The 260,767-nt window shown below is 45.7% G+C and overlaps 3 protein-coding genes across 4 annotated transcripts in view; all 3 read right to left on the bottom strand.

Moving 5' to 3' along the window:
* MBNL3 (muscleblind like splicing regulator 3) overlaps positions 1–123 on the bottom strand; it is a 91,526-nt gene extending 91,403 nt beyond the window's left edge. Inside the window, exon 1 of one of the 2 annotated variants that reach the window (XM_041485033.1) lies at positions 16–123. The gene's annotated coding sequence lies outside the window, so the exon portion shown is untranslated. The remainder of the gene's footprint in view (positions 1–15) is intronic. The other variant, XM_041485036.1, reaches the window with a different exon arrangement.
* A 20,291-nt stretch (positions 124–20,414) lies between these two features.
* HS6ST2 (heparan sulfate 6-O-sulfotransferase 2) lies at positions 20,415–148,281 on the bottom strand. The gene is made up of 2 exons (XM_041485333.1): positions 147,642–148,281; positions 20,415–23,219 (listed from the first exon to the last, which is right to left on the bottom strand). Exons 1-2 carry the CDS (start codon positions 148,151–148,153, stop codon positions 22,517–22,519), a joined length of 1,215 nt encoding a protein of 404 aa, XP_041341267.1. The 5' UTR covers positions 148,154–148,281; the 3' UTR covers positions 20,415–22,516.
* A 97,343-nt stretch (positions 148,282–245,624) lies between these two features.
* Positions 245,625–260,767, bottom strand: part of GPC4 (glypican 4) — a 67,455-nt gene continuing 52,312 nt past the window's right edge. The window contains exons 4-9 of the mRNA XM_041485234.1: positions 257,810–257,975; positions 251,960–252,090; positions 251,606–251,752; positions 251,070–251,206; positions 248,737–248,912; positions 245,625–247,915 (exon numbers count right to left, since the gene is read on the bottom strand). Coding sequence (XP_041341168.1) covers positions 247,707–247,915; positions 248,737–248,912; positions 251,070–251,206; positions 251,606–251,752; positions 251,960–252,090; positions 257,810–257,975 — 966 coding nt within the window. The 3' untranslated portion in view covers positions 245,625–247,706. The remainder of the gene's footprint in view (positions 247,916–248,736; positions 248,913–251,069; positions 251,207–251,605; positions 251,753–251,959; positions 252,091–257,809; positions 257,976–260,767) is intronic.

Below are 260,767 nucleotides of genomic sequence, written 5' to 3'. Positions count from 1 at the left end.
CGTCCCCGCCGTTACATTGACGCAGCGGCTCCTGGTCGCCGGGCCCGCCGCGGCGGAGCTATAGCAGCAGGGCAGCAGCAGCAGCCGCCGCCGTCGTGGCCCCTCCGCCGCCGCCTCCCGCCGCCGGGCGCACATGGTACGCTCCGCACCCGCACCTCTGCCCGGCCGCTGTACGCAGAGCCACCGCGCTCCCGCACCGAGCCCACCACCTGTCCCCAAAGCCGCCGCCACCTGCTGAGCGCCTGCACCGCCACTGTCCCCGAGACACCGCCGTACCTCCCTGCCGTGTCCCCTCCACCCCCGACTGTCATCACAGCTCCCTGGCGTGTCCACGCCATCCCCAAGGCCACCATCGCGCCTGCCTGGCATGTCCCCTGCATCCCTGAAGCCACCATCGCACCTCCTTGCTGTCCCCAGGACCACCGTGACATCCTCCCAGTGAGGGGCTGCATCTCTGCTGTCCCCACATCACCATCATGTATTCCTGCTGTGTCCCCTCTGTCCCCAAACCCACCATCATACATTCCCACTGTATCCACACTGTTCCCAAAGTCACTATCACATGCCCCCACTGTGTCCCTGCTGTCTCACACACACCTTCTTGCTGTGTCCCCACTGTCCCCAAAAGCACCACCACATCCACCTTCTAAAGGGCTGTAGTCTTGCTGTCCACAAAGCCTCCATGATACCTTCCCACTCTGTACCCTCAGTCCCCAAAGCCACTGTCACAGCCTGCTGATGAGGGGTTGAATCTCTACTGTCCCCAAACCACCGTCACACATCCCTGCCGTGTCCTCTCTGCCCCCAAAGCCACCATCATTCCTTCTTGTGTGTCCCCACTGTCCCCAAAGACACCATCACATCCACCTGCTGAGGGGCTGCACCCCCACTGTTCACAAAGCCACCATCTCATCCCCCCCACTGTGTCCCTGCTGTCCCAAAGTCACCATCACATACCCCCCACTGTGTCCTCTCTATTGCCAAAGCCACCATTACACCTTCCTGCCCTGCCTTCTCTGTCCCCAAAGCCACCATCATATGCCCCCACTATGCCCAAAGTCACCATCATACCTTTCCACTCTGTACCCTCTATCCCTAAAGCCACTCTTACATGTCCCCACCGTATCCCTGCTGTCCCCAAGGCCACTATTACACCTTCCCACTCTGTTCCTGCTGTCCCCAAAGCCACCAGCACCTCCCCATCCTTATGTCCAAAGCCATCATTGCACCCCCACACGGAGGGGCCATATCCCCGCTGTCCCCAGGCGATCATCACATCCCCCCAAACACATCTCATCTGTCCTCAAAGCCACCACCACAGCCTCCCGTCGCCAAAGCTGCTGTCACTCCATCCCCCCCGAGGGGCCGCGTCCCTGCGGGGCTTGGCCACCCTTACCTGGGCAGCGGCACAGCTCTTCCACGCTGCAGTGCTCATTTTCACTCCTGTTTTGCAACAGAAGATTGCGTACGCCAGGACAGTCGCGAGGGAGAGTAGGCGCAATGTGAAGCAGATGAGCGAGTAAATCATGAAGCCGCCGTACATGTTCTGCATACTGCAAACGAGGAGCTAATTTCCTGGCAGCCGGCTTCAGGATGCTTCGAGCCAGTCTGTGCCGATGTGGCCCTTAAAAACCTCTCAAGCTGTGGCTGCAAGCAGCCCTGCTCCTTTCTGACTTTAGCATCTAATTCCCACAAATATAGATAATTGAATTATTCATTTTGTTAGGGCAAGTGGAAAACAACCGGCAACCACTGAGGAAAACAAAGTTAGTCACCTTTTTTTTTTTTTTTTCTTAATTCAGCATTTTTTGGGGTTTGGTGACATTTTGTGAAGCATGAACTCAACCAGAGGCAGCGAGAAGCAGCTGAGGGTTGTTTATTGCACACAGAGTAGCCCTCCCTGACAGCAGCACTAATGGAAACAACGCTAATAAAACTGTCGTGTTCGTGGTCTGAGCAGCAAAACCTGAGCCCTGGTTTTCTGTGCCCTGTTCTGACAGCCTCTTCCCCAGCGAGCACCAGCAGACCACTTCGCCTCCCTTCCTAGTTACCACCACTGATTCATAGTTGAGATCAATTAGTTAATGTTTGCAAAGTCAGTTGAAGATGACAAAGCGTTACACGCTGCTAATAAAACCATAATGATCCCACTGTTAAACATTAAACACACAATGAGGTGTAAAAAAAATACATTTATGGAAAATTCCTTTTCCTGTAAGGACAAAGGATTAGCTCCTAAAAAAAGAAGGATGAGCACAAATTTGCACCATAGGGTTGTGTCTCAAGGATTTGGCTTCTGCTTGGGTGTTTGCTGCTGATTTTTTGTGTGTCCATGGGCACACCACTTGGTCACACAGCAGTCACTGACCCATCTGAGCAGGGCAACTTAATCCAGAGCTAGCCAAAAACCACCAGAAGGTTTTGGAAAGGGTTGGTCCTTTCCATTTTGTGCCTCTGCTTCCCAGTCTGCTAAACAGGATTGCAGCTGTGTAGCCTGATTTTTGCAGGCAACATAATGCAGCAGTTAGCAAACCCTGGCAACATGGTCATTAGAAGCCTGGGGAGCTGTGCTGCCTGTGAGACACGTCACGCCAGAGAGCAAGGAATAAAAAAGTGGGTGTGTGGGACTTTCTAGGAGATTTTTCTTGGCAATGAGTCTTGCTTTAAATGTAGAACTGGTAGCTGTGCCACTGGTAGGGCCCCAGGTCGCCGCATGCAGAGCAGCGCATGTCTGATGCTCTGACCTACAGGCAAGAAGGAGGAGAGGAACCAGGAAAACCACGTTTGTCTGTAGCTTTGGGCCTGCACGGGGCCACTTCATGGTGATGAGGCACTGGTGTTTCTGGCAGGGCAGAAGCCATGGGTGGGGATTTGCACAGCAGGAACTCCAGGCAGTTTAGGATTTGGCACAGCGATTTCAGAGAGGAGATCTCCTCTCCAAAAAGAGCAGCCCTTTGACAAGGCATCCCTCATTTCCTCCATAAACTGCCCTTTGCAAGGAGCATGCCTGAGCTGCAACAGCCTACTGCATCTTCCTCCTGAAATCTGATGCTGCCCTGCTTTGATGGCGATCAGTTGATGACTGCAGAAAAGCTGAATCATGAAAGAGAGGTTATAAACAAGGTTATTTTTAACGAAGGAAATGAATCCCACATCATTCAGAAGTCAGGGCAAGGGACTGTCAGCTAGGGCTTGCAGGTCTCACTTCTGCCCCAACGTTCTTTGTGTCCTGGAGCAAATTAAAATCTCTCCAGCCTTTAATTTACCTCCTTGTAGCATGGACAATGCAGCAGACTCCAGTTGTGCTTTCTTTGTACAGCAAAGCTGCTGGTGTGACAATAAAGCGATGCTGGGAGCTGTGTGATGCCAAGGGCTGGCTTGCACTGCCACCCGGCACCTTGCAGAGCTATTTTCAGCCATGCAAAACGATCACACACACTATTTCAACAATATTCATAGACATTTCAAATGCAGAGAGAGACTAACCAGTCTGATTCCCCTCTCCCGTATTTCACAGTCTTACATTTCAATTCCCACATGAAGCCCAGTAACTTCTGCTTCATTTTGCTCACTGCAAACTCGAAATAGACAAGTTTTGCAACCCAGAGACTCATGCTGTGTCCTTCAGGCACTGGGGTGCTGCTGGTGTGCTGTAGGTAACCAGCCCAGGGGGAAGGAAGATGGGTCTGGTTCACCTACAGCTAACTGGGAAATTTCCTGAGTATGCCACTTTCTCGCATTTAAATTCTTCCAAGAAAAGCATATTTCGTTTTTCCTACAAAAGATTACTCCACTCAGAGAAGCCGGAGATTGAGGCTGGGGCTGGCCAGGCATCTGTGTACTTCCCAAGAAATATGAACAACTCCACATACAGATCCTTGCAAACCTGTCTTCTCTGCTTCATGCCAGAGTTAACAAGTGCTTTGGGTGTGTCTTCCCAACATTACAGAGATAACTACCAAGGTTAAAGAACTCTAGATTTTTTTGAAAGTGTTTTGTAAATATTCATATTTAAATATATACACACGTGTATTTACAAAAACTTTAGGAGATTGCAAACTTCCCTGCCATACTTACTCAAAATGCTGTTAAAGAGGACTTTTGCTCCTGGAGGATCTTACCTTGCTCACTCAAGTTTTCTTTAAGTAGGGATTTCCACAGAGAAAATATCAGATAGAACCCAAAGCAGAAATGGGTTGGATCACAAGTGTGTTCTGCCCCTCCCCAGCCCATCTTCACTTACCTGCTGTGGAAGCAGACACCAAACCTGCACTGGCTTGGGGCACAGAGCAGAGCCTTGGCACAGGTGCCCAGGAACCTCCAGCCCGGCTGTGAGAAGTGGAACAGGACCAACCTTGCAAGCCAGTTCCCTCTTGCTGGTGCCTGCAAGGACACGTGGCTGCGTGCCAGCAGAGGGAATAACCATTGCCCCGCGCTCGTTATGGGGCAGGGATGCTGCAAGGCTGTGCTAATTAGTGCTTGAGACGCTTCTGTGATCTGTAGATGAAAGGTGATTTACAGCTGCTAATTATTGCTCTCCTTCATGTGAAGTCTATTATTTCCTGGTGTCCCTCACTTTGACTCATGCCATCCCGTATTTGGCACAGGGCAGGCTCCTCTCTGTAGAGGTGGTGCTTTGCATCTCCAGCTGCTTGCACACTGTGCAAGTGTGAGATCTGCTCTCAGCATCCATTCGCGGCAGCCTGGCTGTGTCCACGCCTGGGAAACTTGAGCTGGAATTTGCACTAAGTTGCAACATTTGAGCAGGTGGCTTAGCTGGTGGATTCAGAGGGGCTGCATTCGATGCTGGATACTCAGCTGGGTTCTGCACTCAACTCTGTGAGAAGTCAGAGGACCAGCTGGGTGAACCAGAGAGGAGAAACAGGAATATCCTGAGCTTCTCTGCTTGGGACTGCCCCAGGGAAGGGGAAGAAGCCAGAGAGGACCAGACTGGGGCCTCTTAGTCTATGGCTTCTCATCTGTGTCCCAAACCTCCTGGGCAGGAATTACAAAGCAGGAGATGTTCGTGTCTCTGGCAGGTGTCTTGAGGGAAGGGATATTAACGTGGTTTTGTGAACAGCCCATGGATAGCAGAAGGAACAGGTATATTCAATGTTCTTCCCACGTTATGCCCCATGGCACATACAGGTTGCAAAAGCAAGTGACATTTTGCTCTTATTGCAAAATAAAACAGCAGAAAGTGACACGTGGTGTAAGGTAGTTGTAACAACAGAAGAAGAAATATCCCTGATACTCTACACCAAAACAATTCTAGCACAGAGTGGGATTTCCTTCCCCCTCACTCACTGTGCAGCTCTCCAGCTGGGAAGTAAATGGCCACTCACACAAGCTGGCACAAGGCAGTCAGAGATTTTTACAACTGAAAGAGATCTACCTCCTGCCTAGCCCACAGCAGTTTCCACCTTCTTCCCTGAAGTCCACAAGATTTTAAACCTGCACATTATGAGACTCCCAGGCAGCCTCACGAACCAGAGAACAAGGAGGCCTGGATGGGGCTTCCAGTCCCAAAGCAGTCCTCTCTCCATCACCCTGTTCCCTTGGCTCCACCAAGCCCTCCTGGCAGCTGTTTGCCTGCACAGCGAATTGGTCTGGGGCTGCTGTTACTCTCCCCATGGACACAACAGTCACACTCTAAGTCTAGCTTTGGCTTGCTCTCAACAAACCCATTTAGGTTCTGTGCCACCTCCCCAGGAGCCAACGATGGCAAGAGCCCTGCTGATGTACACGCAGGCTGCCCAGGGATGTGTGACAGGAAGGAATCCGAGTGCTGAGCAGAAACCAGACTGCAGAGCTGCACCCCGCTGGCAATGCACGTGTGTGCAGAAAGAGGCTGTTTCAGAGGTGATGGTGCCAAGGGGGCTGATGAAGGCTGCAGTGGTTCTCCGGGCCAGTGCCACCATCACTCCCACCTGCAGATCCCTTTGTGGGGGCCGTGAGACCCGTGGTCCCTGCAGCCCATGCTGCAGGACCTTGGTGCTTCAGGCTGATGTTGTGACACCTTCCCCTGCACCACATTCCTGCAGGATTGTGAATCCTCTGAGGTACTAAGAAAGCCACAAGCTAATTCCTTTTCTTGCTACGAGACAATCAACGGAGTGAGCCAAACTCTGCTATGGGGAGTGTGGTTACTCATTGGAGGTCCCACCTATGCTGCAAAGGGAAAACACAGAAAGATCCCCACCATAAAAATCTGCCTTCTGCTGTGTTGTATTTTTTTGCTGCAGCATTTTCTTCAGAAGATTTTGTCCTGAATTCCTCAATGTGTCAGGGCAGAGGGGCCTTGGCTCCCAAGTCGCTTTGCACATCACTCACCCTCATGGCAGTGAAACCCAGCATTTGGTGGGACAGGGTCCTGCATTGTATTCCTGCACTTCTCTATGGATTCTACTAACTACTGGAAATGCTGAAAATAAGTCTTCAAAACCTAACCCTCTAACTCTGCTCAAGCAGAAGCTGATTTTAATGGCCACTGCTGAGTCTTAACCTTAAATAGGTTACCAAGGAGTGAGCAGAGACACAGGCCATGAGCACCTCTTAGAAATTGACATTTTACATAAGAGGTTGACAAACCAGGATCCTTTTGACACCTTCAATAAGATAAATCATGGTAGAGTATTAGAATTCTTTTATTTTTAGCAGCTGAATATTCGCAAATAACAGTTTTTAATAACCACGAATGATGACATCAAACTGCCACACCCCTAGCTGAAATCACCACTCACTTCTTCTGGCAGGTAGGGAGGGATTTCTCAGCTTTCCTCCTCCTTTTAAACAACCTCTGCAGCAAAGAAACATTAAAAGGTGGAAAAAACACACAATCTTGCGTGGTGGTGACATTGACAGATGTGATGGTGCGGGCTGTACATGACGTTGTGATTTTTTATTAATAACTCTGCACTGCAGAGCTCAGTTAGGAAAAGAAGGAGTGCCTGAGTGCGTGGGGAGGACAGCTTTGTTCTTTGGACTTGCAAGAGAAAGAACGTAACGTCAAAGGTAGAAACACAGGAGGGGAACAAGGCTCACAAAGGAGGCAGTGGGCTGTGGGTGGCTGTGAGCATCAGGTGCAGCAAACGAGACCCCAGCCACCAGGTATCCAGGCTTCCAATCAATTGGCTTGGATCAGCAACAAGAGGGCAGGAAAAGATGCTCTCAATTTGTGGGGCAGATAAGAGGGTCCAGTTGTTTTAAACAAAAGGGTTTGGGAGCTTTTCTTGGCTGACTGTTATGGTGGATTACCCAGAGGAAAACGCTTGGTGCCTTCCTCCTGCAAGGCAGTGTTCTTGTCCCCCCTGGCCCACACAAATCACCCCTACAGGGGTGAGCAGAGCCAGGCAAGACGGGGAAGGAGGGATTCCTTTCTGGCTGCAGCTGCCCCATTTTCCCCTCTCCCAGGCACCACGGGGGAGCTGCTCTGCAGGGAGGGCACGGGCGGCTGCAGGAGCAGCGGGGCTCAGCCCCGCACAGGGCCCGAGTGCCAGCGTGTGATGAACAACACACTGTCCCCAGTCACGTCCTGCACCGCCGAGGGGAAGGAAACCAAGCTTCAAAGGGAGGGAGGCAGGAGGGGCCCGAGTTTCCGGGGGCGGCTGCTCCCCAGTGTTTGTCATCATCCGTAAGAGTGAAAGTTTTCGCTCTTGGGATAATTATTAAAGACATTTGGGTCTTGCTTTCACATGCCCTCGTCTTTTTTGTTTTTTTTAATTAACTGTAAACCCCATCCTGACTGCTAAACAGGGATCTGTGGAACTGAAGCTTGTATAAATGTGGTGATTTATGTTCCTTTGGAAGCGAACTGGCATTTCTGAGGAACCCCACCCAAGCCTAGCAAATACCATGGGAGTGCACTGACTCACTGGCTGCTGGCATTCGCTCCTCTCCCTCGATGGCTGGAGCCTGCAGCCAGTTTGGGCACATGTGAGACCGTCCTGCGGAGTGAACCCGGGTCCCCAGAGACACCTTACACAGAGGAAGCGCCTGCCAAAACCTCCGGCTCCCAGGAGAGGCTCGGAAGGGAGGAAGAGCAGCGCTGCAAGGCTGAGTCAAGCTGTAATCACCGGAGCGATGCGCTGGAGGAAGCAGCGTGCTGGCACAGCCTCTGCCTCCAGCGAGGCTAAGAACCTGCTGCCAATTAACAGGCGTTCGAGTCACCCGAAGGCAGAGCAGAGCCCTGCCGAGTGGCCTGCCTGGCAAGCCTTGGCAGAAGCCCCTTTGCTTTGCTGCACCGTGAGAGCAGCCGGGAGGGTAGATGAGCTTGAGGAAGCTGTAAAAAAAAAAAAAAAATAAAATCCAGCGCTGCCTGCAGAAAGATCAGCCGAGGCAGCAATACCCGCTGAGCACCTGACACGGAGGAGCCTGACTTACAGAGTTCAGTTCAGCCATTTGCAGGTGCGATCTTGGTGAAATAAATAAATAAAAAAGACATCACCACATTGTTAAAATGGCCCCCGCCTACTCAGTGCTCTGCTCCCTCATATTAATGCAATTGTGTTTGATGAATTGAGGGAGAAAAGTCCCTTTTGACTGCAGTGCTCCCAACAGGCTGCAGAGCCACGCTTACAGGCTGGCTCATGGGGCATCTCCCAGCTTTTACATACACCCCATATACAAGAAAGTCCCCTGGGACCACCTGTTCACTGCCCCACCCACCCTAAGGAGACCCTTTTCCCGTGCACCCAGAGAGAGCAACACTCATCATGAGTGTACCTGGGTGGTGTTTGCCTGGAAGAGCATGTGCTGGGCTCCTACAGTTCCCAAATGCCACAAAGTGAACCAGCTGGGCCGGTCTTCCCCTGTTGGATTTTTTTGTTTGTTTGTTTGTGGTTTTTTTGCTAGCTATCCATCCAATATCAGCTGTAATAAAAAAGGCAAATCAGAAAACAATGCCGTCTGTTTGTGTGTTGTAAACTGGGAGAACAGCTGCTACTCCTGGGCTAAATGGAAAGCCTTTCCTTGAGAGCCATAAAAAGCAGGGTTTCTCCTTTCAGTTGCTGCATCATATCACAAAGAATGGCTTCTGCCAGCCTTGCTGCCTTTTTTTCTAAATAAAACCAGGTACAATGGTGGGGATCAACACACAGGACACAATTCTGCCCCTCAGTGCTCAGCTGTGCCTTTGGAGAGCCCGAGAGGCATCTGAAAAGCAGAAAAATTGTTTCCCAACAATGTCCAGCATGCAGGGCAACCCAGACATGCTCTGTCTCTAGTGTGTCCCTCTGAATCATCTCCAAATGCAACCAGCACCATCCCCCTGGAGACTTTCCCTGCAGATCACAGCACTGAGACGCTGTGTCTGCTGTGCATTGCAGCTCACTTTGGAATCATATCTCCATCTTAGGTGGAAACAAACCTCCCTGGGTCACTGGGGGACTCGGGATATGATGATCTATAGAAGTATCACCCTTTCCCAAATGGGTTCTCATTTCTTCCTCCAGGGTCACTGCTCCAAGCAGAAGTGTGTGACAGGCTTCATCAGAAAGTAAAAGCTGCTCTAAATCTACTCTTGGGCTGCCTGGGCAGCCCAGCCTGCACACTCCCCACCATCCCCAAACACACAGAGGCTTTGTTTAAGTATTACTCAGCTAATATTTCTTACCATGACTTACAAAAGGTGCACTAATCACTGTGGGAGAGCAGGAGAGGCCAGGAAGGATTGCCACTCCTTGCAGGACCACAGCTGCAAGCCCTGACCCTGCAGTGTGACAGTGTGTGTATCCCACCCACCGAGCTGTGCATCCCCCTCTGCGCCAGGGCCCGGCTGCAATCCTGGAAAATCCTGGAATCCTGCAATCCTGCAATCCTGGCTGCAATCCTGGAAAGCCTTCCCCGTTAGTTACCTGGTGGCTGTTACTCTCTGCCAGCCTGTTGCTGGATTTGTTTACCTCAGTGACAGGTCTTTTGGGGACTTGCAGCATCAGGCCTGGAGCCCCTTTGAAACTTTATACAGATGGGAGTATGAAAAGAGCACAGGAGCAAGAGGATATAAATAAATGGGAGATGTCTGCTCTTGGCTGAGAATAACCCTGTTTGATGGGAGAAAACTTTTGTCCTATTTTCTGTTTTATCAGTGGAACTGCGCTTGACAAGACCACTGCTCGGCTTTTCTTTTCTTGTCATTCAGAGGGAAACATTTCTGCCTTAACAGAGATGATGTTTCCTTGCAGACAGAAGAGCAGCCTGCACCCGAGCTGCAGCAGAGACAGCTCATCAAAGCTCCAACAAAGCTGCTGTTGTGCTGTAAGGCAGCAGAGCAAACAGCCTGCTCCTGTTATCATCTGGGCTTCACACACGCAGCGCTGTGACCACCACTGACAACAGCATGGGCTAAATCCTCACATCCCTGCTCTGATTCCAGCCCTGTTCCACTAACAGCCCCACTCTTGCCCATAAAGCTGCCAGGGCAAATAGTCACTGTGAAAATGCAGGACTTGCAGTGGCTGCACGGCTCGTCCTGGCCTCACACAGTGCATTCACCTCCTCAAGGATCCACCAGCACACAGGGATTGCATCACCAGCTCCCAAAGGAGGCAAAAATGAATATCTGCTATCCTGAATCATGCCTAATAAACAAGCATCGTTTGGCTGAGGAAAATGGGGGCTCAGGAGGCCGCCAGGATCTGGGACTTTGCTGCTGAGCTGGGAGCTCTCTTTCCCTGTTTCCCAAGGCAAAGAGAGCAGAAGGAAAACAGAGGAGCTCCCTCTCCCCGAGCCCCAAGGACTCCCCTCTCTGGAATCAGTATTGGGAGCACAGGGGGCTTCAAGAAGAGATTAGGCAAATTTGTGGGTGATGGGCACACAAACAGCCCCCTAGATGGGCACACATCTAGGAAGTAGGAGAAACAGAAGGAATCTCAGATGAAACAGAGTTGCAAAAATAATTTCCTGTCTCCTGGAACATTTTAACTGACTCCTGGATACCTTCAACAATGGCTGTCCTCCTGAGGGTGGGATATTGTGTAAAAGCATCTCCTGGGTGTATACACAATGTTTCAGTGGGGAAGAGGAATACAGGGTAACGTCCAAAAGGACCAGCATCACCTAACCTGGGACATTCTCAAAAGGCAACATTTAGATATATTGAAATAAATGCCTTTTTCCATCTAAAATTTTGACCAACACCAGCATATTCAAGCAATTCACTTTAATCTCAAAAAACTGCTCCTACAGTGATTTGTGGTTTTGTTTTGGTGTGGTTTTTTGGGTGTTTTTTTCGGGGTTATTTTGGGTTGGTTTTTTTTTTTTTTTTGTTTTGTTTTGGTTTTTTTTTTTTTGTTTTTTTTTTTTTTTTTTTTTTTTTTTGAGGTTTTTTTTGGGGGGATTTTTTTTAAGTGTTTGATCCTCAAAGACACCCATTTTCCCAGGGGAGAGGTCAGGAACAGGCAGGGCTGGGGACTTCGGGGAGAATGGCAGGAGCCTGGCAGCAGGCTGGGGATTGGTTTTTCCATGGCTCCCTCTAGTGTGTACAATCCAAAATGGGATTGAACACAGACAATGAATTTCGTGCACTCAATGCAACCTGAAATAGATTTAATACAACAGGCACTTAAAATATATTTCCAGAGAAGATGTTTGCTCTAGTCAAAACTCTGCCACTCCTGAACAGAAAAACAGCTGCTGGGGCTGCAGGAGCAGCTGGCTGAATTTTGCATGCTCACAATCTGATTTCCTGTGTTTCTGAACCAAAAATTAAAAGGTCAGAAAGACTCTTCTGTAATAGCAGCTCTGGCCTATTTTTCACCTATTGCTTTTTCATTTATTCATATCTTCCTCAGGGACTGATCTAGCTATTAGAATAATAGGGTTATTTTCTGAGACTAATCTAAAAAAATAAATTAAAAAGTCTAAACCTTTCATTAGATCTCAAAGAGACAGAATTTCTCGGTCAAGGAGAGCTGAGACACTCAGGAATAAATGTCCAGCAAATAACATTTATTAATTATGCATATTCACACTCACAGCCATGGACAAAGGCAGCCTCCACCAGCAGACTTGCAGGAGGCTGCCTGCAAACTAATGTGTAAAGTAAACAGCTCCTTTATTGGTCTAAGTAGTCACGTAGTAAAGGAGCTCACATTTCCAAGTAGCTGTGGAGCAAAATAATAGAAAAGCTATTAAAGTCCAGAGAAAGATTGCATTCTATTGCCTAAATCAAAGCCTAAATCAGTATGGATGTAAATATTACGGTTCCCACTTTCTTCCACTTCTGAATACCAAGCAGAACTTGGTCAGCACACAGAAATCCTTTCAATAAATGCCTCTTTTCCCCCTGGACCTCAGGTGGGGCCAGGGAGGGGAGAACTTTGCCCTGAGGACAGAGATCCTGGCACTGGATGAGGGCCAAGATCAGGCTGGGTTGTGATGTGCAGGTGTCTCTGCTGCTTGGCAGGTGGGAACATCAAATACTGTTCCCCATGATCAGCAGCAAAGTTTTCCTCACACAACAGCCTAAGGCAAGGAGCATCCTTGGTGTCAGGGCCCTGAGAAATGGGCTCTTCTCTGAGGACTCACAAGAAAGTCAACCTTGAGATGTGCTCCATAAGTCCCCTCCTATCCTGACTGCATCTTCTCTGCTCCCCTGCATGCTGAGCCGTCCCTTGAGGAGCCAGGCTGACCATCAGACAAAGCAAAAAAAAATGAGCCACACCCCAACACTTAGGTCAAGCAAATCCAAGGTGCATCCTGCTTAATTATTATCTGCCCTGAGAATTAATCAGAACTATTTCCCAGCTGCAGTGCTGCAATTGCAGGGGATGCACCCAACCAGCACACAAGGTCTGTGAGGAAGATGAGCAGTGCCAGGGTCAGATGAGGACCACTGGCCTCTGTCATGACCAATATATAAATGACCAATATATAAAATGGTCAACAGGTTGCAAAGCAGGACAGCTCTGTTTTGCAGCTGACTGGTGGAAGGCAGCTTTGCCATGCTATCACCCTCAGGGCAGCCTCCCTCCCACCCCCAAAGGCAAAGTGCTGCACTCTCCATGCCCGGGTTTCCCTTGCAGGGAAGGCTCTAAGGCTGCACAGAACGGCCCCTGCACAGCATCCTGCAGGGGACAGAAACCTGCAGCTCTTGCACCATCCCCACAGGCACAGGGGACAGCATCACTGCCCCAGAGGCTGCTGCCAGCTGAGATATTTCTTTAGGGAACAGAATCAACTGACCCATGAATATTCAGAACCCACATAGCAGCAGGACCTTTTCTAAGAGCATGGCACAAGTGTTAAGGGTGGCTGAGATGATTGAATTATCTCCACTTGGCCTCTGCCCTTGGTGGGCTCCCTCCACAATTCAGCTGGTTGCACTTGCACAGAGTGCAACTTTATCTGGCAGAAGTGTCCCTCACAGAGCAGCAGCCAGCCTCCATCTGGAGACAGCAGGAACTGGAGGATCCCCTGCTCCCCTCAGTGGCTTGTTCCAGCAGTTAATCACCCTCGCTCAGAAATTTGTGCATGAAACAGAAACATAAAATTAATGATTTCTTTCATCTCCTGCCTTGGCAGCCTGCTTGGGCTGCTTGTTCTACTGACAACAATGATTCAGTAATCCAAAAAACATTGTACTTCATTTACAGTATTAACAGCTGAGCGTGCAGATACAGAGATTGTATTTACCCTTGTGGAAAGGCTGTCCTGCAGTATGCAGAAGAATGACTTACCTTTACATCTTAATTTCTAACATTGCCTCTGCAACCTTTGGTTTGGCCTTCACTTGTGCAGAAGTGACAGAAAAGCAGCCAGGTCAAAGGGGTGAGGATTTAGGGCATGGGTTGCCAGATTCAGCAAAGAAGAAGGAAGCAGGAGTATGTGGACCCCACTCTCCCTTTATCACAGCTCATGGTCCACGCCTTACAAACCTCCAGCCCAAGCACTGTTGTCTTATCCACCACCCAGGTGTCTTGGGAGGAAAAACTCTGCTGACAGAGTGTGTTCTGCGAGTTCCATCCTGCTCAGGAGCTGAGCAACCTGGGAAAAAGTGGAGAGTCCAACATTTCAGTCCTGATCATCTTCTCCCCATCTGAAATCTGACCTGCCACTCCCAGAAAATAAATGCAGCCAAACCAGATAATGCCACCCCTCTGCCCTTCCACGGGAAAGGGAGAGATCAGCTATGACAAATGCAGAAGGCACAAAAAGTGCACTGCCTTTAAGAGCCATCAGAGTAATTTTAAAATCAATGTGATGTTTGACAAAGAGCCAGCACGACTCCTTCCAGACTGGCAGTGACATCCTGAAAGGCCCTGGAAGGGACTTGGAATTCTGCAGGCAGCACTTTGCACACCCTGACGCCGATGCAGCATTTTCTCAGCAAGGCCATAAACAGAGAATTAAAAAAAAAAAAGAAAAAGAAAAAGGCAGCATTGCAATGGTGTGACCAGCTGGTGAGGGGAAGTGGCACTGTGAGTGAGTCAGCAGCAGCACAGCAACCCTGCAGAGCCACCCACACACCACGGGCATGGACAGCCAGGCAGCCACGGCGAGGAACGGGCTCTGAAGGGCAGGAAGGGAGCCAGGACATCCTTAATTGTAATCTGTGCTCTCTCCACCATGGAACTGGAGGACACGACGGAAGGGATGTTTGGGAAAGCTGCTGCTGCCCACCGTTCCCCCTCTGGCTGGCGTGGTGCTGGCAGTGCCTCCCTGGCACATCAAATCAGCCCCCCCAGCAGGCAGCATTATTTTGGCAGAGCCTGGTGCTCGGGGGCTCCCTGGGCAGGATCCAGCTGGACTGGGGGTCTGTGAGCAATCCCAGAGTGGATGTAGCTGAAACAGCAGTGGTACCCATGCTATGGCAGGGCAGAGGGGCACAGGGCTGTGACCAGGACTCACATGGACACTCTCTGTCCTTCCCTGTCCCCCAGTCACCCACCCTGAGCAGTCCCAGGTGTGAGGTCCCAAACGTGGCTTGCTGAGGAGGGGATTAGTCCACTCACAGCTCAAATCTTAAGTGATTTCCAGAATGACGGTCACATTCCAGGCTCCTTGGCTAGAGTAACAGCTCTCCACCATTCCTCCTGGAGTAGCTGTCCATGTGTCACCTCCTGGCGTAGCTGCCTGCCAGCAATGGTGGTACCTGGCACCACCTGGGCCACCTCCAGGTGTGAGTCCTCCATGTGCAAACTCAGGCACTGGAGCACAGGACCTGAGGGAATCAGTTCTGTGACTCCTCCTCATTATTCCTATATGTTTGTACTGTAAGAATATATTTTTCTGTATTTTAAAAATTTGGTGTATCACTATTTTTTATTCTCGATTCATTACTCCCAGGAAGCACCCATAACTTTTATATATATAAAAAAGTAGAAAAATACTTATATATAAAAATATAAATATATATATTTATATAATATGTATTTACTTATAAAATGCTATTATATATATATATATAGTTTTATGTATATTATATATACTTTCATATATATAAATAAGCAATACACCCAGACCTGCTCATTGCATTCATCTGTCCACCCCATCAATTAGCCCCTCTGATATGAGGGCCTAACCGTGGGATTTTCTATCAAATCAAAATAAACACACGTCCATAAGAAAACCTCGAAGGATTACAACAAATGGGGCAAAGGCAGCAGCAGTAAATGCACTTCCCAGCAGCAGCAGAGGCTATCCCACATCATCTCCAGCCCTGGGAACTGAGGAAAGGGGAATTCCTGGCCTTCAGTCCAGCAGCAGGAGTTACTCCAGGCATAGCAGTTCTTCAGGGAACACCAAAATCCTGGTAATGACTGTGAATCTGTGGCTGTAAATCATGGCAAACAGCCATGGGGCACACTGGGCACCTGGCAGTGGCACCTGGGGTCCATCTGGACGTTCTGGCTTCTGCCCACCCGACCCAGACACACAGCCAGTGTGTTCCCAGGGGGGATGTGCACCACAGCACCTTCCCTGCAGGGAGAATTTTGGCTCTTTGTGTATTTACAGCCCCATAAAACTGTGAAGCTGCTCCTGGGAGCAGAAGTTCCTGGCCCAGGCTGTGAGTTGTGAGCAAGCACCAACTGCAGCCAGCCTGGGGCTGGACAGGAGGGGTTTTGCCGAGCTGATGTTTGGGATGTGAGCTGCTGCTGAGAGCCCCTGCCCAGCTGTGGTTCCTCACCCAGCCATAAAATCCCTTTCTGCACCCCTCTCTGTCCCCAAATCCCTGCCGTGGGGCCGGCTCGGGGCCAGCTCTCAGCCGCATGCAGAGCACACCTGCACAACCAGGGATGCTCCAGGAGGGCTGTACCCTCTGTCCCGTGTGTCCCATCCCCAGCAGCCCCTCCCCAGGGCATTCCCGGTGTGTCCCATCCCAGCAGCCCCTCCCCAGGGCATTCCCGCTGTGTCCCGTCCCCTGTGTGTCCCATCCCCAGCAGCCCCTCCCCAGGGCATACCGGGTGGGCTCTCACCGGCCTCCGGACAGTCACAAGGGGACAGGGACAAGGACTGAGCCGGGCCCCTGCTCTGTCACCCATTAGCAGGGGATTGACTTCAGAGACTGATGCTGCTGAAGGTGCTGCAGCCATTCAGACAGCTTTATTCATTAGTAATTAGGCAGGACTTGTCTGGCATCTAGATTAATCCCACTTTTAATTATTTTGAAACTGTGTGAGATTTCCCAGGCATTAAAGATTATGTAGGCGCTTGCTGATTCCACAGCAATTATTCTAATGTAATGATGTCTATTAATACGCTTCCCAGCTTGCCATGCCCAGAGGGGAAATTCCCAGTCTGCCCCAGTGGAGCACACATCTCCCACGAGGCATAACCCCCCTATTCACCTGCTTACGTGGCACAAAAGAACATTTTCCATGTGCTTCACCCAATATTAATAACATTACAGAGCTGCTGCTGTATCAAGTACCAAGCAATGAAAGCAAAGGGGAGAGGGGTCCCTTACAGCCACAGCCCACCCAAAAACCAGCATCTTATATTTGTAGGATGTTTTGAAAGGAAAAAGTCACAATATTTCTCTCACAAGTCAGGCTAAACCATTTAATCTGAAATCAAAGGTTTAATTCAGCTTGTGCTTCATTTGAGCTCATTACAGATTGCCTTTACAATCTAAAGACAGCATTTAAAAGAAGAATGTAGTTTCAAAGAGAGACAATGAAGTGTGAGCTGAGAACCTCAAACCATAGAGCTATTCCAAAATCTCACCTTTCTTTTGGTCTAAACATCCCCCGAACTCACCAATTTCCCACTGTAATTTTTATAATTCCCAAATTTCATGTATCAGAAAACTTGCTATTCACTGGCAAAACAAGTATTGTGCCATTGGCCACCAACTGATGCTGCAGGGCTGAGACAGTTATCAGAATGATAAGTGATTGCTGTGCCAGGACCCATTTGCATCCCTCTGCCCATGAATGCCCATCAGAAAATACATATATTTGACATTAATCTCTCTAGCTTATATAGAGGTTTATGTCCACAACTGCTTGTGCACATGCTATCAAGTGAAAACCTTATTTGTAGTCGTATGAGGGAACGGATTAAAATAGCTGAGGATACCAAAAGGCAGTGGTTGTACTGTCCTGAAAATGAACACTCAGCTCACACTATAACTATTTTGATTGTTTTGCATATATATTGTTTCAGCATTTCATTGCTCCCCAAACAAAAAGCGATATAACCTCTCCTGCCTGGCCTAATGTATCCTCACAGAGCTAAACTGCATGACAGAGCTGCTGGGTAGAGACCACGGGTAATTTGGCTGATAGATCCTCTGGAAGCTCAGAGCTAAATTCGATTTCAGGCCCAAACTCGTCAGCCCGTCTCTAGAGATGGCAGAGCAGTGATATTAGCATGATGGCAATGCCGTTCACTCTGAACTCAAGAAATGGATTAAATGAAATTACACTCTTCCCTGATGAGGCTGGTGGAACAGGGAGATTGCTTTAGGAAGCCCAGAATTGAATTTCATAGGTAAGAGTTCAGATGCTGGGCTATTTGTTCAGGAAGGTTTGTGCAGGCTGCTCCTCCGAGGAGCCACAGCTGCCAGGAGGGCAGGAAGGACACGGTGCCAGCTGCCTGCAGAGCCTGGAGCCCACCCTCCTTCGGATCACTGCTTGGTTTGGCAGGGCTCCATCCGCTTTGGAGGCAGGAATCCCACATCCCCATCCCAGCATCCCCATTCCCACTGGTGAAGGACTCTCCACTTCTCCCTTCCCAGGCACTGCCCCCCCAGCAGGGTGCAGAAATAACCAAACCACCCCAAGCTCCACCCAAATGCTCTGGAGACAGGGATATTTCTAGTATGTGAAAGACTTAAATTTACCCCCTGCTTGGAAAACACCTCTCCTGCAGAAGACTTCTCTGCAAGGATGACCTCTCCACCCAGAGCTGCTCTCTGTTCCTCCCTGGAGTACTGGGCCAGCCTGGCAGCTCAAGGTTTGCATTAGTTGGACAGGTTTCCTCAATTACCTGATATTTCTGGCTCAAATTTAAGAGAGGAGATGTATCAGGTTTCCTTCTCATCTCCTCACTGCTTTCATGAGCAGAAACAGCTGAAACAGCAATTGGACTGGTATCTGTCAGGTGTTACCCATGGCTTGGTATTTGGATAATGTGTGCATTTTAAAAACAACACAAAAAAGCCCATTAGTTCATTTTCACTCAAAAATTACATCACTGAAAGCAAACATACTATAGCACACTAAAATGGATCATTTGCCATATCAAGAGGATGCAAAGGTCATTGACAAAAATCAGCTGAGCAGTTCATGCCCAACAGCCTTTACATACCAGGTACCCTTTAGGAAATCTTTAGTCCCAAACTCTAAGACCCAAATACAGCCTTTTGCAAGGTCACACAGGTCTCACAGTTATAAACTTCCCAGTTTTTTGGAGGGCAAAAGGAGCCAAGACTTTCTCTTTTAATTTTAGCACTACACATCACCATCTCCTCAACAGCCCCAGGCTCCACACCCACTGGCCCGGGTGGGTGCTGGCAGTGCCAGGGGTGCTGGCATCCCTTTCCTTCCCTGAAAACTTAAGAGGCATCTTGGTGCTCCAAGGAATTTTCTTAATGTGTCTCCAGGCTTTTCAAAACTTGCCAGAGGTTTGAGAGCTACTTGACTCACTGCTGAGCTCCTCAGCTTCTGAGGTCTGTCTGTCCAAACATCCCCCACTCCTCCATCCTTCCCCTCCTGCAGCAAGAGTTTTCTCAGCCGTCAAATGACTCCCCTCAAAAAGCAACCCCAATTAGTTTTACACCAGACTTCACTGCTGGGTGCTTTTTTAGCTGCAGGGAGGCATCTCACATGACCTCCATCCCATCAGCTGCTCCTGCAGCACTCTCAGGAACAGACCTGTCTATAAAGCCAGGCAAATGCAGATCTGCTGGCAGACCCCTCCATCCCCTGCTCCCCAGGGCTCAAAAAGCCTCACACAGGTAGGATGCCCCTGCAGGTACTCACAGCAGCTCTGTCCTCACAGGTGAATTCCAGCAGATCAAGGCAAAGTCTCCCGTGGACATCTTCATGTCAACTCTCCTGCTGTAAGCCTGGCAAACTTGTGGACCTTTTATAGACACCAAGAAAAAAAAGCCTCCATCCAAACTGTCAAAAAGTATCTCTGTGGCATCTCTGGCCAAGAAGATGCTCAGAGGGCTGGAGAACCTCTGCTCTGGAGACAGGCTGAGAGAGCTGGGGGTATCCAGAGCCTGGAGAAGGCTCTGGGGAGATCTCAGAACCTCTTCCAGTGCCTAAAGGAGCTCCAAGAGAGCTCCTTGACAAGGGCATGGAGGGATAGGACAAGGAGGAATGGCTTTAAACTGAAAGAGAGAAGATACACCTAAGGTATCAGGAAGAAATTCCTCTCTGTGGGGGTGGTGAGGCTCTGGCACAGGTTGCTCTGAGAAGCTGTGGATGCCTGGAAGTGTCCAAGGACAGGCTGGGCAGGGCTTGGAGCAACCTGGGACAGTGGAAGGTGTCCCTGTCAATTTTTTTGTGTGTCCCCAGAAGGGATACAGTGGGATGTACTGGAAGTCAGTGGCTAGGCAGCATCCTCCAGAGTCACCACAGAGGGTGGGTATCTCATAAAGGATAAAAATAAAATAAATCATATGCACACACACACCTATATATGTACACACAGAGAAAGAATTCCTTAATGCTTCAGACCACTAACAATCATATTTAAAATCACCAGAAACCACAGCTTGTTTTTCTGAGGGCTGCTCAGAAGTCAAAACCTCTGCAGTAACTCCTGAACCAGACAAAAGCCCAAAGTGGTTTTGCCCTTGAAAGCTGTAGTTTAAATACAATTCAGAAAAGCTATAACTTCAAATTCACATACTTGCTGTCAACTGCTATTTCACTCATGTTGGAATTACCATCCATTCTCAACTGTGCAGCTCTCAACACACTGTCAGAAAAAGAAATAATCACATGAAAATCAGAAGCCTGTAGTTAAATTTTATTTATCAGTTCTATTGTTAAATGACACAATCAAAGTCAGTGGATTGGCCTGTAAATCTACACAATAAGACAGCGTCTACGGTGGAAATCAGTAGAATTTGATATGGTTATGACAAAATGGTATCCTTATATTCGTACATCCCCTATATACAATAAACAGTATACACAAAGAAAATGCAACTAGTCTCTGTAAACCATGCACACCACAGCATAAAAACAAGATGCACCTCCTGCAACAGGCCTTCAGCTCGCCCACAGTTAAGTCCTGTTTACAGCAGTGCCTTTCAGTTTCAAGAGTGAATTATTTTCCCCCGTGAAAACCAAAACATAACTGAGACATCATATTGGCAACTGCAGTTCTCATTAAAAAAAAAAAATTGCTGTACATGAAGTTATTCTCTTCTCAAAGCTGCTAATGCAGGGTATTGGTTTGCTGCTGCTTTGCTCTCCCCTTGCCCTTGGCAGGGTTGCTGCCCCCAGGCAGCCACACAACATCAGATGTAAAACCACTTCCAGGTAACTTAGGCGTGGAGCCGTAAGATGTTTTTAAAGCCCTCTGCCTCATTTTCTGCCCCCCTGCCTTCATGGTGTATAGAGTATTACAGGTGAAAGGCAACAGTGCAAGTGAGCCTTGTGAGCATCGTGTCCCGGGGCCACAGAGGGCCCTCAGTGCCAGCTGGGGAGCACTGCAGGACAAATGTGCTGAGCTTGCTGAAAGTCTGGCCCAAGCCTTGCAGAGGTTTGTATTATTTTGCATAGAGATTTTTGGAGCCCCTTGCTCTCCCGTGGGTCTGGGGGAGGCCGGAGGGCTGCGGGGATCCCGCTGCGGCTCCGGCTCCGCACCCCGAGCCCAGCAGAGCCCGCCCGGGAGCAGGCTGTGCACCCCATGCACCACACCTCCTTCTCCTCCTGAAACTATGGCTATGGAAAAACTGGCTTCCGTCCTTTCCAGTCCTCATCCGTCGTCGCTGTGAAGGGCTCAAGAGCATAGGAAAAAAAAAAAAGCCCTGTTCTTATCTGGTGTAGCAAAGATTTACTGGAAGTAAATCCTAATTCAAGTGTAAATCTACTTCCATTGAGCAATTCTCTTTATAATATTGCTGGGATTAGAGAGTTTTATGACTTTTTAAAGACACTACACAAATATCAGCAACATAATTTCATCTAGTTTATACCACCAATTATTAAGGAATGATAAATTCAGCATTATGTATTCTAATGGGTAAGAAAGACTTAAAATGAGACACTGTCACAGGATTATAACTCGGAGAAGGCTTTATGAAACAAACATGAGAATGTGCTGTAACTTTTCCAGAATGGTTAAAATCATACTGCCCTGAAAAATTCTGGAAACAGTGTCTTATAACATTGGCATTGAGTTCAGAAAAGTATGTATGTATTTTTTTTCTTTTTTTTTTAATATGAGATAGATCAAGCTTAAAACTCTAAATAGCAGTAGGTAGAAAAAGTTTAAAATTTTAAATATTTATATAACTAGAGAAATTACTTCTATTCATTTTAAAAGCCAATATTATACATAAAACTAGTCGATAATTTTTCTAGACCTTTACTGTTCCCTTCATCGTCCACTCATTAACTTGGTAAATATCATAAGCAGTTGGTGCCCTTGAAAACACATTATTAAAATAAAATTAAGATAAAATCAAAGGAAAAGGATTTGTTCATATACTGTATTGTGAGAGTATGCTAAATGCTCGTTATTAGGAAATGAGTTTGCTTCCCAGATAGATTTCAGCCGAGCATCATAAACATTTTCCAGCATCCCATTTTGTACTCATGACTAATTTAAGGATTTTTTTCTTTCACTTCTTTTAAATAAATGTCCAAGCAAACATTTCCGATGAGCCGAGATGGCTCCTGTATTCCATAAATAATCCAACAAACCTAAAAAGGACAATTTAATTACACGCTAAGATTAAGTGTTCCACGTACAGTACAACATTTACTGCAAAGGCAACTGCAAAGGCAACATTTTGACCTCTTTTTGCTTCAGACCCTTGAGAAGCATCACTCGTTTGCAGGCTGGGTTGGGCTCTGCTTCTTTTCTGCCCGGCAGGTGCCCCCCACTATCGCCGCCACCGCTCCACGTTCCCTGTGTAGTCAGTGCTGGAGCTGTTCTCCCCCTGCTCCCTCAGGTGCGCCTGCTTGGCCCGCAGGATCTTCCGCTGCTCCTGGCGTTTCCGCCGCGCCTCCTGGTGCTCCTTCTGCCGCATGTACTGGTACCGCTGCAAAAACAGGTCTTTTGCATAATCGTACAATTCCATGTCTAAAAAATTGAGGGCCTCGATGCGCTGCTGAGTCTGCCTGTCTATCTCCACGCTGGAGGCCCTCGTGCTGTTGTACTGCGTGAAGGGCGAGATGAAGTTCATGCTGAAAGTCTTCTCAAAGAGGTACTGAGTCTTGCGCTGGAACTCGGTCAGGCCGAAGAACGCCATGCGCTTCAGGTTCTCCTTGGCACTGTCCAGCAGAACCTTATTCCTCTGCTCCTCGGGCATGACCGACAGGTTGTAGCATCCCACCAGGCTGAGGTCGGAGAGCATGCGGACCTGGCGGTTGTTGGCCAGGTTGTAGGGGCAGTCCATGAACTCCTGCAGGGAGCAGCCCGACCAGTCGTCCCCGGTGTAGCAGCTGGGCAGCTCCTCGGTGGTCGGGGACCGGCCGTCGCAGACGTGCAGGGACGCCTTCCACGTCGCTCCGCGCTGGACGTGGCGCCATTCGCTCAGGTACCGGGACACGGGGTCACGCAGGATGGTGATGTAGTAGAAATTCCTGCCAAGGGGAGAGGAAAACAGAGCGTTTAGTCCCCTGTGTCTCCAGCACAGAGCGCATTAACGCTCAGAATCGATACAAACAGGCAGATGCACTTAAGAGGCTTTCAGCAGCCCTGCTGCAGAGGCTCCTCTGTGAGTTCACCTCCACAGGGTGAAGGACGGCTGAACAAACCCCCGGGGAGTGTGAAGGGCTGCATGTACCTGCACACACACAGAGCTGTCTCTGTTTAACTGGTGGTGTCTCTACAGAGGCCAAGGGAGCCCAAGACTCCCCTCTGCGCTGGGCTGTCCATGTGGCAACACACTCCTGCTGGTGCTCCAACTGATGGTCATGCCAGACCTTGGGAGAATACTTGAAGTATCCCCCAGGATGTCAGCCATGACCCAAGCAAGACACAGGCAGCTCTGGCTCTTTTAATTTCCTTGTACAACAGAACTGCACTGACAGGTTTCCACAGAGAGCAAAGAGCTGCCCGTGCTAGGTTCCTGATGAGCAGCTGTGGGTCTCACTGCACGAGCCCCAGAGCAGCATTACATCTCCGAGGAAGGCATTTCCTACAGGACCTTTCCTTTCACAGGCCAGATCAATGGGGTGTGCCCAGAAGCCCCAAACCACTTCAACACTAACAAGGGCCTTAGCACAGCCCATGTAAATCCTGTTTTATTCTCCTGCCTTCATCTGATACAGGACTGAAATGATGAAAGAGGAGAGCTAAGTGACTAACAAGAAATTAAAGGATACATTACAGTGTTTTGTAAGAGAATACATTTTTAAGGGAGGTGCTGGCTTTGGTTTGAAGCAATAGGATAGTAGCACACATGGGGGTCACACTGCCACAGGGAACCCATCAGGCCACCTGCTGGAAAAGCTGCAAGTTCAACCACAGAACTTGCCCAGAGTTCACTCTGGGTTGCACAGTAATATCCACCATCAAACACCATGCTGCCCACCATCACAGCCTGAAGAGGGACACAGCTCCACAGCTCTTTGAACCTCCACTGACATGGCCATGGCCTCACCTGGGTGATGCTGGAGGAACACCATCAGGATACCTGATTTTTGCTTAAGCAAATGGAATTAAAGTAGCTCAATAAGCAAATTGTCCTGCCAGGGAAGGCCACTTCTCCAGGAGGAGAACACCAAGGAGTGTGTGCCCAGGAGCCCTGAGCCCCTGGGGTGTGATTGCCATGTCCTTGGTGCTGTGTAAGGAGGAGAAGGCCATTCATTTGTTTTCTGAAGTGACATTGTGACTGGTCACCCTGAAGTCAAACTTTTGTTCCCTGTTGTTTCCTTTGGCAGAAAAGCCACTAGATGTCAATGTTTTACAGAAAATTGTCTTTGAATGGACTAAAAAGTGAATCACAAGCACAAAAAGGATCCAACTGCACAGGGAAGGAAAACCTGGAGAATCACCATTCCTCTTCCTATTTAGAGCATCCACACTCATGAATAATTAAGTGAATAGAAAGTACAATAAACGTGCAAAGCCAAAGAAAGCCAATGAGCCCAGAACAGCATCAGTGGCTGGAAAAAACAGTGCTCAACACGTGGAGCTGGGACACCACAATCAGCAGCACCCCAATCCTCACGCTCACCTGGGGTGGTGCTGCTGCCACTCCCTGCTCAGAGGGATTTGGCCACAGATTCACACAGGCAAAGGGAGCAGAAGTCCCTGCTACAATCCCAGGGAAGGTCCTTTTCCACAGAAATGCCATTCAATGAATTCACTGTGAGAGCTGGCGGTAGGAGGGAGCAAGAATAAAGCTCACTTTCATGAGTGAGTGGCAGCTGCTAATCCCACACTGACCCTTGAAGAAATGGGAAGAGTTTTGCTCTTATCTCAGCAGGTCTCTGGTAGCACTGGAGAACCCAGCCTGGCAAAGAGGAAGGGCTTTCCATGAGCACCACCTCAACCAGCTGCTCCAGTGAGCAGGAGCTGTCCCTGATTATGCTTGTGCCTCAGGCTCCTTTGATGCAGCAGCAACACAGCCTTGTCAGGATCCCCAGCACTGGGAAATGGAGCCTCTCTGGGACAAACCCAAACCCCTTCTTTACCTTTTGTCAGGACTCCTGAGCCTTGGATGTAGTTTATTGGGACACTGCACTAAAATAATGACCAAACCATACAGCACTAACCTCTACATTAACTACAGCAACTAACATACAGCAACAAACCTCTGATGACCGTGGGGGCAAAAGCAAAGCCCAGCTTACCCCAAGCCCCTTGTATGAGCTGGCCCATGAGCAGTTCAGCTCAGGGGAGAAGGGTGCAGGCACAGGGGTGCTACCAGCTGAAGGAGAAGGCCAAGCAGACCGTGTGCTCTAAGGTCATCACAGAAATCGATGGGGAGTTAATGCAAGAAGGGAAACAAATCCTGAGCCAAGATCGATACAGTGAGCGTTTTATTATAGTTCAAACTCTTCAGCCACTCTCCCTTTGTGCTCCTTGGTCACAGGTGGTGACAAAGCGTCTCCCTTGGCTGCTGTTGTAAAAACAAAAGAATGAATAAAACCTCGTGTGTTGGGGAAGAGGCTGTGCTGTAACAGAGCACTGTCAGCCTGGGCTGCCTCACCTGGGCACGTGTCTCCATCTGTGCCTGCCAGGGAAATGCTGCAGTCGAGGAGACTGGGGGGGATGAGGCTGAGTAAAGATGCCCACTGGTCTCTGCAGTGAGCATGGAGGTGTCTGGGCTTCCCCAGCACCCTGAGCTCAGGCTGCCAGGCAGGGACACTCACGGGATGCCCCAGCCAGGGCCCATATCCTCCAGGATGCCCCAGCAGTTGAAACAGGGGCTGAAACAGGCTCACAGCTGTTATTCCACCTTGTTACTTCCCAGATGAATCCTGCTTTCAAAAAATGAGATGTCTTAGAGAGAGATGCTTTGTCAGTTGCTGGGCCAATCTCAGCAATTTTATGCATTTCTCTCCTGCCTATTAAAATTCTACCAGAAGAGGCACTGCTGCTTTTGGGAACATCAGCTTTTGCCCCAAGCCTCTCCTCTGAGTTAGGAATCATGGCAGCTCCAGGAAAGCAGCTGGGCTGCTCTGTGTTCATCTGAACTGAGCTTCAGAAAGTCACAAAAGCTTTAATGCATCCTCAACTCAGAGCCGTGCCAGAGATGAATTCGGCCATCAGCACTTTGAGCATCATTCTGCTGCAACTGAGGAAGACTTAAAGCTTTGCAATTATTTTTAGCTCTGCAGCTAACAGCTTGTTCTTTCTGCTCTCTTACCAAGGGGGTGTTGAGTTCCTGCCCATTCCTTGAAGCGTGGGCTTCAGAGCCCAAACAACACGTTTGCAGGTAGAGCTCCAACTACTGTGAATTATTCCTCCATCTCAGAGCTGCACTCACCAGAACGTGGCTTTTCTGATGAACTTGGGGGCCATGAAGCAGAGAAAGGGAGGACACAAAGAAGGCACCTCTGGACACTATCAAAATGTATCTGGACACAACGAGGGCACCTCACAAAGTAGGTTGACCCTGGAGGCATCAGGAATGAGGGATGATGTGACAGTGACTTGCTTCTGGTCTCTCCCTGAGCATTGCTGTTCCTTGAGGAATGCAGAAACTAAACAGTCCCACAATGCTGAGTTTGCTCCCCGTGCTGCACCTGTTTGCTTTGAAGGATAATCCTGTGGTTACACAGTCCATTCCTGCCAGCCCTTTCCCCACCTCTGCCAAACACAGGGGCAGAATGAGATCCCCTTTTTTCGACCTAATCAGTTTTTTTAAGAATCCTTGCATCAAACTTCTAATTGCAAAATAAAAAAAAAAAAATTGAAGTCCAAGTATGGAACCGTGAAACCCCAGGGGATGACAACACAGAGTAAAGCCAGAGACTTCAGAGTCTGGAGAAGCTGCCAGGGAAGGGATATGCAGGTACACACAACACAGTGCTCAGGGGGCTCATTGTGTGCAGAACTAAAGTGGTGAGGAGGGGGCGACACTAATTATGCATTAAAATGGGTCAGAATCTCCCCAAGTCAGAACACATCCCAGCCCCACTGCCCCACTGTTTAATTGCCTGTTGAGGTCAAGGGAGCTGGAGGTCAGATGCTGGCAGCTGCCATGGCTTCAGCCTGGAAACCTGAGCCTGGCTTGATGGAACTATGAGGTAAGGACTGGAGAGGGGAGCTGAAAGCTGAACATCCACTCACCATTATATCCATTAGTGGATTAGCAGGTGAGGGACTGAGTGACCTTTTCCCATTTCTGCTGAGAAATGAGGCTGCAGCAAGAAGGGCTTTGTAGGTTACTGAGGGTGAGAAACCTACAGCCTTTGCACAGGGAGCACTGCAGCCCCAGAAACATCCCCAATCTCCCCCACAGGCTGTTCCCAGGGGCAAACTAATGCAGGAAAACACAGCTTCAGCACAGGGCTGAGGAAGCAGAGCTATGATTTCCAGGGAAAGTACTGGGGCAGTCCCATTCACCAAGCAAAAGTAAGGCTATGCTTTAATATGGAGCTGGCTCAAACACACCCATCTGTATTTAGGTCAAGCTCAGCCAGACGGCAAGCCTGGCTAGGATGTTTGGAGTCACAGACAGGGCTTGTGCAATGAAGGGGAGGCAATTTTGTACAAGTGTCTCCATCTCTTTGAGTGGAGATGGGGGAGGTAAGGAAATTTGTTAAGTTTCCAAATCTCTGTGGGTTTTTTTCCCCAGTTCGTGGACTTTGTGGTATATTAATGGGCCAGTGTGATAGCAAGTTCTGCTCCATCTGGAGATGGATATTTTGAAAGAAAAGTTCACTCTGAAGGTGCAGGGGCAAAGGGATAGACCAGATTTGTGCCACATCCAGCAGAAATGCAAATAAAACAAACTAAAACCCTGCAGCAGAGATTCTGCATATGATGCAAAGGATTAAGGATGGAGCTACTGAAAAAAGAAAAATAATCATAGGGTTGGCACTTCAGCACGAGAAACAATGCACAATCACCAGAGCCAGCAAGCAGCACAAGGACAGCCATGTCCTTCCCCCCTCCACACAAACTGCTCACGCTGCTGAATAAAAATCTAGAGAGCTCACTTATAACAGAGTAGCCACATACTCATCCTTTTAAAAGCTGAGCAATTTGGGCTTTTTTTTTTGACATGACTACTTGTCTCAGCTCATCTGACCACAGGAAGATGCTCCTACGCTGTGGCTTCGCGCACAGATCTGAGATCCCATCTCCTTCCCCTCCACTGCTCCCAGCAGCTGTGGGGAGCGGTGGAACTGTGGAACTGTGGAACTGTGTCACAGGCAGTGTCCTGCACTTCTCCCTCATCCCACACCACTTGGAAAACGTCCCTGCTCAGGATTATTTGACAGCAAAGTCACAGACAACGACGGAAGGTCAGGAAGGCGAACGGTGCGAGTCTCACATTCCCTGTTGTGCTCTTAGGAACCCTCCCCGTGGGCTCCAAAGCTGCTGATGGATTTTAATCTCTGGCAGAGGGTCTCTGGCCGATCAATCATGGCCACCACATCTCTCTGAGAAGTCAAACTCAATTATGCCATGCCGGGCGCCGAGTGCTTCGCTCCCAGAAGTTGAGGTTAATTCCCATCAAGAGTGGCCCACTGAGAATTTGATTTGCTAATACCACAAATTGTTCCTCCAAGAGAAATACCGCTGCTGCCTAATTTGTTGGAGTCAGGCATCTGTTTGGAGATCACTCAGAGAGAAGCAAAGTGTTCATTTAATACCGTGACTCATCCTGATTCTTAACAAACTCTGTCACCTAGAGACACAATCAGAAGGACAGGGGTGAGCATCCTGGTGAGAGCCTCTCCTGCCTCAACCATCCCTGCTGGGAACCTCCCCCCAAAACAAGAATGCCTCTTGCCTGCCAAGAGCTGCTCCTGCAGCATAACTCACAGAGATGAGGCCAAAATACCTGGCAAGTTTACTGAGGCAGTGCTGGAATGAAATGTTTGCATCCACTCTAGACTGGTCCCAGATGCTTCCCAGTGATGTGGATGGCAGTGGCAGCACTGGAGATGCATTCATGGCCCATGGGCTTCCCACAGTGCTGCTCTGCCCCAAGCCTCACAGCCCCCCAGACAGGGCAACAAACCCCTCTGGGAGAGGGAGAGGAGCAAGGGGGGCTGTCGAGTTCCCCTGAGCTGCAGGGAGGAGATCTCACTCCCACTATTCCATGGCTGCCTCCACGCCCTGGATCTGGATCTGCAGCCTGGCTGCCCACGCCAGGGCCTCCCCTGCCTCTGCCACAGCTCGTACAAGGAGGTGACCATGGAGCAGGGGTATTGGAACAGGACTGCTCCCCTTCTCTCCTCTCCCCAAAGACCTCAGGGCACCTCAGGCCCAACTGGACCCTGGGCTGGCTACTACTTCCTACAAGACCTCTCTTTATTCAAGCATTTAAATGAAACCAAACTTCCAGGTCCACCTCATCCAAAATCAAAGTACAGTAAAAACTAAATGAACAAATCCCTTCTTCATTAAAGAAGTGATGGATAAAGATTATGGGGAGGGAGAGAAGGAGGAACAAACACCCCTTTCCTCTGCAGCAGCCTGCAAGACTACCCAGACTATATTCCTTTACTCTGGGTCTCAGGGTGGCAGAAGCAAATAATGCATTAGCTCTGAAAAAGGGCCTGGAAGGAAAGGAGATAAGTATTTCAGGGCTGTGAATTAAAGCTGTTAGCAAATGCAAATTTACATTTCCTCTAAGTAATCATTATGTTTTCACTTCTATCAGCACCCAATGAATCACAGAGATGTTTTGTCTAGAAACACTAATGGTGGGGGTAGGAAGCCAGCAGCCTACCCACAGCAACGGCAGCAGGAGAGAAGTGCCAGAGAAACCCATAAAAAGGAGCTGGATTTTTCAAGAACAGCAATTACATCAGTCCATCACTGCCCGTGAAATTACCAAATATGAAAGATCTGTGGAAAAAAAATCATTTCAGGCACAGAGGAAGGCAGCGATTTAGCAGGTCAAGGTACACATTCATATATGTGCAGGCATGGCATATGCAAACAAAGATAAAGAAAATAAGGCTTTAAATAAGTAAAAAATATGCAGCCTCACACACACACATGCTCCCAGCTACCCTCACGCACAAAATAATTGTCCACAGCGTTGCCTGCGGAGGGGAGAGCGGCCCTGCAGATCTGCCAGAGTGGTATTAATTTCATAATTGCCTGTATTATTAAGATCTCTGCAGGACACCCCTGCTCACAAGCAATTCAGCAAGAATAGTGACCTTTTAAATTACTTTTTTTTTCCAGTAGTGCATAAAAAGAGAAGCAAGTTTCTGTTTTTAGCAAACAGAAGAGTGACTCAGCTGCTGGTGCCAGTCCCCAGTCCTCTGCCTCCACCCTGGAGTCTGGCACGGGGAAGGGTGGCAATGCTGGGCAGAGGAGCCCAGACCCATCCCAGCCACCTGACCTGCTGGATGAAGGCCTGAACTGCCCTCTGGAAACACCCAGCTTCCATCACAGCCCATCTAGAGCAGTAAAGCTTCCCACCTCATCAGCTTGGTTATATGACAGAGGCACCAGGATGGGGAGCAGCAGTGGTGCGGAGCCCCCAGGCTGGACATGGGAGGCAAAATGCAAGGAAAGGAGAGAGAAGGTGACAGGAGGATCAGTGTGTGCCATGCCTCCACGTGCTGGATGACAAGCTGCAGCACGGGTGACACTGGATTTGTGAGGTCTGAGCAGCATGCAAGGCCTTGGCTTTGGAAAGTGCCTTTCTTGCCATGGGCGATTATCCCTTAATAAACAGAGGCAGAGCTGAATTCTGCTCTTAATACACACTAAGAAAACTCAAGGTCTGTGCTATGTCTTTTGAAACAATGAGCTCTGGCACCCACAGAGTGCCAGGAGCACCTTCCTACTCCCGGTGTGAGGAACTGTCCCTGTCCCCTGGAGCTCCTGGAGGAACATCACACACATCTTCCAGGCGTGGTACAGCATGGCCCCGATCACAGAGCTCTTATGGATTCATTAAAAAGCATGGCAGATATCCCAAAGCGAAAAGGAGGCCACTGCAACAGAGCTGGTGAATAACCACAGGATGCTGCTATAAATCAGATCCTTACAACAGTATTTACCCCATCTAAATGCTGCTGCAGGAATTAGTTTCAACGTGTAACTGATATTTCTGCGGTGGCAAAGATCGAGGTTTGCAAAGCCTACACTCCATAAGCAGCGGTTTACAGAGATGGAATAGTGGCAGTTTTTCATTTTCCAGAGTCCACTCACCCTTCCAAGAATCTTAATGCCTCATTGATTCATAATACAGTACATAAAGATTTCATTTTTTCTTGCACACAGTGATATATTATGGAGGCAATCTATTTTGCCACTGAAAAGTTTGCTTAGTAGAGAAATTTGGAGTTTTGACATTCAGGAAATTACAGTCATCTGTAAAGTGCGATTGATATGCCAAGGCTAACATTTTCATTGCACTTATGGAGCCAGAATAACTATGCTAAAATATTTATTACATTCTAAAAAAAAATCCAACTTCTTGTTTATAAAAAGCATATATTTAGCAATAAAAAAGCTTTATCCTTACATCCATATACATTTTAGCTATGTCTTAAATGCGCAAAGCCTCATTCTCTCTGACCATATGAAAACACTTATAATAATCAAATAAATAATCAATAATATAATAATATCAAATAAAACCAGTATTTTAGACAGGTTCTGTGTGTGCAAGCAGAGGGCATGACCTGACACGTGGCTGCATGGAGCTGCACAACAGCAGAGAAATGAGGCAGGGGCGGTCACAACAAACCTGCCCAATGTCCCCTGGGGCTGTGGACACCTGTCCTGCCAGCCACCAGCCACCCACAGGAAGCAGGAGATCACTGAACCCTGTGTGCTTCATTTGCAAGTTCTGTGGCTAATATGATCCAGGAGGAAGTGGGTGTGGAGGGCTCCAGTCTCAGCTTGGCATGCACACTTGTCTTCTTTATGAACACATCAATGTGTATTTAGAAGTTGTGATTTATCCTATATCCTGAGCACTCACTGCAAATCCATAATCGCTGCCTGAACACCCCTCCCAACTCCTCTGTACATGAGAGTAGCTGCTATTGAACACCCCTGCCTCAGCGCTGGAAAAACCTTGGAGCTCCCAAGAAAAAGATCACACAGTCAGCCCCAAGAGCTCTGCATCTCCCACAATGGGAAATTAACCCCAGAAAGGTATTTATAAAATCATTTGTTACTATATCAGAGCTCAATCAATTCTCTTCAATAATACATAAAAGGAGGAGGTTTGGCTCACACGAAAGAACGTAATTCCTTCACAAGCCATTTGCAGATAATCTTCCGTACGCCAGTTAATACATCCCGTGATAGGTTATACAAAAGGGCTTTTAAAAACTAAACGGAAGATATATAGCATATAAAAAAGGCACATTAGTGCAACTTATATTTTGCTTATCGTGACTATTGAGCGTACAGAAATCCAGGGAAAATCCTTCCCAGTCTTTCTAAAATTTTGTCAAAAGCAAGCGTCTATTGAAAACATCTTTGCAATGTAATTAATGAACTGATACTAATGTAATTCTCAGCCTGCTGCCAAAAGAGGGATAGAGGAATGGACAGTGTATTTACAGCTGCAACTTCTACAGTTTTAATTTCAGCTCTCATTGATTCCATTGAGCACCATGAGACTGCGTAATGAAGAAATCTGTATCAATTGAAAATACCAAGTGTGCTCCTGCCCCACTAGGGCACTACTGTAATATCATGTAATGGAAGGGGATTCTCATTTAATTGAATTGGAAATGAAACACATATTAGCTAAGAAAACTTAATCAGTGCAATAATATTAAAATGGGCCACTCAGACAAACTATACTGATTAAGTCACTTGCAAACATTTCCGTAATCATCACTGAGACTTGTGGCGTTAATGATTTAAACTCACTTTTCTACTCCAGGGAACAAAACTACAATTTCATAGCAGACAATTAGAATATTTTAAGCCCTCCATCACACACTACAATACAGTCTCCTGGCAGAAGCACAGGACCTCATCCTGCAAGGATGCATCTTGAGCTGTTGATGTACAAGGTCTGCATGGATGCTGGGATGAGGCCCTGTGCTTCTGGGATGTGTGACATGATGCTGGGATGTATGATTGAAGATGGGAGACAGCCCTGAAAGCACCTGGCTGGTTGGGAAGTGTTTCTGAGGCACTGGCTGTGGTTTCTCTGCAGACTTCATCTTTAATCCTGACTTGTTACTGATGGCACACTCTGATGCACCGTAACACACTGAGCTCCAAATGGCTCCCAGCAGACCAGGAGTTTAAAACTTGTATTCACACACAGTTGACATAACTGGATTTAAAATTTTCATGGAACAGCAGAGTGTATTTCTAGTAAAACTCCATGGATGCATTTGTTGTGTCAAAGCTCACATGGGAGGGTTTTTACATCAGCTAAGCAAGCAAGACTAAGTAAACATTACAAGATGTGCAGAACATCTTGTTTTCCACATCTCCTCGTTCCACCCCAAACATTTAGTAAAAGTATATCTTAAGTCTGAATCAGTGAGAACAATGCCCTTAGAAAGCCATGTTAACAGAAAATGACACTTCAGCCTCTCACACAACAACCCTGAAGAAACCCAGGGACGTGTCCATTGTGTTGTGCTCAGGACTATCCACGCAGCCCAAGCTTGTGGTGTGCCTGGAAACTGGAGACTGAGCTGGCAAAATCTCACCAGATGCTTTCCTGGCAGTCAGTGACAGCACATTCAGCACTGACATCAGCTTGTACACATTGCATTTTTTTGGATTTCAGATGCTCCCTATATTTTTAATTAATATTTGTAGCATTAAGACATTAAAAATCCTACTTGCAGACAGTCAAAAGCAAATTAAATTCTTCCATCTTTTCAGTGCCATGAAGCAAACTCCAGACAAAGTGGCATCTGAACTGAGGCCACCACAGGGAGGCAACAAGCTGGGCTGGGCAAGGAGAGCAGTCCAGCTCCCCTCTGTGCCAGCTGAAGAACTGGCACTGCTATGCAAATGGCACCCAATTCCACTGCCCACGAGCAGTGCTACTTGCTTCATCCTTTAATCTGCTTCTCTCAGTCTGTGGGTATCACATGCTTGGGCCAAGATCTGACCTTCCTTTGAGCAGCTTCTCACTGCACTTCTTGAGCCCTGAGCTCCCTGCCCTCCCTCACCACCCACAGCCAAACAAGCAGGCAGCACACTGAGCCCTCAGCTGGAGGGAAGTCCTGCTTAGACTAGCTGAGAAACCCTTAAAACCGAGCTGATTTCAGCTGAAGCCAAAGATATCCTACCCCTGCCAGAAGGGACATGATAAACCTGATATGATAAACCTAAAGCAAAGTAAACCACATGACATGTAGGGTTATTCACTAAGGTCACAGCTCCTTCCAAAAGGATTTGCCATTGCTCCCACTCCCCCAACCTTGTCCTCAAAATATGAAAGAAAAAATGAAAAAACACAAACAAACAAGCAAAAAAGGCAAGAAGCAAAACTCTTCTATGAGCAGCAAGAGATGGTTCAAAACAGTTTAGTTCCTATCTGTGAGTATCTCTTGAAAGATTTTCAGAAGACACAGTTCTACTCCTCCATGGATTATTCTGGCTAAAAATGTGTGTGACATTTTAATTATCAAGTACAAATGTTACTGCAAGTAAGCAATGAAACAGATGGTGTCCTGAATTTTACAGTACAGCCACATTTTCCAGCTCAAATTTACAGTTCACCAATCATCAGCTTTAAGTTCTGTCTCTACTGCATCTCCCTCCACCACAACCCTCCAATGCTGAGAGCACAGCTTTGGGAAAGTTGGGAAATTCTGGGAAATTCAACCCAAGCTCCAAGTAGATGTTTCCAATGAGGAAACAAAGTGGAGCACAACTCTGTACATTAGAAAAGCATGGCAGGTAGGAAGTGGGAGAGCACTGAGGAACTGCCCTGCTCAAGTGAGCAAAGACATGATCCCGATACCTCCATCTCCATGAAGGACCTGATTTGTTTATCTCATCCTCTTTCTCAGTGAACTCCACTCATATCAGTTATCAGTCCTAAGATTTCCTTCTCTACCCACCTGGAGTACTCAGCAGCCCCCTCAGAGGGTGCCCCAAGGGGAAGGGACAGGATGCAATGAGTGTCCCCCGAGGATCCACCAGTGCCAAGTCCCACATCACCAGGGCACAACAGAATAGTAAAGCCAGAAGCTTTTCCATTAACTGTTTCTACCATCCTTCCAAAAAACCCTCAATGCTAAAGATCAGAGTTGTAATTTCTCGTGTTTATTTCCCCCTCTTACAAAACATGAAATATAATTCAAGACACAGGAGCCACACATGCGGATGGGGACAAGGAGGACCTGGGAATACTCATCTCCTGGATTGACAGCACCATGGCATATGTGGTCCTTGTTCTGAGGAGCTTTGTTATCCATTTCAGACAGCACACTAGGAGAGAGTGTGAGTCCAGTGACTCCTGGGGAACAGATGTAGCAGCATCCCCCGATTCAAGCAGCAAACATAGTGAGCTTCCTGCTGTCCCTCTTAACTGTGTGTGGCCAGGCTGAGGAGCACATGATGCCCTCATTGAACAGGCTCTTGATTTAACAGGCTGTGACCAAACTGAATCCTGGAAAGCTTTCCTGATACACCACTCCATTCATCTCCACTAAAAGGGAGCTGCTGCCGGGGCTTATGGCATCAGCGCTGCAATTATGACAAGGAAACATTTTCTGGGAAGGTGTCCCAGAAAGTAATACACTGAACATTTCCTCTCACCACTGGCAATGCTGAGCAATAACTTCTCTCACTGTTAGCATCAGCTTCGAGCCAGGTCTCCAAGGAAGGGCACCCCTCCTGCCATGCCCTGTGCTGGCACAGGGCTGGGACCACCAGCTCTGCTCTCACCATTCAGCTTCTGCACAACCCCAGGGACACAGAAGTACTCCTGCAAGGATCAGACAAAGGGAGACGTTGCACAGGCCAGGGCATGTATCTTTTGGATGCCAGACTTTTCCCATTTTGCTTTGAAATGGACTGGAGCTTTGGGGGTGGAGGGGCCAAAGGCAGCTTTGCAGACAGGAGCAATGCTCAGTCACAAAAGCATTTGCAACAAGAGCTCTGCCTCTTGCATGCAGGTTTGCTCACTGTCACTTAGTCCAGCACCACGCTGGCATCCAGGGTGAAGGTGGCAAGATCTGTGGTGCTCCTCTAAGCCCACCTGGGAACCTCTTCCTAAAGGGAACCAAACAGGGCGCTCGCAGATCGGAAGGGACCCGAGCACTGAGCTTGTCTTGGAGCACAGCTTCTTTAACAGAACTTTCCAATGAACTCCTGAACCCCCAGGGAAACATGTCTGGGTATTCTGTCCCCAGGGAGAGAAGCCAAAGCAGTGTCCAGTGCCCCCAGGGCCGGGGCACGTGGCCTGGCTGGCAGCAGATTGATGCTCCTGCATTTGAACTCAGCAAACAGGAGCTCCAGAACATGGTGAAGTGCATGGCAGCAGCTCGGGCTCTGCTCTCAGTCACACTGGCAGCTGGATTGCTGCGATAAATAAACCTGAAAATGGACTGTCTGAGCAGCAACAGCTTCTTCCTATGTCTTCATCCCTGGAGGGGTTAATCTAGAATAATCTAATTTATTCCCAAATTGCAGGCAGCAGTGTCTTTCCCCATTTAGCAGATTAAGAAACTGTGCTCTACGAAATTTATCTGAACAATTCATTCCCACAAAATTACACTGGGTTTTGAACTGAGATTAATATACTCCATTGTATCTGCAGGCTAAGCAATCCACTGAGGGGCCAGATTAAAGCACAGCTAAACACCACCTGAGTGGGCTTTTCTGGCAAAGCATCCGTGCAGGGATGGGACAAGAGCAGCAGGTGCAAAGGGGATCCCAGCAGTGACAATGTGAGCCAGGACTCGGGCACAACATCAGCATCTTCAGCTGCATCTCCCCCATCCCATCATTAAAATAGCAGCACCCCCATAACTCATTTCAACATACTGCAACTAGGCTCCTCTCCACATTATTTTAAACAAAATGACACTTTCTCTAGACACTTAAATGCATCCTGGTCTCATCACATCAGCAGAGGAAGCATATTTTTTCTGTTTATGTGAAAGGTGATATTGGATGCATCATACATTGAAATCGTTTGCTGGCTTCCTCTCTTGATGTAAGTAAGGGGAAAGAAAGTCAGAGAAGACAGATTTTAAAGATGTATGCATATGCATGATCATTTTCTAACCTAGAATATTATTAAATTCTTTCATATATTCATGTGAGAACTGCAAAAGATTATGAAAGTAGAGATGCTATCACTCATACTTTCCCAGAGCAAGGATTAGGGAGCTTTTCTTCTTAATAAAAGTGATATATTTAAATACAATCTGTTTGGCCAAACCCTAGTTAGTACTGGCCAACAGAGGTACAGCTCATATCCCTGCTTTGCAGAAAAAACCTGTCTGCAGGTCCAGCCCAAACACAGGGCAAGACTGGGCAAGAGATGTCACATGGTTGTCAGAGCTTTGACCTTTTTATGGCTATTAAATGCACTTATGCACTTAAATGTTTTCAATTTCACAGGTCTAGCACCCTCTACCAAAAATACACCCCACATGGCCCATCCAGCTCCTTCCCAACCCTTGGAGAGCTGAGCTCTGACAACCCTGCCTGGGCCATTTCACCCAAAGGCGTTGCAGAAATCTTCTGGTTTGCAAGTGATGCTAAATTCATCCAAACAGTTTTATTTATGAGTGGTGTTACATCCCACTTCTTGGGGAGACAGATCTGCCACTAGAGTTGCCTTTTCCTGCCTGCAGAAACTGTAACTCTGCATCAACATTACACAATTATTTTAAAACCACTATTTAGATAGCTCTGTGGTAATGGATATGTACACCAACTCCAGTGCCACAGAATTTGCATAGCAGAATTTTTATCATGCTTCTTAAAGATTAATAATTTAAAGCAAGTTGTAACTGTGCTAAGATTTAATCTTATGTTTTCATCACTACTTTATACTCTCATAAATATCCAACATTCCCAAGTACATAGGAATCTGAGAGGGCATTCAAGAGAAAAAACTGCAACCAATATATCTTCCATTTATGGAATTGAACATAAGATCATATTCAAAGTGCTGCATTTACTGACTGATTTTGAATACATAAAATATATAACCATTGCAAATTCACCTTTCATTGCAAAGCTTTGTTCTTGTAGTGACATAACTTATTGCCAGATTAGAGCCCCAAGTACAGCTGGGTCATTTTTTGTGTTCTCCATTCCCACAAACATGACTGGGAGAGACAGGTCGTGCTCTCTATCAAAGTTGTGCTTACCACACAGCAATATTGCAACACGTCCCATTAGAGTTATGTCTGCTGAGACTGTGAGCACAGACTTGGCTGCAGGCACCTCCTAATGGAATTACATAATTGGAGGCATGTCATCTAAATCTGAACAAATTGGATTCCCTTGTCATGCACTATTGAATCAGAACGGGAAGAACACTCCATGCTGTTATCTATGGTAAACCAACGGTGGCAAATCCAGCATCACTAATATTTTGATAATGTGATGTTTATTAAAAATGGGGAAGGAAAAAAAAAGTTTCATGTAAGGCATGTCAAAATCATGTTGCATTTAAAAATGAGCTCATCCGAGCTTGGTTTCAAACTGGGAATTACGTTAACGGCTTATGACGGTTGGGATGTTGAGAAGATGTAACTGAAGAACCACACGAGCCTGGTTGCCTGTAGCAGCCAGGGAAGTGCAGACAAGGATTTGAGACAGCCCCCAGCACCAGCTCTGCATCTGGCAGGAGTGACAGCCACCAAGGTGTTTGCTCTGCTACAGCCCCTCCCTGCCCAGTCTGTGGCGGATCACAGCATTAACATTCTCATCCTGCAACTGAATTCTCCAGCCCTTGCAATTCACAGGCATGCCCTGCTTTTCGTTTACAAGTATATCAACTTTAATTTGGAATTACTGGAGGAATCATAACGAGGGAGCAATAATTTTGAGCACACTGAACTGCGCATTCAGGGCGAATTTTCACTGAGCGCTCAGCTCGACCTCCAGCTCTGCACGTATGAAAGAACAGAGGCATTAATTACATTACCAGAATCACTAATCAGCTCATTGCATCTTTACATTTCATCAGCTAAATGCTGGTGCAAAATGAGAGGCTTTTTTCCCCCTGTAATTCAGCTCTTCAAGCCTCACCAGGATACTTCCATGAGCACATGGAATGAATTCATTAACAAAAACAGCAAGAAAAAAGAAACTAAGAAATTAATTGTGAAGCCTTACAGAATTCATGGTTCTCACAGTTAATTAACTGTGGGGCAGCTCGGGCTTCTGTGTCCACACCAGGCCACCAAGGCACCTCATGGATGAGCTGGTCCCCAAGGCAGAAGTGATGAGTTGGAAGGGCAGAGCACCCACCCACTGTCTGGCCCAGGGTCTGGGAGGGCAAGAGGGGTTGTTTGCAGTATGACTCTCCTGGGGCTGGCACACTGCAGAAATTCAGGTTTCGGCATGCCAGCTGCACGTTGGCTGCACACTAACAGTGCTGCTCTGCCCCAGCAGCACTGCAGCCCTGCAGGACTGGGCCAAATGCTGATTTATATTCGGCACGAGGGAGAAACGCTGTCAAATCACCAAATTACCTCAAGTTGTGAGAGCACACAGCAGGGGGAAAGTGTTAACTACCTAGTGAGCCTCTGCCTGTAGACCAGCATGGAAAGGAGTCAGGTGAACATCTACTGAGCTCTGGGGGCAGAGCATGCCCCCAGCTGCAGCACAGGATCACACACAGCCCAGCAGGATCACACCACAGCCCAGCAGGATCACACCACAGCCCAGCAGGATCACACCACAGCCCAGCAGGATCACACCACAGCCAGCCCCACTCTGCAGATGCATGGTCCCACCTCGGCAGCCCCTTGCAAAGAGACCCCCAAAAAAGCTGTGTCCCTAAAATGTGCGTAACTCCCTGGTCTAAAGGGCCATTAATCTATATGGACAAAAGAACTGCTTGAAGAACAAGTGCTTAATCCAACAGCAATCCATTTTTTGTTAACCTGCAGCTTCAAGACTTTTCTGCCACCACATTGTGACCTGTCTCCTCACATGCCCATCTCCACAGAGCTCTCTTCCTTGATGGCAGTGCCTTGCTCTCCTTGGCCAAAATGATCCTCTTAAGCGATTGTCACATATGCAAAAGACCCGAGAGCTAAATTACATGATACACCTTTACATCTTCACAGCAAGCGCCAGCCTGTCTTAAAGCCTCAGCACATCTCGTTCCACAAATGACCTCAACCACGCTGCTGAGGCTGAGTCGTTGCAGGGCTCGGTGACACTGTGCTGTATCCTCGAGTGACACGACTGACGCCACCACACCACAAGGACTTGACTCAGTCGCGCTGCAGGGAGGCTGCTGTTTTGGCAACAAACCTGGAACTGAACTGTGGACCTTCAGGATGGGCAACAACAGGTCTGTTCTTGGCATTAGAGCAGGGAACTGGGGCTGACTCAGGCTTTCAATCTGATATGGCTTAGAAGGAGCCATGACAAACATCCCCCGGGGCAGCGGTGTGGAGTCAGGAGGACTCACCACCTTCTGCAACACCAGCTGCAGAGCTGAGCCAGCAGAGCCCTCCAGCCACATGGGCTCACCACTGCATGACAAAACCCCCAGAGCACCACAGCAAGAGAGGGGAGGTGGGAAGGGCACACCAGGATGCTGAGCAACAGAAATGTCCTCAACACATAGGCAAGAACAACATCCACTGAGCTGGGAGACAGCAGCACAGCAGATGTGAAGCTGTACATACAAACAACATCATTAAAATCAGTATTTTAACTTCCAAATTGTAGGATGCTCCTGCTAGCACTAATGTACAAAGCCACCTTTGCTACCTGGCAGGCATTTCCACAACTCTCCAGGGCAGCTCAAATATTCAGAAAGAAACCTTTATTCATCCACAGAGAGGTTATGAACCACATTCTTGCATTCAGCCTCCTTTGCTTTAGAAGTATCAGCTTGCAATTAATACGACTAATTAATATCACTAATTAATGAATTGAAGCAAGGGCAGGGAGCTAGGAGAACATTGTTTTTGATAGCTGTGAAATGGACTAACAAGAGCCACCTGGATAATTACTCCTCTCTTCAGGAGTTTTTAACTAGTTTGATTTCCATCAAAAAAGCTCCTGCGAATATTTAAAGCAAAAAATTGTAAGAATAGAATAAAAAAACTGCTGTCCAGTTTTGCCAGTGTGACTCATCTTTCCCCCACAGAGATGCAGTCAGGTTTTAATGGACATGAGGGAGTCCAGATGGGAAAGGGATGGCATGTGCTCCAATTAGCAATCACACCTCTTTAAAACCAACTGACCATGAGACATAAACCCCCGAGGAGGAGATCCTGTCAGTGCTCATGGGGATGGTTTGCCTGGAAAGGACTGTGCTGGAGTAGGGTTCATGCACAGGCATGATGCTGAGCTGGGGAAGGAAACACCGAAAAACATCCCCGTGGTCTCCACAGGACCTGATTTTCCTCCTTCATGGCCAGGGCAACCTTGGTGTCTCCCTTGGATGCTAATTTGGGGCTGCTGGTCACCCAGCCTACAGTCATGCCATGGCTGGAAGAACACCCAAAACCCACACCTGAGACAGGGCTGGGGTGTATCTGTGTGGAGGGATGGGTTACACAGTAATAACAGCTGGCTGGAATAATAAATTAGCACCTAATTAACAGGAGTGTTGGCTGCAAAACACTGAGTTAATGGAATAGGAAAAAAAAAAAAGGCAAAGAGCTGGTGCTGTGAAATAGGGAGATTGCTTTAGAAGCTGCTTTGTCAAGGACGTCTTCGAAGTGGAGAGTTTAAAAGCTGAGGGAAGAAAAGTGTTTTTGTGGGGGAAAACTTGCCCAGTCCTTACCCAAGGTCAGGATTTGTTTCCCAAGCAGGCATTAGTCGCCAGCACTCGCCAGACTCTCCCTGTCAGGTAGAAAAAGGGGCTGCAATGTCTTTAAGTTGTATGCCAGAGGACAAGGTAAGCATTTGGGATGCAGATAATACAGCCAGGACAAATATTTATTGGGTCAGTAGTCGCTGGTGAGAAAGAGGAGCTATAAAGTGGAGATAACAGGGAATAATGCTGCCACAATGGGAAACTGCACTAATGACTTAACAGCTCTTTGCACCTCTCCACAAAAACCTCCTAAGGGAAAACTCCTATTCGGTGCAGAGGAAGCAGCGGTATAAATCTGCTTCCTGCTACATCTGACCCCCTTTGCTCTCGCAGCTGCTGCCAGACCAGCTTCTGCCTTATTTTACTGTGCTTCTACCCTGGTTTGCTCCCCTTCTCCACATAAACCAAGATAAATCCTCTCCCCAGCTCCATGGCAGGTCGCAGCAGCCCTGGTGGAGCAGAGCAGGAGGGGAGAACCCTCCCATGTTCTGCTCTGAGCTCGGGGACAGTCCCAGAGGGGACATCAGAACTGGCGCAGCAGCAAACCCCAAACTGCACACTCCCCAAACTCCAGCCAGCTCTGCAGGGGACTGTGCATGCGAGGCAAACGCAGAACAAGCCTCTCTTCTAGGTAGGAGACACTAAGGACACAGTTTAAATAAAAGTGCCGTTTAACTGTCTTTAATTAATATTCCGAACTACACGTCAGCCTTTAACACACAGCAGGATCACGGTGAAAGATTTATGAGATTGGTTCACCTTTTGCAAAGTGCTGCCTTGGGTCATCAGCACAAACTTATCATCAGCCCATACCACACCAGTGGGGAGCTGGAGCGAGAGGGGAAGGGGAACATCTGCACGAATATGATGTGACCTACTTTTACAGTAATTTGAATGCATATCTGGGAAAAAACCCCACCCTCTAAAATTTTAAGGGAGAATTATAAATCAAAGCACGACAGTAAACAAGTCGTTTGTGAAGTCGTACTGTCTACTCAATACAAACAAGAGATTCATCAAATAATAAAATACTACTTTAGAAGAAAACAAGCACAATTATTTTATAATTATGGCTGCTCCAGTCTTCTGAGGGCAGGACACCTTCCTACCTCCATAGAATCATAATCAAGACTCATCAAAGTCCTGTAAAAGCAAATCAATACCTGCTCTTGGCAGGACGAGTTAATTAATACCAGACTGCTCTCCTGCCTGGCTGTCAGGCTGATGGTGCTCAGCACAGCTCTGCCAAGATGCTCTATGAAAAACCATCCAGCACCACTTGGCTGCTGGTGAGAAAGGATGCCATCCCTGAGAGTCTGGATGTAGGGGCACCGGGGCTGTGCTCTGCTTTGTAACGGACACAGACATCAGGCTGTTCCAATCTCTAAAATGCAACCGACTCCTCACTCCTCTGGATCCTTATTTCCATCAAGCAGGAGACTCAGGCAGCACCATATGGCTAATTTTATCAAGGGAACTCAAAGCCATGTCCTTTTCACCACTACTGCACTTGTGGAGTTGGTCCCTGGTGATGTGTGGTGATCTGAGGTGCTGTGCCACCCCCACGTCAGACATGCCAGGGGGAGCTGGCTCTTATCAGGTAACTTCACACCACCAGCAGTGGTGGCTTAACACCCTGCCAGGGACTTCAGAGGTGCCACTTCAAATGTTGGCTACCAGAGTGCAAGCTTTCATCCTTCCATGGCAGATTCACTGCAGCTCTGTGCCTTTTACGGCATGACTTCCTTCTCTTTTTTTGCTTATTAGGAGACCTTTAAAATGGAAGGTTTGTCTGCCCTCTGTGATTAGCAAAGATCTCACAGCCTCCTGAAAAGTGCAGAAAAAATTACAGCCAAGAACATGATAGCAGTTAGAAGCCCAGAGCAGGAAGCAGTGAGACACACTCAGCAGATTGCTTTAAAGCAAAAGCTCAGTAAAACATTATTATTTTTAGTCTAATTTTCTAAAGAAATCAGCCTCTTACAAGCACACTGTCTACCTCCCTCCTCTCTCACCACACTCCTCATAAATTTTAAATTGGTTCCTTTATCTGGAGACTCCTCCATCAAATTGGGGTGGAAGATAAATAAGCATTGATAGGGATACAGGGGAAAACACCCAGCTGGCTACGGAGAGCAGGAGCTGCTGGGAACTGCAGTTGGCCTGACAGCAGCAGTGTCTCCTGTCACCTGTGCCTGAGATGAGATGGACATGCACAGTGATATTTAGCATGGAAGGCTGGCAGATGCAGCAGGGGCAGAAGACAGAGGTACTGCTTGATGGCTTTGCTGAAGAGCAGCATTCACCACGTCCCAAGAGTGCCAGTGACGTTTTACAGACCTCCTGCCAAGAGCAGCTGATATGTCATCTCAAATCAGGCATAAAAATGGGACAAAGATGCAAAATGCCAGAAGAGTAGGAAAAGCCAGTTCTGCTGAGTGCCACTGCTGATATACTTTTATTGTTGTTTAATGGTTTTCTTGGATCAAACAAGGGAGAAGATACAGTGTGCAGAGAGAACTGGCTGTTCCCTGTCACAAGGAAAAGGCATCAAACACAGAGAAGGGCTCAGCAACAAAAATACGTGGGTCAGAAGAGTACACACACAGGAAAAATGGGTGAGGAAACTGGCTGCAAGGTAACAGGAGTGCAGGAGTACAGCTGCCAGCCAGCAGAGTGCCTGCTGGAGCCAGGACCAGATCGTAGGTGCCAGCACTGAGCTGGGAGAAACAGTTTTTCTCTGCCCAGTCAGCACAGACTCCACCCGGGTCAGTGTTTTACTAAGAGGATGAGGAGAGATTGCAGGTTATTAACTTGCCAGAGGGCTAAGTGATGTTAAAATCCATTGCTGGAGCTCAGGTAAGAGGCTGGGTAAATACCCGCCCTGCCCAAAACTGCCTGGTCCATTAGCAGGTGCTGCCATCATTGGAGAGCAGCAGGGACAGAGATCCACAGGGATGCTCTGCTGTTTATAACCCAGCTCTCATTCCAGTGCAGTCTCTGAGCAGACTGAAACAGTGCCAGAAAGTGAATGGTCAGGAAAAGGCTCCACCATCTACACCCACCATCCCTTTCTTTCCACACACTCATTCCTTCAGGGAGCAGACAAGGACAGGCACATTGCATACTCACACTGGTTTCAGCTCATTTTATCCCCTTCCCTCCCATTCCTTAGGTTTGGTTCTGCTCCGGGATTTAAGTAAAAAGTAAGTACGACCTCTCCAAACCTTCTGGGACCAGCAAGGGCAGCCAGTCCCCAGGAACACCCAGCACACTCACACACATCCACAGGCTTTCTACTCTTCAGAGCAGGTTCACAGCACTGCCAGTCTGGCTCCCTGCTGCCTCTGGCTGAGGAATTATGCAGTGGACATCACTGCACCATTCAGCATCTGTTAGGGACTTTGCTTCAAACACTTCTCTGGCAGATGTGGCTGAGAGACTCACATTATCCATGAGAGAGATGGAAGGAGCATGGCAAAGAGCCTGGGTGCAATTTGTCTGCAAACAGCCGAGCATCCCACTGCAGAGCTGGCTGACCCAAGACAGTTTGCTATTTCTGTGCACTGTTTTCTGTTCTAAATAAACCTCTCCATGCTTTTCTGCATCCAGACAGGGACTCTGGATACACACCCCACTTCCCTGTGGTGAGCAAAGGGGGTCTCCCCACAAGTACCTGCACCAGGCAGCTTGTGAGGGATAAACTATTCTGTAGGCTCAGGATTTATTTCAGAAGATGCTCTGTGCATTCGTGGCTTTGTGGTGCTCCAGGAGCCAAAGGCAGGAGGAAAGCTGCCCCTGCACAGCTCCAGCCTGGTAAACAGAAAACTCCAGCCTCTTCTAAGTCACTGCATACAGAGATGCCCATTTGTTCTCAAAACTAAATTTTGCATGGATCTATACAGTAAAGGCAGCATTTTTTGCTATCTGGGCATCTTCCTTGTCTCTGCTTTAGAGAGACAACAGCTAGAGCAAGCTGAAGAAATAGAAAGGCACAGTGCAAGCACACTGCCAGTGAAGCTACCAGAGCAGTGGGGCAGCCCCAGGCTGGCACGAGCCCTCGGGAGGAGCAGGGAAGGAGCACTGCTCCCCTCAGTACCAGTGCAAGCTCCTTGCAAGCTTGCCAGTCAAGCCTTCCAACCAGACAATCACATCTCAGGTACAGGCTTGGTGTCCTGTGCCAAGACCCCACAACGGACCAGTGCCCCACAAAACTGCACTCACACTAGAGGAAATGATCTGATTTTTTTAAGATGGAAGTTCTTGGACTTGGCAAGCCAAACTGTCTTGATATATACAAAGACCAGACTTTGTATTCTTGCTATTTCAGGCAAAAATACTTCTCAACAATCTAAATATCTCTCCAAGCACATGACCTCCCCTGGCATCCAGTACTCCTATCATACTGCTGAAGGAGGTTGTGAGAATGGGAAACACCACAGACATTCCTTTTTTGCAAGTCTCATCTTTCTTGTGGATTTGGCAATTATTGCAAACAACATAGGACGAGTTCAATAGTAGGTGAGTGAAAAATTGGATCTGACAGCCCTAATTGAGCCTGAAGTCCCATTTACTGAAAATGATCTGGCGTAATTAAAAATTCACAACTGGAGACCAGTTGTGAACACTATACATTCTAGGTTCTCTGAATTACTCTGGGAAACATATGCTCTCCAGGCCTTGGTCTTGCAGCCAAAACAGCTCAAGCCACATTGACGGATTCATTTGAGAGGAGTAGCTCTGGATTTCAGGGAGGGAGGGATGGTAAGAGGATGGCTGTGCTGAACTCACACCAAGCACAGGTTTACAAACATTCCTTCTGCTTCCAAGATTTCTTCTGCAGCAATATGTTGCCATCCTTGCACCATGGGGAATGCTCTTCACTACCATGTTAAGGCAGTAACAGGACAGCTCCTGCTTTTCTATCCTATTTCAAGTTTCTCATGTTGTCTCAGTATAAAGCAAAGGGACAAACTTTCCTGTGAGCACTAACAGGAGCAGCTCTGCAAGCTCAAGGGCTCTTGAAACCTCAGCCCCGTGCCTGCTGCTGACACTGAACATCCTCAGTGCCCCAGCACAGACCCACGTGCAATTTTCCAATTGCTTTCTCCTTATTAATGTAATTGGGATTTAATTCCAGCACATCATTTGCAAGCCTCACTTAGCCTGAGACAACTTAGGGGAATGTGACTGAAAACATCTTAATTTCTGCTTTTAACAAACCACCAAGATATGGCCAGTAAACAGAATATTTGAACAACCACAGGACAGCCTTCACTAGGGCAGGGTGTGGGACCTGGGACACGAATCCAGTTGCAGTATGTTAGGGAAATAAAAGCCTCAATAAACATCGCACGTTCTGTTCTGCACACGTACATACCAATCACAGCTAAATAACAGGCTTTAGATAATTTATAACAAGACATAACTTTGTAAGTGTTTTTAGGAACAGCTCTCAACCAAGAGATTTAACTGAGCTGAACACTGAAGGTACTAATCAAATGCTCTAGTGCTGGATCTCACTTGATAGGCAGGATAAACGTGCAAAAGAAAAAATTAATTACCTAACATTGCATTTCCGAGAGAAAACATATCCACAACTATAACTGCATTATGTTTTTATCTAGACTAGTGTAAGAATCACCCCATCCTATACCAAAGGCTGCAATGGATAGAACACACCTCTCTAGCAGGGTTTTGTTGTGGAGTGGACTTTTTTCTCCTTCTCCGTGTTAGCTGCTGAGAACCAGCACGACAACCAAAACTTTCCAATAAATCACAAGGCAGTGACTCATTTAAACCCTTCACTTCAGAGGAACAGCAAGGTGTCATCCTGCCAGCAGCGCCGCAGCCGTCGTTAGCGACGCCGCTTTTCCCAGGCACGTCACCTGTGCTGCAATCCAAAAATAGGCCATCCCAAAATAGGCTGAAAAGGCAGGACAGGGATCTGAGTGGCACATGCAGGCTTTTCCAACAGGTAATGCAAAACCTACTGCATGCCCAGGATGGAGAAAAAAACCCAAACACGTTGAAATCCTGGTTAATCCTGCAGAGCATCTGGACCTCTCCGGGCTCTGCTGTGATGCTGATTTGAGCATCGAGGTGTGAGACAAGCATTTATGCACCAACGTGCTCATCTGCTGCCAGAGAAGAGCCCACAGCAGTCACACCTTGTCACCTTCCTTTACTGGAAGGTGGAATGATGCAGGAGCCAGAGCTGGGCACCTCTCCACATGCTGCTGCAGCAGATACGGGGCCACTGAAGAGAATTCCACTGTGGTGGGGGACAGCAGAGCTTTGCCAGAGTCCAACACTCTACTTGGGGCTATGAAACATCAGGATTCAGCTTAATTTCTCATTAAACCAGGGACAACTACAAGTGGATTCTGCTTCTCTGACAGCACCGTGGGATCAAATGTGTTTTAGTGAGGGAACCTCAAACTCCCCAAAACTCTGTTCCCTGTGCACCAGATTACAAAGGATAAAAGCAGGTGTAAGCCCTCCTGTCAAACTAATGCCCTTTTATATTTCTTTTGTGGCTTTTTGTCATCACCATCTAAGGTCTCCCTAAGACAAATTGCAGAGAGGCAAACTGAAGACAAAGGAACAGGGCTCAGATCAGATACTTCAAGGGCTTGTGAAAGGATTTAGGAAAAGGCAGCAATCTGAACACTGAATTTTCATGAATTTCACCCATTTTCTGGGCTATGTACAGGCTCTGGAACAACAGATGAACCAAAAGCACCTCTGCCTGCCAAGTTTGCAAAAGCCTAACTTAGCCCATGCTCAAACTGCCTAGGTCCACCAAAGCACAACAGAGTCCAGAAGACTCAAAAAATAGTAATCTGGAAGAAAAAAATGACACCCAGCAAAAACTACTCTCCCTCTGCTGCTTTCAACCACAGAATTTCATTACTTTTGCTGCTGCCTTGCTGATTTTCTGGCACAACACTCAGAACACTGGAACAGACTATTTTGCACAGCATCTGCCATCATCGAGGGACTCTGCAGTCTGCAAACTTGCAGGCAATTTATTGCCCATATTCCTCTCCTGGACAGGCTCTCCTTAAGCTTTATGCAGAAAGCATTTGCAGCAAGCCTGCTTTGATGCTCTCTGTACAAACTATGACCTCTAACCCTGTCCCCAAACAGTGATACTTTGGATGCTCTTATTTTTGTACTGGTTTGGTTAAAAAAGAGGTATCCCAAAGCTGCAAAACAACAACAAAAAAACCTCCTCATGCCTAGGTTGCTGCTGCCCTTAGCCAAGATTTCTTTCTGTCCTTTAAGGTGTCATCTGATGTTGATGGCAAAATATTCTCCTGAGATCACACACAGCCTGTCCTCATAAATTGTTGGCAAGGATCCTTCTAAGCTTGCCTGAGAAGCATCTTGCCTCAAACAAATCCATATTTATAGGCTCCAGATATGTTTTTCAGCTTGTGTTTATTTATTACAAACAAGGCTAATAAAACAAGAAAATTCAGTTCTATGTGCATGCTGGATTCAATGAAGAGAGCAAAATTTGCATAGCTTTGAAGCATAATCTTCCAAAGCAATAGCTAATCTGCTAGTGATTATCTTTCTATTTGTTTATCACTGCCTGTATTGATGGGGAGATGAAATAGGACAGCACTGCATCAATAGAGGGGCATCCACGACAGAGTTCAATAAATATCAAGCTCAGGCAGGTATCCAGGTGTTTGTTTTTAGTAAGGCTAAAAGTTATTGTATCTTACAATTACCTGGCCTTTCCCAAGCTGCTGGATCCCAGAGTGTTCCACAGCCTTGGGAGAGTCTCCAGGGTGTGGGTTCAGCTGCCAAGTGATCAACTTTCTATCTATTAAACATCTGAAACGAGTTCAGATCTGGCCAGCCGCCACTTCACGAGCCCACAGAATAACAAGCTCATTGTGAGTCCTTTTAGCATGGATTAATTGGTGCACAGAGCCGGCAGTGTGAAGAGGGCAAGAAAACAACCACCCAGCTCCCCCTCAGAAAAGGCAGAAGGCTCATCAAATTTCATTTGCTCCGGATTCTGGGTGAGTAAAGACTTCCGTGCTACACGAGCAGGCACAAGCTGTCACCGAGGCTGGCCTCAGCCGTGCAGCACCCTGCTTGTCTGCTGCTGTTTTAGCATTTCCTGCCATTCCAGCGGTTGTTTGGGAAGGGAAATAAATTAAAAAAGCATCTGGAAGCATTGCAGCTATCATCACGGTGATTAAATGAAGGGAAAACAGCCCAAAATGCATCTGTGAAGAAAGGAAACCAGAAACATGAAGTTCTGTTAAGTTCTGGCTAAGCTCTGGGGCTCTGTTTTCTCCAACTCCCTTGCACGTTCAAAAAGAGCATTAATAGTGTCTTAACATACTGCAGGAGCATGGGAAGGAGGTTTATTTACATAAGATTAGGATGCTGTCACTGAGAGTTTTTAAAAAATATTTTTGTGGGGCTCTGGCTGTCATTAATCTGTTAAGAATATCCCTAGTGCCAAGCCAAACACATGAATTACCAGGTTTTCTGCAAATCACCATTCTCCACCTCCTTTACCCCACATCCTCCAAGATGCACTTGCTGTCTTTCAGCCTGGATTTTGGCCATGTGAGTACCTCAGCTCAGGAGACTGCATCTGTTCTGCCAGGCAGATCTGCACTGCACAGCTCTGGGCAGAGGGTTGGGTCACATTTTTTGGGTGCTCAAAAGCCCCCAGTGTGTTACTGTGAGCAGTGTGTGACCCCAGGGAGCACCAGAGAGGAGAAAGAGCTGTGACGAGAAACAGGAGGAACATTTTGACATCCCAAGATGCATTTTTCCTGACAGTTCACTGGGCAAAGGACAGCCAAAGGATTGTGTTGTCTAATGAATCAATAATTTTTGGAGAGAATTTCATTAGCTCTGACACCTCTTGCCGATAGAGGGGTAACTGGAAGTCATTCAAGTCATTGGACCCCGTGATAGTATCTGCATACTGATGGAGTGCTAATTGTATTTGGGACATCAAAAGGTCATAAATCAAACTGGCTTCTCCCTGGGAATACTATAACTCAATTCATACACGAAGGATTTTAAAATTTAAACTCATGATCAAATGGGGAACTACACTTATTAACATTTCTTCCACTGTGTTCCAACCCCTCAGTCAAGTGGCTGAATTGTCCAAACAGGCTTAAAACTACAGTTAATCAATACTGAACGTGTTATTAAGCAGCATGTGGCCAGAAAACTGCCTGCTGGTTTGTGTCAGCCCATTCTTCTTCCAGAGGCCAAATGATAGAAGCAGTCCCTTTATTCCCACTAGATGCCTGCAAAAACTCGGAACCAAACCTCAGCTGATTTTACACCTCTGCCTGCCTTAACATTTCTCTTCTGGTTGCAACTCAAAGCCTGGCTATAGTCATGAGGCTGAAAGAGTAGAGTGTGTGATGCTGGCAGCAGGGGGCTGCTGGTGGCCACCTTCCCATCCAGAAGGTGTCACGGGTACTGAAATTGCTCCAGAACCAGTGCACCAGCAATTATTAACACAATAAAAAACTTTTACTTTGTCCAGATGACAATTAAAAGTAGCAGATGCAAAGGAAAACCAAGGGGGAACACTCGAGTGCTAAACAGATTGCAACATGCAGATTTGTGTACTGCTCTGCAGTATGAAATCATGGGACAAATTAGCTATATCATGAAAGAATTGGGCAAGTTAGTGCCAAAGAACATGGATCTGGCAGGAATATATATCCACGGTGGAGCCAACCTTAGCTATAAATGTAAAAACCATACTGACACTTCTGAGGGCTCCAGTGAGCAGTGCAGGAATAATGCCATGCCCTTATTCTGCAGTCAGATTTTGACTTAGTTCTCTGCTCACTGATCAGGGCCACTAAGAGGAGTGAGCTTCAAGCAAAGCACAGCAGAGAATGATGCCCATGGGCGGGTGTACCACTAACCAGGACACTGACAGATTGCCCAGGGAAGAGGAGGAACTTCTGCTTTTTGCAGTTTTTAAGACACTTCTTACCAACACTGAGGATGGCAAAGGCACAGGAGAGCCTGCCTTGCACGGGAGCACACAGGAGGAAACGTGGATCTCTAGTGAGGCAGATACAGCTTAAAAACAAAGCAAAACCTAAGAGTAAGGCAGCTTTTGGAGTTTGCAAATTTCCTTGCTCCCGTGCTTTGGGAAGTCCCTCCTGCTGAAAACCACATCCAGATAATTGGCTTTCGCACAGCACCGGCTCTGCAGCTGCCTCCCTCCCTCCCCTAGGGGTGTTTGCACCGTCAGCAGCAGCTCCTGCCCAGCGCTGTTGGTAACAGGGATCAGAGCAGGATACACAAACCCACTCACGCTCGGCTGCCCCGGCCGGGCTGAATCAGCTGTCACACACTGTCTGGATCACAGATGAGCACCTTCCCTTGTCTCTTACAGCAATCTCTTCCTCACTGTGCTGAGCAGCAAATGTGGCTCTAAATACAGCCCCATAAAGGCTCCCGGATCCTTGTTTCAGCTCACAGATCCAAAGGAAAATTCCCACATTCTAATGACAGCTCGTGCTATCCACGCTCAGGCAGGTGGCTAAGGGGGGGTGAATTAACTCTCATGGGGTCACGCAAATCAGGGCTTCGCAAGCACAGCCAGCATCATGCCACAGCGAGCCTGGCCAAGAACAGAGCACAGAGCAGACCACCAGGTAGGGAAGGAGCTCTCAGAAGCTTCTGCCCTGGACCAGAGTGTGGGATGCTCCCCTCCTTCCCTAGCACATCCCTGGTCAGCAGGGCAGTCTCCCAGGCTTATTGCTTGAAGGAAAGGAGAAAGGAATTAGCCTTTAGACAACCCCATTCCTCCCCTCTTTCTGCAATGGTAGCCTCACTCCAACAGGCTTTAAATTCCACATAATTTTCAGACATCTGAAAGACAGAGGAGATGAACTCCCTCCTGCAGACCTGAGACCGACTCAGAAGTAATCGTGTTTAACAGAAGTGAACTTGCAGGCTGAGCCCATGACACCTGTGAGAGGAGCAAGCACGAGAGGGACAGCCTGTGTTTCATCAGCTCAGCCTCGTTCTACAAGCAGGGGGAGCACATGGAGGAGCAACACGAGAGAAGGGAAGCTGTGTCAGAAAGGTGAATGCCCAGAGCTGCTGGCCCCAGCGAGTCCCTGAGCTCTTTATCTGCACACTCAGGGTATGGTGCAGCCATGACCCAAGCAATAAAATGCATGGAAAGGCAACACTCCTTTGTCCATCCAGAGAGGCACCCAGATGTCCATTAGGGATCTCAGCCCCTGGTGCAGGGTGCATGGGAACACATCAGATATGCCACACCAACAAGGTGTTTTTGCTTCCCCAAGAAACATATTCATACCCAAAGGTAGGTAGATTCTGATCTATGTATCTTGTATAGATTATAATGAAGGCTCTGATAAATATTTTCTCTCAGCTGCTTTATTCCAAAATTTGTGTGATTTTTCTTCCCTCTCTTTGTGTTTTTAATTAAACTGAACTCACACAATCTAAATGACAACATAACTTCTTGATGTTGATCTATGCAACAACAGACCCACTCAAAAGAACATTGTTTGGGTATTCCCAGACTCTCCCTGCATGTTTCTAATAGCCAGGGTAGACAGTGGAGCATGAAATTATTATATTAATGGGTTCTAAATGTGCAGGTGTTTAACTGGAAAACTATGATCAGAGCGAGGGTGGAGAAGCTGAAGGTGCATTTATTTAAATGGCTCATTTCCAGCTTCTCCCTCTGCTTTGGGACCTGCATCCTGCTGAAGGACTCCTCCATACACCTCTCATAGACTGTGTGTAGCCAAAAATCAGAACTGGCTTGCATGACCACCTCTTCCTGACAGATTATATAGGATACACAGTACAAGGACCATTATTTTCAGTGTGGGCACTCTGATGCTGAGTCTTGCATTTACGACCTGAAACACATCCTGCTGTTATTCCACTGCCTTATTCCTTCTGCTAGCCCCCAAGTCCCATAAGATCAAAGCATCATCCAACATCGATGAGCTACAAGACTCAGGCTCACACAATGCCTTTGGCATCTGTAGACTGATAAGGTTAAAGAATAAATGGTTGGGTTTTTTGGGCAATCCGCAGAGAGCTCTGCCGAGATGAGACACTGGCTTATGAGGCTCATTACGATCATACTGCAGCAGTGACCTTCAGCATGCAGCAAAGGAAAGCAGGATTTAGTGTTCATGTCAACAGCATAATGAAACAACTCAGGGGAAGGCCAGCCTCAGCCACAACTTTTATCCCGCTAAAGAACTTGCAAATCCGCAGCAGTGAGAGGGAGTTTGCAGCAAAAATAAAAGGAAGCCTTCAGCCTTTTCATCCCAGGTGCCCGTGCTACAGAAGAAAACATAAATAAGGCAACAAAACATTTTGCTGGATAAAAAGCCATTAGAGAAACCAATTCTCTGCATTTCATCTGGAGCTCTCCTGGCAGTGGCCATCTGGGTGAGATCAGCTCCCCAGGGACTGGTGGCTCAGGCTGGTCAGGCAGCACAACACACAGAGGTGAGGCGCCTGAACAGGGCTGGAGACACAGAACCAGCAAAAAGGAGGAATCCACCAGCTTCACCAGCTCCCAGAAAATCCCTTCACCCCCTAGTTTCTTTTAGAGGTGGATTGAGCTACAGTACCCTCTGCAACCTCTCACCCTATCCTAAAAGCAACATGATCAAACTGTTGCATGCAGCAAGTCAGCAAGACTTCCCTCTGCAACATTCAAAGAGCCTGCATCCAGCACTCTGAGCCATGCACATCTAAAAATGCAGCAGGCCTTTTAGTTCTCTCTCATTAAACCAAACACACCCACAATCTCTGGGAACACGCTGACAGGCCGACTACAACCACACATGAGGGACAGACCACAGCTTCAGATGTGCTCCACAGCTTAGCAGCCCTCTGCTCTTGAGTCCTAATGATTTTTCATCCTGCTAGTGAGTGAACACTGTGTGACAAAACAAAAGGTATTGCAGAGTCCTTCCCAGCCCTGCTGCACCACATGTGTGCAGCTGGTTCTGCTGTAGTGGCTTAAGTGTCAGAGGATAATTTATGTTCCATATGATTTAGCCAGCTTGCAATTATAGATTTGATTGACTTACTGGAAATCCCGGAAGACCACCTGCCTCAGAAGGGGAGTCACCCCCTAAGACTTCAAATTAGTAGCCAAATTAATCAATCCTTACATAGTGATTTCACTAATTTGATGAATTACCATCAACACTGCATTGCTGATTTACCCTGGCTTTGATACTTACTTGATAAGCATATTGCTTGTTGCTGCTTTAACACTGTTGACAGCATTGGGGGGATATGTCATTCTCAGAAGCGTGTTAAAACACTTTGCCAAGACAGTGGTGCACATCTGTATTGATAAACTGCACATGAGCTAAGAAGGAGGCACTTGGACTCATCTCTCCTTATGCCCACTGCCCCTGCCTTGGGTTACACCTTGTCTGTTCTGCAGCCCAGTGCAGCCCAGGACCTGAGTTTTGGGTGATGGGAACAATCACCCTTCACCCTGCTGCATGGGGCAGGATCAGGACAGCCTAGGAACCATCTGCAGAGGAAGGAGGGTATTTTCTCCAGTTACTTACTCAAGTGGGTCTGCTAATGACCAGACCATTCAGGGTTGAGCAGTGGAACAAGAAGAGACAGAAGATGGCAGCTTTTGTTCTTCTGTCAGATTATGAATGAAAATAAGATGCAAAAATTGTATGATCATGTACATACCAGCTATGACCAGGTTTGAGTGTAACTGTGAACAATATTTCCTTTACCAGTCAAAGCTGAATGCAAGAAAAGAATGTTTCAAGCAGTGTATTAGTTTTCCTATATATCCTCTACTTCTAGGTCACTTTAGTCAATTAACACCAAATTCTAAGAAGTGACTTTTTGGAATGCCTCTTTCAACCCAAGGCAAGTGGTGAATCAAAAATCAAACCCAGCCAATTAGCTGCAAAGGTAAGACAAGGGGACCTGGGTCAGCAAGAGGTACCAAACAATCAGACCAAAGCTCCCTTCAGGGACAGCACCAGCACACATGAACGGAACAAGAAAATGAAACATTGATTATTTAAACCCGAGGTGCTGTTGGCAATGCAAATCACAATTACAATCAGGAATTTAACAACCCCTTTCGATTAAAGACCAGTGCTCTGGGATGGATGATTAATGCTTGTTTACTTGTGGGGTGGCTGTATTGGGGGAAATCAAGCTGCAGCCCCTTCCTTTGCTGCAACTCTGCCTGCTGGGGGAGCAGGAGGACCTGTAACACATCAAGGTCAAGTCCCTGCACCAGGTTCAGCATCAGGAGGGATCTTTAAACATCTGCCAAAGTAGTAGCAGCAAAGCTGGAATAGAACAATGACCCAAGCAGTGCTTTTCCATTATACAGATGATGCAATCCAAATCTTAAGTAGGTTTGAACACTTGCCTTGGCTGTTTCTCCTTTTGCATAATGAGAATCTGCTACTGAAAAGAAAAATAGTTTATTGCAAAAAAGCTCCCAGCAACCCAAAACTGCTGTGTTTGAGCAACTGGTGACAACTGTGCAGCCAAACAGGATTCTCAGAAGACAGAGAGATGTATAAAAAAGCAGCCTGAAAGGCAAATCATTATTATATTACCTGTGGTCCTTTATAACTGATTCCTAGAAAAAGACACATAGGTCTTTTAACACACTTATCTCTACATAAAAGTAGTCTTAAAACCTACCAGCAGCTTTCATAAACCTGCAATGATGGCACATATGTGAGGACGCTCATGTGCTCACAGGCTTGCATTTGCTATTTCTGCCTGGTGAACTTTTCTGGGAAGAGAGAAAAAGGCATCCATGCCAGGAGAGGCTTGGGAGAAACAGCTTCTAAAACTTGGAAAGCTGATGGACAGGCTCCAATCTTTCTTTACATGAAAATTTTGTTGCATCTCCCATGTTTAAGATGTTCAATGAGCCTGAACCCTCAACTGGTTTGAGCTCAGGTCTCTGGGGACTGGTGGTGCACCAGGCTGGAAGGGATCACAGTGCATGATCCTGCACCTCACAGTTAATTCTCACATCCACAGAATCACACAGGCATGGTTCAGCTCCTTACAAAGATTCCTCTGTCCTCAAGCACCACCAAACAGGTCTTCATCTTCACAGAAGGCTCTAAGTGCTGCTGTAGCAGACATGAAAATCCAGTTAACATTCCCTTTCAGTTTGATTAACGTGCCTTAATGCAATCCAATTAACAGAGTATTATGGTTTCTAACATCACAGCTTTTATATCCTTTTCTAACCAGGAAAAATCTATGACATATGATACAGCCATTAGAAAGGAGCAGATAGCTCTCACTCAAAAGGCTCCCTATCACCTGATCCAAAGCCAGATAGGGTCAGCAGAAAGACATTTGCTGACTCCAGCAGGTCACAGATCAGGCACTAGAGAGTGAAATCCATAAATGCCCTTTCACTGGGGAAGTCACATTACTGAGGTCCATGAATTATGTTGGGGGAAAAAAAAATCCCAGCTAAGAGCTGCAGTATTTACAGCACTGTCTCAGCTGTTAAAACCTTTCCTGGGATCAGAGGCTGGGCAGTGGAGACTGCAAAGGACTTAGTGAGAATTATGATCAGATGGATTAGCTAAGCACCATCAGGCCAGAACTGTACAGAAACATTAGACAAGGTGTATTTGAAAGCCAGCACAAAGTCTTTCCAGGATTAAGTCCTTCCACTGTTATTCCTTTCAAAATAAGTAAAAGCAAGGTAAGATTAATTCCTTGTCAAGCCCATGAAGAACAGACTCCAGCACAGAAATAAACACAAATTGAATTTACTTTGGTGGCTTCAGATAGGTCACATCAAGCCAGAACTAATGCAGTATTGACCTGCTCTTACTCTAGGACTACATAACAAAGCAGCCAACAGCATTGCAGGCACTGCAAATTCATTTCCTTTAAAAATGTCTGGGCAGCAAAGTTAGTCTGGGATACAGGCTGCATTCAATAGGCACCTCCAGCAGCAGGAAGCAGGATGAATACTAAAAATTGGACATTTAGGTGCCACCTGAGACAGACAAGTGCCTGCACTGCTCACCACAGTCCTGACCACTGAATGGCCACACCATCACTGTCACCAGTAACACCCCCGGGACTGACTGGGCAGCCACAGCCCAAGGGGAAGGCAGCATCTGCAGGCACTCAGTGGACATTTTGAAGCCACACAAAGCTGCCAAATTTTAAGCAGCACAGGCACCGAAAGAACCTCCCATCTTGTGCAGAGCCAGGTTTTGCAGTGCTGTGCTTGACCTCTGCTGTGCATTTCCTGCAGATGCTGCTGGGATTTCATCCATCTCTGCAGCCCCCAGTGGAAATCAGCTGATGTCACAACAGCTGTGCTGGGAATCCCTCCCCTCTTAGGCCCCAGGAATCACAGAACCACAGAATGAACTAGGTTGGAAAAGACCTTTGAGATCATCAACTCCAACCTATGACCTAACACCTCCTCATCAACTAAACCATGGCACCAAGTGCCACGTCCAGTCTTTTTTTAAGCATGTCCAGGGATGGTGACTCCACCACCTCCCTGGGCAGATGATTCCATTGCCCAATCACTCTTTCAGTGAAAAATTTCATCTAAACTTCCCTGATGCAGCTTAAGACTGCGTCCTCTTGTCCTGTCACTGGTTGTCTGTGAGAAGAGAGTGGCCCCACCTGACTACAACCACCTTTCAGGGAGCTGTGGAGAGTGATCAGGTCACCTCAGAGTCTCCTTTTCTCCAGGCTGAACACCCCAGCTCCCTCAGTTGTTCCTCACAGGGCTCATGTTCCAATCCCCTCACCAGCCTCGTTGCCTCCTCTGGACCTGCTCAAGCATCTCAACATCCTTCCTAAACTGAGGGGCCAGAACTGGACACAGCACTCAAGGTGTGACCTCACCACTGCCAAGGGGAAAGATTGGGGGGTTCAGGTCTGATGTTTTATTTATGGATTTTCATGCAAGGCAAGGAACATGGAGAAAAAGAACAAGAACAAAGCATTAAGCAGTACCGAGCTGATGGCTTAAGGAAGTTTTGAACAATCTCCCTGCCCTTGTACTGGATGACCTTACACAGATCACACAAAAACATCTCAGAATAAAATATTTATCATATTCTCCAGTAAAGCAAGCATGCAGTTTTTAATGGAAATGGCATACAAACTTCAGATGGAGCTCAGTGGACACACACTTTCTCTGCCCTTCCATCAAACCAGGGCATTGGCCACTCCTCTCTGTAATTAAACTATTATCAGCCCGGTAACAGCATGGAAAGCAGTGTGAAAAGCACAGTGCACCAACAAACACAGCTATACAAGATCCAGAACATGTCCATGTCATTGTGTACTTTAGAGTGATGCTTATAAATTAATTTCTGCCAGCTATAATTCCATCAAGCAGTCCCTGAGACTCTGGGTTGTTCCCACTCATTAATGAAATCTTGGGAAGTATCAAAGAGTTGCTCCCACAACTTACTCACAACCATGGTGGCTTTCAATGGGAATTGCACGATACATCAAAGGGCAAAATAAATCACACCAATCACACCTGCTTCTGCAAATAAAGGGCAAGAAAGACCAAAGGTGCATTTTCCTAAGAAGTTTCCATCAGAATGCTTTTGAAGGAAAACTGGGCTGTTGACAAAATTATTTATCACAAACCGTTTCTTTTCCTCAGGGAGCTTCCACAGATTGGGAAGGTAAACATTTGAGACAAAACAATCAGAAAACTTTCAGCCACAAAGAGAAGCTGTGCTGCCACATCTCAACAGGCAGTCCTAGAGCTGTCTTTTCTCTGCATTTTCTTCTTTCTGGACAAATTGGTTTGGGCTGCATCTCTTACCAGGCTGCAGTAGCAAGAGAGGGTGTGCAGCACACGCTGGGAGAGCTCTTCTGGCCCTGCACACCCCTGGGACACAACAAGCAAATGGTGAGAAGGATGTGAAATAAGGATGCAAAGCCACTCAACAATTCCTGTTTCATATCTTCTCATTGATAAATGCTAGATTTCCAGCAGGAAACACACACAGTTTTCTCACCTGCCTTAGCTATTGCTATTCCAGGATACCAGAGTTGCTAATTTCTTGCCTTTCTTGAGTCAAAATCCCCCAGCTGGAAACAGGGAACACTCCAATAAGCAACTTCTCTCTTGTTCTTATTCAATCTGCAACCCTTTCCAGAGAGAGATCCATTTGAGGACCCAACCTTGTACAAGAAAATAGCTCCATAAAAGGAGAAAAAAATTAAAAAGGAGCAAAGAAGCCCTTAAGATATCTTCCCTTTTCTCTCTAATGATTTTATGCCCAACTCTTCTCCTCCTCACTTGAGCTTTTATTACTCGTATTACTTGTGCTACCTGATGGCTGAGGAAAGGGGGGAGAGATAGAGGAGGGTAAGGGACATTGGAAAACATCACCAGAAGTATCTCCAAGATCTGTCTTCCTTTTCATAAGCAGTTTGACTTCTAAGTTCCCAATGAACAGAGAAACACAGATTACGCCCCAAAATACCTGTTTCAAATCCATGGAGTCAGAGCAAGACCCTGTTTCAGAGGAAATGGTGGTAGAAATGCTCCAGAAGAGCATCCTCACAGCCTGATGAATTGAGTTGGTGGCTCATCTGCATTGCAAATAGGCACTGCCTTGCACAGCTCAGCTCCAGGAAGGGCTGAGGGACCCACTCACACAGCTTTACCCTTCATGCCTCTAAGCAAGCATTATTTATAGCCTCACACTCAACCTGTAATAAACGGGGATCAGATTAAAAACCCGTTAATAGTTCATATTTATTAGCAGTGCATGGAAAATACTCATAAAAATAAGTAAATTACATTGGTGCAAGCCTGCACATTCACTTCTTTAAATGAGATTTTGGGTTCATTGCATATTAAATCATTCTGCTCTTGGATTACACAATATTCTCATGGCAAGCAAGTTCTCTAAAGACACTGTTTTGCCCTTTTAGCCACCATGCAGCAGGGCCACCATTCAAGAGCAGTCTCAGCCTCATACTGAGGGCCCCATGATTTCAGTGGTCTGAGCTTCATGGCTCTCATAGCAGCAGTGCTTCCTTGCCATGACACTGTAAATGTTTGCTACCACTAAGGACATATGTTCCACAAGTAAGTTACTTTTCTCCAGCATTATTTATGCAGAAAAAGCTACAGCTTAGTACAGGAAAAGACGTTTAGAGGATCTTACATTTCAGGACTGCCATCAAAAGCTTAAAAGGACCTTCTCATCCAATCACTTTTCTAAGCTGCTATTTTTTTTTCCTAACTTCTCACTGCACAGACTCAACCACAGGCTCTGCAGACCTTCTTCTGATGTGGGCACAAACTTGCTGCCACCAGGGAGAGATGTGCTCCTTCCTAAACACCAAGGAGAAAGTGGCCATGCAGCCCGACAGCACAAGGCTCGGCAAAAAAAAAGAACGAGGTGAGACATGCTGCCCCATTTCAGGATCAGAAAAAAAAGAACTTGTGTTTTTGTCAGGATCCAGCAGCTTCTTGAGGAAGAGCCATGTGCTTCTTAAAACTCCCAAATGAAGTCTACTGCAGCTCAGAATTCAGCAGACACTCAAAAATTGGGTAATTCCTAGAGTTAGGTTCTTTGCCAGCCTATCCTTTGCTCCATCTTACTAACCCAGCTCTACATCAAACTCAGGCCATGTGACACACAACAGAACTCACCCAAGACCTACACTTAAATGGCTTCAAAAGGAAATGCTGTTCACAGAGGTGGATTTCCCAGCTCCCACGATTTCCAGTGCACATGAGTGCAAATAAAACCATAATTTTGCATGGGGTCATTCTGGGCCTTCACATGGGCACAACCAACTTTGCATCCCATTTCCCAAAACCCCACCCAGATATGCAAAATTTCTTTTCCAGAGGTATATTTTATCATCTGGAGTGCAGGAGCAGATGAACAGGTAGAGCCAGAAAGCAAAGCAGGTCTCATCTTCTGGCACTCACTAGGCAGGGATGCTCTGGCAACAAGCAGGTACCCAAGGTATCAGTGGTACCTTGGCTGAGCCCTCACTTCTTATGAGAACAGCAGATACAAGGATCCATTGTTGAGAGTCTGAAACACAGCCATGACTACATACATTTACATACATTTCACTGCTTAGACAGAACCTTGGGAAAAGACAAGACTCTCACAGGCACTGCACTGCAAGCACAACAAATATAATCTGGTTACAACCGACTGCAGAGCCTAAGATACCGCTTGCTATGGGGAAAAAAAGAGAGAGGTACTCTGAGAATTAATGTTCTTCCAGTCTATAGAGAAACAAATGAGTTTCTGGTGCTGAACAATTAGTACTCCTGTTAATTATGCGTGCGGGTTAGAAATAACACCAAGCATTTGGGACTGCTTCCATTTCGATTGTTTTCTTTCTGCACTGGATAACAAAAATATATTCAGACAGCTAAATAAATCCTTCATAACACTGATGGGACTTCTTGTTCACAGCAAGCAGTTATGCAAATTGCTAATTATGAGGCAGAGATAATCATAATCTAGCACATTTATGCAACCACATGTACAACAGGGATAGCTAAAGCAATAGTTGCCTTATTGTCCTCACTGCATTTTTAGAAGTCATGCCAATGGCTTGCTCACTGCTTGGCAGCACAGCCTGGCACAGTGGGTGTTACAGCCCCGGAGCAGCCACGTGCCCCTGGGATGCCACAAAGCAGAAGGTTTAATATACTGGAAAATAACACAGTCACAGGAATAAAAACTCCAGGTACCTCCTAGAAAAATAAATGGGAGGGTGAGTACAAAGCATCCCCATTGGTTTTGAACTGTCTCTTGAGAACTTGCTGCACCCTAAGCTCAGGTAGGTACTCAGCCACTTTTCAGTGGTGCCAGGCTTCAAATCCTGGGCTCTCAGGACACCACTGGGTCAAGTTCCCCCCACTCAAAACCTGTCTGAAATCCAGACCTGATGTGTTTGGGACAGAAGCACACGAGATGGTAGGGATCCTCAGAGTGCCCATTTTGCAGCATGAGCTCTCAGGCCTGAAAGGAAAAAGGCTCAGAGCTACCCAAAAAAGTGATCCTCCTACCACTAATGAAGCAGACACAGGAAATGAAAGCTTCAGTGCTTATCCTGAACTGCATTTTGTGAAAAGTATCAGCTTCAGGGACGTCCTTTCATTTCACCTTTGGGGAGACTGATTTAAAACACTTAACATAAAACAAAAACCAAAAACATGAGAAAGAAGGAAGACTGCACACAAACACAAACCTGCCCAGCCTAGAGCAGTTCCTGCTCATTTACTCTCATCCAGCACACACTAGCCTTGCTATTTCTGTCCAGTTTCCCAGACCAGTTATTCCAGCTCAATAAAACCAGTAATGCGTTATAATTTTCATTTAAGGCTCCAAATTCCAAAGTTTACACCACTTACTGCAAAAAAAAAAAAAAAAAAAAAAAAAAAAAAAAAAAAAAAAAAAAAAAAATAGAGGTAAGAGCACAAAGTACTGCAATGCTGGGGAAAGTGCACGGTGACATCCAAAAAAAATCCTGCAAGGGAACAGCCTGGAAGGTGGCCTGTTTCTGCCCTAATTAGCTATTGTTTTGGCAAACCCAAGGGAAATGCAGTGAAAACAACCCTGTGACTCCACATACCCAAAACACAGAGAAGCTCTGGAAGGGCTCTGAACTGGAAATGATGGATGTGGCTCACTCGCCCTGTAATTAAACCTCCTTCCACAAAATAAGAACAGTGATCTGTGTCCTGCCGCAGAAACCTGCTGCATCGTGGAAATGGAAAAGACCAGACAGATCTGAGAGGAATTGCCAATGATTTTGTTATGTCTGTTGGTAAGATATTAAACTCAAAAAAAGAAACAGTTTGCTCAGACCTGATTGTCTCTGCTGGGTGAGCAACAAGAGCAGGGCATCAGGAAAGGAGTCAGAGCTGCAGAGTCCCCCTGAGCTGGCACTGAGAACGCAGCCAGCACAGCTGGGTGCTGCTGCTGCTCACTGCTCTGCCTGCAAGGAGCTGGAGGTGAGCAGGTGAAAGGGCAGATTTCTGCAGGGCTAGACCCCATTCACCCCATGCCAGCCAGCCTGCCCCTTGCCTGGTGGTGCTCATGCAGACCCAGCACACTAACAGCAGCAGCTTTCCAGGAGTGAAGGCTGTGCAGGAGAGCAACTCAAAACCAGCAACCAGAGGCAGTCCAGGATCAAGCCTTTAAAACCTGAAAAAAACCCCAAGAACCCTTCAGCTACACAAACACATCCATGCTTGGTTATTTGTATTTGGCTTCAGCTCGTAGCATTTAGGTTCTTGTCTTCATGCTGTTCCTATGAGCAGGAGGATTAGAAATTTATTTTGCTCCTGGAAGAATAATGCAAGTAAAATCTTAGCTCTTAGAGAGGACCCATCAAAAAAACAATTTCAAGAGGTTGCATTTGGTAGGTTCCTAAATGTATTGTGCTGTGTTTGACATTCACATGGCCCACTAAATTCAGTTTTACCCTGGCTGGTATTTTGCAGCACTAATACCTAATCACGGAGGAGAATGGGACATACCACAGACAGTTCCATTTCAATTGCTGACTATTTCCTCTCCAAAATGTAAAGTAAAAGCCAGGTTAGACAAAAGATGCAAATCTGCACGCATTGTGTGATAACAATGAGCTTACCTGCAAGTAGGAATTTCCAGAAGAGTTAAGATGAAAACCAGAAGATACCAAATATCCAATCATTTCGAGTGTTTCCAATCATTGCAGGTGAAAGGCATTAGGAGGGAAACAAAAAGACACTGATTAGCATAACAATACAGTGTTTGCAACACATTTTTAACACTCTTAATTGCATTCATAATACCAGTAAGAACCAGGAGCTGTCATGCCAGTTTTTCTTTATAGGATTTGCTTATATTTGAGATTGGATTTACACCATTTTTCACAATACTGGGCTCCAATTTACAGCCCTCACTCAGGTAAAGCTCACACAACAACCACAGAATTGCAGAGGAGACAAGGAAAGCTTTGCAAAGCTTGGCCTGAAGGTATAGGTCCTCTAGCCAAGAAAATAAAAAAAAAATCCCAAAAAGGTCCAGAAAGGAGACAGCTGTAATTTATACCCTGTGGCAAAGCAGAATTCAAAGCCTGCTCTGCTTTCACCAAGATTTCTATCTGCAGCTGCATGGTGCATTTCAAATTCCTTCTTTTTCCTTGTGGAAATCAAAACAAAGCCATAAGAACTTCATTCCAGCACCAGTCTGTTGCCCATATAACTTTATGTGATCAAGCCTCACATAACTGTAATAAAAGAACTCTGTAAAACATAGTTTTATAATACTTGAGCATACATTTAAACAGCTGAGGAGTTCCTCCAACCTGATGGAGCACACTGCTTTCCATCTATTCCTGGAGACTGCAAATTTCAGGTGGCTTTCACTGTTCCTTCGTGGCTCACACACCTACCCAGCAGCTCGATGGAAACTCACAGGGCAGTTACTTACAACTGACCTGGCTCTTGGAAAAGAAGCAATTCTCATTTCAGCAGTAAGAGGAATCTACCTTTCCAGTGCATCCTTAGGAAAAGACACGCTGGGGGGTTGCTACATAGAAATTCTGCCTGGAATTTGTACTTCTTTTTCTTGTAGTGTTTATTTGTTGGTTTGGTTTCTTTCCCCTCCTGCTTTAAAAGTTAAGGAAAATATGTGAACTGGTATCTCAAAGACAAAATAAGAAACACAGGATGAACAGATAGATAAATACTGTAAGGAACTATCTCTTTACATCTGATTACACACTGGACAACTGAGCTGTAATCATATGAAATCAGAATCTGAACTGGTGTTAAACACATAGTTTCTACTCCCTGATTGCTAGGAAAAGCTTGAAAACATGATCCCACAGGCCTGGAATAAGCAAATAAGAAAACCCCAAGTTTGGCTGTGATCCTGCAAAGCACTTAAGCACAAGCTTAGCTTTGCAAAATCAATGGGACTTTGTGAGCTTCTAGAGAACTTCAAGCTCATGAGAGATTTGTGGGATCAAATCAGGAAAAAAAATCTGAAGGTCTTAAGTCTCAACCTAATGGTATTTCAGATTCTCTAATGCCTAAAGTTTTAATTTAAATGCTGAGGACTAAGCTTAATATGTTTGCATAAAATTATTTACTCAGCAGTCTTTAAAAAGGTGAAAGGTCTTAGAAGACCTTCATTGGGGGATCTGAGCATCTATCAACCACCACCCCAGTATCCCTAGGTGGGATGGCAGCAGACCCAAAAATGTAGATGACAAAACCCTCACTTACATCTATCATAATTACAGCACTTTATCCAGTGACTTCAACATAAATATTGCTTCCATGCCTGTGTCACTTCAAGTCTAAACAGTTTAAAATAGAAAAAACCCTTCAAAATTGTTATTGCACTTCACTCCAAGCTGTTACAACCTTGAAAAGTAAAATAACAGAAACTGTCTAAATTTTCAAGCATTTGGGAAGAAAAAATTAAAAATGTATAAGGATTTTGCTCAAACGTCTGCCAGGCACTGCGTGGCCCAATGAGTCTTCAATCAACATGTTTGCTCATATCAGCTAAAGAGCTCAGAATGAGCTTAACAATATTTTTTGTGTTTTTTTTTTCTTTTTAATTCAAATAATTCAGCCCTCTAGACAGACATCTTTCTGATGGGAATTCACTGGTTTAGCATCTCCCCAAGGGTCATTGCATGCAGTTACTAACAACGGAAAAATCAAAAAATCAATGCCAGACTCAACAGCAACTTCTTCTTTTACTACTGCTGTTTTTAATGAGTCTGAACTAGAAAGTCAGGGGGAGGTACCTGATGACAGTGAACAGCCCTGATGATCCCTGCAACTGAAGGGGGAGGGAGGAGAGAAAGGCAAAGTTCCTCTCCCACCCAAAGCACCCATTGCAGCATCATGGCTCTTCGTCCAAAGAGCCCAACGAGAAATGTCAGCAGATCACATCAAATCTGATACTGTACAAGAAAAATTGTAAAAGAGTGACTGCACAGAATTCAAGGAGAGGAAAAACAACCATGAACAAAAAAGATATTGTACTGTAAAGCGAGCTGAAGTGCTTTCCAACCAGTATTGAAGTAGACTAAACCTCTGCTAGCCCCTTGTTTTAAACCTGACGATTTGCAATCAAAAGCAGGATAAAGACTACACTTGAAACCCATTAGCAAACTACATTTTGAATTATTCCTTTATAGTAGCTGTTAAACCACAAACACACATTTTGCTAATACTCATTTCTCATGTTTTTCCCCAAATGTTGTTTTTACTGCTGGATTGCCATGATAAACACCAGCAACTCCGATATTTCTTCCACTTTCTTTGAGAATGAAGGCACATTCCCCCAGCAATGTATTCACCAAGGTACCAATCACATTTTTTAAAGTAAGTGGATTTGATGATGAGAACTGCTGAACAAATCTTCAGCAAATGGTGTTTATTGCCTATGCGAACGTTAACCGTGCCACGCCAGCTGATATACTGGTCCTTAAAGCACTCAGCTCCCTGTATTTATAGGAACAGCTCTCCTGATCCAGAGCACGAATTAGCTGAGCAAAGCCTGGCCATTTCCATCCCTCACACACCCTCCAGTGCCACCGTGATTTGCATTGCAGACTTCACGCTCATCCGTGCGCATCTTCCCTGTAAAATACATTTCTGCCTGAAGCTCCGCAAAGATTAAAGAGTCTTACATTCTGCAGTTGGTTTTCCTAAAGTGCCTCCTGCCTACCTTAGCAAGGGACATTTCTAAGCAGGAGGGTTTAAATAATTTCTTTCTGATGACAGGTTATGTGATGAGTCACTTGTCCAAGTGCAGGGATATCCATGCCCATGTAAATACAACACGTCCACGTGCAGATTTTTGCCCTAAAAGCAGAAATCACCTTGCAATTCCTGCAGGCCACTGGACTTGACCATGAAGCTGGCTCTGCTACAAGAAAAGGATTGAAAAGATGGCCAGAGACCCCTTCCAACTTCCCACATCCTCTGACTCCAGGCAGACACCGATGCATCCACAGGCAGCCCCTCCAGCATGCAGAACCCACAGCCCAGAAACGCAGATGTGCAATTCTCTGCCCAAGCACCGTGAACAGCACCAGCCAAAGGCAGCTGCAGGGTGCTTCAATACTGCAAGCAGTGCAATATTCCCAGTTTACAGGCAGGTTCCTCTGACACAGACCAGTTATTCTGCCATCTCTGCAGCCTCTGTAGAATGTCACATCTCCCTAGAATGAACCATGGGCTGAACCAGGTCTGGATGCACATGTGTTCACTCAGTTTGGACAGGACAGAGCCCACACTCACATTCCTCTGTAAAATCAGTTTCTCCAGAAACATAAACTTTGTATGCCACAAGGCCAGGAAAAAATGTTACAAGAAAATCTGAATATTAAGAATTATTAAAAGTTAGTCACCGAATACCATAGTCTAAGCTAATTTTTAATAGCCTGAACACTTTTCAATTTGTCTATTTTTCTCAGTCAAGAGTTTGTGTTTGCAGAGATCTTGAGAAATTGGAGAAACTGTGCACACAGTGAAACAGAGCATGTCAAGGACAAAGCTACAAACCTTAACGTCCATTTGGAGTTTGCAAGATTCTTAAGAGATATTTTTTTCCAGTCAAGCTGATTAATGCTGTTTTAATGTGCAATATTTTGTGTTTAATAACCCCGGCCTTGCTTCTGAAAGGAGGAAAAGGTTTTACAGTTCAGCATTTTACAGTCAGTTTTGCAAAGGGCTACCACTAGATTGCATCCATAATTTTTTATGCTGCCACCTCCGACAGCAGATGGCAAACTGCCAAGGTGGAATCCAACTTCCTGCCTGGAATGGCAATGTTTTGGGGCAGAGGGGGACAAAATGTGGCTGCAAAAAGAAGAAACGCAAAACCACAAGCAAAGCAACATAACTTGGCCAAGGCCGCTAAAATTAATTATACAAGTATATATTTATTTTAGAAATCTCCAACCCCCGGGAACTCCTCAAATGACAAAAAATGGAAAACCATTTTACTCCTCCGTCAGTCAGTGCCCATCCCAGCCTGAGATTATATGCACTAATAAAAGCAGGATGGGAAGAACATCTGGCAAAAAGCATTCAGGGTCAGTGTTCTGCCTCACTGCACTGAAGGAGCTGAAGGTGAAGAGGGGAGAGCTGCCCCAGGAGAGCCACTGCCCACCTGCCACTGGAGCTCACGAGAGAGATGCTACTCAGGACAAAAACCCCATGCCAGGGGGCAGGGTATTCCTGCTATACATTTCCAAATCACCTCTTGCAGAAGGTTACATCCAGACCCAAAGCCAGCCCCAAAACACAACCAAGAAACCTGTGCTGAAGATGATTTGCTTTAGTTAAAACTTCTCTGCATCTCCACAGAGCGGAAAGCCAGAGTTTTATTACAGTGAACTCCTACCACAGGAAGGGCTTCACTTTTAATTACACCATTTTAAGGTTATATATTGTTTTCTGGCCCTTAGATGTAATTAAATATAGATGTTCTCAGAGCTTAATGTCAGTTTAAATTCCAGGCCGGAGCAAGTAATTTGTTTGCATGTTCAGTGAACAAACCATTTCTCCCACGTTTCAAAGACCTGTGCTCATGCATCATGTATAAAGGTTGCCTTTCCCCAAGCTAAAAGGTCAAACAGACCTGAAATTACACTTGGCCCTCTAAGGAGGAAGCGAGGTCCCTAAAAACCAGAAATCAAAATTTTGATCTTCCTGCCTTGAAAACCGAATAGTTCCAGATTTTCTGGTCTAGCTAGTGCCTGACTCACTAGTGTGATATCAAATGCTTCCACACTGGCTTGTGTCAACAAGAGCTGCACACAGCTAAGGGTGCACAGCTATTGGGGTGATTGTGCAAGGATTTGGGATTATTCTTCCTGGGATCATCTATCTTGATGTTGATGGTGAGCCACAGTCCAAGACAGACATCAGATTAGATGTAAAAATGCCCATAAAATAATCACTGGCATCTCCCGACCTTATAACAAGCCTTAACTTGGTCAAAACCCTCCTTTTTTGAAAATTTTCTTCTCTGAAGGCCTTGTCCACTATTTGTTTATTTATAAAATTTATTTAGGTTTGCTCCTCAGACTTGTTTGAGTTGCAATGAGTCCTGCACACGAGCAGCCACCACCAAAGAGCTGTGCATGTCAAGACAGTTTGCCTCAAAATTTCAGAGGAAAATTTCCTGCTCTGTAGGGAGCATCCCTTCTCCAGTATGGGTTAAATCATGTACAGAGGCAGCCCCACATGGAGCAGGCTGTGTTCTTCCTGTTCCCATGCCAAAAGGCCTCAGAAAGCTTCTCCCATGAGCAACAATGAGTTACTAATCCCAGGTTTCGCTTATCCACTGTGAATGCATCCTTTTCTAAAAAGCATTGTTCGATCCCCTAAAAAAGCACTGGAAAGGCACCAAAATCATTGTGTTGCAGTAATTGCTAGCGATTTTGCTCAGCTTACAAGTACAGAGCTTTTATTTCAATACCACTTCAAAAGTCAGCTGGCACAGGAAGATTGGCCCATTTCTTGATTTACTTTGCATCACTCTTGGTAAAAAAATGTTTTACAAGTCAAGTGCTCCACTGAGACTGAGTGGTAACTTGTTTGTTCTCAGATGCTTCCTCCACTGGGATTACACTGCTCTCACTAGAATTGGCAGTGAGGGCACTGCGGGTGAAATCACACCTTCACAATCCTGAGACTTCCACAGGACTGTTATTTAAAGTTGCAAAACTTTATTCACCTAGGGAGGTAGAGGGGCTGTGCAAGCAGACAGATTAATTTCCAACCACTGTCCCCTGGGATCAGCGTCCCCTCTGACACCAACTCTGCACAAACCATGTCTGAAAACAATTCAGTGTCAGAACCCCCCTTGCACATGACCCCGTGCAAGGCTGTGCTGCTCCTGTTGTTACCTGCAGCTTCCCACCCACAGCAGCACCTTGGCAAGGGAGTTGTTCTAGCCCTTTACAAAACACACAATTCATGACTCCTCCTGGTGCCCACAGCTCATCCTTCCTTGCCATTGTTTTGTTTCCACTTCTGAAAGCACCTGCAGCATCAGGGGCTCTGCAAACACCACCCATCCCAGGACCCACCACGTAAAATTGAGTTTTTCTATTTCAAAGCACAAGGAGGAGACCCTACAGAAAAATCAGGAGAACCCTGGCAGCTCTGAAGCTGCATCAGTATTTCTTCTCTCCTCTGCTTTGCTGCACTTTTTGTACTGAGAGTTAAAGCACAGACATGCAAGGAAATCAGGCTCAGGTTATTCAGCTTCTGGCCTCTGGCTCTTGCTATGGATCCTGCACTAGATTAAAGAGCATTTTAATAGAAGTGATTTACTCTGCAGGAAGATATTTAACCACAGTCCCTTGACCACCTTTGTGGCAATTTGAAAAGCTCAAGAGGTCCGCACTCACTTTTGGGTATCTTTTTTAAGGAGGTGGTCCCCATGGCACCCTGATGTGCACGGTGGGACAAGGCAGTGGCCAGTGGGACAAAGTGCCTCCACACTGTCCAGTGAGCCCAGGCTGCCACCAGCTCCCACAGCACCTACTTTGCATCCTCCTTGTCATGGGACACAGACCATGGGGGAAACACTCACGCTGGGGGACAAGAGGGGATTTTCACCCTGTGCAAAAAACAAACAGGGATTTGGTCAAATGATTTTCTTCTTCTCACTGATGGTTTTCTGAGCTAAAATAAATTAATTAAAAAAAAAAAAAGTCAAATCTTCTGATAGGTTTCTTCAACCTATTTACTTTAATTTTTTTTAAAGTATTTCCTGATCAGCGGCACAATAAATTATTTGCCATGACATTAAATATACATTATTTACTTAATACATGGTAATTTATGTTGACAATGGCAATAATTCTCTATGCTGAAGGTGCTGGATGCTGACTAGTCACCAAGGGAGATGCTACTACCTAGGCTGAACAAAATGCTTCACAGACATTTCAGACATCAGTAGTTTGATACTAGCTTTGAGGAGACAGAAAACAGCAGAAATGTCTAAAACATCCTTTAAAATTTCTCTCCACTAAGGTATTTCAGCACCTATTTCATTATAGGAGGATTTAGCACTACTTGATCATTGGGGTTAAAAGGGAGAGGATGGAGGAAGGTTAAGTGACAGTGGTACAGGAAACTCCATATTTTGCTATCAATAGTTAATCTACTGTGTCACATTTCTTAGAGAACTAAATGAAATGCAGCAAGTGCTGTGTAAAATTGGAGCTAGGGAGCAGAATGATTTTGTAGAGCAAATAACTGTCTCATACTGGCTGTTTTATGCCCTATTGAACAACCAGCAGTTTATGAAAACAAAGTTTCATAAATACCAGTGGAGATTTCCTTCCCAGGAAGCACTCTGTGGATTTAGAGGGGCTCAAATGAGAGAGGGAAGAGCAACCTGAGGGCTGAGGAGTGAGTCCCTGGCCAGTGCCGTGGGTCTGGTGAAGAAAGAGGAGCAAGAAGCACGGGGCAGGGAGGCTCCTTCTGGAGCAGCATCATGGAGCATGGAGCATGCTTTGCTCCATGCTGTCACAGCTGGTCAGGTTCAGCAGCTGGAGTGGCCCAGGGAGCAAAAGGTAAACCAGTGGTCAGGGTTTTGAGCATCAGAGCCCATAAAAGATTACATATTAGGAAGAAATTAGAAATTCTTCCTTCTGAGGGTGAGACACTGGCACAGGTTGCCCAGAGAAGCTGTGGCTGCCCCATTGCTGGAAGTGTTCCAGGCCAGGTTGGACAGGACTCTGAACAACCTGGGATAGTGGAAGGTGTCCCTGCCCATGGCAGGGGGGTTTAAATGATCTTTAAGGTCCTTTCCAACCCAAACCATTCCATGATTCTGTTTTAAACCTTGCTGCTGCTGGTCGGGGTCCCAGCACCTCCGACTGAGAAGGGACAGAGCACAGCAGCCAGCACATGGATGCAATTGTAATGTGGGGAAAAGGGCTGCTTTGAGGGCTCCCCATGTCAATTCCCAGGAACAGGATGGAGGAAAACCTCTGGGAATACCCCTGAAGACTGTGAAAAGTAGGATCTTAAATTATTTTTTTTTCCCAAAAGACTGCAGAGAAAACAAAAAACACCCATGCAAATCACACAGAGGCTCACTGAGGCTTCTTGCCACATACCAGGGCTCATCCTGGAGGAGAAAACACTGAACCTCATAAAGCATTAAAATCCAAATGGAAAAAGCCTGGTCATTAAATCACCTGGTGTTGTGGACACATGGCTGTTTGCATTATTGAGTTATTTTCACATACAAGTCCCAAGCCTTTACCCAGAGCTCTGAATGCTCTGTATTACCCACGGCAAGTGACCTCGGGCCTCAACATTCACTGAGAGGACTTGGCAGACACAAAAATGTATTACTTTCATCCCAACTAAAAACCTGTTACCTCCATGACTCAGCCCCACCTACAGCATAGGAGTAAGTCTGACTTTACTTATAAAACCAGGATTTTTGCCAGATGCTATTGCAATTAGAAATACTATTTTTAACACCTCAAGTGCAGCTAATTTTTTTTTAAGTTAAATCATGGTGAACCTAAATTAACTTCTACTAAATGAGTCAGGAACAAACACTTAACACTGCAATCAAATATTTTCCTCTGTTGCCCTCTTGCCGTCCTCACCTCCAAAAACAGCCAACAGCATCAGCACAACATGCAGACACACACCAGCTTAGTTTATGGGATGCTCCAAGACACACAAAACAACTTTCTGTGTGGATTTCCCAAGGACAAGCAAAATTTAAGAAAAACAAAGAAACCATTATTGTGAACCACGTTGGTAACGCTTCAAAAATCTGGACTGAAGAATTATTGACCGCCTCTGAAAGCCATTTCACTGTGAGAAAAACACAGCCTGAGCGTCACTGGGTCTGAGGAGAAGTGCTAACTCCCAAAGTATCAAGGCCCTGAAAGCAAAGCAATAAAATGTTTGTTTTATGAAGTTTCCCTGCAAGAAGGCTCCATCAGTTACAGCCCCCACGGGAAGCGGCAGGCGGCCAGCACCAAGGGCTGTGTTTTTGCCATAATGTGCTAATGCTGGCTGTATTTTACACCTCTCTGGACAACACCACGGCACCCCAGCTCTCTGCTCTGCAGGACATAAGGCTGAGATTGAGCACACCATCATTTTCAAGCCTCCCTTCATCTCTCTGTTCAAGCTACACCACAAAACCCACCCTGCACCCCTCCTGCAGCTCTGCTGGGCTCTGCTTTGCCTGCTGCATGCAGTCAGCAAGCATGGCTGGTGTGAGAGAGGGCGAGTCAAGGAGAAGGTTGCTGTCGACAGCTAACTTTCCTGGCCTGACCCTCTGATAGCTTTTTTTATGTTTAAATGATGTGATAAAAATCAGCAATGAATTATGCAGCATCACTTGATAAGTCCAACCCCAACAGTTCTTGAAGAATCCTATTTTAAAGTTAAATTGCAGTTTGATCCTTTATCTCAAAGCTTTAATAAACTAAGTGAGCCATGTGCTGTAGTCTCCACTGAATTGTTCTTCAGCAGGCTGGGGTGCTCTCCCCCTCCCCATCTGCAAGTGCACAGGAAGCTCAGGAGCTTTCCCTGACCTGCACAAGAGCAACTCCTGCAAAACAAAGGTCTTGTCCTCCTCCCCTGTGCTGCAAGCAGTTTAATTTGCCAGCCAAGTTTTTCCAGCCTTGCATCCACCAGCCCTCCCTAGGAAACACCCATTACTGTTGCTGTCATACCACACCCCTACAAGCCATCACTTTGGGAAGTACAACCATTTTTCCTTGGCCTCTGCTTGGTTTCACCCACTCTTTGAAGACATGTTTGCAGTGTCTGTTAGCCAGCAAGTCTTGCACATGATCTTTATCTCAGTTTCGCAGAGTTTAACCTAGAGAGATCCCTGCTCCTACCCCAACACTGCTCTCCCAGGCTGGCAGGGTGTCGATTCCTCACTGATTTCAGGACAACTGGCCACTCTCTCCTTTGTGGAATCATCAGCAAGAAAAATGGCTGTAGCCATTAATTGGACAAGTATTTTGATGGATGAACTATCACAGCACTGCTTGCTGTAACATTTCATACTGCAGCCAGTTCCTCTCTTGCCAAATGACGGAAGACCATATCTGCAAAACTAAGGGTTTCTACTTGTCCATCTGTTTTCCCCACTCTGGGCAGCAATTTTAAAGATTCCAGCCATGAGTATTTTAGTAGAGAGGCTGAACAGGTGTCTTGCTGGAATGTTAACCACAGTTCAGGTTTCCACACTTCTGGGGCTTCTCTTTGAGCAGTTTTTGGAGATGGGGTGCAGAGGGTGAAGTGTGAGAGCCCCAGGATCCCAGCGTTGAGCAAAGCAGTGCAGGAGATGCAAGCTCAAGTTTCATCTTGTGACAGCAGAGCAGAGCACCACTGCAGGATCATTTTCCATTCAAGAGGCTGGAAAAAAGTACACTGAGAGCACAAATCCAAATGTCCAGAATGGGAACACCTGCCTTGGCTCCACTGCAGAGCTACAGCATTAATGGAGCCACCACTGAGGGAAAGCAACAACACACACCTCTAACAAAAGCCTTTATAAAGCACTAAAAGGCTGTGCTAGCCTCTGCCACTCCAGGCCTTGACTTCCTGTGCCTCATCCGTGACGTTACCAAAATGGACAATATAATTAATTAAATTAAAATGCATTAAGCAATCCAGCAGGAAGGCAGAGCTGCCTATTTCAGTTCTCCTGAAGTACCAATTATTACAGCAGGGGGAAAGAAAACAGCCATCATTATAGCCCTGGTGCCATTAAAAAGAAAATCCAGGGGGAAAATAAGCATAAGGAATAGCAAAGCACAATGTGCAATTGTGGCCCAGTAAAAACTGGGAACAAGAACAGGCACTGCAGAGAAAACCAGGCAGAAACAGGAGTGAAACAGGCAAGCTGCTTGGTTCCTGTATGGCTCCAGGGCAGCCCTGAATGAGCAGTGGCCAGTGGCTCATTACACCCACCGCAGACTGTGCTGGACAGCGCAGTCATGAACCCCCAAAAAGGAGGCAATGCTCCCCATTATTTGAAGCCAAATTATTTTGGTGTAGCAGCCAGGAACAGAACCTGTGCTGGGGAAGGGATGAGTTTCCTCGTTAAGAAAACTCATCTCTACACCAACAGCATTTTTACAGAGCAGAATACCCCTAGAAATGCCAGAGGATGAGATTGCCTGCATCCCAGCTGGAACACCCAAGCACCACCACCACCAAGCCTGTCTGGCTTGGTGACAGACATGAAAATAAACCACATCCTTGTCAGCTGATACTGCACGTAGAAAGAAATTCACTGTCCTTGCAGGAAACAGCCTTCAAGTTGCAGCCAATGCTTTGAACAAGCGATTTGTCCCTGTATCTATGGCAGCAGCCTTTGGTGTCTCCACAGGCACTGGGACAGCCCTGCATGCCTGGCCACACAGAGCCAGCCTGGAGCCAGCTGAAACCCAGCAGAAGTCTGGAGGATTGTCTGCCAAGCAGGAAGTCTCTTCCTGAGTAATTCTTTTAGGTGCAATTCTTTTGAGCTGTCAGCAAATAAACTGAACAAAATAAACACTAAGATATGCCCCTGGATGTTTGGTTGGAAGCTGGCCCCTGGCTTTGTCCATAGCATGGGGGTCCCTTCCTTGCCCAAACCTGCCTGCCCCAAAGCACAGCACCAAGTGATGCCACCTCAATTCCACTGGCTGATGCATTGTTTGAGCCAATTGTCAGAGAGAGGCTGCAGCAGCCACATGCAAGTAAGGCCTTATTCTGCAGTGATGCTGAGATACAGCATCATCCTGAATCCTGATGCACAAGGAAGAAGCACTGGGGGCCAGCAAAAGACATTTCCCATGGAGAGCATCCTCCAGTGGGTCTCTCTGCAGCAACACCATGCTGTGCTTTCATGCCAAGCTGCCTCAGTTTCAGCATGGCCACGGTAAGGCAGCAGGCTGCATTGATTTTATTAAATCCAGACCTTCCCTGCCATGTCCAGAGATCTTGGCATGCAGCATCTCCTATTAGAACATTTATCTTCTGGCACGAGGTGTGTCATACATACACCCTCAAGAGCCACAGGCAAAGGATGCAGGCATGAAATTGGAATAGCTTGCTGATATTTTACTTTAGCAAATAAAACCAGAGAAATGATTGCAGGCATGGGATGCCCAGCAGATAACTGAAAGAACTGATTTGGATCGACAGCTATAGGCTCCTGCAGCTGCAGGAGAGAGGTTAAGACAGAAAAATATTCCCATAAAATACCAGTTTATCATAGGCACCTCCACCAGTCCTCCTCCATCCTTCCACAAGAATAACAATAAATGGTTTCTCCATTATTTTGCTATTTCATGCTGCACAGAGCAAGCACCACCACCAAGATCAGAAACTTCCTGCAAGAGATGCCAAGCCTGATTCCTCTGCTTTGTCCTGCAGACTTCTGAGAGAACCTGCAGAGCCATTATCAGGGCTGACTCCCATCAACAAGCCTTTCATCTGCTAAAGCCTCATATTGACACTTGCTTATTTATAGCAACTGCACTGCACCATTCATTTAAACACATCAGCATTTGTGAATAAAAGATAAAGTGGACTTTGAAGCAATGGCCTCAAAACACACCAGCTAGAAACAGGAGAAAAAGCTCTTTAAAGGTGAAGCTGCAATTGGTTGTTGTCCCTCAGCTCCCTGCACCTGACCTGTACCTGCAGAGGATGCACACCCATTCCCCAAACCTTCTTCTTTCCAGCCAATGTGAACAGCACCAAAAGGTTGCAAGGTCACCACTATTTCTTGGCTTCACTCAACTCACCTTTAAATAACCTGCTCTTAATTATTTCCTTTGATTTAGTACACTCTAGGTACAAAACGCCTGCTACAGAGCTTTGCCATCAATGTTGACTGTTGGCTGTCAACATTTCCATCATCATAATTCTATTTAATCATCACCTCTCATTGAGACTTACCAGCAGAAAAACAAACAGAACTGTTCACAACTTGACTGCAAAGAACAAGCCAGCTGAAGGGAGAGAAGGGCTCTAATCCCCTCCAGCTGCAGCAAACATAACTAAGTTACAAAGGTAATCATAAAATATTGAAAAAATCCAGGGATAACATGAAATATTTAGCGACCATGGCGTCAAGTGCGTGTGCTTTTCACTTCATATCATGCACTAGTGAAGCCAATTTTTAATTAACCAAAACCAACGATAAAACTCAAGCCTGGATCTCCGAGTGGCAGAAGGGCAAGATCAATGCCAAAGAAACTTGGATGCAGATAGGAGCATCCAAGAGTGTGGCATTTCCACACCCTGTGCAAACATGAGAGCCCCCTCAGGACTGAAACAGCCTAATTCAGGGCCCATCTCATGCTAGCCTGAAGCAGATGAAGAGGGTTAATTTGGATTTAAATGAGTAAAGGAGAAGAAAATCAAGCTTCTAGGATTCAGCACTGATATTCATGTGGTTTCATGACACAACTCACAATATTGTATATTCTTACAGTTTCAGCTTTTGGCATCTGGCTTTCCAGCTATAAAGCATTTGGGTCTTTGTCACTCTGGAAATGAAAAATAGAAAAAACAACTAAAAATTCAATGTGATTCAAGTGCATTCAATGAACTCAAGATACATAAGAAGTTGCTGCTCCCTCATTCCTGTGATTTTAATGTTACAGTCAAACATATTTCACAGGGAGGAGCTGCTGTGTGTGAGCTCAGGTCATGGTTGCTGCTGTGTGAAACATCATACACACATTATTAGTCATGCAAATCGTGATCCAATTTGGGCTTAAATCCTCACAGAACTCAAATCTCTTTGAGACTAGTCCAAGAGCTCAAATAAGAGGCTGAATTTCAACTTGGCTGAGCCCATTAACAGCTGATCAGCAGGCACCTCCAACATGCTCCTGCAATCCCAACTCTGGGTAGAGTTTAACTCACAGGAGTCCAGTGGGAGCACCTCCCACAGCTCTGGATGTCTCCACTCCAACATCCAGATGTGCAAGAGTGGGTATTTACTTATGACCTGGTATTATCAGGTCATTATCTATTTTAGAGATACTTATCTGGATAACTTCTGAATCACAACAAAGGGAAGTGCATTCTGCAGCAAAGGAAGTTGAGCACTAATTTTTTTAAACCTTTGTTTTGTTACTTTGCTTCTGAAAAAAAGAAAGAAGTACAAGCAGGCAAAAAAGCAGTGGCACCATGTGTGAACCATAGGAGCTATTATTCTCTAGGCACACAGACCACAGCCTTACACACTGTCTGGCTGCACCACCAAACCTGGGTGAGTGCCACTGATGGGATATAGGAGGAATAATTGATTAGGATAAATCTTCACACATGAATCTGCATAATGGCAATGTTTATAACCATGGCTTTTCATCAGTCTGGCTTACTCCACACCATGAGCTCAGTGTTGTCAGCTGCCTGCCTTAATTATGTCAAGAGCCTGTGTGGGCCAGAGAATCATTTTTTTCTCTCCTATCTCTCCTAACCCCTTTAAGACCATTATATTACTTTCTGCCACTGGCACCTAGGTGCTCTTCTTGGTAGGAGGATGCTCAATCCCTTTTCAGAAAACAGCAAAATCCTGCATTTAGTTGGCCAGCAAAAAGCAGCACCACAATATGTGCAGCACCACAATATGTGATAAAATGTTATGCTTTTAAAAGCAGAAAGATTTCACTGGAAGCAGCACGTTTACCTAAAGCATTGTTTTCAGCAAAGAGACAGCAGGAGAACACTCCTTCAACATGGGAAGAGCTCTCTACGGGAATAGGGAAGGTTTGAGATAACCTGCTTTTCTCTTCACTGAGATGAGCAGCAGCACTCTGGCAGACAGAATGAGGGGCAGCAATATGATGCAGCAGTTCTGATGGTCTTACCAGACACAGAAAAATACACATCTCCCCATTAAACATCTTCTCAACCCTCTCTCCCACAAGTGAATTGACAACCTGTGGAAAAAAACCCCTAGTTTGCTCAACACTAAGTGCACAATTTTGTGCTAATGCACAATTCTGGGTCTGCAGGAGTACCACACTCCTGTGGCCAAGCACAGCAGGGAACCACTGCTGAAATCAATATTGCTTATCAATGAAGGGGAAAATACATCCAAGTCTTTGAAGACTTCTAAGCTCATTGTAATGAAACTTCCTGCTCTAATTTAGCCTGTGCACACAACAAAATCAGCCAGAGTTCTGTTTGCAATTCCTGCATTTTAAATAATTCACAAAGAAATCAAGACAGCTTATCACAGTGCACAGGGAATCACAGTGGATGCAGTCTTGCTGCAGTGCTCTTCCCCCCAACGCCTGTTGCTCCTGGTTCTGCAGGACAGCCCTACCCTTTGGTGCCATAAATGTGTTAGGAACAGCCCAGGGCAAAGGACCACCAAGACCCTCTGCTCCAGATGCCCTCTGGAGACTTCTCCCACCACTGGGGGAAACACCAAGATTTTATACAGCAGACTCCTGTAGCAAAAGAGCAGTGCTGGGAAAAAAAAGGTGAAACCTTCAGTAGACAAAAGACAAGCAAAGGCAGACCTTGCCAAGTCAGGGTTCTGCATCCCTGTGGGAGCATAAAGCCTGTTCAGAGCACAAAGCATAAAGTTCAGAGCAGTGGGATCTGCACAGGACCTCGGTGCTGAGCAGGATGCAGCCACCCCAGACACTGCTCCCTGCCCAAGGTGCCTGGGCTGGCCCTCATCGCTGCCACAGCACAGTCCTGATCACTGCCCTGCTCCATCCTCAGCCCAGAGCAGACAGGGGTATCCATGGAAAAGCTCTGGAATAACAGAAAGCACAGGACATTGGTGGAAGGGGACACGTGTGGGTACACGTGCAAGGATGGGAGGGAAGGCCAGGGAAGCCCCCCAGGGAGACACAGCCTGACACCACAGTGAGAATGCATCTTCAGTGCAATGTTTTCCCCTGTTCTCTTACGCTTCAGCATTTCCACTCAACCATGGCCAGCCAAGCTGTTGTTACTGGCCACAGCATTGCTGCCCCAGGGCTGAATTAGTGCTTCCTCTGCAGCCAGCTCTGCTCTTGCCTGAAGGGCTGCCAGGGAGGGAGTGGAAGAAGGCTCCTTCCAGCAGCCACCCTCGCGGCATGGATGTGCAACTCTTGTATAACTCACTTTGAAGCTCCCTGCCTCCGGGCATGAAGCAGCGACCAACACACAGTTGATCTTGCTCTGTGAACTCCCAATCAACAGACAGCATTTCTCAGCACTGGTGTCGTCCCTGATGTGTTTGTCAACAGCTTTGTCCCTCTCAAAGAACATTTTTTTTGGAAGAGAGGAGGTAGCAACCCTTTACCTGGGTTGGATATCCAGCTGGTGGTCCAGCATCCCTGCCCATCGAGGGAGGGGCTGCTGGAAGTGCCAGGGTGCCTGGTACACACCTACTTGCAGCTTCATCTCTTGCATCTCTATGTTTTGCTTTCCCATGACAAGCACTTACTGCCAGCAGCTATTTTTCTTCTTGCAGGTTTGGTTTTAAAACCAGGAAAAAGTCGGCTTGCTTTCCTGATAAAAATCAGGAAGCCTTAGAAGCAACTTTGTCTAAAGAAACTGTTTTTAAATGATGAAGAACTGTGGGAAACTGTTCTCACCAGAGTTCACCTGGCTTGAAACCAATTCTCTGATACTTTTTCCTCCAGAAACCTCCCCAAGTGAATCTGTTCATCACCCAAGTGGTAGAAACCTGATCAAAAACACCTCTGCAGGGACTTGCCCACCCAGACCCTCTTCCCTGGGCCCCCCAGGGCTGCATGTCCTGAGCCCATCTGAAGAGTGGAGAGCAGTCCTGAGGGTGCTCAGCACTGGGCTACAGGTCAGAACCCCTGAGGTACCAGGAACAACTAATTTCTCCCCAAACTGCTTGTGTAGCTGCCTGCAGCTTACAAAGAGCACCATGTTGCTAATGTTCTTCTTGCATTTCTGGAACCTGGAGGATGAAGAGCAGAAGATGCCACGAGGGGACTCCTGGAGCAGACCTGAGCAGGGCAGTGGGACAGGCCAGTATTTCCTGCAGGAAGCAGAGCCTCTCCCTGCCAGGCTTTGGATGGAGGGACCAGCAAACACCCAGAGAAAGCTGCTGACACTCTACAGCCTATTTCCTTAAATCTAGTGCATTTTCCCCTCCCCTGACTGAGAGCCACGCTTTTTAAGGACTGTCAGCCCCAGCTTTTTAATCTGATGCTCATATTTAAGAGTTCTATTAATTAAGCATTCCATTGCAAAGCTGCTGTTGAATGCCGCCCTGTCCCCTCACCAGAGCAGGGCAGCACTGTGGAGCAATACACTGTGGAGCAGCCTGACAGTCCTGATAGCTTTGGGAATAAGATGGCACTGGTCCCAGAGAGCACCAAACCCCCACAGTTTGAGGATTATGTTACATTTCAACCTGTCATCCATCAAAACCCAGAAACCAATCTCACCCTGTGGAAGAAAAATCAATAGCTTTCTCTTTCAGCACCAGGGGATGTATTTTGTCTCCTATCCCAGGGTCTTAATCAAGGGACATGATCCCAGATAACTTATCAGTGATGGTTTTGTAGCAGCTAAGGACATCTGGCACATCACAGTGGGTTTTAACCATGGGCCACTTCTCTGGTTCAAAACTCATTCCCGTTATAAGAGTTTCATCCAAAGCATTACACAGAGCACTGCAGCTCAAGCCATGCAGGTCCCTGCTAGAAGGAGAACACCACATACTTCAGGAGCTGAGTGGAGACAGCATCAGTGACAATCTGGGTTCTGACTGGACGGCAGCCCAGCAGCACCCCTGTGCCAGCAGCTCACCTTGCCTTGCACTATTTCTGAGCTGAGGTGCAGGAGCACTGCAGTGCCTGGGAGCACCAGGAGGCTGGAAATGCTGAGTACTCCTTGGCAGAAAGAAAGTACTCGTAATCCTATCACTGAACACCCTGATGGGGCTAATTGCCATGTTAGACATCTGAACAAACAATCACCACATTAAACAACTACAGTTCTTTAGCTGCTGAAGAGCAGCGCCACACTGCCTTCACCTCCAGTGCCCTGCATGACCACCCCTGCATTGGATCAGCTGCAGGGTCAGAACTGGTCCCAGTAACTCTGGACATTCCTGCTCACCAAACCCATGGAGGGGTCATTTCCCCTGGCAGCCCACGAGCAGAGCCAGCACACAGCATCAGTAACCTGCTTTCCTTCTTTTGGCATGTCCTTTGCAGAACACAGCTGCAAAGTGGGCAGAGATGTGTTGCTGAGTAGCGTTTTATTTTCAAAATCTTCCACATTTTGCCTCCTTCTTCTGGAGTAGAAGGGGAATACTCTTTGGAATGGAAAGGTGTTTTAGCACTTTGGTAGCTTCTAAGCTCCTGGAGGAAGTGCAGTGACAAGGGACAGACAAGGACATGACTGCTTTTGGTCCTGACACTGCTCACAGAGCTGGATCATGTTCCCACACCAGTGGTGCCCAAGGCAGCTCACAGGCAGCCCCATAACTCTGCTGGGATCAGCCAGCACGACTGAGCCTCCCATTGACCAGGAGACACCAGGGAGAGCTGGACTGTTTTTAGAGCCTCTGGCTTGGCAATGAATTTAACTTCATTTATTTACAAAAACTGCATTTTCGCACCAAGCCTGGGTTAAAAGCATAAATAAAACATTTTATGTCACACTGGATTTTCACAGAAGGAATCAATAGAGTTTTGATTTAGTAATAATGAGAAGAGAGCCCTGTTTACTACCTGTCAGAAAGGCAACAAAAAGCTCCAAAGAGTCTCCCTCCCTCTTGGCACTTTCAAGCTGCCACTTTGCACTGGCAATGCAGGGAGCAGCCTGTGGTATCCCACATGGCTGGGAGAACATTCCAAACCAGGCAAAAGCAGACACAGCTCACTCTTACATTTTTCCCCTTTTAACTCTTCCCCATGGCCTTGCTGGTCTCTGGCCCTTTTCCATCAGGGTTTCCAAGTGCTCATATTGAGGGGTTTGCATTAAAAGTAGCACCTACACCTGAAATATCTTAGCTCCACACGCAGGACATGCAGCCAGGGATGGTAGGGAACAACTCAATTGCTCCTCTGCAGCAAGGTGCCCAAATCCTACAGATTGGGCGTGTTGCACTCTCTCCTGCAGATCACTACCACCCTCCACAGCATCTCCAAAACCCCACACCCAAGACTGAAGATGATGCTGCCAACTAAAAAGGGACCTGGAGCACAGCACAGCAAGAGCACAGAGTTGCTAACCTCTCAGGTTTTTTTCCCCTAAAATCCACCCTGAGTTGAACAATGCCAAATCCAATGAAGAAACAAGGCAGCTCTCCAGGGATGGATTATGGGGATGACATGGTGCCACTGAGCCCTCTCCCACTGAAGACCCATCCACCCTTGTGCTGCTACTGCTGGATGGAAGCAGCAATGTGGGAAAAGCCAAAGCATTCCTGTGCCTGGAGGTTGTTTTGCTGCTAATTAGGCTGGAAGCACAGCATTGCCTCTCTGCGGCCCTGGCAGACATCACTCAGTGTCACCTGGGCACAGGGGAGCAACGGGCCAGGGCAGGCACCACCTCATTAGCACAGACACACTCCCAGCCTCACTACATCCTCCTCCCAGGTGTCAGCCACCAGCTCCCACTGGATCCTTGTCACTGGGACTGGAAAACACGGAAGCATGAACTTGTTTGCTAACTCGCTCATCCCTATGTTTCCAGGTGAGGAAGACGAAAGGGTACAAGCCTAGAACAGCACCAAGCCCTTGCTTGGGATTGTCCCCCCCACACCTGAGAGAACAAAAGCCCCAGTCCTCTCCACAACATCCAGAGAGATTTTCAAATCAAGTCTGCTCACGTAGTCATCATCAGATACATGGGACTTCCAGTTAATTATTTTCTAATGTTATTAATTACCTGTCTTGCAAGCATTTTACATCAGACGCACAATGTTTAATTTCATACATAAGAACCCAGAGCACTCAGCTACCGGCATTAATCGGGAGGATTGTTTTTTATGCCAGTCTCATTTTCACAGCACAGTCCCAGTACTTACATGAGGAAAGCTCTGCTACATCCCATCATCTGGCACTCGGTTATCACCAAGAAGCACAAGAACCACATGCTGTTGTTTAATTAAGTCTCTGTAGCACAAGGGGGGTTGCTATGTTTTTTGTTAAAAGAAAGACCCCCTGGGTACTCAGCACTGCTCCTGTGGTGCCCTGAGCCCCTCCACAGAGCACAGCCCTGGGGACTCTCCAGGCAGTTTTTGTATTTTCCTCAGATGTTTGCTCTCACTGCCTGCCCCTGAATGGGCTTGCTTCGCAGTTTATTTTGGGAGGCTGAGTATTGCACTTGGAGCACGTTTCACAGAATGCTTATACCCCACTTTGTCACAGAGTTGCATGCTGCTTCCTTCATTTATCACTCACTCTGAGCCTGAGTGGAAGCAGGGAAGAAAGGGTGGGTGTGGGAAAACCATGGTTTAGCACTGTCTGTAAAATAAAACGAGGCATCTCTCCACGGGTCCATTTGCACAGAGAAAATGCCCAGCCTCATTTGCACATACTGGTAATGACCACAGCCATTAACACTCCAAGCCACAGGCTCTGAGCTCAGTGTTAGGAAGGAGACTGTGTGCCCTGCAGACAGCAGTCCCAGGGACCAAAGGAGCATCAGCAGTCCCACCTGGAGAGCTGGTACAGCTGAGGGTGGACCAGCCCTTGCCACACTGCACCCGTGTTCCCCAAAGCAAAAGCACCCAGGGGTTCCCCTGTGCTCCAGGCTGACTTCAGGCCAGCTGGGTGTTCTCTTTGCTAACTTGCTTGGAAAACCCCCATGATACTTCAAGCCAAGGGCTCTCAGCTGCTTAAAACAGCTCTACAACTGGGTGAAGTAGGAGACAGTATTGGCACAATTCTGATGATGAGGTGCAGTATAAACTCTGTTTCTATGGCAACACCACATTACAAAGCTATTTGGATATTCATTATGGTTTTCTAATTCCTACAAACCTACTTAGTCCATAATTCTCATTTATTTCAAGGTCCTCTGTGCAATCTGTGTGACTCTCTGCAAAGTGCACAGCAGACCTTTGCTTTGAAAAACTCTGCTCGCCTGCCCCACCAGGGAGGAGACCTTCACTCCACGTGTGCAGGGGCCAGCATGACTGCAGAGGGAAGTGAAAGATCCTGCTCTGTATCTGGACTAAGAGAGTCAAGAAAACAGTGGCCTTCTGTGATGCTCTGAAACTCCTGTCATGGCACGTTGAAAAATTTAAGCCTTAAAATAGACCGAGAACAAAAGGATAATATAATTAACAAAACAAAACAAAAAAACCAAAAAAACCCCAAAAAACAAAAAGACTAAACAAAAAACCAGACAGTAGAAAGGTTCACAAGCATAAACCAAGAGAACAGAAGAAAAATGATCACCAAATGAACACCATTGCATTTAGACAATTACCAAAGGACAGAGCACAGTCATCTGCTAGAACATGGGTCTCATGAAGCAACAGGGCAAGCACCACACTGCTTATGCAAGGAAAATCTTTGTTTCAGGAAAATTTATGCACCATCATCAAAGTACTGCCCCTTGCACCATGCCACCCCAAAGGCACAATCTCTTGAACACTGGGTTCCTCGTGAACTTCAGACAGCTGTGAAGAGGAAGAAGTCCTTCCCTATCACAACCAGGAAAGGAGAAGGGGCTCCACACACTAAATTCATCAGAAGTTCAACTAAATTCAACCAAATTCAGCTAAAACTGGAGCCCCCACTCTTAAATGCAGAGATTCCCTTTTCCTACCCCCTTCCCCCTTTCAAAGAGAGCAGACTGAAAGAGCAGCCTCGGGGTACATTCACAGGCATCCAGCTCAGTCCGCAGCACCTCAAGTAATAGCAGCAATGAGGTCAGCTAGGAGCAGCTACAGCCCTGAAATTACAACATACTTTTATTAAACAGTAAAAAACAAACCCAAGAAACACCAACAACTTTATTTTTCCTCCTAGTATGCCCAGCATGTAAGGTTATAGCAGAACTTAATGCTGCAGGCAGAGGGGAGGCAAGGATGTCCACAGGTCTAAGAGAGGCATTTTCCATCCCTGGGCATCACCAGGATCTCTGGGCTTGCCATAAAATCCAATATTCTTTGGAACAAAGACTGTGGTTTCAGACCTTGCAAGTAACTTATCTTCCTGGGTCTAGGTTGTGGTCTGTCTGCACATTGCTCTGAACCACCGTGGATCTGATCCTATTTAGCAATTCTCTGCTTGCTGCTGGGCGAGCATGGGGACTGTCCCATTAACACCTCAGAAAGCAACTGAAAGCTTCAAACATTAAATTATACACCAAAGAAAACCCACAATGTTATGCTGCAAACACCACAGACAGCAATCAAGACCACTTTGCTGGTTATTTAGGGTGTACAAGGCTCCATCCCCAGCACTCACTGTTTGCCATAAGACCCATGGCCGTATCAGCAGCACCATCTGTGACTCCATCTGAACTTGTAAGCTAAGCCACACTGGACACAGTGCTTTCAGCTAGAGCAGCAATTCCCTGCTTCCCTGGTGTGCAATGCCAATGACAACAAATTGTGGCTGCCTATCACATCCCAGAAATGGCCCCACTGCAGCAGCAGAGCTTACTTAAAGTTCAATCTAATGTAACATGCACTTAAATATGCACGTGCAAAGAAATCCATGCAGCACTTTAGGCACAAGTATTACTAAGTCTAGATGTCCACTGCCAATTTAAGGTATTAGTTTAAGAACAGCTATAAAAATCATCTCTGCAAACAAAATGGCCATCTCTAATAATCTTGCCAAAAGTAAAAAATTTATGGTGCGCTATAATTACATTTCCAAAGTTAGAGGAATCACCATGTGAAACAAGAGCTCATGAGATGCTACAAAAACGTGTCACCACAGGAACATATCTCTGCTAGAGCAGGGAGTGATGGAAAGCTGTTTGCTTATTCTTAGCCTCTAGAGGTCACAGCCTCACAGTTAAATCCCTGAAGTCAGACAAGCAGTCGCTATTTTTGCTCCAATACATGATTTATAAGACGTTGCAATCTCTTAAACAGCCCAATTTAAGGTCTCAATTTTGTGGAGATCAAAAGAAACTTTGCTTGGCCTTTTTAGCTCCATATAATCCACAGGGCTGAGCAGGAAAGGCGTTGCAGCAATGCCCCAGCTCCTGCAAGTTGCACGGGTCCCATTTGCAACCCATGGTGCTGAGATGACAGGAGTGAGTAGAACTGCCGAAGCATGAAATTGGTTTAAAATGATGAAGAGAAGATCTGTTTTTCTTTGAGATCAAGCCACATCTCAGAACACTAACAGCAGTCTATTCTCCCCTGAAATCTGATCTGTACCATTGTTTTTCATCCTCTTATTTTCTTGTTTGAAAATCAAAACCTACCTATACTCTTACCCATGAGTTTTTCACTTGACCAAATGTCATCAGGCAGTTTGCAGCAAGGTCTTGAAATGGAGCGGACAAAATGCCTCCTTGAAAATTCCTCCAGACTGTGAGATACAAAGCACCATGACCTATCCTGTGCCATTCTGGAGATGCTCCACAAGTCACTGTAAGTCAGGGAGACTCAGCAGTGAGCAGAACAATATTTCTGGCAGTGATGGACACCTCAATCCAATCACCCAAGTGTGGCAACTAGCTGGAGCCATTTTAACATTCCATTAAATGGTTAAAGGCAGTGTGTCTTCCTGAGGAGAGAGGAGGAAGCTGAGGATGCTCAGATGATGGATGCTGGGCTCCCCTGGTGCCAGATGCCTTACCAACATACTTGAGTGCCAGACCCGTGGTGCCACCCCTTCTAGACTTTGCATTATCAGAATATACAACATAAATGCATGCTCCTAGACCTTAATAGGACTTTCTTCCAGAGGCAAACAAGCTCTCTCTTTTCATACTGTTCCTTGCTTATAAATAGTTCAAACTCATTAATAACTTAAAAGCAGGTGATGCTTGGTGTGGTTCAATTACAGCTGCAGCATTTAATGTACTACCACTCTCCAGCATCCCTCCATCATGTACTAGCTTGTAACCGGATAACAGGTTTCCCCAGAGGGAGCAAAACTCTTGACTTCCAAGCAAGAAAACTGGTTTTTGTCTAAATCAGAAATTTTAACATGAAAGACTGCTGCAGGTTCTTTCTGGACACAGAAAAGCTGTGTCAGAAAAGCAGAAGCCAAGCCCAGGCCAAAGTTGAATGTACAAAACAAGGTTCCTATTTTGCAAATATCACCAGTTAGGCAGTGAACCTATTCTTCCTCCCTTCTGCCTCAGCGACTGCCTGCCCACACTGAAACACATTGACAGAGAAGTCAGACTTCAAATAAAACATGAAATGACCTATCTGAGCACTTTTGCAAATTTCTCTGAGGTTTTCAACAAATGTTAGAAGCTCAGGTCATAATACAGAACTTGTGTAAGCTTCGTCAAGGCACCTTCATTTAAACCTACCTTTCCTGAAATCCTTTTCCTGTCACCATTCCTACAGTAAGCAAAGTTCATTGAGGCCAGACAGTCCTAAAGAACCCACACAACTCCAACGTCTTGAAACAGCAGCCAAGAAAACATTCTGAAGGAATAAAAATCAATCCACTCCCGCTCCCTTCAAACATTACATTTTATTGTTTGGCTGTTAAAAACCTCAACACCACACCAAACACATCTGCCAGGCACTTCAGCTTCACTTCAAGATTCACTGCTGGGAATGAGTTCACTCCTTACTCCTGTATAAAATGCTGTGTGTGTCTCCTCCTGGAGAGCACAGCCCTTCCTCCACCCCAGGGTCTCTAAGGCAGCACCCACTGCCAGGCACCTTTCACAAACCCTGACTCTACCAGCAACAATTTTCTTACCTCAGAAAACTGAACTTGGAACAAGAAGAAGAGATATTACTTGCAATTATCAGATAACCATGCTCTTGTCACAATGTGACCACAGGTCCAGACCAAAATAAACCAACAGCATAACCCAGCCTATTTCACCCTACAGAGTCAATGGCTTCTGTTGGGAAAACTGTTAATAAACTACAGTGGCCAGATTCTGAATCCTTTAATCAGCTGAATTTGAAGATTGCCATTTGTGCTTTGTCAGTCTCTATGCAGACATACCTGCATTTCAAACTGCCTCAATGAAAGATATATAAATTTAGGTAAAGCAAAGCTGACAGGTTTGTCTCCAGTTGCAACAGACCAGATATCCAAAATTTAGCTCAGCATTTCTAAATTTGGACAGGGGTGCATTTCCCACTGGAATCAGCTGCAGTTCAACATAGGAGTTGATGAGGTACTCACTGTGACTGCTCCAGAAGTCAATGTTCATATTCCCATCTCGAAGATGGAACCCTGCTCCTCCTGGGTCACAGGGCCTGGGGTCAGGTCTGCTGCTCATTTTCATTACTATAACGACGTAAGAAGGGTCTGAGAGGAATATATATCACCATCACTTCCAAATTTCTCTTTTTTCCCAGCTCCTAAGCAACTTCTCAACCTCCAACAAATATAAACTAGAAAATATCCTTTCTGCACCTGTTAGCTAGGCTGAGAGGGTAATTAAAGCAACTGGATCTCCAGTACAAAAGGAAAAGACCATCCTGTGCATGACCTCTATAATCATGGAGCTGCTAAGCATTGCTGGTCCCTCTATCCACCCCAAAGAAATCCCACTTGAAATAGAGCCTTTAACAGCTCTCCTTTGCATACCATGGCCCAGCCAGTTCCCCCCCACCATCTTGCAGTCCACCCATCTCCCTAGTTTGGCTACAAGGATGCTGTAGAAGATTACAGTCCAGCTGGCATTGAGGTGGTCCAAATCCCCACCAGGAGTTTGGACTGCAGCTAGGAGTATTCCAGCTATTAGAGCAACCTTCACCCACCTCCTCCCTTCCAACCTCTGCCTACTGCTTGCATTCCCTTGCTGACTCAACTTCTGATCCTGACCCATAAGCTCTCAGCAAATATTTATAAAGGTACAAATGCCAACATAACCCATAGCAAAACCTGAAAATAACACATACCTACGTCTGCACAAGACAGTCATATTTATGTGGTTTGAGCTGGCCTAGAAATACCCATTTTCCCTCAAATAACTGTTTAATTAAAAAGTAGTACCTCACCTCAGTACCATAAAAATGGTACAGCAAACCTGCATGCTTAATCTGTTTGCTTAAATCAGTTTAAAAGACTGCATTCAGCCCAAGCCCATCTAACAGAGCTGAGCTGGAGAGTTGTTTCTCTGGAGGTTGGTGGTGGTATTTTTAGGAAAACATACACTAAAATCTCTATTAATAGCCACATACAAAAATTACTAATAGCTATGAAGTCTTTTTTTTCTTTTTTAATATGTGCCTTGATACAAATAACCTTCAAAAACCGGAATCATCTGCCTGCTATCAGTTTGAGCCCAATGGCTGTTATTTTGTTATTTTTGAACACTCAGGTGAATCAGCGTTCATACATGCACTCAAGAAGGTGAAATCTGGAAGAATCGCATCAGGACAGAGTTTTGGGAATGCTCTAAGTGCAGATTCATCAGATTGTGCCTCAAAACCAAACCATCACTCTGCTAAAAATGACTCAGTTGTACACCAATGTTCATTTGGAAAGACGATGCTATTGTTAGGAAAACACGCTAATTAGGATTCCTGTGCTAGTTTCAGCCTGAGTTTCTCTTCAAAATCTGCCTCTAGCAAACGCTGAATCCATTGCTTTTGTTTAACTAAAACAGGCTTATCATTTCTTTTTCCTTTCCTATATTTTACAGCTCAGATTTGAGTAAGAATTTCAGTATAGAAGCGAAAGAACTCTTGCCAAGAATACATTCCTGTAACATTGCAATTTGATGGTTTGTTTTATTATTTTTTTTCCACGTAAATGTTTATTTGCAAATGATTAACCACCCCCTATATACACACAATGCAAGTTAGTGTTTTTCACCTATTCTTTGTCTGCAAGGGCTTAGCTACCATAAGCCAACCTGCATATTTAATGTATTTTAAAACAGTCATATTTGTTGCGTTATTGCTGTGGAGTTTTGGATGGCATCCAAGGGTACTAAGTTTAGCTACAAAACGGGCTCTTTTAAAATAATTTCCTTGTTAAGAAGCTGACTGCAGAGCCTCTGGCCGCTGTTTGGCATGGCAAAGCAATAAGCTAGGTGCTGCCAGCACTAGGGAACGACAGCAATCCACAGGCACATGTGGCATTTCTACCCATGGGTGACATCCTGAATGGTGCATCTGAGGGAAGAAGCCCCCCTGTCCTGTCCATTCCCCACCTGTGCTGTTTGATGAAACACCCAGCGTTGATCACATCAATGCTGCCTGCATGGCTCTGACACAGTGATTTACTGCTGGGCAACCTAAGGAACCCAAATGCACCTGCAGCTGGCAAGCAATTTCAGTCACTTAATAACAGTAAAGACCAGGAAAAGCTCCTTGCCCTGTGAACAACTCCCATGCCCATTCCTGCCTTCCTCCAGGCTTGCTGGAAGGTGTGTGCACAGAGCACAGTGTGGCAGGATGTCACACTGGCACAGGGGGACAGCAGGCTGGCAGAGACCCTCCTCCTCCTCCTCTGGGCTGTCACTTCAGGTGAACAGCACACAACAAGCCCGCCAGGGCCAGGATGCTGGAGGCCATCCCTCTGAGCATCCCAGTGCACAGGTCAGTGAAGGCACACCTGACAGCTCCAGCAGAGACTCATGTCTGAAAAGCCATAAGCCAGTCCTAGCCAAAGGAAAAGTGAGAACAGACCTGACACCTCTTCTTGGTAGATCTCTTTGACAGACCTCCACACACGGCTCAGAGCTGCTGCCGAATGCCCAGAGCATACAGATATCCTAGGTTCTTCCCTAAGATTTAACTGCATTCAGAGGAACGAATGATCTGTAAAATAGTATGCAGTTGCATCAAGAGAAGTATAAAGTTTTCTATAATGAATTACTTAGTATTATTATTTCTTTCATGAAATCTGATTTAATGCAAAAACACCCTACTCCTACCTTTTCTCAGATGTGACTGGCAGAAACAGAAGAGATTTCAGGATTTTTCAAAGGCTCATGCTTAGGGTCTCCTGAAAACAAATCCTTAGTGGTTTAGCCCCAGTCCCAGCAAATATGTAACACCACTCCAGGTGAGATCATCTCCAGGCCATAGAATATTATATTCAATTCTTTCTTCTCAGGAAAAACCCACACTAGAGTTACTTCCTTGTCCTCTGTGTAGAAGCAACTTTCTTCCACTTAATCTCAGCTTTTATGAATACATTTATAACTACATTTAACTTTTACACAGATCATCCTCTACTAGGAAAACCGAACACTGTACTAATCCCAATTAGATTTGGGAGAGAGAACAGTCTATCTATCTCTTTATAATTATTATGAGAATGTATTCAATTTGCTACTTTCATCTAACAGCAATTACAACTGTTTACCAGTTCTAAAGCACATCCTTTAGGAAGCCATGAGTCATATTTCATGCTAATCACTGTTTATTTGGTATTCTCTTCCAAAAATAAAGGGATCAGCTCACAAACCCTTAAACAGAAATGATAAGAGAAAAAAAAATCTAATGAAGCGGTGCATAAGAAAGAGATAAAAAAGCTAAGATCTTCCACACGCTAAACAGTTTTACAAAGCATCCATTGTAAAATTCATCCCCAGGACAAATGCTGACTGCAAGTAAGACTGTTTAAGGCACTTTGAAGCTACTTGGAAAAAATTAGCAGGCTGCTGGTTCTACAAAAAATATCTTCCTTCAAGGAGATTTAAACTAAGTTTTAGAAGAAGAAAGATTCCAGCAAAGAGATGAGATAGCCATGAACAGACCACTAATGAATGCACTGTGTCTCCTGGGCTGTAAAACAAGTCTGTCTGCTCCTGTTTGGTACAGTCTGGGGGTGATGATTGTGCTCCCACGGCAGAGGAATGCCCTCCTGCTTCTGACATGCTGAGGCATAGCAGGCCGCTGTGAGCACTCTGTATCCAGGATTTCTCCTTCTTTCCTTGCAGCCCCTCCATCAGCAGGCTCTTGACAATGTCCTTAATGCCAGAAACACACACAGAACTCTGCTTTGTTGTTGAAATCTACTGATGTGAAAATAGCACAGAACTTGAGCAAGAGAATGATGTAGTATGATTGTTGATTAGTACGGATTGAACGAGCACCTACAGGTTGTACATCTCAAGGAACAACACGGTTGTGTGGCAGGTCCATGTGCTCTACCAGGGATGTGACCTGAGACTGACCCCAGCCATGCCACGGCTGCCTTCAGGCATGCAATGCTGACCAGTCCCCCAGGACCTCTGTGTGGTGGCTGTGCTGGGGCAGAAGGTCAGAGCCCAGCCAGGGAGGATTAATTTGACCTTATCTGGAGTTGGAAAAGACACAGCTGGGTATAGATGGAGCCTTGCTGGAGGGTCAGTGGAGCTGGTCTGCCGATGGCAACTTTCCTCTGGGGTTGGAACACAACCTAAGATAAGTCTCCCAAGGTTGAAAGCCCTCACCTGATTGGGTGAGTGACTGCACATTCTGGGCTATGCTTTTTAAAAACATGAGAATTCTTAAGTGAACCACATAATGAGTTTTGACATCACAAATCTGCACTTACATGTTGACAAGGCTTAAATTAGTTTAATTTGTTCATCTGGTTTAACTGGTTTATAAAATATATCTAATTTGAAGATATCATTTGTCTCAATTTCATAAGCTGTTGCAACAGGTTGTCATGTCTAACCACCCATCATGTACACACACAAATCAGGAAACCAATAGCTGATGGATCAGCAGTAGCTGGCAGCCCTGATCAGCTCTATGTGGCACTGTGGCCTGTTGTGCTTATGCAAAATCAAGCTCCAATGATTTGTATTGGCTAGCTAAAACTAATGGGAAGCAAATTCCATCTTAATCCAATTACTTGTACTAAATTAAAATCCCTCACTAATCCTTCATCAACGCCTGGTGATGTTACAGAGGAGGGAAGCTGGGAGTTTCTGTAACTCATGGGAAGCTGCACAAGCACAGGACCTGCTGCACACCAGGCATGAAAGGGTGTGAACCAGCAAGAGATCCGTGGGCTCCATCCCAGCCCTGGGCTGGACACAAGCAGCAGGTCCATACCATGGAGCAACCAGGTCCTCCTCTGCAGGCTGCACAACTGGTAATGCCATAGAAAAACAAGGAAAGGGGAAACTACAGAATTACTAAGGCTGAAAAAGACATCTTAGCTCATTGAGTCCAACCATGAACACAGCACTGCCAACCCCACCACTGAACGGCTCATTGAGCCCAACCATGAACGCAGCACTGCCAACCCCACTACTGAACCACTCTACCCTTTAGGCTTCCATATGCAGGTGTGAGGTCAACCCCACCACTGAACCACTCTACCCTTTAGGCTTCCATATGCAGGTGTGAGGTCAGTGTGGCACATGCAGGGCACAACTGCCTTAAATAAATAATTGTGGCTGCATCATAAAATAATGAGAAACCTCAGCACTCTGCAAAGATAAACAAAATCTCAGTTCTTCTCCTGATGCAAGCAGCTCCAACCAGAATCGTCTGTCCAAACTGGGGTCTGAAACGCCATCCTGAGGTCTGAGCACGCTGCCCATCCCTCTCCTTACTTAGGCCATCTGTCTCCAGCTCCTTCCAGCTGCTTGTGCATCCAGCTGGGCAATGTGGCAGGGCAGTGTAAGCATTTCCACAAACCCTGCCTGCAGTGCACTTGCTGTTGGGACACACAGACGTCAGCACTGCCATCTCAACAGGCTGCACAAGACAGCCATTCACACCAGCACAAACCCCAGCAGCCACCACCCACGTCTCTTCCACAGCACCAAAATAAACTCATTCATTAGAACATTCAACAGCATTTTCCCCGCAGAGGAGGAAGATGCATGAAGGCTTCTTCTGAAAGCAGCATCATTCAGTGCTCAAGTTGCTATTTATTTGTTAGATGATGAGCAAGAAAAGGAGACATCGATGTACAACAGCTCTCTTGAGCAGTGGTGTGAGTTTATTCTGAATGTGGACGACAGCAGAGCAAAGCCAAGAGGTGCTTCTCAAACCACAGTGAGGCAGAAAACCCTACTTCCAGTGACTCCAGGACACAGCAGACTTCCAAAAAGACTCCCTGGGTGGGTCACAGAGACCTCGCAGTGCACAGGCACTTCCCTCATCCACCCAAACTGATGAATGACCCAAGGCCAGCAAGACAACACAGACCACGGGAACAACTCCAGGAGCCCACAGGCAAACAGCGTTTCTGCTGGAATAAGGCAAATTAAAATCAAGCTTTTTAAAATGGCACCTTTCTGAAAGGACAGAAATTATAAAAGGAAGGAAAAAATATTTCAGCCACTACTAAAAAATAATGTGGATTATATTTACTATGCCTATCCAAAAAAGTGCTCTTCTACTTTAGGAGATGTTGGCAAGGACATAGCCTTTTATGCTGTGAGATAGAGCAAAGGGTGGATTTAGTGTCAAAGGACCATCTCCCGTGGAAAGAAGTAATTACAGCAGAAACCCATCTCATGGGGATTTTTATCCAAGAAAAGGTTTTCAAATATAAACCAAAGGTGCTCCTGTTAAGTACAAGCCCTAGAAAATGCCTGGAGATTTTGCTCTGATCACCACAGGCTGTGTTCAGAATTAAGAAATAGTCTCACAGTTAAAAAGAACCTGTTGGAGGTTAGGATTTTTCTTTTTCTCTCAAGGAATTTTCTCCTATCTGCTGCCTAAGAGATAATAACTACCAGTACTGAAGAGAGACAAAAGAAGTGGCCAGGGTGAGGTGAAGGGGTGCAGCTGGCTGCAGCCCCTTAGCTGGGGGGTTTTCTTTTGGGAAGGGCAGAGATACTTTGACATTTTGGCTGAGGGTGAGGGGCTGGGCTCGGCTCAGAGCTCTCTCTCGGGATCGGAGGGGAACGGTCAAGTTGCTGCCACCACTGTTTCCTCCTACTGTGAATGAGGCCTTTGCTTGCAAGAATTGGGACCTTATTAACATGCTACCTCACTGGAAAGTACCCTCACGGGAAAGTACCCTCACTGGAAAGTACCCTCACGGGAAAGTACCCTCACCATCTACTCAGGGGCCTCAGGGGAAGAACCAGGGACCCGACGCCCTCCCCTTTCCTGCAGGCCGCGTCTCCTGTCTGCTTGTGGCAGGTGCTTGCAGAAATCCGGCTGCCGCTACCAAGCCCTGCTGCTTTCTTGGGCTTTTTTGCTACACTTTAACCCAACACCCCATGTCCCCCACAGCTGCTGCTAGGGCTGTGGAGTTTCCTGCTATGTTGGGTTTGGCACGCCGGGTGTGCCAGGCCACGCCGCCATTGCCGCATGGCCGCCAAGCCTGCGCCACAGCGCCCCCTGCAGGCGTGGGGGAATCAGTGCACCGCCCTGCCCGGCCGGGAGCCAGCAGCGCCCCTGCTGGCCATGCACGGAACTGCAGCCAAGGGGAAATGGCTTTATGAGCAGGACAAGACTTTTGGGTTTTCTGTTCTTTGTTTGTTGTTACCATTGTTGTTGCTTGCCTTCTTATACATATACATACTAGTAAAGAAGTGTTGTTCCTTTGACCATATGTTTGCCAGAAAGTCCCTTAATTTCAAAGGTATAGTAATTCAGAGGGAAGGAGATCATATTTTCCATTTCAAGGGAGGTTCCCACCTTCCTTGGCAGACACCTATGTTTCAAACAAAGACACAAACCAAGAGCCAAAATCAAGCAGCAGTGACTCATTAAATGGTTACTAATCAAAGTGGAGGAAGAAAGATTCCTCATCTTCTACACATCAGTAAAAGGAGGTTTTGCAAGGTCATGTGGTAAAACCTTAATATTAAAATGAGACCTCAAAAACACACCAAGGAGAACCATTACAAGAAATCTGTGCATGCATTCCTCTCTGAAAAGATGCTTTTCACTGGTTCATAGACATGAGAAGTCAAGGCATTGGCTCAAATAGATGATCTCTCCCCTCCATACATCTCAGGACAGAAATCAAATATTTGGGACATTCATAATTCAAGCTTCTTAAATCCCAAAATTAAATTAAGTTTTCTTAATAAGCTACACATCATGCACTTCTTCTAAAGGGCTTCTTTTTTGAAAGATTTAATAAACCTTAAATAAATAAATAAAACATTGTACATCAAGAAGTCATAAAGTTCAAATATGATAACCTTGAATTTAGTTTCCTGCACATGGTAATGAAGCTCCAGAGTATTGGAAATTCCTGCTGCTGCAGAGAAAAATAAATTGGGCAGACACAGTGAGTGCTATCCCTTAGTACAAATGAACATAAACAAGATGCAAGAATGCAAAGCCAGCATGTGCGGCCAGCTATAATTTTCTGTGATTAGAGACTAAAATGAAATGTAAAACAACATCCCAGAGTGTCAAATTAGTGAAAAAAGTCATGGACAACATAAAAAGAGGATTTTTGAAAGTCTTACAACCTCTTATAAAAATGATGAAAATGAAAACCAGACTCATCTTGGTATATTCAAACGGGCTTTCTCCTAAGCTTCCTCTTGCACCCACTCTGGATTTTTTTAAGAGGAGGCTTGGTGGGGTTTTTGAGGTGCAGGCAGGGTCCCAAGCGTCCCCCTGCTCTCCTTGGGACAAGTTGCTGTGGTGGCACAGAACCCACAGCCCTGCAGTGCCCTTGGCTGGGGCTGCCTCCCACACTTGCCCTCAGTAGCATCGAAAATGAGGGGGCAATAAAGCAATATACTGCCAAACAGAAAAGGATGTCCAGGAAAATAATTTGGGGCTAGAGAGCGTTCCTTCACTCAAGCCCAGAAATCCTAGCAGATGTTCCTGCAGTGCTCTGGCTGAGGTCACCAGGAACACCACCACACCCACACGAGGTGACCCAGCACCTGGCCTGCACATACAACTGAGCGTTTCCCATTGAGAGCAAGCCATATCCAAGGCCAGAAGCACCTGATGAGCTCAGAAGAGAAGGCAGGCTCACCCATGGGAAATGCCCAGTCCAAAAGGAACAGTGGAAACACAGGGGTCAGTGTAACCTCTTCAAACTGGCAGACAGAGCATATGGAAAGGTGGATCCATGCAAATCCTCATTCCATTGTTCCCTTGGCAACCACAAATGTGCCCAGCAAGGTGGGATGCTGGTACCTTACCAATGCACAGCTGGGCACAAAGGGCTGCGGGGGCAAAGTGCCTCTCCAGGGAAACAGAAGATTTATCACTGTGTGTCATCAAAAATCCCCTGGCACCTGTTACCTCGCTGGATGAGAAGCTTGATGGTAAAGGAGGCTACAAGGTTTGGAACAAAAAATCTTACTCTGCCGTGGGGTGCTGTAGGAAGGCTGGGACACCAGCCTGGAAACATATCCTTGTACTGAGCTCTCTCCCAGGCAGCTGCACAGCTTACTCCTGGCCTCTAAGAAATAAGCAAGCTCTATCCTGAAAATAAGCAGGATTTGTCTTCCCCAGGAGGCTGTGAACAACTGCTTGGTCTAATGAACATTTCAACATCCTTAATTTCTAGCCAAAATGTGCTTCTGGGCAGCTCATCCCCACAGTAATACACTGCCCATAAGCATTCAGCTTCAGGTCTGAAGCCTTGCTAGCAGATGAAGATGCATCTGCTTCCCTGCAGATAAACAGCTCTGCTGAGGAGGCTCCAGACAACACATTAATCCTTCTAAAGTCAGTTGCAATTTAAGGTCATTAAACAAATTTAAAATTAACAAACTCCATGCAGAAAGCTGGTGTAGTGGGCTCCTATGGACTGTCACATCTATCAGCACATCTGCGCATCAGGCTGCTTCCCAACATGGTTCTTCATTATCCCAAGATCTAGAGAAAGCAGTCATTGAGCTCTGGAGGCAGAGCCAAGGGGAGGCAATATGGAAAGATGTGTTCACTCTCCTTCCTCCCTTCCATCCCATGCACCCCCTCTGTAGGACAAGTGGTAGAGTATCAAAGCATCAGGACCTTATACCACTGATTCCTCATATTTCAGACACTTTCCAAGTATCTGCCTGTAAGACCCTGGTGAAGAGTCTAAGTGGAAGCTGCAAGTACAGAGATGAAAACTCATTGAGCCCAATAAAACCAAACAAAGCAATGAAGGCCACTTGCTCCATTTCACAGAGGAAGAGGCAGCATTAGGCTAAAAGCTGCTCCTGGGCAGCAGATGGCTGGGCTGGTGGGTCCTAAGGCAGAGGAGGTTCAGATGGGCACCTCTTGGTGTTGCCTCAAGATCTCAGATGGAAGAAGCAGCACAAAACACAAGAGGTCATCAGCAAAGGTAGTCAAGAGGCAGGAAAGTGCAACACCAGGAGCCAGATTCAGTTTTCCACAGAAAAATTTCTCACCCTAAAGGGTTTGAATACTCTTGCCACATTCTGAAAAGAGGTTCCAAGTCCAGCAACCTGTGCCCCTGTCCTGTATTCATGGCCATCCCAAAAACAGCTTGTCCTCCCATACCCAATTTCTTAGGACCTCCAAGAGGCTTTTGCATGCGCTCACCTATAATCAGTCCCAGTAACTCCATTTCTAGCCCACAGTTCTTCATGCACCAAGGACGGACTGCATGTTTCACTGCCTGTGAAACTGCTCCTTATTTACATTGGATGAACTGGTATCAGAGTGGAGACTTCAGACTATGTAGAACTGAAAAAAAATAGATGCATCTTTATTCATCCCTTTCATCTTTGCTTCAGGAGCCCGAGGGTCTTGACAGATAACTTTTGTTAGTTTATCACCTTGAGAGGGCACGAGTATGCAGCACAGAAATGTGTTCAGATCACATAGGGAGCAGAGCCTCTCCTTAAAAGCAGAAGTAACCTCCAGCAGAAAATCAGAGAAGATAGGGCTGAATGATGCTGTGAGGCCACCTGACTTGCCCACTGTCAGTCTGTAACTCATGGGCAATGCTTCGCCTTTCTCACCCAAGAGCACCTCTCAATTGCTAACACTTGCAGCTTTAGCTGACAGTCTCTCCTCATTTCTTAACCTTTCATCTGGCAGCAGTATCAGTCATTACAGATTTTTCTTTTAAGACATTCAGCTCCAGTACACCTGAAGGTGAAACAAAGTGGGAGGTTATGAATGCCTGGCTCTGTCATCAACCCAGTTCAAGCTACAGCAAGTCTCTAAACTTATTTTACTGCTGCCACAAGACTTTGATATGAGCTTTTCCAGGACAGAACTACTGGAACTGCAGCCAAAAAGCACCGTGCAAGAGTCCTGCACAACATGCTTGAACCAAGCACTCAGTAAATTCTTTTTGGGATGGATGCCCTGGGGACAGATCAAGCTTTAAAGACACCCTACCACAACTACAAATCATCAAGGAAACACCACAAATACCTGTCTTGTTATCCCTGGGTTTGTCCAGGAGACTGCATATCACTGAAGGCACTGCTTGCCTCTCTCAAGGAAGAACAGAGGGAAGAGCATGGCTGATTTCAGCAGCAAAACTGTAAAGCTTCTTTAAAACATAATGACTGTGATACCTGTGTAGGCCAAAGATCTCTCTAGCTCAGAATCCTAAGGTGATTTTGTTCAGTCTTTGAGCTGATATAAATTTGGAGTACCCACAGTGAAGAGGAGTCATGAGGATCCACCTCCCACAGGCTGTTTGAAGTTGATGCCTGCCGGCCCTTGCACAGTGAGACAGCAGCCAGTGATCCCCTGTCTGGTCCCTCCAAGCCACACGTGGTTTTGCAGGTTTTGATCATATTCTCACTCCCCACCATCAGTTTCCCAGGCAGCGTGAGCTCTCCTTTGTGTGCAACTCTGAAGCTCAGCCCTGCTGCTGGCGGTACAGCTGTCACAGCTGCTCCCCACGGGGTGTCACCTGTGCACAGAGACTACTGTGGTTCTGGGAGGGATGGGACATTCAGAAGTCAAAAGAAGTCTTCTTAACTGAGAGAGGCTTAAGGTGACAATGGTAAGACGCAGAAAAAGAATAATTAACCTGTGATCAAGTCTATTAATCTTTTTTACTTCAGTTGCATAATTGAAGCCCAAAGACAGGCTGTATGAGATGCTCAGCAGCACCCTGTGGGAGGGGGTAACCAGCAGAGTTGTAACCTGTCCTTCAGGCTGTTTACTACATAAAAAACAAGTTTTGCTCCCCTCAGACATAAAACTCACAGACTGCTTCCCACACATGCTGCAGCATAAAATCTGAGTCCTTACAAAAGCAAGGATGGTGGGACAGACAAGAATCCTCCCGTGCTGCAGCCTGGATTGGGCAGAAGCACCAGCAGGTCTTGCTTCCCACGGGTTTGCTGGGGTGTCAGCCTGACCTGCAGCCAGCCTGCAGAGGGAACCACCACGAAATTCACCCAGGGAAAAAGGCAACAGGCCTCAAAGGTTTTACAAGAAATAATGCCAGAAACATTGCTTCAGTCCAGTGCTTTCCATGGAAAACAGAAGACTATTTATTGCTTAGATAGAAGATAATGAGTAAATACAGAGTGGTGGGGACAAAGGTTTTAAATAGGATTCTTCACTAATGACTTGGTCTTTATAATTTCCATTTCCCCACCTATGCAGGAACACTGTCCCAGAGCCTTCTTCTGGGAAGCATCACATATGATGGTGCTTGCACAGCCCCTGGCAGGGTGAAAAATCAGACCCCAGCCAAGGTCCTGGCACATTATTTTTTAGAAATAAAACTTTATTTGAAACTATAACCATCCCTAATTTAGAATGTTTTTTAAAATATAAAAATCTTGAAAGACTTTCTCCAGATAGTATTTGGCATATAGATTCCCCTCCACACACATTCCCTGCTCCCCCCCCCCCCCCCCCCAGCAATTTGGATGTCTTCTTAGTGGTTATTCTTTCCTTTTTCTTTAGAATAGAAATATTCCTCAGCCCCCAGGAAATCTGTCTACACAGAAGGGCAAAAAGAAAGGAAAATGCTTCATGGGCAAAAAAAGCAGAGCTCTACAGAAACACTTTATATTCTCTCAATAAAGAATAATTTAAGTATTAACAAGCTGCAAATGTTAGAGAACTAATTCCATATACTTTTCTTTCCTCCAAATTAGGCTGTTATTCTTTAAAACAGAAAAAATAGCATTTTGCATTGTAAATTACTTCCACTTCTGATCCATGCAGCCTCAACAAGCTATACTGAAATTCACACACAACAATCTATACTTTGCCATGAGCCTGAGCATACACCCTCCTCCTTTTGGGCCCTTCTTCTTTCCAGTAATTCTGTGAGACTTTTAAAATGACATTCTGAGCACAAAAATCCAGCAGCTTACTCCTGTCAGAAGGGCAACGTGGGAAATGATGTGTGTGCACCAACTTTCCAAATTAATTGGGGTCCGATGGCACACGGAGCAGCGCAGTGTGCAAGGACAGCGGGTGTGGGACCAATTACCTCCCCAGGCATGGAGAGATGTGACTCCGCTTCCCTGCCATCCACATGGCACCCTGAACCCAAGGCTCCCCTAATGAAACACACCACCAGGCAGGGGCAAGGATTTGGGGCGGGGGTTTGACAGGGAAAGGAGAAAGGAACCCAAAATATGGTGGTATTTCAGATTTACTTTCACTGCAACCTATACAAAATGTATCCCTAGTGGCACTAGTTGCTTGTTACCGTTATACATGAAGGAACTCTACATCGAAGAATTACACTATGGAAAATAGTTGTAAGGTCAGGTATAATCCCATCCTGAGCTACCTAGAAGAGAACAAGCAGCAGTGTCCTCTTCTGCAGTGAATATCTTGGGATCTACTCTCCTCTTACTGGCCAAGGTGCACCAGGCAGACCAGAACTGAAGGCTGACAGCATTTAAACAGAGGAAACACTTTCATGCTGGTACATCCCACCTCTTGAGTCAAACGGGTGTAGAACTTTTTTCTATGAAAGCCTTGTATATTGAGCAAAATGTCCACTTTTTTACAAAACAATACCCTAAAACCATCCTGTTAGCACAGCAGGTACTCCACACACATCATCCTGGAATAATTTTCATTCATAAAGTACCTCCTTCAACCTTTAAGATGCTCCCTTGCCATAGACACTTTCAGTGACAGCACTGTACATTGCCAGTGAAAAATCAGAGTTGACATCTACATTTTTAAGTTTAACAGAAAATGCAATTTACAACTTCCATACTTCCAGATGAAAGAAATCTAGTTATCTTTTATGAAAGCAATTATTTAAGCTATCAGAAATAAAACAAAGCAGCAACATATTTGACAAGCTACATGCCCCAAAACAGATGAAAAAAAGCAGGTAATACCTTCTTTCCACTAGCCTACACTAAACAGGAGCAAGAAGAAAGGGAGGGAGAAATGCCCCCACCTTTTCAGGCATAAATTAAATTGACACATGCAATATCATCTGCATTAGGAGCACACTTTAACTGACAAACAGCTCGAGCTACAAGAGAGCCCTTCCCACTTCCCCAGTGCTCAGAAAGGCGCGTTAATACGGGACCGCAACCAAGCGCCGCGATGTTCCACACCCAGTAGCTTAGCAACTGCTTTTATTTCTCACGGCTTTTCTGAGAAAGAGGGGCAAGAGGGGGCCGAAGGAGCATGGAGGAAGCAAATGTCATGTTTGGTTTCTTTCTGAGTGGCTGATGAGAGGGAATAAGGACACGCGGTCGTTACGGACGGGAAGGATGCGGCGCTCGCGGAGGGACTCGGCAGCCGGCGAGTGGCAATCCCAGCCCAGCAGCCTTGCTGCTTCCTCATCCTCGAAGGCATGGAGAAATCTCACCACGTCTAGAGCACAGCCAAAGTAGAGCAAATGCATTATTTATTACCAGAAGCTTGGGAGGAAAAAAAAAGAAAAGATGCTCAGAGACTCCTTCCTCCCTGTAGCTCTCCAGTTCTTTGGCCACATCAAAATTCTTCCTGCTTAATCTCTGCTGCCTGCTTGAGTGGGGAAGAAAAGCCTGACTAACAAAAGCCAGAGTGTGCCCAGGCCCAGCAAGGATCTGCCTCCAGCACAGCAGCCCACAACATCCCGTCTCACTTGCAAAGATATACATATTATTACCAGAATACTTCACCTGAACAGCCTTAATAAAATACGAGGTGATATTAACTAAGCTGTAAAAATCTATAAAAATTCTGCTTTACAAGAGATATTTACCTATGAATCAGCAGTTGGGTTAATTCATTATTCAGTAGGCTTGTTATTTACAGTGTATTACAGCTTTGTAAATTATTTATATGTGCTTGTCTCTGTCTGTGCATGGTTTTCCCTTAAGAGACAAGAAATGTTTATTATCTCCCACACAGGGAGGTTGTTTCAGTCAGAGGTAGGATATTAAAGCATCTGAGGCTTCACTCAGGCTTTCATCTAACCTGCATTGTGTTGCGCTGTTGTGTATGGGATGCAAACGCACTGAGCACGGGGATCCCAGCAAATCCACCCCAGCATGTGAGAAGTTTCAACTCAAACCCAGCATTTTTGCACCATGTAAGGATCCATTCAGACAGCTACCCCAGGGCCACAGCCAGCCACAGCTCCATGAGGAAAAAGACTTCAAATTTCATTTTGTGTCAAGGTGCAAATACCCACCATCAAACCAGGCTCCTTTTCTAAAAAGGACACTTCTTATCTGCTAATGGCAGGTTAGGTTTTAAAATCTCACCTAATTGGCAACCACGTGAATTTTATGTAGCAGATGCCAAGAAAACCATTGGAGGGACACTATCTCCATCCTTCCAGATAGAGAACTGGACTACAGCTACAGAAAAGATGAGCTATGAGGAAAAAATTCTTTAGTCAGAGGGTGGTGAGGCACTGGAACAGGTTGCCAAGAGAAGTTATGGCTGCCCCATCCCTCAAAGTGCTCATGGCCAGGCTGGATGGGGCAACGAGCAAGCCAGACAGTGGAAGGCGTCGCTGCTCAGGGCAGCCTGTTGGAATGAGAGGATCTTTAAGATCCTTTCCAACCCAAATCATTCTATGGTTCCAAAAAAAGTCATCAAACACAAGAGCTCTGCAGCACTGCTGCCCCTGGGCCAGCTGCTCTGGGCACCCAGCATGAACCTGGGAACATGAAAAGCTCTCTTAGACCCAAAAAATATCAACAGGAGCTCAGTGGATTCTTTCATGCATCCCAAAATCAGTCAGCTAGTCAGCTCCCACAGATACCAGCTGCAGAGGAGACTTGCCAGTACCCACATAGGTCAAACAAACAGGGCTTGGCACCCACGTCCCTTGAAAAGTACTCCAGTGACTGCTGTGATCCCACCATTCCTTTCCTTAGTAAATCATGAGAAAATAATGATGAAACATGGGTTTTTTAAGGCATCTAGCAAATTTAAGACTTTCCATCAATTAAAAAATATGAAGCCCACATTCCTGTATTAATGAAATTCCAACCCCCGTGCAAATGCAGCTTGGTGCTCATCCAAGATAAGCAGTTCATAGTAAACATGAGCCATTGCATTTCCATTCCCAACATAAAAATACGTGCAGATGGACATGTGCTAAGCCACATACTAGCTCTGAGTGTGCTTGCCTGTTCAGCAAGTGTAACAACAAATTTAGAGCAGGAATGCCAACAACTGTAAACAGCACGTTTTAGTACTCTATCCATTGATAAATGAGAAATTACTTTAAAAATACCAATTGAACCTGGAAGATGGAAAAATATTGACTCCAAAATTTCTCTTGCTGGCTTGAGTAGTGATGATAGAACTCAAAAGTGGAGTGAATGAAGAAAAAAAGGGGTGGATGAGCTTCAGTGCAAATAAAGGTAGTAGAAAGGTACCACTGAGGTAGAAAACATCCAGGGAGGAGCAGCCAAAAGGGCAGAGCACGGATGCAAAGGGCCAGACTGATACAATCACCCCTTGGGGCATCTCTAATGTTGGAGGCAATCAAAGATCAAATTTGCTCAAACTGCAGGCAGACAAGGACCTGACAGCTCTGGAGAGGCAGAGGAGCCCTTTTTCCACGCAGACCTGGGGCAGGCTGTGACCAGCCTGCACTGAGCTGGCAGCTTTGCAAGGTCTCACACCACCCCTGCCTGCAAAGCGCAGACACAAAGCGTGTTTAACTTGATTAAATATTAACAACGCTCCTATGTAAAGCCAGCATTAAATCGCTAATCGCATTAGCAATTTTTTAAATACTATTGGCAATGTCTGGCCCAATTTATGTCAAGCCACCTCAACAAAGAAGCGCAGTCTTTTCATTACCATTAAAATTACAAAATTTCTAACCTCAAACAAGTCTGCACACAGCTATTGTTTCTTATTCCCGATCTACTGATCGTGAAAACTTAATGAAACTGCTTATAGATAACTTTCTCCCTTTTGAATTAAGTGAATGGATTTCCTTCCCGTATCAGAAACCACAGCAGCCCTGAAAGGGCCCATTTTTCACTCTCACCGTCAGAGTTCCTATCTTTAGGTCTTAAAGAACACTGGTTTGTTGTCTTGCAAGATTTTCCTTAGTAAATACTCAAAATACAGTTTATTTATTCTCACACATTTTGGTGATGCTATTTGGTTTCTCCATTCATAACTGACTTTCCAAGATAATGAAGATTTTTATTGACAGAAACTTGCTTTTCCCTCAGCTGCCTGAAAAGTGAATTTATTAGAAGTACTTCTAGGTGCTACAAGCCTGCACTTACATCTGGGCAACGAATTTTCCAGTGGGTCTCTCACACAAAAGTAATGTCACTGCAAGACCAAGACCAGATTCTGAAGCAACAATTTGTACTGGAAATCTTCACGGCCATTTTTTTTTTAACAAGAAATTATTCTCAAACCACATCACAAATACATTTTGTAATACTCTTTTACTATCAGCTGAAGACTTCAAATACTTCTATTCATTATTTGCTACCAGAAATGAGATTTCGAAGAGAAAACTTTTAAAAAATAGGTCTGGTGACAAAGTTTTACAGAAACCATGCCACCAAACTGGATTAAAGGTGACTTCAGTGTGCAGGGGCTCAGCAGATCCACCCTGTAAGAAGAAACTACACTACTCCCAGACTTTTCAAACAACTTTATTCTTTCACACTTGAAAAACTAACTGGATTTAGACAAAGTGGGGAGCTTAGTAGTCTTCACTTATAAAGAAACAGTGAGATCTAGTAATCTTCAGATTTTCATAAGCATAGTACAGACAGGCCATCAGACCAATTTTTTCATATTCTAAACTTGCTCATTAGAAGCACAGTCCTAATGCAAAGGACAATATTTCTTGTGTGCAGCTGATACGTTTTAGATAATTATATTTCAGTACAGCTATGCAAATGCTATTTTTGTGCATAGTAATTGAATTCTAGTTTTTTTTCAAAGAGAGTTTGAGACAAAATCACAGGCAAAAAACAACAGTAATTAGTACATCAAGAATGCCACAAATCCTGACACATACATATAAATCTATACAACTTATTAAATATGTATGCACGGACACTAGATTTTTTTTTTTTTCATGGATAAGAAAGAGGGAACACCAAATCCAATTTAACACAGCCTCTCTTCCTCAGGATGTTTTATGGCTACCAGCCCATAAGAATCACTTAAATAAATATAAATGCAAACCCAATATTCAAGTCAATTATTTAAATGAAGGTTGTTGCCTTCATTTGTTGCGACTAAACCCAGTGGTTTAAATCCATCAAGCCCACGTCTGAAGTCTTACACAAGCCTGCCCATCACTAGACTATTGGTGCTGTGCTTTGCTTGCCTTGCCATTTTTAACCAAAAGGGGTGAAATCCTGTCTCTGGAGGAATCCAGGGGATTTTAACCATCCTTTTATATGCCCCTTGCTCAAGGATTGTCTGGGAAGCTGCCAACCCAGCCTCAAGCCATGCACAACTCCCAAGCAGCCCCTGTCAGCAAAGCCCTCAGCCCTGCCACTGGGGAGGGTAATTGAGTCCCGTGGCGAGGAGATGGCTCAGCTAAAGTCACAGCTGGCCACGGCCAGGACAAAACCACAAGCACGGTGATGAGGGCAAGGAGAAGGTGCCCACAGCTCCCCACGGATGTGCTTTCAAGGATTCCTGCAGATGCAGAACTGGGTGCAGCCCTCATGGCTAAGGCAGAAGCACCACAGGCACCCCAGATAACTGCGTACTTGCTCAACAATCCATAAACTCAAAAGCTCAGAACCAGACATGCCAGCAGAGGACCTTTCCTGCAACTGCTCTGCTGCTTGTTAACAACACTCTTAAACTAAACTGAAGATGGAATGAAAATTGTGCTTTTCTCTCTGCCTTCCCTCCCCACACCTACCCCACCAACACGTAACACATCCCTCAAGGCAGCTCCCTGCCTAGGAGCTGTTTCAGCATTTAAACTCTGGATGGGCTCTAACAGGAATCGTTCAACCATCCTCAGAGAAAAGCTGGTTTCCCAGCTGTGTGTATCGACCGGGTATCTGCAGTGCAGAAGACTCCGTAAGCAAACAGAGAATGATGCCAGCTCTTCCCCCTGCAATCTGGTCCCTATTAATTTAGAATTATTTGAAAACTCCAATGAAATATTGAATTAAAGTGTAATTGCAGGGGTTGGGAAAGGTTGTGGCACTAAAGCTCTTATGAAGCTGCTTCATCTACATGACATTTTGGCAGCATTGACTGCCAGCTATGCAATTTAAGCGTGGAAGCTTAATAGCCAAAGGGAGAAAGATCCCAAATCTGCACATTTTGGAGCATCACCCCACATTGTAAGATAACCCTCCAGAGGCAGGATATCTCAATATACCAATCCTAAGCCTCCCCTGCAGTGGAAGAGAGTTCATTCAAAGGAAGAGACATTCCAGTAACAGCAAAAAAAAAAAAAAGTGTAAAACCAGCTCTTGGTTGGTTTCCACGTGCCATCTAAGACTCAAAACATGCAATGTCCTTGCCTCAGCCCTGTGGGCACTCTTGGTGAGCACTTCCCTCAGTGTATGGTGTGCCATAGTTGCACTCTCTCTTCCAGCTCTCTCTTCCAGTTATTTTTACTCTGCATTGACTCCCTAGCCTGGTTCACTACAGAGCCATGATGAGGAAAGCAGCAGAGCAGAGGCAGCTTCAGCTGATGAAGAGAAATGCTCTTTAAGCCATGGTCTGAAACAGTGTAGGCAGACAGTGAGTTAGATCCATGTTCTGCTGCTCCTGTTTCATATTCATTATCATCCAGCAGCAGCCACCAACGCACTCGCCCGCTCTTCTGGAGCTCAGCCACGCATGGCCACCCTGCTCCCTCCCCAGCACACGAGGCACGTGGCCTCCCTCCTTGCTGGGCTGTGCCTAAACCCCCTCTGAGCCCACGAGGGAGCAGGGCTGCAGGAATAACCCCACACCACCTTCATACCACCCTCTTCCTGCAGCTCATGGGAGCTCTGGTCAGAGCGTGGCATTCCAGGCGAGTACTCTGCTTCATCTCAGTCACATCCTGCACGTGCTGCAGCAAGAGCTAGCAACAGGACAGCAAATATACCAGGTATTACGTACAGCCCCACTTTGGGACGGCAGAGCATCTCTGACCTCCCCAGTATCCATCTGGCTGTTTCCTATCAGCACAGACACCAGCTCACGCAGGAGCCCGAGAGCTCTCGCACGCCCACCATCAGCTGCGTGTATAAATAGAGACTCGTCTGCTCCACAGACACTGTGTCCTGCAGCCCAAAGTAACTCAATATCCTCCCACCACGCCACCAGCCTCTCCCTCAGACGTCCATATAAAGAAGCTTTCGCAGGCATCTTTAAAAAAAAAAATCCCACAACTCCAGCAGAGCAGAAGCAAGTTGTAAGTCAGCAGATCCCACACAAGCCTCACGTTTCAACCAGGATGCTCTGCCCACAGCTCCCTCCTGGCATCTACCCGCTAAACTGGGACATGTGGAACCAGTCAGACTCCTGTGGCACTTAGCCACATCCCAAAATAAATCCTTATCACCAACCAGCATCTCACTGGAAGCCAGTGGGCTGCCACTGGGACACACAGTCCCGTCAAGGCTAGATGTTGAGGAAGCACTGCTGCAGGTTTGTGCTGTCCCCAAACACATCCCTGTGTACCCATCAAGAGCTGACACCAAGATGGCACTGAGTGCCACTGACTTGGCCTCCCTGGTTGCAGGGACAACTCCCCATGTGCTGTGATTCCACCACACTCAAGAGGGGTAGGCCAGAACTTGTTATCTACACATGTTTGCCAGAAACACCGTGGCTGCTGTTTTATTCAGCCACAAGGAATGCAAAGACATTTGCCACAGACATGGCAAACATACCACCTCTCCAGCTGGAAACACTAAATCCTGTCTCCCTTCAGGAAAAAGCAGATCCAGAATACAAATTAACCCAAGTCTACTAAGGCTCTAAACAAGAGCTCTCCTCCCACCCCCTAGCCCTCCACCAGCCCCAGAAGGATGTAGGAGGCTTCACAGAGATGGCTCTTTATTTATAGACACAGATTAGCATACAGGACTCCACTGTACAATATGTCCCCATGAGACAGAGTCCGAGGCGACACCAGCCACAGACAGTTATTGATTACGAGTCAAAATGAAGAACGGTCTGTTTTGAACCAAACAATTTTATTACAGTCTTTGCTACCAAGACACAGTGGCTCTGAAGACTGGCTTCAGCAAGCAAATCTCCAGGCAATCCGTCAAAGGCAATGCCAGCATATTATTCTACAGGGTTATGTGAGTGACCTTAAAGCAACTGTATGGACCTCTGATATTTGTGCAGGTCAAAGATTGTCTTCATACATTCTGAAGACATATAGTAGATATACAGCCTTGTGTCAAAAAGAGGAACTTTTGGTTTTTTTCTAACTAAAGTATTTTAGCTCATTTAGTCACCAAGAACATGGAAAGTTGAGAAGTACCAAGACACCATGAAACTCACTTTAATGTTCATGCTTTCTAGCCCCACAAAGAAGCTACCCTACTTCATGGCAAATACCTTACAGAGCCCAATATCCTCTCACTCTCCAAAGCCAGTTATTTCACTTGGCTGGACACTAATTCCAGTTTTGTTAGATGAGTAGCAGCTTCCAGAGTTAAACTGAATCCGTAACATGACACGGAAACTAAACCTAGTGAAACAACTCCCATATATTACCACTTTTAAAAACATGCTCCTGCACAGCATTAGCACGACAGCAGCTCAGCTTCAGTTCCTTCATTCTTAAGTTGAGGGCATTTATTTAATGTCTATCTTAGCTGCTTGGGTCAGGGTGCATCCACCCATATTAACAGATTTCTGCACAGCACAGACCAGTGGTTCTCTCCTAACCTGGGCAGCAGCAACACCAGGTAGGCAGCAAAGCCATGAGCCTGCTCCCAAAGAGCTCTTCCCACCTGTCAACAGATGCTTACAACACCATGATGAATATCAAACAACCAACTTGCACACCACTGTGCAGCTAAGCAGATGCTTCCTGCCTTTCTAATAAAACACCTAACAAAAACAGTTTATTTCTTCTGGATCTGATGGCAAACAACAGTGAGTACTCCAAATACACAGCTTTCTACATAACACACCCACTCTGTTGTTCATAATACTTCAGTAGAAAAATAATCACTTTCAGCAGAAGAATAACCATGTTAATTGAAAGTCTTGCAGTTCAGGCCTAATCCCAAGCACTGACCCATGCAGGTGAGGGAACATGAACATGCAAAGGCTGGGATCTGTCCCATAGCTGAGATCATAGCAAGTGTATCCTCACTCGTGGGTTAAGTAACATCCCAGTGGCATTCCCCATAGCAGAGGGGCAGGAGAGCACCCTTCATTCTCCCAAGGAACTGACAGAGAGGGTACAAGCACAACTTATTCCCAAAAGAGAAACTTGTGCAACTAACCTCTCCTGCAAAAACACTCACATATCTGCCTCTTTCTGGCTACAATTACCAGGCATTTGGTATTTTGAGAAAAGCAGGACTGCAATTAGAGCTCAGAGCCTGGAAAGGCTGTTGGATGAACTCTGCAGAAAGGACCTACTGGGATGCATGGGTTTCTCACTTAACCAGCACATAAAATAATGATCCATCAGCCGTAAGAAATACACTGCTGTTTTGTTTCTGCCATTCCCAACTGGTACATTCTCCTGCTTCAGCTACCCGCCATATTCAGAAAAGCAGATGGCATCATTCAAACAAAATTAAAATAGATAAGAGCATGCTAACTTTTTATGCCTTATGACGATCATTTTTATGATTTTGATTTGAAAGTGCGAAAACTATGCCAGATCCAAGGTAGTATAAAGTGCGTCAAGGGAAAAGGATTAACAAACATCCTTCCACTCCTACAGCAAATGCAGATTCCACAAAGGTTTTGCAAACCTATGGTTTTAATATTAAAGTGACTGAGGGTGGCCACAGTTCGGGAAAAATGAATTGAGGGCACATGCGTTTATGTACATTATGTGCACACAGCATAATCAGGGCCAAGCTGCCTTGCAAAAGTCACAGACACTTAGGGGTAAGGGAGTATTAAAGGCACATTTGAAAAAAAAAAATTAGTTGGAACTGTTTTACCAACACAGCAGTCAGCACTGTGGGAAGTGAATAGATGGACAAGCTGTGGCACTTTCACCCCTTCAATATCCTGAAAAACACAAGAGAGCCAAGGATGGGTAGGGGAGGAAAGCCTCAAGAGAGAAACCTCTCCAGTTCAGACAAGTTCATCCATCTCCAAACTCGCCTCACCAGTGGCACCAGAGGTGGGTTTGTTTTCATGGCTGTGTGCACCTGGTGCTCGGACTGCAGACATCCACCCCAGCCAGGAGCCACAACAAGGGATGGTCACAGCCCTGCAATCCTGCTCCACACCTCATCCAACGGGCACCCGCAGCCTGTGGAAAGGCTCTGTGTGTGTTTGTTTTTCTAGTAAAAGGGGAGTGGAGAAAGGAAAAGATTCAAAGTCATTGCAAAGGCACATCTGAGAATACAGTTTTGTGCAGAGATGTTGTGATACGTGGAAAGCAGCTGAACTCATTTTTGAAAGCATTTTTCTTCCTCCTAAAGGCTCTGCTGCCATCCTGGCAAAGTGTACCCTTGTCAGTCAGTGGCTAACCTTGTCAAGGGGAAGAAAAGGCTGGGATGTGACAGGTTTGACAACCTGTCGGATGCCTGGTGCTCTGCTCTCCTCCTGATCTGATCACTATCAAACATTAAACCATTGTTCCTCCACACAGGAGTGCAACTTGATGCTTGCAAGCCTCAGCCAAGAATGATAGCAAGGTTGGTGAGCTGCCAAGATCCTTGCTTTGTCCCTTCCTTGCATGTTCTAGACTTCACTTTTATGATCTGATTGTTGAATGTGTCACACTGGGAGCAGTCCCACAGGAGTCCCAAAACAGGGACACAGAAATTGCCATTGGTTTTCAGGAAACAGAACTAGAGGTGGATGATGGACCTATAATGTATGAAAGGAGAGACCTGGATGACAACTACCTGGATATCAGTCTGCACAACCTAGCTTGCAAACCAAATCTAAAACTTGGAGAAGCCCCCAATAGACCAAAATCTCCCCCATACCCTCAGAAAAGCAAAACAGCCCTGCTCCCCTGCAACATGTACTGAAAACCCTGGCACAGTGCACATCACTCAGCCTTTAGACACCCACTGAATGAGGTCATCTAAACATAAGGACGCTCTTTCTCTGTGTTCAGGAGGGGATAAAATATTTTAATTCATCTCTTCCCTCCACACACAAAACCTCTGCTCTTCCGGAGCAGCTTTCGGGATTCAGGAGCAAAAGCAGCAGCACTGACTGTAAAACCCTGCTCTTTATGCTCTTTAATTCCACTGACACTGCAAGAGTCAAAGGCTGAATAGTCAGGAGTAAAAAGCATCCTGCAATCAGGAGCTTAGCTACAGCAAGTGAAGTCGGAGCTCTAGTGTATATTTGAAGAGGCCGTTTAGCCAACAGATGCCAAGGACAGACAACAAGCAGCACTTAAATTGTTCTTTCATAGAGTTCACATTTAACTTATGGCAAGATGGTCTGTTATCTTCCCAGTGGACTTAAGTCAGAACTTGCATCTGGTTAATTTGTTTCACGAAGACCTCAGCAACAAAAGCAAGATGCCTGCTGCAAAGCCCAGCTGCTTCAACATAGCATGGCCATCTAACAGGTAAGTTGATTTCAGCAAAAGGCAACCTGGGGGTTTCCTCAAGTCTCAGGGGGCTTGTTTAACTCTTCACAACCTTCTCTATTAAAATTCAAAGCATGCTGGGGAGCAACATCCCCAGCAAAAGAGTCCTCAAGTTGTACCATGCTAGGAGGAAGTACAACTGGACTTCCACAGCACTTTGAAGTGTGCTCTTGCCCAACTCATCCTCACAGATCTGAAGAGGGCTGCAGGTCCAGCACTGCTCAGTTCCACTGCTGCCCCAGGACACGGAGCCATGGGCACACGGCTGCAGCATCCCTGGGGCTGGAAGGAATGGGCTGCTGCTGCTCCCAGATGCTGGCAGGTAAGGAGATGGAAACATGCTGGGCTTGCAAGCACAGAGACCTGCTGGGTGGGGACAGTGGTGCTGCTGTGTGACAGGACAGGACAGCAAGGCTGGCTCTGCAGGGAGCTGTCCTCCTTTAGATAATGCCAAACACACTAACTCAAAGGACCAGACAAGGTTTATGGAATACATAAACTTTTTCATGTCTTTATAGCTTGTTTGCCTGAAGACTTGTGGATTTTTCCCCCCCCTAACAGAACTAACTGTTGTCTGAATACTTCAGATTCTGCAGCTCAGGACATTGCCAGCACACAGGATGGGTGAAGCTGCCCCTTCCTGCTCCACTCTGTAGCCTCCACATCTCTGCTCCCCACTGCACACAGGTGCACAGATCCCACACCATACATTCACCCTACCACAACATTTCGCTGCTCTGAACAGAGCCAAAACCAAGCTTGTGAAGAGCTTAAAACACAGGTAACAATTTGGGGAAGAAATACAACAGCAAGAATATTTTTCTCTTTCGTAAATGAAGTTCCACATCTCACATCGCTTATGGATTTCCAGGGCTGCTCCCTTGCTGCAGACAGCTCACTGCTCACTTAGCTTTAAGGATCCTCCCTCCCTCTTCATGCACCAAATTTGTTTCTTTTTTTAAACAAATAAAATCTAAAGCTTTTTAAGACTGATTTCCCTTTTCAAGGCAGTGAGGAAATAGATTCCTTTTAGCATGCTTCATGCTTGAAAAGGTTACAGTGGCCTTTCAAAATACCACATGCTGTGCATTCTGTACAGCATTAATGACTTGGAGGATGCTCTGATACTTTCTAGTACATCTTAACCTTTTAAAATTGGGGCTTCATTGTCTTACCTTAATAAGCAGTTTGTTCACCTTATGTCACTTATGTCTCACAAAGGCCACCCCAGCTGAAAATATACATTAGATGTAAAACCACTTGTCTTGTGTGCGTAGTTTAGCACATGTGGCAGCAAAGCAACGGCATAAAATAGAATATGTTTATTTTCTCCTCCCATTATTTCTCTCCACTGTGACTAAAGCTACCCAATAATCCCAGAGGAGCAGTTCCCTGGCTCTTCACAGCACTTCTTTTAAACACAGGGCAAGAGGGCACCAAGAAAGGTGTAAGATTTTATTCACTGCACAGAAGTTGATGGGCCAGTGCAAGCACAACGGCTCTCTGGGAAAAGGGAGGGCAGGAATCAATAAGACATCAACAGTAATTAAAGCTGTCTGACCATTTTTTACATTAATCACGTTTCCATGCTCTTCTGAATTTGAAGTGCAAAATCTATAGTCATAAAAGTGTAATTGGGAACACCCTATCTGCCCTGACAGGTGGGAGAGAAAAATCTTAAAAAAATTATTAAATATCTAATTTTAAGTGATACACACAATAGCACTTTCTTATGCAAAGAAAACCTGGAAAGCAAAGAGAGCACCCCAACATCCTCCTTGCCTGCTGCAAGCCCTGCCAGTTTAGACAACGCTGCCTTTGTCCAATCCACCAACTCTACCATTAACAACCTGAGGAGAAAAAAATCATTAAAACACACACCTAGAAGCTAAGATACAGCCACAACAAGAAGTCAATCACTCTTGCTGGAGAACAAGTTACAAGATGCCACAGAAAGCAATGATGTCTTCATTAGCTTTTACAGTAAACATCCCCTTGGAAAGCAGCCTTTATGATCCACCAAGGGCAATAAAGATGTCTTTACAAATTGATGAGACAAATACTTTAGAGGCATAGTTTCCTCCAGAGCTAGTGGGAAACAGAAGATAATAGCATTCTCTAAAATCATATATAGAGGAAAAAAACTTTTTCATCCTTATCATAGCAAGTTCACACATACAACAAAATTAGGGTCAAGCACAGAAAGGGCTTCAACATCAACAAAGAGTGAGGGGAGTTTCTGCCCAGGGAGGGTGCACTGAGGTGCCTGGAGAGGAAAGGTCTGGTTGGGCCAGTGTAAGCTGGATACCCACGGATCCAGCTGTACTCTCAAGTCTCACCTGTAACTGTGAGGACCATTCTGTACGACGGCTTTTCACCATTAATTTGGGGATGTTCCTGAGTGATAAAACAAAGGAGAAGGAAAACAAAGATAACAAGCATCTGATACACAAGACAGCAGGTCTGAGATTTTCCCTGCACTAATAAGATATGATGCTGACCAACCTCATTATACAAAAAAGCCATTTTTGTGCAAGGACTGAGTTACCAGAAGCTAAAGAAATTAAATTTCCAGGTCTCAACCGGCAGTCTTAAAATTTAATTTTATCCAAGGCCTCTGCTGGCATGAAAATGTGGAATGCCTCAAGTAGAATAGCTCTGTTCTTCAAAGCAGTTGTGCTTTTCAGAACTGCACTGGAAGCAACTGGAAGCTAGCAGCACAGGTACTCCTGGGGGAGGGGACAGACAAGCAAAACAGAACTAAGGTTCTTTCCTTGCTGTTTTTTGCTCCAACTACACTAATTATGGATATCTCAAAATCACATTTTGGGCCACCTGGAGTACCTGAGGCTAAGCCCCAGGGACAGGGAGATCTGGCAGCAGCAATGCCCAGCACAAAGCCTGGCCACCCCCAGAGCTGGCTGCAGAGGGTTTGCCAGACAGGGAACCTTAGGAAAAAGACTGGCTGAAGAATTTGTCACTGCTTCTGTTACAGCTTCGCTGCCAAATTAAATACACTGCACCCCAAAAAAATTACATTTGCCATAAAATCAACTCTGAGTACAGACATCACAGACAGCTCTCCCTTGCAAGGATCCAGGGACTTGTATACTCTCCATACCTTTCTACCACACTCCACATGCACTGGGTGAGCCAATCCAGTTTTGCAAGATGTATTGCTTAATTAATAATTTTGATGTTGGCAATTAAGGTGTGTTTGAAAGAAGATAATGAATATTTTTTCACATGAAAGCACCACCTTTTTAGTCTAGCAAACCTCTGTGCAAACTATAATTGATAGTTTGGTTTAACGTGGAATATTCCCGCTGCAATTATGGGGTTTTATTGCTCTATGCTACTGCACTTCACACAAAAAATATTTTCATTATCATAAATTCCTTTGCTAGCAGATTGCTTAGGATGGGAATGGAAAAAAGCATCAGTTTCTCCAGAGCTGGAAATCTTGGCTTATTTTTTGTAGCACAGCAGTGAAGGAGCTCTCAAACAAGATGGTTGTGCCTGTCCTGACTCTATCCTGAAGGCAAAGCAAGATTCCAGCTCTAGGGTATTCCCTGGATGAGAAATGTTAACCCAAACAGGTTTTTCAGTTCACTGCTAGATATGTTTCTGCCTCAGCTCCAGGAATGAGCCTGCAAGGAAGCAAAGCAGCACCAGCTCCCTGTGTACCCCAGCACACCTTCTGGGGCTACCACTGTCCTTGGCTGGCCCACAGGTCTCTGAAGGCATCTCCAACTCTCTCTGCATGAGCTGCTGTTCAGGGCAGGAGATTTATCCCCCTTCTCTTGGAAAAACACCATTTCTTTCACCAAAATGACACAGCACTTCACTGCCTGCCTCTCCCAGAGCTCCAACATGGTGCCGAAGTGAATTCCCATTTATCTGTGGTTCCCGCCTGTAAAACAGGAACTTCTGCAGGATAGCAGAGCCTTGCAGGAAACCAGCTCTCCATCCACAAACCCATCTAGGGACCCTGACCCCAAACTCTAGACCCAGTTTCCAAGGGATGGTGTATAACAACAGGTCATGTGCTCCCACAGAGTCAGTGGATAGGGACACTGTGATCTCCCACCACCTCCATGACAGCCATTTGATAACTCATCTTCTGGAGTACTAATGACTTTCTACCATGTCCTCTGCCGTGATCAAACCACTGCCACCTGGAAAAAGCCTTGCCCAGGTCCAACTAAAGTTATCCATCTCCTCTCAGGAGAGATTACATTTACTTAAGCTGAAGAGGAGTAAATACAAGAAAATTCAGTCTCAGGGCTTAGATGTGGCACACAGCATTAATTTTCCAGAGCTCCTTGGTGCTGCCACCAAGCCTCACTCTTGAGCTAAAGCTCTTCCTCCCCTGCTTAGACAGAGGGTTTGCCAATCAAGAGTTGCAGAATATACTCTAATCCAGAAAGCAAACATGAACCAGCACGAGATAGACACAAAGTTATTTTAATACCAGACAGGGCTCCCTGTGGAAGCAGAGCTCCAGCCACACTTGGCCACCCTGCCAGGACCTGGACCAGCAGGAAGGCTGCTACAACCACACAGCTTCTGCAGGACCATCCCAAACCAGAGTAAGGAAGCAAAGCACCCACTCAGCCAGACACTGACGGAGCCCTGTGCTCTTGCCCAGCCTCAGCGTACGAACACGAGGTGCACAAAGCTGCTCAAAAATTCTGCTAGACTTGCTCTAAAATAAGTCTCAGAGGAAATGGCAAACTTCACTTCATAAGCACTTAAATAAATTTAATGCTATCTATAGTTGCAGTTCTAACTATAGCTACAGCTCAGCAACCCTGCAGAGTTGCATTTTAAGACATTCCTTAACTAGAAACAATTTGCATCAAGCTGTGTAAGGTGCTGCTTCTTACCAAGAACAGAGAGGTAATTTGCGCTTTTCCCCTTCTCGTGCTGTTTAATTTCCTAGGAGGCTCAAAGGCTCACCTGGCCATTAATATCACAATACCACTGAGTTTGCAAAACTGCTGTAGACTGTGATCATTAGAACAGCTGTGCCACAAGTACAAGTTTCCACAGTTCTGTCCCAAAACTCTGCTCTGCACGCCTATAAAAGGACCATGACAATTTTACAGTACTTGTGAGAGTGCATAAACCTATTGTGCATATGGCACAGCAGCCCACACCACTTCTGGGATCTGAACCTTTGAAGCCTGCACTTATAGGAGAACACGGTGTGTTGAAAAGCAACGAGTCCATGTGTCCACTGCACAACCTGTTAACAGTGACTTCCTTTCCATGTTACACTTGCAGCAGCAGCCCAGCTACAATTTTTCCACAGTGAATTGGGCCCTAATTACTGAACAGTTTGTGAACAACTGCCCTTAAAATGTTAACAGCTGAAATGATGATAACAATAATTCCATTTGCAGTTATAATGGCCCCTCATTAGAGCCGCTTAATTAAATATTTTCCAAAACTATCCCAGAAAAAGAGCCTGCTCTCTCAACTGTAAAAGCAGAATCCAAAGCAGCCGCAAGGAAATGTTGGCTTTTCCAGCTGAAGTATTTCCTACAGCCAAAGACAAGGAGTGCCCTCACCCACGTTCTTCACACGGCAAACGTTGCCATCATTAATCCGTTCATTCAACAGGAAAGATGCTGCAGGTCTCACTGAGCATATTCCCCTGTGAGCACTGTGCCATAAATTAGGAACACTTAAACCATTTACACTTCTTTAGCCATTATGCTATCTCTCCACCCTTTTTGCCAACAGCCGTTGGTAGGATGACGCAATTATTTAGCATTCTCCCACAAGTCAAAAGTAATAAATGTGCTTCCTTCAACCCAAACACAGCAGGATAAAGAGAGAGTTTCTTTTAAATAAGTGTTTATGGCATAAGCAGTACTATGGCAGATGCTCTTCCACCACCCTAGCTCCCCACCTTTGCAGAGCCACATCTAATCCTCTTAGCCACACAACAACAAATGAAATCTTCAGGCTACCTTCCACCCCATGCAAATGAGGCTAAACAGATATAATGTAACACACCACCATTTGTCAACTAATCAAGATTTAATGGCAAACCACGACTGCTTTACTCCAACACAAGCAGCTTTTTACAAGCAGAGAGATGGCCTGGAAAATCAAACACACACTTGCTGTTGGGGTTGAACTCAACCCCAAATGAGTTATAAGCACTTCTGGTACACAAGGTAGGTGTCCTTTTTTCATCAGTGCAGTTGACAGAATCACAGGGTCTTCATAGGCAATAATGCTCCTTGCTCTCCCAGGCATCTCCGCCTTCCTTCAAGTCTTTGCAAAGCTGTTGGTAAAATCCAGTTTTATCAACTAATACTTTCCAAAGTGCTATAGACAGCAGCAGGGTTAAAGCATCCATTGAAACCTTGGATAATCATTTGGAGGCAATATGCAAAATGGACCATAATCCCTGAAGGGGATTACACCTTTGCAGTCTGACTCAAAACAAATTTCCACCTTGATTACACATCACAAAAAGATACATCCTGCTCTATTAATCTAAGGAAAAAAAAGCCAAACAGACCAGCTTGGATAGGTCTGAATTGATTTTTATTGCTTCTCCAAATACAACTTCAAAATATTTAGTGCCTTTCTACTACCTACATCAGAATATTAAAGAATCGACAGCAATTTTTCCAAAGCCATAGCTGTATTACCTTGAATTCAAACTTCAAATTAAAGCTATTTTAATAGTCAAAAACTGTCAAAACACCAACATCAACTGCCCTTAAAGGATGCCCATCTGGTTGGGAATTAAAGTGGAAGGACATTCAGCTGCAGCCAAGAGGTAAGAACCAGTACCTTCAGTGTGATTTTATTCTGGCAAGATCTGTGTCAAAAGCCTTCACTGAAACCAGTAAACACTTCCTCAGGTACAAGAAAGAAACAGAGTCAGGAGCCAGAAAATAAAAGCAATGATGCTAAGAAAAAGGAAGACTGGAGAGGAAAGAAAGCTGTTGGGGCTGGAATGGGGAAGGACTTTGCAGGTAGCCCAGCTCCAGGAACAGAGCCCACACCAAGCACACTCAGAACCACTGCACAACACACGGGAGGAGGTTCCAGGAGCCTGTGTGACACAGCCAGCTGTTACAACTCCCCGTGAATTTGGGGCACAAACACACGCAGGAGCACTCACCAGATCTGAGTGTCGCTGCCTTTCCCGCAGCCTCTGTCAGGCAAACATCTGTCAGAACGTCTCACTTGTTTAATCACATAAAATGTTTCCTCTTCGTTTTTGGCACCTTATACTGACATAGTCTATGGCAAGATGTCTCGGTATCATGCTCCATCAGCGTAAAGCAAAAGAAAAGCTGTTTATAAATAAAGAAGGCACAGTTTGAGCCTGATATTAGGTTTTCATGTGCTTGCTAGCAGCCAAACATACATTACAGCAGAATAATGGCAAATAAAGCATGAGCATATGCACGGTGCAGGAAAAGCACCCCTGAGCAGTTCTGTACCACGCTTTAATTTCCTCAAACATTATCTCTCTAACGAACTGCGAGTGTGATGAATGATCCTGTTCCTCTGCCTCACTGTGTTCAGACTGTTTCAACTGCTGTCTGTTGGTTACTGGTTCTGGACACCTGAATGTAATTTATTTTTCAAAGCAGCACTCATTCAATATTGAATATTCAATACTGAATAACACCAAGGGAAAAACAAAACAAAACAAAACACAAAATATCAAAAAGTCCCTCCCCCACAAAAAAACCCCAAACCCAAAAGCAGAAGAAGGGAGAAATGCATCTCTCCCAAATTACTACTGCTGGTCTTCACCTGCAATTCAAGAAGATTTCTGTGACAGATTATCCTGCCAAATACCAACTGTATGAATGTTAAAAGCTAACAGGAAAGCAGTTAACAATTCCCCCTACTTCTGCAACTCCTATCCTATGCAGAATCTGAGACAGTAAATCACAGGATCTCTGTCTCAACAGCATTGCTAAAGGATAAAGCAGAAACAGCCAACATCAAATGGTTTCACTAACACACTGTCAAGTCTTTTAGAGGCCATCTCCTTTTTAAAATAAGCATAATTTAATCAGAAGTTGAAAGCAGGACATAGGAAGGAAGAAGTAGTTACAGCCAGGGAGGTTGATTTGATTTTCCAAGGAGCATCTCTCTGCCAAAGACTCCCTCTCCTGCCCACCCCAGCTGCAGTCACCACCACCACAAATCAGCTCCCAAATGGCTGCGAGGCAAATTGATCACAGTATTTTAGTCATTTATTAAAGTCCCACTAAAATCCAGCAAACCAGTGAGAGGGAACAAGCAGAAAGCCATCAGTGGGTCAAACTATCTGCACTGTTAAACACTTGCTTTTACTCCAGCTTTTTGTAAAGGCACCCTGCATCCTTAGTGGCAAAGCATTAGAATTTTTGCTCCTTTTTGCAACACGACACATTAGTTCTCCACATCTGTCACCAGAAACAGAAAGCTCTGGGGAGCAGCTCTGTTACCCAGAGTGATGACTCCAAGTACCTGTGACTCCCAGCCCACCTTCCTGCTCTCCACCTGCTTGTTGCCCTCACCCTCCACAGACTTTTCCCTCGCAGACTTGGATGCACTTGTCTCCAGCTGTTTTCCCATCATCCCTTCACCTCTACACTCATCAAACATGCTTTTAACAAACCACTTGAGATCCTCACAGCCAGCCGGCATCTAAGGACTGCTGATTCTTTCTGAATAAGATTTAAAGAACAGCTTTTCCCTACCCAGCCACACATAGCAGTTTCCACCCAGGGACAGCTCATTGCACAACTCAATTACAGCACATTTCTTGACCTCTGCAATGGAATCTTGTCCTGCTCATATCAAATCTTAGAGAGCTGAGAAGAAAGGTCCTTCTCCTAGCCAGCAATTTCAACTGCATCTCCACTGATACAGTCCTCCGTTCCTGCTTTTCTACTCAACCAGCTGTTTGGCTTCAGATAAAGGAAAACCTTCCCACCCTTCCTGACTGTTATCTCCCAATACTGCTGGGAAAAGCTGAATTCCACCTCCAAGCCACCCACACCATGCACAAGCCAAGCAAAACAACCAGCCTCTGAGCTTTCTTCCACAGCAAGATCTTTTCCATACAGTTAAAGAAAAAGACCTGGAAAGTAGCTCTGCTTCTTCTACAAGAACACTTTCAATAGAAAAGTATCTTCAGGAGCCTCCAGCTCCTTTAGGTCTCTGCTGATGTTGCCAACAGACCTGGTGGTCCTGGGCTCTCCTGTATCCACTGACATAATTTTGAAGGTGAGAACATCACACACCTCGAAGCACCTTCCAAAAGAATGGGAAGACAGGCTGGATCCCAAGACTTCACTGCTTTTTAGCAGTAAAAAACTAAGCAAATACCACTTGAAAAAAAAATCTGCACTGCAGAGGGACCCCGATAGCCAAGCCAGTTTTGAAGATGAGCACTACTTCTTACATATCCCACTACTTTTTGGACCATTATGCATTTTCTACTATACAGTGTTTCTGGAGACAAGAGGAGGATGGATGGTCATGGCACACCTGCACTGCCCAAGAATAGCTCAAACCACTCAAATTTTGCTATTTCATTAGGGCCTCAGCAAAACTAATTTTAAGTAAATCATAGCAATAGAGTCTTTTTCATCCAGGGATCCTAGAGGAATTTCCAGATCTAAAATGCTGCATTACTTGCATCTGTTGCTAGACACAAACTCATTCATCTAAGTCAATGATACAAGAGAGTTGTGTAAGCACTCCTTCTGTGCATGTACATCCTCCCCACAGCCAGCCTATTTCTTCCTCTCTCTTACAAGTCCATCTGCTGCATGCACACACTGGCATAGAAATTTTGAAATCCCCATCCCAGCAGCTTTTGCTTAGGATGTGGCTGCTCAACCACATTCAGTAGCAGTGGTTGAACAGAACCAGTTGCACACGGTGAACAGCAGTGTCTGAAGCAGTCCACAGGTCTGTTTAATTACAGCAGGAAGGCTCATTTATTATTCCCTTTTCAAATGTAGTTTTTCCACTTTTGTGGGTTTTTTACCTTAAAAAGTTAGTACAACTGGGTTAACATCCATGAAGAATAGGCAGTTAGTTCTATGGATGAGATTAGCTAACAAGCTTGAGCAGGTTTTATGTTTGACTATCAGCTGATCTGGGCACATCAAGTCATTTATGTGGTCTCTGCTGCACACACTCATTACCTCACCGTGTAGGACTCCTCAGAACTACTTCTCTATTTTATTTTTTTTTAAGTCATACTTGAAGTAACCCTTAATTATTTGTGGTCTGGCAGAAGCTGTAATACTAACCTACTAATGAGAGAAATACAGCACACACAATAATTATCTGCCACTATGTGCATTGAAATGAAAGTGAGCACGTTAACTTAAGCCTGAAAGACTGTTTTAACTCTAAATTTGAAAATAGAATTTGATGGTGCATGATTAAACCTCAAATTCTGCAATCAGGCAGGCGTTATTAGAGCAAGAACATATTAACTTTATAACAGCAGGAAGTTTCATGAAATCTTCCTTTAAAAAAAAAATCAAGCTAAGAATAAGTACTCACTCTAAAACACCGTTTTGCTCTCCTTCTACAAATCTTTATGATTTACTTTTGAGTCAATAACTCACTAAAATTAACAAGATGAAATTATGTTTTGACAAGTTCCAGTGCTGATGAACAGATTTTTATATCACGAATCCAGCTTCACCTCATTTTTCCACCACAGCTGACAGTCGAGACGTGAATCATTCATTCCTTCTGGCCTTTGTGTATTTTATCAAATGCTACAGGGAACAACTAACTTCAATTCCCTCAAGTCATTTCATAAAATGCCAAACTTAATGTTCTTTCATACTTTGATAAAACTAAGTTCTATAGGAAAGAAAACATACATCTAGCCAAGCTCAACCATTTTGACCAGATGCTGCCATCAGAGCAATCTTACCAACACAGATCTACTACACCTAATCCTGCCATTCAGTATATATATATATAAAATATACCACTTGACAAGCTTTCCACCATTATTTGGCAGCATACAAGGTTATCTTCTGCATATGGCTTTGCAGAATGGGTGGGTGGGTATGATGGATAAACCTCATTTAGGATAAATGTTCGTCCCTAGAGCCAAGGAGCTGAAGTCATTACAATACACCCAAGAGGACAGGCACACGTAGCACTTGCCCAAAACTTAGTGGAATTCATACAGAGGAGCTTTGGAAAGCTTCTGAAAGATGCTTAACAACCAGGACAGCAGCCAGAGCACTCCCAGAAGGATGCAGACCTGAGACTGCAATAGAGCAAGGACCATTTCTAGGCTGAACAGCAATCAGAAAGGACAAGCAAGGAATCTGTTCCCTCTGGTCAGCTTCCTCCTGAGTTGGTCTCCATCTTCATGAACAACCTCCTCTCCTTGGCTGGACAGCTCAGAGAACTTCAGATTTTGGGTAAATGGTCAAAAATCAAGTCACTCCCTTTGATCAGAAGTCAGATATCTGCAAGCTTCTTGTTTTTCCCAGAAAACTGGAGCTGTTGGGATTCTAGCAAGCTCCTGCCACACAACAAAATTTCAGGGAAAAAAAAACACACCAAATTTTCACCATAGCCACTGAGAGGCAAATATTAAGTAACTCTACCAAAGTCAATGGGCCTGCAGCAGAGAACGTGATCCCTCTGATAACTCACCAAATCCATAAAATCTCCATTTTCTTACACACACTGGATGTTTTCCATTTAAAGCATTTAAATGCAGCACCTGAGGTGCCCTGCTGAATTCAGCAATGACAGCAAGTTCCACCAGCTCCTATACCCCACAAGGACATCATCCAAGGTCAGGCAGTGTGGGGGGACTTGAAGGATGCCTCCTCCTCCCCAAAACTGAGCATCTCCTCCTCTTGTGCCTTTACCAGGAACACCACCAATTGGAGCCTCCCGAGAGTGTAAGAGGCTGCTCTATTTGCAGCTGCAAACATTTTATTTATTCTGAAAATTCAACCAACACAGCTGTGAGATTTGAAATATGACTCGGTGGAGTTTGCGTCTTACTGCAGGCAATCACATTTATTATAATAAATAACTATAAATAAATAATGAGGTTGCTTAACAGGGACACTGGTAACCTGTCTAGACAATTGCAGTGGTGACGTACTCTGCACTGGAATGTCCTCCATGTTAGCAATAAGTCTTGATTAAAAGAATTATTTTTTTTTTAAGCGAGGCAATGATTGCTTATTTAAAAATACTAAAGCCTGCTTCTCAGCTCTGCCAACACGCACTCAGCAAGCTTAGCTAGTAACACCTCGCTCTCTAGCAAGCCTTCACCAAAGCAGACCCTTAGAAAAATCAGGGAAACATTCCAGCATGCAGAATTTCTTGCCACATAACCCAACTTTTCCTATTTGAAGCAGCAAATACTGCTTCATCAATAGGCTGGTGTACCCATGGCTCAACAGCATCCTGTGACCATCACCCCAGTCATGGTGGTGCTCTGTGGGAGAACTGCTCCTCCCTTCCCTGGCATTTCACTGCCTGCTTAATGGAGAAAAGCAGTGGCCAAACTAATAGCTGGGACATATGACCTTCATTAATTAGCAGACCTAGTGGAAAATGCCAGCTCTGCACTGTCACTGCCTTGCCTTCAAGGACCCTCTGCCTGCGTCAGCAGCACAGAGACACCGGGGCCATTAACGGCTGCTCCGGGATAAGGACAGATGATGTGAGGGTGGCTTTAGCAACCTGGTATAGAGAGAGAAGGTCTGAGACAAAGGAGTGACCTCCTGTGAATCTGTTTGTGGTGAATGTCTTCCCTCTCCATAGTGACGGGCCCTAGGAGGAACTCACCAAGAACAAAGCTAAGGTCAGCTGGAAGGGATGCAGAGCGAGCAGATGGCCGCCTGCCACCTCACCAATCAGCAAAATCATTCACTTCAACTGCCTCATGAAATATTTCCTCACTTCTTTCTCTCCCTCTCTCTCTTGCTGTCTTCTTTCATCCATGCAACTGCATCCATTTAGGTTACAAGACCCATTTAGCACATAGTGGGGAACAGCTGGGAAAGCGACCAAAACAAAAAAAATCAGATCACGACCTCCTTCAATGACTCCCAAATCCTAGAGGCAACTGCAAGAAGCAACACTCCGGGAACAACACAAAAAACATTCTTACTCTATAGAAATATCTCTTGCCCTCAAACAGGTCTGCAGTTAAAAACCATTTCAATACTAAATTTTATCAATACTGGTCACCACTCTTCAGGAGAAGATCATCTTTTTTCCCCTAAGCCATTTTGCTGCCCATGGAGGAAAATCCCAGTGTTATGGACTTTGTAGAAATAAATTCTGCAAGCAGCAGCTGTACTAATGTTCGAAGAGTGGCCACAGGAAGCTTGACCAAGGATTTGAAAGACATCTGGCTTTGCAGGATAGATGCATGTTCACATGGGCAGGGTTTCATCAGTCAGGTCCTAGTGCTGGCTCAAAATCTTGTGCATCACAAAAATAAAACCCACTGTCACAGCTGCCTGTTGGAATTTACATATTTATGTCCATGGATCACATTAGGGAATAAATATGGTGTAGTTTTGCAACTAAAAAAAAAAAGTTCTGTTATTGTTATCAGATCTAAATCATTAAGACACATCCCAATCTGGGTTAAGTATGTTTTGAATACCTGTAATAAATAAAACAAGTAGATTCCACACAGACTACATTTTTTCAGGGAACATGACCTTACCTAGCTCCTCCAGGACCACAGGCAGCCTTGCAATTTAAATCCGATTTCTCCCTCTAATTTCCCATCTCTTTTTTTAAAGCTCAATTCCTTCAGTACCCATTGCACGTTAGATTTATAATGCTAATCAAACTTCTCCAGGTAGAGATAGAGTTTATAAATTAATCCTGGGTAAAATAAATACATCAGCCAATCTTGGTACAAACATTCCTGCCTCTGATTAATCTGAATTCCAGGACGTGTGGCATGCATTTCAAAAGGATGAAGAAGCAGGAAAGATGCTCTCCCAGCACTCAGCACAGTGTATTTGCATCAATGTGACCTCAAAGCCACAATGCCTGGGCAGGTGGCAGGATGAGACTCATAGTTATTATGCAAAAGTACAACTTGCTGTGCTGTTCCTTCACGCCTCCTTACCCAGGCAGGGAGCTCCAGGTGCACGGTGCTCGCTGCTGCCAGGGCTGGAGGGTTTGGCTCTGAACCCCAGGTACAGGATGGGATGACCTGAGCCCACAGCCCCACACCAAGGGGCACAAGCTGAGCCTTCCAAGGCTTCCTGGCTGCTCTAAGATATTTATAAACAAGTGCCCACAACTCCAGTTGTACTTTCCTGTTTTATGCTAACTACAGGCACCTATAAGAAGCGATCAATAATAGTCTGTGCCATACCCTAAGAACCCTAAAATGTTAAGTGCAGGAACCCTCACAGACAAGACATTACGGCATTTATAGAGGCTGCACTGCTGTAACAAAAGCTATTTATACACTAACTCAGCAGAGTGTTCATCTGCTAGCAGAATTGGCTGGGTGGTTTAAACAGGACCCAGGGCCAGAAGTCTGAGCATCTCTCAGGTGTAGCTCTACACTGAGCCAGCTCCCAGAGCAGAAAGAAAATGCATGAAAGCTGCAACTGAGCATTCATACATGAGGAATATAAGGGCATCAGGGGTATCTCAACCCAATGGGAAGAAATCATCTCAATTATACTGTTTTACTGCAGTGCTAAGGCAAGGCTGCCCAGCTTGCCATGCAAAGCCCATGAGCACAGAAGAGGGCACAGAGCTGTCCATCACTCAAGGTGGACTCAGCTTGGACTCACCCACCTGAGAGCCAGAGAAGCAAAGGCTCCTCTGGCCACATCCCTACCAGCCATGTCACCCATACCTTCCATGACACTGGCACCACTGGCTCCTCCTTGGCTGTGCCATTGCACAAAGTCTTGGTTAGTTGCTATCAATGCTATCAATGCCCTAACTTATTCTTTACAGAGTGTTAAGTGTGTATTATATATCTGATAGGCTTCACTTTAGCAGACACCACTTGTTGGTGTATTAGGTACAGTCTGAAGAGAAGTACTAAGTACCTTCCTCATTAAATGAAAACACAGTGGTCCCAATCACTGCCTTCAATTCCACAGTGAAATTCCCTCTTTCACCATGGACACAATGCAATTGCCAATTAAAAAGTGAAAGCAGAACTCAGTGCAATACTAAAGCAATTAAACAGGAAAAAAGTCACGAGAGCAGGATGAACACAGTCTACTGGGGAAGAAAAAATGAAATTAGTCCTCTAAAAGCAACAGTAAAAAACCTGTATGTACTGGATTTGATTTTAAGAAAATGTTAGCAATAATACATACGCTCAGTTGAGTTGCCCAGAAGAACTAATTTTAAAGGGAAAAGAGAGTTTATAAAATACACTCAGAAAGCAATACTATTGTTCTGGTTTATGCATTGTCCCTGCCATACACTGCTGTACTTCCAAATGCTTCAGAGATTACAAAGTGCTCTCCCATCCCCAAAATGAAGCCCAGCAAATTGGTAACGATAACAGTTAAAGCAAGATGTGGAAACCCAGTCCTAAAAATGAACAATGCCAGAAACAGCACTCTGGTTTAACAGCCCTAACCAGGCAGCCAAGGGCAGCTCACAGGCTGGTCCTCCCAGCAGACCCCACTAAAGAGCAAGGGCAAATCAGGAATTACTAATTACGAGTATCCAAGGAGGATGCAGTGACATTTCTTTGTAAGGCTGGAGCATTTTGTGGCTATTACACTGGCTTTTAAGCTCTCATCCCATCACACAGCTCCTATGAGTTTTGTGGTCCCAGCATAAACCCTGTGGAATAGAGCTGACACTGCAAATTCCCAGCTCTTATCATTAAAGCTAGCCGGATCCTGATCTTCAACCAATTTAAGACGGAGCTGATGCAGGGCATGAATTATCTCCTTTCCTGGCAGGCAGCCTCTCCAGGGAAGGGGGCTCTTCATGCAATCAATGGGATGAGCACCATTGTCTTTAACAGGGTGAGCTGGGCCATGAAAGCACCACCCCTGCCAAGCCCAGGGCACACACGACGGGGAGCCTGCAGATTCTGGCTCCACAGCAGCCAGACCAAGCAGCTCTGGAGATCAAATCAAGATCAGACCTGGCAGCACCCCAGGGCACAGTATCTGCTTTGACATTTTCAATGCCCTGTGGATGCCTCCAGGAGCAAGCTGAGGGTGAGCTGCCAGAGGCATAACAGCCAGTACAAACTCCTTCCCCAGGTAGTTCAAACTCACAGTAACCTTGCTGTTAACTCCCAGAAAACTTAATTTCAAGACAGAACTGAAGTCCTCTAATGTTACCTCTTCTAAAAGCTTACCTTGTGCTCAAGAACAAAAATAAAGTTCTAAACCCAAGGGAATGAAAGGGTTACATGATCTGTGTGTTAGGCAGGTCTTAAAGTGTTCTAATGTCTAGGCAACTGGTAAGAAGGGGGATCTGACCTGAAATATCTAAAAATTCCTATGTGTTTAGGAAGCTTTACCAGTAAACTCAGCTATCGATCAGAGTACTGACCCTTTCAAGCTTGCACAAACCTAGAATTTTAATATCTCCTCCAGGTATCAAGAAGAAATTCCAAACTAAGGCCAAGTCTTAACAATACCAAATAATGTTCTTTTTAAATCTGCTATTATATCATGCTACTAAACTGCTGACAGTGAAGCACTTTCAGGTATCCTGTGAGCATCTCTAGCATTAACCACTGTGGAAACAAATATTCTTGGACAACAAAGAGCTTCAGGATGCCCAACTGCACACGCTCGTCCCTTAACATAAATATTGTTCTGAGACTCTAGCATGCACAAATTCAATGGGATTTACTTGCTCATCCTCTAAATCTCAGGTTAATTTTATTTGGACCACCTCCACCCTTGGCTTAAAACCCAAGACAGAATGCTCTAACAACCTTCAGACGAGCTCACTTTCAACTCCTAAGCTGAGAGGAAAGAAACACTCCGTCCTGCAGGTCATAAGCCTCCCCTCAGCAAACAGCACCCAGCAAGATGCAGGTCATTCAATTCAGAGCAATAATTCCCACCCCAGGAAGTCGGAGAAGGTGCAGCTCAAGGCCCTGCACAGCTCCCATCTGTGGGATGCAGGAACACGCAGCCAACTGCAACAAGCAGGGAGTTATCCCAGGGAAAAGGTGTTTCAAAAGCAAAACAGGCAACAGCTTCCACTCTCAGGCTTTGCTTAAAGCAGATGCTATTTGTTTTTTAAACCCACACCTATATATAGTTACAGTGAGTGAAAATGTCTGTGATCCTTGTGTTACTCACGAGTTGCTCTAATTATTAACTACAGCTCCATGGCCTATGGTGCCTTCTCCAAAGAACCTGCAGGAACATCTCCGCTACCATTAACAGAAGTACCAGTCCTGACCTCAAGGGGACCGGTCTGGGAGCAGCCAGAACCCTGCAATGCTGCAGGAAAGAGAAAAGTTTGCAGCACATGGGACTGTCCTGCTCCAGCTCCAGTCACTGCCTCCACCTGCACCTCCTGTCCATGGAAACAAGCACACCAACCCACTGCCACCACAACCCTCTGGATTTCAATGAAGCAGAAAGAAAAAGGCTAAAAATTCTACAGGGAAAAGCTGCCTGCTGGTTTGCTTCTTACACCGAGTTGTTCCTCCAGCATCAGCCTGTCCCCTCCAAATTGCTTTCATATCTTGCTGTACAAAATGTCTTTTTCTTCTCAGGGAGGCTGGAACATCTCATAGGAATGATGACCGGATTTCACAATATGTGGTTTTGAAGGTTGGTGTTAAATTTGACACTGTAGCTCCAAAGTAATTGTGACTAACCACTAAATCAGCATGTGTAATGGATTCCTCTGAACATTTATAGCTAGCAGTTCCATTATGCTCTAATCTGGAAAATGTCTAAACGACTCTCCACAAAAATTAGATGGGAACATAAATGTCTTGATAAAAACAAGATTCCAGAGATACTCCACTTAACCACAGTGACTTCTAAAACATAGTGTCTAGTGCAATAGCATCCACTGGAGTGCAGTCATTTGCTATTTGATTTTTAAACCCATGCTTCGAGACATCAATCTAGAGGGCATCAAGTCTATGTGAAAGGTGAAACAATTAAGAACAAACCTGTAGGACAGTGCTGGGATCTGCAAGGAGAGTGAGTGGCAGCCAAGGAAATGAGGAGCACCAAGAGGCTGCCTGGGAGCTGTGGAGGGAAGCTGCCTCTCCCTGCTGCCAAAGGGTAAGCTCAAAGCCATCCTGCACTCCTGGATGCTCATCCCTGCACATCATTTGAATGAAAACCCCTCAGCCCACAGGAGAACAACACACTGTAAGAACTGTCTGTCCTGGTTCAGATTCAACCCCTTCCTAAAGCTGTGATTTCCAAACTCGGAAGGTATGGGGATAACACAGCTCCTGAGAGAGAAGCACCACCTTAGAGATCTCGTCTATCCTCTCTTATGCAGAAAATGATGCCAGAAAAAGGCCTTTATGCAATCAAAACCACAATAAAAATAATACAATGAGCTAAGCATACAAGAAGCAAAAGAGGGAAGCATTACTGATTCATTCCATTTTCCTGGAAAAGCTTGAGCTGTGTTTAAGCAGAGGACAAGTTGAAATTTTCCATTAGTGAAAAAAAAAAAGGAAAAAGCTTGTTTAAAGAGAGAAGGGGAAAACCCACCTAGGTTAGTGTTCAAGTACAGCACAAATTTTACCACAAAATCTCTGCTAGGCAGAAACCCTGCTCCCAGCCGAAGGAGCAGTGGAGCTTGCAAAAAGGCTGCTCATTTAACACAAAAACTGTGTATAAAATAAAAGGCCATAAGAGAATCTCAATCTTCAAGCAGAGAGGGAACAGACAAATTTTTGACAGTCCTCTCAGAAAATTTTCCTCCAGTCTCCTGGCCTGGGGGACACCTGGGAGGGGGAACAGGCGGTGAGGAAGAGGTGGCTGGGATGGGACTGCTGCAGGTGACCCCAAGGAGCTCACAGCACTTGCAGCCTGGAGTGATCTCATCTCACTCTGGGCCAGCAACTCAGGCGTCAGTCTAAACCAGGGACTTTAAAACACTTCACCACTACACTTCCCTGAGCTGTACTGTGCACTCCTACACCACAACCAAGGATCAAAGCCAAGTGATTGCAGCACATCCCAGCCCGGCTCCCTGCATTAAAGTGAAGGGTTTTGCTTTTGTCCTTAACAGAAAGGGATGTTTCATCTCAGCTGCTCAAGCAAAGATGAAAAACCTCTTGTAAAATAAAAGAATGTCGTCCACATGAGCTAAAACGTCTGTCTTCTGCTCCTCACTTCTCCAAAACATCCAAGATTGGCTCCCAGCAGCTATCACACCGCAGATTTTAGGATCACTTACACAAGCACAGATCATGCCCTTGTACACAAGGACACAATGTACTCTTCAGCTTCCATAAATCCTACAGTAACCTAAATCCAAAAGAAAGCACATCTCCCAAGTCCTGTAATAGAGCCCAACACAAACTTCCACAAATACAAAAAAAGGAATGACTTCTGGCAGCCCAGAACTGCAATTCCTGCCTTTCATTGCATCCCAGATGCCTGCTTTCCCTTTCCATAGGAAATTACATCAGTCCTCTGCTGTAATCAAAATTATTAGCCACGCCTTAGAAGATAAAGTCCTAGACAGACAAACCAGTTATAAATGCTCATGTGTCCAGTGACTTCTGTCTGCCAAGAGTTTGGTGGGAGGAGATGAGGTTCCCACCCCAAAGCTGTTCTCAATAAGGGTCTTGGGAAGCCAAATACCTGAAAGTCACAGGAAAGCATTTTGGTAACACCTGCTGCCAAAAAAGAGCAACTCACTTGACAGACTGTGTTACCTTCTCTTGATGATCAGATTTCAGCTTGAGTGCCCGTCATGACGAGAAGACAGACCTCAGGTTTAACCAACCTAACCTCCATTCTAAACAACTAAAGGTACTGGGAACTCCAGCATGCTCTGAGACATACAAAGATCCTTAAAAAGAGTTTTAATCACAAGAGTAAAGAGACCAGAATATCACTTATCTTGATGGACCATTTTATAAGACATTAAATATTTTTACTGTAAGGGAAAATATAAAGTATGATACTGCACTTTATACCCATAACTCTTCTATGATTACAGAGGTTTATTGCAGGAAGCAATTCACCTTCCTGACATCAGATGATACATGAGGAAAAGCAGAAGCAAAAATGTTCCGCTAATTTCAGAAAAATAACATAACATGATGGGAAAAGCAAAACCAACTCTTCAGAGAATAAACAAGAGAGCCTTAGATTCCTTAAAAAAGCCTATAATTGCAGTTTCCAAAGTACAGTTAATTTGTAACATTTAATACACAAGTTGTCATCAGCCTTAAACCTCAATTTCCAGACTGAGCTGTACCTGGGAGAGCAGCAGGATGGGCTGAGCACACAATCAAATCCTCCAGCACAACTGCTGAGCCTCCGCAGCCAAGCCAGAGAATCTGCTTATATATTTTACAAATAACCAGATCCCTCCAATAATCCAGGCTCTGAGAAATTTTTATCTCACCATGAGCTCAGTTATTCTTAAGTCCTTTCTGTGTTTTTTTCTCTAGGCTGCCTGATACACTGACCAATTTTATAAAAAGGATTGGCTGACGGGAGGTCTGGATTCAGGTCAAACAGAGTTGGCCTTTTTCGTGTGCTCTTTCAGATGCTGATGGAAAAGAGATCTAAAGCTCCCATTTTCACCTACACCCTCAAACAAAGCAGGATGCCTGCCCAGGAAAGGCATCTCTTCCCACAGCCTTCTCCTGCAGAGGCCTGGCTGTCACACAGAGTCTGAGGCAGCTGCTGATTTTGGTTCTCCAGGTCCCCAACCCAAGGCTGATATACCAGCCAGGATGGACAACAAACACCACATGGATCCACCACCTTACTCAAGCTGCTCCCCAGGTCTCTGGGTCCTGTAACAGCGAATCTCAACTTTCACTTGTCTCAGCAAGTCTCTGGACCCTGCACCCTCTGCTTGTCTTGGTGACACACAGCTGCAGCACTGACCACCCCGAGGTGTAAGACAGCAAGAACTGCAGCAGGGGAAAGCTGGCACCCCAAACAAGGGAGAAGACACACAGAACCCCAAGTCTGCAGCCACTCCAGGGCAGCAAAACGTGCTGACACCACCACTGATCCCTATTCTGCAAAGCCCTGAGCAATAAATTTGCTTAAGCAATATATTTAAGTACTTTTGGTAACACAACAGAGTTCAGGCTTGACAAGACATAGTTTGTGTGCCTCTTAAAACTAGTGATGCACAACCTCCTTCTGATCCCATCTCCAGAAATATCAGTGCCATTACGTGCTTACACTTAAATGTCCCAATAAATAAATTTTAAAACATTTATGGCAGATTTTCCCAAAAGCTGTATTGTACCAAGCCCCAGGCCTCATGCAATTAGCACTTTCATCCTTGCAAGGAACAAAATAGCTCAGTAATTCAAAACACAGGGCAGTGCTAACACATTTCCTGTACAGTATTTTCTGCTGACTGTATTTCTAGCAAAACTGCAATTTCTTCTTGCACATGTTAACTATGCCACAAAATACTGGGTGTAAAGCAGCTTGCAGAACTCTTTCCCTAGCCACTGCCCTCTTGTTCAGCTGTTCTGCATCACTGCTAGCAAACTGTGAGCTCCAGTCTCCAGCAGGTATTATCAGCAACACCCCATAAATCTAACTCAGTAAGGAAGTTGTCCCTATCCATAAAATTCTGAGAGTGCTTGTATTCCAACCCAGAACACTGCTGACATCCACAACGCAACTATCAGCAAGGAAAGTGAGCCAGTAGAAGGCTGGCTCATCTCAGGAAAAGCAGCTGCAGGTGCAACTACTCTTTTCATTTGTTTTCTGCCTCTTCTCTGGAAATGGGATGAAAAAAGGCTTTCATAACTCTGCTTTGCAAAATCCATCAGTTGTATTTATGGGCTCACCTGGGGTCTATCTGAAGCAGGACTGACTTAAATGGCAATACGAGATAGTCTTGCAAATTAACAGAGTTTAAGAGATACAAGGAACTGCCTTCTCAAGGAAGTCTCATGTCAAGAAACTGAAGCTTCTCCTAGGTCTCTGCTACCACTGTGCCTTCTGATGGTCCAGTCCCCTCCACTCTGAGCAGCAGCAGCTTTGACAGCCACCAGACAAAGCAGCAGCTTCAAGCACAGCAGTTTCATTCCTACTGACTCTGGTCAGGACATCTGGTGTCAGACACCCAAAGTCTCCAGTTTGGAGGGCAGGTCCTGGCTTTTTTCACTACACCCTTCAGTCAGAGCACCAGGGTCACAAACACAGCTTTAGAGCAGGATTAGATCTTACTTTTAGGATCTTCCTAAGTTGTTCCTTTCAAAGAGCAAAGTTGTACACTGCTTCATCCATGAAAAGGGGTGAAACCAAGATGATGCAAGAGGTCTGGCCTGGAAGCACTGAGTGGTGTGACCCCACACCAGCAGCCACATGGACAGGGAGCTTCCCTCTTACCTTCCTGGGAAGGGAAGGAACACCACAGCCCTCCCAGGACACCAGCACATACACAGCAGGCTGCACTCACCTGTCACTACAGCACTCTGGTTTTCTATTTAAACACTACAGCTTCCCCAAATTCAAACTGAACACAGTGCCTCTATCTAGGACTACTCATATATAGGCAGCAAAGCTACTACATGCAGCCAGGCTAGGAAATCCAACATCCTTTATGCTATGTACAGATGGAAAGATATCCTCGTGCAAAGAGCTGAATTACACAGACAGACAAGGCAGTGGCTGAGAGGAGATGACAGACTTGGTGATGAAGACAGGACTCACCCCAGGTGTAATGTCCTGGCTTCTCAAATCCCACTCTTATGTTTATGTACCACTTTTCCTTCATTAAGAATTAAGACCAGAATTAAGCAGCAACATGCCACCTGAAAGTCAAACAACTGACCCTTATAGTCAGCTGCATTTGAAAGCAAAAATTGTACCCCACGTTTTATTGACCTATAGTTACTGGAAATCACCAAAGTAAAAAAAAAAAAACCCCAAACCTACTGAAGTTTTGGCTAAAGATGTGCACTTAGTAAAAGAGAAAATGGGGTGATCATGCCAAGACAAGCTTGTTCTCTTACCAGAGACTGACTTGCAGCACACAAGAATTGAAGGAGTTAAAGACTAATTTATGCCATTTATGTTTTTGCAAGTCACTCAGCTACCATCCAGAAGGCACATCCTGTTGCGTCTGACATTTCCTTGAGCACTTTTGTCTTCTCCCTTCTCTGTGCTACCACTGCTCTGATTAGATCCAACACCCCCCACAGAAAAAGAAACAGCTCTGTGAAAGGCAGAAGCCACACAGCCATCTTCCTCCCCTTCTACAGCTGGGGGAATTAGTTCCAGGAGGAACAAAAACTGGCACTCTTCTGGGAATGCTGCAGGGACACACACCTCCTCCCACCTCCAGCCCCCTTTGAGTCCTCCACGGGGAGGAGAACCCCCACAGCACCTTCACCATCAAGATGAGTTAACTGCTGGCAAAAAAACAGGATAAAGTTAGTACCTGGCAGGATTTGCTTAAACAGGACACAAGTTTATTCCAAATAACTTTCTCTGAACCCACATTAAAAAAAAAAAAACTTGCTACCTCAGAATGGCTTGGGATTGCTCCAGGGACTAACTTTCCCACAGGCAAAAGGAAATGCTCTCCCCTCAGCTACCCTGAAAAAGAAACTCTCAAAAGCAGCTTCTCTGGCTCTGACCAAGGAAACATTGTTTTGCTTAACAGGGGGGTTAAAATAGTTGCTTTTCTCTGAACCCAAGGAAGGCTGGAGGAAACAATCAGTGGCAGAGAGTGTTTCAGTCACTCGGTTTGGGCATCTGCCGAAGGACCTTACAGTTCAAAGAGAGCACTGAATGAGCAGACTGCCATGGCTGGGAGCCTTGCAATGTTTGAACTTAGCCCAAAAAAAATAAAAAAAGGATTTATGGCAGAGTTGATCTTCCAGATACTCGGACCTCTAAGAGCATCAAAACTGCACAATCCTTTTGATTACGGGAAATTAGGAGCATTTGCTACAAGGATCTCATGAAAGGCATACTCTTCTTCATGCCTTTATGGAGATGTGCAAAAGCATTTATGCTGCAAGATTATCTCCGTCGTAGCTGCATATATTTAGTTATATTACATCAAAAGTTTGGCTCCTTCAGAGTTGGATAAGCAGCTGAGAAGCAAGAAGTAACATGATTTGAGTCTCACCCCTAATGGATCTTATGATTTATAGGCCTCTAAAGACTAATGATTTTTTTCAAGACTAAAAAAGAGGAGATTTCACTCAAAGCTGTATATAATAGCTTAAATGGATTCTGTCTTTAAAAGCATGAACAGCTGAGAAAGAAGGCTAAAGTCAGGGAAGAAGAAAAAAAGCTGGTCCTAATTGCCACTTATTCAAAAACATTATCTTGTTATATGCATACATTCACTATCCACCCAGAGATATGGGAGTGGATGGAAAAGGCAACAGCACATTAAGTGTTTAGACTTTCTATTTCCACAAAACCCACCCCACTCGATGTTAAACACAGGCCCCACCCAATGAAAACATATTAAAGGAAATCTACATTGGCTGTTTACATCAGCAATATGAACTTAAATGCAAAAGAATAGATTGCTTTGGCTTCTTAGTCTCACATTAGCAAATGCAATTATCTTTCATTAATTTTACAGAGTGTTCACAGTAGAAATTAAATAATTTCTTCATGTCTAAGAAAAACTTTACCGTGTTAATTATTCATAAATACCAAAGTCTCCTACTTATTACTCATCACAAATGTGATTCGTTTCAATAACGCCTGAATAATTCGGTGCTACCCTATTAGTCCCAGAACACAATGTACAATTGCCAGCGTCAGCAAGTCAATCACAAACAATAATCCACGCTTGCCAGCTGCCAAGGCAGAGGAGGAGGAGGAGGAAGAAGGCAGGAATGGCATTTTCCCCCCACCCCAGTCACTGTGCCGCCTCCATCATCCCACAGAAAAGCAGAGTCCCACGTTTCCTCTCCTGGTTGGCTTTGCTTCCACCCAAGATGCTGCAGACCCAGGCACTGCTCAGGCTAGAATTCCATCCCCAAACTGGGAGCAGGGAACCAGGCTCCCGAGGGACCAAGGCAGCAGCTGGGGATGCTCCACAGCTTTGCCTCCCTGTGTATTTACATCTGGGCAGGCAGCTATCCAGCAGTGGGAATTAACCGATCGAGAAGGGAAAGGGAGATTAATGCTCACAAGTATCTAAGGAGCCTACAAGGATAATTCCAAAAATGGCTGAGGGCTGCTCACCCACAGTAATCCCTGCAGCGTGAAACAAAGCCCAGGCACCATTGCTGCAGCAAAGTGGTTAAATAAGGAATTACCCAGAGTTTGGTGCCCTGGCCGCTTGGCTGCTCAGCAGGCTGAGCTTATGGGAGGGGAAGAGATGACTGAAAAGTTACTGCAGGAATAAAATAAGCTGAATATGCTGGAGTTAATGAAGAAATAATATAAAATCTTGTAACTTAAAAAAGATAAACTTGTTCACATCACCAAAATCTTAAAGACTTGCACCAAATCACAAATACATATAATTTTTTTCCATAGAAATGTCAGGAAAACCTTTGACACAAGGTTCATTCTACATGGGCTCCATCCAGCCCAGTTGTCCTGCCCTTGTCATGCATGGTTCCCTGGACCCTGCTGCACTTCCCAAAGCCTGTGTCTTCTCAGAAAGACCCATTCCAACATCCCATTTTCATTCACATATCAATTATTTTTGCTTTCTAGCAAGTTACGAGAGCTAATTTGGGCCGATGCCATACAGAAATGCTGCCTTTATTATTACAGTTGTGGAAAAGTAAATTAATGCAAAGGATTGCACACAGAGGCCTAATCCATTTGAGGTAAATCAATGCATTGCACATTTAAATTGCTCTGCTTTCCTTCAGAAAAGTACATTGAAGTGATTCATTAGGCACTGAACTGTTCACAGAAACAGACCAATTCTCTTAGGCATGCCAGTGCATCTCTGCTAGTTAAATTTAAAAAGCAATCAAATCTACTAATAAGTCCTTTTTGCCGACATTTACATCAGTAGAGAACATGATTCCTGACAATTCAGATTAAATAAATGAAGCACAAATTAATCTCAGTTAATATGTCTCAGAACCAACGCTTGACTTGTTAAACTTAAAAATCTGTCTTTTAATAAAAATAACTTATTGGTAACGCCTGACTTCCAAGCGCCTTTGATAACCTTTATTAAAGGTTATAAAGTTATCAAGAGGGATCACAAGGCACAATCTGTGTCTATTTTAATACAGTCAAAGCATTTCTTTATAGTTTAATTAGAATATTTATAAATTCCAAAAGAAAAATTAACAGAAAGGTACCCTTTTAATAAAAAGTAATCAATTCTTAGTACAGCAGCACCATGCCACAGTGTTCAAACTCCCACTCTCTTCTTTAGGGAGGACCAACTCAGATAATATATGGAATAAACAATTCAAGGTATAACATTGTGCTCATATCTTGCTCTACTGCAATCACTGGGGGTTATTTCTGCAACAATTAATACCTTCTCTCTACCCACAAGAAATTCTCCAAATTTAAAGTAAAAGGCAGTAGGAAACATATACTTTCAAATAACTAAAAGTCAATTTGCACTTTATTAAAGACTTAGAGAACTGAAGAGACCTAATATGAAAAATTATTTTTAATCCCTTTAAGAAGTCCAACACTTTATCTGCAAAACCAGCAATATCAATTTAGAGAGCTTTACAAGTCTATAGTCCAAACCTAAAAAACCCATGAACTTAAGTTTATAACCAAGCCTTTCAAGGTTAGTCCTTGTAATGGGATTAGGTGAACGAAACACTTGTACTTATGAAAATAGTGCCTTGCCCTTCCCCTCAAAACCCCTTTTTCACTCTGTAGGCTGGTTCACTGCTCCTACTGCTTTGGTCCCAACAGGTGCCATGCAGGAAAATTCAGCTGCTGGCGGTGCACGTTTGTGGGTGGCAAGACAGCCCTCACTGCAAATCCCACCCTGCAACCACCAGGCTGAAACAAGCAGGGTCATTAGGAGATCTTGCTGATCAATGAAGCAGCTCAGAGCCACTCAGGCCTGGCAGCATCTCTGCAAAAGCTCTGGTTTTTCGTTGGGTTGGTGGTTTTATGGTTGGTTGGTTTTTTGGGGTTTGCTTTTTTTTTTTTTTTTTGGGGGTTTTGGGGATTTGTTGTTTTGGGGTTTTTCTGCTTTGTAATTGTTGCTCAGTTTTTCCTGGGGAGTTTCAGTGATGTGTATTTCAAGGGCAGCAGCACCCTCCTGGTGCTCTGGCCAGAGCCCAGGTCACAGCAGGTCACCCCATCTGCTCGCTCAGCCTCCAGCCCAGCTGTGCTGGTCCCCTCTCTCCCCGAGCAGCCCCCCAGGCTTCACCCCAGCACTGGGGGACTCTACCCTTGGAAATGGTGTCTGCTCCACCAGCTCCAGTGGTTTTAAATTGTCCACCTCCTGCTGCAGCCTGCATTATCCACCCAAAGTCTTGGGGGGCCATGGGACCCTAAAGCATCTCTTCTGCCTACAAGGCAGATTTATGGGGCTTAACTATTCCCCAGCTTCCACCACTACAGGTGAAACAATGAGTTCATCCACTTGCACAGCCATGTAACACCTCTGCAGCAGGGAGAGGCACACCCAACAGCTGCTAAGAACCAAACCCTACAAATGAATTTTCTCTCCCTGGCAGCGCTACAGATGGATGGTTTTCCCCCTCCACACCAAAGCAGTTCACTGGGAAGCTGTTACCAATACCTTTGTAGCTACCTACACACTGCACCATAACAAAAACTCACTGTGAGAAAACTAAAAACTAAACTAACCCCGCCTCAGTTAGACCCAGTACTGCAGAGCTCAGAGTAGATGACTCCACATTTTCAAGAGCAAAGTGGATTAATCTGTTCAGCCAAGAGACACACACTGTGTTTCCAGTTTGCTAGGAAATGTTTCAACCTTTTTTTCCAGATTTTTGTAAGACTCAACTTGGAAGGGTTGCAGTAATACGCAGGGACAAGATAAGAACATCCATGCATTGCCAGCAGCTTCTGCCCCACATCACAACAGCCTGGTGCCAACATCAGGCCTCCCAAAAGCCAGCAGGCACCAACCTGGTCCAACAGGCTTGCACCAGCAGCACGAAGTTTCTTCCAATCTCAGACTTTCTGGCTCCAGAGGCAGTTCTACAAGCTCATTCTCCTTTCAACAGGGAACATCTCCTTCCTTTAACACTACCCAGGAGGAACATCACATACAGCCTGACCTTCAACCACAAGCACATCTCTCACCCATCGAGGGGACAAAGCCATGACACCATTTGAGAATGCTGGTACCTGTACTTGCTCCTATGTCTCATTACAGTTTCCTGTCTAACCTCAAGGCCTTTTGTTTCTTGCAATGGTGCCACTGGATTTACTGCTATAGACAACTTCAGTAGACACTTCCCATAACAATTAGCCAGAGCTGAGAGAAATCTCAGTTCTGTGATGCACAGTTACTTTGGATGCTGCCTCCGTTCAGTGTGCCAAAAGCTTTGAGGCTTCCACAATCAATCAAGTGACCCAAGTCAGTCACTCATGACTAGGAAAAAGCACATTTCTCCTTTCTCACCACTGGTGCCAAGAAGCTGAGACAATCCTCTCCTTTCTGCCACCACCATCAGCCCATTCCTCATACCTCCCAAGTGGCAGATCCAGAGCACTGAAAGCATCAATTTTGCCTATACCTTCCCTCTTCCCTCTTCTGTGATTTCTGGGTGCTGCAGTGGTGAGCAGGGCTGATGGAACAGGAGACAAACAGGAACAGGAGCATACAGAACATGCACTCCAATGGGATCCAATGAGAAAAACCCAAAAACCCCTCCCCCCACACACAGAGAACCATGTTCCTCCAGGGGAAGAAAGAACCAAAGGAGATCTGTTTACCTGCTTGCTACATATTAAGGAGCACAAGCCACCATTACAAAGAGAAGGAAGTTTTGGGAACCTATATGCTCATAGACAAGAAAGCATCATGGTGTTAAACCCACCTCAGGATTGTGTTAAAGCACAATAGCCATCCTGAGTATTTCTATTGCTCCAGTGAAGGAATCTGTGCTCCAACCTGCAATTCCCAGAGAAAACAGAGGCAGACTACTAACAGAATTAAGAGCAGCTACTGCAGGATGATTGCTGCAGGCAGCAAGGCTCTTCATGTGTACACCCTCCAGGCTGATCCCATCGCACCCTACCACAGAGATGCTCTGCACCTGGTGCTGAGCATTGCAATGTCCAGGACAGTTTCCTCCAGACTAACAAAGACTCAACTTTTAAAAAAACCAAAAGGCCCCTAGAGACCAGCCCAGGTAACCAGCAATCTGACAAAAGGACTAGCTACACCTGAAAAGACAAACATCTGTGCAAAGTAACCACACATAGGTGCAAGCTAAAAGGTTTGATGGAACATTTGGGTATTTCCAGACAGCCCCAAGACAGTAACCACAGACTGCTTGATGCAGCTGCCAAGGAGTTCAAATCACTCTTACAACAGGTCTTACTTTTCAATCACCTCAACTATAAATGCCTTTTCTATACATTCCTACCCTTATCAAGCCAAGGTTCGCTTGAGAAAATTCTTCTCTGCTCCTGATTGAACCCTTCTCCCTGCCCTCACTCCCCAAATGGGCCTTGCACTCCTCCAAGCTGTTTTCCCTTCTCTCAGGATTTGCACTTCCTGATTGAATCCTTCTCCCTGCCCTCACAACACTCCCCAAATGGGCCTTGCACTCCTCCAAGCTGTTTTCCCTTCTCTCAGGATTTGCACATCAGGGCTGTGACTCCCCTTCCCTTCCTACCAGCACATATGACCCAGGATGGTCAGACCTCCCCCTAGAACCTCAGTTCAGAAATAGCCAGGCTGACCCCACTTGGAGCCAGCACGGCTTCCCAGCTTAGACACCCCCATCCCACACCTACTGCTGCTCTGAAAGCAGCTTTTATGTGCCCAGAAAGGACTTAGACTTCCTGTCTGCCACTGGCAGTAGGTAGAGCTGCTAATTAACCAGTTGTCAGCTGAACCGCTGCTAAATTGAGAGCACAAACTGAAATTAAAGACAAGGTATTAAAATGGGCAGAAAGACTTGAAAGGACTATTGTTCATTTAAGAACTTCTCTTCCTGTATTTTTTAAACATTTAGAAATTGCAGTCCAAATAATTGCTTGTCAAGACTTTTTTTTGGAGAATAACAGTAGCTATTCAGCAAGCTGTGTAATTAGGTTATTAAAAGTATAATATCATTTGGAAGGCTTTGAGAGAATAGACCTCTACCTAACACAAAATCATCAGAGCTTCATTTTCCTCCCTCTCTCCTGGCTTCAATCCCAAGTCACAAGTCCTAGTGACCTCTCAGAAGTCAGCTGTGACAGCAGACATTGTTTATAGGATGAGGAACCATCACTCTGAACTCCTGAGCAGGTACATGCACCACTTCCATTCCAACTCAGGAAAGCATGTCGGGTATCCAACAAAGGAAAAAAAAATACAAAGCCAAAAGCTGCAGACAAAATCCCAGCTCTCTGAGGCTGATGTTCCCTTCCCTCTCACGTGGTGGGTTCAGGACAAGGAGCCTCCCATTCTTCTAGAGGGCACAGCTAAGACCAAGCACAGACAGACTGGTCTCTAGGGAAGGAAGGAAATCCTTGACCCACAGGTACAGCACTGCAGGCCAGGCCCATCTCTGGAGAAAGAGGAACACTGGAAGCAGTACAGCAAAACAGAGCACATGTTATGTGATTTACATTTCTGCTGACAAACAACATGCTTACAGGACAGGTAAAATCAACTACGTAGCTGCAAGGCTCAGCTGCCTGAAACCAGGAAGCTAACAGACCCAGAGGGCAAAGAATTGGTCCTGATGTTAGCAAATGGGATGTCACAAAAATTAGACAATTAAAATTTAAAGCAGTAGGGAGACAAAAGAGCAGGAATACAATAGCCAAGTCTGATGAAGAGCTGCTCCTTGGGTACAGGACCATAATGATGCTAAGCATTTTTCTACTAGATGGCAGTGTAGTGTCACACTATCTAAAAAGAATTCTAGAAAGAAATTGCTTTGTATTACAAGTGAATCTGTGCTTAGACTTGACTTCAGATAGCATGATATATAACAGCAGCCTCTTTGTAAAGGGATCTGCCATTAGTCTCACAGTGCAATAGGAGTGATACTCTAGTTTCTAATTTCCCACAAAAGAAGGGGAAAAGACACTGAAACCCTGAGCAGTTCTGCTACACGGTACAGCCACAGACAAGCTCCTGAGTCTGTTAAAACCAAAGGGGGCTCTAATCAAAGATCTCTGGGAGAGGAGGAAGCAGGTCCTCACTGCTCAGGAGGAAAAGCCCCTGGGCTTCTGAAAGGCAGGGGCAACTTTTAGGCAACCCCCTTGCTATGGTCAGGGGAGGTTGGCAATTTCAAAGGAAGATCCAGGGATAAAGAGAGAGCAGTGCCACTAAAATTCAAAACGCAAGCACAAAATGGTCAAGGTTAGGGCTGAAGAACAATGCAAATATTTGCAGGTAACTCAGCCATAACAGTAACCTTTACTTTGCGTGGCCGCCATCCTGAAGCCAAACTTCAGGTACCAGGAAGAAACAGCGGCTCACCAACACTCCCAAAACCAACATTAATCCTTGGCGCACACTGGAGCTGCAGGAGCTCTGCACAGCCAAAGATGGAAAAGCTCCGGGGGAAGCTCGCAGGCAGCCGAAGCACTCTCTCTCCTGCGACAGCCGCTCGGGGGTCCCCACGCTGAGGGGGCTGCCAGGCCCGTTCGGTGTCACCGGGCTCATCACCCCCGGCCTCTCCCCGCCAGCGGCCACAACCGCGACAGCCGGCGGGACATCACTCCCACCACCTCCCTGCCGGCGGAGCGGGGCAGTTTTTGCCCTTTTGCCCGCTCTGCAGAGCTCGGGGCGCGCTGCACCCGCCGCGGCGGCCCCGGGCCGGTGCGGCTCCCGGAGGTGCCAGGCGCTCCGAGCCGGGATGCTCGGCTCACAGCGCGCTCCCCTCCCTCCTCCTGCCGCCGCCGCAGCATCCCCGGCACGGCGGCCACCGCGGGGGCTCCCCGGGGCACGGCCTCACCTGGAGGGCCGGAGCCGCACCTCCTTCTTGCTGTCCACCACGGAGGGCACGCAGTTGGTGAGCTCGGTCCAGTCGGCGTGCAGCCCGCAGCTCCAGCCGGTGGAGAAGCGGGAGAAGAGCCAGGTCTCCCGCTTGCCGGGCCGGTGGCAGGTGCACTTCTTCTGCCCGGCGCGGCACTCGCAGGGCTGCTCCAGCTGGATGTTGCGGACCAGGTGCCGCCCGAAGGTGGTGCCGCCCGTCTTCTGGATGTGCAGGAACACGATCAGGTCGTCCCCCTTGATGTTGAAGTCCACCCGCCGCAGCAAGTCGTCGGCGGAGAAATTGAAACGGGGAACGAAACGCGCCGGCGTCTCGTCCTCCGCCCGGTACGGGTCGGCGGCGGCGGCGGGGCTGAGAGCGCGGAGCCGCAGGAGCTGGCACTCGGTGCCCGGGCAGACGTACTGCAGCACGATCACGGCGAAGAGGAAGAGCATCACCAGCGCCAGCAGCACCTTGTGGGACCGGTCCTCCATCGTCGCCGGGAGCGCCGCGCATCGCCGCCGCCGCCCCGCTCAGAGCCTCCGCAGCCGCCGTCGCCTCCGCCGCGGCGGGACCCGCGCCGCCGCCATCGCCCGCCGCTGCCCACGGCCCTTGCACCGGCACCGCCCCCTCCCCATCCCCGGGACCGCCCCGCGCGGCCGCTCCGGCACCGGCACCGGAGCGGGACGGCACCGGCACCGCCTCCTCCCCATCCCCGGGACCGCCCCGCGCGGCCGCACCGGCACCGGAGCGGGACAGCACCGGCACCGCCCCGCCCCGCGCGGCCGCTCCGCAGCGGCCCCGAGAATGGGACGGGGAATGGGACCGGCACTGGGTCTGGGACTTCACCGGCAACGGCACCGGGACTGGGACCATACCGGCGCTCTGTGCACGGACCGGGACCGGCACGGCGCCGGCGGCAGCCGTGGCGCGCGCCGAGCGTGCTCCGAGCTTGGCCGGCCCGGGGCGCCCCGGGATGCTCCGTCCCGCGGTGCCGGTGCCGGAGCGGGCGGCCTGGGGAGCAGTGCGTGCGTGGCCCCGTGCCCACGGCGCTGTTTGTCCCGCGGGGAACGGCCGGGTCACGGCAGGGTCACCGTCCAGCGCACACACACGCGCTCCCGTCCTTGGGCACCGAGCTGTCTCCGCACCGCACACCAACACCCAGCGTTTTGGGTTTGTTTGGGGTTTTTTGGGTGGAGAGGTAGTGCGCCGACTGTTTTTCTTGACATCCCAAGTGGTTTCTGCTGTTTAAGGTAGCAAATACCTGGGCTATCTCTGTCAGCATATTTCAAAACCTCTCTGCGCAAGGAGAGTGTTCTGTAAATAAAACAATAACAACAAGGACTCTGTGGATTTATCTCTGATTACAGTCCTGTGTGTATTTGTATGCAAATGTTGTTTAGCCCTCCAGCTGCTGGTGGCTGTTCAGTGAGGCCCGTGGGTGGGAGCACATGGGGGGTCACCCCGTGTTCACCCCGTGCCATTCCACAGGGACACATCCCCACGTGCCAAGACCTGGCAGGGCCATGGAGCACAACGCAGCCAGGGAGCCCGAGGCTTTCCTTTCCCTCTTGGTGCAACTGATGTTGAGGCAATTAATGCCTGTGACAACTACAGCCTGGCAAGAAAAAAGCAATAATAAAAATAAGAGGTTTCTGGCTAAGGGAGGTTTTCACCCCATCCCCTGTCAGTGTCCTGTCATGGAAAAGCAGGCAGGGCAGGACCATGGGTTTGGGCACCCCCAGTTTGACTGATGTGCTTCAATACTCAGCTGATGTTACACAGGAACCCCCAATCCCAGGTAGGGCTGGAAATGTCTGAGCTTCTCCTTCCCCTCCCCATCACAGCACCTCAGCTTTTGCTTCCCTGTCCCTTGTGATGCCTCTGTTTCTCTGCCTGGCCAATCAGCCTAGAGCTGAATTTTCTATTATGCACAGCAGGCAGCAAAGAAAATAGTTTGTAAACACTCTCCCCAGACCTTTATTCATCATAAAACCTAAAAAAAACCCCCAAAAATACTTGCTGCCTTTTTCCCCTCCTCTCAAGCAATTGTCTCTAAATAATTTCAGCAGGTACATGTGGTGTTTGGAGGTGATTTCTTTATGGTTTTCATCCTTGAGCAACCTCTTCTGTCTTCCGTATTTTTTCTGGTTGTCCACAATATTTTGAAAACATTTACACTCACAATAATAGGCAATTTTATCACAAAGATTCTAGGCATGAGAACTACTGAGTTCATTTGCTTCCATTTGGATCTCTAAAATGAATGGATTGCACCATTTAATAAAAACTCTGTGTTCTGAAATTCAAGCCTTAAAATTATAAAGATGTTTCTGTGCTTTATATCCATCACTCTCTCACAGTCATTCGTATTAAAAATGTTTGCCTCCAGTTTTATTTGTTTTACATTATGAAATAACAAAGATGCGTGGTGAGTTAAAAGCAATCCTGAATGCTAATACCTGGGAATTAAATGGAGAGAATAACAATGGCCTAATGTCTACACTAAATTAATATATACTATAAAAGATATGATGCATACTGGGTTGGTGTTCCCAGCAGAGCCATTATTTTGGAATGGGCTAAACAAACAATGATCATCCTTTCAGTAATGAGTGATGGTCTCCAGTCTGCTGCCTTCTCACTCACAGTATGTAAATGATGCTCTCGAGCTTTGATCCAGGGACCCAAAACATTTGCTTAGGCACTAAAGAAATGAAAATTGCTCTGAACTAGATAAAAGTAGGACAGAGCAGAGCTGTTAAGGTTTCACAGCACGGGCGAGATTCGATGGCTGGCAGGGCAGATGGTTTAAGCTAAGAGGTCAAGCAAAAGCACTGAGTACCTAGTAACAGAAGTGAAAAAAATCTCCACCTCCTTCTCCACACACAGCATCCCCAGACACCCCAAACATGTGATCCCTGTTCCCACTCCCCACACATGACCCTTTTCTGCTGGCACATGTCTCAGCGCATGGTCATGCCCAGATGAGCACATGGGTATGGCCACTGCTCCTTTCTCTCCCACCCTGTCAGCAGCTGCCTCCCTCCAGTACAGCAGGGCCAAGCTGAGCTGGTAAGGAATCTCATTTTGGCCTGACCCTCTCTTATTACCCACAGGAACATTCAGAAAATCAGGGGTTTGTATGCAAAGGCACGGGGTGTTTGCCCAGAGACAGATCAATAAAACACCTTGTGCCTCAAGCCCTAGATTGATCTTTGCTGCTTTAGGAAACTCTTGTTAGCTCATCAGTTGGGGCTGATCATCACATACATCCCTGTGTACTTCCTGAAAACCTTTGTTTCCACAGCTTCTGAATTTCACCTCTGCATTTGGCTGGCAAATGGTGACTGCTTGGCTCCAACAGAAAGAAAACACACATCAGCTTTGAGATAAGCAGGCTCTCAGTGTGCAAAACAGAGCTTTACCAGGCATTGAGACCTCCAGCTTATTGAAAGGAGCAAGGTCTCATACCAGTTCAGCCTCAGAAGGTCCCAGTGTCACTGTTGGACAGGTAAGGGCAGGAGTGCAGCCAGCTTGAACCCCCGGGGCAGATGGGCAAGGCTGGGCTGTGGCAGGCCAGGGCTGGGGTAACCCCAGCTGCTGAGGCACCCACAGCTGCTGGGAGGATTAAGTCTTTTCCAGATGAGAGGGGAAACCTTATTTGCACAATAGCACAATTAGAATAACTTGATTAAAAGAAATGCAAACGAGCCATTAGGTTTGCTTTATCTCCTTGTAATGTGATTCATCTTACAGTGCCTGTGAAGGAAGGGGGAGAAAATAGATGAAATAAGTACAGAAAAGCGTCCTGTGTCATGAAAATAACATACTTATTAAAATAACAATCACAATCATCACCAGCCCAACTGCTGCAGCTTTCCTTTATGGAATTGTCTATCTTGTTTGGAATAGCTGATGGCTAAACAGAGTTGTGGCCAGGGCATTTAAAACCACTTTTCCCATCATTTGTCCTCAAAGTGATGAAGTGGATGCTTCAGCCTTGTCCCCAGCTGCCCCAAAAGAACCTCTCCTCCACCACTTCCATAAGATATGCAAACCAGCAACTTTGATAATTTTACTTGTCCTTTGAGGCTGGGCAAAACCAGATTATGGAGTCAAAAGGTATCACCAGGAGACAGACAGTGTGGAAGACACCACTCTATTCCCTGAGGAAACAAGTCTTAAAATGAGTGGAGAAGCACAGAGCAGTGAGATTGCATGGGAGAAGAAGCAAAGCCAAGAGTAAGGAAATATCTGGGAAAGGAGCAAAGAAATGCTGTGGTGGGAGAGAGGTGGAAGCCCTGCTAGCACCTCGTGGAGTAAGGCCCTTTATCTAGTACAGGGTATGCAAATGAGTGAAGGCATGGAGCAGTGGGGTGATAAGTAAACTAATTAGAAAATGAGGCTTGATTATTCATGGACTTGACATATCAGAGAGCAGCTAATCAAAGGAATAATACAAGTTTGCATATTCTTTGTGATGTGGGCATCAAAGTCTTCCTTCTTGTCACTGTGGCATCACTGCTGCTCATTCCTAAAACCAAATACACTTAATGCAATTGTCACATCTTGCTCCATAATAGGAGATGGGTCTTGGAAAGGCTGAGGTGCTCAAAAGAGCCCTGATTTTTCCAGCTATTGAACTGATCTTGCATTTATCTCTACTTATAGATCTTGCCTCCTTGAATACAAACATTGCCCAAAGCTCTTTGGGTGTGTGGTAAACTGGGCAGCCTTTAAAAGCTTGAGCCAAAGATCCCAATACTCAAGGGACCCAACTTGCAAGATAATTGCAAAATAATCCCTTACAGTTTCATTTTGCTGTGGGCTGATGCTAAATAAACTTTGTTTAAATGCCACATAGCATTTAGATGGACTTGGCAGGAGGTATTTGCACAGAACTTGCTGGGTGCAGGAAGCTTCCAGGAGTGCCTCCTTCCCAACACATGGCATCAGAAACCTCCTGTCCAGGCTGTTCACTGCAGCAAATCTTGGAGCCAGACAAAAGGCAGGCTAGCTTTCAAGTTGCAAGGCATCAGCAGAATTTCCATTTCACACATAGATCTCGGTCCTGTGAAAGGTTTTAAAGGAGGACCTGATGTGGGACTGACACCTGGCCATGTACCAAGTGTCTGGGCAACAGTTGGAGGGTGAATGAATGATACTGTCCCATCACCACTGATTCTTTCCCAGCATGAAACTGGCTGAGAAACTGCTGAAACATCAAATTCCCTTTTGATGAGGACAGCCTGGGACAACTCCAGGGAACAGGATCCATGGGGATGAAAGGGCTCTTTCAAGTATGCCTCTGAATCAGTGGGAAAAGTGAGAAGTTGGGATTGCTCCTGCCACTGTTTGCTTGTCTGGATAATTACAGTGATGGGTATATTAATACCATCTGGCATCAGATCCAAAGAGCAACCAGGCATTGACAGAGATTACTGGTGAGGTGTGTGAAGAACCCTTTTGGAGGTGCTTATGAGCAGATTAGGAGGAATTAGAAAGAGTGCGAGCCAACAAAGCCCAGGGCTGCAGACCATATGGTCCAAGGGACACTTTGTGCCCACTTTGAAGATGTATAATGCAAAACTGGTGTATCTGACCTAGTTCAGGACAAAACCTGCAGCATTTGCCTGATTAAGGTGGGTAAGAGACTAAGCTAATGTACAGTGGTCTTCAACAGTGATTTTACACTGAAGAAAAAGGCAAATATTTGTTAAATCTTCCTAAAACCCAGGGCGAGCACTTGGCCCTGAAAGAACAGTGAGAAAAGACATAATATTACCTCACACTATCTCAATAGGTAGTCCTGTGTGAAAGCAGTGGGATTTGGTCCAAAGGCATTCAAGACATCTGAAAGGTAAAATTTGCCCTTCACTGTGAAATAATTCCAGCTTAATAACACTGGTTTAGAAATAGATTTGGTTAAATTGGTACCACCTTTTGTCTGGACACTCTTCAATCCTAGAGCAGTTAGCATCAATTTAACTTAATTTGGTGTCATTCTGTGTACAGACTGCATCTTGGATGCTGTATAAATATTTGCTTGTCGAAATTGATGCTGAATTTGGGTAACACAGTGTTGTGGAATTAACCTGTGTGACAGAGGATCAGATGCAGGGACAAAAAAAAAATCTCAGGAGGAGGTCTTAAATTTCAGATGACTTAATGCAATTACCTAGTTTTAAAATGAACGGGAGAATAAATGAAGGTGAAGCAAAAATATCTCAAGCATTACCAAACAATAATAATAAAAGAAGCTTTGAGGACATCTTCTTCCAGCAGCAGGGCTGATGAATCTTCAGGGAGTGATCCCACAGTCCAGTGAAACAAAGAAATGCTCATTTCACAGTGAGGTTTTGCAACTGCAGATTTACCAGGAATAGCAAATAAATAATTCACAGTATCTCAAGATGCAGAGATAAATTTTCTTTCTTTTACTTCAAATCTAGGTCTGCCAAGCTGCTAAAGACCTACAGCAAGCATCCCCCTGTAAAACAGAAAATGAGGGACAAAGCAGAAATTTCACATTCCAGTTATGTGTAAAAAAACTCCTAAAAAAGAAAAAGCTCCCTTTCCTCTGTGCCCCACCCCCCGCACACACAATGCTGCCATGAGTCCACAGGGAAACAGAATATTTGTGTTATATTACACTGAAACTTCTGGAAAAGAAAACAGAAACACAATTAAACATTTAAAATTTCATCACAACAGAATTCAGTAGAAAATCCCCAGCTGGACTGGATGTAAATTACAGATATTGAGTGCAGCAATTTCTCGTGGTTTCCCAAAAACGCTCAGGGTCCATAGCATTACAACACTTTGCAATAACTCAGAGAAAACCGGGGCACTGTGAATTTATACCTCCTGATCCTAAATTCTACTGCCTTGGCCTGGCACCCTGGGCCAGCCCTGTGTTTGCACCACTCCAGCCCCAGGCTGCCCCTGGAATCCCTCCTTGTGGAGATGCTGCCAGTCCTGCGTGTGCCTGAGCTGCCACTTCACTGGATCAAAATAGTAGCAGCTATTTCCATCTGCTGCTGGAATACATCTGAAGAAATTCCTTGCAATCCCTTCCTCCTGTTCCCAGCTGACACAGAGCCATGTGGCAGGGAGTGCATCTGCAGGTCCTGTCTGGCCAAAGCCTTCACTCCTCGCCTTGGACAGGAGATGGGCTGCTCATCCTGCTCCCAGCCTCCTGCTCAGAGCTTTGGGAATGCTGAATCCATGGAAAGGATGGCTGGGGAGCAGCAGCAGGCTCACCACAGCCCCAAGATCCCCTCACCCATCTGATGCCAGTTTGAGTTTTTCCTGCCCCAGGCTGAGGGCTGCACAGTCAAACACTTGCCATGTGTGCTACAGCACCTAGCCCCACGCTGCTCAAATCAGAGCAGCCAGCAGATGCCTTCCTTTGTGTCTTGAACCTTTGCTAACTCATTGATATAACCAGAAATTAAGTGGGCAGAAGAGAGAGGGTCTGTGCTTTGTTTCCTGCCCTCTCACAGGGACAGGGGCCACTGCTCTGTGTGTCCACTGTTACTCACAGGTGTGCACTAGGCATCTGTGCAAGAATTACCTGTCCACAGAGATGATGAGATAATATTATTATAATGTATTTTCCTGCTCATCTTTCCCTGTTAAAGATATATAACACATAATGCCGGCCTTGCACACTAAGGGCTGGAGGACAGCACCTCTCAGCATCAAAATTTAGGAGATTCCCTACAAGAATATGTGTCCTCCTATTGCACAGAGCTTTTATAGACCTGCCCAAGTCCCAAGTGATGTAAGTTTTCCAAGAGCTCCCTCTAACTCTGAATTTTTGAGAGACTTAGGATAATTAATCTGGCTGTGACACTATGCAGAACACTGTAACAACCAGAAGAAAAATAACTAGTAAAAAATATTATTTTCTTTCACGCAAAGAATCAAACTTTAAATGATTCCATCTGTCACTTTCATCTGCACCCTGTTTCATTGGCTGGATTTTACTCATTAAGATAAATTTCAAGCCAGCAGATCATTTTTACCTTCAGGGCTTTGATGAAATGTAGTGTTTGGGACTTCCCCCCCTCCTCCATTTTTTGACAGCCTTGACAGAGGAATAAGGGTTTCTGTCTTATGCTGCTTTGCAATTGTATGGAATGGCTTTGACCTTCCAAAAGGGAAACACACTACAGTCAAATTCCTCCTGCTTTCCCCATGGGACTAGGAGCTGGCCAAACCCTTCCAATAAAAGTTTCCCACTCGACCTTGCATCACAAAACCCTCTTTTCTTTATTACTCCATCTCCTCAAAACTTCCTTAGCAAACCTCTAGCCCTTTCAAAAGGTGGGCTGGAGAGCTTTTATGCATGCAAATGGTTCAAATATCTTTGTTTCTTCCCTGAAAAGACATAAAAGCAATTTTTTTGATTCCTTGCCTCATAACCCAACACACCTGTCCACTGTGCACTCTGTGTGTTACAGCTCCCTGTGCTTTCAGTCCCAATGACCTATTTCACTGTAAGTGTTAATTACACATTGGAATGCTTTCATGAGGGATGTGATAAATCATCTGCCACTTAAAGTCTTTAAATCAGGGCTGGGTGTTTTCAGTGGGGTCCTGCTCTGTGCCTGGAGCACACAGAGGCTCCCAGTGCATCTACAGAAGGGTCTATAATCCCATGGTCATGGTCAGCTGTGGTATTGAGGAATTAGGGGATGGGTGGGATGGCCTTTGTCATGCAGGATGTAAGATTAGTTGGACTTAATGGTCTGTTTTGGCCGTTAAATCTATGAATAGGGAAAAGGAAAGAGGAAAAAGAAAACAAAAAAGAACAAAAGTCACTATTGTAGCCAGCATGTTTCTGCCTTCTGAAAGCAGAGCCAGAGGGACTGCAGGCAGCTGGGGCTAGAAATGAGTGCTGGGCACTCCTTTGCACTGCCCCTGCTCCCAGAGCTCCCCAAGCTCCCCAAACAGGTCCTGGCAAGCAAAGCCAGGAGCCCAAGCCCACTGGGAATTGCTGACGACTTTCAGAAAACAACAGACGTGAGCACACACAATGCTCAAATGATTTTCAATTTCTTTCCCCCCTTGAGGTCATTTTAGGTGTTCCAGAACTAGAAATCTAATGCTTTTTCTATTTCTAAATTAAGCTAATTAAAATTTTAATCTGGTGGACATTATCTTATTGCATAATTAGAAGAGCTTATATTGCAGTGGTTTGGTTAGTACCAATCCTTTTTGCTTTAAATTGTGTTTCATTAATTGAACAGAGCTTAGATAGGTGCTAATAAGGACCTAAGCCAACTATCTGTTCTTAACAAAATACTCAATTCTCCCTTTCAGCTGTACCTGCTCTGAGCTTTATGCTATAATAGTTTTCCTTTAGTGAAGGGTGGGTTATTACACCCATGATCCACATGGGAATTTCAGGAGCTATAGGCACCCTCACAGGCACCACTGTGGACTGGCTTCACAGAGCAAACACAAAAGATCCTTGCTGGAAAATGGCAAATCCAAACCCTACCCACTGACTTGCTGATATCATCTGCTTAACCATGGGTTATGGCACAATCAATTGCTCCCAGCTCACTATTAAGTCCCAAAGAATCTTTCTATAGACTAGGCTGGTATTACACTGCCATACATTTGAAAGAGACTACTGTTAATTAATTTAGCTCATCTGCATACCTAAAATTCAGCTAAGCCCTCTATTGTGTTACCTGCTATCATTTCAGACATGTAGGACTTCCAAACTCCTGTAGAAAATAGAAAGGGATTAAGCTCATCTATAGAGATATAAAACAATTTAAGAACTTGCTTTTCAACACTTCCCACAGGGCCCTGTGCAGAGTAGGAGCTGGGATCTGGCAGAACCTTTCCTGCTGGTTATCCATCCCACCAGGGGTCAGCTTCCCTCCAGGACTTTCAACCCGGTGCTTTCAAAGGCACTGAATTTCCTGAAAGTGTAAATAACACGTTAAACCACAATTTATCTACTCCTGGGGCTAAGGCACCCGAACTGGTGAGCATAAATCACTCAGAATATTTATGATGTACTGACACATTTCCAGTCTAAAATAGGAGTGTGACACACATAAATCCTCATAAATGCTTCTCCGGAGCCATCCCCATCCCATTCACCCCAGACACAGTCACCAAATCTGCACGGGAGCCTCCACAATGCCTGAGGCTGACATGGATGGGCCCAGGGCTCTACTTCTACAAAACAAATGAGTAAATAATTACATTAATAATGAGCCAGACCCTCCAGCTGGCCAAGTCACAGGAGCCAGGGCACTTTTGCGAAACAATTTCAGATTAAAAAAAAAGCAAGCAACCTTCTGTCAAAACGAAACAGCTCCATGCAGCAGAAATCCCTTGGATAAAAGCTGCTGTTTCTCCATAAGGAAAGCAGGAAACAATTCAGTATAAAAATTCTTGGCTTTTTTCTTTTTTTTTTTTTTTTTTTACAAAACACACGCAAAAACCCTCAGAAGAAGATTTGAAAACACTGATTATTCCTCAGTAGCAGCTTCTTCTGAAAAGATGGAGCGTTTTAGTAAGAGATTGTATGCAAGGTTTAAAAAAAAAAAAAGGGTAATTTCATTAGGCTCCATTGTCAGCTCCCCTTCATGAGCTGCTTTGGGATTAAGGGGTTAGGGAGCAGGGAATCCTGTGGATCTGTGCAGCTCTCAGCATGGCAGCGAGCCGCAGGGCACAGCCTGCCCGGGGCAAACCTGCGGCTCCAGCGCTGGGTTACGGAGCTGCTGCCAGCTGGGGAAATCCCACGGAGCTGCCTTCTCACAAAGCCGAGCTCAAACATTCCCTGCTCTTTCAGGTCCTGCTTGGAAATCGGCACAAAGTTGCTCCACAAAGCTGCAAAACAGACAGCGCTTAAGCAGAAGCCATTTCCTAAGCAATAACTCATTTCCAGAGCAGTCAGTGACTCTGCCCAAGGTGAGTCCCAGCAGCCCTCTCTGCGTTTAATTTGCACACTGGTTTTGCTCAGGATGCAGTCCCTGCATCGCCACCTCTCCAGCGCTGGCGTTTTCCAGGCTGACAGCCAAAGGGATCTTAGGCAGACATTCCTGCAGACAGAGAGCTAAAGCTGGTTTGCTTTACATTTGCTCCAGGAGGGGCAGGATGGAGAACAATGGTTTGCATCCAGGCAAAATATCTGAGCTCGTCACTCAGGCAGAGTTTGCTTGCAATGAGTGTTCCCCCATGCTCGAGGCAGGTCTCTGCTGACCAGACCTTCTACCTCCCTGCCCTGTCTGCCTCTAGAATTATGTCTCTCACTTAGGTGATGTCAAAACTCAAGGTGTTTTTGCTGTGAAGACAAGGGTTCATACCCCGTTGTGTCACCTTCTTGAATTCCCTCTCAGGGATCCTGAAGAATGGGACCACAGCAATGGTGATGGGAAGAGCCTCCCATCCAGCCTCCTCCTCAAAACAGGGTTATCACCAGCACTAAATAAGCTTGGCCATGGCCTTGTCTAGCCAGAGCATGAAAACCTTCCAGGCTGTGGATGCCACAATCCCACTGGATGACCATGCATCTGTCTCACAGAGAAGTTTTTCTGATCTCCAGTTTGAGTCTCCCAAGCTGCTCTTGCCCCTTGTAACGTCATTTGTCTTTACCAAGAAGAGTTTGGCTCTGTCATTTCTGCAGGTAGCTGTAGGTTGCCATGAGCTCACTCCTTCACCGACCCAAACTAGCCCAAGGCACATCAGCCAGAACCTTGAAGGGCACCCCAAGCCCCAGAAATCTCCCTCCTCTGCAGTTTCTTCAGTCAAACTGGGATCAGCCAGTTCTGGTAGCAGAGGTCTAGGTCTTGGTCTGTACTTCACAAAATGCATCCCAGTCCCTTCGACCCAGCCAAGCAAAGCCTGCTCAGGACACCACTGAGGGGGGCACAAAGTTCTCCCACATGTGTTCTCCAGCAGCAGTTCTGAGGCAGGCAGAAAAGAGAAACCATTCAGTTATTATTTGTCCTGCTCACTGAGTTGGCTGAGGCACCCATGCTAAGCAGGCAGAAAAGAGAAACCATTCAGTTATTTGTCCTGCTCACTGAGTTGTCTGAAAACTGTGGCTTGGGCAGACATTAAAGCAGCTACAGCCTTAGTGGCTCAATAGATGCCCACTATTTGGTGGCCTCCATCTATGTCCTAGAGCCTTCTCAGTCCCCAGCCTGACTAAAGCCCACCCTTTCCACTTAACTTCCCAGTTTACATGGCAAAACAGCTTCCCAAAATATCCCTGTGGCACACCAAACAATCTTGCTGTCAGGACTCAAATTTCAGTGTGATTGGTAATGAGTGCACCAGGCATCAGAACTAGGTTATTAAAATATCTTTCATGATGAACAATGTAAAATAAATGTGGATAAATTGTATTATTCTGGGTCATTTAATTTTAAGTGCAGCAGCCTCTGTATTTTTTTGCCACTTAAACGATATGCAGCATGAAACAGCACAAATAAATACAGATGTAGAGAACATTAGATACACTTTGTAAGAGCAAATTATGCACATTCACATTTCATTCTACTTAGATCAAAATTAGATGGTTTTCCTCCATTATCTCAGTGGATACACTAAAAGTCAGTGATTTATGAAAGAAACCGGTGTGAATGCCATTATAATTGATTAACCTAAGAGACTGGTGACCTACTTATAGATATACAAATATGATTATAATTGTGCAGTAAGTAATTGAATGTTCTGCAGGACTTCTTTATAATGTGACTGTAATGCATAAAAACAAGAGGTAGAAAAAAGGCTTCAATGCTGTGCATGGTCTGAGGTCCTAGAGAGAGGTGCTGAGTGCTTCCTGCTCTCTCCTGTCGAGGGAAATTGGTGTTGGGACCCTGCAGAATCAACTCCTTCCTGAACAACAGCATTTCCCTGAAATAGCCTGTCCTGTGGACAAAAGGCTCCACTGTGCTTTGTGGCTAGGCTAACTTTGGACACCCTGAGCAGATCTCATTGTCTGGGAGATGCTGCACTCAGACCCCTCCTGAGTCATCTCTACTGCAGCTCCTTTCCAAAGACTTCCTTTGAGTCAAGAAAGGGGGACAGGCCAGAGGTCATGAAGAAATGAAATGAAGTTATGGGTTCCTGTTTCTAAACTACCCCTTTGCAGTGGGACTCAGCACTGCCTGGTGTGTCTGGGGATCTGCCAAACCTCAGGTCTCTGCCAGCTGTGACCACGTCCAGCACTGCTGCCATGTCTGCTAATGGGTACGAGCACCCACCTGCCCGTGCTGCAGTCACAGGACACAGCAAAGAGCATCTCCCTGCCTCCAGGGTTTTGCAATCCACATACAGAACAGGGGGCAACAGATGAAGACAGTCCCCATGTGCTGGTAGCTCATGGGTGGAAGCCTAAAGACCTTACCTAAACCATGCACATGGGTGTAATCTGTGATCCCAGGCAATGCTCCTTGCTAATTAAGTTTCCCAACATCTTGGCAGTGTGTATCCTGCTGGACACTGTGCCAGCATCACCCAGCCCACAGCTGCCTGGAGGCCCTCATGGCATTATTATGTGTCACAGATTTTGCTGTATCTTTTGCTGCCAGTCACTTCTTCTGACTTAATTTGCCTGAACTCCTCTGCATGGACACAGGCAGCAGAGCTAACCTTTGACAATGACACACACCAGCTCTCTGCAGAACAAAATTCTAGATTCCCAATTTGAATGACTAAATATACCAAAGCCCCGTGATGAATTATTTAAAATCTATACAAATTTTGATGCTGCATACTGAGCTAGAGACTTGAATGCACCTCTGCAATTATAAGTCCCTCTGCCTACAGCTCCATCATGGAAAAGCATCCATTTAAAGCCCCTGGGATAAATGATCTGTTACAATTCCCTGGACTGGAAACCCTGGAGATGATGTGGGAGCCAAGAGTTGCTAGGATGGGATTGAGTTAATTAGCACTGTGTCTGAGGAGAGCAGTAACAGCATAATGAAACAAATAGAATAAAAGCAGTTTAAAGTGACTCCAGTGGATTGATGGGCGCGCTGCTGACTGTGGAACAGTCAGATTGTACCCATGCTTGCATGGCTCTGCATTTGTCATGCATTGCTCACGCTGGGGGAGAGGGATGAGGGAGAGGGTGGGTCACTGCAGTTCTGCAAGAACTCTGGCATGATGTGTTGTTAGGGGCAGAAAGGTGGAAACCATTGCCAGCAGCCCCTTGCTGCCACAGCACACCTGGCTCAGTGTCAGCCCTGCCTGTGAAGAACCAAAGCCACCATCCCCTAAATCCTCATGGAGGATGGGGTCAGATGAAGCACACACAGCACTGTAGCAGCAGAAATGCCTGGCTTCCCAAGGATAACCTTGTACACAGCTCCTGCATCAGCTGTAGATGTGCCACTGCTGTTGGGGGGTCCTGGCAGGGCTTGCAGGACTCCCCTCTTTGCATCCTGCCATGGGCTTTGTCAAGCACGAGCTGGCAATGGCTTTGCTATGCCCTGCAGGAGAGCAGTACGCCCACTCAGCTGCAGAGCCCCAGGCATTTAGAGCCCATCCCAGAGAAAGGTTTGTATCCCACCTCCCAAGGAGTTGCCTCTGGGCTAAGCATTCAAGTGACTGGATATAGATGGCCATGTTTGATTTCTTCATCCATCCTTTCCAGTGCTGAGAGCTGCCAGGGGATGACTGACAGGTTCTGCTTTTTCAGTGTGTTTTGCATTCTTTTCAATATTCAGTTGTCTGGAAGAGGAATATGTTGGCCCCTGCAATGCTGCATTTGAGAGAGATGCTGGCTTCTTCAGCATAAATTGTTCAGGGTATTTTTACAGTCGGCATAAAAATACTGACACTGCTGGTATGGATAGCTCTGTTACCATGCCTGGGGCCAATAAAGAAAGTGTAAGGAAAAAAAAAGAAAGCCACAAGTTAAACCCCTGCTTTACAGCAATCACACTCTTCCTTTTAATTTTTAAACTTCTCAAATTCCAGCTTCCATTAAAATGAATTGATAAAAGATAAACAGAACTGCCAAGCTGCACTGTTTTGAAGCAGAGAGATGACTCCCAGCTTGGCCAACTATTCTGACTGCCAAATATAATATACCTGAAATGATAAAGCATAACAATGCAAAAGATCACATACTATCTCTATCTCTGCCACAGGGAACTGGAGCTGTGCCCAGCAGTGGTATCTAGTCCTAAGCATTGCCTGTCTACCAAAAACTAGAGAGAACTGCTGGGGACAGGTAGCAGCTATTAGCTGTGCTACTGAAAGGATAGCTGCAGCTTTGCTTCAACAAGAGGAGCATAAATAAACCCAATCTGGCTTTCTCCTTGGTCAAACTCCTAACTGCTGCTGCAGAGGCATTTATGGTGAGGCTTTGCCCAGCCCATTATTGCCAAAGAGCCTGACCCACAAAATCCACATAGGAATTTCACTGCTCCAGCAACATGACATGTCTCTTTCTGCAGAGCTGTTCCTCATTCCTACCAGCAGCAGCTGGGCCAAATCCTCACTTTCTGCTTGCCCCCTTCACTTCAGACCTCTCCTTTCAGCTGCACTCCACAAATCCAAGCTAATGAGAGCAGTGGGGACAACAAATCCTTATGGGTAGTGCCTGTGCCACTCTCACCCCTCCACATCCATCAGCTGCTCTTCCTTCCTGAGAATTGCTTGGAGTAAAGACAGACCTGCAGTGGAATAATCCCAGTTTCAAGCCCATTGCAGAAATTACAAATGACTTGCTTCCAGCTGGATGCAAGGCTTACTAATTTCTCAGCAGCACTCAGGTGGCAAGTTTGCCACATGAATAATTGTGTGTCCAGAAAAGTGTTCCACTGGTAGGGTTATTAGCAGGAAAACAGGAATTCAGTTGGAAAGCATTAGTAAACCTTAAAGACAACAGCTGTTATGGTGATTGATCCACTATCCAAGTGTACACAACTCATACAGGATGAAGGAGCAGAGGTTATTGCACAGGGAGGATATACTGAGAAGTGGGAAAGGAAGCAGGGTTGCTATAGAGGCCAGGGATAAAAATTGGTACTACCAGGTTCAAAAGCATTTAAAAACTCCACACATCTGTTCTAAACCTGACTAAAAATTAAATTTTAGCAGTTTGCAGCATTTGTTACTTAGAATGTTACTTTCTTTTAATACACAAGGGCAACGGAAGCAGAAGAGTTTTGCGTGTGACACAGAGAAATTTCTGTTTATTCCCCTGGATCAGCAGATGCTGTAGTTTGAAGATGCCCCAAGGAACCCATCCAAATGTGCCCAGTGTACCATCCCTCCTCCTAGGGGATGTGATGAAATCACCAAGCTCCTTGGAGGGCTGAAAGAAGGATTAAGGAGAGAACTGAATTGCGCATTGGAATGCCGGGAATTTCTGGTCCACTGTGTCTGATCTGGTGCAGGGCTCTCCTGCTCACAAATAGCTGCACATTGGGAACATGACTCCTTTCTGCTTGTGTGCATCAGAAGTTTGTCCTTTGGCACTCACTGAAATCAGTTTTTGGTCTGTCTGGATAAGGATGCTGGGAAGAAAAGGAGAAAGTGAACCTAAGGTGGCATGTTTGGCATGTACTCTTTGTAATCTTTGACATGCTGTACTCTTCTGCAGCTCCCTTTGCCTTCCTGGAAACATCTTTTTCTGCAGGGATGTCCCACCCATCCCAGCAGGATTGCCTTTGCAAGAGCTGAAAGGACAACTCATGGTCACAGCAGAGACAGCAGTGGGAATTCAGGTCCCTCCATGCAGGACCATCCCTAGGGCTGGGGACAGGCTGTGATCCACCCCAAAGTGTTCACATCATGGCATTACAGGTTGTGCCAACTGCACTGTAGGGTGTTGAGCTCACTGCAGTATGCTTCCTTCCAAAAGGAAACAAAAACAAACCCTCTCCAGTTTATTATTTCAGCTAATTATATGAACCAACAGTGTTTCATCCAAGCCATTTTAGGAAAATAAGTGGAGAATGTTTGCAAAACCAAAGCAACCATTTTTCTCCTGCCAGGGTGGCAGATGGAAACATAAAGAGTAACATGGCCATGCATCTCCAATCTCAGCTTCTTATGAAACAAAATAAAAGCCTGAGGCACCCATGCTAAGCAGGCAGAAAAGAGAAACCATTCAGTTATTTGTCCTGCTCACTGAGTTGTCTGAAAACTGTGGCTTGGGCAGACATTAAAGCAGCTACAGCCTTAGTGGCTCAATAGATGCCCACTATTTGGTGGCCTCCATCTATGTCCTAGAGCCTTCTCAGTCCCCAGCCTGACTAAAGCCCACCCTTTCCACTTAACTTCCCAGTTTACATGGCAAAACAGCTTCCCAAAATATCCCTGTGGCACACCAAACAATCTTGCTGTCAGGACTCAAATTTCAGTGTGATTGGTAATGAGTGCACCAGGCATCAGAACTAGGTTATTAAAATATCTTTCATGATGAACAATGTAAAATAAATGTGGATAAATTGTATTATTCTGGGTCATTTAATTTTAAGTGCAGCAGCCTCTGTATTTTTTTGCCACTTAAACGATATGCAGCATGAAACAGCACAAATAAATACAGATGTAGAGAACATTAGATACACTTTGTAAGAGCAAATTATGCACATTCACATTTCATTCTACTTAGATCAAAATTAGATGGTTTTCCTCCATTATCTCAGTGGATACACTAAAAGTCAGTGATTTATGAAAGAAACCGGTGTGAATGCCATTATAATTGATTAACCTAAGAGACTGGTGACCTACTTATAGATATACAAATATGATTATAATTGTGCAGTAAGTAATTGAATGTTCTGCAGGACTTCTTTATAATGTGACTGTAATGCATAAAAACAAGAGGTAGAAAAAAGGCTTCAATGCTGTGCATGGTCTGAGGTCCTAGAGAGAGGTGCTGAGTGCTTCCTGCTCTCTCCTGTCGAGGGAAATTGGTGTTGGGACCCTGCAGAATCAACTCCTTCCTGAACAACAGCATTTCCCTGAAATAGCCTGTCCTGTGGACAAAAGGCTCCACTGTGCTTTGTGGCTAGGCTAACTTTGGACACCCTGAGCAGATCTCATTGTCTGGGAGATGCTGCACTCAGACCCCTCCTGAGTCATCTCTACTGCAGCCCCTTTCCAAAGACTTCCTTTGAATCAAGAAAGGGGGACAGGCCAGAGGTCATGAAGAAATGAAATGAAGTTATGGGTTCCTGTTTCTAAACTACCCCTTTGCAGTGGGACTCAGCACTGCCTGGTGTGTCTGGGGATCTGCCAAACCTCAGGTCTCTGCCAGCTGTGACCACGTCCAGCACTGCTGCCATGTCTGCTAATGGGTACGAGCACCCACCTGCCCGTGCTGCAGTCACAGGACACAGCAAAGAGCATCTCCCTGCCTCCAGGGTTTTGCAATCCACATACAGAACAGGGGGCAACAGATGAAGACAGTCCCCATGTGCTGGTAGCTCATGGGTGGAAGCCTAAAGACCTTACCTAAACCATGCACATGGGTGTAATCTGTGATCCCAGGCAATGCTCCTTGCTAATTAAGTTTCCCAACATCTTGGCAGTGTGTATCCTGCTGGACACTGTGCCAGCATCACCCAGCCCACAGCTGCCTGGAGGCCCTCATGGCATTATTATGTGTCACAGATTTTGCTGTATCTTTTGCTGCCAGTCACTTCTTCTGACTTAATTTGCCTGAACTCCTCTGCATGGACACAGGCAGCAGAGCTAACCTTTGACAATGACACACACCAGCTCTCTGCAGAACAAAATTCTAGATTCCCAATTTGAATGACTAAATATACCAAAGCCCCGTGATGAATTATTTAAAATCTATACAAATTTTGATGCTGCATACTGAGCTAGAGACTTGAATGCACCTCTGCAATTATAAGTCCCTCTGCCTACAGCTCCATCATGGAAAAGCATCCATTTAAAGCCCCTGGGATAAATGATCTGTTACAATTCCCTGGACTGGAAACCCTGGAGATGATGTGGGAGCCAAGAGTTGCTAGGATGGGATTGAGTTAATTAGCACTGTGTCTGAGGAGAGCAGTAACAGCATAATGAAACAAATAGAATAAAAGCAGTTTAAAGTGACTCCAGTGGATTGATGGGTGCGCTGCTGACTGTGGAACAGTCAGATTGTACCCATGCTTGCATGGCTCTGCATTTGTCATGCATTGCTCACGCTGGGGGAGAGGGATGAGGGAGAGGGTGGGTCACTGCAGTTCTGCAAGAACTCTGGCATGATGTGTTGTTAGGGGCAGAAAGGTGGAAACCATTGCCAGCAGCCCCTTGCTGCCACAGCACACCTGGCTCAGTGTCAGCCCTGCCTGTGAAGAACCAAAGCCACCATCCCCTAAATCCTCATGGAGGATGGGGTCAGATGAAGCACACACAGAACTGTAGCAGCAGAAATGCCTGGCTTCCCAAGGATAACCTTGTACACAGCTCCTGCATCAGCTGTAGATGTGCCACTGCTGTTGGGGGGTCCTGGCAGGGCTTGCAGGACTCCCCTCTTTGCATCCTGCCATGGGCTTTGTCAAGCACGAGCTGGCAATGGCTTTGCTATGCCCTGCAGGAGAGCAGTACGCCCACTCAGCTGCAGAGCCCCAGGCATTTAGAGCCCATCCCAGAGAAAGGTTTGTATCCCACCTCCCAAGGAGTTGCCTCTGGGCTAAGCATTCAAGTGACTGGATATAGATGGCCATGTTTGATTTCTTCATCCATCCTTTCCAGTGCTGAGAGCTGCCAGGGGATGACTGACAGGTTCTGCTTTTTCAGTGTGTTTTGCATTCTTTTCAATATTCAGTTGTCTGGAAGAGGAATATGTTGGCCCCTGCAATGCTGCATTTGAGAGAGATGCTGGCTTCTTCAGCATAAATTGTTCAGGGTATTTTTACAGTCGGCATAAAAATACTGACACTGCTGGTATGGATAGCTCTGTTACCATGCCTGGGGCCAATAAAGAAAGTGTAAGGAAAAAAAAAGAAAGCCACAAGTTAAACCCCTGCTTTACAGCAATCACACTCTTAATTTTTAAACTTCTCAAATTCCAGCTTCCATTAAAATGAATTGATAAAAGATAACTGCCAAGCTGCACTGTTTTGAAGCAGAGAGATGACTCCCAGCTTGGCCAACTATTCTGACTGCCAAATATAATATACCTGAAATGATAAAGCATAACAATGCAAAAGATCACATACTATCTCTATCTCTGCCACAGGGAACTGGAGCTGTGCCCAGCAGTGGTATCTAGTCCTAAGCATTGCCTGTCTACCAAAAACTAGAGAGAACTGCTGGGGACAGGTAGCAGCTATTAGCTGTGCTACTGAAAGGATAGCTGCAGCTTTGCTTCAACAAGAGGAGCATAAATAAACCCAATCTGGCTTTCTCCTTGGTCAAACTCCTAACTGCTGCTGCAGAGGCATTTATGGTGAGGCTTTGCCCAGCCCATTATTGCCAAAGAGCCTGACCCACAAAATCCACATAGGAATTTCACTGCTCCAGCAACATGACATGTCTCTTTCTGCAGAGCTGTTCCTCATTCCTACCAGCAGCAGCTGGGCCAAATCCTCACTTTCTGCTTGCGCCCTTCACTTCAGACCTCTCCTTTCAGCTGCACTCCACAAATCCAAGCTAATGAGAGCAGTGGGGACAACAAATCCCTATGGGTAGTGCCTGTGCCACTCTCATCCCTCCACATCCATCAGCTGCTCTTCCTTCCTGAGAATTGCTTGGAGTAAAGACAGACCTGCAGTGGAATAATCCCAGTTTCAAGCCCATTGCAGAAATTACAAATGACTTGCTTCCAGCTGGATGCAAGGCTTACTAATTTCTCAGCAGCACTCAGGTGGCAAGTTTGCCACATGAATAATTGTGTGTCCAGAAAAGTGTTCCACTGGTAGGGTTATTAGCAGGAAAACAGGAATTCAGTTGGAAAGCATTAGTAAACCTTAAAGACAACAGCTGTTATGGTGATTGATCCACTATCCAAGTGTACACAACGCATACAGGATGAAGGAGCAGAGGTTATTGCACAGGGAGGATATACTGAGAAGTGGGAAAGGAGGCAGGGTTGCTACAGAGGCCAGGGATAAAAATTGGTGCTACCAGGTTCAAAAGCATTTAAAAACTCCACACATCTGTTCTAAACCTGACTAAAAATTAAATTTTAGCAGTTTGCAGCATTTGTTACTTAGAATGTTACTTTCTTTTAATACACAAGGGCAACGGAAGCAGAAGAGTTTTGTGTGTGACACAGAGAAATTTCTGTTTATTCCCCTGGATCAGCAGATGCTGCAGTTTGAAGATGCCCCAAGGAACCCATCCAAATGTGCCCAGTGTACCATCCCTCCTCCTAGGGGATGTGATGAAATCACCAAGCTCCTTGGAGGGCTGAAAGAAGGATTAAGGAGAGAACTGAATTGCTCATTGGAATGCCGGGAATTTCTGGTCCACTGTGTCTGATCTGGTGCAGGGCTCTCCTGCTCACAAATAGCTGCACATTGGGAACATGACTCCTTTCTGCTTGTGTGCATCAGGAGTTTGTCCTTTGGCACTCACTGAAATCAGTTTTTGGTCTGTCTGGATAAGGATGCTGGGAAGAAAAGGAGAAAGTGAACCTAAGGTGGCATGTTTGGAATGTAGGAACATGCTGTACTCTTCTGCAGCTCCCTTTGCCTTCCTGGAAACATCTTTTTCTGCAGGGATGTCCCACCCATCCCAGCAGGATTGCCTTTGCAAGAGCTGAAAGGACAACTCATGGTCACAGCAGAGACAGCAGTGGGAATTCAGGTCCCTCCATGCAGGACCATCACTAGGGCTGGGGACAGGCTGTGATCCACCCCAAAGTGTTCACATCATGGCATTACAGGTTGTGCCAACTGCACTGTAGGGTGTTGAGCTCACTGCAGTATGCTTCCTTCCAAAAGGAAACAAAAACAAACCCTCTCCAGTTTATTATTTCAGCTAATTATATGAACCAACAGTGTTTCATCCAAGCCATTTTAGGAAAATAAGTGGAGAATGTTTGCAAAACCAAAGCAACCATTTTTCTCCTGCCAGGGTGGCAGATGCAAACATAAAGAGTAACATGTCCATACATCTCCAATCTCAACTTCTTATGAAACAAAATAAAAGCAATCTGGTTGTGAACTGATCCAAAGCAAATACAGTATTTCAGAACACGCCACATTTAGTTGGTGGGGCTGATTTATATGATGCAATTTAAAGACCAGTGTGCAAATATGGAGGGGAAGACTATTTCCCCTTCACACTTTCTTACCTCCCAGACATTGTTTTTGTTCTGCATGTAAGTGGGGAGCCCTTGGCCTGTGCAGCAGCTGCCTTTGAAGGATGAGCACTGACAGGTTTCTGTGGCACTTCCAAAAGGGTTGTTTTACAGGCCAGAGGTTCCCTTCTCCATACAGAATGTTTTGTCCTTTATTGTGTGACCTGTGAGATATCACAAGGTGGTCTTCAAAATAAACACTGCCAAAAGCATAACCTGCCCAACTTCAATTAGCAGGCACTACCTCTATTCCCAATTTACAGCTGGAAAGAGAGGCAGGGAGAAGGCAGCAGGAGGCTCCCCAGGGAAGTGGTGGATTCATCAGCCCTGTAAGTGATCCAAAAATGAGATGTGGCACTTCACAATAGGGTTTAGTGGGAAATGAGGCATTTGCTCAAAGGCTGGACTTGATGAACTTGGAGGTCTTTTCCTACTTTAATGATTCCATGGTTCTGTGACCTTCCTCAGGGCATCTCCATGCACTGAATGTCAGTGCTGGCAGTGCTGCAGCCAGCAGCCACCTCTGAGCCTGGGATGGCAGGTTGGGATTGCCCCATGCTGTACAGTCTCCTTTGTCACACACCATCTGAGAGGCAAACAGCTCATTGTGTTTGACATTTCCACAACTCTTTTTCTGAGGAAGTGCTGCTCCAGCCATCATCTCTGTTCTGTTTTTAGATTTCATGGTCAGTTTCCAAGATTTAGTGGCTTTTCAGCAGGCAAAGGAGCACCTCGGTTGTGTGGCACTGCAGTCCTCCTTAGAGATAATTGCCGAAGTAAATCTGAAACAAGGAGAGACCTAGCAAAAAATGGAAATCACATGTTTTAAAAGTGAAGTTAAAAATAAAGTAAAAAGCAGGAGAAATGAATACCACCAGGATAATTGTTATTTTCATTAAGGACATCACTATAGGATTTCCAAAACAGGTCCAGTCCCAATTTTCAGTTTGCATCCATCCTTGGTACATCGTTTTGCAATGAACCTAGGCATCCATTTGTGAGGGACCTGCAGGCTTTCTGAATGAACACCTCCAGCCATCCCTCATGGGCTGCAATCAGGAAGGATGCCAAGTGCCCTGGATGATTGCTGCTGCTGCCTTGAACAGAAATGTTCCTGAGTCCTTCCCCAGCTCAACCCCCTCCCACTCCCTGTTCTCTGGAAGAACCAAAGCTTGGAGGCTACAAATGGCCAAATCTGTGTTTCACATCCAGACACCCTCATTATTTTGGGCTTCATCAGCCCTGTAGCATCACAGGCTAGTGTGAGACCCCACCAGGCTGGGGTTGCTCTGAGTTATGCTTCCCAGGAGAGAGGGAGGTCAACAACAACAGTAAATACATGAATTTAGAACTGTCTTTGCTGTTTTCCTCTTGTTGCCAGCAGCTGCATTTGGGCATTTTGCACACTGGTGGTGTGAGGGGTGCTCTGGAAAAGGGCTGAATCCCAGGACTTGGAGAGCCCTGATACCTGGATTTCATGAGCAAGGCAAAACAGACACTTATGGCAACGTCAATAAACAGATTTGCTAATTAATACCAATTCAATTACACTCATTTAGTACTCAGATGGCTAACCAAAGCTCTTCTTCCCTCATATCTGCAAAACTTCAAGTGAGGCTGGGCATTTCCCTCAGCTTCAGGAGGAATCTGGCAGCTCCTGGGGCAATGAGCTGTGATGTAAGCTGCTGGAGTGCCCAGCCCTGCTGGTGGCTGCAGGACTCCCAAGACATCCCAGGACTTTTCTGCAGTGAAATATGCTTGATATGGAGGTCAGGTAAACTGGGCTGTGCTGCATTCAGGAGCTTTTTCCAATTAGCACTGAAGACAGTCTCCAGTCTCAAAGTTCAGATATTCAAAGTCTGGGATTGTTTAAGGTTGAGCATGGTTGAGCTGGGCTAGGCCTCCATTATTTTCTAAACCCTTGTTTTTATGTCATCTTTATTTATTATAGTTAACACTCCCTTAATGGAGACTTCCCCTGGACTTCTGGGATGTGCCATACTCCTTTTTCTTGTGATGAGAAGCATTACCCCACCAGAACACAGCCATGACTTGATGACTCAAATTTGTGAAGTCACTTTGTTTTTTATGGAAATCTGATTATCAGTGCAACAAGAGACCCCTTCATTTTCATAGCAAAGTGGCCTGTTCTGCATCAGACAAAACTCTGGATGTTTCCATAATTACACACTGACCTGTGTTGAACAAGCCAGCTCAAAGGCAATTTTATCTCAGCATGACCTGACTTTATCAGATTTATTCTATCTGAAGAAAGTTACATCACAAATAAATTACTTCAGTGGTAGATTGCAGTATGAGAAAAGCAAATTATTTGGCAACCATTCCTCTTTTCTTCTCCTCCTTATTCACCTGGTTTATAGGGCTATTACCAAACTCACCCTGGCTAAAAATGTGGCCTTAGAATAGAAGAGACAACCTCACCGCTTTTCCACTTCATGAAGTTTTATTCCGAGCCCCTTTTTCCTCTTGCCCTCTGGAGACTTCACGTCTCTGCGACACTTTCTGATTCTCTGCTGCCAGTCTGGGAGGGTGGCCAGGAGATGCAGCGAGGGGATTTTTTGGTGCCTTCCCTGAAGGACAATGGCTCCTTGCTGTAACTGCAGTTCCACAAGGCGTTTTGTGCATCCCTGGCACCTCACCTCCTTGCACACAACCTTCCTTCCACCCGTCCTTTCCCCAGATGCCTCCCAGGTGGGCTGGGGCTGGCTCTGCCTGCAGGTAGGGAGCACAGTGGTGCCCTGCTGGGTGGGTCAGCCCAGGCACTGCCTCTCCATGCAAGGTTGCTCCTTTTATTGCCATGGTCCCTTCTTGCTGCAAGCATGATTAATGCCAGAGCTCTTCAACCATTTTCCTATAGGAGAATTAAAGTTTTAATGATTAACCTTTATAAATTACAAAAGCAATACTCTAAATAATAAATAGTTTCTGGCCAGGTCTGAGCTATTATGCTCCAGCATGATATGCTGAGCCCCCATCTGCATTTATTTTCCATACTGTATTCAACTCCTCTTATGTCATTGAGATAAGCAGTCAGGAGATATGTGTTTTCCAAAATGATGTCCTCATTCATCATTTCTTCCTCGCTGCTCAGCCTGATTACATTTAATTCAAGAAGAAAGAAGCCTTGCCTGGGCCCACTGAGCATATAAGGTTAAAAAAGCAATACAAATGAAGCAACAGCTTCCTGGAGAAATGGCTACAGAACACAAAATAACAGCATCCCTTATCAGCACTGGTGCTGTGTATTTTCCTCCTCATTTTCAGAGAAAACTCACAGCACAAATGACCCATTCATCAACATCAGCAGGTACAACTCTGCTTTAAACACATATGCACAAAAGCTACCACCCTCCCCATTAATAGGGAACAAGCTTTGAGCATTAATTTCATCTGGTATTCGTGCAAAGCTTAATTACAAGTACAGATAGGAGAGCAAAAGCTTGCTGCAACCTGAACCGTTTCCAGTGGCACTTGGCTTAGGGAGAAATATCTTTTGTTTCTACAAGTTCTCCTCTGTCGCAGTACTTGGCTGCTCCAGGATGCAGCAGGGAGAAATAATGCCAAAATATGTCTGTGCACAATGTGAGCAGCAGCTTCCTAAGTCTGATGGAAGATTTATTGTGACTTTGCACACTCACCCTCTCTGTGGCAGCCTGGGATGCAGGGTCTGGGAGCTTGGAGCCTCCTCAGTGAGCAGAGGGGGACTGGGAGAGTGAGAGGCAGCCTCTGCTGAAATGCTTGCTCATCTTCTGCAGGGATGCAGCCACTGTGAGCTGCTCCTCCCCAGCCTGTGCAGAGCAGCACAGCCTGTGCCAGCCCTGAGCCAGGAGCCAGCTCTGCCCTGGGTCCCAATCCTGAACTCTCCAGGTGCCAGCGTAGCTGCTGCTCCTTCCCACATTGCTCAGTGGCCAAGGTGATGCTGTTGGGAAGAGCTGTGTGGTGCAGACAGAGGCTTGGCTCAGCGTGGGAGTCTGCACATGATGGGAATGGGCACTGCAGGTCCTGGCTCTGGAGTGGCAGTAACAACCCCCCCAAACCCACTCCCCCACACAAGCTGGGCTTGCTGCTCCAGAGCCAGACTGGCACTCTTGTGTTTGTAGAAGGAATTTCCCACTAGGAAAGGTGGTTTGCATATTCACTCTAATCAGACTTCAAAGAAACGCCAAAGGAGCCAGGGAAATGAAACACGTACTGAGCCAGCCAAACAGGCAAATAAACACAGGAAAAAAAAGCCAGAGCCTCTGACCAAATGAACCCAGAACAACTCTGGATTTAAAATGAAAATTGAAAAGGACTTAAAGAGATGGGCTGCTTCCAAGCATGTCCAGAGGGCAGCAGATCCACAGCTCCAAGCTCTGCCCCAGAGCCACAGCACCAGTGTAGGTGTGCAGCTCCCCCAGGGCAGCACAGCTGCTCATCCCACCCCTCCAAAGAGCAAAGGGCTGTGCCTGCACTGGGGTCCCAGCCACCACTCACTCTCCAGGGCTTAACATGTTGGTTTGTTCCCAGAGAAGTTGATGTTTGCTGTAGAAAAATCTTAAATAAATAGCTAGCTGGGATGTCCTGGGTTTCCTAAAGCTGCCCTCCTAACACTGTGACACAGCCAGCAATTGGTGCCAGCTGCATCACTCAGTTTTATCACTCAGTTTTGTGATGTTTTTCTCAGAGTGCCTCATTAATGCTTTTGAAACACATCCTCAAAGGAACAGTGACATGGAATTCCCACTGAGGCAGCTCTGAAGGATAATACCTCCATTTCTTCTCCCTCCCTCAGTATGGCTCAAGCTCTGGCCAAGCTGTTCATAGGCTTAGGGTTTCACTCAGCAGCCACAGCTCTCACTGGAAATAACTACAATGGCAGGCCATGGCCTGTCTCTCCCTTGGCCTGGACCAACCTGCCCTGGCAGAGGAGCCCTGGGCACAAGGATGGGGCAGTGCAGCTGCTGGCACTGCTGCCCTGTATGACAGGCTGGGAAAGCAAGGGATGGAAGTTCTATTATCCCTCTGAAGCTACAAAAGCAGGCAAAATGTAATTATAATCACCCAAACTGGAGTTCTGCCAGGACATCAGGGCTAATGGTCTTGTTCTTGCAAGAAGTGCCATGGGATTTTTCTAATGATCACAAGTGGTCAGGACCTCAGTTTCACATCTCATTTGGAAGATAATGAAGAACTCTCCCATTTATTTATGGTCCAAAGGGAGGTAAGGACAAATTGACTGTGTCAAAGGGCAGGAGGACTTAGAGATGCAGATTCTTTTGCTCAAGATATCACTGGGAGCTCTGACAGCCAGGAGGGACAGCAGAGGTAAAACAAGAAGCAAGGAAGAAGTGTGTGTGATTTCATATGACTCCTGTTAGTGTTTCAACTTTTTCTGAATCTGCTGTGACTCCAGTGACATTGCTGAAAGGAAGGTGAATCTTTTTTCATGTGAGTTATTCCCGCTGTAAAATATATTTGGAGGGAATGAGTTTATAAAGCTATCTTTGAGATAATTGGCAAGGATACTCCACTCTCCCATGAAGGTTATGAGTGGGTTACGAGAGGGTCTTCACTTTAAAATCAGAGCAATGAGAAATTAATAGATCTTGCAGTGTCAGTCCCAAGGCAGAGGATCATGATAAACTGGAAACAGGCAGAGAGACTCTTTTTAAGTTATGAAGCGAGAGAAGAGAGACGTATCAAACTCCTGGGAGTTACATGAATTCAGACTGATACATCTGCCAAGCACAAGCGTGGTGATTGCCAATAAAAGGTCAGTGCAATTGGAGAGGACAAATATTGCCTTATCCTCTGAGAAGGAGAAGTACGACATCCCCAGAGATCCTGCCTGTTGCTTCCCTGGAACAGGGAGCTCTGCCTGGGGAAGTTGCACCATAATCAGCATACACAAGTGCTGCCTTTTAAAGTGAAAGTTGCTGTGATACAGAGAATGATTTCCCTCTTTCCAGCCCTGATTATTTCCATACCTAAAACCTTTGTGGACCCCCTCTTTTTCTGCTCTGAGCACAAGAAAAAGTGACCATAACCTAGAAAGCTGAAGAAAAGGGTTTGGACAAGAGGAAGAATTAGAAAAGGTTGTTCTGGAAGGTCATTATGTGGGTATTGGCTGTTGTATAGATGGAGCTGCTGGAGTGGAGAAAGAACTGGCTGTGATATTGATGAGAGTGAGTGGTTAAATGAGAGCAGTTTGGGTTGCAAAATATAGACTGCCACTGAGATCAGCACTGGAATCAGTTTAATTAATTTATATGATCAATAACCTGGAAGGGTGAAGGCACAGACCAGCAATGCAATTTGTTCTTGGTACAAAACCATCACGAAGGAGCCATCAAAAGGTGGGATGGTGCTCTCAGCTTGGACTGGGACAAGGTGCATACAAAGAGCACATGAAATGCTGGCAGGACAGCAACCAGAGTCGGGATCTGACTCAGTGATCTCACACAACAAAACAGAGACAATTAATGAGCAAAGCTCAGCCCTGAAACACAACACTTGGATGCAGGGTGCATGAAAGGCACATTGCAAGGGTGAGCCATGTCAGGAAAAGGGGGGAAAGATGGGCTGGTGTGAGCAGGCAAATGGGCAAATCCTGCAGTTATGCAGACTTTGATTTTTTCATGTAGGGAAGAGTACCAATGACACATCAAAGGTAAAAAGAACACACATTTAGACAAGTTTGCATGGAGCAGTGAGGATTAGCTGCCCCAGGATCTGGCACAGCAGCTGGGAGACTGACCTGTGAGGACAGGGATTCCCAAAAGATGTGATGGACAGGGCACGGTGCTGGTGGAGGAGGAGGAGGGAGAACTGGGCTTCATGCTCCTCCTTTGTGTCCAAGAACATCCAATTTCAGCCTTGAGGTGAGCAGGACACAGTGTGAGGTGAAAGCACCAGCATCAGGGCTGTCTTTGCCTACACCACAGGAGCTGCAGGGGAGCCCTGCAGAGAAGGGGTGTTACTGGTTAGGCGGATTCCTCAAAAGAATTTGGACAAAACAAAACAAGTTTTTTCTCTTTTTTTTTTTTTTTTTTTTTTTTTTTTTCCTGTTCCTCACTCCATGGAGGGGAAAAGCCCATCTTTCCCTGACCCTGGAAGAGCCACATGCACATCTCTCCTGCCTGCAGCCCTGCATGAGCCCTGCAGGGCTGAAACCCACCCCAGAGCCACCTGAGCTCTGCAGGGATGCTGCAGAGACCCTCATCACCCTCTCACGGCTGGGCTGGCAGAGGGGACCACGCCTCAGCCGTGGGCAGGGGACACTCGTGAGCAAAGGGAAGGGAGAGAGCAGACAGGAGTGTAAGCACAGAAATGTCAGTCCCTGGGGAGAGAGGCTGAGAATTCCCCTGTGTTTGCTGATCTGCAAACCTTGTCAGAGGCTTTCGATTCTCTCGGAGCAGAGGAAGAAAGAGACAGATGCTGAGATAATTACTACCGTGGCAGAGAACTTATTCTTGTATCCAGAAGGAGAATTACAGCCTCACAGCTGTCTTCAGGATAGAGTGAAAGCGTTTTCTCCATGGTACATTGCAATGGCAATTAATTTTCTTGATAAGCTTAAACTAACCTTTATTTTAAAAAGGAAGATAACTTGTTGTGTGAAGCATCTTCTAATCTGGCATTTACCAAGGGCAATGGGATAGTAATTTGAAAAGCAATTAAAGGTACCTTTTTTTAAGCTTTCCAGTGCCTTTTTCAGGTGCTGCAGAGCCCATGGCCCCTCTTGCTCAGGATGACTCAGTGCTTCTCCTTCTACAGCACATTTCCAAATGTGCAAAGCCCAGACTTTGGACCAAACTTTGGTGTGCAGACTCTCTAAAATAAGCAAAAATTTATCCTCTAGTTTGGATCAGAATGTTGGACCATTTTCTTGCATAGTAGGCATGTGAAACCAGGAAAGTTCTAAAATATTAGTTGGAAGGCATTTTTAAGTGTTCCAGTCTTTCAACAGATGGTGATAAAATGTTAAATTCTGAGAGCTGTCCCCCTGATCCAAGTGCTCTCTTCCAGTTTTTATAGAAGACCTTTTCCCTGGTTTAACATTGCTAAAGTGCTTTGAAGAGAAAGAATGCCACATAAATGCTTAGCAGTGTTCTGTTATAGTAAATAATCCCTTTATCTGAATGGAAGAAATATCTGGACTACTTTAAATAATGCATTCTAGATTTTTAATCAACAGAATCTTTATAGTAATACACATGCAATTATTGCCAAGAACAAGAGAATATCTCGTTCTGAACTAAAATGGAGGAGGCAGCAAAAAGCTGAGAGAGTTTTTCCAGTTCATGGAAAAACCGTCAGTTTGGTCTTGTTGGTGCTTTGCTTATGAAGAATTTAGTCAGGATTTGGCAAACAAATGTGACTAGCTCTAAAGTCAAAGCAGGCATCCCCACAAGAGCACTGAGGTGGAGACATTTGGGTCCAACACTATGCACATAACAACATGTTTACATCAAGAGTGGGGAGGAGGAAGGGATGAGACAAGTTACCCCAGGAGCAACTGCTAGCCCTGAAAGCATTGTTTATTTAATAGTTTTCTTACCATCGTGTCTTTGACGTGTAGCACACAGAGCAACATAATAAAATATCTCCAGTCCCTCCTAATTGTTTTGTGGGATGACCTGTCAAAGCATAATTAGATCATTCCATGCATTGTTGTTACGGGGAAGCTTTGTGATCCTTGAATGTCAGGCTGCCACGGAGATAACCTAACCTTTGAAACAGCAGTGTGTTAAAACCAGGAGTTATTTATTATTGGCAATGCTCTTTACACGATGTTAGTGCAGAAGCACCGTAAGGGAAAGGCAGACCAAAAACTAAAAGCTTAATAATGACCACATGCAGTAATAATTACAAACGTGCAGCAAAATGGGATGTGATAATGTGGGCTCTGTACAAGTCAGCTGCACTGCAGAGAGCTTCAGAAGCCCTTGTGGTGCATCCTACTGCACCCTGACCCATCTCTTTCACTACTAGATCTTTTGCACTGCTCCAGCATGATACCTTGGTGCTTCAGATCTCCAAAAACTATACTGCTGGATTTTAGATGAATATGGAAAGTCTGGATAAGTCTGCTTACCAGAGGGAACTAGGTTACAATATTGCTTTAGGCAGAGAGACCTATGGGAAAAGAAGTTATTTTATATAAATAACTTCTCCAAAAGTGTAAGGTGGGCCTGGGATGAATTGATAAGAGAAAACAAATTGCATGCAAAAAGAGATTTTAACAGCTAAAAATACCTAGGAGTCAAATCAGCCAGTGAAGGGGCCGTGGTGGGGGAGATTGATGTACACTTCAGGAAGCAGACACCAAAGACAGATCCCAGCCACAGCATCCCACTTCCCAGACAATCTGCCTGTGTCCCTGTGCCTACGCCACACAGCTGCCTTCCTCCAACACATCCACTCACTCCTTAACCCTCCATTTATAAATGAGAGGAGACAACCCTCAGAGTGTTTCTCAACACTCTGATCACCCTCGTGTCTCTCCTGGAATATTTTGCAAGTTTTCTGGGTGCTTTGTGAGGCGTGGACGCCCGAGATGAGCACATCCAGCAGCTGTGCACCAGTGCCAAACCCGGGGTAATGCAACCTCCCCACTCCTACTGCCTGCTATACTTAGCCACCCATCCAGGGAATCTCACTGGTCTTTCAGCTGCAGCCACAAGTGGGAACTCATATGCATTTCGTTTTCCACAGCCCCTTCCCTGGTTTTCTCTTTCCTGAGACAGCCTCCTCCTCCACAATCCAGACCTACATTCCTTGTTTTTAAGTGCTTGACCTTGTCTTTGCATGTCTTCAAATGCATATTTACCTGTTTGTCCTTGGCTTGGCAGGTCCCAGGCTGTCTGTTGGTGATCCTCTCTTTGTTTACCACATTACCAATCTTCAAATCATTTGGGAACCTTATCAGTCCTTTCAGAATATTTTTTCTCCATACTGTAGGTAAAAACATTGCAAAAAAAAAAAAAAAAAAAAAAAAAAAAGCTTAGGAACAGGAGCTGATCTTTAGGAATAAGAAATTAGAGAAACAACTTTTCTTTTTGATGTTGGCTGGTCACTCTTTAAACCATTTAATGTGTTCTCTAATGACTAAATATCATTCCTGATTGATACTTAGAATTTGCAAAATCATAAATGCTTACAGAACTCAACGTATACTAGGTCAATACTATTGCTTTTATTGATCCCAGGAATAATCTAATGAGAAAACAAAATCACGTTAATGTTCTCACAGCCCTGCATTGACTGATACAAATTATCTCACCTTCCTTCAGCACTTTATTCACCAGAATCTGCCTTTCATTGCTCTCTGACTGCAAATGTCAGCTCCAGTCCATGTCACTCACCTCCCCTGGACACTGGACAGATGAAGCTTTTGTCCAGGCTCTTCGAATTATCCCTGATTTTAAGATTAATCATTTCTGTCCAGCCTAATGAATCAGGACATTTTGGAGAAAATTGCAAAATACAATTTTTACAAAATTGCAATTTTAGAACCCTCCATCAGAGAGATGTAATTTCCACACATCCCAGCTCCTCCAGTACAATCTCACCCTGTGGAAACCAGGAGTGCCCTATTGAAGATATCTGTGTGAAAATAGCTCTCCTGAGTTTGGGTCAGCACAGTAACATCACAACAGCCTCTGGTGGCCCTTCCTACACTGCAGAATTAAGCAGCCAGTCATGCAGTGGTCTCATGAAAGTTGCCCTGGCAGAGACCCTGCACCACCTCACTGCCTGCCTGTTTCTCACAGAACAGCCTTTGACCACTTCCTAGAAGAGAATTCCCTCAACATTTAATCAGTGATGGTTATTTGACAGGAAATCAGTTCAACATTAATAGGATGAGTATCAGATACAGGATTGTTATTACAATTGTCAAAATGGTTTTGCTAATTGACAGAGAATTTAGGATGAAGTTTTATCTTCCCTTCTATCATGTGATCCCAAAGAAGTTAACAAAATGAAAAATGAAAGAGCACAGGTTTTTGTCAGAGCTTCCCAAACTTTCTCTTTTTTTATGAAGGTAAGCCATCATGAAGAGTTTGGCTGGGCTAGATAGTTTTCTTCATAGTAGCTGGTATGGGGCTGTGCTTTGGATTTGTCCTGGTGGCAGTGCTGATAATACAGGCATGCCTTAGTTATTGCTGAACTGTGGGAATGTACAAGAAATTGGAAGGAGATGCAGCCAGGACTGTTGACCCAAGGGATATTCCATACCCTGAGATGTCAAACTCAGCAATAAAACTGGGGCAAGGTCACCAGAAGGGTTGCCAACCAATTGGTGAGCAATTATTTTCATTTGTGTTACTTGTCTTTCTTGGTGTTTATTTCTCTCTCTTTGTTATTTTCCTTTTCACTACAATTTTTGTTACTATTGTCATCACCATTATTATTATTATATTTAAATCATTTAGCTGTTCTCATGTCAACCCCTTCCAATTCTCTCCCCACCATCCTGCAGGAGGGCTGAGTGAGCAGCTGTGTGGTGCTTAGCAACTTTTAATAGGAGCAGTCATTGAGTCCCTGACACTTGGCTGTGGTAAGTCCCTGACACTTACAGCTACAAGAGAAGTCAAGTAATTTCTTGGCCAAGCACAATAAATCTGGCTCAATGCAAGACTCAGTGGAGGGACCCATCCTCTCCCTGGGATTTCCAGAGCAGACCAAACTATCAGGAGAGGTCTCATCTAAAGCCCAGGCATTTCTCCCCCTTACCCACCTATAGAAAAGGACTTCCAGACAGCTCACAGCAAGTCATGCTACGTTCTCACATCCCTCATATGTTGCATTCCTCCTAAACTTCAGTCTGCACAGGGTCAGCGGTTTTGTTTGCCTCTTGTGACACTTGGGCGTATGTGACCTACGAGATGATCAGCAGCTGGTGTTTCTCTTGCCCTTTGCACATAAAGCAACAAGGCTACGACTTTGTGCCATGATTTTCATCCAGGAGGTTATTGATATTTATAGCAGTGATATAGCAGATCATTTGGACATGGAAAAGGGACAGGAAATCAATTAGCATCAATAGATGTCTCCAGACTGTTAACTTGCTCATACAAATACAAACGACCTTCCCTCTCCACACCCTGTGGTGCTCAGGAGGGGAACAGACCCTGACCGTCCTCCAAAGGGGTTCAGAAATCAGGAGGAAACACAGATGGGAACTTCTGGAAGAAAACAGCAATTTCTTTGCACACACCGAGTGTGATGGCCTCACTAAGCACTGAACAGAACTAACAAAGCACCAGCAGAATAAGAACAGCACAAAACCACTAAAACAGAGCCATAAAAGCGGCATTATCGATTCACGTGGCAAGCACAGCTTTCCTCCCTCCCCTCTGCTTGGTCAGGGCTGCACACAGCAGGCAAGACACAGCACCACACCTGGCTCTGGCAACCCCACTGCCACCAAACTCACTGCAGCCACTGTGCTGTGCTGAACCTCAGGCCCAGGAAAGGCAAAACTTCCTGCTGCCTGGAATCCAGAATCACGAGCTAAAAATCTTGTATGGCAAAGGGAAAGGCTGAGAAGGTGGTAGATCTCTGCTACACAGGCACTGGGGGATGCTAAAGATCCCGGGATGCCTCTTGCCATGGTATTGCACATTGTGGGTATGACACATGTGGTCACCTTTGCTGCCATGGCATGGCAGTGCTTTACCCCCAGACACTCCAAGAGGCTTTTTGATAGAAAATATTCCAATCTGTGGGAGTAGGGGGGTGAGATATACTGCTTGAAGATAAATCTAGCCTTTCTAGAAGTTGTAAATCCCTGCAGCTAAGCTCGGGGAGCTGCAAAAATCAAACCACCGAGGAGCTGAGTGATATAATATGAAACCAGTTCCTTCTGAGCATCACTTGAGAGTGAGAACATTCTCACTGGAGCTAGGCATAGATGGAGGACCCTGGTCCATATGGGAGGAAGAAGGACAGCAGAGCAAGCCAACAACACCCCCATGCTGAGACACCATAGATGTCACTGGGCAGTGCCAGCGCCCCGAGATGGAAGGAGTATGGACAGTCTGAGCAGAGAATGGCCAAGGGCTCTCTCCTCTGTAGGGGCACCAGCAGCTGGGACAATTTGGGTCTCACTTCCAGCCAAGGGTTTGCACCTCAGGAAGTCACTCCCTGCTTCTCCAAGGTTATTCCATTTGTGAGCAAAACTCCTCCTCTTAGGTGAGACACCTCACAGCCCCCGTGGGAAAGCCCATGCTTACACATCCTCACGAAATCCCTCTCCACTTGGGAGCCAAGACAGAGCTCAGCAGGAGCCTTGGCAAGAGCCAGGCGTGTGCTGCCGCACTCTGTGCTGCCGGGCTTCCCCGGAGGAGAGATGAATCCATCCCACGGGCTGAGTCACACTGGAGACATGGCATGTCTGCTGATTCCTGCCTTGCCTCTTGCTCTCCAAAGCCCTTGTGAGATCCCAGTCACACTCAGCCTCCTGCTCCTAGATGTAGGCAGTGGCATGGAGCCACACTGCTCGGTCTGAAGCAAAAAGAGGGCTGAGTTCTAGCAGCAGTACAGCTGGTGGGTGTGCAGGGGCACCGTGCTGCTCTGCACACACCAAGCTGCTCAGGGAGGGATGGGATGTTCCTTTTTCCCAAGTTTTTTAAGGCCACATTGCTGCTGGCATCACCACCAAGTGCTGGGGCTTGCACCCATCCCACTCCTGCTCCCCTCCCTGCATCCACACACTTCAGACAGGCTGCTCTCCAAAGCCCTCTGAAAATGTGGTGCTGCCACCTGTCCTCAAAACAGTAGGCTTTGAAAAAAATTAATTAAAAAATCAAATTTTTTAAAAATTAAGAAAACAGCTTCTTGCAAACATCTGAAGGATACTGTGTTGTCCGGGACCAAAACCCTTATCATGGTTTCCTTCCTACACCAAGCCCCTTCAGGGCTCTACAACCCCCTTCAAACTGAGCATCTCATCACCCCGAGCATGTGGTGATTCACCAGCCTGAGCACATGCAAGGCAATTCTGCATATGTCTGCTGTTCCTGTCAATCTGTCTCCTTGTGTACTGACAGAGAGAGGGAGAGAGAGCAGAGATCTCTGACAGTGGGCAGATTAATAATACATTTAATTTCTCCATGCATCATGAGGAAGAGGAAGAGCCATAATTCAAGAGCCTCCCTGAGAGCTTTGAGAATTCCTCACAATAGGAGACAAGAGCAGGAAAGGTGCTTTTGTGCTTCAACTCCTTAAAGCTAGTGGCAATCTGTATTTTAATGTAACATTTAAAAGGCACAGAAAGAACTGTGTGTACAATAAATATAAAGTGAAAATATTAAACCAGTTGATACAACCAGGACATCATTTTTCATAAGCTCTCGGGATCAGGAGATAGCAGCAAAATGTGGGTCTCTGTGACATTGATGGCTCCTCAATATCTCTAAGGATGAGTGTTTTGCACATCCATAAGGAATCCAAATCAGAGCACGACTCCATGGGGAAACACCGTGGCAGTGAGAGCAAGGCTGCTCTGTGGCACCACAGAAGGTCTGGTTGCCCTGCACTGTCCTTTACATGGAGAGGCATCTGCTTGGAAAATGAAACATGAGCTTTGTTTAAGGAGAAGTGATAGGTCTAAACAGCCAAGGTGGAAACCTGGCAATGCCAGCAATGATTGGCATTATTTCAAAGCTTGCAGGAGCATGGCAGCTCCTGCCTGCCTGTGCAGTGCCCTCTCCTGCCTTTCCCACCAGCCAGGTGCTCCCTGAGGCCTCCAGCTCTCCCTTCCAAGATGGGTTTCTGCTCTATCTCCTCTTTACCTTCCTAAAGTTTCCACAGTGTCTGGATGAAAAACATGAGGCAGCAAGAGTGCACAATGCATTTCTTGTCTGCTTAAACACTGGCATTTCCATTTTGGAGAAGGAAATTGTAGTTTAAAAACCCAAAACTATTTCTTACAGTGCTTTTATACATGTACCTCGCTTATACATTCACCTACTTTCAAATGAAGGGAAAAAGAAGATGAGATTTTCTGATACTGGAGTTACTTTACATATCTGACAGGTAGGTACAAAACAGGGAGATAATGAAGGCATGTTGGTGTGTATTCATCAGAAACACACATGGAAAGGCACAGGCTGAGACAGGTAATTTATATGTCTCTTTCTTCACAGTTGCCTTTTTTTTTTTTTTTTAAACATCAGGAAGAGAAAAATGTAGAGAAATCAGAATAAAAATTAGCATTAGATGTCTGCATTTCAGAGAACAGATCAGAGCAGGTCCCCCCAAGGGTGCCAGCCCTGCAAGGTCCTGGTTTCCTTAGGGCTGTGCAAACCTGAGCAAAACCAGCAGACTAGAACAAAACCCCAAAATAAAATATGCAGACAGGGATAAGTTGGGAAAAGCTGAGCTCCCGGCTTGGCTCAGAGACCCTCAAGCTAACTTGACTGAGAAACTGTCTTTTCAAACACACAGTTTGGCTGAGAGGTTGAGCAGAGCAGTATGAAGAGCACCCTTGTCTTTCCTAAAGGCCAGCTACCCACCTGAGACCACAAACATTGTCCATATAAGTACCAAAATAATTATTCTTTTCAAAAGTAATTTTTTCATGAAAATGACAGCACAGGACAATGCTGCTCCCAATCAGCAGCAAAGCCAAGCCAGGTGCCTCCCAAAGACAAGCCTGCAGCAGGTGTCCTTGTGAGACAGTCCGAGGCCTTATGGTGTCACACAGAAACCAGATGCCATAATGACAGTGAAAAACAATTTGAAAGAAACTGAATTTAGGTAAGAGTATAACCCCCAGCTTCCCACCTGCCTTCATTATCAAGAACTCTTATGATCCTGACAGCATTGTGCAGTTTCATATATGCTGATGTTAGACACTGTTAGGTCATCGTTTGAGTCAGTAGAGCTGCTGTTCCATCAGCATTTCAATTATAAAACTCCTTTGCAGAGATTAGTAACACAGCTCATGCTTTAAGCCAAGAAGCAATTTTTTCCCCCCTTAAAATTTCATTAAAGTCTGCTGATATAGCAAAAAGCACAGTAACTTTCTTGTAGTTTCAGATACTACTTCTATACTCTCTCACTACAAAGAAATTTTGCTCCAGGCAATTAGTTCTTTGCTGGGACTGGTCCTTCCTGCCCTCTAACATTCCATAGCTAACATAGCCCAGACACCACTGCAGTGAGTCTCTGCAGCAGCAATTCTTGCACTGTAGCAATGGCTGTAGCCTATACAGCAGACCTGCATGCCTGTGTTATTCTCAATATTGACCATGTCTCGTGCTGGATACAGCCAGTTCCCAGTAAAACATCAGATTAAGCCTTAATTCTGCAAATGTATGCATGTTTATAGACCTGAGGCACACTGGGGAGCTGCATGGGTCCAATCTGTTAGCCCAGAGCACATTGGAACATTGCATTCCCTGCCTGCTTTCCATCAAAGGAATGGCTACAGACTGTGAGCAAGACGCATTGCCACGCCACTTCAGTCCATTATTCCAACCAAGCAGCACTGTGATTTACTACCCACACGGTGGTCAAAACAATGGAAAGAAAACACAATTTGTGAGAAAGATCATTCTAGCAAGTTGTGAAAGCTATGTCAGGAATCACCTCCCAGGCTGCCCCCAGGATCCCTTCTTCCCAAAGCCTCCTCCATCACAGGCCAGGCTTCTGGGGGGCCACATCCACCGTGGTCCAGCAAACAGGCAGCAGCAGGAACTGGGTTAGAGCCTAATCTCATCCAACATGTGTGTAGCTCTTTACAGAAACCCCAAACTCAGGGAGATGCTACGAGTATTATTTGCAAACTCTACTGCTTTGCACTAAAGGGCTGCTGTTCCTTAAAGAAATACCTGTGCCTCTTCCAAACCAAATTTGTCAGGTGGATTTGTAATATTGTTCCAATTTTTATGTTTTCCTTCACAGCTGTGTCTTCTCTCCCTCCAAGTTCTTTCCTGGGCCTCAGTAAGCCAAGCAGCAGGATTGCAGAAGCAATCATATTTATCTGAAAAGAAATTGAATCATAATGTTACAGGATTTCTGTCTGTAAGCATCCAGTTCTCAATTTCAGCATATTTTGTCTTGCTTTGCCTTAATGGTCAATAGAAAGGTTCCCTAAGACCTTGACAAGATAAAAGAAAACTTGTTAACATAATAAGAACATCTCAGGGATTTAATTTCAAAGCCACCAAGGGCTTTCTGCTCCTTCCAAGCTGCCTCAGAGCCTTAGCCCTGAGTGCTGATGGCAAAGATTGAATCTCATTCTCCCAACAGGGTCCTGGAGGACTTTGTTCCAGGGCATGTACATTAGAAATTCTCATTATTAGGTGAAATGTGCACAAAAATACACCTGCTCCTGTTGTTAGAAAAACTCTTCAAAACACAGCATACAAGGAGTTAGCAGATGGGTAGGAGCCAGTCTGTCCTTCCAGGTAACAAGAGATAGGACAAGAGGAAATGGCCTCAGGTTACACCAAGGGAGGTATAGATTGGATGTCAGGAAAAGTTCTTCACTGAAAGAGCAGTCAGGCATTGGAGCAGGCTGTCCACTGTCCCTGGAAGTGTTCAGAAAACCTGCAGATGTGCTGCTTAGGGACATGGTTTAGTGGTGGACCTGATAGCATTAGGTTAAAGATTGGACTCGATGATCTTAGAGGCTTTTTCCAACATTAATGATTCTGTGATTCTAAGATGCTAACAGGGAATTTAAGCTTACCTTTTGCTAGCTGTTTCACACAGATTCCTAGAAAAGAGCCATACACCTCCAGAGGGTGGCCTGAAAAATCCCATCACCCACAGCCCTCCCTCCTGCTGTCCACGTGAGCTCTTCAGCAACACGAGTGCAGGCAAAGGATGCTGAGCACCAAGACCACAAAATTCCCTTTTTTTTTTAATGAGAAGCCTGAAGCAGAGAGCCAGCAGCTCCATCAGGGTTTGCCACAGCACAGCTCAGTGTCCTGGAAGGCTGACATGGGACACAGCCAGCTCAGCAGTGTCACTCACAGTCCGACCAGCTCTACAGCCTGTGCCGAGCAATCCAGCCCAGCTTTAGAAAAGACAAAACCATGCCATTAAATCACAACCTGAGTGTACTTTAAAAAGTACAGTAGCTAGTTTTTTGGTTAATTAAACTATTAAATTATGCTGGAAAATAAACATTTGGAAGTTTTGAGCAAGACAAAGCCATGAATACTAAGAACTCCCCAACTTAGCGTGATTGATTGCACAAACAAACCGTATGTATTGGAGAAGTGTTACAGAAAAACATCGCTTTCATCAAATTTTAAGTGAACAGTTGTAGAGTGGGGAGGGGGAAATTAATTAATTACACCCTGAAACATTTTACTGATTGAATCCATGACCCCAGCACTTGTAAGGTCATCAAATGATAGATTAGTGCTGCACGGAGTATCACAAATGGCATTTGTGCTGGGAAGCTCATTATATGAGATGTCAGGTCATGTAAATCATAGGAAACAAATACAAACATCCATCAGAAAAATGCAGATAGTCATTACAGGCAGCAGAGAGGAGTTGAATTATTATGTAAAATTTATTTTGACTATTAAAATACAAAGAGGTGACACAAAATTGTCCTTTAAGCAAACATAAACTACAAGTACTCTGACAAGAGGCTTTGTTTATAAATGTTTCATCTCTTCAGTATTCCATGTCTGTAAACATTACTTTAAAAACAAAGAAATAGGGGGAAATCAGAAAAAATATAAAATCAGCGATCCAGTGTTTGGGTCTTCAGAGCTTTTTTTAATTCAAGAGAGAGCTATTCTCTCCACATCTGAATAATCAATGCAAGATAGGGAGAAATAGATTGTAATTATTGCATGTGAGTCATTTGTTACAGATTCTGTCTGCTCCAAGAAAGCAGAAGCATGCATTGCTTCTTGACAAGTAATTTTTTTTTTTTTTTTTTTTTTTTTTTAGGGAGATGCACTAAACAATTTGGCAGAAATATGTGGGTGCTCAAGAAGAGAAAACCGAGCAGCAGGAGATACTAAACCAGAGGGGCTATTAGCACTCTCCAAATGGCCCAACAGGAGCCCAGCCACCTGCTCCCAACACCATCCATGACTCCAATATATGAACTGGTTTCTGCTGGAGTTCATTTCTTACTCATTAAAATGAACCCTTGGATGTTCTCCCTATTTCTTGTTAATATTCTTGGTGAAGCCCAATTCATACCTGGTAACAGGACAGATTATTTTTTGTTTGGATTAGGAAAATAAGCATTTTCTTAAATCCAGATACAGCAGCTAAGCACTCAAGCCATAACTAATATTGATCATTTTGAAACACTGTAAATAACACCCAAAGTATAGTTTCCCCATTTTGAATGCACATAAAAATCTCTTTTTCATTTTGAAAAGCTTGGTGACACAGTATTCAAAGGACACTATTTTACAACAGTATCATGAAGAAGACCAGGGTGTTGGAGGGGACTTTTGGGAGCTTTCAATCTGAATTTCTTAGTTGATTCTATAAAAGATAAAATCAGGGCTGGCAGGTTCTGTTGGGTCATGTTTTCAGTGCTGAAAGCCCTCAAAGGTACATCTAAGTCCCCTAGACTGGTTTGGAAAATTGCAGAGCATCTTCCTGAGTGAAGCAGGCTCCTTCCAACAGCCTCAGGATTATGTCTAATGAGTCACATCTCCTCTTAGTCTTGTTCCATTTCTCACTACTGTAAATCACTCTAATCTCATTTTATGAGCACTGCATAAGAAGGCAGGCACTGAAAATTACAAATAATAGGTCAAACTGTGATTTGTGAACAGCGAATGCAATATCCCTTCCATTACCTGGAAGTTGTTTGTATGATGGAAAGGAAGAACTGGACCTCACAATGAAACAGAATAAAGCAGATATATTGGATCTTTTACCATCTTAAAAAATGTTTACAGTGTTACTAATGTAAGACTGATTGATACCATCTGCACAGTTCCTGTATTGCTGCTCTGTGGTGGGATGAATTAGTATGCTCTGAACTTTCCTTGGGTAACAAGCCATGAGTGCCTGAGCACTGCCAATCTCAGCACATTCAGTGCTGCCAGTATAAATTGCTCAGTCCCTTTGCCACCAGACAAATGGAGTACAATTCCAGTAAAATAAATACAATTCCAGCACTGAAAGAAATCGCATCTGCTGGTGATGCCTTTTCTACTGATGTACAAAGGAGGTCGTGACAAGGAGCTAAACACAGTTGTTAAAGATGCAGTAAGCAGTTCTTCAATTCACCCAGAGACAGAAAAGAAAAATAATACTGTGGGATCCAGCTCCTCCCGGCCTCATTTTTGGAAATCATTGACTACAGCTTTTGCAGGGAGTCTTGCTAGCACCTGGGAAAGCCCTTGGCCTGGTGGGCAGTGAGCCCAACGAGCCTGAGCCAGCACCTGCAGGTATGGTCCTGCAGAAATGCTGAGAAAATCAGAATGATACAACAGAAATGGGAAGGTTTGAGGTGGGGGATATTTAAAATCAGCGCCATCAGCTGTTGTGCCATTTTGTATCAGGAAAGGCTGCTGTCCTTGTTAGAAATGGTGACCTTGAAAAACCATGAACCCACAGCTAAGCGTGGCTGACTGGGGCAAAACATTTCCAACCTCTAAAGAAGGGCAGGTTCCTGGAGGTCTTGTTACATGCTGGATATTTTAATTGCCAGACCTACAGCTGAATCCCCCCATGCAGGACCACGGCAGGGAGTGCTTGTGCCTCAGGGTAGCGTTTAGGATTAAGTCTCCATAGAGGCTCTGGGAAGAGAGCAGATAGTGTGATCTTTCCTCTGGGAAGCACAGCAAAGCCTTTCCTGGGGAGCCAGCACAGCCCAGCTCGCCCAGTACCCCCCAGCTCCCCGTGGCTCAGCTCTGGCACAGACATCCCTGCACACTGCCGCGCTCAGCTTGGGGCTGTGGAGTGTCTTCGTGCTACGTCGTGGTGTGGCTTAATATATAATCCTAAAAGAGCTCACCTGGTGACATCTTTATCTTGAAAGCAGCAGCAGCAGCCGGTGTGTGCTATTTTCAGCCTTGCAGGCTTGTTTTGAGCATCTCTCCTGCTGTTTCTCGAGCTGAAGCCCCAGACGAGTTCATCCCAAAGGGAAAACGGCGCTGTCCCGGGTGAGCACATGGAATGTGTTCAGAGCAGGGAAGGAGCCCACTGCTCTGTCCTGCCTCACTCCCAAACACCAGCTGGGACAGGACCCCCAGCAGCTTACCCTGGTCCCTGTCTTTGGACAGGCAGGGGTTGTACTGGTTTATGGTGGAGATAATGCCAGGCTTGGAACCGGAGGCACCGTGCCCCCCAGCCTCTCCTCCAGCCTCAGACAGGCACTAGTGATAAACTATCATTGTAGCATTTAAATAGGGGAGGTTTATTAGAATCCCCTGTAAATCAGGCCTGAAATTACCACTGTGGATTTGCAATAAGCCTGAGCCCTGCTGAACAGCTCATACAGCTTCTGCTTGAAATTCCTATTTTAAAACCACTTTTGCAGCTCCCCCATGAAGGCAGCTCGATTTGTAGCTGTACACCAGGACGCAGCAGGGCCCGCCAAGCTGGGAGAGGCTCTTTCCCTTTAATGACAGCCATCTGCAGGTTCCTATAACTTAGCAATGTTCCCAGCCATGATTTATGGAGGGTGCTTAGCTTTACGGTACAATCTTTACTATTTTACAGGGTTCCTTTTTTTCCTCAGTTAAATGTTGTTTTCTGAATAATTCCAAGCTGCCAGTAGGTTTACAGAGGAGAAAACTGGAATGAATCTCTCCTTGCTTTTATTTACTCCTATTTGAGTACTGTGTTTCTGCATCCATTTTGGAGATTTACAATGGTATTAAGGTTGCTTCCCTCATCCTCATTTTATAGATTTCTGCTGCAATCATTTTGAAAACCAGAAAGTTGACAGGAAAATTAGGAAATTAGATATCATGTTCCTGTTCCTTCCAGTGCCCTGATGAAGAAGGGGAGAAGAAAAATCAACTGAAGGCATAATAAATAACCCCATATATCCCAGCATCCCCTCACTGATGCTGGCAGGTTCTCTGGGCATCCCACTGCATCCCATCCCACTAGCACTGCTCTGACCCCATGAACATTGGGCTGTACCTGCAGCTGTTGAGGCAGCAGTCATCCAAGTGCCAAGTTCACAGGCTAATTGCTCATCTAATTTTAATTGCTAATGGTGGCCCGTGGAGCAACAGCTCCCTGTGCTGAAGTTAACTCAGCCTATTGTTCAAGTTTATTGAAAATAATTGCCCCAGAAAGAGAAAAATATTGGTGGAGACCATCAGCCCTGAGGACAACAGGGTGGTGGTTTATCATGTATGACCTGAAACATCATCTCCATCAGCACCAACACCTGAGGGCAGAGGAGTCTCCTAAGCTCATGGAGGACAGCAGACAGAGGCTCTCCTGCAGCTCACTGCACACAGGAGTTGCACTAGCTTGCTCCAGCATCCCCAGCTGTCCAGAAAAACAACCTCTAAATCAACCTTTCAAATAATTCATATGATTGCATGGGCGAAACTTAGGCCTTTCCAATCAAAATGAGCATACAGAGCCTTTCAAAAAGGAGTGGCTTACCCAGTTATGAACAAAAGCTGTTATCTCACAGTGGAGCTTGTACCACCAGCAGCCAGAGACAATCCATGGCATGGGCAAAATTCACCTAGGGGAGGTTTCTGCTGTATGTGCTAGCTGTCACAGACAAAGTACAAATTTTGGAAATTATTCCAAGTCACAAAGTGACCTATTTCTGCTGATTTCTTCCCACCTTGGGTTACAAAGACAGGTATTCTACGTAGTTTTTCCCACTCCTGCACTAGTGACATGCTAACTAGGAAAAGGGCTTCCCTTGCTCATTTTATCCCAGATATGGGATTTTCTACCTCCCTAAAATCTGGCCCATCATTTTGTGCAAGACATTACCCTTGATTCAGGCTGAGAACAGATATTTCCATTGAAACAGGGTGAGCATCCATTCTGTCTTTCCTCTTCTTCATGGAAACGTCTGTGAAACGAAGCAACTGAACACTGCAAAATGTTGAAATTGCACAGGGAGGGAAATTCTGAAATTGCATACTGCAAAAATGCCATTTCCATTTAGCCCAGTGAGTTAGAGATTTAAATATAAAGTATCATTTTGGTTTCATGGGCTCAACCCTTGTACATCATAAATTATGACTTCATGTTAATATATGATACAGTATGATATACAAATAAACCCAAACCCAACTCTTTACTGTATGTGTTCTTTATTTTTTTCTATATTTTTATCCCACAAAATGAGTGTTTAAAACTCATTTAAATGATAATATGAATTATTCTCATTGACTTGCACTTTGATTTGACACCTGATGTTCTGATGGGCAACAGGGAATTTTTCAATGCTGTAACTACACTGGATATAAAATATAAAGATGGAAGCGTAGGGGGAAATGCAATATAAATAGAACAACGATGGAGTAAAGAAAAATCAAATGGGCTGCTGGCTGCAGTGCAGGGGCCCAGCTGTCCCAGAGAGGCAGCCAGCTGGGCAGCAGGCAAGGAGGCCAGGCAGATGTCTGGCTTCTGCTGTTGGCTTTGATGGCACTGATGTGTTCCCACAGAGCATCTTGATACCATGGAATCAGCGTTTTCCAACAAAAAGTAGCTCGGGAAACTATTCTGATGGAAAACTCTTGGTGTGCTTCACTGGCTGCTGATTGTAGAATAATTCCATAGATTAATGTAGAAGGGACCCTACCTAACTCTGAATCATACAACTCAGAGCATCCTCCAAACACTCCTTGAGCTCTGACAGGCCTGGTGCTCTGAGAGCCCATTCCAGGGTCTGGCTGCCCTCCTAGTGAAGAAGCCTTTCCTTTCCCAAACTTCCCCTGACACAGCTTCATCACATTTCCTCCTGACCTGTAACTGCAGCTCTCCCTCCACTGAGGAAGCTGCAGACTGTGGTGAGGTTCCCCCAGCCTGCTCTTCCCCAGGCTGAGCAAACCAAGTGACCTCAGATGCTCCTCAAAGCCTTTCAGCATCTTGGTTTCCCTCCTCTGGATACACTCTGAGCTGAGTGCTGCACTTCCAAATAAAATAAGAAATAAATAAACAAGCCCTCTCCTCCCCAAGCAGGCCTTTTCCTTTTTCTCTCTTGCATTACAAGCAATGTTCACCCCTATCCACCTTCGCATCACTCAGGATGGCACAGGTCTTTCACCTTCAGTCATGTCCTTTCCAAGCATGAGCCCTGAACATATCCTTTCCCCTGTCCCCTTCAGTCATGTCCTTTCCAAGCATGAGCCCTGAACATATGGAGCTTTTTGGGTCACAGAGGCTGACTTCTATGTCCAAAAGTTTCTGCCTTCCCTTTTCCTCCTCTTGTACTCCTGCAGCCTTTCTGCAATGGGTCACCAGACCTGCAGGCAGGATCACAGGTGTGGGTGTGCAGGGACTTAGCCTTGGCTCCCCATTCTTGGAGCCTTCTCCATCCTCTCCATGGCCATGAGGATGGTGCCAGCCTCTGGAGAGGAGCAGCTGCAAAGGCTCCAGCACATTTTCCTGCTTAAGGGCAAGTGCTAATTCAAAGCCCATCATTCTGGGTATGTGGGCAGGCCCATTTTAGCAAGGGCATTAATTTGCACTTATCAGTACTGAATTTCACCTGCCAGTTCCTATCACCCTGATACTTATTTCTCTAAGCTCCTTCTGCAAACCTCTGCTTTAGGTCTGGCTGCTCTGGACAAATGTGTGTCGGCTGCAAACTTCACCATCTCACTACTTGTCTCTTTGTTCCAGGTCATTTTGGAATATGCTGACAGTGTCCAGCACAGGCACCTGCAGGATTGCTATTCTAATTTCCACACACTGTTAAAATTGATATAGGACATTTTTCCTAGCCCTTGTTTCCTACATGTAATCAGTCCATAGAAGATTAATCTTGTGAAAATCTAGTCCCATTAAGCCCTTTCAGTGATTCTCTTCTGTGCTTTAGCCCTGCTGGCTGCTTTCTGGTGCATTTGCCTGCTTTTGGAAGCATTAAATAGACAATCTCTGCTTGTAGGTAGCATAGTAAAGGTCACTTGTCTTGATTTATTTTAAACTTTTTAATTTAATCCCTTCCCATTTCATCTAAATCTGTTTCCTCGTTCTCCTCTAGTTTCTTCATTTAAAATGAAATGTATCTGTGGTAGAATGGTTTTTCCATAGGGATCCTGAATTTGTTAACAACAGACAGTACTAAAGCAGCTCCTCAGTACTTACTTCTCAAATGAGGTCCTCAGGAATAAAGCAAGAGCTGATCCTCCTCACCTGGGCTCTCTGATTGGTGTCTGTCCCCCTTAAAAAAAATAAAAATACTTATGGTACTTCCAAACCTGGTCTGTGAGTGATCACCCCAAGTGACATGACCAACCATGGTGAAAACTGAAGGCTCCCTTTCAGGGTGAGACATTTTCTTCACACAGATTCTGAAAGTCTCTAGGATTTAAAAGATCCTGATAAAAGCCCTGGCAGGAGGAAGCTGGGAAGGAGATCTCACACTTGCCTTGGCAAAGCCAAGCCCCACAACGTGGGGCAGGTGGGCAGGACTGTCCCAGGTGAGTGTTCACCATCCACCTCCCAGCCAGCCTGGCAGGGCTTCTCTCCATTGACCTGTTTGGAATGAGAATTGATTTTCATAGAATCACATTGTTAATCCTGTTGGATCACTGAGTGGCTGCATTATTTTCTTCTCTGGCTGCTTGCAAGCTCCTCAGCAAAGCTGGATCCTACTCCACTGAGTGCTTGGCTGTGTCCAGAGCTCCTGTTAGAAACCTGGGAGAGATGGGAAGGGGCTGTGGCACTGGGAAACAGGCAGTGAAATACTATACAAATCCTTTCTAGTAAATCAGATTTAATACTTTTATGCTATTACAAGCTCCATTGAAAATAGTGCAAAAACTCTTAGTAAATCTGTCCCCTAGGTGCCTTATATCTGTATTTATTCTGTCTTTTGAAATTTGTCCATTTACCCAGTTCAGTTTTTGCTTCTGGGTGTTAGTTTTTATCCAACATGATTTAATTTTATACTAGGGATTCGGTTTAAAGCTTGCACCATGATATCTAAATAAGTTCATTAAATGCTCTAAGTTTCTCTGGTTACAAGTATAAATTCATCAGCATGGAAATAATGACATCTTAAACCTATTAAATTTAAAATATCTTTATGCTCAACCCCAGAGCTCAGATATGCCAGCCAATGATAATCAAATGCCACCCGACCACTCAAAAATTCCAGAGAAGAGAAAATGAGCTGGTTTGAGGATGCCTGCGAGGCAAATCAGGCTGTCAGAATCCTATCATTCTGGGGAGGAATTTACATAGCTCATATTAAACTCACCAGAGCGACTGGAAACCTGGAGTAATTAAATGCTGCTGGGGGGGGCAGGATGCTGGATGTGCCTTAGCCAGGAGCCCCCTGCAAAAGGAGGAGATTCAGGAAGGGTCCTCAAAGAGCTGGGGTGCCCTTGGGAATGGGGAAGCTCTGGGAGCAGTGAAGGAAAGAGGAGTTTTGGGTGGTCAGGGTGGTGAGTGGGTGGATGGATGGGTGTCCAAAAAGGCAGAAATCTCTCTGGCCTTAAGAAAAACCCTTGGCTTCCGAGCCAGCACCCTGATTCCTCCCCCTCCGTGGGCTGACAGCACTTTGCATCCTCCTGTCCTGCTGCCTCACAGCCCAGCTCTCTGCACACATATTGCTCCCGGATTTCAGAAAGAAAACACTCTGCTTTATTTACATAAAGAGAACTGGGAGCTACTCCCAGCCCACTGGTTTGCTCCTTTCTCCATGGCAGATGGCCCTGGCTCCAGCCACCCGTGGCACAGGAGAGCCTGGGAGGCTGGAGACAGAACACCATCACCGATTTGCTCAGGCACCCCTGGGTAGCAATAAATGAGGGCAGAAGCAGCTGCCCCTGTCCAAATCGCTGGTCCCCAGCCCCAGAGCACACCTGCACTGCAGGGTGTTTAAAAGGTGATGGCTTTTGTTTCACAGAGGCTGGCAGCAGATAGACTCTGTCACTGCAGCAAGTGTGAGGGACCTTAATCCTCCTCTTATTGACATGACATATTGTAATGGCTTCTTTGGTTACCTATCAAGTCACTGTGTACTTAGAAAGCTTTAATCTGTAGATTATTTACTCAATAGACTGTAAAGGCTTCACATAATAGCACATAACAGCTTCCAGCAGTTACAGCCTATTGTGTCATGGGGAGTTTGTGTTGATTCCCCCACCTAAATCTAACCCAAGCCATCTAAGCAGCAATAAGAAAATAGAAAACCCTTTCCCCCACAAACCAGAGAACTGGATCACCTCCCCTTGGATCTCCCTCCAGTGCAGGCACTCTTTTCACCTTCCCTGTCCTATCTGTGAATTTTCACAACACCTGTGGGAATTCTACAAACCTTGAGATCTTTGTCCCACTACCCAAAGTGGCTAAAACTGGGCAGGAATCTCACAGCCACTGGAGGCTGAGTGTACAACGCCCACATCCCACTTGTGTTCAGCAAACACACTAAACTGACTTTCTTGCCCACCTTCCTTACCTGGTAGTGCAAGTGCTATGTTGCACCATGATAGGTCTTAATAAAAAAGGAAAACAGTATATTCAAGATTCTACATGCCAGGGTGTTGCACATCTAGAAGATGTGTAAATGTTGGTTGTAGCAGACAGAGCCCAAAAGGCTGTAATTTGACAGTTCTAGCAATGACAGTAATGCCATATCATCAGAATATTGGTCATTCTCTGAGAAAAGATAATCATGTGGATGGGATTTCTTAAAGGCATTTTTAATTTTCATTGTCTTTAAGACGTTCATAATTTAAAGGACATTGCCTACCAGGTGAAAACAACATTAATTTTGAGCCTAACTCCTCCAAATTGATTTGATTTAATTTAAAACATAGCTAATTAATTAAAACCACTCAACAATGCCCCTTTAATGTTGAACCAAAGAGCACACCATACTCCAGCTGAGCAGCTAAATGTTTATATCTTATTAGCAGGCTTCCCAAAGCTTAGAGAAAAGGATTTCCATGCAAGTTCTCACTCCCATCTTTTAATTACACCTAAACAACTCAGCTCATTATAATTCCACTATAAACATTGCTCTCAAGAGCATCCTGCAACATGCATTTAGCAGGTACCACCAATACTTACTCCACACCCATACTTCCATGTATTTCCCCATTTTTAAGTGGCAATTCCTCAGCAGAAGATCTCAGAAAGCCACCCTCCATTTCTGGCACAGCGAGCGCTTCGGAATTAATTGCCAGCATGAAATAAATACAGCGTGAAGACGTGCATTAAAACCAAGTTATAACGAAGCAATGTGGAGAGTCGTCCCTGGTAATCAATAAGCTCTGGGAACTTGGAAGTTTCTGGGGCTGTGGGCGGCACGGGGAAAGGGTGTGAACGGCTCTCCCCGTGGGGTGTTTCACCATCTGCTCCCCCGTTTCCCCCACAGAAGCTGTCCCTGCTGGCTGAGAGCTGCCTGCTGCTGGTGCCCCCGCAGAGCTTGCCTCTTCCAGCCACCCCCTGCCTTGGGCATCCGTCCCCATGCCAGCAGCCTGCCCTGCCACCCTGGCAGCTCCCGCTCAGGGGGTCAAAGAGCCACAGTTCTGCATTTCTCTGGCTGCAGGGGTGAGGAGAGGCCGGCGCTGCTCTGCTGTACCAGGGTGTGGCTGGACTGCCAGCGTTTCCCGTGGTGTTTTTCCGCCGTAACAGATTCCTGCCGGCTTGCAGATGGTTGGTCGTGCAAAGCAGAAATAACACCGAATTCAGTCTTCGAGAGTCATCAGATTGGATCTCACTTCTCAGCTCAGCCTGGGGACTGGGATGGTGATTTGCTTGAGATTAAGGAGTGGTTTACATTTTCAAAAAGGACATCTTGCCATGTGCTGGCCTTTTTCTGTTTACAGGGTTTGATTTCACGCCTGAAAAACAAGCCTATTGCATCATCCTGGTGGAGGGATTCTGCAAGAAAGTGTTGGCTGAGTGAGGAAAATCACGGATGCCAGCTCAGAAGTCCTAATTGCCCAAGTGAATTACAAGCTAAAATAGTCTGGCCCAGTTACTAGCAGCCATCATACCCATAGCACTTTGGCATGGCAGCACAGAGGGAAGGCTTCATGTCAGACACCATTCTCCACCCTCTCCCTTTCCCTGTTGCTTTTCTGAACAATTCCATTAGGATTTATGCTGTTGATGTGGGATTATTTCCGATACTTCTATTCCTTGTTCAAATGTATAGAAATTAATTTTCTGGTCATAATTTCGGTACCTCTGGGACATTAGCAGGCTAGAAGTAAAAATAGAACGTCATTACGGTGTCAGGTAATGCGGATGAGTGTGACTAATAACCTGAGTGTCATTGATTTAATAATCTAATAACGTCTCTGCACACTCAGCGCTCAGACTCACTGAGTGAAGATAAAGATTTAAGCCTGGCTGAAGCTGCAGATAAGAATCAGCACCTCGGCTTTAGGGATCAGAACCAGTGATAAGCAGCACACGGCTAGTATCCAAAAAATTAAAGCAGGGGAAGGAGCTGGCTGGTATCTGCAGCTCAGGCTGCACAGGAGGCTGGTTTTCCATTCCCTGGGGTGACAGCAGCAGGAGGTCACAGCTGCCCACAGGAAACACTCATCAAGCTCAAAAAGGGATGCTCACCGTCTAGCAAAGGTCTGGCAGCTCTCAGATAGCTGCTGGCCTGCCAACAGCTTGGTCTATGATTGTCTAAAATGCAAAGGAAAAGCCCATTAAAGTCAGCTACAACACCAGCCAGGAAATGTCTGGTCCACAGCCTGGAAACAGGAGGTGGAGTGAAGGGAGTGGGCTTTTGGTTGGGACACAAACCTTCTGACTTGGCATAATCTGGGTTATTCATTCAGAGAAAAGCTGCCACAACAGCTACCAAGCTGCCTACAGAAAGCTGCAGAAAGGATGTCTTTCCCTGGAGAGCATCCCTTTAGCCAGGCCATCCTCCTCTGATCAGCGGCGCTGGGTCTGGCCCCCGTGCTGCTGATGGATCGTGGTCAAGGTGCTGCTTCACCCTGGCAGCCCCTGGATGAGCTGGGAGATGGATCTCACCCACAGAGTATGAAACCACACAGAAATGCCTGCTAATGAGACATGACACCAGGTTTATTATAATTTGGTTGGAACAGGGACAATCGATCTTCTCAAACTGCCTGTGAAAATCCCATTCCCCAGCAAGGCACCTCTAGGCTTGGCCAGTTTGAGCTCCATATGCTTTATTTTTAATGCAGAAAAATTTTCCTGTACCTGCAACTGTGCTGGCACAACAGAGGACAAGTGTACTTTAGGCAAAATCTCAGACTGCAGGAGCTTCAAGCTTCTTACAGTGAGGAAGGTTCTGCAAATAATTCAGCTTTTTTTTTCAGATCATGCTCTGAAGGCCTCATCAGTCTTCCCCAACACCACTTCATCTCAAGTATATTTACTTGTTTCCAGTTAACTTCACCCAGATAACAGGAAAACTCCCTGGGGAGTTGCTATAGAAACACCCAATGGAGACAAGGAGAGATTGGGGCAGCAGAGCCAAAAGATACCGTGAAGATTAAGGGAGATTTTAACTCCCGCTCTGTAAATATAATTTCCCTAGAAAAGTTGCAAAAACAGGAGTAAAAATGGAAAATTTCCTGCATGGTTAGTGATGGGGTCACTGCTGATCACACCCCCCCAGGGAGATTCATCACTATGAAGCAGTGGAAAAGCCTTTCCAGGGATCCTCTCTGAAGGTTTCCAACCTCACTGAGACTGTTTACTCTCAAAAGGACATGGGAATCCCATCTGCAAAAAGGTGGTTAAATTGTCCCCATACCTTTTCCAGAGCCTGGTGACATTGATAACCCTTTAAGCAGAGCAGTGTCCTTCTGCATAATGATCTGAGAAGGATTAAATGCAAGAAAGAAATATAACAAGGAGTCAAGGAGCTACCTACCATTAGCAGCTATTTGAGTGTCAGGCAGTTTTGTTTCAGGCGATTTACCAGTGCTTTTGTCCAAGCCATTCATTCCACAAAACACTATTATGAAAAGAGATGTCATTAGAAGCATTTTTTAATACATAGAAGAGTCTTTTTGCAATTCAGCTGTGTATTCAATTCAATTTTTCTTTTACATTCTCTTACACTTCCGAGAGTTCTGAAAACCCCAGAAATAAGAAACAGGTGTTCTGATCTTCTGCATAAACCAGATTTTTGGAACAGTTAATGTCCTTTCTCTTATTTGATGCTCACACACATAAATACAGAGGGTCATTAGAAATTAATTATCTCTGACTGTAAAATAGAATGGGGATTCATCAACTATATTGATTTTTCTCATCTATGTGTATATGTGTAGCTCCTTTGGCAATTAGTCATTAACTAAACCACTGCTTCATTTTAGTTGCATTTTCCTTCATTGTATCTTTAAGCTTTTCTTTGCTCTGTTTTTCTTCACGTGGATTATCAGCCTGGATTTGCAGAGATATTTCTCTTACAGCCAGCGGAGTGGTTAATTAACACAAGCTCCATAAGCCAAAGGTAGAGCTGCTGGGGGAGCCCAAAGAAAACAAGATCTTCATCAGGAATGGATGTGTGTCTGCTCAGGAGCTCACGGACAGACAGCCAAAAACACAGGCAAAATTATAAAACTCGTAAGACAAGAAAAAAACTAGTTGATGCACACCAAACACCTAAAAGAAATTTGGAAGAAAAAAACCCCAGAAACTAAAAACCTCAGTAATTTTATATAAAACACACAGACCACAGCCAAATACCCACCTTTCATGCTAATTATCATCCAGGAGATTGGCTGGGCTGACTGGAATCTGCTGGGGGTTTGTGAACACGTTTATCTTAATTGCATTCATGTGGTTGTGGGGTTGTTTGATTTGATCTTGAGATATCTGACACCTGATTTTTGTGTGCATTTCTGACAGGTTTGAAGGATGTGCAGAGCAGGGAATGGATTGTGTCTATGTCCAGAGTTGTGGAAAATGTTCTTAAGGCCAAGACAAAGTCAGGTGTTAAATTTCATAAAGAAACAGGCAAATTCTGTATCTAATGACTTTGACTCCTTTAACTAAACCTGTAGTCAAAGGAGATTATATTAATTTCTGTGTTTTTTAACCACCACGGAGATGCTCCTTAAAAGGAAGAATAATATGATTTAAAAGAATGTAAAGCCCCATAAGAAACATAACTTTTACAATACTGAGACTTCTAGGACTACTTAGGATACAATCATTTTAAAGCATATTGCTTTCCACTGTAACTACACACAGAGAAAAGAATGCTCATAAAAACTAGCATTTTCCTGAACAACAAAAACATAATTGATCACCAACCAGCTCCACCATGTGAGCAAACCTCAGCTGAATCACTCAGCTGCTCCAGGTTCATTACTCTGTATGTTAATGCCCTATGCAATAAACACAACAAATGAAATATGGAATTACTCTAACCACAAATCATTACTAATTGATACAGCAAGATTCAAGGAATGCTATCACTGGGAACAGCTTCCTGCAAAGTTATCCCTGGATATACTTTCAGGTCTGCATCCTCCCTGCCACAGGGGAGCAGGAGCTCAGTGAGGTCTCTCAGGCTGCTCTTCCTATTTATCACATCTCATCCATCCTGAATTCCATCATTCCATGCTATTCCCAGTCAATTCCATTTCTGTGAACTTAATTGAAATTTTTTTTCTTGATTCTATTTCCCCATAGCTTATTTGTCCTTAAATTCCAGGCTGATCCATGATGATTGCTTAAAACAGGATGGAGCCAAACTTCAACTCTACATTGACTGAACACCAGATATTATTATGGAAAACATAGCTTATGCTTGAGTTATTCTAATTAACCCTTTCACAGGTTAGCTTGCTCTTACCTTAGTATCTTTACCACAAGCAAAAGAGCCTGAGGATTCAATAATCTGTTTCCAGTTTTTGTTCAGTTCAGACTGTGCCCATCTCTTCTATGCACAGTCCCTGCCACACTGATCATTTGATCATTTTGAGGATGAGATGGTTGCACCAGTGACCTGTGAGAGCATCACATTTGCAAACCCCTGTGTCTTCTATGCAGTAGCAAGTCCCCCAAACTGCTCTTAGATATTTTGAAATGGCACTTTGTGCCTCCCATCAGAGTTGTTCTTTAATTTCCAACTGGATTTAAATGAACGTGTTTTGTTAATCAAACATTTAATTCTGAAGAAGAAATCAGCTCTTTGCAAAACTGCAGCATGGTCTGTGTGAAACTCTTCTGGCTGTGCTCAGGACAGAGGAGCAGAACTTTTTACCATCCCAGACATATTCAGAGGATATTGAAGACAAAACCCTAGAGAAGCACATGCAAAAAGACAAAAAATTTCTTCCACATATTAGGTATAAAAATTCAGCTTACATAGTGCAGTGTTCCAGGCACCAATGAAGCTGACTTACCAGCAGTCTTAATCTTGGTGTGAAGTGTCTTAATGTTAAGAGTATAAAAAGAGAAATTATCCATGCACCTGTGTGGGCAAGATATTGGAGCCTGGCTCGACAGGGCAGTATATAATTCTCCCATTCTCACTGAAAGGTAAAAAGCCTCACATTACAGCTCATCCAGGAATTGCTGACAGAATTTCATCTCTCTTTCCTGCTCTACTTATTCTTCAGTAGGAAAAAAAAAAAAAAATGGGTGGAAGGGTTGAATGGAGACCTTTCCCAGTGATGTACAAGAGCTGGGTGATTATTCCAGCACAAAGGGTAGTGATCTGCAGGGCCACACTCCTGCCAGCATAGCCCAGGGAAAGCACACAGCACCACAGGACACCTGGTCTAACCTCTCTGGACTGCCCAGGTAAATCTCAAACCACAAGGGTTCATGGTTTTCTCTCTCTCCTTTTAAAATGATATTTCATTATGGTAATATTTTAATTGCCTTTTTTTTTCTGTCGCTGTACCCTGCTTGATGTGCTCCTCACATGAACACTGACTGCCATCCCCTCTGGATTTTAGATTTAAAAGGCACAAACAGAGACTGCTAGCTCAGCACTGTTATTTCAACATAACATTTTCCTTAGGGAAACATCAGCACACAAAGTAAAAAAAGAACCCGTAGAAATGTGTTGCCTTTGATTAAGCTTTTTCCTTGTGAGGCCACAGGAAGAGCTCTGCAGCTGCACACCAGCATTCCCAGTCCAGGGTGCTCCAGTGCCTCCAAGCTCAGCACAAGGTTGTTCCCCCATGCCCACGACAGGGATATCCCAAGAGCTGGGAAGTCTTGTGGCAACTGCTGTTACATCTTAGTTTACCAAAGCAGCTGGTGCTGGTCCTCTGCCATGGGATAACTGCTTGCCCTGAGGGTCTGCCAGGCCCAGGGGCTCCAGCTGCACCCAGGCCCCCAGAGCCATCGTGCTCGTTGATGAAGTTGTCCCCATCATGGCTCTCACTTAGTGAAGTGACAACTCTCACATACATCTCTCTTCTCCCTGCCAGGACCACTTATTGCTGGTTTTGGAAACACAGAGTGAAAATCCATGGTTAATGCAGCTCCCCAGAAGAGCAGAGACCCCCCCACACACCTTCCAAATTAGAATAATATCAAATAAAAATGTGTTTGAGATTTGCATGCACCTGGATTTACGGATGGCCATCAACCCTAAATACAGGTATAGGACATTACATTTGACTGATTTCAGCTCTACTCTGATTAAGTGTTCAGGAGAGTCACCAGAATCCCAAGACCTTTATCCTCATAAACCTTCTGGATTTAATAGTGACAACGTCTAGTGGGTGAATTAAGCAAGTCAATTTTATAGCAAAGGCAAGTCAAAGCTGCTATAATTAATTCAAATTAACACACCCACGAGCTCCTGAAGCCTATCATTGCAGGGTGTCGCTTCAGGGACAACTGCAGAAACATCCAAATACAAGCCATCATCAGGATCTTTAGGACTGAACATTTCCCAGGAAACCAAAAGCAACCTGCACAAAAGCAGGCTGGATTACAGAAACCCAGATGTTCTCTTCCTGCAGAACTTTATTATTAGCACAGTCAACAAAGCAAAACTGTTTCCTGTAAATATGATTCTTTAACATTACTTTTATCTGTTCAGTATTAATCCTGAATTACTGGAGTGTATCCCATGGCACATATGGTCTGTGATAGGACCTCTACCTGTGATACCTCTGAAACTCTGAATAGCCCAATGCCATTCAGGAAATGATAAAGGAATCTGGTTTGCTGCTGCAACCTTCACTATTTTTTCTATTCCTCTAGGAAAGCACAGAGTCCAGCATGGATATTTAACATGAGAAAAAATACCAAAGCAGCAGCTCTAAATCCAAAAAACCTTATTCTTACACAACAAAATTATTATTTAGATGCAGAAGAGTACAATTTTGACATTACCATGAAACATGGCCCAACTGTTTCTGGAGAATACTGGGGGAAACAGAGGCCAGGGAGCAAATTTGGAAAATCAGGTTGTGGAAGGTTCTCATACACTGTTGCTGGAGTACAATCAAGTTTTCTGAGCTGCTAAATAGTCAATTGTACAGGAAGGAAGAAGAGCCAGAGAAATGCTCCTAGGTGCAGGAAAGGATTTTGCTGGATGAATACTGTGCACTCCACCCTGATGCACTCATGGACTGAGCTGAGGGAGACCTCATCCACACACCAGCATGGATGCTTGACTTGCTGCTGCAAGAACATTGCTTTGGGTTTGATGTTTGAGGAGAATTGTACCTCTAATACAACAAAATGGCCACATTTGCCACTATCCCAAAAGAGATTTGGCTTCATTTGGTGACGATGTCCTGCCAGAAGCCCAGAGGGGCAGTAGACAGAAGTGAAATTGGATGGTGAGTGTCCAGAGAAACCAATGACTGGTTAGAACCAGGGAACTTTGCCAGTAGAAAAAGCACAATAGCCACAGAGAGCTGTTACCAGCCTTTACTCCCCTGGAAGAAACTGGCTATTTGAGCAGCAATTCACAGGAGAAAAACATGCTGGTGTGTTAAGGCTGCACACCCAGCTTTGCTCTGTGCCAGCCTGCATCAGCCACTGGTTCTCCTCCACATCCCCATCCCTGGGACAGAAATCAGTGGATCAGCAAAAGCAGGATGATGCTCCCACTCGGGTTAAGCCTCTGTGCTGACACTCCAGCCAGCCATGGAGGAGGCAGGTTTCCTTGGCCTGCATGAACCAAGGCTGCTTGGGAGATGCTTTGCATGAGATGAACTCCACAAGCACCAAGCCTCCCACTGGCACAGCAGGACTGGGCAGGCACACACGTGTGACAGGGCAGGGGAGCTGAGCAGAAAGAAACATGTTTTCTACAGGCTCTCTTCAGACTTAAATGGCACTTCTGTAAGCGATGCTAAACGACACCACCCTCCCTCCACCCCGCACTCCCAGTTGCCTACTTACATTAGCATTTGCCAGCTGTCAAGCTCTTGCTCACTTCCAGTGAAATCTCCTCAATTTTCTCCTCTTTCAGTGATTATGTTGAACTGCTGGGATCAGATCCTGGTGACACTGGAATTGTCAAATAATCCTCTGCTGCTTTTTTATATCTTTCTACCCTCTTCTCCTTATTAATGTGAGCCACTACAGAGCCCAGCACAGACACAATGCTCTCCAGCAGCAAAGAGGAATGACTGTCAGCCTCCTCAGAATTGTCTCCTAACAGAGAGCTGAGGTTCTTTATAGCAGAAACACCTCTCAGACACACTGAGAGCTCACAGCACTTACCCAAGAGATCCCACAGACGTCACATTTTCAAGAGTTGTCTAAAGCCACCTCCTTCTGCTTTATCAGAATGGTCAGGCTGGCTCTGATCACCAGTGCCTCTAGCCCAGAACCCTAAGACCAAATAGTTGTGTATGTCTGCAGAGAAGCTTAGGAGCAGGACAAACTCACAGCAGTTGCCTGGGGTGCTTTGATGGGCCCCAGCAATCTGGGCTCAGAGACTTTCTGCAGTCTCCTGGTGTGTAACAGCCCTTGCTGCATCTCTCTGCCATTAATTCATCTAATTGTTTCTTGCACCATTTAAGCACCATTTGGCCACCTCAGCCTCCCAGAGTAATGTTGCCACAGTGGAACAACATGATGGGAGAGGGAACAGCTCACTGGTTTGTGCTGGTGAGGTCCCCAGCTGCAGCTGAGTTCACTCTTTCCTGCATAACCCCCTTGTGCTCAGCCAAAGCACCCCTTGCCTTGCTGCTCTGTAAGCTCCAAAGGAAGCCCAGCCTTGTGGCCTCTCCTCCATCTACCAGGCCCAGAACAACTTCAGGGAAGAAAGGTTTGTTAGATGGAAGAATGAGACCAGAACCCCAACTTGACTCATATCAATGACTAAAAATTACACATGGTTCATGTTCTACTTTCTCCTGGACTCCACAGCTGCTGCATGTGAACAAAACATCTGGCTTACCTGAACATCTCTGTACTTTGGACTTTTGGGTTGAAAAATGTTATGAAAAAAAGCAGGCATGTAGATGTGAGATGTATGTAGGCTTGTAGACATCTCTCCATTCCACTCTCAGGTTCTTTAAAATCATTTTCTCCTAAAGCCCAATTTAGAAACCGCAGGAGAGACTTGATGTTTTTATGCAAATTCTCAAATATACAGAAGTGCTAAGCTGAACTGGGATTTGAAGGGAAGGCTTCTTTGCTATTTCTCCTGCCATTTAAACACCAAGCAGGGATACACTGGCAAAGGTGGCCAGAAATAGATTCAAAACTTCAAAAGTGTCAAAATTGAATTTTGAAGAATAGGGGATTGAGAGAGAGTCAGCCAGTGTAGCCTGGGTCTCAGAAACCTGAGCACTCACACAGAGCTTCAGAAAATCAAGTTTAGATAACAAACATGGCTGGTGAATGCCTTAACCTTTGCTGGAGCTCAAATTCCCTGCCAAAAGTTGTGGGCCAGATAAACTAATATTTTCTGATGAGAAATTGTTTTGCTGAAAGTTTCTGGCTATCCTTCCATATCACACAGCATCCAGAGGCGTGATCACAGCCTCTGCCAGATAAAACATTCCTGCTCTGTGACACTCAGCCCAGGCCAAGCTGCAAAAGTTAATTTACTGTAAGTTACTGATAGTGTCACTGATGGTTTATCATTCCCAGGTTGGTATGTCTTTACACTGATTTAAACTGGTAACAGCTTGGACCTCATTTTTAATTACACTTTGAGTCTGGCTGCCTGGTTATTGTACAGGCAAAACTATTGGTGTGCAAATCAGGTCATAAACCACCACTCAGCCAGGTCATTTAGAGGAACATCTAAAATGTCATGTGAATTACTGTCACAAGCATTACCCCTAATAATTGTGTACTCCCTTAAACAGATTTTTTAGCAAGTTGCTTTTAAAAATCAGACTGGAGTTCAGGTATGTCCTGACAACAAGGTATTTAACAGAGCTGTGCTGGCTCTAATGTCCCTCTTTTGCATCCTTTCAGGAACAGAAATAGATTTATCACCATTGTGACATTAGAAAATGTGGAGATTGCAGAGAATACATGAAATAAATTGGGAATGGCAGAGTAAGTACTTGAACTGGCAATACAGGAGCCTCTGGGGCTGTCACACCATTGCTGGGAGAACCCACAAAGCACCTCGTTAGCTGTGAGAGCTGGAATTAGAGCTGCAGCCTCACCTCCACATAGCCCAGCTCAAGCAAAATTAAGAAATAAATTAGAATTCAGCCATGCCTTGATGGGTGATCTTACATCCCTGCTGCCACTCAGCCTGTATTTCACCTGCCATTTAAATGTGTGTTTTCTCTGTAAAAGCCTCAAATGCTGCAGCATCAACGTGCCAGGGTGCCTTCTTGAACAGAATGGCCTCCCAGCCAAAAAGCTCTTGACCTGACCTTGGTCTTGACGCAAGAACAGTGGGGAAAAAAAAAAAAAAAAAAAAAGCATTCAAGAGAAATGTTACTTGCTGCTAAAAATAAAATGTGTAAAAAGAATTACTTAATTTAAACAAGAAACTGAACAAGTAGGCAACCTATTAATGTGTTTCTAATCTAGAGGTCAGGAGGGGAGTGACATTTCCAGACCTTTCATCTGGGCTGTGGTACAAGGTGAACCAGAGGGAAGCACAGCCTTGGCATTGAGCAGACACAGGCTGCAGACCCAGAGCACAATCTCCTCCACTGTCACTCTAAGCTGCCAAGGCACCTTCTCTGCTGGGACAGCAGCAGGCTCCCAAGTTCACCATTCTCTGAATTTCCATGCAGGATGATGCCCCACGGCTGCAGGAGGCACAGACCCTCTGGACAAACCATTGCCTGCAAAGAAAGACCAGGTAAAACAACCAAGCATTACGTGTGCAGTCTGACAATAAGAGGGTGGGAAGCGACCAGCAGAATTTCCAAGTAAATCACGGCAAGCCAATTTGTCAAGATAATTAGCACAGAGGCAAAGGGGAGCGGTAGATGTGATACATCTTGGCTCAGGAAGGCTTGTGACACCATCCCATTTAACTTTCACATGAGTAAAATGAGGAAATGGGAGATAAGCGAAAAGTTACCACAAAACTACACTCCCAAAATTATCATCTGCAGCTCAGTGTCAAGCACAGCCCTGTCCTATAGCTCATGGTTTGCTGTCAAAACTGCAAATTCATGGCTGGAAGGGGCATCTCACTCAGGATAACAGCTCAAGATGACCTCCCCAGATAGAAAAACTCACCCAACATCCCCATGGTGAAGGCCAATAAAAATCTGTGGAACATCACAGCCCAACAAGTAGGTTGAGGCTCCTTAGAGTCACTCCTTTCTCCTTGGAAGAGGAGGCAGTCCCTTTCCTTGTGAAACCTTCTGCTGAGCCTGACTTGAGAGATTCTCCCTGCAATTAAAATGGAGAAAGCTTTTCCAGTGACAGCTGGGTTTCATCTGTGCCTCATTTCTGGATGGATGGTGCTGGGCCTCGCTCCTGGCCCTGTGCTGCTGGGTCCTGAGGGACGTGGGTGCTTACCCTCATCCCCAAACTTGGGCCACAAACCTTTTGCAAGTGAGACTGAGCCTACTAAAAATCAAAGATATTTCTTAAATTTTAACCCTATCCTTCAGTTGTTTCATTTTTGGTGAGTGCATTTTTTTTTTTACCTTTTAGCACGATATTGCCTTTAAAATACCATAAACAACATTTCAATTGATAAATAATTTAAAGAAAAGCAAATAGGTGCTTTATGAGAGTACCCAGCTGCTCAGCCATCCTGCAGGGCCTGTAGACTGGGGATGGTGGAGGCCTGATTGCCCATTAAAGAGGCCCACATTCCACAAAGCCACAACCAAAACTCTCTGGAGAATCAAGCGTTGTGCCCACGTGTAATATGTCAGATATCTGCCAGCAGGGGAAGCCCTGTAAGAAGTGAATGAGTTTTGCTCTGTTCAGTGACATTGCTAATGACTCATGCAGGATTATGGGTAACAAACCTTTGAAATGAGAGGTTGACTTGTACACCACATTATACATCTGAATTTCATGGTATATTAGTGACAGTGATTGGTAATACAATATGATGGGGAATTGCTAACATCGGAGAGAAGTTAATATGATGCACTGCAATTTCTCAGAGAGTCCCATACTTTTTCCAGTGGCACCCATAATCTGCTCATTATGGGTTGGCAAAGAGCAATCCCCCTCGTGGAGCGAGCGGCACCAGCGCCCTGACAGCTGCTCGTAAATTTGAATGGAAGATACAGAATCCAAAATGTTCATGTTTCCATGGATCGTTACCCAGTTGTAGCTCCCCTAAGAAGCAGGTGATTTTTTAACATCCTGCCACAGTTTGTTTCTGCTGATATTTTCTCTCTCCAGCTAAATCTGATGCCAGCTTATGTCTTAGAGCATTTCTTCCCCATCTTGTTCTATGAGAAGGGCTGATACAGTCTACATGCACATTAACTTAACACCAATTAATGGAGCATAACTAAGAAGAATTAATACATTTACAAAAAAAAATATTCTAGACCATTAAAATTAGGGTGAAATGTGTCACATAAGGCATTAAAATGATAAATGCAACCACAGATCTATGTTTACAGACTCTGGCAAATCCCATGGCCACATGTCCCCTCAGTCACTCCTGTTGCAAACAGCATAAACAAATGTTTAAACTATTTATGTGATAGTAACTTGGAATATTCTGGGTCTGTTTTACAAGGCCTGTAAATATCCATCTGACCTTCTCCAACTGTAGAAGGTTTGGTTTTCCCTGCAGGAAGAGCCCATGGAGACAAAAAAGTCCCTTGCAGGCCCAACCCCATACACCCATTAAGCAGAAGCACCAAGACCATCACCTTTCCAAGAAACTTGAAATGGGAGTCATTCCTAGGATGAGGAACTTCATTGAAAACCACAGCCAAGCAGGAACTGGATGGTAATGATGACGAGTAAATGGAAGAAAGTATCTCCCTCCAGCATTAAATTCAAGCCCTGACCTTTTCCAATGTAATGACTAACTCAACCTTTACATAATAATGTGGGTGATATTTGGAGAGTATAACATATGTGTCATTTTAATTAATTGAACAGAAATAGATTCACAGAAGAAAAATGAATTAACCAATCAGCAATCACCTTTCTATCTATTTGATGTCAGAATAATTAGTTTATTCTTGTAATCTCTTGACCCCTCTAGAAATCATAACCTTGCTGACCTCCTTGAGTATGGGAGCTCATTTGAATAGCACCATAATTGTGTTCTGGGTGCATTATCATCCAGTTTCAATTTTATTAAGGTAATCTTACCCCTTATTATTATCTCTCTCTGAAAGGCTGACCCAAACCCTGGGAAACAGTGCAGGACTCAGCTCAGTAAAACCAGTGTACTTTGGACATCAGAATCCTTCCTCCTAGAAGGCAGGCTGGTTTTGTTAGCTGGAGGATCAGCAATAATTTTACCACTGTTGTCTGTGGACAGCAGTGCCCCAACATACTTCCTGATGTTGTCAGTTCCAGACTGTTACCACCTAGCAAATGCTTAAACAAAATCACAGTTTGTTCCAGAATGATAAAATGACCCTACAAAGTGAATTACACTGTGAAAAATAAATGTAAAACACAGTGTAGATGCACAAATGATTATTTCATTATCTGGCCAATGTAAGAACGACAGATACAAATTGTTCCAATCATAGAGTGATGAAAGAGTAATGAACAATGGGTTCTTGAATGAGCACAGGAACAAAATAATGAATTGCAGTTTAAATGAAATCAGGAGTCAATGGACTGGATCACAGACTGTCCTTCAGACATAGGAATTCTGCATTAGTTAAACAGTGTCATTTGAAAAAATGTCCTTTAAGAAAAGGAATCTAAATGGCTCAGAGAGAGACAAACATGATGAGCCTGGACATTGGCTGGCTTTTAGCAAACTGGACTGGAGTATCCCCCTTCCTGACGCTTTGGTAATTATCTACCACAAATTAGCAGCTTCCACTCGGCAAAGTTATCAAACCATTGTTACTTTTCCCTGTTTTAACCTTGCTGTTCCTCTACTACTGAGTTACTTTGATGCAACATCTGATGAGATTTCCACACAGATTCTGGGCACAGAATGAAGACCAAGGCACAAAAGCTTCTGGGAAAGGAAGTGTCAGCTATGTAGAAATAGAACATATGGCAAAAGCTCTACTGACTTTTTTGTTGGAAAACTCTGCAATAGATGGATTTATATTTTTTTTTCTTTTGTTTCATACCAATAAAGCAAGGATTTCTAATGTTATTGCCAAAGAAACCTGTCACATTTCATGTATCATAGCTATCCATCACACTGCACAGCTTTTTGTTAGCTCTGTACTGAAGCCGTGTTTCAGTCCAGAGTGCAGGACATCTGACCATTTTATCTCTCTGTACAGAATTTCTTTACACTCTCTGAAGACACCTTGGGAATGAGCAGAAACTAGCTGGTGTCACAGGCAGGGCTCAAAGAGCCTCATAAAGCAGCTCCCCTCCTGCTGCTCTGCCACTGCTGTGGCCAGGGCAGCACTGCCCTCTGCCCCTCACACAATTCCAGGTACAAAAGAGACACAGCATTGGAGCCTTGCACACCTCAGCAAAGGACGGGGTGCTCTGGGATGAGCATCCCCAAGGGAAAGGTCATCTTTCATCCCTTGGTGCTCAATAGCCTTGAGACATTTGCAAACCACAATGTCCCAAATCCAGCAAGCAGGAGCACTTTCAAAAGCCACAGAGGGGCGGCAACAAAGGGAAAAGCAGGGGAAACCTGGTTTTGCTTGCTTTGTGGCCAGAAATAAATGTTTATTGGAGAAAAAAGCTACAGAAGAGAGAGGTGGCATCGCTGCTGTGTAAGCGACTGAAAGGCCACCTGCTTCTGCCCTAATTCAGTGACATCTTCTGCAAAGGGTCTCTGCCCTGCAAGGTCGGGGTAAATGTCACGTGCCTGCCATGTACACGTGAGCCAGCATCCATCAGACTCTGCCTGTGGCTGTGTGTGGGCAGCTGTCCAGGCAGAGTCAGACCACAACTGGATGTTATCACTTACAGCCCCTTGCTCCCCCTCTAATCAGATTTATGTTTCAACAGATCATGATGCTAAGCACATCAGACCCTCAGCAAACATCCCCACAACTCCACCAGGGTGTCCAGGAGTGCTGAGAGAGGCCAGGACAGCCAGCTCAGCTCAGCACAGGCACCTGCAGAGCCATAAGGCACGTTTAACATATAGAGAGCAGGGTAAACACCTTCCTTCCTTGGGATTTTTCCTGGATATTCAAAACTGTGCCTTGTTGACTCAGAGAGACAGAACTCTCCTCATCTGACAGCTGAATTTTACAAAACATGATGAGGTTTGCAAACTCCTGAGTATTTTGGCTGCCTCTGCAAGCCTGATACTCAGAACTGTTCTGCAGTCTCATACAGTGGGAGAGAGCACTGAGAATGGGCTCTCCTCTTCCACTGTGTTGTGAAGAGTGCTTTAAGGCACAGGTATCTCCCCCTGCCCCCATGCCAGGGACTTTTCCTCTTACAGCTCTGTCCCTGACAAAAGCTCCAAAACAAGATCCCATTCCACTGGAGTTTGATAAACAACTCCCATTTGGCAAAAAACCACACCACAAGGCCTAAAATTGAGCTGATCCAATGCATTAAGGTGTCATGGGCTTGCTTTTAAATGATTTTGGGTCTCAGATCATCTATAGCACAACATGATCTTTCATGGCCTCCTCCAACCAACCTGATGTCAGAAGTTCATTCAGCCAGTGTGGCACTCCAAACACCTGGTTCTAAAGAGACACCCATCCATCAGCTTGGATCTGAAACCAAACTGAAAATATTCCTGGAGCAATCAGGAGAGAGCCCTACTCCTGTCCAAAAGCCCAATTGCTGCCTGCAAAAATCCACAGCACCCTGCCCAGGTGTTCAGAGAGGTGTTCCTTGCCCATGTCAGGGAGGTTGGAAGCAGGTGATCATTAAGGCCCTTTCCAGCCCAAACCCATTCTATGATTCTAGAATTCTATGACTTCTGCCTGGGATTAAGCAGCATTCCTGCCGGGGCACTTGGGGATGCTTCAAGTGACACCTGCATACCCCAGCCCAGAGCCACCTCTTGTGCTGCTCAGACCCAGGAGTAGAAGAAACCTGATAAAAACTGTGTGTCCCACAGCCAGACACTCCCTCTGTTCCACCAGCCCCCCTGACTGGCCAAATTCTCCTCTGTGTGGTGCTTGCCAGCTCGAGAAACACCTCAACAGGCAAGAGCTGCTTGCCAAAGGTCTGGCTGCACCTCCTCACCCACCACCATCATTTCAGATTTTGGAAATAACCACAAATGCCTCCTTGCCTTGCTAACAGTGAGTGCTGTACCAGGGAGCTGCCAGGAGCAGCAAGGTGCCAATGCAGGTTACAAAACTGTACAGAAGGAAGGGGGTGAGTACCAGGAGCCAACCTCCTCCCTGGAACAATCCACTGCAGGAGAACAGCTGGAACAGAGCTCACAATGCATTATCCAGAAGGAAATCCTCTGGTGCACAGGGTGGAGAGCACAGCATGGCTGCAGCCAGGCAGTGCAGGGAATGCTGGCCAGGGGCAGGTTTGCAGGCTGAGCCACACAGCTGTGCCTGGGCACTGCAGGGCTCTCTGGGGTGCAGGTTTGCTCAGCATGCATCACTGCACCAGTAATGGATGCTCCTATTAAAACCCAGCCAGAACATTTGTCTCTGTGGCTGGCAGAGGATCCACACCTCAGTGACACGCTGCACTTCTCTGTGTTTGCTCTGAGCTCTCCCCATGCTCGGTTCAGTGTTTTCAGACTCCAAGGCAGATGCATTGGATTGATTTCTAATGTAAGTGTCATAATCACCTGCACTTTGGAATGGTCTCTACATAAACACAAGGCACAGACTTTGTTGTGTTACACCGCAGCTCCTGTGTATTTTTTGTGGTTGCAGAGCACGGTGCAAAACTCATGCAGGCTCGATATTTGAGTTTTAATTACCCAATTGTGCAGCAAAGGACGAGCACGGTCAGAAAGTGAGCACAGCTTCACTAAAGCCATCCCTGTTTACATAGCAAGGACTTGGTTTTCAGTGTTATACTTGATTTACTGTCTCACTCAAACTTGGCCTGTTACCAAAAAAAAAAAAAAAAAAAAAAAAAAAAAAATTGCATGAGATTCCAAAATTTCACTAGAAAAAAGAAAATCAAATGTGCACTGCTCCATGAGGGGTCCAGTGTGGCCCTCATCCTCTAAAGGGCTGTTAATGCAGAACTTAGAGATGATCACAGTGGTCTTTCAGTGCCTGGCATTTCCTGACTCCTACACCTTTGTTTTTCCTTTCTCATCATTACATTAACACTTTTGCGTTATGGAATATTTATGAGGCACACCACATGCTTAATGGGTTTCCTCATTTATTTGCAGCTAGCCTGCATTAATACAAGACTCACAATATTCAATCTGAAATCCATCAAGGATTCCCAGGCTTAATATTGCCACCACTTTTAATGAGAAAGGAAATCTGTAAATCCAACTTGCAAAAGCAAAAACAAAGCCATGTGGGAGCAGCACAAGCAGTGCATCTGCATCCTTCACTTTAAAAGCCTCCAGTAGCAAACCTCTGTTAATTGAACTGGTTCTAAAGCCATGAATTACAAAGTAACTCCCTGCACTAAATCTTATCCACAGCTCCCCAAAATGGCATATCTTAGTGCATTCCTCTCCCTACTGCCCATCCTGCAACACGGGGCTACCTGAGCAAGGTGAGAGGCCAGGTGGATTAGAGCTGGCCTTGGGACCCAGCTGCTACCCAAACCACTCACGTTTATGCACTCTTGAGGGAAGGGGAGACCAGCTGGAGATCAGGCATCCATTATGGCTTTCGTGTTTAGATGTCTCTTGCTGAACAGCAGCTGCCTGGCCTTGTGCTCTTGCACCATTAGATGCAGGGGAATATTCACCATTCTTCAATCCTGTTACATCCCAGGGCACCAGCAAACTCTGAGCACGTGTGTGGCAAAAGGAGCTGTGCTAACACAGACCTTCCTCAGCAAGGGAATGCTCTGCCTGATGTGAGGGATCAGCTCTTGCTGATGCTGATGTCATCTCTGAGAGTTCTCTGATGTTTGTCTTTACAGAAGTCATTTTCCCCTATGAACATTGCCCCATTATTATCTCCTGCACACACATTCACAAAAATTAACCCTGAGTAATAACAGAGGAGACAAACCTTACTATTAATGAGACCACTGCAACCCCAAATAAATCAATCCAACTGCACGAACCAGCAGCCCAACATTTGGTGCCATTTAGCCAGGAGACATGCACTGAAAATAAATATTACGGTGCAAAACCAAACAGATACTTCAATAAAAAAAAAAAAAAAAAAAGGTTGCTCTTTCGTGGAAGCTTTCAAGGCCAGACTTTCTTGGATACACATCAATGCAGACCTAGTATGGTGAGAACACCTCAAAATTTTCTGTTGGAGAATCTGAGCCTCTGTATTTACTTGCCTCTGTTCATGGCAAGTGCCCCTGAGCTTGTGTCTGGAAAAGAACCACAGCACCAGCCCCTGTGTGCACCCACCCCAGCTGCTTACAGAAAAGTCTCAGCACTGGTAACAGCAAATTTGAGCTCCTCATATTCCTTCTCTTGTCAGGCTCTATTTCAGAGAGGGACCTCAGGATATGCCTAGCTTCCAGCTACAGCTCCTTGCCTTTGAAGATAATGGGGCAATCACACATCTAAACTTAGACATCTCTTCCTCTCTTGGGAAAAACAGTCCTTAATACCTCTGAGTTTAAAGATGACCTGGCAATATTTCTGTTCACCATCACACAAAAGGCAGAAGTTGCAGATTTAAGAGTGGAAGGCAATTTCCCCTTCTGTGCTCAGAAGCAGAGAATAGTGCCATAGGCTTTCCAACAGCCAATCCATTTGGTACTTCACTGACAAGGTTAAAACAGTCAAAAATTTATTGTGTCTCCCTTGGAATAGAGGGGGTTTTTTTTCCACTCATATGTAACTAATTTCTACTGAGATGTTGGTTAAGGAGAAAGCATTTGATAATCTGATTTTGCAACCAGTGACAGAGTCACCAGGAGGGAAACAGAGGAAATTCAAACATGGGCTAAATTGTTACTTGCCAAGCATTTGATTTCCAAGGAAATGAACACATTCAGCAAATAAAGGGGAACCTGACAGTGCAGGAGAAGAGCCTGAGGACAGCACATTGCTTCTGGAGTGTGCTCATGAGAGAAATGGAGAATAAGGAGATGGCACAAGCTGGAGACAATCTACCCAGAGACAGCTCCACTCTCCTCTCTGGGTGCACAACTGGCCAGAAATGAGGTGCCATCCACTCCAAAAGCACATCCCAAAGAACTCTAGCTCTGTGCTTACCTGGATGCCTTCAGGTTGTTTGGGCAGAGCTACCACTGCCTGTTCACTGAGGAGGAGCAGGACCCAGCATCTGACTGAATCCAGACAGGAGGCTGGGATGAACTGCAGAGGAAACCTGATGTCTGAATCAGCACATGAAAAGAAGTGAGCAGAAATAAATAGATTAGTCTGGTCTTTTGAGTTTTTCCTCAAAAAGAGGAAAAGCTGCTGCAAACTTAGACTGCAGGCGAGGGGAAAAGCCCTTAGGGAAGCAGAGGGGCTCAGGATCACCACCTGGAATGAGCCCTGATGTTCTGTAAAGAAAACATGCCAGGTTTTGAGAAAAGCAGCTCCAGAGGGAGGTATTTTGGCAGGACAGCACGGGCTGTCCAGCAGCACTCTGCGAGGAGTCCCCTGCCAGCACCAGGCTGCCCTCACCCCGTGCTTGGCTCTGCCCACGCTGCAGCATCTGCACAGCACAGATAATGCTCCACAGAGCACTGCCAGCACTCTGAACCGAGCCTGGTGGCTCTGCAAGCCACCTCACACCCAGGGACGTCCACGGAGCCAGCCCCAGGGTGGCAGCAGGGACCTCCCAGTGCACCTGGATGTGCTGCAGCCCATCCCAGCCCCTGCCAGGGCTGTCCCACAGGCACTGCTGCAGCTCCCAGGCAGGCTGGAAGCAGCGCAAGTTTGTGCTGGAAACATTCAGCTTCTGGAGAAAACAGCATTCCAAATCTCTCCCGAACAGCTTCCTTATCCCCTCCAGGGAAGCCTGGCTCACACGCCTGGGCACATCTTGCACATTCAGCCAAAGCTTTTGTCTTGCACTTCTTAATTTTTTCCCCCTTTCCCCTCGAAAGGTGGCATTGGAAATGGGTGGGCTCAAAGGGGAAAGCATGTCACTTGGTGTGACCTTTGAAAAAAAAGACAACAGCCTGGGTAGAATCTGAAAATCCTGTCCCCTTTGGGGCTGCTGGTAGTGATTAGTTCACATCAGGGCAATACCCTGCCAGGATGTCACCCTGTGTGACTTACCCCAGGGAAACAAGGTGCAGGGGTGGTGAGAAGGGGAGGAAGGGGTGACAGAGGCCACTGGATGGGTACTGACCCCACAAAGAGTGTTTTAGATCCATCAGCAAGCACAGAGCAGAGGGTTCCCTCCTGCTAAAAGTGTATCCTGTGTACCAGCACCTGCAGGTGGTAGGGCATCCAAAGGAGTGAGCTCTGCCCTGTGCAGGGAATAAGAGAGGAAAAACAAGGCCCAGAAAGGCTCTAGGCTAGCACAGGTCAAAATGAGGCAGGGCTGGTGCTACCACCTCCCCAGGGGACTTCCAACACAAAGATGCTCTGGGAAGGGGGGGAGCACATCAGGTGAGGAAAACTCAGGAAATCCTGTGCAAGGGGAGACCCTGGCCCACCCCACAGCTATTTGGGTTCATTGCTGTGGCTCACCATGGGACAGCATTGCTGTATCCCAGATCTCCCATCTGTCAGGGACAGCACTGCTGTATCCCAGAGCTCGTCCATCCACACTGCTGCCAGCTGCAGTGCAGCAACTCCAGGGCCCTCACATCAGGGAAGACTGGGAGCTGCCTCCCTGACTTCAAGATTGATGTTGCATGACTTAAGCACAAATTAAGTGTGGAGCAGACAAACCATATGCAGAACCAGCACTTGCAGCCCTGGCTCTGGGCTGGCCTTGGTTGAAATTCAGCAGATCGACAGCATCAGATTTTGTTGGTGTCTGAGACAGAAGCCCCCTGGCATTTTTAGATGACTTTGTGATAGTTATCTTCCCTTTCTACTATTTGCTTTACGCTTGGAGAAAAAAAAGTTCTCAGGAGTCCTTTGAACATTAAAATTTATGCCATGCATGCTACTTTCTTCAAATATTGTAAAATATTCGAAATGTAAGAACCTTGGCACGGTGCCCAGGATCCTGTCTTTTCGGATAAAAGTTTCAGATAACTGACACTTCCAATTACTGTTTCTCCCTGAAGAGGTCATCTCTGCTTTGGCTCCAGAGCTGAGCAGTGTAGGTACCAGAGGTCCCAAATTTCACAAAAGGTTAAAAAATCTGCACGGGTGCTAATTAAAGCCAACGCACTCCGTGTCTGACCTAGTTCTGCCTTGCTTTCAGGAGGCTTTACCTGAGTACTTTTCAAACCACTTAAAAATTAAAATGGTTAATAATGCATCAGAGCCAAACGTTGCCCAGGGGCTGGCTACGTGGGGAAGCTCAGTTTTGCCTGTGGATGGCATCGTTTGTGGTTACTGGGGGCAGGGAGCACTACCAGCCTGATTCCCTGCTTTTACCCACACCCTGCACACCTTTACACCACTTATTGATGCCCCAGCCCTTTTCTGGATGATTTCTGTAAGTGTTCAATGTCATGCTGGCCAAATCAGGAGGTGGAAGTGGGCTGAACTGTCCGTCTGCTCCCAGTGCATCCATCTGCACAGTCAGGGTCTCCTGCACACTCAGCTTCCCTGTGTGCATTCCTACATTATCTGCATCACTCTCTCCTCCCAAGGTTTAATTTCCTAGGATAAACAGCGGGGCACTGCCGAGCTGAAGAACACCAGCTTAGAAAATTTCCTTTCTGCTTCTGCACCTCGCATTGACATTTATTCGGGAAAGTTTCATTTCACCATGTTTTTTACTCGGCTGCCACTTAGTGGCAACGCAAAGTCATAGCTTGGGCAAACCCACAGCCTGCAAATCCATCTGGAATTCCAGTGACTCTTCCCAGGGCTGTGGGAATTACTTGCTCAGCCATTCACTTTTCACCTAACACCCTTCCCACAGGTTATGAGTAATGTTCCAAAATCCCATCTCAATGGAAAACGCATTAAAAATATCACAGCCATCACAAAGGTAGCATCAAAAGCACCTCGCAGTGCTTTCCATTCATAAGAGAAGGCTGGTGGTGTCCAGCAGGACCTGCAGGGCACTTGCAGGGGTCAGGATGGAGGGGCTCACAGGGCCTGCAGCCCCTGCTGAGGCAGCACTGCAGGTGGGTCTGCTGCTGTGCTTCCCCCTAGAAGGGTCTGCCTTCTGCGGGGAAATAAATGGGAATTTCCTGCTGGAAAACCAAACTTGTGCAAACCAAAGTGAGCTCTTTCACAAACCCCAGCACTGTGCTCATGGGGATTCCCAGCAAGAGGTGAGGACATGCCCAAGATCCTTCTTGCCTACCGTGTTGTGGCTGCTCCTCTGAAGCAAAACAGCTGCATTTTGAAGTTTCTGCTGAAATGTCAACATTTCCTATGGAAACAGTGAAAATAAATCATGGCATTGTGACTTTACAGGGGGCAATAACAGCAACAGGCAATTATCACCCCAGGGCAGAATCTTAAAAAGCCAAGTGAGACTTTCAAAAGAGGAAACTGGCATGTTTTCTGTAGAGGCTCTGTGCTCAAAGTCTGGCATCCCTAAGACACACCAACTTCCATTTCCATAAGTTTCATTTCTTTCTCCATAATTGCACTGGAGATATCAAAAAGAACTGGGTTTTTTTGTATTCTCCGTGGAGGTGAAAGAGAAGGAGCTGAAATTACAGCATATTGGAGCCTTCACATTGCAAATGCTTGAAGTTTCTCTTTTTTTCTTTTCTTTTATAACCTGCATTGATTACTGTCAAGACAAATTTCTTGCTGTGAAATAGAGGTAAGTCCTTGTAACCAGACCCTGAACTCAAAGTGACAGTCACGTTTTCTAATTAAAATAAAAGAAAGAAAGAAAGAAAAGCCAAATTAAAAAAATAAAAAAGGTAATATTCAAACCTCACCTAAGCCCTCAATTTCACCTCTCATTCTAATCACAATTGCTGCAGAGGTACATATTGCAAAGTCACCTGAAGGACTTTCCTGCACCTGGAAGCATCTCTTGTGCAGTAACCCAGCACACACCACAGCCCTGGCAGCAGGACAGGGTGGCAGTGGCTCCTGCCTTTCCCCCTCACATCAAGAGGATAAAGGACACCTCAGCTCCATTTCCTTGCAGCACCTGAACTCCTTTGGATCCCTTGTCACACCAGGACCAGGTTGCAGCTCTGCCCTGCATAGCTTAAAATGTCATCCTGGGGAGGGGAGGAGCAGCCCCTCCTGCCCAAGCACAGAGGTGTTCTGCACCTTCAGGTCTTGCTCTCTGCATGATGAGGGGCCCCCCATTTTGCCCACAGGACCACAGCAGCACCCCATAGCAAAGCATAGCAAAGTCAGAAATAGGTTGGAAGAAGATATTTTTGTGTGCCATGCATTTCTTTGTTATGCATTTTAATGGTACTTCAGATTAGTTCAGCTGCTGACAGCAGTTGGCATCCCATCTGAACAGCTCTAGCTGCCCTGGCATTACCAGGAAATGTTTTTCTTTTCTTACCTCTGCACTTTAAGCCGTGCTGTGGGAATCCAGCTTTTCAGAGCCTGAGCCTGCCTGGGCATTTAGATCCCTTTTCATCCACTTTATCAATTGTCTCCTTGAGGAAACATTATGCCAAAGTTGTGGATGACTAAGGCTCGGGAGCAGGTGCCAAGAGAAGCCAGAAGTGCACTGCCATGGGATCATCCCGGGCAAATACAGTGGAACCCTGAGCAGGCTGCTGCCACTTCTGAGGGGAAATGGCAATGAGGGTGCAGGGAGATGCTCACTGCCAGCCACGGGAGCAGCTGTGCTGCTGCTGCTGCCACGGTCAGCTCCCTCTGTCCCTGCCCAGCAGGCAGCATTTTGCCCAGTGCACCCTGAATCCCCCCATTTCTGGTGGTCAGCTCCCGGCCATCCCCCCACCAGCCTGTCTGCAGCACAGAGAGCAAAAGCTGGCTCTGGAGCCAACTCTGCCTTGTGATACAGCACAGATCAACATCTAGCAGGGCAATCTACTGATAAACAACACACAAAAAAAACACCCCTACCTCTTCACAGCTTCCATGACTTTGCTGGACTAATTTCCAACTTATTTTACCCTCTTTGAACCACGAGAAAGAATCAGATGGGGTGTCTTGCCTGGGGCAGCTGGACACAGCTTCACAGCCAGCTATGCCTAAGAGGAAGCAGGGAAAATAACAGTTTTTCTAACAATTGCACAGAGCTTACTTGACCTGGGAAGAGCCCTCTGAGAGGCAGCTGCAGGAGCAGGTAATATTTAGTTTGCTCCTTAGCAAGGAAGAGAGTAATAACATGGAATCAAGAAATACCAACACAGAGTAAAACCAAATCACCTAAGTGGGGCAAAACACCAGAACATTGCCTGATGGGGCTCACCACATTTAAGACAGAAGTGGTTATTGGGAAGGGGGTGCTCTTGACCTAAAGATATTTTGCCTTTTTTGGGAAGATATTTTAAAACACCCCCTGGCCCTGGGGATTTTTTCTTGGGCACTGAGGGGCAGAATCACTGGGACACGCTGGGAATGCACTTGCAATGCCTGTTTCATGCTCCCAATGCATGTTCAAAGTTCAAGGCACTTTGTAGGTTGGAGAGATTCCCCTGGCCAGCACCCCAGAGCAGCAGGCTCGGCAGGACAGCACTTTTTCCTTTGAGATAATATATTAGGGAAAATGGGATAGCTGCATTTTTGTCAAAAGAGCGGCGTTAAAATTCTGCCATGCTAGCCTTGCCTTGCCCAGGGCAAGGAATTTTTTTGACAGGTGTGTAAAATATCATTAGCTTCTCCACTGTCATCAGTCATCAAAGTGAAGGCTGGGCGAGTAACCTCTCCAGACAGTCCTGGGGACTGCATTAGCCCCTGGTTTCTAAAGAAGCAGAGAGGGGCCAAGACAGGAGGCTCCCTTTATATCTAAATGCATGGGAGGCAGGCAGCTAAAACCTCTCCCCAACTTTGACGTTTTCCCCTAAGTGTTAGAAGCTGACAACAGCATAGAAATGGAGATTTCACGTTGTCACTCCAGCCTTGCCCAGCTATTTGTGGCCAGGTAGCCCAAGCTGGGCCAGATATTGTATCGAGGCATTGCTGAGAGCCCAGCATAAGTTAAGGAGAGAGAATGACAAATCTGAAGCTTTTGTCTAAAGGTCACACACTTGAAGCTTCTTTCGCATTTGTGTGAGTTAATTTACTTCTTAAAAAAAAAAAAAAAATCTTCACAACAAAGAAAAATGAACAGAAATCTGTCCCTGAGACTGCCATGGCCGTGAACTTCCAAAGCTATTGTGATTTCAATAGAAGAATAGGAGACACTGCCATCGAAAATGCCATTGATATTGTAACAGATCATTGCCTAAATGGACCATAACAGCCCCCATTTCAATGGTTACTGAGAAACGCATTAACCCCTTCCCGTCTGAGCGCCTGCACAATCTCTGCGTGACACATCAAAGGAGACACACCAGATAGTTTGAATTTCACACCCTTTTTCTGCCCCTGTCAGCTCCTCTGAGCTTCCCTGTCCCTTTCCTTTTCCACACCGTATCAGAGGGCAAATCCTTTTAAGCACAGGCAGAAAACCTGGGGTTAGTGCATTGTCTCATCCCCCCAGCCCCACTCCTCAAACCACCCAGGAGAAGGCAAAGCCTTCCCCAAAGGTCTGGGGCTCAGGGGCAGTTAAGTGCCAGCAATTTACCAAAAAGATATATAGATATTTATTTATATTTATTTATATCTCTCTCTATATATATATATATATTTATATCTGTGTATATATATAGATAGATAGATATATCTTTTAATTCTCAGTGAACTAAGCCCCAAAACCTTCCAAATCTGAGAGGGCTTTCACGGAAAAATTAAAACCAAAAACAAACAAAACCAAAAACTAACCAAACAATACCCCACCACCTCCAAAAATAGCAAAACCATCCAACCAACAACAAAAAAACCCCAATAGTACTTTTTTTAAACTTCAATTCTTCTCTTCCAGACCAAGGGAAGCCATTGCAGTAGATGCTTATTAAGCTCCTGTTTGAGGTTATTCCTTTACCTTGTTCTCAAGCTCTTTGCCATGTCCTACCACTGGAACCTCCTGAAATATTAAGTTAAACATCTTTCAAAACACATCATGCCTCACTGTCAGCTTGACTTAGAGATCCTGGGGAGAGAAAGAATAAAAGCAGGTTTCTTTTGAATAAAAGACTATTTCCATAATGTTCCACATTAATTAAATTCAATCATTTAATTATTTTCTAATTTAATCTGGGGCCACATTTGCCATTGCTTAGCACAGGTCTTATGCCAGGCTAACCAGTGCTGGCTTGCAGAGCATCCTCCTGCCTTTCCTGTGCCACACTGCTCTGGCTTTGGGACATGCTCTCATTACTTCTCAGGCACGTACATACAGGTGTTACATACATGTGTATGGATAAATATAAATACAAAATGCAAAACTCCCTAAATTTCTTTTTATTCAATCATTCATCTTGAGTTTCTCCAGGCTGATTTTTTTCTACCAAACACTACCCTGTTATACTCCAGTTGTTTATTGTTTCATTGACTTTAAAAGTTCTTTACTACAGTCCTGCATTCTCTTCTACAGAGGAACACAGTTCAGAGACACGAGTGCTCCAGATTTCCATGGGGCATGGATAGGTGGCCCCCAGCCAAGATCTGCTTCCCTGCTGGAAGCCCACAGCCCTGGCTCCACGTCTCTGCTCAGCAATTTGCCACCCAAAAGCACCATGGGGCCACTGCCTGCTCAAACTCAGGGACCTTTCCTGGAGATCCCAGCTGTGAACTGGTAATTGCAAAAAGCAACTACATTTTTTGGTCTCCCAGCTGTCACCAGACAGCTGTGAACTGGTAATTGCAAAAAGCAACTACGTTTTTTGGTAAGATCTGCAGGCAGTGGAGGTCCTGGGGAGGACACTGACCGAGGATTCATTGTCCTAATGAAAGGACCAAGGGTTCTTCCATCCTGCACATCTCCCTCAGGGTCTCCTGGGGAGCCCTCAGCTCCTTCGGGCAGCCCAGGCTGTGGAGCCTCTGGCAGACCCTGAGCACGTTCCCCAAAGGGTCTGCAGTGGGATCACAGCTCTTTGCAGCCACAGGCAGCTGGACTAGTGACTTTTCAGGGAGGTGCCACGGGGTGATGAGGATGCTCTCAGTGTCTGATAAGGCAAATGCAGGGCAGGGCAGGGAGCTCTTGGTGCCTGGCGTGGCTGAGTGCAGCCCCCATGCTCAGCCACTTCATAAGTTCTGAGCAAGGTCAACAAGACACCAACTAGGACATTATTTTCTTCTTGCTTCTGGGGAGAGGTGGCTGTATGTTCATTTCAATGCCATTATTCATGAGCTTTAATTACTCTTACTTGTTCATAAGATTCAAAGGCAAAAAGCCATCTTGCAAACAAAAAGGCAACAGATTCAGAGTTGCCACAAAATGACTTCTATAACCCCCCATCCTGTTTCATGGAGGCCTTGGGAGAACCCAGCACAATGAGAAGTAAAGCTGCACTTTGCAGGGCTTCAGTGGCAATTTCCTCCCCATATGTTTCTCAAGACACTCTGTTAATTTAGTTTGTCTATAATGAATTCTGTCATTATTCCAAACATCCATTCTCATGACCTAGTCTTATAGCATATCACCACCAAGTATCTTTTTTTGGCTATACAATCTCCCTGGGGAACTGAAAATTGTCTCCGTCTGCAGCACAACTATGCTGGGGAGCAGCCTGGAAAACAGATCCGAGATTATTCCTTTCTGTGTCAGTCATTTAAGCCTCTTTGTGTTAAAGTTGACATTTGTCTCGATGCTGTCTCAATAGGCCCTGCTGGCTGGGTTTCATTCAGTGCTCTGAGCCGGGGGGAGAACTTGCCTCTTGTTTTACTTTCAGGCCATTATTGTGCCAAAGCGTGAAGGGAGGGAGCTGAATAACCACAAACAGGTGAGGCAGGGAGAGGCTTTCTGTCTCTGCTCTCAGCTTGCAAGAGCCGAGCTCTTTGGATGCCTTTCAAAGCCAGGAGAAGCCAAAAGCAATAATCCCCACCATGGGAGCAGGCAGGAAGGAAGGGTATCTGGTGTTGGCCAGAGATGTCCCAGCGCAGGGGAAGCGCATTCCCACGCGGTGACATCGCCGTGAGCCGGAGCAGCCTCTTCGGGGCCAGAAACGCAGAATTTGAACCATCTCCAAGCTCCACACCCACCCTGTGCAGCAGAGTGGGGCAGCAAGGAAGGCTTTTTAAAGTCTGTGCATGTGAAACAGCTGCTAAGAGTAAGGGGTCTCTTCCTTAGCCACTGCTGCCTCTGCCTGCCCCTGGCAGCAAGCTGTAGGTGCCACATGTAGGGATTTTGGCAAACCACAGCCATTTTATCTCTCTTCTACCCCCTACCCCTTGCTTTCATTAAGTCAGACTTGCAAAAAGAGCTGTTATTTCTGCCTGACCTTCCCATGCCTGCAGGGCTGGCAGTAGGTGGGTGCCAATGGGAAGCCCAGGGTGGATCCTCCATGCAGGGATCAGATGTGGAGCTTTTGCCATTCCTGGTCCTCCTTTCACCATGCAGTGCTTCCATATTCAACCTGATTGGCTAATTAACTAAACGCTTTTCCTAAAAACAATAATATAAACATATTCATGTTTTCAGCACCAAGCCAGGGGGTGGCATTTTCCTGAGGCATCCCAAAAGTGCCCTCTCCAAACCATAACCAGAGCCTCTCAGAAGTCCCAAGGAGCAGAGAAAGCACATGCATGTTCTTGGGGGCAAACAGGATCAACTGCTATTCTCCATGCTATTCCATCCACCTTGGACTCCCAGTTACAGCTCCAGAGGAAGGTTTGGCTCATTCAGTCCCTCTGCCCATGGAGGCTCCCCAAGATGTGGCAAAGCACGCAGCAAAGCAGTCCCCCTTTGGAGAAGAACAGCCAGGCACCTGCAGGAGCACTCCAGCAATATCTGCATCCCTGCCCCAGACGTTCCCTGGCTCCATCCCAGCCCACGTGCACTCACTTCAGGCTCCACATCCTGGGGAAATGTAAGATGTTATGCCAGCAAGGCCCTGTAAAGAGAGAAAGGGAACAAGGGTGCCTTGTTTGGTAGCACCAGGCTTTAGCTCCTGCAATTGTGTGAGTTAATCAGAGGCATTACATGCGTGTCCTTGTGCGACTTCAGATGTCTCACCCCAAAAGCTCCAGTAACAAGGGATTAGGGGAGAGGCTGGGGAAGTCAAAAACTCTTCACTGGAAATTTGTTTCAAGATGTTTACAGCCTGCCTCTGAAAAGAGGTTGCATTGTCTGTGCTGTACCTCACGAGCCCAAGACTGTGGGTGCTCAGGACATGCTGCTGCCCCGCTCTCACCAAACAGCTCTGCAAAGATGAAAGCAGCTGGCAGAAATGTGGCACTCCAGCTGAACCCATGCCAGACTGAGGACAAAGCATCTGCACACGTCATGTTCCCTCATGGAAAAATCCTGCTTTCATTCAGACACTTGCACAGGCATGCAGGATCCCTCAGCAGCAGCAGCATCACTCAGAACACCCTGTGTGATGGAAACAAGCCCATTCCTCTTGAAATATCCAGGGGCCATGCTCCTGATGAGGGCATTGGAGGGCCTATCACTGTCTAGGCTCAAAGGCATACACTGGCCCATGCCCCCCACAATCCAAGTATTGCACGAAGCAGAATGAATATTCGGGGTTTCAGCGAAAAAGTAAATAACATTTTCAAAAAAGGAGAGAAAACATCCACAAAAGCCACTCACATCATGGTGACCCAATTTCCCTGTAGGAACTGTATGGGCAGATAACCCAAGCAGCCCAGTACTGTTGCTGTTGAGTTAGAAACAACACTGATTCACCAGAAGAGTGACTTACACAGCATTTGTGCTTTGCTTTGGATTCTCTCTTTTTATACCCTGCTCCAATATAGACAGACCAGATTGGTCAATTAGTCAATACATTTCACCTGATTGGCTAATTAACTAAACGCCTTTCTTATAAACAATCTTTGAGAAAAACAGGAAACAGAGAGTAGGAAAAATAACACCTGCAGGTTGTTTATGATAATAAGCTATCATTGTTTATCTTCAACTCCCTAAATTCTCACAAGCCAATTCTGGGAACACTTATCTCGTTTTTTGCTCTCTGACCAGGCTGTCACATCCGCACAGCACCTGTGCTGGCCCGGAGTCTTCACCCAGCACGGCTCACATTGGCAGATCCCAAGCCCTCGAGCATCCTCACCCAGCTCTTTCTCAGCACCTCTTGCCTTGTCTCTTCACAGGTCTCTGGGACAGAGCACTCCTGGCACTCTGCTCTGTGCATCCATCCCATCAGAGGGCACAGCAGAACGCCAGCACTTCCAGCCAGGACCACCTTGTCACAAAAGCCTGTGCTAGAAACAGCAATTTTCACCTTGCCACAAAAACCTGTGCTAGAAACAGCAATTTCTCTTCTCAGGACCCAATTTGGAGCAGTGCAGGAAAGGAAAGGTTTCCCAGCCAACATTAGCTGGCAGAGCTGGTTTGTAATCAGGCAGGACAGATGGGAGCACACAATGCCTTGAACCCAATCAAGAAAACATCCCAGGAATGCCTGTTAATGTGAACCTTTGGAGGGGTAAAGTGGTCATTCAAATCAGAGCAGGATGATTGATTCCAACCTAAGAGAAAAGCACAAATCAAAATGATTCCTATCCAGGGGGAAAAAATCAGTTTGATCCGAGGTAAGGCTTGACAGCAAATGAATTCAAATTTTTTGCCTTCCAAGATAAAATAATATAAAGGAGATCTGAATGCATAGGCACTGAGGAAACACCATTTAGGTATTTTGCAAAACTAACAGAGGGTTACACTCAAAATGCCATGGGCTTTGCTGTCCTCCTAGGAAGCATCCTTTGCTTCCTAGCCAACCTCATTTATCCCTCAGTGTGTCACTGTGGCAGTAAATAAGCATCATCTCTTTGGAAGAGCTTGGGCAGCAGCTCCAGTTTGGGCTCAAACCCTCCTCTTCTTAAAATTTCCCTCCAATACAGAATTATAATCTCATATGTCAGTATGAATTTTGGTTTATAAAACAGGCATGCAACACATCTAGAAGAAAAATTGCACCTGTCAAATGCCCTGCCCCATGAAATAAACCTGTGCAATTTCACTTTTCACCTAGTAAATACCCAAGCACTCTCCAGAGCAGTCTATTCCAGTATTCAAATCTGTTTCCATTAATATTAGGAGCTAGGAGGGTTTGGGAGAAAAGGAAGGAATTGATTAAAAGCAGATGGTATTCATTATCTTGCTAATCACAATCCTACAAGGATTTTTACAAAGAAAAAAAAGAGAAAGAAAAAGCAACATCAAGAAAAGGTCATGCTAGTACTTTTCAAATAAAACTTTAGAAAAATAACACTTCCAAGGATTTACTCCCCTCTCATGAGAAAATCAGCTTGTTTCATATCACAGCTCAGCCACGCTGGGAAAATGTCTTTGTGATACAGTCATCATTCTCACATTTTGTGCTGGGACTGCAAACTTTTGCTGAAAGTCTGAGAAAAGAACCTGTTGAAAGGACCATTACCACGTGCACCATCCCACAGCCTCCGGTGGCACTGCTGTATTTCCCAGCCTGCTCTTTCTTTTCCCCAAAGGGAAGTCGCAAATAAGCAAAGAAAGCAAACAAAACAAAATAGAACTAAAACGAATAGGCAGTTTATTAGCCAGAACCAGCGTAGTGGGAAAACCCAAGGATGGATTCTGTTTGAGCTGACTGGCTGGAGTTCACTCAGAACACTTTTCTTAGGAGAATTTTTGCTCTTGGTATCTGATCTTGCTCCAAAAAAGTCAGTGGAGATGTAGTTATTAACAATCCACAGCACTGCAAGAGCATGAGATGCCTACATCAAAAAAGCCTTGGCTCTTTTTCACTTTATAAAGTCACAAAATTCCAATGGGTCACACTCAGCCTTGCTTTGGGACAGCAGAGCAGGATGCCAGTCAGCAGGAGGAGGTGGGATTTCCAATATCCAAAATCCCAGTGGTATTTCCAACTGCAGGAGCATGACTGTTAGCTTGTTCACCAGCACACTCTCCTCTGGCTTTTCAAAATCCACCCATCTGTCACAAAAACTACCCAGAAAGTGTCTTAAACCAGCCCTGGAATGCTCCTGCTCACCTCTGGGTATCCAGGGCAGGGGACACTGCTCTCCACAAGTACAGTGGCATCTTGGGGCAGGTTCAGCAAAGACAGGAAAAATCCAGTCATGATATGCTCAGCCTCCTGGAATGAGAGGCACTAGGAAACCACCAGCAGTTGTCACTGACAATAGACTTTATTCTTTTCCTATAATACTCTTTTTAAAATAGGAAGTGGTTTTACAGCACACAGCCAAAATATTCCACAAGTACACATGGTGCTACATAAGCCAAAAGAGCTATGCACTGGTGAGATTTTGTGGTCTTCAGGCTGAGATTCCTAAGCAGCTATTTATATGATAATTTATTTTTTAAGCCACAATGACTCAAGGCCGCCCTGAATGGCAGCAGATTCATTGTTAACAGTCTTTCTGTGCCATCTCACAAGGTACTAAATAGATCAGAGACAACTGAATCCCAAATATGCCTCAACGCCACCCTGCTCCCTGTCTGGGAATGTGCAGCACATCCATGATGATAGACTTGACCTAAGGTTTTCCTCCAGCTATCTCCAGCTTCTCCTGCTGTCATTTATCTACCCTCAAGTCAGTCCCTTTGCAAGGCAGGGGCCTTGCCTGCAACACATCCCATTTTCAAGACAAGGTGAAAATGTGTGAAATGGGAAGAGAGAAAGATAGATGTGGGCCCGTTTGCAGGCACTCATACAAGAAAAACAAGGAGACCTGTGAACAGGTAAACTTAGGAAACCCAGTTTTCTGCAGCTTTCCCCTGTGGGTTTTCTGAAGACAACTGTAGACTCATGCTACAACCCTCTCCACCAAGGATCCAGCTTGAGCCCTTCTCCACCATTCTGCTGCTTATTTTTGTAAAATTTAGAAAAGCTTGACCTCTTTGGGATAACAACCCACATGTCAAACAGCACCGGAATCAGGCAATTGGGCCAAAAGTGTTCCCTTTTTTATCTAAGCACTGTTTTCTTATGAAAACAAATGAAAACGCCAAGTCCCTTCCTTAGACACATGAGGAAGCATCACACTGTATCTTCCTGGAGCTGTGGCTGATCTCTGGACCCTGTGTGCCTGCAGAGCTGTACCTACCACTGGCAGAGTGTAGAATCTGTCCTTGCTGCAGTGAAGAGCAGCAGGAGCTGGGCACCATGCAGGTGTTTGGTCCTCACTGGGAAGTGGGGCTTTGGGAGGCAGGAGACACCCACACCTTCCAGACCTGTGACTCACTGCTCACATCAAGACCCAGTTGTATTTAATGTTAATAAAATGCAGCATTGTATTTAATGGCCATTTTTTCAGGCCTAAGCTCTGAGCACCCCCACTGGAAATAAACCCAGAGCACAGCTGGGGCAGCATAAGAATCACTGAGAAGAAAATTCACAACAACAGCCTCTGCTCAAGGAGCTTGGCAATACTCAGCTGTCTTTTCCAACATCCCTGTGTTCCAAGAATCTGGTCCCTAGCTCAGAGGGTTGAACCCAACTGTGCCTGCACCAGGGCATTGCAGGTGAGAGCTCAGCATTCCCCCAAGCTTCACTTTGCCCATTTTCCTGCCTGCAAGCCCAACAACCAACCCTGCGGTATTTGCGAGAGGCAAGCTGGAAAGCGTGCATTTCTGGTTAGCAGTTCCTAAATAAAAATATCTCAGATAAAGGAGAGAAGCACTGCACTAGCACTGACGCTCTGAAAGATAAACAGCAGCCTGGAGTCCTCGGGGGCTCTGAGTTTTCTGGTTAAATAAGGGCCCCACCCCAGGAGCCGAGAACAAAGCGGTGACCGCCCGGCGCTGAGCTCAGCCTGACACCCCGCCAGGAGAGACCACCACACCCAGGAGAGGCAAAACCCTCCAGGAAACATGATTCTCCTTCACTCCAATTTCTGTTTTGATAATTTGATTTTGTTCCCATTTAGCTTCCCTGCCTTGCCAGCAGCACTGCAGGGTCAATCTTCTGTTTGCCCAAAGCCTTTGGCCAAAAGCTCCTCCTTCTCTCTCACTCCTTCCTCCATATCTGTGGGTTTATTTAAAGAAGGGGGGAAACTTACAGCACAAGATATCTTTCATTTTAGCTTCACAGTCAGCATCACACACAGCTATTTTGGAAAAGCACAAGGAAATACCCTGCTCCTCATGCTGTTGCCACTGGACCCCACTTTCACCTCACCCCCGCTGAACACCATGAACTGTCAGAGTCATACAATGTGTCATAATCCTTTGTGGATTATGATTTGTGGAGCCAAAAAAGGACCTGGGTATGGCAAAACATCACAGCTATGGTCCCAGCCTGTCTGGGCTTTCAGGCCAAGGACCAGTGCCCAAGCTCAGCAAGTTCCTTGATGGTCCCAGCTGCAAATCTTCCAATGCATTAGTGTTTCTCCCTCACCCAATACTTTTGGCTGGATTTGGACTGCAACATTTTGGGTTAGAACTAAACATGGCAAAATTTCATCCCCAAGGGCCAGCTTCTCAAAGCAAAGCCCACGTGCCACGTGGTCACAGAGGGAGAAGGGGCATCTATTCATCACCCACAGCAAGGACATCCAAATCTAGCCAAAGGGTGGGGTTTCCTTGGCTGGAAAGACACCACCAGCCAAAATAAGAACTCAAGATACTACTTGCAATACTTTTAAATTTTTTCTTCTATCTTTTTTAAACATGGTGATTTTGGGGCATGGGGAAGGTTTGCTGGTCAAGGTCCTTGGGAATGCACCCTCATTGCTCCTGCACGTGTGGCACAGTAACAACATGTTTTCTGCACCCAGGAGAGCATCTCTGAGCCTGGAGTGCACAGAGCACAGGAGCAGCCATGGGAACTTCCAGCAGCTCCCTGGGCCTTGGGAGAGCTGCTTCACAGGAAAGGCTCCAGCTGAGCACACAAGATTTTCCTCAAGACAAAATGCCTTTCTTCTTTTTTTTTTCCCCTCTCCTCGCTGAGTTGATGGGAAGCTACAAAACTAGAAATATCCCCTATGGAAAATTCTGCAAGAACTCAAAATGAGTGAAACAGCTGCATTCTTTAAAAGTCACTGGAGTGGAATTTGATGGAAGGTAAGGTCTACACCATAGTGTTTTCTAATGCCTTTAAGAATTCGGTGGCAGAGATCTAATTTTCTGTTAAGTTCTACAAGGAGTTTATGAACAAATTCCATTGAGATAAAACTGTTCAGTACCATATACTTAAGTTTTTGTTTGTGTTTTTTTTTCTTCCTAGATAATCAAACCTTCACCTAGATTGTAAACTGCAGAGGTTTAGCTGTAATTCTGAGATAGAGCTCACATACTGAAAGACAGATCATGTCTTGAGCACATTCTGAAACATACTTTTAGGTATTAAGTCTGTTATGAAAGCACTAACATCAATCCCCAAATTCGGATGGGGCTGGCTCTCACAACAGAGTTAATCACACTGATACAGGTGAAAAAAACACAAAAAAGGAACACCTTCTGCAGGCATATGGCATCAGGAACCTCTGACTGCCAGTTTGCAAGCTGGACTTGCAGGTTTGCTCATCATTGGATAATTTAGGCAGTTACTTCATTTCTGGAGATTGCTTTTAGAAATGAATAGTTTGTGATCAGACCTCTTTTCTCTTTAATTTTAGTGCCAGAAGGGCACAGTTTTGCTCTAGCTCCCTCCTTCAGAAACCCTGCCTACAAGGATGGGAGCAATGGAGGGGACATTGTTTAGGAGCAATGGACACTACCCCTCAATACAAAACCATAACCATAGCAAAGCAGTGAGGTTTTTTTATCTTCTGAGAATGATGCAGTTTTAAGCCCTTTCAGAACAGCAGAAATGTTGATCACTAAAAATCAGTACAAATAAGCCCAAGCTACTAGAACATGGTTCTGATTTTTTTATCTTCTCAGAATGATGCAGTTTTATGCCCTTTCAGAACAGCAGAAATGTAATGGATCACTAAAAATCAGTACAAATAAGCCCAAGCTACTAGAACATGGTTCTGACTGGCAAAGACCTTACTGGGGATTGCCTGAGTTAAACAGGAAGCTCAGGGTCAGACCTTTGGGAAGGGTTTCTAACCTGCTTTTCCAAATGAAGTCACATGTGGTCCTGCCAGCTCCAAGGCAAGTCTTGTCCAGAGATTTTCTCAAGGCACTGATGATGAGTAACGTGCAGTGAGAGCCCAACCTGCCAGGGTGAGGGCCAGCTGAACACTCAGGCAATCTCAGTTGTAAATATGAGCACCTCACTGTTATTTACCTGGCAGATGAACACTACTGGGAGTGTCTGTAGTAACCAGAATGTTTGGAGACTGGCATTCCCAGTCATGCATGTGCATAACCAGCTTCTTTAATAAAGATGAAGAATGACACGCTCTCCCACCCTCCTTCTCCCATCACTTAGAGTGGTCTCTAGGATTGTGTCCATACACATTCCTCCTAATTCATCCCATTAAGAAGGACATTACAGATGCTGCTGGTTTATTTTCACTGTCTTAAAGATACAGGCTGCACTGCTGGAGGCCTGGGTTTTGCACAGGGAACGTAACTGGTTTGAGATCACATAAATCTAATGAGATTTCTTTCCTATGTGAGCAGTAAAAACACACATTTCCTGTCCACCTCACAGTCACTGGTACAGATGTTCTCTCAATATGTCCCATCACACAGGTCTGCAGGAATACCAAAAAGTGAGTTGCATTTTGGGTTAGTTAAAAAGGCTGGCAACAGTGAATTTATACACATTATGTTGGCAGAATTTTTGGCTCCTAACAATGTTTGCCTAAAAGAGAAACAAAACTTAAATTCAGCTCAGTTTTATAATATGAACCACCAAGTTTTTGCTCAGCACCCCAAGCACGAGATCTGGCACACGAGGGTGGCTCATGTTGACAAGAGAATGGCCATAATCCATCAGAAATGTCAACACATGGCACTGGTGGGGCCGTTGGTGCAGGGCAGTAAATCAGGGAGTTAACGGGAGCGCAGAGCCCTGCAGCAGCACTTCCAGCTCACAGCTATCTTAGTTCTCTCAGTTTTATGTCTGTACCTCTGAGGGGGTAAAAGACAGAGACTTGCCAAAGTTCCTACAAAATACCTCATACAAAAGAAGGCATGAAACCAAGAATTGCTGACTGACAGTCCTGTGATGGCCCGAACAACACACTTGGGCCAAGTCCTCCTTCCGGGAGGCTCAGCTGAGCACAAATGCTTCATTTTCTAAGAGCAGCTCTGCTCCAAGCCTTGCATCTCCCAGGCAGGAAAGGCAGCCAGGTCCCTCTCCATGGAAACTCGAATGCCCAAAGTGGTGTGAGCAGCTCTCCCCACAAACAAGCTCTCAGTTACATGCAGAGAGAAGTATTCTGAAAGGGAAGTGTTGCATCATGGAGTCTCCCACATCACTAGTTTTTAGAAGGTTCCAGTAGGAACCAGGGGGAGATTTACCCTGAGCATTTTTCATGAGCATTTCTGCAGTGCCAGCACTGATGACGTAGCTGAGCAGCATGGAAAGTCACACGGATACTTTGAGATGCTAACACAACACAAATAATATTCTTGCTGATCATTAGATCTGTTGGCAGCCACACAACAGTGCCCTGAAGGACACCCCAGGCAACCGAGGGGAACTCTAAATGAAAATTTCTAAATGAAAAACAAGCTGTCAACCCGCCTGAGGACACAAGATGGAGATGGCAGACGTTTCTAGGGGAGCGTGTTCCTCACTGGCTGCCATCTGGGAAAGCAGGAACTCTGTTTTACTTGAATGCTACTCAGGATTCAGCTTTCAAGAGAAACTGCAAGGCAGGATAGCAAACAATGAGACATTTGTCCCAGTGAAGCCTTGGGGCTGACTCTGGCAGGGCAGGAGGCGCTCACAATCTTGGAGCACAAGAGTGGCACCAAGCAACCCTGGCTGCTTGTTCCCACACTGTTCAGCATTCCAGAGCTGCACAGTGGTGTCGATGCCCTGGAGAACCTGCCCTGGGGTGGGTTTCCTGCTTTCAGGGCTATGACTCTGCTGCAGATCCAACACAGGCACTCTTTCTTTATTTTATTGACTTGGTTTGCTCTCTGCAAATGGATGTTGTAGGGCTATAAAAAAAAACAGCAACATACCTTTGGCCTTTAGAAAGCAGCTCAGAGTTCAAGGAGCAAGTGACAGTTTAGGAAGGCTCTCTGGATTACAATTCTTCCATTTTTGGCATGCTTTCATGTTTTTCAGGCATTCAGTGCCAGCTGCTGTAGACAAGGAACCAGGTCACAACCCCTCAGGTGCACCCTCTTCCCACAGCTTTCTGTTCAGCTTCAGTGTTACTGATGTGCATACTGATGCCATGCTGATGCCCAGCATGCACAGCCAGGGGAGAAACTGGGGCAGGGAGGACAGGGGCAAGGCTCTCACTGGAGACAACAAAAGGGAATAAACAGCCTGAATGGGGAATCAAGAGGCGCTGCTGAACTCCTGATGCCTCTGATATTCAGCTTTCTCCTTCAGATCCCACTGACCTGGCCTTTCTCATATTCATCCACCTCATTTGTAGCAGTTGTTGGCAGCAGCAAAGACCATTTCTGGCTGTGTGCTCAGCCTAAAGCAGGGCTCTAGGCTGGACCTTGTGTGCCCAGGACGAGCCCAGCGGGGCTCCAGCCTCGCCTGCTGTGGCAGCAGCTCTGCCCAGGCTCCAGCTCGGGAGCTGCCATGCCAGCAGCTCTGTCCTGCTCTCCCTACTGCAGAGAGCTCCAGGAGTAAAAAATCACAAACGATCCCCAAGAGCAGGCTGATCCTGCCCAGGGGAGCCCAGAGTCCCTGTAGCCAAGTTGGCAATGCCATCTAGTGCATGCAGGCAGAAACAGCACAGAGCCACAGCTGGGCAGGTGTGCACGGCTCCAGATGTGCAGCCCAGATGTGCACAGGGTACCCCAGCCCTGCACTCTGCCTGCCCCCGATATTTCCCACCCAGAAAGAGCTCGGCCTTGTCCAGATATCCCACTTGCCTGGAGAGGGAGGGGAAATCCTCCCCTTTCCCCAAAGGCTTTCAGCTGAATTTTTCCAGCTACATGAGCCTGTGGTCATTACAGCCAATACAACTTCACATTTTGGCTCTCTGGCGTCACTCAAATGTAAAACATCTCCCACACAAACATTTTTTTTTGAGCAAGGCAAACACTCTCAGTAACTAGAACCATTTCTCTTAAACATGAACAAAGGGTGAGGTTTCTTCAGACAAAGGAGCTGAAGGTTTCCTTTTAATGAGACATTCTCTGACGCAGACCAAAATCTGTGGCATTCTGGTTTTTTGGGTTTTTTTTCCCTGAGTGCCTACTTTAAAAAAAATTATATCAGGGCTGATCATATTCTTCTTCTTGTGCAACTTTTCTGTAATTTCACCAGTGATTTAAACCTTTTTTTTTAAAGAGGGAATAATTTGGCTTTTAAAAATATTTTTAACCAAAAAACGATACGTCTTTCACTAAAAATGTGTGACCTCTACAAGGAAAATATTTCAACAGCTATTGAAAACAGATATTTTGTTAAGAAAATGATGAGTTATGGACTTTGTGTTTTGTTGAAAAATGGGTCCATTTCTAGCTCTGTGAGATGCAGCTCATTCTCCAACTGTTATTTTAAGTTGTTCTTCAATCCAATTTAAAGAAAAGAAATTTTTTCTCAAAGCTTTCTTTTTCCATACCTTTAACAAAACACTCAAGAAGACTCTGTTCCTCATTACAAACCCTTTGCCTTCTAAGTGCTTTATGCATTTAATAGGCATAAAAAGTCAGAGGAGAGGGTGGGGGAAATGAGTCTACCTGGGCTTAATTTAGAAATAGAATTTAATATATAGACCAGGTCCAACCCACTCACTGCTGCTGGGTGTAAGAGCCAAGACTGGTAAAGCAGAGGGGATATTTCAGTGGCTCCAGGGGTTGAATCCACCCTGGCCATGCAGGGACACGTGAAGCCTCAGTGCAGCTGGAGCTGGGGCTGGATGAAGCAGGAGCGGAGCAGGCTCCATCCCACTGCTGCTGGAGTCAGCAGGAGCCACTCTGCAGGCCTGGAGCTAACTCCGAGCTTAAACAGGAACTGGAAGGATAAAAGCTTGTGGGATCAGGCCTTAAACCAACAGCTCCCGACTCAGCACAGCCTCGGAGAATATCTAAAATAACCAGTATCGTTACGGGCCCACACGTTAAAATAAATGGAAATCAATAATCTTAATAGGCATTAATTCATGCTAATGGAATCACTGCTCCAAAAGCAGAGTTAATAAGCCCAGTTAGACCACTACCACTGGCTGCGTATTAAAAGGATCCAAAATATTTAAATATTGACCACATTCCTTTGAAATTAATAGTATTTCCTTCGGATTACGCATTGATCTTGGCTGAGCCGTGCTTGACATCTGGAGCAGTTAAAATAGCAACCTGAACAGCCACAGTCTGCCACTAATTTTTAACAGTAGAAAAACCCCAGTTTTAACTTTTGTGCTCTCATTAAAAGCACTCTGCTGTCTCAGTGCCCAGAAGAGGAGAGCCATGAGCACGCTGAGCAGGGATTAGCTGAGGCACTGCCAGTGCTGCAGGTACCACCACAGCCCTGCTTGCCCCAGGTTAAGCCCCAGGGCTCCTTACAGGTCTGGAAATCCCTGTCTTCCTGGAGGAAAGGGACTTTGCACAGAGCCTGGATTCTCACACTCATGGTGCAAACATCATTTCACTGCTCACTTTCACAGGAGTCTGGGTTCATCACAGCCAGGACTATTCCTGTGCTCAGCTCCAAGCCATGGTCCTGTCTGCTCCTGGGCATGTGCAGCCCCAACACAACCTTCATCACTGGTGGGCTGGAGGGGTTTTGGGTGTTGGTGGGCTTTTTTCTCCCTTTAATGCTTTTGAAAACCAGGGGTGGAACCCATTGCTTCCTCCATTAATTGAGATAGGATAAATATGTAGGTTTGGTCATGGTTTTACTCATGTTTTCCATGCACCTCACAACTGTATGGGTTAAACAACTCCTCACAGCTGGGATTCCTGCTTCTTTAATGCTCCATGTGTGAGCAGCAAGGGCAGGACACTGAGGAAGGGAGCAAACCACCCTATGCAGTGCAATGGGGCCAAAATCATAATGGGGAGTTTTCTCCCCTCCAGAAGCTTCAAATTAATTTCTGTTTCCTGTGAACACTTGGAGGATGCAGTGCAAAACCCACATACAAACCTGGCTCCTCCATCTCTCTCCCATCCAGGCTCCAAAAAACCTGCTCTGCTCCCACCCTGCAGCAGGATTAAAACACTCTACAAAAGCCCTATGGGATGAGCATGGCTCCTTTGGGAGGGTGACCAGCAAGCACCTCTGCAATGCTGGATTACAAAGGTGGGAAAAAAAGCTGAAACCCCCACTTTTGATAGAGAAAACCACTTTATCTGCCTTTTGATAGAGAAAACCAGCACAGGAATGTGGACCTAAAGATGCTCCTGCCAGCCCCTCTCAGGAAAGGAGCAGCAAATACAACACCTGCAGATGCATGCAACGCACTTTAAATAACAAGAGAGTGAAAGAAAGGACAGGAAACAAGGACATGGCAGTGATACAGCTCAGGTGCTGCCCAAGGCACTCTTCTCCTGTCTCCCTCTCATTTCTAACCATCATCTCTCAGTCCAGTCCCACAACTCTGGGATGAGCCCCACACCATGCCTGCACCAACACGGTGGAGCACACCTTCATGGAATGGAATTTTTACCATTTTAATCACCAGTCTGCAGTTAAACATGCCCTCAGGGGATGGAGGGCAGCTCTGCCCACTCACCATCCGCCGGGGGATTCACTCCATCCCTCTGGTCAGGACAAGGCTCCCAGAGCTTCTCCTGCCTGTTACTATCCGTGCAAAAAACAGCCCCCATCCTCCCCATGGTGCCCCCTCCCAGGGACAAAGGACAAGCTGAGGTATCTCTCTGTGTACATTATCCCTTCCCCTAGGAAGCCAAATGTCAGAATTACTTAGCATGGAGCACACCTAATTTACTTGGCTAATTATTTTCAGACAGCCAGGCTCCAGAAGCCCCCTGTCAAGGACAACAGCTTCTTTGTAGCACTGACTCTCCTGGCCCCTGGCTTGCTGAGAGCCAACCCTCACTCACCCACACAAACACTGACCCCCAACTCTTCCTGCTCAAAACTGAAAATCCCACCACTGTTTTGGAGCACGAATTCCTGGTCAATACTCAAGTGGTTTTGAATGCACAACCATCCAAAGAATTTAACAATGAATAAAGAGCGATCATGTTTTTGGGTTTTCTGCCCCAAATTTGGATTGTTTCTTTCTATGACAAAAACAAAGGAAGAAGTTTGTGACGCACCAGCCAAAGTCTCCACTTGCCCCAAAACATGAAAGGCCCTGGAGCCACTCAGAAGTCATCACCTTGTCTCATTCTGTGAGGCATTTTACCTGAAGCACCCTCCTGGAACGCAGCATGGCCTATGTTAGTACACAGGAAATTCAGAGCAAACAGCAAAGTCACTTAGGGCTGTTCAAGTGACAGCCACTCACCCTCCTACTCCACCACCCATTGGTAAGGGTGCCCAGCTCCTCACCTGAAACTAAGGTAGGGTGGATGCTCCCCAAAATCAGAGGGGTGGTGTGAAATCACACTCACTGAGAGCTGCCTCCAGAGCCCTGCCACTCAGGAAATGATATATTTAGGATTGCACATACCAGCTCCAATACAAACACACTCTGTTATGAAGACACAAATGAAGGCAGCCATTAAAAAAAAAAAAAAAGAAAAGAAAAAAAAAAAGAAAAAAAAATTGTTTATTCTGCTGCAGGAATCCAGTGGATATGTGACCTTGCTTCCATTACAGAGAAATGCAGATGCACCTCCTGTAAACGTCAGTGAAAAGCCTCTTGTGGACTTAACTGTGCTCAGATCTGCGTCTTTCACAAGACAGCGAGCGGTGTGTGGCAGTGGCATGGGGGAAATGGCTGAACATGTACAACAATTAGCTTTAAAAATGTACCATTCCGGCTATTGTTTCAGTTGCCTGTCCCTGGGGATCCTCAGCATTACTGTGTTATTGGTGATGCTAAATGGGGTTTTCAACAAAGCTGGTCTGAAGGCTTGTGTATGCCAAAACAGCATTTCAACCCATTAAACTTCACAGACGAAACAATTTCTTCTAAAAATAATCATCAGTTCTTCCCACCAGAAAAAATAAAAGTCTGGCCAATTCCTACTGTGCCAAGTTTTCAGGCAGGCCTGATTTTTATGGCTGAGCTTATTAAGCTCTGAAGAAAAGCAGGTTAATAATGGAAACAACCAACAGAGCCGAGTTATAGGTGAAGAGAAGCCACCCTACACAAGAGGGCTGCCAGGAACTGCTGGCAAACGCATTCCACCTTGCTAATCCTGAATTCTCCTGTTCAGAGAAAAGATGTCTTAGCTCCTGCTAACATCCTTGCCATTATGTTGATGCAAATACAGTCACGAGGCAATTACCAGCCCAGCCAAGGGCCAGCCATTGTGGGGCTGACAATAGCTTGTCAGAGGAGAAACAAATACCTTCAAACTTCTCCAAGATTTTAAGTCTCATTAGTATAAATCAGTAACCCAATTAATGAGGGGTTTAGCATATTGATTTGCATGGGATTACACAAATTAATGATGCCCATAGAGGGAGACAGTGTGGCAGACACAGTGGGGATGAGCAGCTATGCAGGGGAATTGTATTGCTGCAGTATATGAATGAGGGGCACAGGCACCCCAGATTTTGTGATAGGGATGAAGCTGCTCCCACTCAGCTCCTGTGAAACCATCAGGGAGACAGACATTGTCTGTCCATGTCAATGACTAACAAGTGGAGCAGATTTGTCAATGCAAGTAAGAGCTGGTTTTAAAATCAAAACTTCTGTTTTAGCAGTTGCAGCAATCTCTGGCTGGTGATGGGTGGAGATGGCTTGCAAGGGAACCACCAAGGTCCATGGGTGAGATACATTCCCACTCTGCTCCTGCTGGGACACAGGGAATGCACAAAAGGAATCACCAAAAAGAGCAAAGGTTTGGGAAAAAGGAGCCAGGGCAGCAAGGAACCACAGGGTCAAATTGCAGTGAGCAGGCTTATAAAATAAAAGGGTCTCCTTTTGGTCAAGGCAGAGCAGGTCCAGGGAGGAAAAACATCCCCAGCAGTTACCCACCCACCAGCACAGGGATAGAAACCAGAGGAAGGCGACACCACATCAGGACTTCCTATCAGCATCCCCCAAAACCTTCTGGGTTTTGCAAAAGCCTCTTTGCCACAGCTGCCTGCTCCTCCTGCACCCAGCTGGGTCCTCAGCTGTGCCAGGCTGTCCAGCCCCTGGCATCAGGAAAAGGACAGTTCTCCCAGAGAAGAGGGACAAAGGGACTGGCTGTGCCCAGGATGCCTTCCCTCCCTCCCAGGGCTGGCAGCCCCTCCTTGCTCCAACTGTTATAAAAGGGCTCTCAATCCATGTAATCCATTAGATACAAATTACAGCAATTTGAGCACACTTAACCTAGCATTACAGCAAGCCCATAAAGAGCTGTGTCTTCCCAGGCAATTTACACTGCTACAAGCAATCAAACAAACCACAGCAGAGGATTAAGCAACAAGAAAAGCAAACCAAACCCAGAAAACCTGATTCCTGAAACAGCATTATCAAGAAATTAAAACTATTACTAGGGGTAGATCACACTCAGGTGGTCCTAAAACCACCACTATTGCATCATCTCTAACCAACCTGTGTCTTCCAAATATCTTAAACCATTAAATCCCAGCAATTTGAGAGATGCCATGAAGCACAGCACACTTCACCATTTGGGATCAGTATTGCAGTGTTTCTGCATCAATTTTCACCCCTTTCTAAACATTTTACATTTATTTTTAAATTACCAGCAGTCCTAGAGAACATTCTGAGGAAGAGAAGCAGCAGAGGTCAGGCAATCCTCCTGCTAGCCTGGCCAGAACTGCAGTGTTGGCTTATGAACCACTGCAGGCAGTTGCCTCCTGGCCATCACATCTGGCAGAGACACTGCAGCTATCCCAGTTGAGCTTACATGGAAAAAGAAAGCCATCAGCATTTAAAAAAAAAGACAAAAAAACAACCCCAAAAAAACCCAAAAAACAAACAAACAAACAAACAAACCCACACAAAAAAACTGAAAGCACAAGTATTTTCCTCCAGGAAGTAGATGGATTTATCCTGCAGCAGCAAAGCCCACCAGCTTACACACATCCCTCCAATCCTTGGTTCTCAAGAGTTCACAGGATGCTCCAGGCTTGTCTGCAATGGCAAGACCTGGGTGTCTGCCACCCCAGGCTGTGGGGATGTGCCAGTGGCATGGGCTTCCCCAGGGACAAGGGAAAATGCTGTGGTTTTGTGCTGGCAAGTGAGGGGCACAAGCAGCATCTGCCACAGATCCGGTCACTGCTGTCAGCAATGGGGTCACTGCCACATTCACACCATGGGCTGCATGTAGGAGGGAAGAGGGTGACATTGTGAGGAAGGTGACAAACAGGGCTGGCAACTACTGTAGGACACGATAAGTAAAAGCATCCAAACAGATAGAAGGGATTTTTACGTGCCATGCTCTGAGATGCCCAACACCAGATGCTACGATGAGGAAGGAGCCACGACCAAACCAGAGGGCTTGCCTGGTCCAGCCAGGCATCAAAGCAATTACAGGATGGTGATGGGAACAATAGCACCATCTGGTCCAAGAAATGGCCACTGTTCTGAGAGGTTGCACTCTCCAGAATTAATACACCACCTTGCCTGTGAAGACAAACCAGGTTGGCTCAGCCAGGAGAAGAGCCTGGAGTGTGGAGTGTGGAAAGACTCCTCTGGCCATCTGTCCTGACTTGGGGGGCACCAACACAACACAAAATGAGACTCTGATCACAGTCCCATTGCGTGCTCTCCTTTTCCCCCTCCACGTGTCACCTGTAAAGTCATTTCAGGACAGGCAGTGAGCTGTTAAAACATGTCCTATTAAGAGCTGGATCTTTTTATTCCAGCACTTTGGGAGACAGCACCTCCCACGCTGCCAAGGACACCACCTTTCTGCTTCATTTTGCATTTGAAGCGCACTTACCAGCTCCATTAACTTTAATAATTAATTCTATATATGGGAATTTTTCTTTAAATCGTGCTCATAATGGCACTGGTTATATGGGAAAAAAAATATCTGAAAGAGGGGAGCACATGCCTTCCCTGAAGTGAACAGCATGTCTCATCCCTACCCGTATGGTTTAGTTTACAGGCTCATGTCAGAGAGCCAACTTCACACACAAACACAAAATAAAAGCAGGAACACAACTTTTGATCATCCTACATTGATGTTTACTCTTGTTTCCTGCAGCCCCAGGTGACAAATCTGTCCTTTATACACTGGAAGTCTCGTGTGCTATTAACAAAATCAACTGGACACGCTTAAAACTGACGGGAGGTCTCTGCATTGGTGGCTTGTACCAAACTAAGGAAAAATAATTAGTGAGCAATTAGTTGTAAAATGAAAAATATAAATTCAGAAGCATTTTTGTTTTCTGAGCAGAACTGCTCAAAACCAGGAAAATTTACAAGCAACTTTCTTACATATGAACACTTAGGCCAAGAAGGGAGATGTTGGAGCACGCAGCCACTCCAAACATAAGGGCTTTTGTTCCACCAATCTCAGAGCTCTGAAGGAGTTTTATTTTTTTTTATTCTTTTTTTCTTCATTTAACTCTGCTGGCCTGCCAGCTGGGTATGAGCCAGAAGGGTTATCCAGTCAGACCCTACTGCGATATATTTACAATGGTAGTGCATCTAAGGTTTGTTTATTTCGGGATTAAAATTCAAATGGCTAGAACCATTTAAATAATTAAAGGGCAATCAGAAAATGCCATGAAACCAAACAAATCAGGAAAAGTCATGGAAACCATCAGCAATATTTAATTCAGAAATTCTCTTTGTTAGGGAACTTTGCTGAAAGAAAACAGCTGGATGTAGTTCAACCCTCTAAATTAAAAACAATCTAACAAGGTCTATAGGGATAACTCTTTCAGCTACATATTGGAGACCAGATTCACTTCTACCAAGTAAAAGCAATAGCACTCAAAGCTAGAAAGGAAATTCCTCAGAACTGAGGTAGTTTCTAAGTATCAGCACATTTTCCAATTCCTCGCAAGGCAACTTAGCTATTTACAATCCATTTTTTCCCACACATAAATTTATAATTTTTTCAATTTTATGGTTCCATGATTTATTTTCTAAAGAAAAATAATCTAACCAGAATATCCCTAACTCTACTAACATCATGTTTTAATAAATAACTGGCTACTTCTAGTAAAATTAAGCCTCCAGGATTATTTATACCAGCCAAGAATACTCTGTCTTTATAGCTTTGCAGAAATTTGGTGTGAAAATAAAGTTGAGTATAATGCTGACCCTGAGCTAACAAGTAATTAATGCTTCAATATAAAAATAGAAAATTATCCTTTATGACACAAAGGTGGAATAGAGCAAACCTTTTCTCTCTGGATTGCTCTCCTGCCCAGATCCAGGCATCCAGCCAGACCTAAAGGCTATCCAAAGCAGGAAGAGACGTGCAGGATAATTTTGAGTCTTTCCAAAGGCGTTGCTTTTGCTAAACTCTTTTAAAAATTATTTCATCTCTTTTCTTAAAAATATACATTTCTTTTATTCATGAGTTGCTGTTCACCACAACATTGTTCCAATTCCAACAGCACAGGCAGAGAGAGGAAGGTGTCTCAGGTAGTGCCGAAAAGCTACAGGTGCTGGGCATCAGATCCCGGGAGACCAAACACACCCAAAATGAGGCATCTTCACCCTGCCAGCTCCTGCTTCCATGTACCTGCAACAGTGCCTGCTCCTTCTCTTTTGCCCCCATCAGAGAGGAAACAAAACTCTTACAAAAACAAACCCAACCCCTCCCCACCTGCCCTCCCACACAGGATTCCTTAGAACCAGAACCGAAACCATTAAAAAAATCAATCCAGCATTCAGCTGACAAACGTGCAGACAAGACACATGTTGGCACTTGGAGCTGTGAGACGACAAGCTGTTTCCAACCGAACAAGTTTAATGCCTCATTCCCACGGGGGATGCACGTTGGGAACTGACCCACAGGAGTTACAGCTGATTGCAAGGATCCCGGGCAACAAACGACAACTCTTCTCAGCGTCTGCAGAATGGGGATTCTCTGTAGTCCCTTCCAATTTAACCAAACCTCCTGTAAAGCAAGCACAACCTGCTCCTGGCATGGATGCCCTAAGCAAACAGGGCCCTTGGCACGATGACCAGTTCTGCCTTCACCTTCTGTTTTACCGCATAATAAAGACAAATGACTTCCACTTCTCTCCAGATAAGGCAACTAACATAATGTGGATAAATGGGAAGTTAACTACATGAAACATTTTCTGCTTGTTGGGCAATTATTTTTTCCTCATAAGATAACATGATAAATAAAACCTGCTTCTGTACAGATATTTCTCATTTCAGAAACACATACTTGTTACAGGCCAAGAGAAGACCCTGGGGTTTTCGTTTTCATAAGAAATACAGTAAAAGAAAAAAAAAAAAGAAGTGATAAAGACACAAATGCAGAGCTAACTACAGGCTTGTATATACATTTTTGTTATCCACCTCTAACATGGACTCTTGGTGAATGGGATAGACTGGTACTTCCCATTCCTGTTATTCCCAGGATAGCAAGGGAAAAAAAAAATAAATCAGTATCTTAAAACCAGTGGCAACATAGTAAAAACTGTACACTGTTGTCCATTAACTTAAAAAGCAAAGTCTCTAGATGGTATAAAAGTGAAAGCAGGTGCCTTCTACCTCTGATAATAAAAGTCTTTTCCCCTCCCCCTATGCTGCACAATTATCTCCATTGTCTTTGCATGGCCAAGAACAAAATGCTAAGGAGCAAGGCTGCTTGTGATAGACCACTTCTGGTGGCAGCAGAAGTGTTCACGGTCTTGTCGCTCTTGTTGGAGCTCCCGGTGACCTCGGTGGCGTTGAACTCGAACTCCGGGGAGCACTGCTGGAGCTCGCAGCCGCTGCCGCTCTCCTCCCCGCTGCTCTCCTCACCTGGGGAAACAAACACACCTGCTGACCTCCTCTGCTGCCTGCACAAGACAGCAGGGGGAAAAGGAAAGTGTGGCTGTTCTGGCGTTTATGAGAGGTAAGCGTGGCTCGCCTGCTTAATGTGATTTCTGTGTGCAGTCGTCATGTCTGGGCGATGGGCGCAGCCCAGAAAGTCAAGCACACCCTGGGCTGCACCCAAAGCACTGTGAGCAGCTGTCAAGGGAGGGGATTCGCCCCCTTTACTCCACTCATGAGACTCCCACATGGAGTTCTGCATCCAGCTCTGGGGCCCCCAGCATAGGAAGGGTCTGCTGGAGGGAGTCCAGAGGAGGACGCAGAAATACTCAGAGGCTGGAACACCTTTTCTATGAGGACAGACAGAGAGCTGGGATTGCTGCATTAAGACAAGGGGTAGTGGTTTTAAACTAAAAGAAAGTAGATTTAGATTTGATATAAGGAAGAAATGGTTTTATGATGAGGGTGGTGAAACACTGTGGCACAGGCTGCTCAGAGAGGTGGTAGATTCCCCATCCCTGGAAAGACTCAAGGTCAGGCTGGTTGGGTGGGGCTCTGAGCAGCCTGATGTAGTAGATGATGTCCCAGCTCACTGCAGGGTGATGCAATGATGAGCTTTAAAGGTCCCTTCTAACCCAAACCACTCTATGGCTTTGTGGCAACACCGCTCCTCACACAGCCTGTTGGTTCCCACCCTCCTCACTAACACGCTTACCCACAGCTGAAGCTTAACCAGCTACCCGTGTTAGCATGAAATCCAATTAAAAGGGAAAAAAGAAAAAGCAAAAGGCAAACAACAGCAAACATACTTATGTCAATGAAGTCGACGTCGTTCCCACTGTAGGCATTCTTCAGCTTGTTGGTCATCACCCGCAGAGCCATGATTTGCCGGCGAATCACCATGTCTGGCTTGGTAATGTCCACTTCAACCTCTGGGTTATTCACCTGACTTGCTAAGCCATTTCCAGTCACTGCAAAGTCATACCTGGAAAGAAACCATTCCTGCTGGTACCAGAGCTGCAGCTCGGCAGGGTCCCGACAACACCACGGGAACTCTGCACTGCCATCCCTGCTTTCAGTCGGGGTGACATTCCGAGCCCAACAGCATCTTTCCACATGCTACACCTCACACAGCCCCTCTTACCCCATCTCCCTTCCCTGCAATCTCTGCAGCATGTGGAATGAAGCACTGTTTTCATTTACACTGTGCCACATGGGCAGGGGAATTACAATTTTCTCCCCAACTTGAAAGGAAAGGAAGATCTGGGGTTTATATAATAATGGCTTTCAACAGCATAAATCAGCTTGCTGCAGGCTGCAGAGCAATACAAGGTGCTGAGATGCCCTGATGCCAGTTAGATGACACTTTTGGGAACACAACCTTCGAGACCATAGTTATCCCACAGAAACCTATAGTAACTGTTGGAGGCAAGAGTGTCATTCTGACTTTAAGTAATGGACCTTAACCATCAAGCTGGGATATTGAATGTGTGCTTCTCACCATGCAGACGTGAGATGCAATTTCCCTAATAACCCCAGCAGGAGAAACATCTGTGATGCTGAAGATGAGATCCTGCAGCCCCATACATCAGAGGAGGGGAGAGCCAAGATGCTCAGCTTCAGAAGATGTACATGCTCAGGTCTGAACACATGTACAGCCTCCTGGTTCAAAACAGAGACTGAGCAACAAAACCCAACAGAATACATTTCCTGACACAGGTGTTTGAGTATCATCTTATACAGCAGGGATAGGACACATTCCCCTTTCCTCCAATTACCTGACTTGCTAGAAAGACCAGTTTAACAGAAGAAAACATTACTTTTCTTAGTTATGATGCCAATATCAGTATCACAAGAGAGAGAAAAGCCTTTAGCACAGTCTACTGATCCAGGACACCAGGCAGTGAGATGTTATCATACTCTGAAAAGCATGCTCAAACCCTGTCCTATATATGGAAGTGACAATGATAATTGGTGGTGACAGTTTTGTTATTATTTGTGATCAATATTATATGTTTGAAAGAAGTCTGAGACCAAAGTGTAGAAGACTACCAAACTTCTGCCTTATTGGAGTCATGGAGAAAATAGTAAAGCAAATTATCTTGCCCAACCCACACAGGATATCCAGCTTGCCCTGTCTCCTTGCCAAGTGCTGCCAAGTCTCCATCTCCCCTGAACACACTGGGGGTATCTGCTATGAAAAGCCCATAGAAGCTGCTGATAAACAAGATTTCAGGAGGCAGAGCCACTTCTTGTCACATACACCCAAAACACTGCCCTAACAAAGTATGGCAGAGTTTTAGGCACACACAAAACAGTGCAAAAGTTATGAGGTCTGGCTTAGTGCTGTGGCCCAAAACTATCAAGGGCAGAACCTGCTTATACTTAGAAAAACTGCTGGAAAACCCCAGACAACTGCTTTTTTGCCTTTTTTTTTTTTTTTTTAATGGAACATCTTGGATTGTGCTTATTTCCTCAGTAAGCAAACAGAAAAAAAAAAAAAAGAGAAACTTTTATTTCCAAAATAAAAGTTAAACAGTTACATAAACCATATGACAGAAAAACTCTGGCTTACTCATGTGTTGGCAATTTCTTCCTTACAAGCAAAAAAACCAGTTTTGTAACTCTTTTTTCCATAGAAAGTGTGAATGAAACCATTGGCCCCCTTGTACCACTGACCTCAGCAGTGGAGAAGGTCTCCACCCTTCATCACCCCTGCCCTTGCTCAACAAAGAAACCAGTTCCTGGTGGAAACACCAACTGGGGGCACTGGGGCAGCAGTGCTGTCAGACAACACAAGCACCTCTGCTCTGTGGCTGGGATACAGAATTTTTTACAAATCATCTCCCCAGTTCCATGAACAACTAGTAAGGGGCTTAAGTCCAAGGAGAGATGACCTATTTGTGTATCTACACTCTGTTCCGTCCTCCAAAAGAAACCCCCATGTAGAGCTTGGACAACACTTTGGTGTTACATTCCAGCTCTCCCATCTACAAAAACAAAAGGGGCAATGGCAGCAGCCTGTCTTGGGCGAGCTGGGATCACTCCTGTAGGAGTAAAGGGCTCAGGGAGAGGGATCAGCACACAGGGAAGGTCTGGGGTGAGAGGGAAAGGTTAACCAGGGGCAGCAGCATCACCAAACCTGCTCTTGGCGCTTCCATTCCAGCATTCATTCTCATTGACAGTGCCTACAGACATCTTTTCATCATTGCAAATGTTGCCAGGGAGAGATGACCAAAATTTTTTGGCTTGTTTCAGCTTCTCTTTCACATCAGTAACCTATTAAATAAAATAAAAAAAGGAACACAAGACATAATCCAGAATACCAAACGCTCAGTAAAAGTGAAGTTGGGAAGCTTTTTTTCATCACAACAGACATGTACAGGCCAGATCTTCAGGCTGTGAGTTTTGATGGTTGATTTACTTTTTTAATACAAAATTAAACACTGCTCCTCAAACACATATTATTCATAAGCCAAGCTTTTAACACAGGCACTTCTCTGACATAGAAGCGCTGAGGTAATTAATGTCTAGAGCTATGGGCAGATTACACCCCTTAGAGAGTTTTAAGACAGCCAAGGAATATTAAGAAAGCCTATCAATTAAAAATGGTCAATTATACACTGTGGTACCCGAGTATGAAGCACCTGTGTGGCACCAGCAGGACCAGGCACTCACCAGTCGGTCCAGGCTCGTGCCGGCAGCTGTTGTCGGTCGCTCCTCTGGGTTGTAGGGTCTGAAACGAGCAGTGAAACCAGCCTCAGAGACAGAGCGAGCAGCCCGGCCTTGGGCAAGTGTTTTTGGCTGGCCGCATCCCTGGAAAACCTGTGTGAGAGAAGGAAAGGATTTTATGAAGTAAGAGGTCACAAGAGCCTCCCTTTTCCAGGCTCCAACGCAGCCCCCGCCCAAAATAATACATTAGCTTTATATAGACTTGAAAGGGCATTCAACAAAAAACATATTGACAAGAACAGGGAAATAAAACACATTAAATAAAAAAAAAAATCCCAAGTGTCCTCTTGGCCCATTTACCTTCTGAGACACCTGCATGCTGTTCTCCTGCATGTTCATGATTGCATCTGAAATTTTCACATCAATGGGGTCCATGACAGACTCAATGTTGAAAGGTCCCTCCAGCCTCTCTGCTACCAGCAGCATCGAATCTAACACAGAGGGAAAAACAAAGGTTTGTAATGGAGGAGAATCTACCACACAGAGAGAAAAACAAAGGTTTTTCATAAAGGACCTTCAGGAATAAGAGTTAAGAAGGATAACAGTTTGAGCACATGGACATTAACCACTGCAGTCTCACCTCTGACCAGCACACATCTCCAGGAAACATTTTGCTCGGTTCCCAGAGCCTACACCTTCACCAGGCACTTAGAGGCTGCCAGCACCAAACCACAGGCTCATGTACATCAAAAGCCATCACAGCCTGCCAACAGCAGCCTGTAATCAGCTCCTCCCATCAGAACAAGCATTACTAACACTCTCCTTTCCATGCTCATTTATTAAAGGTTGCCTTGTGTCATTTGTTTTTCAAGACTGCTTTCAAAGCCATCAGCTTCCTCATGCTGGTCTTGAGCACAAGGAACCAACATGCAAGGGTCCAAGACAATCCTTGATACCATCTTTCCCTTATAGAGAGCTACAAGGTTTTTCCTGCCTGAGGAAGCCAAGGGATTGCAACTCCTAGCACCACATGGACAACTTGCACAAGGAAAGGAGTCTGTGTGAGAGCAGGGTGAATGCTGTGCACTCATGATGTATTTGGCACATCTACAAGCAAGGGGAGATGGAAAGTCTCTCAGCCAACACCGGGTCACTCCTCCTGTGCTGACACGCACGTCCTCATCAAATGCATCATTAAACACAGCAGCTACTGGACCATCCACTACTTCCTCTGGGAAATTATTACAGGCATTAAGGCTTCCACCCTGAGCTGCATTTAAGCCCTCTCTCTAGCTCTCCCCTACAAGGTGCCTCCAGGAATACACCTGGCACTAAGCTCTTGTCTCTTCTCACCCATCACAACCTTAATTTACTGTTAGCTTTCACTGTGGTCCCTCAACCCCAAAACATTTGCTGGTCTCCTCTCCTGCATCACTTCATGATGCTCTGCCACAAACTCATCATTTTCCAGTTGTATGTAATTCCTCAATTTTTCCTAGCCAGAGTGACAAGGACAGAACAGCCCCTTTGGCCCCAAGGAGCTCCTCCCTGCTCCTAAGATATGCCTGGTCCCTTCCATTAACGAGAAATGGGCGTTTCACACTCAGTCTATTAATCTTTCTCATGACATTCATCCTTCTCCTAAGTGCAGAAGGTACTTTGCACAAACAGAAAACTTCTATAGGCTCTAGCTATCTGTTAAATCCCTATAAAGAAACTCTACATACTGAATAATTTAGTAATAGCTCTGCCTGAGTGCACAAGTCATGTTAAATAAACTACATTAAAGAAACCAAAATCAATGAAAAATATAAAACAAAGCTATTTGAGTATGTAAATGTATTACCATTATTATTAAAAACAACAAAACACAACAATTATAAAAATAATCCAACACCATAACCCCCAACATGAATTGCAGATGCCTTCCTACCCTGTAAATCCACTTTTTAAAGAAAACTCAATATTCTAAAGATTTGCTGGGAGTTAGTTAAAGGACTATAATTCAATTAACCCCCTCTCACTCAGTCAGCTCCAGCAAGGTGTGGGTGCTTAGGGACTGAGCTCCAGAGGAGCTGGAGGCCCCAGGAAAGGCCCTCACTCTGCAGGCACACACCACCAGCATCAGTGACAGAGCTGCTGCAGGGCATGGCTGGAATTTCACCGTCAGGGACTACAAACAGGTCTGAACTAAATGCATTTAAGGAAAAAAAAAAAAAAAAAAAAAAAAAAAAAAAAGGAGACGGTAATAACAAATGAAACAAAGAGTCTTAGACTGTATTGTGGTGGGCTCCAATAAAGTGATGCTTCAAATCTCTGAGTAATGACTGCTAGCATGAATATACCATTGTGCCGGAGGAGAGAAAAATGCTTTTGATGTGCTACCAAATGGAGACTTTTGTAAACAAGTGGAGCACAACTTAAATGTGTTCATCATTGTCAAAGCTTTTGGGGTTTTTCACGCGCATAAAGAACATCCCGGTGCAGTGTGCAGGAAGGCTGCTCATTTCAAATAAATTATAATACTCATCTGTCTATTATTTTCACACAAAATGCACAGGTTTTTTTTTGTTTGTTTGTTTTTTTTTTTTTTTTTTAAAAAGAAAAATCATTCCATTTTGTAACTACTTAATTCTCTGAGTGGCCAGGAAAGGCCACAGATCAATAAAGTGTTTGTGAAAGACTGAAAGGAAACATAAACCCCAATTCTTCTGGCTGTTTGGCATCTTTGTAAACTTTGAGCCGGGCAGGCCATCCACAAGACCATGGGAATGTAGAGCGAATTGGGTCCTTTGTTAGCAGGGGTGCCATGGCGTTCCATGTATCACAGCCCAGGAATGCAGCCTCTGCTTTGACTGCCGAGAGAGAAAATGCATTCGGCCTCCAGCAGAGCTGCCAAAGCTGGCGAGAAAAGATAAGGAAAGCAGTAATTGGAGTTGGGATTGATACTGGCAAGGAACACTAAACGAAATAAACTTTCATTAGAAAGGGGTGGGGTGGAGCAAGGGATGAGAGTGGGGGGGCTCTGCCGCATCCACAGTTTTGATTTTGGAGGCATCCTGCAAACTTTTACCTCCCAGCAGGAGCTGGCTGGTGTCCCCAGAGCAGTGGTGGCGAGCAGTGGTTCCCTCTGGCAGCCCCGTGTGATGCTGCCAAGGCTGCTGGGGCTCAGGGCACCGGCCCCAGCCCCAGGAGCCAACCTTCTGAGCAGCTCAGCAACCGGAAAAAGATTTTCCATTATGACGAGCAGAGAGGGTTGATTACAAATAATTATTTGTCCCAGCTCTCGTGCAAAGTAAATGATATTTATAAGCTACGGTGAGACGGCTCAGCTTTGCTTCACCAAAATCCCCAATTCTGTCAGAGTGAAAAATGTACCCGGGTCATGTATTACAAACACACAGCCTGACAAAGACTGTCTCTCCTCCCTGTGATGGGGAGATAGAAGTGGATTTAGGTGAAAAAAAAAAACCAACCAAGACACACCATCTAGCACCATCCCTTAAAGACCCTTTTCCTCTTGCATACATTTGTCCTTGCTACTGGCATTGAGACAATCCTTGGCAACAAAGCACCTCGCTCTCATGAAGGAAAGCAATTCTTTCTCATTGTGCCACCAATAATCAGAAACCCACATCTTCAGCCTCACTGTCTGACTTGAAGAACAAAAGGCAGTTTTCAGTCTTAACCCCAAGATCTGATTTAAAAGGGGAAGGAAGGAGGGGGAAGACCTTGACCATTCATTAACAACAATCTTTTTTTTTTTTTTTTTAAGCGGGGTGGGGGGAAAAATTCTTTGCACACAAAGTAGTACTCCAGATATGTATATGGAGCCTGAATTCGACATCTTTGAGCAGAGTAAACCTTTGTGGAGAAAAAAAAATCATGAAAAGGCACTGGAGATTAACACTGTTCATTCAGGAAGGCTCCAACCCCCCAACAGCCTGTTTGAAACAAAGTATACCCCTGTCTAATTGGTGTACAATTGTGTCAGGAATAGAGGGAGAAATAATTTAGATAGTTAAAGGGGAGAAAAGAGTACAATTCGGTCATTAATTCATACTCCTCAGCTTTAAATGGTACTTTCGAGAAATAAGGAATTACAACGTCTTCTTGTCTCAAAAAGCCTACAAACTTTACATCCCAGCTTTACATAATTGACTTACTTATAGACCCACTAGCACACACAAATGCGTATTTCACATGCACCCACATTCATACAGACGTGCAGCACTTGATACAAGTTCTCTGATTTAACTATTTTTAAATTGATTTGATAGGTTCAAAATCTGCTTTTGACTCATAATAAATCATTGCCATAACCTGGCACTTAAACCCACAATGCAAAATCTCACTGAGACCATGGAGGTGGGATTTTGGGATTTTGTAAGGTGGTTTAGGGGAAATTTTTTGGGGTGTTATTTCTTTAATTATTTAAACCTTTAAACACATACACAAGATATTTGTGGCATATGCCCTGCCCTAAACACCAGATATATTTAATTTAATTTGTCTCGAGTGACAAACTGAGAGAGAAACCAAAGTCTGGAACATAACCAGCACCTGTTCACTTATTAAATTGTCTAAAGAAAGCACAGCTTAAGTTTTCTGTATCTGTACTTCACTGCAACCATCAGCTGAGAGTGCAAGAACCAAGCAAATACCAACAATCAGCGTAACAAAGCTTAATACCACACTTAAGTAATGAGTGGGCAAGAAGCCCTTTGGGGAGGAAGCACTGCAATAAGAAAGCTTTGCTTCCAACCTGGAATCACATGTATTTATTTTGTCTTGTTTAATAATCTTAATTATTGTATGCAGTCCCTGATCAGTCTCGTGTGACAGGGCTCGCCGGCTTCCCCGAGGTTCGTTTTTAGCCGCATACCACCTACAGCAATTAGCTGCTTGTGCTTTTGTCTGTTTTCTGGCATTATGCCCTTCCCTTTCATGGGATTCTTCTTTTCTCCTTGGACTAGATGTTTGCAAGTCTCCTGGCTTTGAGCTATTTCAGCAACAATTGTAGTTGAAATACTTAATATTCTCATGAGAAAGACGGCTGTGAGGACTGGGGGGCTGGGGTGTCAGCCTCCCAGAGAATGACTTGGAAACCCAACTTAGCGTCACATTTAGCTCCCTATATGGAATACACACACAAAAAATGCCCTCTGAAAATAACACCCTGCACACATTCAGTTGGCATGGGCAGCAAAGCGAAAATCCAGTGCAATCCAGAGGAAAACAAGTTCTAAGACATAAATGTAGCCTGAAATGTCAGCTAGCAGCAATTTACTTTTTTAAAAATCTTGCAACTTAGTGAAATCTTTCCTTTCTAACAAACTGGTTTTTTTCCATGAGTGGAATGGGAAGAGTACCACAGCCTTTTCAGTAGCAGCAGATACTCTACATGTGCACTTCTTCACACATTAACTAGAGTGAAGCGACTGCTCCCAAAGGATGCTCGAGCACAGATAAATCAAACCTCCTAGAAAAGCAGCACAAGTGAAAACATTTAACATTATCTATCGCCTGTGCCCCAAAATGTGATGCACTGCCAATTCTGATGAGCCTTGACCCAAGGTAGAATTTAACATTTCAGTGTAAATTTTGTGTATTGAATGATACTGTGTATAAGCACAGAAGAGAAATAACAAACAGGAGGAAGAGGATGGCAAAAGCACTAGCACAGTTTCATACAAGACCTGCTGACATTGCAAAAGGACGGTGGCCAAGCACCAAATGAGCTGTTTAAAAACAGACATGTCCTATTAAATTTTTTAGTGTAAAATCCAGGCCTACAGCTTTTCCCAAAGCTCTTCATGGCTGGCAAGGAGACTCCCAGGCTGCTGAAGGAGAAAACTGACTTCAGGAAGGACAGCTGTATGGTGACAACAAGGTGTAAGTAGCACAGAAAAACCAGCTTGCACACATGCTTGATGCAGCAAGAAGAAATATTCTGAGTCTACAAAACCATGCCACTTCCATCCTCCTAAAGCTTGCTGCAACAGTCACTGGCACAACATTCTCATTTATTTGGAGGTTAATATGAACAGCAAAAGGTGTGCTGTACACAGAGATGTGGAAGGAAAAGATACCCATCACAGATACCTGAAAAACCTGCTACAGCTCAGCACAGCCACTCACAATGCTATTCAGGTGAGGGACACAGTACCAGTGCAGACTTACATGCAGTTTTAACCCATATTGCCTTACCCATAAAGATATTCCACTCGGCATCCAAGTCCCCTTGGTTGGCCAAGCAGCCCCTCATGACATTAAAGCAGTAGTTGTAGCAGGGCTTCACGGACACCAGACCTCGGCAGTGTGGGCAGTACATCATTTTCAGCAGCGCCCGCGTTCCCTGCGGCGTTGGGTTCACCTTTACCGGAGGAAAAGAAAAAAGGACAAGAAAATTAGCCCTCAGTCACTAAAGCAAAAAACCCCACACATTTACCCCAAGGTGCATGGGACAGAGCTGTGCAGAAGAGACAGCAGGGTCAGGCATCGCGGCTGGTCCCTGCTTATGGGGTCCAGAGATCTGGGGAACAGATGAAGAGGTCTGGCTCACCTCCTCGGGTGTATCTCCCACTCCAGGGGACACAGACAGCCCCCATACCTGCAAAACATTATTTGCACCATGTAGTACACCCTGTATTATGTGGGACCTCTCCCAGGGCTGCAAGGACAGGCAGTCCAAGGGGACAGCCAGCACTCAAACTCAGGGAAGGCAGTAAAATGCACCCAAATAAAAAGATGTCACTCAAAGCTGCGCTCTCCGAGCCCTGCTGCAAACACATGCTGAGGATGATGATGGTGGGATTTTTCAGGAAAAAGTGGGACGTCAGGAGGGGATGTCTGACACGACCCCTGTACCAAACTCACTGGGAGCATGCCCTCCTCCTCAGCAGGGCTGTGGCTCTTCCTGGACAATTGCCCAGCAGGGCTCTCCAGCACAGAGACCAGCTCCTTTATATCACATTCAAGTCCCTCAACACAGCATTTACATGACAGATACCCGGGTTCATTTACACTCAGCACTCATCACGCTCAGTAACACCACTCCCCACACCAGAAGGAAGTGGCAGCTACAACCCTGCAGCTGAGGACAAGTCGGGAGGACCCTCAAAGCCAAAAGCCACAGTGCAGCCGCTGGGCGTGCGAGTGGAGCTGTCTGCAGCAGGCACGTCACCCCTGAGCCCTCAACAGGGCTGTTTTCCAAAGTGACTCATGATCATTCATGTTTGATTCACTCTCTGGCCCAGCTTCAAAACATTCATTGAAACCATCTCCATCCAGCCAGTCCAAGGAGCATTAGATCCATCCCGACCACATGGTGGGTCCATCTGAAGCATTGAACAGAGAAGCTCCCTCAAGAGCAAGTTTAAGTGTTAATTAGCCACATATGAAAATAGAAAATTAAGATGCAATCAGAGATTTGCTGACAAAACAGGAGTGGTGTCTGGTGTTTTAAACAATGTACCTGAGACTCCTTGTAAGGGATTTAGGGAAGTGCTCTAAAGAGGCTGTGATCCAAGACTGTGCTGGAGGAGACACACGACATCCCTGAGAAAGAGCAAAGTCCCTCAACACAAACAGCTGGAGATGTGGATGGCATTCACGTGCTGGAGGTCTGGGAACTGACTTCATGGCAGAGGACAATAGGACTAAGTGGACATGAATGTACACAAGCAAGTTCTGGTATCACACATATGCCGAGGACCTTACTATTGCCCGTCTCAGTGCGAGGACTATGGAGAAACTAAGCCTAATCTTCTGGTGCAAAACCTTGTTGACAGGCAATGAAACTAGGAGCCAACCAATTTTAACAAAAGCAAACCAGAAAAGAAAAAGCATTACACAATCAAGCTGCCTTTGTTAATAACATCAGCAAAATTTTAAACCCCCTTTTCTTATGGAAAGAGATGACAGGTAAAGATCTGCTGTGTTTCTGACAACTCAAACCCATGGTTTCTCTTCAGCAGGCAAGTGAACTGGTTAGAGACAGAAGGACAGTTTTCTGCAGCTGATGTAGCTCAGCACTGGATTCTGGCTGGCCAGCAATGTTCATCAGACAGCACATCACCCTTCTTTTGTCCACAAAGAGCCTGTATGGCTGAGGAAAAGGAGAATCCATGTAGAAGGCTGTTTGTGGTGGCTGTGGAATCTGATTCAGATGCTCCAGAGCATATACACATTCTATATTATATATATATTTGGAAGGCACAGTGGGAGCAGGAGCCCCAGCAGAAGGCTCCCTATTGGGACAGCACAGCTTTAAAGGAGAGCTGGATCAAATACTAAGAGCTTAAGCAACAGAAACCAGCTAAATCAGATGATTTATAGTTGGAAAACTGGAAACAGACAAATGTAAAGGTATCATCTGCTATCCAGATGGTGCAGTTCTTGCACAACAAAAAAGTGGCGGAGGAACTAAATAACATCTCGCACCCAGAGACAAGAGCTCTGAAGGACGCTCAAGTTTAGTAGTTTAGTTGTTTCTCTGATAAAAATCCCTTCCTGTGTCACTTAGCGGTGGGTGACAGGACCTTCATGCCAAGTCCAGAGGCTTACCAGTTGATCCTGGCCATCCTAGCACTGTTAGCCCTCACAGGAGTGCTCTGCATCCTCCTCGGGAAGAAAAATTAGGAAAATGTTGACAGCACGAGCCAGGTGCTAGAGCAGTTTGAAGTGAAATGAGGAGCAGGAGGATTCCCCAATCCCACTGGGGCAAGCTGCAGCTTTATGAAAGGGACTGCATGGCAGCATGCTGCAAAAACCCACCAGCAGAGCTGTGACCCAGGAGGCCCCTTCCCATTTTAGGTTCCCACCTCGTCCCACGAGTGCCGAGCGGCAGCAGCCCCGCAGCATCCCCCACTTTGATATTCCATAGGGGTAGATCTTTACAAACCCTAGCAGATGCAGGGGAAACTGAAGCTGCTTTCCTGCATTCCACAGCAGGCAATATGCAGTGGTCTCTTGGAGCAGGTCCTTTGTGCAAAGACAGGGAATGATTTTAAAAGCCAGCAAGGTTTCGGTTCCTTTCTCACACAGGTTTGAGTCCTGCACAGAGCTGAGCACAGGGTGATCACAAAGGGGTGATGGAAAAGACAAACCCCAGCCTGCAGTGACTGCCAAACTGAGCCCTGCTAGTGATGGATGTAACCCACAGGG

This window comes from Pyrgilauda ruficollis, unplaced genomic scaffold, assembly GCF_017590135.1.
Source record: "Pyrgilauda ruficollis isolate IOZ18807 unplaced genomic scaffold, ASM1759013v1 scaffold7, whole genome shotgun sequence".
NCBI lineage: Eukaryota > Metazoa > Chordata > Aves > Passeriformes > Passeridae > Pyrgilauda > Pyrgilauda ruficollis.
Note: the sequence above shows the minus strand (reverse complement) of the source record. Positions and strands in the feature narration are given on the sequence as shown.

Excerpts from the sequence above, each read along its gene's own strand:
- HS6ST2 (XM_041485333.1), bottom strand. The coding sequence starts at position 148,153 with ATGGAGGACCGGTCCCACAAGGTGCTGCTGGCGCTGGTGATGCTCTTC. Across the intron at positions 23,220-147,641 it reads GTGCGGCTCCGGCCCTCCAG|GAATTTCTACTACATCACCA; the intron begins GTGAGGCCGTGC and ends TCCCCTTGGCAG.